The sequence below is a fragment of the Argopecten irradians genome, chromosome 1, assembly GCF_041381155.1.
Source record: "Argopecten irradians isolate NY chromosome 1, Ai_NY, whole genome shotgun sequence".
NCBI classification, from domain to species: domain Eukaryota; kingdom Metazoa; phylum Mollusca; class Bivalvia; order Pectinida; family Pectinidae; genus Argopecten; species Argopecten irradians.
The window spans coordinates 43,847,890-44,099,489 of NC_091134.1; the positions used below are offsets into that span (position 1 = coordinate 43,847,890).

Sequence of the window (251,600 nt, forward strand, 5' to 3'; positions counted from 1 at the left end):
AAATGTCCATACATGTACAAAGGACATGCCGATACACCAGTTTAATATCTACAAACAAACAAAATATTAGGCTTAAAATAAGTAGAAATTTATAGAATTGTATGCGCTAAAGTACAGGTTTAACCTAAATGTTAGGATTGTTTCTAAGCATATGTATCAAGTTTACTGACTTGTCCAAACATAGTGTAGGCGTATTAGAGTCAACACGGTAATCATCATTATCATTAACAGCAGAAAAGCTTTTCTTTGACTTTGACTATGAAACATCATGTTATTTTTCTTCGAAGAACTATACCAGCTTCTGTGTAGCTAACTAACTACTTATACATGTGTACACCATTGTGTGTCTCGGCCAGGGGATGGAACTCAGAGTCTTCATCAAATACAGATGTAATTTACTTGATTTGCTAAAGTCGTATCAATCTGTTCCTTAAATTGTAAATATCTTGCGGTGTGCTTTTTAAGTGTTTGTAGAGCCAAAATGTTGCTGTTGCTGTACATTTTCTGTTTTGAAAAATATTTTCATGCGTCTTTTTTTATTTCATTATCCCTTATTCCCATTTAGCTTCAGATCTAATAAATGTCGTTGATATCTTTGAGTTATGGAAGGAAAACCAGAATTGCTTCATAACCAGTACATTAGAGAGGTATTTATTCGTAAGCAGCTTATAAAGTACGAGACAATTGTCATCTCCTTCGAATCGACCAAGGTAAATTGCCAAATTGGGTCTCATTTCGATGCCACATTACGTGTCACAATGACTTCTTCACTCTCTGTAGAGCACCAAAAGATTCGGATGTTAATTACACCATTTGTGCTGATGTCAGTTATTCTCGAATAATCTTTTGTTTCATTGTTTTGGCATCGTGTAACGTTTTTGACATAGAAAAAAAGGCATTGTTCCACAAAATATGAGTCACATTATTTATGAATTTTCTCGTCGTTTAAATTGTCTCTAATAAAATCTTTTCATAATAAAATGACGATGCAAATTAAAAAGCGGCCATTGAGATAGATTGAACGCGCGTTTATATTGAAGTGTATCAAGCGCGACGGGATCCAGGTAAAGAGGACAACCATGGCTACCTTTCTGAATACAACAGGAGAATCTATCATTAATTCTGCATTAAAAATTATAATTTTCTTAAATATGATATGTCATATGTTTTGTTTCACTATGTGTATCGCGGATTCACTGACGTTACCGATATGCGAGGACGCGGTCACGTGACGCATGTAAATTGGTCTTTTGCAGCTGACAGACAAAACAACACACTCGTGTTTATTCATAATATGTATTTCCGTGAGTCAATTCATTTAGGGGAAAGAATGTAATTTTTCAATGAATCTACTGGAGATTAAATAAGGAATTTTATGTTACGCGACAAAAACGAGTGTTAAAACAGCAAAATCCATAATCTTATCTACAGTAAATCCATAATTACATTCTATCCATATTCTGAAGTTGGTAAGGGATATGGTAAGTGTTGCAGACATGTCGCAATTTCCCGGTTTCAATGTCGCAACAACAACTTTTCTATTAATCTTACAGGGATTAGATCATGAAAATAATCCAATTAATGCAGCCGTTATATCAGCATCATTTCAGAATGTGTATTAAATATATTTGCCAATGTATGCTGTTTGTGAGACCATATATTAGTAATATTTACAACAATTGCATGGAATCCGGTGTGGTGGTTAAACCACTTGCCTTTCACCTAGCCGGGCACAGCGGTTTCTTCCCACAGTAGTACCCTTTCGCGCGCTTACATCCGAGCCATCGACAGTGATTTGCATATGTTATATAACTTGTTTTGTAACCGATGTAAAATAAATAAAGTTTATTTACTTAATAGCATGGGATTCATAAAGTCTAGGTTGTGCGATTTTGAACAATTAGGACCCTTGCCTGGTGTAATTTTCATCTCCACCCCTCATACATTGACAAATTTCTTTTCTTGCTTCCGACAGATTCTAAATACATATATGTTGCGATATTGCTATTATTCCAATATGTAATGTACTATTACAAAGATATTCATTACGATGCCGAGATTACCTCCGTTTAGACAAACTCAAACATAGAAAACATGACAAAGATCTTGATTATTAACTTAAATGGAGTAATTACTATACCGATTGGTTTAAAGGAACAGGTGCTATATAACAGAGATTGAAATGTGTGGAACAGACAAATCAATAAACAAAGATAGAACAACATAAGAAATTCTGCAAACGTTTTACATTTGGAATATATGAAATAGAATTTCCCCATCAAGTGAATTGTATGCAAAACAAGTACATCCGAACTACTCAACGTAACACTTGCAGAGGTTACAGACAAGAATTTCAAAATTTGATGGAACTTGGTTGTCAATATAACCTAATTTATTTAAAGAAAGAGATAACCTGTCATTTTGAAAGTACAAATATTACGACACCCCTGGGAACGATTACCATTAGACCGATGAGCTATGTCTTGAGAGATATGCTATGGTCGTAGAAAATATTGACATAAAGGAACCTTCTATTGGAAATATCAGAAGTGTTTTGAAACATTAAATACCACTGACAAAAATACCACAGGCGTCGTCGACACAACGGATATACTTTACGGGTAAATGTAAATATCTAGACACTTTCTGCGGTGTTTTCTTTGACGAGGAGAAAAAGAAAGAAAAAACCCAGCAGTTTCAAAGATATTGTTATTTGTATATCAACGGATCCTTTCCATAAATATGATAACTGTTCATATTTTGCAAATTGCTGACAAGAGATACAAACGAATGTTTTAGAACTTGCGAACACATCTAAAGTCATAAAACTTAATATGCAAGCACAGCTTTGTGTTCTAGCACCTATGGATATGGAATAATATCTGTACTTACTACTCATGCTAAGCGTTCCACAAGGAGGGCGTGAGCTCACTATTTGATCCATTGACACTATAATATGACCGGATGAAGTCTGCTACTCTTTATCGTGAACATCCCGTTTAATTGAAGTTACAATGTAAAAAAGGCAAAATTCCCGATATAACAAAAAAAAAAAAAAAAACAAAAAAAACACCCAAAAACAAAAAACAGTACAAATGACAAATGACATGGTAATGGCCGCAATTTAGAATGTGATTTAGAAACGAATTAATGTCAAGACCCCGATGTTTTATATCGATATAGATACTGTATTGTTTTTAAATAGAAACATATATATATATATATCATACTTTTACAAGATATTCTCCTTGATCAATATGTAAGTATTTATCAATGTTAGATTGTCAATCTAGAGTAATCCCCCCTGTTTTAAAAGCGAGCCACTCAATGCACTCAATATAGCCAGTACAAAAATATAACAGATGATAATATGATTTTTATTTATCACTTTAAATTCCACGTTCTGATCTCGTATGTACTGTTTTTTTTTTTTAAATATTAGCTTTTTCTGCTGGATTAAATTTACGTCCTGCTAACAGCGAGGGCCATGTACGAACGGCCTCCCATGTATGCGGTGTATAGCATGTATGTAGTGCCAGGTGAGGTTATTTGGACAGTGTGATATATTCGAGTTGTGTCTTTTCGTATAAGTGGAATGTCTTTTCGTATAAGTGGAACTCTTGTCCTTTATATAGTGCTATATCTATGAACCATGCCGCCGAAGACACCAAGCAACACACCTCACTCGGTCACATTAAACTGAACATGGCCGAACCAGTTGTCCCACTCCCTTAATACTGAGCGCAAAGCAGGAGCAGAAACTACCATTTACATAGACTATGAGGTGCCTCGGCGAGAGGACAGAACCCAGAACCTACCTAACAGGAACGAGTGCTCAACTAAAATCCAAAAATGAGGCGGTGTCAAGAGAGACGTTAGACAGAAGAAAGAAAGGTAGGAAGAGGAGAGAGAGAAAAAAAAAGAAAAAAAAGTATGCTTTCATCGTCGTTTCTCCATCTAAGGTGCTAACGAGACACACCAGAAGAACTGTACTTTAATTCTGCCACTCCTTATAAACTACCCGTTCAGATCCCTAAATGAAAATTGTTGTGACGTTATTGGAAAGTTGTGTACTGTCAAAAATCATTATGCAACATGGAAAGAAAACAGGTTTATAAATCGGATGGTAATTGACAGTTGTGTACAAGATACGTGTGCTGTCAGGGAATGTCACTTTGTGTTGAATAACTGTCAAGTAACTTACAAACCGCGTGTCAGAATTGATTTTTACTCATATGACCTTTCGATGGTAGTAAATTCAATCATTACAGGCGCTGGAAACAAAGATTATGATCCTCGCTGCATGATACGATCAATGACAAAACTTCGTACCATACCAACCCTACGTATTCATGACTTCATGACACGTCTACCACAGGCACCGACAGTAGGATTGGTAGCATAGCTTTGAATACTATAGTAAATTACAGTCAAAATTAGTCTCTTGTGGGCGCACATTTTAGTTCACATGCAACAGTACTGCACCAATGATGATGGTAAGTCAAGGGTTACCAGCATTTACGTGTGGTTATCAAGGAAACATTAAAAAAATTATGATTCAATATAGGGTCGGGTAATAATTGAAATTACTGTTGACAAATAAAAGTAAAAATGAAAAAAAATCATAAGGTAATTTCAACAGATGCAATTTAAGAGGTTCTAAGAAATATACATAGAAAATTAGTGGGGAAAAAACGTGGAATACCGTTCGGGTACCTTTCTGTGGGTTTGATTCTCTCGAAAATATAAACAGTTATGGTACATTTACGTTCCAATATATTCTGATTCCAGGCCAAGGGCCATAGTGAGTTATTAGATCTTGTATTGGAGCGTGCCATAGAGCATCGTAGTGGAGCGGAATTACAAGTATAATTTAAATTAGATTGTTACGCGGATGTTTTCATGTCCTTATGAAAGTTAAAATCAGTGACATCATTGCCTAAATAAATTCCGAATCGACACTTAAGTATTTTTCATGTTACATGTGAAAACAATCACATTTTTTTGTCAACACAACTTTCGAATCTGTGATTTTAAAATGTAGCTATTATTTGTGACAATTAAAACACTTGTAATGAGTATTTTGCCTTTTTGTTCACCGTTTACGAGCTTGATGGCAAACAACAACTTTCGATCTTTTTATATTAATGATTTAGAAGCGGCCCATAATGGCCCTGTAGTCTTTGTTGCAAATATGGCATTGCTGTAATACTTGGGTCATCATACACTTCAATGTTCTCCACAGAACCGGTTACACGCATGTGACAATTACGTTCTGCCATTGTTGTCTCTGTTACGATGTTATGAATTTCTAAAGCAACTAAATTTATCGCGGTGTTCCTAATATCAAGGCTGTGCTGGTCCGAATAGTGACGGATAAAATACACTGTATTAGGCACTTGTTTTAAGTTATGTTCCACACACAAACTTTTTATCTTTCATAAAATTCCGTTTACCCTAAACCATATTCAATATTTCTTTATATGATAGAATACAATTTTTCATTAATCTACTGTAGATTTGTAAAACTTTTGATTTTACCATGAAACAACGTTGTGTACATTAAATTTTAAATTTTAGAATTTGCATTTGATTTGCATTGCCTGCTTTTACCGGTTTCCATATCGCCATAAAAACATCATACATTCTATGAATGTAACTGGGATAAAAGCATGAAAATAATTCAAACAAAACAAAACGTCATTTTAAAATGTGGTGTAATGTAGTCAATACATCAAGGGATAATACAGTAACACAAATGTTGAAGCTTTTTGAAACAAATCCTGTTGTGATTACAAGATATTATTTCGAAACAATGTCGCCGACAAAATCGTCCTCTAACATATTTCACTCGTCGCGTACCACCTTGTATCGCGAGACTATCTCTGCCACTGACGTCTGTACAATATGGATGTATGGGGAAATGTCTGGCTATCATTGTCACTGGTAGTTAAGGGTAAGGTAGAGGCGATGGTACAGAGACATCGTTCGTACAATGCCTCGAAATAAGATTTTTTCCGTGAGATGGATCTTTTTTCTGTTCTGGAGATGCGACTCGTCGCTGTGAAAAGCGATTAATTTTCATTAGAAGGGGAATGAGAGATTTCCACTTGTTCTGAATTGAATGCCTGACATTGAACAGTGAAACACTCTTGAAAGATGACACTCTCTCAGACAAGTGAATTAGTTTGTTTAAAGTTCAGTTTTAAATGAAATAGGTGTTGATGAATTAAATTCGCTATCGATTTGGGTTTTTTCGGCACCAAACCTCTATGTCAGCCCACGCCTGCACCGTTTTATACCTAATATGTATGTACAGTATGAAGTGTTTACATTGCAAGATTTTACGGTTGCCAAGTGCATCGTGATAACAACAGCTCTGACGTGTAGAAGAATTACCGATACTGAAAACAGGACTGTCACGCCTTAGAAAACAGCATTGTTTCTCGTGGGTTTTTCTCACGATTTAATATAAACAATAACTGTATCTTAAATTTGCAGCTGGATCTTTTTAATGGGGTCTATAACTCGACTTTGTAGAAAGTGATGATATAAGTTGTAATAATTTGTGCCTACTACCATATTGTTTTATATTTTATACAATGAATGTGTTTAACTCAATAAATATGTTTGTTTTGTATCATTCAAATGTTTTCACTCTATATGCATTGGCAAGTAAACGCAACACGGATAACTCGACGTATTAACGTAACCGTTGTCCATTCGAGTTAACGAGTGTCGACTGTATTTTGTACGTTAGATATGATGTACTAAGTAAACCCATAAATATATATGAGATAATTTTGTACGTGTTCCTCATTATGATCGATGTGAACAAGTCCATTTTTGCAAATTATCCATGACTTCATTTGAATGACAATTGCAAATAACATACAGTATAATAATTATCATTTTCACAGTATCATTTTATAAATATAATATATTCATCAGAGTGCTTCCCACTGTAAAAAGAATCTCTCTAAAAGCTAAATGTATGGTAAAATTGAAATGGAAAGCAGTCCTTTACATGGGTTGAACCTTTACACCAAAGACGTATTGTTTGCTATGAAGTTGAACAACCTTTTTGTCCCAGGTTTTATTCAACATTTGATAGACCAGATACCATTCTACACTTTATTGTCATCCTATTTTTATATGGCTGTTTGGAATCCACAGCCAGCCTTGCTTCGGTATAATGTGTTATAGGTAAATGTCAAAATATCAATAAAGACGCCTGGCATATCATTACATGTCACATGACTTCTACAAACCAATTGCTTCCACGGTTGCATCAGTAGATATTGCCATAAGCAGTAAAATATTTTCAATTGTATCTCTCAGAATATTTGATTAGTCTAAATCTAACGGTGAGATTTAAGCAAAGGATCAGCTTAACAACAAAACAAATGATCGTTTTAACCAGTTATAAGTTACTACATTGTTCAGAATTGTGTGGTATATAGAAAATTGTGGCTGATGAATGTGACATAGTTCATTGATATTTGAAAGTTTCAATGAGGTGAGATATTGTACCACTTCTGTTTTTCTGACTTATTAATCAAGCGCTTGCAAATAACTGGAATATACTAAAAAGTATATAAAGTATACTTACTAAACAGTTGTCATTTATCATTTATTTGACACCCGTTCATACATATGTACCATAATGAAAGTAAAATGTTTGGAAAATTATACCTGTACCTTTGACTTCCAGTGATGAACCCAATTCAACGTTAAGGTTATAACTTTCTTTATTTATTTGCTTATACATATGCAGGTGAACATGGGGCACAAACAACATTATAAACAATATATTGCAATGACATAGCAAAATGTTAATAGACTTTTTTATGTATTATCTGGATACCATATCAATGTAAACAAATGATAAATAAACAAATTAATTGATAAAGCAATACAGAATAAAATATAATATATATTTTGAATTTTTCCTTTCCAAGTACATTTCAGATGTTTTGCTAACATGCATAACATTGGTTGCTATCATAGTCTTTGATAAAAAAATTGTCATCTTTCGAATTCGACAGCTTTCATTATTGTCCCATTTCCAAGGAAACATCTTTTCCCTTATTTAAAATAGCCGAAGCTTATTAAAATGTTCGTTTAAAACTTATTTGAATATGCATTGAGACGTTTAGTCTGGACAAAGAAAACACTTCGAATTTGATCTTGAAAATTTCCGAGCAATACAAGTGCAAGGTAACATGGTTAGGCTGTACTTTTTACATTTCCCGTTCAATTACAAAGCAAATCGAACATTGGTCTCAGTATTCTTCGAATGTTTCTACATGAAATGTTTACTCGAAGGAGGTAGCATCCCTATCTGCCATCCATAAATATCCCTCTTGTAAGTCAGTATTATTGACGTAATCTCCTCGATAGACAGGTTTAAAGGGTGGGATAACAGCCTACGCTGTAACGTCTTTCTGATGATCGGCTGTGGAGGGCCTAATTATTTGTGATAGGATGCCATATCTTACACGTAAAATACACCCCCGACACTTGTGTTATCTAACAGCTTAATGGGCTTTAAATTCCATATCACATCAATTCTATATAAACGTTTTATTTCCTGTTTTATGATAGAAACACTGTTATCCAACGGACTGAAATTCGTTATATAGCATAATAAGATGGCATTGTCTATTCTACTATCGAACTGGGGTCACCACCACAATCCGTTATGTGTAAACATAACCCGAGCCTCGGTTAATCGTCAAAGTTTGAATAATTCAACGTTCTAACCTATATGACAGTCCCGGCCTGTCACGTGACGCTCCGACAAGTATGCATTAACACCAGAACAGCACGTCATAAATGGAGGTATCGCCTTATTCTGTGTGCAAAACCTACAAGTTATGTTTTATTCATAAACGTTGTGAAAACTCGCTAGCGTCACTTAGGAATGAATTAAACCTCTAACAGAAATTTTCGGCAAGCTTGGTTAGTACCTTGTATATAATAGTCAAATGGGTTGGTGACACAATGGTTACGAACTTTGTGCTTCCTACCCTCGCGGGTATAAGGCGGTCCGGATTTGTTTAGCTTTATGTCACCTGGTATAAGTTACCGATATTGCCTAGACATTATATACACCATATATCATATAACGTAATCACAAGTACATGTATATACAGCTAGCCAACCAAGTTGAGGGTTACTAGGGTCCCCTCCCTTTATATTGGAACCTCCTCAGTGATTATAAAGACTTACTTACTAAAGCCTATGAAGAAACTTAATTATAGACTCAATGGAGTCTTCTAGGAATAATTTCCGATGAGACCCTGTTGAGTCTATAATTTAATCTAAAAAAGGTATTTGCATCAAACAACATACACTTCGAAATATATTTGCAACTGTTTCTTATTGATGTACACTGAACGCTGGGTCCCATACACAATTAATCATTTACATATCTCTTTCAGTCATAATGGCGAGTCCTCATTTTGTATCCAGCTCAGTGTCACAATAAAACCTGTTCATCTCCTCTATCCCAATATGTGTAACACATTGCATGTGGTGCTCTCTTTGTATTATTGCAAAGCGGCAGATTGGTATAAAGTTCATTATTCCTTGCCAATGCTTTACTGTTGACATTTGATTCTGTGAACGCCTCTGTGATGAAGGTCAAGGGTTATGCCTCTATCCCAGAAGACATCAAGTCTATATAAGGTGCACCAGCTGAGCATTTGCCCTTTGTACAATAATACCATAACTGTAGGCATCACACTCAGATGTTCGCTATATGTGATTATTTAAAAAGGAAACAAGTATGTTGTCATTTACTGTGTTTAAAATTAGTGTTATATCCTATAGTCGTAGTAAATACAACCAAACATAAGCAATATTGTCACCAGTACCAAACCGGAAAAAACAAAGAACATTCTAAAAGGTTACTATCATATACAAAGTTCGAAAATCAAAGATAATAACCCATATTCAGTCGCCTTTTATTGTTATGTAAGTCAACAGGTACACTTGCAGGCCAGCACTATCGGCCAATCGACAGATAAAGAAGGATTATACTTTAAATTGTCCAACATTTATTTGACCCTGACGAAAGAAGAAGGAAATTGGTGTTTTCATCTTTTCCGGTATTTTTTTTACATGTAGCCTTAATAAGTATATAACACAAGAATTCCACGGAAGTGGATGTGTCGCCTGCAAAGCAATTCAAAAATTCACAAAAATTATTTAGAGTTGAAAATACTTTTAATAACTAAGCGAAGTTATTAAGTTCTGTAACTCTTGCAAATATTGATAGATATTCACCAGTATCAAGCCCATCTGAGATTTCATTGATATAAAGCCATATACATAATTTGGTTGAAATCAGATAATATATACAAAAGTCATTGAGCGGAAACTAAAACATTGTCGGTTTTGATGAATTTAAAGTTTGGTTGAAATCGGACAATAAATACTTAAGTTTTCGAACGGAAACCGTTTTCCGAACGCTGCCGACGCCGACGTCGACGCCGACACCGATGCCGACACAGTGCTATCTATGTGTCGTCCTTGAGTTGCAGACGACACAAAAAATGGACAGAAATTGTAGCATACAATAATGCAGTTACCCGAAACTTATGCACACCTTATACACGCAAAATATCACGTTTAGGGTAATCAATGTTAACTTACGATATCTCTTGAAAGGAAATTTGGTAATATATTATAAAACATTTATTACACAATCTTTTATGTATTTATAAAACTATCCTCTTTGAAAATACTTTCAAACACCATGAAAAAGTGAATGATTGTATAGTATATTGTGAAAAATTATGTTCTATTATGAATTATTTATTCCATGTTATGGAACCTCAGTAATAAACGTGTGTATAGGTTTGAGAATGTTAAAACTGTCTATCACCAGAGCGGTGAAGGTAATACACTCCAAGTCCATGTAACAGGAATAAATGGATATTGATCCTACAGGACTTGTGGACTTAGGACCCTTGTCTTACATGTCTATATATCCACTGTTGGAAGTCATCTACAAGTCAAAATATCGACCGAAACAAGACTCTCATTTTACATCTAATTTTAGCACAGCATTCACAAGGGTAATATAGCATCTCTATGGTGAAAACATAGTAATGTGATTATCAGAATTTTTATTTTGATATACTTTTAATCTGATTAAGATTTCATCTTTATTCAATCATTTCGTCCAAACTTCCTTCAAGTTTTAATCTTTTATAATATAAAATCACATTTATTTAGATTAAATGAGATTCAAGAGCAGCATATAAGCCTGTCATTGCACGTTTTTAAGTGCAAATGTTATTAGTTATAAAATGCTTTGATTTTCGCTCAAAGAGATCTTATTCTTCCTAAAATTTGGACAAAACACCTAATATTTAAATGTAAGTAAACAAATCGGCTCTTTTTCTGTGATATTAGTGACGGACCGACCACATGTTTTCGTAAATCGAAATTAACATAAATAAGATCATGGCTATAGATCCATTGATCGGTGAATCGTGAGTTTACTCATCCATGTAGATTCATTTTTATTATACAAATATGTCCTTTGCAATATGGTTCACAGATACAAATGTAAGAGTACTTTTCATTGTAATAACATTTGACATATTTTGTATTACAGTCTATGTATTCAACTATACGTACAAAACGAGTGGGCTTTTTCTCTCCGTTTGATAACAGCATTAAACAAGGCATACAATGGATGATCAGGAATGCCAAAAACAAATAAGGGTCATGCTCATACCTTAAATGGTAAATCATGCCAAAATGTGGAATCACACACATTTATCTAGGTGAATATTGACAACATTACGGTAACTGGCTATCTACCTAGTCAATAACAGATCTGTATACTTATGTCGTCATATATTTGGTTTATCGGTGGTTTAATATATCCACTGTTATTGGTTGAAAGTGTTCTTATTAGAAAGGTGTGTACCACGACGGGCTTATTAAACGTTCCGGATATTTCGGTATAATATAAACCTACATATCGGATTATCGATTTAATTTTAAAATTTCATCACAAGTTGACTGCAAAGTGGAAATAAAAACGCGAAAACTTGTACTTTATAGTTGCAGACTAGCAACAGGGACCTGCACAAATCAACCGTGCTGAAAATAGGAAATTTGCTGATTGTTAGCGAGAACTCAATTGCATTTCAAGTAAGGTGGGAAAAAGAAAAGACAATGACAGGATTATTTGAAACAGAAACAACACGAGATTACCCGTATACTGCACATGAGGTTTCTTTTCCTAACACAAAAAGTAATAGATCACAAACGACTCAGCGGGATACCAACTGAAGGCCCGGGAATAATTATATATCCTTATAATTTGATTAAACAGCACATCTGACGACATACGATGTAGTGATATCACCCCGATATTTGATTAAACTGCAGGTTTGACGCCAAAGAGAAAAAAACTATTGATAGGAAATGGCATGAGCTTTAGTTAAAAGACTAAGAACATTAGCGGTTTGAAGTAAACAGCGGGAAACTGAACATAATAATAATATGTAATTGAGATATATTTATTAAATATTATTCCAGGAAACATTATAATTGTTCATACCAAGTCAATATGAGAGCATTGGCTTGCTATTTGGAATATACAGCTAGCAAATCCTCCCACCTTCCTTGTATGATTATGGCATGCTTATAGTTAATTGTAGGTTGCACGGTCAAGGTCAATGGCACCAATTCAATTTTGATGTTCTGATTGAATTCAAATCAGCAATGGAATGTTTGCGGTTCTTAAGAGTGTCTAAAAACTAATTATACTCTTAGTCATTTTCCGATTAGCTTGTTCATAAGATTTCATGGCTTTGCTATTCAATCTTGCGTCAAACAGCCCTCTCTTGGGTTTTTTTTCATTGTCTTAATGTGTTTTACAAAATGATTATTTGGTTAATTAGTTTAAGTGAAAATCACTGTCCATTGTGGAAAAGGCCCGTTGCCTCATTAGTTCGACTTGTTAATCAACTTAACACAACTAACAACCGTATCTACTAGTACATACTAGTCTATCTGGCTGTTCAATGCATTGTAAAAATCAATTTAGCTAAACCAATTATTAACACCTTAATATGCTTATTATCTTCGCACGTTGCTAGCGTCTGTGTGTTTTTAAACATTCACTTCATTGATTAGAAACTAATTATTTGTACGCATCATCAGAAATACCGGTGTGTATATAATTAATGCCCTAAAACAGGGTTAATTTGAAATAACAGCCATTCATTACGTAAGGACTATCTACATATCTAGAGATTTACAACCATTACAATGACGTGCTGATCTATTTCATTACTAAAGCTGCGAATGCGATGAGATGGGTGATCGGTGGTGTAGTGGTTAAACTCGCCTTTCACCTACGTGAAAAGGTCAGGTGTCACCTGCCCGATCACGTGGTTTTCTGTCTAAGACCCTCGCGCGCTTACATCCGGCCATCGAGAGTGATTTACATAAGTTGTATAACTTGTTTCTCAATCGTTTATTATTATTATTTAAAGGAAACATTTGTCAACTCTCGCAAATTCGCGTTGTCTCCCTTGATCTTGTAAAAATAACGTTTCTGGTTTTTCTCGCACATGTAACTGTCAGCCACGTTTCATTCATCTAGAGAAACGTTTTGCGACGAAGTATTGTCCGAAGGCACTGATCAATCAAATACTATAACATAGGTTGATTGATATACCGCTAAACATTATGTAATGTTACAAATAGAAAACAGTTAACGTTTTTAAAGTTAAAGATTATATAACGCTTTGCCGCTTGTTCAATAACATTTGTACATGTGGTGACACCACGATAATCTCGCAGTTAATAGAGATATATATTTCTATTATTCCAGATAACCTAATGACGAAGAGATCGTAGTGGCATAATCGATAAGGTTGTCCACCATTTTATCAAAATAATAAAAAAAAATCTCATGAATAGAGGAGAGGGTGTTTCTCTAAACTAATGATCCACTTGATCTGTCACAGCCGAACCATAAATCTCTGAGTCGCTATTCCGGAACGAACATGGCGATATTTAGTTATTGGGCGTAGGTCGCGTGTTTTCTAATGATACTACCGGAGTTCGTTCCTCACTCCTAAACCTTGACTTGTACTTAAATGATTCTGACCTTCCATGGGGTATAATGCTAACTACAACAAGATTAACGTGAACTGAAAGTGACCAGTAAACTGTATGGGGCGTTAATATAAAGATAATATAATGTTGAAAAATCTTATGTCTTCAAAATGTCACCGCCTTCTACATTAGACTATCAATACAAAGACTGCCCGCGATGTTAGCTATGGTGAGGTCATACCTTTATGTACCCTATAACTGACTATATTGTATAGTAGAAAAACACTGGCGTTTTATTAATATAGGATATCATACTTACTCAATTCAAGGTGTAAAATCAGATTTCAGCATACAATATACTAAGGTGATTGTTTTTTCAACTATGTTATAATGCCACTACCAATTGATTTGAAATATATTCTTTGACTGTATAATCAGGAATGATAATATGAGGTAAGCCTATTTTAGCCTGGACACGGCTTGATATATCCGTGAACGCCATATCTTTCGTGCATTATCTCATGCTTTAGATAATTTTGCTTTTCGTGTGATCAAGCGATGAAATAAATTATTCAGAATTTCCCATAGCATTGCTAGTGTTTCCTTGATATCTGTCACTGTACCCTTAACCAATATTTCATAAAGCTGCAGAACGTAATTGATGTTTCCTCACCACAGTCGCTTAAATCATGTAAACGAATGATTGATGCTTAACATCAATTTTACAGGGACAATTATCCACCGCAAAGACTGCAATATGATTCTTCCCATCCGAAGCTGGCTGTTTTTATTGACTATGTACAATAATGCAGAATTTGCAGCATCAGCATGCCAATCTACTGACAAGTATTTCACACGATCAGCGTGCTTATGGTTATATAGTTACAAAAGACGCAGGGTCTTCTGTAACACAGGGTCATGTTCATCTGGAAGTTCGTTGGCGGAAACACTTAGTAGATACAGTCATATGATCATGATTATATATAGCAATACGGTCAATTCCCCCCTTGTTATCATATAATTTGCAATCAAAATTATGCTTGACAAGTAATTCTTTTATTGTTAATGATAGAGTGAAGTTGCAAATGCAATATCTCATTTAGTTATTAATGGAAGATATAGCTGTGATGTCAATATATGTGTTTAAGGAAGAAAAAAAAATACTCAAAGGAACCATTTTAATGAGCTGATGAAAGTACATTTATTTCGAATCAATCGGAAATTTTGTCCTATGACCATTTCAAAGGAGCAAAAGTCGTTGAAACAGAGGTTCCCCAACGCGTGACTGTTGTTTATCATGTTTATCAAACTCGACTTAGTTAATTTTTAAATTTTGAAAGGACACGAGCTTTAGCGAGTGTCTTTTAAAAAATTTAAAATTAACTAACGACAGTTTAAATAAACATGATAAACAACAGTCACGCGTTGGGGAACTTATTTATCCAATTACTTCAACTCTATATTTATACCGTGGTGACCATTTTCTCGTCTTCATTCAGGGGTACTTACCACCATACAATGTGTAATGATTTAGAACCTAAATATAGAGCCAATATTGTATTTTCTAATACTTTGAATATTATATGCAACTACCCGTTACACAGTAAATACAATGTTATTTAAAAGTAAATGCGCTATGAAAAGTAGCTCGAAGATGAGAGCTAATCGGAATCAAGAGATCTTGGAGTTGACCAATCACAGGCGCCGTAGTAGTTTACACACCGGAGTGCGTAAACATTAATTATAACTTACTACTATGAAATTTATCACATGGATTTTCTATTGTGAAACATGCATAGTTATGGGATAAAGCTATCTCTTGTTCGGGTTAGTATATCTTTGAACCACAAGAAAAGAAGAAAAATCTTTCAAAGTGTATTTTTTTAATTGACTTTCATCAAATCATTCCTACCTCATTTATAATGACATTGCTATATTTGTAATGTTATACATTGTAATATATTTAATATCACTTCGCCCATGTTTTAGTATATGCATTTGCCATTACACTGTAGTTTCTCAACTGTGTCGGGCAGAAACTTCATCGTGACGATTCAAACAAGGACTTGACGTAAACAAACAACCACGTGGCGATTGGGCTTGAAAATGACATGAAAAAATAACTTCCTTTTTTGGATGGCATGTAACATTAGTTATTGTCAAGGTCGGTAATTTTTTTCAAATATGGATAGCAAGCCAATTGTAACATTTGTGTTATTTAAATAGGATTTCTAATTTACAAAAACTAATCTCGAAGTTTCCGTTTTTGCCAAAGATAAAAGTTTCATATCATATGAATACTTATTGAAGACACTATAAATACACATATATATATATATATATAAGTTCTTGCGTAAGCATATTCTAATGATTAGCGGTATGTCATATACATACACAATTCTGTCATTCCATGAAAAAAGGACGAACGATGTCGATGGTCGTCGATGTACAAGGGTTTGTTTTATATATGGTCAGTAATTTGGGTTAGTTGCATCGTTAGCGAGCCCGCATACCCGTATAGACGCTAGCTATGGGAACGTTTATACGGAGACCTTGGATCGTCCATTAGCGGTATGGGACCAATGTATCCTTATCTTAATTAGCTATCACGCTAAGCCAGAGCCTGCAGGGCATATGTCTGGTATCGGTCAGTGTACAACTCCAGGAACCCTTGGAATCTCAACATTCACTTATATATCATCTATATCTACGTGTCCTTGAATTTTATCTACTGCCATCAAGCTATCGTTCTCTGTTATTTTTTTATTTATCTGTCACAGTTCCGGGAAGTTGTTGGTTTAGCTAAATTTACTAGTCTGGTATTGTCAACCATGACATTTTCTTACATCATAATGATTTATAAGTTTACATATAAATTGATTTCGTACCATGTTATGTCATCGTATTCTGACTAAAACAAACAGTGACGAGGCTGCGATAAGTGTACATGTAATTTAGATTAATAAAAACTCCCCACAAGACAGTCACTGTTTTGCTATGTAATTAGATAAAACGGTTCTGTTACTTTTACGAATTGTCTGTCAATTCCAGTATTACTTATAAATGTTCTGCTGGTAGGATTTATAGACACTAGGATTGAAATTCTTACAAGAATATATCAAGTTTCCAGGCAATATTGCAGTTTTGTTTTCTGATGGAGTGGATGTTGAAAGTTACATGTCAGATCAGAGTGTTGTTCTGTTTCTAGGGTATTCACGTCGCTACTTAAGTAGCTTGGCAGAGGAAAGCCGTCAATTTATTTGCATTCTTTTTTCCACTTAAACTGCAGATAACTTTTAATTATATCATAGCCTCAATATGTATAAGTGTCTGTGTCAGAGGCCATCACGTCAAAGATACACAGCACACAGATGTGTTGTAAAAAAGCAGCCGAATAGTGCCCATAACCTCATCTAATACACTAAATGTCCTGCTACAAAGCATTTGTTGAAAATTCACTCGTCAACTTGATAAGTATTTCGGAGCTTCTTCACATGAAAGTCTCTGCCAACTTTTCTCAAAAATTATAGAAATCTCTCTCGTAATATTGGAGCAAATGCTTGTCTAGGATGATGCTGACAGGCACTTCTTGTATGTAAGCAATTACATATTCCATGGTAAACATTATTGTTATGCATATTGAGGACTCCTACTCTACAACGTACGCCTCTCATACACTTTATCTGTATTTCACACTAGTGTGTTAAATGCATATGATTAAAGTGATGCATGCATAGTTATTTTATCATATGTATTATGTATATGTATGTATCCATTGTGAATAATAACGATATCCTGGATATATTGTGAGTTCATGACTATCACTGACTGTCACGTATAGAAACAGTTTTGATTATTTGATGATATTTGATATGCTATTATGTCTCATTATTCGTATTGGCCAATACATGGTCACGTACGGTTCGATACATGGCATAGGTTTCTATTTGCGAAATGCCGAATCACTATTCTTTTTTGTGACGTCACAACCGAGTTGAGTTCGCGCTCGTTAGCGTCATTGCCCGAACGTTGTTCCTCTTGTAATAAATATATATGCAAATTAGAAAAATCGACCTTTGATTCAGTCCATATGGTGTTATACTGCCTTGATTGCCCTCTTTGTCATCTTTAAAGTGTTTTTTTTTCAATCCACCTTGTAATATGATGAGATCTGTGATCATGATTTGTTGATTTGAGGGTGGTATGATCTTAATATATTTTGTTGATCGTCATCTGATTGTCGATTCAATCGTGATTATTCTACCTGTAATAGATAATGTAAGCATAACATATATTCAGCAACAACAAAAACCCATATCATATGGATCTAATACTGCTCAAATTGAAACTATTTCGCCGTGGTCTGCTGCATTAATATAGAAAGAGAATAAGCCAAAATTACCAGCTCCACAAACTCTACTAATCCGGACTTGTTTATCTTAAGTTAAACATATGGTATAGATTACAATGCGCAAAAGGTATTAAGTGAATGCTGGTAAAAGTGAAGTTCGTTGGTTCGCCAACATCAAGAATTATATTTCTGTTATGAAATTTCATTTCTCTTCATTTGATTTGCTGAAGGTGATCCCAATGATGTCATTTCTTTGTCTTACATGTCTGTTGGAAACATTGACAATTAAATAAACTTCAAAACAGAATTCAATTTTCATCGCACATGATGCATCCCTGCATTAACCGTCTTCACAATAAGGGATGCGAATGGCATCTTGATACTCGTAGTTTGATGTAGCACATGGCGATGTCTGTAGATGTTCGTATACAGCCTGTTATATACATAATGATCTGTGACCTTATTTGAATTCATCGCACTTGCCAGGAGTGAAAAGATTAATTTTGTACGGCTACCTTTTCTATTATTTAAAGTAAAAGGGGTATCTCACGATTTTAAAATGGCATAGAAGTCTATATTCAGTATCAGTCTGGTCCGCAAATTAGATCTAGAATGAATGGAATGCCCATCGCCTTGGGATTACACGTCGCACAAAATGATTTCGTGGACTTAGCAATCCTAACTACATAATAATACATCGAACCTTTGGGTCATTTTGGTAAATATGCACACCGATTTAATTCACCATCTTATAAAGGGCAAAGAAACAAAAGCCCCTGAAAGAAGTTGGAAATATCGATTTGTGTTACTAAATCAAAATATTTTCTGGCAGATATTTTTTTTGATAAGCCTTCTTTTTTCTTCGGATAGTTGCCAATCCACCAAATTCTTATTCAATATACCACACTGTGAATTTTGCACATTTTTTCTTCTTTTCAAAATAGGATTATAATTTCTAATTTATGAAAGTTTTTTCCCTTTCTATACTCAGTGTGTCTTTTACATTTGGAATATATATTTTCCAAAATGTCCTTCAAAGAATGATTTTATGTGTCCTCCTATATTTATTATCATTATTATTATAAAATATCCTTCAAATAATGATTTTATGTGTCCTCCTATATTTATTATCATTATTATTATAAAATATCCTTCAAATAATGATTTTATGTGTCCTTCTATATTTATCATCATTATTATTATTTAATTACACAAACAATCCAAATTACTATGCAGTATTACTGTAACAATAAGTATTTATTATGTGTGAATATTGAATATATCTGTATAAAAGAGGCAAAGAGTGGTGCAAGTTAGGTGAATATGGTGTTTCTTATGAGAAAATGTGTTTTCTTCTCGAATATTAGAATGAAAGGGAATGAAAGTCTCCCTTCTGATTATTTTATGTAATAGTTGTCTCCCTTGTTATATTTATAAACTGTTGTTGAAATTAATTTAAATAACTTCATTGTATATAATTTTTTGAGTGATGCGACCAATGATTGAAATGTATGCAAGCGCAAATTCTTAATATATCTGTAATTAGGTAAGAGAGAAGAGTGAGGTAAATTTGATCTAAAAGATAAAAAATATGGAAATTGAATGAGAGCCCTAGATGTATTATTATTTACATGTATTACTGAATAAAATATTAATTTTTTTTGAAAAAAAAGAAATCTGAATTTAGGGCAAGCGATTCGTCAATGAACATTTTATTTAATGATTGGTATGCTGAAAATCAATGAATATTTAATTTTATGATTTGTCTGCAGAAAGGTTTTTCATATACATGTTAATGATTCTAATGCATTAATAAAAGACCTTTGCTGATAAAAATATAATTTCTGGCTTATTTATGCATTCTATTACGACAATTCAGACTAAGACATTGATAACATAAAGTTAAAAATTTATGAAAATAAGTAAAATATGTATTAATGATACGGTATTGAAATAAAGAAACATAATCGTTAGTTTTGGCAACTATTGTCTAATTTATCATGTTTATATTTCTCATAAGATAAGGAAATATTTCAAAACTACAAATAGCAATGTAGATGCATGATGTGGCGTTATGAGGATAAGTTGTGACAATAACTGTAAGTGTTATTACACCAACTGATGTTGTTATAACATCAACAGATAGTGTTCTTAAACCAACTGATGGTGTTATTACATCAACTGATGGTGTTATTACATCAACTGATTGTGTTCTTACACCAACTGGTAGTATTATTACATCAGCTTATTGTGTTATTACATCAACTGATGGTGTTATAACATCATCAGACAGTGTTCTTACACCAACTGATGGTGTTATCACATCATCAGATAGTGTTATTACATCAACTGATGGTGTTCTTACACCAACTGTTAGTGTTATTACACCAACTGATGGTGTTATTACATCAGCAGATAGTGTTATTTCATCAACTGATTGTGTTATTACATCAACTGATGATGTTATTACATCAACAGATAATGTTATTACATCAATTGATGGTGTTATAACATCAACATATATACATCAATTGATGGTGTTATAACATCAACATATAGTGTTTTACACCAACTGATGGTGTTATAACATCAGCAGATAGTGTTATTACATCAACTGATTGTGTTATTACACCAACTGATGGTGTTATTACATCAGCAGATAGTGTTATTACATCAACTGATTGTGTTATTACATCAACTGATGGTGTTATTACATCAACAGATAGTGTTATTACATCAACTGATGGTGTTATTACATCAACTGATGTTGTTATAACATCAACTGATGGTGTTATTACATCAACTGATTGTGTTCTTACACCAACTGGTGGTATTATTACGTCAACGTATTGTGTTATTACATCAACGTATTGTGTTATTACATCAACTGATGGTGTTATTACATCAACTGATGGTGTTATTACATCAACTGATGGTGTTATTACATCTATGTGTTATCATAACTGATGTGTTATTACATCAACTGATGTGTTTTGATGTTTTATACATCAACTGATGTGTTATTACATCAACTGATGGTGTTATTACATCAACTGATGGTGTTATTACATCAACTGATGTGTTATTACATCAACTGATGGTGTTATTACATCAACTGATGTGTTATTACATCAACTGATGTGTTATTACATCAACTGATGGTGTTATTACATCAACTGATGGTGTTATTACATCAACTGATGGTGTTATTACATCAACTGATAGTGTTATTACATCAACTGATGGTGTTATTACATCAACTGATGGTGTTATTACATCAACTGATAGTGTTATTACATCAACTGATGGTGTTATTACATCAACTGATGGTGTTATTACATCAACTGATAGTGTTATTACATCAACTGATGGTGTTATTACATCAACTGATGGTGTTATTACATCAACTGATGGTGTTATTACATCAACTGATGTGTGTTATCATGATGTACATAACTGGTATTATTACATCAACTGATGGAGTTATTACATCAACTGATGGTATGATTACATCAACTGATGGTGTTATTCATCAACTGATAGTGTATTATTACACCAACTGATGGAATGATTAAACCAACTGATGGTGTTGTTACATCAATGATGGTGTTATTACATCAACTAATAGTGTTATTACATCAACTAATAGTGTTATTACATCAACTGATAATGTTCTTACACCAAATTATGGTGTTATTACACCAACTGATGGTGTTATTACATCAACTTATGGTGTTATTACATCAACAGATGGTGATATTACATCAACTTATGGTGTTATTACATTAACTGATAGTGTTACTTCACCAACTGATGGTGTTATTACATCAACTGATGGAGTTATTACATCAACTTATGGTGATATTACACCAACTGATGGTGTTATTACAACAACTGATGGTGTTATTACATCAACTGATGGTGTTATTACATTAACTGATTGTGTTACTTCACCAACTAATGGAGTTATTACGTCAATTTATTGTGTTATTACACCAACTTCTGGTGTTATTACATCAACTGATAGTATTATTACATCAACTGATGGTGTTATTACACGAACTGATTGTGGTATTTCACCAACTGATGGTCTTATTGTTCGATTTAAAGTCTAAGGTTTTTGCCATTTTGTAAAGCAAATCATATTCATAAATTAAAATTGATTACTGTAAACTATTTTATTTTAGCAGACACAATATTTCGTATCTTTGTTATTTTCGACATTTTCATGAGTACATAACTTCACGGTCAAGGACTCTTACCGAACCGTCCATTCAATTCTCCGTTGTATACAAATTATGTCTCGGGATGACATGGAATTTTGTTTATAGCCAAAATAAAGTGGTTAACAGTAGATATATAAGTTAACCTGAGGGTATAATAACCTAGGGGTACGTCTAAAATTTGATCAATGTTTGACTAGAACATTCAGAATATAAGCCATATTATCGAAACACAAACTACACAGAGATGAATGAAACATTTTCGATTACTTAAATCATGTCAACTCAAACCGCTCAAACAAAGAAATATATTTCAACAAGACATTCCTGTACGTAGATGTTCGCTGAAAAACATATGTTTCAGAGGGGTGATAAGAATTCTCTAAACCTGGTCTAGTGACAACGGAGCAACAACGTCGTCACGATATCTGCTGCAGCATACACTAATATGCGATTTTATGGTTAGTGGCCTAGACTACATCATTGAGAAATATATTTTAAAGTATAACATAGAGATATAAGCATAATACGGCATGTTATTGTGCCCACGCAAATTCTGTAACTGTATACTGATGAAATGCGCTTTTGTAGCCATGGCGAATCCTTATATCTACCTGTCAACATGAGATGTAGATATGTACCACTTCCTGGTGCTCTGATCATGATCTGGTGAATAGAACTACAAAATGTGCTTTGAGGTATTTTGGTATGGTTTCTAATAATGATGTTATCATTAATACATAAAAGGAGGTTAAGTACGAACATACTCGCAGTAAAGCCTACAGTATAGTTAGTTGCTGATAGTGATTGACATTTCAATGTTGTTATGCTGTAATGAGCTCATCAATTTCCACAACAACCATAAAACACCACATGTACATCGGTTTGTTTCATGTCCTTTTATTTGATCAGACAAACTATGAAATCATAGTATGTATGGATTACTTGATGAAAGCGATCTCTTTGTGTCTACGAATTCGGTTATTGGTATAATACATAATAGTTTAATAATTCCAAAATATTTCTAGAACACAAAATCTAGACATAGGCATTCTTGAATCGGTATCGTCATATTTATATCGGTAACATCCCATACTAGTCCTATGATCCGATGATTTATTTATTTTGATTATCAATTAAATGAACAAATACTACAAGTACTAATGTACCATAAAACATCTAAAAGTATTAATCCAAAACTTGAAATACCGTTATGTACTATGTCGTAAACCCAAGTTCTAAATCCATATTACGATATGATGTTGTTTATACTTGCTCTACATAAAATTCGAAGCCAAGTATGAATTGAAAACGCCATCTTATAAAGATGACATTTTTTCATTAATAACCGCCATATTGATATATTCTTCAATATATAACATGCGGAAAAAAATTTGTAACATGCGGAAAATTTGCAAAATCTGATACCAAAGTTTACCTCCTCTGGTGTTCAGGCCAAATCGCTTTAACTTTGGGTAACACAGTTGATGGCAGTATCCGTCTCTCAGGGAAGAAGCCAAAGTGAAAGAGGTTAGTGCACATTAAATTATATTGCTGTGTGCTTTGAGCTTTACTATAATGCAGCTAGAGACAGAGTGAGTGACATTTGCGCCTTGTCAGTAAAATGATCTTTTATCGCTTAGTAATGATTCTAAATTCATTAAAAGGTTGACACTGTGACTTTTAAGAAGAAAAAATGCGCTTGTCAGAGGACCCAGTGTCTCCCGTGACATTCTTATACAAGATTTGCGTCCTCCTGGTAGCGGGTTTAAATTAGGTCACACTTTAAGTCACGCTAGTCAACGAATTCAAAATCCCTACAATGTGTCTTTGATCGCTACCAGATAATTTAATCTTTCAATAAAGGATAGTCTCCATGAAATTTAGAGAAATGGAGCTTTTTATTGAGGTTTAATTCAACATGCTAGAAAATTTGCACATGGCTGTCTTGCTGATGAAATAATACTATAGTTTATGGTAGATCGCTACAGTAACATAATATAGAGAACTAAGTGTAGTATCAAAGAACAGGGGATGTTAATATCAATAAATGACAAATCTAAAATGGAAAATAAACCACAACACTTATTACGCAAACATACATGTATATTTTTGCAATGTTGAAAATGCGACCATAATGATATAAATATAGAGAATTACTTCGTCTCTTTGTAATCCGGGTGTTCATTAAATATGTACAAAAATCGTCAACTACTGAAATATTAAAGTTCATACTTATTGACCATCTCCTGTTTCTAAAACCGACATCTGTCTGTTTTACTGTTCACATTGATCATTTCAAAATCAGCTTATCATTCATCCTTTAGCCTTAATATAAATACAATTTATTCACTGTCTTACATATATAAGGCAAAATCTGAATTGATAAAGGCATTATGCGTAATATTCGCATGCAAATAGATTTAAATGAAACCATGCCATTTACAAACAAAATAGATATTGCTATGGAAAAAGTTAAAAGTCACATTTTACATTCCTTTACATAATGCCATATCTTCACTTGGTCAATAATTGCGCATACTTTGCCTTAATATGCGATAAACAGAAATATATGCACATAAAAATGTGACGTAGCACACAAAATATGGCTACGTCGCAACAACTATTCTTGAACTACTTGTACCTAATACAATTAATCATCTGCATGCTATGATCATTCAAATTATTTGGAATGTAAATTAAAATATAATAATATGTATCGAAACTGAATAATGATTACTTAACACGGATATGGGCCGATCGTGAAAATGTAGGCTTATACTGAAAATCAATGAAAGCTATGCATACAGGCATGCATTTCCTTCTTTAAAAAAATAATCTGAACCAAGTATTATCGACGATCTTAAGCCATTTGGAGTCTGCATCAACAGGTGAGTGCATACGGGACCACAGTTGTCAGACAAATTTAACTTGGTCGGGCAAAATATGACCTTTACGCACTTAAATGATAAAATGAGCCATCCCATCAATGTCATATAGATGTATTTGTACTACACCAGCAAGTCACATAATTATGCAGAGAAGCATACTAGTTTGAAAGTTTGGATACAAAATGACGATGAGATACAGAGATGCACTTGGCGCTGAGCTTAGTAAAGGAACTGAGGTAAATTCAATACTAAGATCTTGGTATGTTTGAATCATTGTGCCAGATGCTGTGTTATGAGAAATGAAGTACTTAGTATTATTACATTTTATTATATTGTTTCAGGATATAAATATGCTGATGTTACATTTCAATATTGTGTTCGCCTGTAAGTATTTTTGTCGGATGATTTATTCAGTATTAAGCTATCAAAACGTGGAAGGAAATGTTTGGTCTGTACTTGAACATATTTGAAATAGTACATGCTGATCATCTGAATCGTAACAGTAATTGAAAGTTTCTGATTACTTATATTTTCCCTGAATTGTTACACAAGACACTTCAAATCCGTTCAATTCGTTAAATATTTTAATATCATTATACAACTTACTATCATTAGTACTTCGAAATGACCAAAACCAATCCACGTGTTCCTAAATTAGATATTTGTCGTAGTAAACAAAAAAATAAAATATAAAATCTATCGAATATGTTATTTGCATGCTGACAGTTTGTACAATTGTTATCAGCCATAGCAGTGCTTAACCTACATCAATTATTGAATCAGATATGCTTAATTCTTTTCAAAGTAGACTGTCGCTTATGTGTGTCAAAATTTATTTTTCTTATTTACTGTAAAATGTCTTTATCACACACAAACATATTAATCAATCCCCTAGAGAGTTTTGTTTGTGATCTCTTGTACTGTCTGAAGAGATTGAAATTTAAAATGTCGCCTCCTTTATCGAATCTTCTTCCCTATTATTGTTCTCAACGAGTCGTTAAATCTGTATTTGACATCCTCGTCTGTCTAACATCTTAAATATTTACAAGGTCAACATGAAACGGGAGATCCAATCGGGGAGATTAAAATCGTGCTCGCTGGACAGTCCAGACAGATAAATGTCCTACCGTCACCAAGCCATCATCGCTTTGGAAATGTTTTAGGAAGCACTGAGATACCATTATATATATATATATGAACATTTTAAACTATTTAATTAAATTTAAATATTGCATATCATCAGTAATAAAATAAGTATTTTTTAATGCATCGGTTGGTAAAATGATGACAGTAATGATAACAATACAGCGGGTATTTTACTACAATCGTATGCTTTCCTTTTATTTACATAATTAATGAAAAGTCTAATAATCAAATAGAATATTTCATACCGATTGCTAAAATTGCATCATAATGATTTTCTTTTGAACTTTTAAAGTCATTATTATAGCTACAATTTAATTAAGAAATATATAGGTAATGTATTGGCTATCAAATAAATATTATACATTGAGGTAATTATTTAAACTCTTAACTGGGAATGTATCTATTAATTCAAATTTTTTATATGTTGATGAATAAAACATATGTCATTAAATTTGCTAACACCCATTTGATGAATACATAGTATATCATCAAATAAATCAACAGCTGTTAGAACTACAAACCAGATTGATTTATACTTTACTCAACAATAATATATATCATACAAAACCTGTGTACTGACACCATGTGTGTTATGGAGAAATTCGTATACACAAACACCATTATGGGTTCTATTTGCATTTCAAAAAGGACTCCAACACTACATGTCCGCCATCAAACAAAATAATCGCGTCGTAAACACAAATGGACGAGGAGCGTTTCCAATGATATAATACCAGTTAATGTTTCTTTCTCTCTCAGTCCTTTTCTCGCTGTTGGTTTATGAAGACTGCACAATACACTCGTGACTTGACCTTTTGGAACCGTAGCCAGCAAATACGAGACGAGATGCCCCTTCGGGTTTGTTGATAGAGTTAACCAACCATGGATAGCTTCATTGGATCAGATGGAATATAAAATTGTGGAGAAATATCGGATATCATTATGTCAAATGCATTCTGTACACACACACACGTACGATATGAAGTGTCGAAATTTACTCTTTAAACACTAGTTAAAATGTCGTCGTATATATAAGCCGATATCCCAAAGTGGCAACAGTTTGTTTGCATATTTTTGCTAATTTAATTGTAGATTATTGCATCGTAACGCATTCGTTAGTCGAAACCATATCTTGCGTTCATATCCCTGGGGACACATACTATTTATGTGTCGATTCGAGTGTCGGCGATCATCTTTTATACAAGCATGGCGTGGTGTGTTACTAAGAGAGAAGAAAACGGTACTACTGTCAGTATAGGAAAAACCAATACTTGCCGAACACCAAGAGAGAATTGTAGCGAAAAGCGAGTACCTGCGATTCTACAGTATTCTCTGGGAAGGGAATGGATCGGCCTGGCATCACAGTGCTCTCTCTGTTGCAAACTCTGCTATACATCTTAGGGATATGGGGATTGATTGTCAGAAGTAGAACAGTACTACGATGTTCTGTTATATATTGAGGTTGAGATTTATCTCTATATTTATACATGAATTGGTATGCTGCACTTCGTTTACCACAAACGGAGAAAAAGCCATCACAACGGTCAACATATTGTCTGTGTTATAAATTATATCATCAACGTTCGTTATATAGATATTTATAAGATGTTGTGTTTTCCCTGTGAAAATTGTTATATTTAACTGCTTGGAAGCTGTTGATATTCCTTTTGTGGATTTTATCGTAATTTGTGAGCAATGATTCGTACATCACAGTTGACATTCGTACTGGAATTATTCTTATAAAATCGAATATAAAATGTGTAAGTAAATACATTTTATTTATACAAATTGCAAATACCTTGTGAAAAATGTGATTTTAATAGACAGCGATACCTGTAATTTGTGCATATTGGGATATAGTTGAGGAACGCTGGATTTACTCGTTGCCGGAGGTATAGATTGCCTGTCAGATATATAAATTCACTGTTCCGATAGGATAAGCCGTTTTTTTGTTGGATATAATATGTCCGTGATCTGACCTCTATCCTTGATGTGTCCGTGGACTGTCTGGAAAAGTGTCCTAGGAAGGACTGGATAGGGCCATTTTCCCCACCTACAGAATGAGCTTTCGCCACAGGAAGCGCCTCGCCACCTACTTATTGTTGGGACTAGCGCTTGTCCAGTGTGTTAACTGTTTACCCGAGCTCATTCACATAGGTAAGTCTCCATTTGTCCACACATCAGTATTCATAATCATCTGTTCATGTCATTAAGATTTTAATTGTTTATAGATTTTCCCATCTTTAGTGCCACTTATCGTTATCTGCCGATACAGGTCGATGGCGCTGTGTATACACAGCGGGTCAATCAACCGTGCGCTACGGACTAATTTGTAGCGGCTATGTGGCTCGGCTACGGTCCATCATTTGGGACAACGTCGGAACATCTACAGTTTATATAAAAATCGCATTAACACAAAGCGTAGAAAATTAAAGCATACTTACGTTTATAAAAAAAGAATCTGTCCACCATATAAAGATACGGATATTAATAAAATTAACATTTCAATACAGATTTAAATACAAAATGTTTGAAGATATTATTACTTTACAATCAAATACACAGACTTTAATATAACATTTCAACATTTCAATTTGTTCAAATATTCTAATAATGCAGGTTTTGACCCGTCTTTGTACTGATAACAACAGCTCCAGATTAGGAGACATTGTGTTATAAGTGTAATGTCTCATGATTTTAAATATGAATACAATTTTGTGATGTACAAATCGATCGGGTTCAATTGATCTATTCACAATGAATAATGTAGTACTTCAATGTGAGTGTTTGGTCACACCTGTAGTTTCATTGGATGGCGAATCCTTTCAAGTGATTCAAGTTACCCACCGTATACTTCCACAATTGTTGAGATCTGAGGTAGATGCTATGAAATATTTTATACAATCAATCAATTAATTCTTTTATTTTTGTAAACATTTACATTATTCGTATCTTTAATTGGTTGTGTTAATCTATCTTATTCGAACAAATTCAAATCAATCTGGTTTCCTTGTGGATATTTTATCAAAACTTAGATAAAATATATTTTATGCTGATGTTCATCTTGGTTCAATACGAGCACATATCAATAATATGCAATTTAGTTTAAAACCAACGAGTTTTCTGATTGCTATGCAGTTTCTCGAGCTACGTGGTATTATAAAATATGAGATTGCACATAGAAGGTCTTGACAGCTTGGGTATAATAACATGTATATATATGATGAATCTATTATCAGACTGAGTTTTTTTCTGTATCTCATTATACATAAGAACATAAAATAAAGGGAATAATATACTTTATATCCAGAAATATGTCTCGATTCATATTAATATGCGCGTGGTTAAGGGAAGATAGAGAGGCGCCATATAACAGATGGACACGATTTATCCTGTGGAAATTTTATCACCGTTTTCGCATAGTGGTTTGATTGATATTTCCATTTTACGGAGAAAGTGCTATTTCGCTCCAGATGTAAAGCATTTCTGCAGGCTGTATAATGACATAGTAATGTCCCATTCATATTGTGGTATTTACGATATATATATATTAGCTTGAAAAATACATTTGTTTATGTAGAACCCATATAATAAGTCAGGTATCAGAATGTGTAAACATAAATTCAATATTAAATATAATACTTAATAATTTTACAATATTTCTTCGCTGTTTCGTTTGATTCATCTTAAACAAATCACAGATGATCAATTGTTAAACAAAATGTGAGATATTTTTTCTATAAACCAAAACGTTTACGGAATGTTAATATCTAAATTATATTCATTTCAAAACCTTGACAAAAATATAATCAATAGATGTATCCTACATCATTTAGTACCCGATGGATATTCTTAATTTGCTACCAGTCTTTATGATATTTTTTACATATTATGTTTTCATATTTGTTTGTAGGATGTAAATAAAGTAATATTATATTATTATTCAAATACTGTATTACAAATGTAAGAGACTATATATAGCATATGGACGTAGATAAATTACAAAAATTTGGACCATTGCGATTGTTTTAGTTATAATTCATGGTGATCGACTGAGCAGTAAGAGATACAATAAGTTAGCTGCACACTTGCATCTTTACTTGTTATTTTCGACTGGCTTTGTAGTCATTACTAGAAAAGACTTACCGATGTATTGTTTCATTTTGATGTGGAACCAAACTAAAATTAATGTAAGGTTCTGGTTAGGATTTCAGTGTAAATGCTGATGTATGCATCCTGAAGCATGGGCGATTTGTTAATGCTAATAAACATTATGGCTGCAGTATCGCAAATTAACATTAGGAAAATCAGGGAAGATTTATGCATTAAATTTACTCTAAGACCTGGATTAATTTAAACACATGCATTCACGTACACATGTGTACAGCAGCGTTAGGCTTTTATGCAGCTCTACGGGTACTCCCCACCAGAAGGTAGATGTGAGTTAGTACGGGTCATGGCTTTGCTCTCCCAGCCATGCCAGACCCCCACTCCACAGGGAATGTTATGCACAGAAATACGATAGATTCCATAGCCCTTGCTCTCTGCGAGACGACAAGTTCGTTAACGGAGAGATCCTTGTAATGCTAATTTCATTTGCAATTTTAAGGAAGATGACGAACATACAATTATTGATAGTAACTGATGGAATTATATTTTCCCTTCGTCACAGTGTTATATAATAGTGTTTATACATGCAACTATTTGTAATTAGACTAGAAAGAATGGAGGGATGGAACATTTAGAATTATCGCACTGGGGTTACTTCCACTATTGTCTCTGTTATAGCATTCGAAATATGTCTTTGTTGTTGTGTGCTGTTATCTACCAACGTACACGTGCTAGGATTTAATAGAAAAATAATTATGATTTAGGAATATAATGGATACATTGACTAGGACTGACTTTTTCATTAAATTTTCATAACCTTCAATCTACAAAAATATGTTATAATTTTAATTAGCAAGAATGTTGGACATATTGCATCAAGTCGTTCACATACAAAATCTGTTGACGTAGCAAGTATAGTGGATATATAATTCTAACTGGGTTGCAGCATGAACATAGCGTTATCATAGAGGCAATGCGGTATGGTTTAATTGGGCGATCTCCTGTACATATCTCTCGTGATGATCCGATAGTTTCCTGTGATCCGGTTCGTAGTGGCACTTGTGAGTAATCAATTGGCTGGATTCAATTGTGTATCGACCAGCTAGATTAGCATTGTTTCAATATATTTTTATCATACTATTTTGCTGCAGGTAGATATTTCATGACAATATTAGTCATGTCGTTACGGGTTAGCTGGATTTTATATATCTATGGATCAAGAAGCTCACGTGTGTGGGACATGAGCTCTAATGTCCTCTGAACCACAGGCAAATAAACTCGAGTGCAATTAAGTACAACTGTCAAAATATATTCTTTTAAAAGAAATTGAGTGCAATTTAATGTAATTGAAACTTGCTGTGAAGATCAGCAATCATGATTTCATTAAAAGCAATATTAAGAAGTATTTTGAAATTAATCTGTCTACAGTGGCACATTATATTCTGTTTGCGATTGATAATAAATAGTTTTCTTCAGCAACAGTAATTATGGATGTCATGGCTACGTATTGTATGTTCAAGCTGTGACGTTCTCCTATGATTCTAACCTACTTCCAAAGGAGCTATCCACCATATTTTTGTTTCTTCTAAATTGTGAAATAATTTGAAACTTAAATCACAATGTCGGTCGTCCGCAAAAATGTTCTCTACTCTCCAGGTTCATGTATTTTATAAAAATGTTATAGTTTTGAGTGTCAAAGGAGCATACACTGTTTGGTTAGTATGTGTATGTTTCGATGCGTCGTACATAGAGAAACATGTACATTGTAATAATCATCAGAAGTAAATTATACTATATTTAATTGACAAACAATAGAAATTGAATGGATCTAGACTGGATTACCTTCCTTAGTACTAATTCTCTCCGCTAGGCTGCGTAGATCAAACGTACTATGTCTCTACTACGTGAAATATTACCCTGTACACAATATATGAGTAGTCTTCATTGTTGTAGTGTATAGGATAGTAACCTACTTATGGAGAACAAGTAACTGCAGCTAAATCACTGCATTGTTTTATGCATATCTGAAGAGTTTACATATGTTTACATACGAAAGAAATACTAGAAGGAGCAATATTTTCCACTCTTCCATATGTCGCGAAGTTGCGGATATTACAACTTGAAACTGCTGCTATTGATACAATATATAATGATCATTTGCAATATGTTTCTGCTATTAGACTTTCATGAATTACTTGCTGTGACGTTAACTTTGTTTTCACATACCTTTCGTTATCACTTCAAAGTAACCCTTGTCAAAAGTAGCTGTTCGTTGGTTTTCCCGCGCCAGTGCCATACTTGTTTTTGTAATGTTATGAGAGATTTCGCTCCACCAAACCTTTTGTTAGATATTCATCGTAATATTGGTCTTTTGTTTTCGTTGACTCTCTGGCGTTACACTAGTTCAATACACTTTTTGTTAGGCTACTCCTGAGATACTTCTTTTAATTTTGTTTAGGTCTTTGTTAATTCTACCGTTCTTCTCTGTACTGTAATTTAATGTTACCTTGTTAAATCAAGTTTTGGATACGATCTTTGCCTTTGTTATTATACAGGAATTTGTTATTCTCGAGTATTTGCTAGATTCTTCGTGCAAACCTGTTTCTGGTATGGTCGGGTTTGTATATAAGGCGTATTTTCATTACTTACGAAACTGTCATTAGTACTGGGTTTTTAGATCTGTTGTATGTTGAACAAATCGTCATATTGACATATTGACTGGATAAATTAATGTTTGAATGCATCGATGCATCTATTTTGTGGGATGCTATGCACTAGTTTTTTTTGAATATGCAATAATTATTGTTGAAGAAATGTATGGAAACTCAGTTTCATTTCGAATAAAGTTTTGGTCATTACATGAACTTTAAGTCAGCAAAGACGGGGCATTTGATCAAAATAATAAAAAAAATCGTGATCTCTTTCACAAAGAAGCATTGTTTTACTTCTCTACATAAAAGTTATGTTTCCGATTCTCTTACTGCAAAGTACAGTAGCATTCCTCAGCCATAGTTAAATGCAGATAATGGTGCAGGTCAACGATTCAACGATAACAAGGTCACATTGTTACGTATACAATACCGCGTAGGTAAATGATGAATGGTTAAGGACGTACAAATTTGCTTTTGTTTTAGAGAAAACTAAAATGGCCAAGTATTAACATGTGTAAGTCAGTTTAAAGGGAGGGAGGGTTCCAAGTGCTTGGAATGTTTCTCCACACATGAAACTAATTGCTGTGCCACAGATCACAGCTAATAGTTTACCTAAACCGTTGATCCTAAAACAGACAGACGAAACATACGGAATCAATTTTATATTTTTGGCTTTTCCTGCATCTACTTCTACAGGACTCTGTTATAAAACATAGTTAGATAAAACCCACTCTGTAAGTTGATCATCGAATTCAAGTGAGTAATGAATATATGCTGTTTAACGGATGAATATATTTGATCGGGAGGTTTTGGTTTGAAGACCGTTCAGTAATCGTTTGTATTGTGCAATACGCAACTGTAGAATCATATACAATATGATGCAGCCATCGCGAGTTTGACCAACATGTTTATGTATACAAGAATTCATATCAAACTGAATATGGTTTCTGCGTGCTAAAATAAAAACGAGGATATGATTATTAATTAGCTAATTAGCGTCAAAGTTGAAACAGAGGTGGAGGGTAATAACTGATGCAATGATTACCCAGCTAAAAGTCTGATTGTTTTGGAAGACACCTAGCAACACGTAGATTTAATTTTGTGGTAACTGGTTGTTTGTACAAGACCAAACTAGCAAACGAACGACGGAACATGTATAGTCTATATCAGAAAAGTAACTCACGGCTTTATTGACTTATGGTAAAGAATTACAAAATACTGTCTCTCGCTTTCAGTATAAAAAGTGCGTCATTTTTGTAGAAACAATGCAGACTATACTTTGAATTGCGTTAATTGTGTATTCTATATATGTTATAGATTATAAATGTACCTTGCGTCTGATCCTGAAAGAATTTTACAATGTTTTAACAGTTCTTTACATTTCGATTCTGGTTTATTTCGGGGACTTTTCAGTCGTGTCCCTATGGTCCATGGTGACGTTTTCCACGTACATATAAACATTAGATACGCCAGTCCCCAGACTAGCACCATAAAACAATACAGAACAAATTGTATCGATTTCTCTGTGGGCATGCGCATTCAAAGTACTCCTGACCTCCCAAGGGTCACGACAAACACCGGGAAGAACCTTAAAGACTATTATGTCCAAGTATTACTTACTGATCAACTTATTTATTGATTACCAGATTAACTACGTAATACGTATAAACAAGTATTGGTTATCCGCAGATGTATACTCACTGTAAATAATCTTTCATGAAATATTACTGTAGCCAGAAATCTGCGGTGAATTATGATTGAATCGATTCTTAAGTCATTTTCTCGGCAATAAAAACTGGTACTTATAATTAATATCTGTGTTTGACATGTATTGAGAGAACTGCGTCCAATTGTTTTGAAAAGTCGAGAATAGGACTATTTGATTTACCATGAAATATAATCTTTAATAATTTGAAAGCTTTATATCGTATACGATACGTTCTGTTTTGCGATGTAATGGGTTTTAAATCTTATTTGTTCGATCCATCCAAATCATTTTTTGAATTCACGTTATAAGCTAATTAATACCGTGTGATATTTCATGAATATCACATCTTCGCTAGCGATGGTGTTACACTCCACAAACATGTTTTCTGGCTACAGTATGTTGGCTAGCTATGATGCAAATGTCCATGCAGAGCGGAGAAAGATGTCCGACTACAAGAAAAATTATAAATATAATTAAAACCAACTTCTTCATTGAAGATTTACTTTTTCTCATCGATATCACTTCACCTTTTGTAACAAGTGTACAATACATGTTATCGATTGACATAGCATGACTTGTAAATGATCTCTATGTGATATCTGTTATCACTAGACTATCATATAAAAGCATACATTTTGTCTGGTTTTTGTCTATGTCTTATTGAAAATTGAACTTTAAAAAGTGCTATACATATTCTCCTTATCACTTTATAATGTATGTATGAAGTATGATAATATATCATTTTGAAGATTTAATTTATTGTTTTAGTAATTTTTGTCTATTTCGTTGGAGAGATTAGGAGTAATATGATGGGCCACCATACATTTCCTCAGTCACGCAGCTGATTTTGCGTTAGCTGATAAACCTATAGTATTCCCTATAGCTTCCGTGTTGGCCTTTTTGCATTATCTAAGTGATGGGTTCCCGGTATACATATATATTTTTCTCTGGCAGACGACAAATTACAGACTCTGGATCCACAACATGCAAGCAATTATCAAGGCTGTCAGTGTCTGGGGGTCAGGTCACTGGTCGCTATAGAGATTTAAAATGTTGAAGTATTTAGCAATGGGATCTTTGCTGATTTATGGTGTCTATACCTGTATCAGACATATCAACATTAAATTAGATTTTTAAATTGTGAAATTGAATTACACCCGTTTGATCTTGACACGAAGTCACAATATCCTTAAAATGCTATGTTATTGTCAACAAAATAGTGTTGTTCCTCCCCACTACAAAAGACAGGGAGACGACCACTGGAATATGTCGTTCCAAAGATTTTCGTCGATATGCCATATTCCAGTTAAAGGTTAGTTATTTAAGGTCATTATGTGGTGTTATAAATGTTAGTTGTCTCGTCTTATGTGTTGTTGAACTTAACAGCTGTAACAAGAACATGTAGTTTTCGCAGAGACTGGAAAAAATCCGCTGTTGAGTTGATATATAATTGAAGGAACAAGAGATTTCCTAAATACTATATATATGTTAGTTATTGTTAGTAAAATTGAAGATTGAAGATGCGTCAATACAATATTTAGTTTCAGTCGCCCAAGTCAATCAAATTTGTTGACCACGTGTTTCACTGAAGTTTCCTAGGATTCTGTTAATATTCACACACGATTGTTCATGTGCTTGATATCTCTTGCTTCTTTATGAAAAACAATATGTTGTAACTAAGGCATGTCTGGTATCAGTGCTTATATAAATACACTGGATAACAAACAATAACTTGTATAATGTTTAATATCAGATATCCATTTCACAGACGTGAGTTTTCATGACTCGGTATTCAGAATTTAGTTTTACATTAAAATGAGTCAGAACAATCTGCACGAATGCATTGAAACATAGTCACCTTTGTGGAAACTAAATGTCTTAGCTGACCGATTGATTCTTTCCTTAAATGCCCTTGTAGAATCTCACAATGATCATATAGAAGAAGCTTGCTCCATCTCCAAGATCCGGGCGACTAGCACAACACAGACTGTTTTTTATAGATATTTTTAAACCAGACACTTTCACGTATCAACTGGACATTTTCGTTCACAATGTGTCTGTACATTTTGGCACTTTCATACGGTATAATCTGTTTTGGTTATGGTTAGACAGTGCACGGTCACGTGTCGCAGTCCATTGAGTTTAACGCCTTTATAGATTCAGGGTCCAACTGATGTAAAGATTAGTTGACAGTTTACAACCGATATGTCTACCAAAATTGTTTGAACAGATTGCCTATGTGAATACGTTTCATTTTCATAGAATATTTTGTTTTCGAAAGTGTTATTAAATCGATATGTACTGTTTTATTGCCATAACAAGCACAAGCGAGAGCGGCATTTGGCATGTGCGGCACGCGCACTGAAACAATACACGGGAAATACTACCAAATAAATATAACATTGTCTTATTTAACGTCAAGAAAAAGGATACTATAACAAAGGTAGTTAGTCGGAAATACAATAAAAGGAAGTCAGTAAGTCACAAATAACACTAACCTAGACACATCCCCATAAGACAATTATGTAACGTCGTGGAATGCAATGCCTATCTGTTGTCAATGTTTCGTGACCCAGAGTTTTGTTTTGACGGGACGCAAGGAAGTCTTAATGAATCACAGATCACGCGTAGTCCGTTCGCTGTTTCAAGTCGAAAAGGGCAACGTGGACACATCAAGATTTGATTATGTATAGTGAAAGTTCAAAGCGACTTTAATACTAATTGGACAATCAAATTGGAGTAATCATTTGGGATTGAGAGTGTAATGTTTAATAGCTTAAGCCGAACGGCGTCTTTAAGTCTTTAAACATTACAATGTGAATGCAACCAGGCGTCACTAAAGAGTTTGAGTTCAGCAATGTTTCAGCAATATCTACCATACCTTTTTTCAACCAAATTAACGCCATACTCGAGAAGAAATAAGATCGGTTACTTTAAAGAATATTCAAAGCAATTATCTCATTACTTAAAATACATTACAAAATATACCTATGATATTACAATGCACAATGCCGATCGTCTCAAAATTGAACGAAAAAAAACTATTGTTGAAATGTAAAGTCTATAATCGAAGACAAAACCACATAGCAGCAGATATTTCTAGATACTTGTCATCACTTATTCATGAAGTCGTAACTGCGATATCACTAATTCATTTATTCAATTTTCGATGAGTGATTCCATTATGATATGCTGAATCCCAGCCATGCGTTCTGATCCGTTCTCTTTGTCTGTCGCCCGGAATAATTTCAAGTGATGCACCTTGGTGTCTGAAGTGTTATCGGTCGTACTTTCAGCACAGTTCGACGACACGGGCCATGGCTCCGCGAACTGCTGTTAAATTTTATGGGATTGTGTTATTCGAGCACAAGATAGAACATATAATCTTGTAATCATCGTATACCTATCTCAGTGTGACGTCATAAAGTCGTGGGTCGATAGAACACACCGGTTTATGGGAACTATATTTCCGTGTCAGCTCTACATTGAGGCGTAGTAATTTGTCTTTCGGGGACTGGGTAATAAAAAAACTACTTCACTCACTTTGCCGCCGACACTAGACCTATGTATCCTCTCACAATCTGCTATATTTCCACAGGATGTAGATAAGAATGCGAGACATAACGACGAAATCTTACGTTTAATTGTTGGAAGGTTTTATATTATGGTGTATTTCATTGGGTTTTTTTTCATTGAGCTACATATACTATGACTGAGGAATGTTCAGTAGTTCTGGTGTTTTAGGCAAATTATGTAAAAAGATGTTTTAAAAATACTATTGTATTTAAGATTAAACTGAATTATCTTCAGATGAAAAGAGTAGAGTTGTAGAGTTTTACATTATTGGAAATCTATTCAGCGACAATAACAGTGTTCACAGCCAATACTTGATTTATAATGAATAAATATCGAAAAATATTGTTAAATTTCAAATAATTTTGACATGATCTCGTGAATACAGCAGTTTTTGGATTGAGGTTGATGTAACTGTCTATATGGTGTCCACACAAGAACACAAACCTTCCTTTTAATCAAAGTCTACCTCTGTAACACAAACATACAAGACTATAAAGAAATGGAGAAGTCTGATTGTAGAAAAGGACACAGGTCAAGGAATTGTTATGGTTGTGAATAGGTGATTCGTGAATTTGTTTGTTTGTTTGTTTGATTTATTAACGTCCTATTAACAGCTATGGTCATGTAAGGACGGCCTCCCATGTATGCGTAGTGTTGCGTGTATGTTGTGCGAGGTGCGTGTTTTGGGAGACTGTGGTATATTCGTGTTGTGTAAAAGGCGACTAAATTTAGGATCTTATCTATTCTCTTCTTCCTAACTGACTTTATCTTTCCTAATGCCTCCCTTGGCATCGCCTCACTTTTGGCCTTGAGTTGAGCGTTCGCCCCTGTGAGGAAGGCTCTGGGTTCTGTCCCCTGGCCGAGACACACCAAAGTCTATACAAGTGGTAGTTTCTGCTCCTGCTTAGCGCTCAGCATACAGGGAGTGGGACGACTGGTTCGCCCGTTGTCAGTATAATGTGACCGGGTGGGGTGTGTTGCTTGGTGTCTTCGGCAGCATGCTTCAGTGATATAGCACTATAAAAAGGTGATTCGTGAAACAGCGAATACTAAATGCATTATAACATTTAAAAGTGCAAATAATGTAGCATGATCTCCAAATCATAGTGGATTTAACATCATGCCGACATGTATACTAAGAAGATAGCAAAAATTCAAAGCCGATTGCTTTCAAATTTAATTTCGAAAATAGCCGTGCAGACGAAAGCAATTCTAACAATCGTAATTGTGTACATGCGAAGTTGCAGTGACTATGATCTATGCGTTTACCAGCTGGTCTGTCACGCCTACTAGCTGAATAATGGTAGCATTCACGACACTTTAGATATTCAGATTTTCTTTAAGCAACAGGTGATGCTTTTGAACATAAAATGTACGATGCTCGCATAACATTATATATGTTGGAGATGCCTAAATATATGAAAGAACGCTATGTTCACTTTCAAAGCTCACGTGTGCACGAAGCTTAACTAACAAATAGGCAACGCGGTCTATTCTATTGCCACAGCTATGCATGTTCAAAGGAATTTTGTCTTTGTAAATTTACTAGAAACATTTCACACGAATTACACAAAAACATTATCTACTTTGATCGTAGGTGAACGAAGCGTCAGCTTTTACAACTGTAACTTGAATAAATATATGATACGGAAGTTCTTAGCCACGCCCATGTTATATATATATATATATATATATATTATGAGCGTACATGTTTTAACGCTCGTATCAATTCTGGACATTTCGCGCAAGGAATTGTGAACTTAAATAAAAATAGTTTTCTGTATGTCGTAAAAATATTTTGTGAAGAAATTTAGTTTTGCCAAAATATGTTTGTAAACATCATAATCTTAGGTGTGCTTCCAAGATTCACTTAGTTATATATGTATGGGCTTTTAATTGTTCCAATACGTAGATTTTTAAAAATCAGTGTCTCCTGCCACCAAAACACTTGCTTTGCTATACATGTACATAATATACAATAAAATAGTAACTCTTCATGATCAAATGGTCCATTTGAAAAAAATGCATGTATAATACATAAGGTATCCATATGCTGACACAATTGACAATAAAAAAAAACATTAATTGATTGACAACAAAAATTACAATTCCATTCGTCGTTGAATATTAATTGGAAAGCGAACGTGAGAAATTCAGTAGTTTAACAAGTAATACACAATAGAATAACCGTCTTTGTTACCGACAAACCACCTTTTTAAATTGGCAATCTATTTGAAATATTTTCGTGGTAATTGATTTTCGTAATATATAGTCTCCAGCGAAATAGGAGAAAGCGAACCCGAAAATAACAATGGGTTACTGAAGTTCCGAACAACCTGGCAACATTGGCTAAGTACAGCAAAATGAAACCTTGTGTATACTATATTGAATTAATTTAAGCTTAAATCAGAAAAGTGAAAGCCGTTAAACTCAAGTTACAATCATTTTCGTTTAACAGTGCAGAAATAAAAACACACACATACTATACATATGTATATATTTGAAAATAAAATATCTCAGCTTGTCTTCTATGGATCAGACATGTATAAATGGGAGTTGTCAGAGTTAGATTTCTATGTGTGTTGTCAGTTGTAGTTTTCTCCCCGTAGAAAAGTTGGCGAGACATGCTATCAATCATCCTTCTTTTGGGCATGGGAAGACGGTTAAAGCTGTTTCAGTTTCTCTCAAACCATATTTTACCAAAGCATATACCTGTTTGGAAATGTCTCCACTTCGAAGGCATATGCGAGACTCATTTATTACATTCACACCTTATGTGTAAGCTAATTTTATCTATCAATACGATTAAATTCGTCTCAGTCCGCCTTGTTAAACAGAAATATATCTTAGATTGTGTGTATCAATCCATGATCAACAAGCTAGGCTTCAGTTTTATAGCTTCAATACCCATTTTATACTGCGCCGTGCCGAACTCTGACACCTGACGCTGTTAATCTTTTTATCGTAAATCTGATAAATTTATCAATCGAGCGCCTTTCATTTGAAATATGCAGCTAATGATTATTTTATCCCCACAATCTCTGTATGTGCACATCCAGCTGCTGTCAACTTTGACGTTTATTTTTACATGAGATAATTACAAGTGCTCCTATCTTACACTCGTCTTCCATACACTCTACATAGCTATCGTCTTCAATATTCCAAAGTATACATCCGCTGTATGAAAGTACTTTAATCATTTTATCTATGCGTGTGTGTAATATAGTGCATGTTTTATATCCGTTAAATATTAAACACACTAGATGTTTCCATAATATATTCACCTTTCTTTGACCTGTAAGAATCTCACTAGCTTATGATCACCCTGCGATCTGACTGCCACCTGTGGATTAAAGTAGAGTGACTGTAGTTATGATAAGCAAGAAATCAATAGCTATTTATTGTTATGGTCTTTGCTATTATTATTTAATATCATTAAAGTGCATATGACCTATATAAGTCACGTCTACCTATCTCCATTGTGTTGTCATGGTTGGTTTAATTAGTTTCGTTTACCGTCCTATGAACATCCGGGTCATTTAAGGGCGTAACGGGTTTAGGAAGTGGAGAGGTCGCAGGACCCAGAGAAAAAATCACTGACCTACAATAAGCAACTATCCAACAATGGTTTCGATGTATATTTAGGGAATTATATATACACTGCGATGAGGAAATTAGTACATCAATTAAAATCAAAATTAAAAATGAAATTTTATACATGATCATGTATAAGAAAATAACAAATTCTTGCTAGCAAACTTCATGTCAAGGCGGCTCTTCGGGATAAAAAAATGATGATCATACATGTCTATATTTATATACCATAACCTATACAAAAAATATACAGTGGTTGCAGTTCAATACTCTGGTAAACTGATAATTGGAATTGAGAGCTAGATGAATAAAATATATTTCCTGAATAAAAATAGAAAATTGTGAATCATACCGTGCTCATAAAATACCACCCTGGATCAAATAATTCCTGCTAGAACATACATCTTTTGTTAATCTTTCCATATACGGAAGCTTGCTCAAGGTTATCGTCATCATTACGCATTAACGCATGATACGGAACTGATGAAATATACAAAATCACCTTGCAGCACTTTTCAAAATCAATATCGTCGGGATAGCTTTAGCTTGTGCAAGATTAAACCTTGCAACGTTTTTTAATTATTTCAGAATGAAATCACAAAGGTGAAATTAAAGAAGACGCTTGATATACATTTTTTGTAATGGTTTTTGATTTATTTGCTTCACATACACCAATATGTAATTACAAATACGTCATTTTAGTATGTGAAAACTTTCAAGTGTGATTGGAAATATACAACTGAGGAATACCTATTTTCCAACCAAACTGAAGGATACATTTTCCTTCTTTATATTTTGCCCTGAAATATAAATGATTTAAGTTGTTTGATAACCAATGGTCTAAAACTTTCAAAGGCGACTTTTTGCGCTTAAACATGTTTTTTTATCAAATTTAATGTCATTTAGGCAAGTTTACATCGGTAAAGGTCTCTTAGACGTCGATTTTAAAGGGCGTGTTCGCATAACATAGACTTCATAGAAATTGTTTTCAAATGAAAATTCCTTCCGTGTTGTTCTGACAATGTTAACAGACTAAATAAAGATAGACCTTTAACCCTTTATTGCTTTTTGGGATTCAGATACGATCCACAAACCTTTAGTGCGAAATATATAATACAGAGCGATGCCTGTTTTCATATTTATATCTTAATACTTATGCTGATGCCTATCATTTGTGTATGTCAAAGCGGTGTAGGAACCATCTCATTTTCCATTATTAAGACATGACCCATGTAACAATTGTATCTGGAAATATGTTCTTTAATTCATTTTAGCGATATTTCTAATGTATAAACAAACTATATAAAGCAATAATAAATATTTGTTTATCCCCACGTTAGAGTCTGTTATTTATATAATTTTATTCAGAAGAAATATGAATAATGAAAAAAATACTTTTGCTTTTTATCTTATCAAGACATCAAGTAATGTTGATTAACTCTAAAATTATTTTTACTAAAATAGTTATCCCTACGAACAAAGTGAGTGCCTAATTTTGGAATCCCGTAAGACGACAATTAATGCATTGTGTCTACCTCTCACAGTAAAGTGGTCTATGAATATCCTTACCTTAGGTGAGTGTAAAGTGGATGGCAATTGAAACACATATGAATGCTGGCAGAAGAGAAACTTGTTTGAAACACATCCAAATTCGTTCTTGTTTTACGACCGAGGATGTTATTTTACAACCATCTGATGCGAAACCTAATGTATTTCACCATATGCCCAAGTAACAGATTTGGTTATTTCAAAGTTCTCTTGAAGCCAAATACATTTCGGACATTGTTTAAATGCCTATTTCAGATAAAAGTTATCAAAGTAGAATACAAAACACATTTCGGTAGAATTCTGATGAAGTACAGAGATATTTTGATATGAGAAAATTGCTTTTTTAAGTTGTCGGAAGTCTAGGACTTTACAGATATTGTGTGTTTCAAATGAAACATAACATCGGGACAGCCATAAATGTGTATTCCCTAGGCCTCGTAATAAAACCATGACTCCTATCGGCGTTTGATTCATAATTGGTGGTTTATGATGTCATATATTCATAAGTAAGCAGATATTTACGTCAAAGATAGTTTCGAAATCTACAACTCAGCTTCAGACAAGCATTTAAGTGTTTCCTACTTAAGAGTCAAACATATCTGATTGAGTGTTATGTACATCAAAACGACAGCAACAAAAGCAATCAGTTTATATGAAGAAGCTTTTCGTTATCGTGAAATTTTAAAAATAGATCATGCATATCAAATTGCAATATCGTAAATCCTGGTTTCGGTGAATAATTCCAATTATTGAAATGTGTTTTTACGACGAAAATCCCTCTATTTCAAATGACTATGATTATATAGTCTTGTTAGTTATTTTTTCGTTAACTGCGAGTTCCATTTACTGTATAGAAGTGAAAATTTGTCGGATAGAGAAAAAATTACACACATAAGGTAAAGCCAACGATATAAGTTTTTAGTTCCTAGTAGTCTTCATCAACAGTCCATCTGAGTGTCGAACTCGCACTCAATAGATGAGGACTCATTAGAATATTTAGTAATTAGTAAGTCATTGATATCGTCAATACTTTTTATCTTGTTGTATACTTGGTTTGGTGTGATAATTATTTACTATAAGGAAACGCATAGCACAAAATTATTAATGGAAATTACAGCATTTTTCAAGCAATCCTCGCAATGTTATTTTAATGACGTTTATATCATAATAAATTATTTTTATATCAAAATTTCTGTCCAGCACAGCCGATGAAAAAACGTTCTAGGTTAAATGACACTAGTACATACCCAAATTCATTCCATACTAGACTAATTAAGTGATATATATAGGTATACAGAAATTACATTAAAATTATCATTACTTTCATTTCGTTGAATGTATTCTTCAAATTTTACATAGTGTTTAAAAAGTCAATTATAAAATAACAACATCCAAGTTCATGTTAATAGAACTCTTTATTTTGTGTTGGACTAACAAATCGCCATATTTTACGTAGGTCCTAAACATACCAAATACTTGGATACACGTTAACAGAGGTTCCAATAAGTATAAGGAACAATCTCAGTGTACTCATTCTGTACATAATATATAATAATTTAAGTGCGCGTTTGTTTTGAACCATTAACAGGTATGTTTTACTTACGGGAGTTGTGGTAGATTGCTAGCCTCATAGAAACTATTTGTTGAACATCTAGCGTCGTGCCGGCGAACACAGCTAATTAGCGTATCCGCACAAGCTTCATACATATATATGTCAACAATGGTTACTTTCTGCTTTCGTCATCCGCAAATAAAGAGCAAGATTTTACCAAAATCGTGCTCTGTGCATAGCCTGTGCTACTGAGTTATAACTGACTACATTTGAGTGACCTTGACCTTAACCTCCTGCCGGTTAAACAATTGGCTTAAATTGCAATACTTTGGCCTAAAATATAGGTATGGGGAAGGATATTTGGGTTGATAAAAATAGTTCTGGTTGCGTAATATCTGAAGCTTTATTTCCTCTTCTTGTAAGTATAATAACTAAACGCCATTATTTTGATTGAGGCCTATTTGCGTTTGATTCATAGGGTAATCTATTCATTATTGGGAAGAATGAGTCCTTGAAATTGAAGAGCTATAGAAAATATCGAAGCATCACCATATATACTTTGTAAAGTTTCGGAACCTTACAATATGTATCTTACTCCATTACGTTTATAATGGTATAGAGAGGTATTGTCTTGACAAGGATCCATGCTTCAGAATAGTTTAAGGTTTCTTCAAAACTGGATCTTTAATATTAGTTGTATTGGTGTATGGGAGATACAGTGTAGTGTTTTGGTGACCATTTGATTGACTTCTATTTTGATAAACTTCTATACATGTAATGTCATTGAGACAAATTTTATAAAACGCGTTGGTGTTTCATATGATCATTTTTCGTTAACATAAATTAGATATGTTTTTAAAAGGTAACGAAACTTTGCAATAATATTAATCTTTTACATTATTAATAACCATTACAAGCTAACCGATAATAAGTGTTTATATCATATCTGCGGCTTAGTATCAAGATGCTACAAAATACACTGATTCAAAATTGAAATACCTATTTTTGTATGACCCTCTTTTAAAGAAAACAAGACACAAGGTTTTTTCTGCCTTACATACGCCGTTTTTCTGTCCAATTTGGAAAGAAATTAAATAATTGTTATTCAATAATTTCATAAAATTTACAATTTGCCAAGTTTTACTGAAATACAATGCATATTTATCATTTCAATGACATTTCAAACCCCGATCCTCTCTGATCCTGACGTTTCCGTCCGAATCTGTAAATTATTTACCGGACCAATATGGCGGATCGAAGTGACAGACGGCCTGAGTGGAATTTATAAGACTAAAATTTTAGGAAGTTTGTATCAAACATGTACTATCCAAGGTTCTGTCCTCTACTTTAACCAACATCTTTTATAAATAATAGTCGTTTTGTATTATTGTCATCAAATTATGATTATCATAAAACAAACACTTACTAATAATATTTTCCCGGTCTCCATTTGTTTTCTGCTTGGCTACGTATGTGATTAGAGTTGAAGAATTCCTCTTATCATACGTAACAATGATAATTTAATTTTGATATAATTTTTGACGTATCCTAAAGATGAACCTATAACCTTGCACACGTTTCAAAACACATTAATCATGCGTAATATAATGGGAGTATAAATAAACTTTCTAAATGAAAAGATATATGCATTTTGTTTCCATTTAATACTGCAAATAGATGTATTTCATACCTGAATGTTGAATCAAATAAAAAGTAAATGTCATCTTTATAGTGTTTAAAAAAGCATCTTTGAATACCTTTTCTTATTTTTTCTAATATGAACTAGTGTTAACGTCATTTTGCAGCTTGACTTAGTCAATGTCACCGTGACTTTGATTTTAGCTTACATACATCTTGGAACAAAGAAATTAGTTTGTTGATTTACTCATTTGTTGCATGACCAACTCGCCTTCAGCACTGTATAATGGTGTTCATTTTGGTGTGAGTTCTCTCGCCGAATTAAATGACGCCGTAACTGTGCAGTTCTCATTGGGAGATATAGAAGCCATCTAGGCAGTATATTGTTCCACAGAACCATAGTAACAATGACTTCAGATATAACCTGAAGCAAATATTCATATTACGCATTTCACCTTATTCCAACGCCAACAGAAGCTAAAGAAAAATAATTCAAACAAACATTGTTTTAAAATGTTATATCTATCAATATTGACCAGCCTATCAACAGTACAGCCAAATTAAAAACAGTTTCACTTTTTGATATAACTATATTGCTGGTGCCAATTGATAATTGTCTTTTCTCTTCTTCGATAGGTCTGGAAGGGTGTCAAAATAGAATTAATCATTCATAGAGCCATGCCAATTTCTTTCTTCTTTTGTCCTCAAAGGGAAAGTGTCTATATGAACTCAAGTCATTATTAACAGCATATTTTTGTATGGAGTTGGACCTAATGCCATGATAACAGTAGCAACACGCAATATGCTACGTCCGTGCGGAATAACCTCGGGGCTAATCGTCATAACAACTGGGCTGATGTTTGTGTAACATGAATGTTTCACGTAAGAATCACCTGGTTGTGAACTGCTGTCAAGTTCGTAGTTATATTGGTAGATCAAGCATTCCTTTACTAAAGTTTCATTGAAGGGCTTTGCAGCTAGTGTCACATGTTTTACTTTGTTAGCGATGAACTCACCGTATGTTGTATTATATATAACAAAATAAAGTAGCCCTGCCTTCCAAAGGATCGTTAGGTCGGAAACATCATTCTGATCAACGCGTTTTGCATTTCTCATCTCCTTCTATTATACACATACCCATTAAAACAGTTGTGATCATCATATAGGCTTCATTTCATGTCACTGAAGTAAAACAAAGCGTACAATATTGCACACAGTGTGCGTCATATTCTGCGGTCTTGATTCCGAGCTAACACCACATGGCGCAAGGTGTTTCTCATTGATATTCATTGCAAAGCGTCTATCAGTTGGATACATTCTGATATAATCAAACACTTCTAATAAAAAATGTCTACAAAATATGTATATTTAATTAATTCAAATCCTACGTGTGCACGCCGCGGCACTGCCATTCATTTCGTTATGCCGATTATGTGCTGGCAGAATGGATTAGTTAAAGGTTTCGTCAACTATCGTATGGCTGGTTAGTTTTAATTATAAGGTTAAGCGTTCTTTGCAAACCAGATACCTTACATCTTGCGATAAGTTATCAATGTTATTTAGAAATCCTTTCGCGTTTCACACTCTGATACAGTAATAACATTTTGCTTTATTAAGAAAGATGTGTTGCCTCGAACTAACACTATATCGGAAACCTAATCTGAGATACAATGATCGAAGGATATAATTTAACTTTGATTGTACTAAACTTGATTGTGAGCGGCAGTCTGGTACAGACTGTAAGACGGAAATCGGCGTCGACGTTTGGATACAGCGTTGACATTGGCGATTGATTTACGACTGGCTAAGCTTGCCAAATTATTAGTGAAGGTATAGATTTGTATATGTATTTATATGAATGACATTTAGGCAAACACCAAGTTCAGTTACCGTTCAACGCTGTTCTATACTGAAACTAGTTTCAGTAAAATTTTGTAGCTTTTTATTTCGTCTGAAGCTGCCGTAGCTATTGAATGGGCCTTTCGTATTATATCGAGTAGTACGGCAGAACTAAAAACACAAAGAATGAATAACAAAATAGAAAGATGACATGCATTCACTTAATTTGACAAGATCACACCTCATGTTTTTCATATTGACATACTACAGGTAGAAAACAAAAAATGGTTGAGGCAGAGGCCGAGTACTGAAGGTGTCTTAATACTAAGCACCTTCCAACTTTGGGTTGTTAATCAAGTCTTATTATCACTACATCAGTTTCAGGCACCGTCGTTCTCAACCAAACAAACCGAAATAAGTAATCGACGAAAATTGTTTTCTACATTCTAATATTTCAAAACATCGTTGTATCTCATGATGACAATATTGCTTGAGCTTGACAAGCTTTATTATATATATGTATATATATAGCAGGGTGGAGGATTTACAATCAATTCAATTCCTGCCTCTGCCAGGGATCGAACTCGGGACCTCTGGATTATTAGTCTGACGCTCAACCGATCGAGATAAAGAGAAGTTTTCCCTAGCCGAGCTAGTATTGACCAGGGTTAAAATTGTATTGATAAGAAGACCACATATCCTGTGGCATTTTTGAAGTTTAGCATCAATCGAAAAACGAAAAAGAAAAATCATTTGTTTTTTCTCTCTCTCTTTGATTTTTTTTAGTTTTAGACATTGGATAATGATGTCATACTTTTTAACTTTTCTTACGAAGATATAATACGAGAGCAATATTCATGATGCTCATGAAAGTCAGGTAAAATAACATTATACTTAATGCTGTTTTCAAAATAATGTCTTCCTTTTTTTTAAGACTGTTTGCTCAAAATGTTGTCATTGACATATAGAAGATCGTTATACTTGATTTTCAAAGTTTCGATAATGGATGCTCCGTTTTCTAAAAGTTTAAATTCTTTTCGACAGCTTGTCGTATTAAATTGTTCGAAGAGAACGAACTTTGTCTGCCATCCGATGTGACGTCGCGCACAATGTTCGGTCACTTTTATGTAACGTTATTGAATGTAAAAGACGTCATTATCTTATAACATGACGAGCGCAATTGACGTCATTTCCGACATTCGGCAAACCTGCAAGACAAAGAAAAAACGCAATTTTTCGAATACTTTTTTGAATTTTCAGTAGAGATTTCGCACACGTATATTTGAGCAAAAACGTATTTTTTTTATTCTGAATAGAAAACATACTTCCTAATATAAAGTCATTTTTCAACGTCGTGAACTTGCGTGACAGAACAGTCAATCTAAAAATTTCATTTTGTGTCATTTCTGCAAGACAAAGGTTTTGTTCGATAAAAAAGTAGAACGACGTCGCAGTCTATATTTTCTGACATGTTATTAAAATAGAAGAAAAACGTATTTTTATATTAACAATTCATGTCTCTATCTCATGTATTAGTACCGTTTTGTACTGTGTGTATTTGTTTTTTTTTCACTTTTTTATCTTTTCTCTTCGGATCTGTCGATCGGCAAGTCTACAAACAAAGTCCACCATTTTGAAGTATGACGTCACAATTCATTATAACGAAATGACATCATGATAGTTCGTTTTCGGGGAATCTCTTTGTCAAATTTTACCGCCATGTGGTGTTCAGTATGACCACAGTGACACTTTAACTGAAACCGCATACAGGTGCGTGTTACATCTGTCGCGCCAAAAAACGTCATTTTCTCAACAAAAACACATCAATAGAAAAATAAATATTACAAATATTTTGATAAAAGTCCTCCCGTAATTGAATAAATATATCCTTTCTGTTTTTCAATTTAAAAAAATAGTATTGCGCTTATATCATTTTACTGTTCAACGCTTTTTCCAATGAAATTCCGGCGTGACGTAAAAGTGACCGAACATTGTGCGTTATGTCTGTGTATTTCACCGCCACTGATTTGCGCACTGCCGCAAATAACTATAGTACAGTCATTATCACACCAAAATATGCTTCTGTTGGCGATGAAGAACGATTAACGATTTCTATCTGTGATGTTAAACCTGCTAAACGCCAAAACAATCATTATGTCGCGGAAACTACCAAACACTACATCAAAATCTGTGTTTCCGATTCTGTTACAGTAAAGCTTTATTGAATACACACCAGCTGTTCAACATCTTTCCCTGTGTCCGGGCTTTCGCAAAGTAATAACAATTCAATACGGTTGTTATCACAAGTAAATATGTTGTAATGGGACATTCGCTCCTGTTGCGTGTTTTTATGTTAAACCTCTCTAGGTCTTGTCCCACACATCATGCTTTGCTCGGTGGTAGGGGAATCTATCTTACATACAAAACAAACATGGTGGATCTATTTCAAGTTTAGTTTACGTAAAAAGAGAAGACATTATACCAGCATATGTATTGTGTATATTTGTGTAGTTTTGGTTTAGTTTATCGGCACAACATCAAAACAGAACATGGAACACGTGTGAAATGGAAACATGCAGCCAAGCAAGGGCTTTGTTTTAGAGTAACTATATAGATTATTGATAAAACATTCTTAGAGTGATGCTCGTTTGGCATAAACTTGCGTAAACAATGAAAAATTCTAAGAAAATTGAGATATATCATGTTCCTATAATCCATTTTTTTCTGTTCCACAGAGTCAGCTAAATATCAACAGCTTTAATGAAAGCAAATATGGCTGCCACCGTAACAATACTATATTCAACGTAGCCCTCGAGATCACCAGAAATATAGGCTGCATAAAAATAGACATAATCTCGGACAATATAAATAAGCATATAATCAATACATAGAAAAAGACATCACTCTAAAAAGGTTTTCTTTGTTTTGTTGTCAGTAGCCAATCCTCCACGTCGTTTGTCTTCCAAGACGCTAGCCCAGGGGATTTCGGATGGAGAAGAACTTTCAACGCCCATATGGCTCTTACATATGTGTCTTGGAATACACAGACAATATTTGTTCCGTCAGCACATGACGTGATTTCTGTGCTGCACGTGATCAAGATGTTTTGACTACCATATGTACTTTTGTTATTTCATTCCGTAGAATAATTATCGCCACATTTTTTACCGTTCTATGATTAATGTTCCCTCCCTACTCTATTAACCGTCACACTCTAGGTAAAAAGATCAAACTTCATTAGAGGCGCGACCGCGGAGGCCACAGATCAGAGTTGATCTTGGATATTGGTCGTATACCGCACCTTTGATCGTGGTTTGGTGAAGCAAGGGCATTACTGGGGCGGTTAACACAGCGTGAAATAATCAACAACTACATAAGAAATACAAAGTGTAATGAAGTTTAGGGAAAACATAACATTTGGGGAATTTCTCTGACGACCACATGTATTAAAGAGAAACATTTTACTTAGATCCGTTGGTGACATTTTCCAAGGGGAATGAGTCGACTACGACGATATCAGACGGTATCCAGTTGGGGGTCTATTTACATATTTGGCGTCATGTCTGTTCATTATCTTACGAAAGCAATTTCTACATCATAGATATAAGCCTTGATAATCACTACATAATTCGCTGCAAAATGAACATGAAAAGAGTTCCTTCTGCTTGCACTCTTATGTATATCTTACATCTATATTCTACAGTGTAAAGTCTGACATCCATGCTTCCATTCAAATGTTAATTGGTGCCAGTCGATAAGGCAACGAGTTCCCTTGTCCCTACATCGGCGGTTTAATAGTTTTAATTAGAATTACCATTACAACGTATTAGGCTCATTAGCAAGGTTAGAACTTGGTAAGACCAATTTCATCGTACAGTTAATGAAACGAACTGAACCTACAATCTTTATTATAACTTGTAACGTAGAAATGGATCTTTGAACGTCGTAAAGGTTTTGTTAGCAGATACCAAATTACTTTAAGATACCTAATTGATTCCATCTCTCCGCCCGATATAGAGTTATTAACTACGTTTTTGAAACACTATTTCGGAGAAAAAAATATCTGCTCAGTTATGTTTTACTTTTACATGTTACCTTTTCAATAAAGGTATATTATTGTTAGCTTTGTAATTATGTCACTAATACTTCTTGAATGATTTTGCGGATTAATAGTATCATTAATCTTTCTCGTCATATACAATCTAGCATGTGCATATAAAATGTTCAATTTCAAGGTATTTTGTTGCCTTTAGAGACTTAGTAGTTATGTTCAATGTCATATTGTTCCGGTAAACATTATTGACTAAAATACATAAGAATGTTTGTTTGATTAAATTAAAAGTCCTTTTAACAGCCAGGGTCATGTAAGGACGGCCTCCCATGTATGCGGTGTGTAGGGTTATGCAGTGTAAGGCACATATTTTGGGATACTGTGGTATATTTGTGTTGTGTCTTCTTGTATAGTGGAACTGTTGCCCTGTTGCCTTCACTGAAGCATGCTCCCGAAGACACCAAGCAACACACCCAAAATGGTCACATTATACTCACAACGGGCGAACCATTCATCCCAATCCCTTACTGCTGATCGTAAACAGGAGCAGAAACTACATCTCTATGGTGTGTCTCGGTCAGGGGCGAGCGCTCAACTGAAGGCCAAAGGTGAGACGGTATCAAGGGACACATTAGGAAGATAAAGCTAGTTAGAAAGAAGAGAAAAGATAAAATCTTAAATTTAGTCGCCTTTTACGATAATGCAATTGGGGCAGCAGGCAAATTCTAACGCCCTAGCTACAGGGCTATATACAATATAAAAAACAATAGGATTTAAATATTCCAGCTGTTAAATTGATATGTTGAAGAATAGTTAACTAATGCCAGTATATACAACACATTTTAACTTTGGAAAATATTAAGAAGCTTTTAGATTTCTAGCTAGACGTTATGATTTTGCACTAGTGTTACGGGCGAGACGGTCGACGGTGACCAAGAAAACACGCAGTTGTATCCAGACGCTAGCAGTGAAACGATCTGGTGATATACAATTAAGATGTTAGGCCGGGCCTCATCCTTCTATACAAATTATATATCTAAACATCTGACTATTGAATTATTGTGTAAATTCTGGAAAACGAAATAGCTGCTATCATACTTGCTGTCCACGTCATGCAACAATAAGGGGTCTGAGTTGTTCGTCCTGGACTCGCTCTCGCAGGCCGGAATTGAAGGATATCATACAGGGGTATAAGATAACGATTGGGAAGTATCCATATGGCATTTGTCACTCCACAGCCAAAACCTGTAGCTGCGACTAGAGTGGGCTGCATAGCTAGCATGCTACAGTAAATGGGTCTTTGCACCAGCATGATGTATCGACATGTCCACCTGAGTTATATCGAAAAACACGTTAGCACGTGTAATGTTGTGTTACCTTGTATCAAGATTTTGTTCTTTTTTCTTTCATGACAGTTACTCATTATTTGAAGAAAAAAATCTTAAATGCTACTCTCTATTTTGAAATAATCCAGTCTTGATAATCTTGATATATTGAAATAATAAACGATTTGCTTTGACCTACAAGATATGTTGTCTTCTTATACGGCAAGATCCAAAGAATTTTTGAAAATGAAAATATGGTTTTCTGACTGGCTGATTCAACCGTGTGAAATTGAAAAAGAAATCCTACTGAAATAATTTGAAATTCAAAGAAATGTACATTGCAGATTGATTTTTTAGATATTGAAGTATAGCCCACACTTCGTCGTTTATTTAGATTTTGATTCCCGTTATTCTCCTAAAAAGTCCATAAAAAATTCAAGTTTGGTCTTCAGGATTTAGCATCCGGTATATCTACTGATTTATTGCATCATACAAAAATGTATATTCAAAGGAGAAAACAACACATTTTTCATCAATTGAATAAGAGACAATGCACTCAGGAATATCATTAAGTTGTTATTTTCTTTTTGTATTGTTTTGTATTTTAATTTCAGTTTTATCAAAATTAACATCACTATAAAATATACTATGCTGGACCTTTCACTATAAAATATACTATTCTGGACAAGCCCATCAACTAAAGCATAGTATCTTCAATCTTTTGTCATCTTATTGTGATGCAAGATTTTTGGACATAACGGCTTTTTTTCATGAGATTTCTTATACTGTGAGTAATTCTCAATGATTGTATATTTGCCCAGACAATAGTTGGCGTCTAACAACTCGATAAGCTAACGAAGGTCACATTGCGTGTTACGTCATGTCCTCCCCCTGTCAATAACAAGAGACACCCATTAATTAGGGTGATCTATCATGTCGTTATGTCTGTCCTTTCCTCTATCACGTTTTAATTGAAAAGTGCATGACATATTTGCTAAGCTTTAACGCTGAGCACACAAGTCAATACCTTAACAACGAAACGCTTGTTGTCATTATAAAGTATAACCACCTTGCGTACATCATCTTTAATGCACTGCCGGGGATGTTATGATTTAAGGACCGCAGTTTCATTTGCTTTCAGTAGTATAAGGTATCATATATCGTTGACAGTTACTCTGTTAATAGTCTGTCCCTAACCCGCAGCACATTTACATGTTGCAAGTCAGCATATCCTGGAATCATGTTTGACCTAACGAGAGACGATATCAAATGAATAATTTAAAAGATGCTTCTGAAATTTCGAAGGATTCCGGAAGTTTTCAAAAGACCCAATTTACAAGATCTGGTCCCCAGTGACAGGAATCCATATGATTGGGTCCATCATATCATAAGTCCGTGTAGGCCCACCAAGCGTGACTGAGCTTGGGAGGTTACAATGGTGCGCCGCAAGCAAATGGGCTTGATCAGATGAAGCACATGGCCAATCGTGCACGTATTTAAGCGGTTCTCCCTAGGGTATCTGGCTTGAAATTGGATATCAGGTAAAATAACAAAAGTAGCATATCCATATAGAAGTTGGGACCGTGCACAGCTATTGTTTGATATTTACATTGGATATTATTCCAAGGCAATTTCTATTTTTGACATTAGATTAGTAGTTTTGATAAAATTTAGAGACGTACATAAGCTTTCAGCTTTTATTTATGTCAAAATCGCTAAAACTGTTCTGACTTTATCGATTTAAGGATTGCTTTAGAATGATTACCGCTGCTTCTGGACAAGATGAGTGATCGAGACCTTGGCTGTCACGTGACGTTGTCTGTCACGTCATCTGCACACAAGCTGTCACGCTCCCTATCTCGAATCTTTGTTTATGTGCAGTTTAATTTTCCTTTGATGAAAACAAATAACCAGAAGACGGGTAACTGATATACGTATATCTGTAGGAATACTTCCATGTTATGTGAGCGTTTCATGGAAACCTGAATGAAATTGGAAAAAACATCATGAATATCGTTGTTCAACTTTCTTTACGTCTTTGCGATTATTTGTTTAGCCAGATCACCTACTACACCAAATACTGTTTTTTATAGTCTAGTCCGTGATTCATTAGCCGTAACAGTCATTAAAAAGCAATAAGGAGGATAATATGACGTTTTTGAAGATATCTATTTTATTCTTTAAAACTATATGCGTCATAAGCAACATATTGAAGTACCAGGACAGTGCACTTGGTCGCATTTTAAAAACAAATAAAAAACCACCATTTTCTATTTAAATATTTGCAGTATTAACTACACGTTATCCGAAACAACTGCTACACAAAAATTGTAATATTGAACTAAATCTATAACAGTGTGTCATGTAGAAGCTTATATTACCTATACGCTGATTTACTACTTTCTAATTAGCTAATACATGGTCACGTGGAGTTCTATATACTAATTTTTGGGTCAGTATGTTTTTTTTAGAAACACTGAGTCAACATTCCTTTTGTGGCATCACAACCGGATCGATATTCCATTGCCCAAACTTTGAGTTCCGCAGGGTGGCGTCATATGGCCATGCACATCAGACAATCCTTTTGGCATTTGTCAAATAAATGAAACTGGGTGTCTAATATAAAAATGAACGACCTTTGATTGGGTCCATATGGTTTTATATCAACCTAATAGAATATAACATAATAAAAAATTTTTGGGGTACACCCTCGGTCATATTTAAAAATCAAATCAACTGATATATAGCTGTTAAATATTGGAATAAAAAGTATTAGATCCGTACATATGTGGCTTTTAATTTCTTCTTGTATATCTTTCGTTAAAGGTCAATTTTGTCCAACCAACTGAAGAGAGAATCATGTAATTCCTCGAAGCCAACTCGCATTGAACAAAAACCACATGTCGTTATAACAAGGGTTTTTCGACTAATAAAGATCATTTTTATCTTATTAGTATTTTACACGGATGACGAAAGGATCATGTATGTTATCAATACATATACGCTCTGGGCAAATCAGCAAGCCAAATATGTACTGACAATAGCATGTATTGATTGTTAGGACAAACTGTCTAAACTGATGGCCCTCAAAGGGACGCGGTTGGTAAAATGAGAAGTATGATTTAGACTTGAAGACGGTCTGTGCCGGCATTGGGTTAGGGTGTTATTATGTTTAATCACACAAATCAATGTAGGCCAATATCTCGGCAACAGATTCAACCTGTAATCGGAAAATACCCGCAGTCACTTGACAGATGACTTGGCGGTGAACGTCAGAGCGCTAGATTCCTGATTGACATATCTATTTCCTCATAAACTGTCGGAAAGACTATCAGTGGTAAGGGACATACAATACTGTGGGTCATTACGACTCTTCGGCCATCATTAGATACGGGGTAATTCAGATAGACAGATCACGTAGTAGACCTCATTCATATTAAATCATATTCTTGGGATTAAACAATGATTTTTTTCTTAGAACAAAATTGACCTACAACGAAAGGCTAATACAATAACCCAAGCAATGACTTAGTTTACTTCAAACAGGATATTTGTAAAGCAACTTCACAAAACACTAGCGTTTTAAGACCGTAAATATGTACACGCCAATTTTTTTATTAGCTTACATCGATGTCGTCCTTGGATAGATTGCTTGGAATGAAGATGGTCGAATGTACTTGTAAACATCCTTGTGAAAGTAAACCCACCTTAAAGGTATATTCGTCAATTTAAAGTACATATGTATTATTTAAAATGGAATACATTGGAAATATCAACTTATCTTTTCAGTTGTTGTTAACATGTAAGAAGGAGTACTCCAACTTAAAATCACATACAAATTAGATGACAAACATAGGCATGTTTGTTAAAGAATTATTTTGTGATTTAGCTAATAAACTTGACCTAATATATATCAAGACAAGAAATGTATATCTGTATCAATTTTATGATGTCATTAACTACTGGCAAGTGACCTTTCTAGACCAATTAGTTTGTCATACCATGGCAGGCAGGTGTTAAAACAAAGTTCTTAGTTTAATGTTGACAAGGAAAAAATAACTATTTCAAAAACAGAAATTCAAAACATTTTTTTCTGAATATCACAAAATGAAACATTTTCTTTTTCGTTTTAGAATATATATAGAACACAACTGTATCACACTGATCATCACTATCAATTCCAAACCTGCTCTCTATTATAGAATTAACCGTTGGAACTCCTTCCAGCTTTATTTGTTGTTGAAGTGTTACTGAATATATATACGGATTTCCCATAGGTTGTTTACACAGGTTGAGTTTGAAAATGCACACCGTAATGATCCTGTCCGGGCGTTGTGTATATGTTAGCACCCATGCAGTTCATCAATACATAAATACTACGCGCTCCAGCACGTGCCAATTGGGTGGCCAGAAAAGCACGCATGACTGGAGAGCCGACCGTAGACCCACGTGGCAAGAGGAACTCATAATGGTCTTTGCGTTGCCAAAAGAAAATCCTCTTCTACACGTTGACAAGTGTGTGAGAATCTGGACATGTCATAACCGTATCGACCTTATCTAATTTAAATAATGTGGACTTGGTCTGTGGATTATCACAGCTCAAGAAAATCTCTAGAATCCTATGGCTATATGCTAATAACTATAGACATACCCATTAGATTAAGCCCTTGAAAGTGTTTTGGAATTTTCGCATAATGTGCTATTAGGTTTATGTAAGTCTGTTGCATTATTATAGCATAAATCGTATGCTTTATAGGCCTGAGATAGGAGCTTTATTGTGTAAATGGAAATGATAAGAATCTATTGTTGTCACTGACCAATGGGTGTCGAGATAATTTGATAGCTAGCTGGCAGTGTCATTAAAGGGAGTGGAGTGATTGGCACTGAGAGTTTTAAGTTATGGGTGACTGAGAGTCAACTATGATAAAATGCGTTGTTTTTTGCCAGACAGGAGATAGTATAAATAGTTATATGCGATACCTAATATCACGAATTCAAATCTATCATAGCGTATGCTATGGAAACATATACATACATGTTACTCCAAATTTGAACATGATTGTCGCGTATGGGTGTTATTCTTTGCATTTGTACATTTGAATCTAGTAAAAAAATTATATAATATGAATTTTTGATTTAGTTTTTATCAACCATTTATCGTGGATTTTGTGAGCTATTTGTAATAGACTGGAAGCATTTTCCAATCGCAATAGTTCAACTGTACAACTTAGTTGGTGGAATTCTACTCATAGTGCATACAAGGCAAATTATTAGACGTTTGCCATTGCATTGAATAAAGATATACAGTCACACTGTTACATGACCTATCAGGATAAAACATCTCAGTGTTGTGATACTAAAGAGAGATGATTACCCTTAATGTTCAGAAGAGCAATACTATAAGACTAGGATTCATTTTCCAATTGGGTGTATACTTTATGATCAAAGCCAAGCCTACCATTTTTCCGAACCTAATGTTAACCAATTCTGCCTTTGAACAATCCTAATCATCTCCGTGATGTCCGCGACCCAATAACTCCGGAACTTGACAGATTGTTTCAAGAGGTGGCGTGATTTATCGGTACTATTTCAAGATGCATGCTACGCTCCAACGATTTTTGTCGGAGTTATTGCCCCTTTTGACTTGTAAACATTATTGATATTTATTAGCTATACGGCACCAATCTCACGGCCAGATGATGGATTGCCGTTCTCAGGGGTCGGTCTATCGCCCCTAGTAAGTTCTTCTCGCTGATATCGTTTACCGATCATGCTCCAATGATTCCAAATATTGCGGTTGAAGACACTCTGAACGTTTGAAGGTGGATTATTGGAATCTGTTTACTTACATCTCTCAGACAATAAACTATTTATGGAAAGCAAACAGCGTGAATATGAGCTTCTGTTAACGTAAATGATTTCTTACCACTCTGTTTATGTTGTGAGCGATGACAGTTTTACTCGACAACGACACAATTGCACTGAAGACAAAGAACGACATTCTCCGTTCTAATGTAAATGCTAACACAATATACAACAATGTATACTAGGTAGCTAACAATGGTTATGTCTTTATAACCTAGTTACTCCAGGCTCTATGTAGCATGTTTGTGGTCAAAACAAGTTGGATTTTATGTCATTAAAACAAGTGTAACGGAATTGAGATGTGATGAAATTCCCTCCTAACCATACACGGGCCCGTACTTAATTGCATCACCCACGTTCGAGGCGGACGGCCAAATGACACACCAGCTTCTCATTGCAGACAATCAGGCTAGCTCTCGAACATAGCACACATCAGATAGGCTCTGTGGTCAAGGAAGCACTCTAGTAATGTGGTACTTAACTCTATCAATGTGTCCGATTTCGTTTACCGTTTTCACTGAATTACGAGGTACATATATATACTTTAATGGTGAGCTATCCCTCCAGGACAGGCCTGCTTCATTGGGGATATCGCGTGTAGATCAATCAAATTTGTCCTCTAAATGGACAATGGATAGTTTCACTCGAATAGGCAAGTTATTATTATCATATTACATATTATGTTAAAAGACAAACATCATATGACTTATATGGGTTTGTTTTAAATGAAATTTTAACATTCTGTCAACAGATAAATTAACTACAACATCTGTAGTCTCGTGTGGTAAGTGCGTGTATGTTTTGGGAGACAGAAATGTGTTCCTAACTTTAGTTTTAGATTAAATACACATTGCGACTAACGACAGTTTTTGCCTTTTGTTTGCTTTTTCACGTTCAAAACGTGTTTGTGAAAGTCGAAACACTTAATCATGATTCATTATTTTTAGAAATAACAGCTTTTGTTCTCCGATATGTATATGAAAAAATACGTAAAACAATAAAACTGTATATATGTTTGACCAAGCTAAATGAATAAAAAGGAAATCCAATATTAAATTGCGGACAACACAATTAGTTAGAAATATGAGCTAGCAAGGACACCATCAGATCACTGAATATCAAATACAGTTTACGAAAGACAAGACAATTTGATACTAGGTAGAAATGTTTATCCAAGATTATTCAGCCTCAAAACATAATTTGTAGACGAAGTTCTCTACATCAATAGAATATAGCATAAGAGCAATAAGCCGGAAGAACCCTTCACATCAACTTTAACTGAGCTGTCTTCCTATCTTAGAGCAACAGTAAAGATACGAAATGCATATTCCAATATCGTTTATTGAGCTTTGAGCTGAGTAAATTTTCGGAACGATTTGTCAGAAGAGGCTATTCATTTCAACCAGAATGTTGCTATTCGCCCCATAAAATTAAAATTATATACAAAACTATTGCTTGTAAACACCCAATCGAAAATAAAGTCCCTGAAGCTACCTCACCATACAAATCTGCAACCAAAGTAGAGATGATTTCATGGGAAGTATATTGTATAACAGAAACAACCAGACATCGGTGTAACACGAGACACAAGGCATATTAAATATTCCTTCTAAGCAAGGAACCTCCGCTTCAATTAGTCCGAATTTAGACCTGCTTCATCACATGGAAGCTTCAAATCACACGAAGAACATGAAGTCGTTTTTAATGCCTTCCGTTGATATTTACGATCAACTGATTACAGTTGCCCTTTTCAACACAGCACAAGGATGGCGGCATAATATAATAAAAGGCATTATATGATGGTATAACTTAAGTTGTGGATAACCCAACCCGATCGATTTTACAAAAGACATTTGGTATGTATAAATGCGTCGGCGTATAATGCATTACAATAATGATACGATAGAGTCACAATGCTGGTAATACGTAGAATACAAGCCCTGAAAAATATCACATTCACAGCAGCACAACTACAATCAAGACGAATGTTATGATTTTTTTTTATTTTACCAGTTTACCCAGCATTTTCTTTATAACTCAGCATATCAAATACATAGGTTTCTTTGAAACTTAGTGACAAACCATCATGTTAGAAAATGGACATTCCAGGTTTAAGATGTTTTTTCTCTCAATAACTTTGCACATTTTTCATTTTTTTTTCTGTACGATTTTTAACATTTTAACACTGAACATTGAATATACATGATATCATATAAAGGAAATGAAACTTCTAAAGGTTTTTAATGTATTATCATCCAAGACATAAACATTGTATGTCCCTTTTCTAGTCCAAGCTGAAAGCAATCCTGGGAACAGAACACCCATAGATCTTGTACTTCGCTTCCGATCGGATGGTATGGTGACTTCTAACATGAGCTGTTGTATTAGAATTACGCGTTAGATTCCTGATCTATTTCGAGCGAAACGTTGTACTTTTATCAACTACATTAAACAGTACTGTGCAATTCAACAAGTGTACATTATACATCTATAATGCATGTACTCAAGTATGAGGAACGCCACGAGTTCTATCTTTGTGCTATATATGGTAAAACAGGAACAATAGTCGAGATGAAGCGACAGACTGTGTGCCAATTTCTCCATATATTTGGTCTCAGAGGATATGTGCGTTTGGGAATTATTTAAAATGTGCAATCGCGTAATACATTCCTTAGAGAAGGCTGCTATGTTGGATTAGAAACACAGGATCAGCATTTTCCTGGACATTTAACGGTATTAAAGGTTATGCCACTTTTACGTTAAAGTACATCCCTTCAGATTATTTGGTGTTACAGTAAGCCAACTTTCTTTCGACGCTATTAAATTTCGCGGTAAAAAAAAAAAAATCGCGGAGATTAAAATTCGTGGATTTAACAATTAATGATAATCCCTATCAATGTAGATGATGTAGATACATGTATTTATTCGCGGAGATAAAGTTTCGCGAATTTAATTCGATCGCGAAATTCGTAAAAGTAAATCGAACACGAATGAAAATTGCTTTACAGTACCTATATGCTACAATATGAAACTTGTTTGAAGAAACATATTATAAGCTAAAGAGTGGATTTTTGTTTCATATCAAGGGTCGTTAGCCGTAAGAGGTCATATTTAGAGGAGCACAACGCCCATGAAGCCTGGAGTAAACTAAACATCACCAAAAAATGTTTCTTCCTCCTGGACTAATGCTAAGATAATATCAAGGCTGATGTAATAAGAAAATTTCTGGTAAACTATACAGTTCTATACAGCGGGAGTATTAAATGATCATTTAACATGTTTCGTGTTGTACTTAGTATATCGAAACGTTGTTTTATTGTAGATTTATACATAGTATATATTCGACTGACTTGCCACAGTTTATTTTATTATATACACAATATTATAACAATTGATAGTACAAGGTACATGTAGCTGTGCATGCGAATTTATGTTTGTACAGTGTAATATCTAATGATGATGCACACAAGCATTTTGTCCGTTCTCAATCTAACTGCCAAACACTCCAGTTTTTGTAAAAATGTAAAATAAACTATCACATTGGAGCTTAAATAGAATTATATGTCTCGTAAAGAGAATTTCAGACACCTAAATACTTGACTTACCACGCTGGATATCCTCCCGTTAGCGCCTCAATGCACCGCATTGTCTTAAAAGTTGGAGAACTGATTACCGACATCACGATAAATCGCAAGACGGCTTCAGAGTTCTTGTCAGACCCTATCCCTAGTTCTGCGACAACAAATTGCATGGCTGTTCCTTTTGGGACAAAAGTGCACTCACCTCATTAAGCTATGTATCTCAATAATCTAAAAACTATATATCAAGCTATATTGGAAAGGGCAGAGAAAAGTCATCTTTTCCTCAGAGATGGCGGATATTACTCGTATTAATTACTTCCCGATGGAAACTTGCAAACTGTTAAAGTCCTTTATCTCCTCCCGTATAAAGTCTGTGAAATAATATCCTATTAAAAACTTTAATAAATTTTCTAGAATCGAATCCCACTAGACTAGCGTTCTGATTACTGCTTTGTTAGTGTCATTGTTTCAACAAGTCAGAGCCTACGGGAACAATGTTTCGAGAGGAAAAAATTAAAATCGGACTGAAAACATATATCTTTACATATACCCTGATCACATAAGAATTAGAGCCAATGTCATGTTGTATATTTCTGACTGACAATCTGATAGGGAACACTTGTATCGACTTTACTTACTGGAAGATCTTAATACCCATGTCAATCTTTTCTTTTTACCCAAGGGACTCTTACTTGAATCATGGCATTTTTTAATTTCAAGTTCATTAAATAACGACAAATACATTATTGTGTCACAGAATTGTAACACAAAGCATTCATTACTGCCACTTTAAGTAAGTTTCAATGCCAATCACTCTTTTCATTTGTTACATCTACCCTGACAGGATACAGAACAGCTGTGCCTCCACGTCACGTGACACTCTAATGCGAGTGGGTCACCTTAAAAAGTAGACAATGCTATATTGCAGGCGACTGTAATGCAATAATAGTCCCTGTTGATCACCTTTTCCGGACTGGTATATGGCCCAAATCCCTCTAGGCACTGTTAATGCATAAATTATTATCATTGAGAAAAGCCAGACAAATGCATTTTGTAATCAGGTGGCGTGAATACAATGTGTCCGTCCCTATCTAACTACAGCATCATTGGCGGATTATGTGTATAATTATATCACTTGTTTACCGCCAGATATTTCAGAATAAAAAAAAATGTTGGGAAACCAACTAGACGTTACCAAAGTAATCAGTGCTAAGTGTTACCATGGACTTTCATCACACTTAGTGGTGTGTGGGACTTCAAAGTGTATTCTTATTACAAACAGTAGGACGCTATCACGTGACAAATCTGCAATAGACAAAAGGTCCAATGCTTTGTAATTCATTAATCAACGTTGTAATAATGGTATATTTCTGCTCATTGTCCTGTAGTTTGACGTTAGAATTGTACCTGTTATCTCACCTGCATAATTCGTAAAAGGCGACTAAATTAGGGTTTTATTATTTTTTCTTCTTTTGTTCTTTATTGTTCCCAATATCTCTTGGCACCGCCTCGATTTTGACTTTCAAGGCTTTGGGTTATATCCCCTGGTCGGATAAAACTTAATCTAGACATTCCAACTGATAAAGACGTATCCAACCAAGTAACTAAAATCTTTCTGCTAGTTCAGCAATTAATGGGTAGAGTACATATTCATAAGCGGCCGACTTAAATATAAATGTTGACGCAATAAGGAAACACATAACTCAATTTGAAGACAACAGAACTCGGAAAGAAATCATGGTTTCAATTGTTCCTCGCTAACCCGTTCCATATTTATCGACGATATACACAGTACACAGATATAATTGCATAGTAAGAGCGTACAGGTGTTGTTTTATTTTTGTTATTGTTGAAAAAAACGACTTCCTAAATGATGTAAATACTGATCAAGAAAACTGTGCAAAACTCATTTTGTTATTGCTATGTACTTTTATACACTATAAACACTGCATGAGTGGTAGTTTATAACGATAAACCACTTATACAGAACTATGTATTGGCTTACCAATGGTACAAGCAACTGCATATTTCGCTGTCTCTCTTGGCATGTAAAACTTCGCCTACTATCAGATTTGAAATACTTTTCTGTTTGTATCAATGTTTGGCCATATGAAAAAGCACTTTTGATTAAATATTCGTGCCTTACTTTGGATTTACAACAAACAGATTTTATAAATCTTACAGCTGTATCAACAATGCCATGAATACTATTGCTGGATTCCAGCAGGAGTGGAGATTAGTGTGTTTTCCTTGCGCGCATGTTACGTCATTCCAACATGTGTCGTATCATCCTCACCGGAAAAATATATCGGACTCCCCATAGCTTTACCAAAGATACTGATGAAGGGTTCTAATATCTCATAAGGATGCTTTAATCCACTTGAGAAGGGAATGCTTAACAAGACTGGCTGTATCATTTAGCTGAAGACTTACACCATCTCCCGTAGGTTTATGGTATCACAAGGTATCAATCTTTTCTTGATGAGATATGTAACACACTGTAAGCTTTACCGCATACAATCTAACGTTAGTGGGTTTTCTCAGCGTCGACCCAATACTTTTTCTCTCTGTTTTGTCACATATTTCCTGTTTTCATTAATATTTAATTGTTGCATCTTCTATTTGAGCATGGCGTAAAAGACGACTAAATATGGGATTTCTTCTCTTCATTCTTACTAATTTTCTTCTTCCTCATGAGATTTACAAGCAATTGTTTTGATTTATAGCTAAATACAAAAACCATCCATTTGAATGGATGTTCCATGAGAAAAATGTACCGACGAAATACAGCTTAAAGGCTCAATTAGTGTATGTATGCAAAAATATCTACATTTACACTAAATAAATCTTCTTCTTTTTAACAAAATTGTACCTTAATAAATCCAAATTTTATGCAAAAAGTTATCAATACCATAATTCTCTAAAAGTTATACTAAAAAGTTACAAAAAATTAAACTATGAACTTCAAGCACCGAATAATATGTACATTGTATGCGTATATCACGGTTTTATAGAAATCTACACTCGCTCATAATTCCCAGAAGACAACTGTTCGCTATCTGTATCTTGATACATCTCCCATGAATTAGTAGGCTGCTCTAAACATGTCAATCACAATTTTTCGTTACGTTTTTTATCCCTGGGGGTAGATTGAAATCGCTAAGGTTATTACATAATGTATGGATTTTATAAGCGCTATCGACCATCTGCTACTTACAAACTTTGCTATTCATCCTCAAGGGAATTATAAAGCATTCATACACCAAACCCTGCTAATACTGTATCTTGTATTACACATTATGAAAATCTGTAGGTCTAGCGGGTCTTACTGGAATTCTTTTTCGATTTTGTAAGAAAGTATAACGTTACTGACTTTGCTTAAAGTTATATGTGCCGTAACTGGCCGAAAATTTGGACATGTTATTTTTTCTTCAATTATCTATTTAAAACAATAAGTTTTAATGAATAAAGCTGTGAAAATCATTCAAATGGACAGACAAACATATATAATGCCTTATAAACGTTAGTTAGAATACATAGGTTATGCACTGTGAATTTTTTGTTTTAATGCCTTTTAAATGTTTAGATGGAAACATACCTTCAGAAATCACTTTACAATTACTAACAATACTGTAAAAATGTGCAATGAAATTGTGGACAACAATATGGATTCATGGTCTGATGGTATGTACTCATTTCACTACACTTTTTTGTACTTGTAGAGTTTAAACCTATACATTGAAAGTATTGTAATTCTCAAAATGTTGGTAACTTTTGGAGTTAAATAACATATTAAAAGCTCTTCTAAATTCGTGAATATAAAACTACGGCACATATACATGTAACTTTAAGGTTTAGCAAGAACGTTTCTGACTTTGCTTAAGGTTTATCGGGAGTAGATAGAGTTGATGAAGTAGATATAATTCATAAACATACTTACATATAATTGCCTTATATCGTTTTGGTATCCTTGTTATACCAATTACTTAATAAGGTAAATGTTGGTACTGTGGACGTAATTAGTTTATACTAGAATTGTAAGTGTGGCATTTGATACAAAACTTCCTAATCATTTCTTGCTTTGCTGTAATTTCTATGTCTCCGTTCCCTATATGGTATAATTTACTTAACTAATATGGTGTATATTTGTCCATCCGATGGAGCCACGTTTTATTTTTTTCTCTGAACTTTACAGAAAACTAAACTTTCAGTTGTTTACAAATATTTACATCACACCATCACCACGTTGTAAAGCGCCGACGAAGATGACGTTGACGACATTTTGAACCGCGTGTATAGATGACGTCATTTCGTTGTTTAGTGAGCGTGAGTTATCTTTCCCTAGCAACCGGGGGATAACCCTGTTACGTATTGAGGGGATGTCTGCGTCTGTCGTGTTTGTTTACTGTCTGAGAGTCACCTAGTCTTTTGTTATTGTTACTACTAACCTTCTCTGAATATATCCTTTTATCTGCAAAGAGCTCATGCAGCTATAGCTCTGTTTTGAAAAATTAATACACGCATACAACCACGTTGATAACATCGATGTGGATATCTATTTTGGTTTTAATCTGAGATATAATGCATGTGATACATTCTTTGTAAAAAGAGAAGTAAGCCATAGTTCCGTTTCTATTGAAGGATTCATGATTTGTGAAGGGGGGCGCCTCTGTATCCTCGGACAGTAATCATATTAAACGCTGTCCAGAGAAAAGACCAGTCGAGCTGATGCAATTTGTATTGGGAAAGTGTCAAAATAATTCACAAGTCCTGGACACACCCAGTTGTAGTGACCCAGATATATGTCCTTTGTTCTTTGTTGTGACTTTGTTTTAGGGCGCTTTGTCGAATAGAAAATAAAATTATCACATTAACGTCCACAAAACCTAGTGACATTTACAGTAACAATGCGGCATGTACATTTTGAACATTCTGTTGCTTAATTGATCTCAGTATTGTAGCTGGAGCTTGAATTCCTCTCCATGATATCTAATAATGCAATGCTACACCAGAATTGGCATTTTCACTTCTCAAAGAAACGTCTTCCGTAACAAAATATAAATATGCACGGATATTTCTCCCGATAACGTGTAAATGGATATAATATGATTTAGAAAATGGAATGACCTTTATAGAAATGAATATCGAATTTCCTCAAACGAATTTAATTCTAGATGTAGCATTTAGCTGCAGCAAACGTTGCCATTCGGAACGTGTTTTAGACAAATCAAATAGTTTTAACGATTCCATTGTACATTGAGAATAGTTAACTAGTCTTCGATCCCATTCTTACTCTCGGAAGACCCAGGCGACGAACAACTAGCATTGTAAGATTACCAGTCTATTATCGTCGCTATCGAAATGGGATGGCACAAATTGACTTATGATGTTTCTCCCAACATACCCGTCTGTGTATACCGTAGACTTGACTATTATGTGTGTATTAACAATTCACCCACACAAAAGAAAGCAATCTACACCTACAATCTACAGTATATTGAGGTACTCAGGAAAGATATCGGGGGTTCGATTTTATTGCCTATTAAGTAACACACTTATCACTAAGAATAGTTGTCTATTGATGAGACGGATCCCCTGTAGAAGCCAGATTTATATTTTGGCTAGCCTGTTGGGTTATATGAATACTTGCTTTTATGTATACATAGCAGGAATCGCTTACTGACACTAGCTCTGCTAATCCGTTAATCTCACCGTGAAATTCAAGATCATGGCTGACGTAATGTTAGTCTTTCGCTATTGTCAAGGACTTCATTTGAAATTTATTTACAGCCATGGAGCGAAACTGGCTAATCGCTTTATAAATTTTAATGTCTCCTAAGTGTAAACTCAGTTGATATTTCAACTTACAGAACATTTGTCCCCAAGATAATGACACTGTCTGCAGTTTTAGTTTTTAACTTAATCAATCACAGATTAAGTTATAGAAAGGTAGACTAATGTTGGTCGGCTAGGCAAAAACGTAAGTCTAAGATCGTGTCATGATTCAAAAGGGAATTCTTAGGGTTGCCAACCTCGCCAGATGCTGTAGCTAATGGTGAGGAATTTTTGTTGTTGTCTGCTTGATAAGCGTGAGAAGGACAACATATAATCTTAATGTATTGGTATGGTTCGACTTTTGAATCGGGGAGAAAACTATATAATACCGCGAGAATTATGTCTCATATTTTATACCTGTATTCGGACATGACTCGATTTAAACGGTGCTTTGACCATACTGGTAATGCAATGCGTAAACACCTTAAACCTTTAAACGTTAAACCCATCCATGCAAGACTATCAGACTCTGGGGACTTTAGGTTTGCGCCACTTTGCCTACATCATTTAATCCGCTTGAATGTATACACATATATTTAAGGATATAACATAATTTCAATGTGTCGTGTTATGTCTCGAGAACATAACATAATAGCGGTCTGTATGGCGTGAATTGCTGTCAGATGTCGTATAGTGGTCATCTGCATTGAAGATGTACAAGTTTTGCCTGTTCATTCACGTATTATTAGTTTCAGCCCACACGTTTTTTACCATTATGAGCTGATTGTACATGTAAGTTTATTTTAGTAAGTTGTAATTGGAATTTAGCCCTGATCAGAATAGATATTAAGTGCTGCATACTTACTTAAACATTGCAGTCATAAATTTAAAACTTCACCGTTACAACATTATTTAAATACTAGTTTTCGATTGTTTGAATACTAGTTTTTTTTAATTTCATTGTGCATTATAAGCACTCCATTGACACAAAATGTATATTGATATGTATATGTTTTGCTTTTATCTTCCCGATGCAATAAAACACCAGCATACCTCATTCCATTCATAATTATCCCATTTTAATTTGGTGATGTATATATCAGCAAAACGTGTTTTCGATTTATCAAAAATTTGGCAAACTGTCGTCAAATGATGTTACGAGTTAAAGATCTAAAGTAGAACAGTTAAGCAGGATCATGATAGAACAACATTATCAGTATCTTATTTACAACCCAACGTTTCAATGTTGCCAAACGATTTAATTGTTTCCCTATTCAACTCCTGCTTCGCTGCTATTTCTCTCCTAACTATTTCGTTTCCCGTGCTGTTTGGCAATAGGGGCGTTTCATAGTTTATTACTGTTCAGTTGTTCAGGCGTAAATTATGGCATAGTTTTGGGAAAGATGGAGATTATTATACGATTACGCAACATGATGAGATTGCGAACTTATTTTGCTAACGGTAAAGACATTATACGCGGATAATTATCTTATCTAAATTTCCCAGAGAGTACACGAAATCTGTCTCGGGCGGTTTCATAGCCATCCGTGAGATTAACGGTTATTAATTGTTATTATATGTATAAGGAAGTAATATTTGACATGCGCAATAGAATCAAGGTTTGTAGTTATCCGTTCTATACTCAAAGACATGCTGTCTTTTCACCTTTATTAGTCCCCAAATGCAATAAATTATACGGAAGACAGGATTGTTCTTCCTCTATACTACGATTTTTTATATTTATTGCTTGGAATTCTTACATCATGCAAATAGTGTTAAACAATTATTACTGATGTATGTATATAATGATCTTTGCGAGACAATAGATATATTATAGTTTTACCCAAAACAATTACTGCAGATGCAAAATATAGCATTTGTGCATCGCTCATAATCCCTTACACCAACTTTCTTGCGAGTCTTCGCGATTTTTATTTCAAAACATGTTCACGAAAATTAATATTCTAGATTACTAAACATTGAATGGAATATCGTATCAATATAAATGAGTGGGATTTCAATTCGAGGATATAAACTTTTCAAAACTTTGATTGCGAAATCGAACGCGAAACTAAGTTTTACGGCAATTTAAAGAGTATTTCCATTGATGTCTTTGCTATTTATATGTCTTTGCTATTTATAGCAAAGTTCTGTTCAGGTAGCAGTTCCATTATATGGTAAGCAGCGCGTTATACCATAGTCGTAACACCTTCAGCAACAGTATTAGCAATCACATATATCTGACGGTCGGGTTGCTATTCCAGTAATGTGATTAAATTCGATAACGAAATCAAATTAGGCTGCTGATCTGGTAATTAAGGCGAGGCATTGACAGCCTGATTGGATTGTTCTAGGGTCAGTTAGGGTTCCAAATCAGCCATGTGTGTATCGTCAATCCCATAAGTTTAATACTCCTGTCTCCCCCGCATTATATCCGCGATAAATGTGACGCTTACAGTTTTGCTGGTGGACGTTCTGATTCAGCTCGTGTTTGTATAGACCAGTCACTGAAAAGTGCAAAATGTACATTTCATTATGCAATCGATTACGTACGCCAAGACTCATTAGTTGTATTGGCAACAGAATGAAATTTTAGCCAACAAGGTATTAATGAAACAAGCAAGTGCTGGTAAGCTAATGAAATACATAAAGAAAAAAAAACCAATTATGAAATAACATAATTATTTACCTTTCTATCAAAATGAAGTTGTGATCGTGAAGTCATATTTTGAAAATAATCTCATTTTTTGCACAAACATGAATGACGTCATCAAGAACAGATAACTCTGCAATATGAAAAAAGCACAAGATAGCATAGTAAGCGATACAATGTTACAATGTGTGAAATCTGCACACAGCTATATGACCTTTTCAGTTTTATACATGTAGCTGGTGTAATCTTTACATTTCATTATCATACCAGTGATAATAATGTCACAATCACACATAAACTGCCATCCCCATAATTTCGTCTCGCGCTTTCATCAATGCTGTACTCCCATTGGAGTAGTAACATTGCTACGGAGACAGAGAAAATGTCATTTGTGTCACCAAACGATTGTAAATAAGTTATAACGTAGGTATTATTTTGTAGCAAAAATGTATATTTAAGTTATTTCTGAGACAGTCCAAAATCTTCGGCTCCATCAAAACATCAATTTTGTTTCTGGCGCCCTAATTGTTATGTTGCCATATTTCTTATCAGGAAACTGTCGATGTATGGTCATGAATTTCCTCGTCCATTCCTGTTGTCCGACTCTGATGCAAACGTCGATACAGAAAGTCTTTACGCAAGCAACTGTCTGAGTCAATACAATAATTATCAAATATCACAAAATCGAGAGAAACTCTTTATCCTGTAGTCATAACTAGTTCCTTTTTGTATTCAAAGTTTCATATGCTAATATCTAGGATCAATTTTCTGCCATACAATATTGCCTACGGATAACATAAATGAGAGAATAAGTAAAAAGAAAAAAAGTGATTTTTTGAATTTCATGACAAATTGCGGTTGAAAGTCGCGAGTGGCGCTAGTGGAAATAAAACAGCCTACGGAAAGAACTGAGAGGAATGCTGCTCTAAGTACATTATGTCACCGCCCGTCTTGTGATATTCAGGTGCCACCTAATATCGTGGCAGAAACGACAATAAAAGGTCCTCGCTACCGCGGTCCCTTCTACAATTTGCATCCAATAGTCGCTCTAATTGGCCAAGGGTTACTACTTTCCTTATGGTTATGACAAACATTCATGGCTTCAAATATCGATTTTTCTATTCAATACCGGCAAAGTTAAAAATGATATATTCTTGTTGTGATTATTTGGCAATGTCCATAAAATAAATCTATGTTGATGTCTGACGAGAGAAGAAACACGGTCTTAGATCTAATTAAGCTCTATAAAGGTATTTCCTTAGTGTTTCCAAAACGACAACATGTAATGTCCATGTATTATTATGATTAAAGTGAAATCAGACGGTATCAAAGCTTTAGATAACACTGGCAATAATTATAAAATTATTTTATGAATTAATTATGAATAAAAATACAAAATATGTTTTTTTTACCACCTTGTCTTTCCTTTAATAAACTAGCAGTCAAACTGCACTAACTCGATATCGAGTACCTGAGTATTCGAGCATACGAGGCAAAACGTCTTAATGTGGATTCCTTCAGGACATTATTTCAAGTAAAATTTACGTAAGTAACTTAAGATCAAATCTTCATGAAAACATCCCCCGTCTATGTTGCAAAATTTGGTCGGCATCAACAAAAAATGTACTAGATATTCAATGAGTTCGAGTTAGCATGATTTAATGGTATAATAAATGAAGACCAGGTCACAATCATATTAAAATTGCAATTTGAAAATAAGCATGCAATATAGGGTTTTGTTTTTATTCCATGTGCACACCATGTGGTGTGGTTTACACTTCAAAGTTTCAATAGATCGATTCATTCATCTGCTCATGCCGCTGGGAAGTGTCAGCATCCAAATTAAATACCATTTGAAACGAAAATTTCCAATTATTACTTCAATGCAATGTTGAACCCCGTGAATAACTATTGGGATTTGAAGAATTCAATCTGTTAATACCATCTACATGGAAGATATATCCGCAGCATTTATTGCTTCATAGCAAGTGGAGGAACCTCATTCTACTCGTAAACGAGAAACGCCAGATTTTTCTTCAATTACAGCAAACATCGATTCGAGAAGTGTTCTCTGAATATTGTTCAATTATAGTGTATGATATGATCAGCAAACTAGATCAGGGAGAAGTTCAATATGAACGAAATTGCACTACTGAGTTTTTATTCTACCATTAAATTGTTCTAAACTGGAATTAGCCGTCTAAACGTCGCGGAATATTCGCCAATCAAAAACATAAATCATCTCTGTGCGATACCATCAGAGAAATAACTCGAAGACAATAAATTACTTTGATTGCATGTTTGAAATTGTTAGCAAATTTAGGTTAAATGCACAGAGCTAATATTTCCTTGTATTGGAACAGGTTTACATTCAAATATGGATGAGTGGTTTTGGCAATAACACAGTGGCTTCTATTATGTTCTTGTCGAATTTGGATGCAAACCTACTCTAGGATGAACATTGATCAATGGCAGAACCACGATGAATTACGCCAGTTAATCCCGGAAATCTTCCAGCTGATTATAGTTAATATTCTCCATGTATTTATAGTGACGTTCTCAATGGTTATACTGGTCATCACGTTTCCAAATATTGCCGGAGTAATCTATTTGTGTGAAACACTAACATTGAAACAGGCCATATAGTATATATCATTTTACCATTTCTGCTCTCCTTTACCCAAGTATAACTGCACATCTCATAAACGTCCTCCGATTTGAAAACGCCATGTACAAATCGATACCAGCGAGACCTATATTCCAACAAAGACTGCACAATAAGAGTCCGATAAATGCTACGCTAAAATAGATCAGAAATCAAAGGAAATAATCTTAAAAATTGATTTTTTTTACAGCACATGCTTTCAAGACATAGACTTGTTGAGAGTATTGAAGTGTCGCCATGCTTTAGCATCGCTGAAGATGTATTACTAGGGATAAGACAATGCAATGATATAGGCTCAGTGTCATTGATATCTACTATTCATTTGATCTGAAGTGGAGGCTTGAAACTGACAAGAGGCTAATACGTTTACCCCAATTTCTAGCCTGTCGTTAGGCAATGGATTTCCGACCAGTTAGAGAGGTAATTGTTTCACAATTACTATAATTAGTGATTCCCCGTAATGAAAAGACAGTGTATATAGTAGCTCACTTTTACCTCATCATCTATCTTTTTACACGTCCTACATTAAAAGGCGTGTGGATGGTATGTTGATAGACCCTACTGAACTAATTGTACACAACAAGAGAATGATGACACGCCATATGCACTACACAATGAAACTAGGGCTATGATAGAGAAAAGGCAATACCAAAGAGCAGGGTGAATTAAACATTTGAATTGAAGTGCAATGTAGTTCCTGTAATTAAAACAAAAATGTTTTGAGCTATGCAATTAAATAAATTGATCAACAAATGGTTGATAGCCGTAAAATTCGTTATTTCTTAAGGGGTAAACTTCGAACGACAGGCCTATTGGCGAATTCTCATAATGTAACTGTCAAATTTCTCAACTGTTATGAGTATATTAATTTTCAACTTTTGCCTAATTTCTTTACACTAATTAAAATTACTTTATAATTAACATTAAAACATTTTAAAAGGTAAGGTAAAATTTAAAAAAAAAATGTTGCCATAGTCCCTTAGCAATAGGATCGTTTTTTCTTGGTGACCTTGTCAAGACTACAATATTTTTTGAAGGGCACTTGTTAATCAACTGTGTTCAAGACCAGACATGATATCCAATGATAACGTAGTGTAGTAAATCTACCATGGGACACTCACCAATTAAGGAGTCCTTTCACTGCCATGTCGTTCATATACGTCTGTGGAATGGCGACATAGATTACGACGAGGTGATAAATATACAGCACCACTTTTAGTCATGGTCGGCCAACGACAGCACAACGGATCACACCATAAAAACGAATAACCGACTTCTACAAAAATGCATTCTCCCATTTTCATGAAATGCTTGCAATGTCGCATGTGTTTGCAATAGTTATAGTCACAAGAAATTTTCGATTAGGCTATTCAGTCATTTTAGTCTTCGAAAAAAACATTTCTTGTAAAGAAGGGGTCATGACGTTGATGTACAGTTTCTTTGCGTAAAACAAATTGATGAAGGATAACGTATAAACTAGTGATATAAAATATGGAGATAGGCAACCCAACCCACTCAGACCCCACCATCATGAAACTGACTTTGATTTAAGTTTTTGCTTAGCTAATCAAAAATGACATAACGTTTTGTAACGTCCTCTGTGATTGGCTAAGTCTAAATTTCAGCCGGTTTTAGACTTAAAACTGTTACATGTTATTGGAACTTGCTGTCCGAATTAAGTACAAAACGCCGTTTGATACTGGTGAATCAGCACAAACACTACACTAATACCAAGTAGAACCGCTATCTGTTATTACACATTTCATCTTCCATTGTCTGTAAACAAATTAAATATTGCTGATTAAGTTTCATACTAAACATTAAAACAGAGAAAACCAGTTGACATATGCTAATGGAATTGTGCACTATTCTATCAGAAATTAATCACGTGACCTTATGGTTGTATTAATTTATCCAGCATTGTCTGAATCATTAAAACACTTGGAATGAACATGGAACTAGTTTCTCAACACAATATGGGCAAAATGCAGAACTACATGATTTCAAAATATTTATTTCTCTTGGATGTTCGTAGCTTGGAATAGCAAAGCATGGCTATAACTACACATAATGTCAGTGTAACGTAAGGGCAAACACAATAAACATCTCCTGTCAATAATTCTCAGCATTTGGCATCTTAAGTGAAATTAACAAATTCCATCAGGAACTGGCAGTAAAGGGAGATTTTCAGTGGCAAATCGCTTTAAGCTAGAATGGATGTGGAGATGCTGAGTTCAGATAATGTAATCAATACTCGCCGTGATCCGTAGATTTAGATTTAGGGGACTTGATGTAGTCAGGACTCATAATATGGTCTGCTTTTTTGTATTTGTATAGGTATACCGATTATAGTTTTTTCATCCTTTCGGTGATAGTAATTCTTTAATAAACGTCAAATCAATCTCAAATAAAGTATTCAAGACAGCATAAATGATAAAATAGCTGAGAAATCAAACTGTTTGTCGTATCGTAGGTCATAATGAAGTACGTGTTGACGCTCGTTTAAGGTGTGCTGTTCGATGTCTTTGGCAACATATTTCAGTAATATATCTTAAATGTAATATATAAACTGGGCTAATATATCACTATTACCAGTAAAAAAACGATTTTTCAAATGGCTGAAACTGTTGATAGGACGTTTAATGGTTTAGAAACCAAAACCGTTTGAGAATCTCCATACAAATAATTAACAACGATTCCAGGCTTGTGCTGTGATATGCAGGATTAATAATGCAGATGTTTTGAAACGTGTTCATTGTCGCTTACAATCATAATCCAACGCCAACACGAAGGTAATTACTTACATATGCTACAAACAAACGCACGTCACCGTGAAATGATCAGATTTTACACAACACGAGGAAATATACTGACATTTACAAAAAAAAAACAAAAAAACTAGGCATTCAATATATTTTGGCAGCTGTATTTTCAGAGCAATATCTATATAAAAAGTGGGTTTTTTCCATGTGAGTTAAAATGAAAGTGAATTAAACACCAGGCAGCAATATTGGTCTACCTGTTATGATTTTATTAACAGAATAACGGTGTTGTAGAATCCGTTTCTGTAAATATTGCCAGTCTGTCTATCACTGTAAGCGTCTAGACCATCATCTGCCGCTACAACAGTGTAGATATAGGGTAGGTAATTATGTACACGATTAGATCTAGACACAACATTATTCATTGTTTGAATGACAGCAACATTAAACACCGTTTGAATACATGAATTATACAATAATAACATGATGTTTGGAAACATGTTGCTAAATTGGCTGGGATACCAAGCAAAACTCTCATTTTTTTTCTCACACAGTAACAAACGAAAAAATAAGTGAACGCTATCAGTATCGTCCTAGTGCAGCTTGTCTATCTCGATGTAAATACTCACATGTAAGAAAGCGAAATGATAGCAATGCTTGTTTTCTTTAAAGATAGAAAACAAAAGTGTTGACAAATTCCCCTATATTAGATCACTCGATTAAATCAGACCATATTCTATTGCTCCAACATGTCAAAACACGATTTCTACTTTAACATCGAAAATACCTCAGCCTCTCAAAATATACAGACATTCATCCCATGAAACGCATTGTACACATGGGAGGCAGTCCTTAAATGCCTTTGACTGTTAATATGAAGTAAATATGATAAACCAGTCAACCAAACAAACACCTGTGTATTAAAATCGCTTTGCTATAATGAGTAAGTTGCTGTGTTTCCTTTGTGGTCTCCATGGACATTGCTTGACCATATTTTGATGTTGTCAAATAATAAATGGCAGTTAAAATGAGATGCTCAACCAAGTCTAATCCCATCGCTTCACCGGTTTACATAATTTACAACTGCTCTATTATCATTATAATCTCATATCCTAAGCAAATAAAAACTAATCCCTTGAATAATCAATCACACTAAACGTGTGTCAGTATTTCACGAAATATAACCATATGTTATCATTTGTGTCCTGGTGGCATTCATGCTTAGCCGTCAATACGGGAATGCATTCATTTCGACACGTAAGCTGTGCGCATCTACTCCACTCGTTGTCATTCTAGACAATTGTTTGCACGTGCACACTGATGTGCTATTGAAAGCGTCAGTCATGTTTTGACAGCCACTATGAGCTTGGAACTCCATGGAGAGTTATCCGATATTGTGAATCTGGTGTACTTTCACTCTCTAGTACAAGGACAAATCTAGGTCTCCGTCTGTTTAACTCATAAACATACCTACAAGCTTCGGGAAAGACTAGATCTTATTGAAGACAGAGGAAACAACTATGAAAGAAAGAATGCTAGTTTGGTGCATACAAAATTCTAAAATAACCGAAAAATATAGATCTAACAGATTAAAGTATGCTCGACTCTCAAAAATGCATTTACTGTGGAGAAAGAGTGCGTGGACTCCAGGTGGTGAATTCTAGAGTAAAGCACTTGCAAGTAATTTGCCAAGTACACCACAAACCTTCTTCTAACACTTGTAACACACCGCTCAGTCTGTCTTCATGCTTTCGTATAGTCAGGTCACTGAGTGGAGGTGTACCTGTTGAAGTGTCATCTCATTGGGAGATACAAAACTGAACATAAGGTGGGTGTAATATTCAAAATCATCCGTTGGTACTTTGTCTCGCTGATGTGGTCTCGGAGGATAGAAAGAAGTATAATGTACTAAATATACACCTTATGCTGCTGCGTTGTATATTTTAAACAAGTCTCTCGACTTTCATATCTTATCTGCTACATCACATTTCTCAAAAAAAAATAGCACGAATAGGAAATCAATCTTAAATATCTCGGATGCGAGGTCGATTTCTTAATATTCATATTGCCGCATAGCCCGAAAGTGTAATGACAGTAAACGATTTATGTTACTAAATGTATCAATATTGCGGTGTGCAGCACGGGGGTAAAATTTAATATTTCTACAAAAATCTTGTAGAAAATGATGAAAATCATCTGACATTTTTTATCCAATCGAAGTAGTTCATGAGAGAGAAAAGCTGTGTTGATAATAACGTTAACGAAACGGATCTGGTTTTAACAGCTCCCTAAAGAATAGTAGACAGAAGCTCATATCTTCAATTTGAACCTTTCGCTCAGAGGTAGAAAGGAATTGGTGCGAAATTTAATCTTTCGGGCGCGAACATTAAAATAGACACACGAAGATGGTAGACATAACCTTGTCACAAGATGTTACGTGAGGATGGTTCGTGACTAGTGTCGGTCGTAGTAGGCAGGTGTTGGCACTGACAGTAATCATCACTCGGGGACATGTTACTCCCACTACTGATTGTCTCCAATAGCTCTGCCTTATTGTCAACAGTTTTGAGTACAATGTTTTAGTTGCATGCGCACATACGTATTCTATAATGGCGTTACCTCAAATAACCATTAGTACTGTATTTCGTGCTTTTGATATTTGATACTTCGTTCTAAGACTATGAAACATTGGCAAAATACAAATGTATTCTTTACAGGGAATTATATGATACTGGTTCTACTAACAAAACGCACATTCAAATTTTGAAGAGTCGATACCCAATTATTTGTATTATGGAATTTAACCCGGACGTTATTCCATTCAATGATATTTAGGAATCGATGAAGCAATATACGTTAAGGATAGCATTGAATATTCCTATAACATCTCGTTATTTTCCTATCCATTGCACAATTTCTACACTGCATCAATCAAATAGGTTTCTAATTCAGCTAAATCGTCGTTAAACCGCTTCTTATTATTTTGATAATGATTTAGCGATTTCGCATGATACTTATGTAGCATCCGCGAAATACAAAGATAAGGTCAGCTTTATTTCTTGTAAAGCTAGATTTGCGAATTGAAGTTCGTGAAAAAATTAGTCGCCTTTTACAGCTTTGAAGACAGCATTACAAATTGAATGCTCTTCCAACAGGACAGGTGCACAATGAAGAATGTTGGAAGACAGCATTCACGTTTAACATGTATACAAATGTATATTTGTAAAAATAAAAATAAACTGTATGCAGCGGCGAATTCTGTTTTATATATGTGTACAAGACTATTAATCGCTGGTCTATTCCAAGTAACCTATGTATATGTCTGCAGCGCTACATAACATCGTATGCTACAACCTCGTTTAGAGGCAAGATTTACTTGTAACCCCATTCTCCGAGTCTATCAGATGATGGGACGTTTTACCTTGAGACGGTATTATCTGATTTTCCATCTTGAAGTTTATCGTATAAAGATTTGTACGTCTTAGCAAAAACGATTTCTAAACGCATTTTAGTGTATACCTACACAGAACGTCTTACTACGGTATGTCCACGTGTTCGTTTCTCCTTGGGATATCTTACAAACATCACTGTGTCGATTGGTAATATAATGATACGAAAAAACATGTTATCTTCTTGTTCCCTCCGCCGTCAGAAGAGTTCCAAGGAAAGTATTGACATTGCTTATCTCGGAGAACCTTATTGAACCTGAAGATAAAATCATCCAAGGCTACATTTATGACTTGTAAGGGATATTTAACATTAGGGAATATATATTCTAAATCACCCAACAGTGGCTTAACCGATGGTTAGTGGGTAGAAATATAATTTTAACAGCGTCTTTTATATCTACTGTTGTAAAACAGGCTGTCGTGAAAATACTGCATGTATGGTTATGTCATTCAGTTTGCTGTTTTTATAATAAGCTTTTTCCTAATATACATTTTGCAAAAGCAAATAATGAATGGTTTCTATTTTAATTCTCAATTTCTTAAGCACCACGCATGACTGCAACGTTACGATGATTTCACTCCGCATGTGTAGAATCGCCACGGGACAAGATAACATTCGTGTAGACTAAATCGGGAGTTTCCATTTCTGATAGATTGTTTTAGAAATACAAGCCAATTTTTCTTTAGACATAATTGAGTTTGATTAATGCAAACTTTTTTTGTAATGTAACACTCTATGTTCTAAGCTATTCTCCACCATGTTATCAACCAAGCTTATTTTTATGTATTTTGAACCAATGCTTTATTAAATTATTAAATCAATATTATGTATCAGCACAAACCAATTTACACAGTCATTACTTTTCCTTAAGTAAACAATACTATAGGGCTTGAAAGATGTTTTGTTGATATTTGGAAAATCTTGAATACTTCAATCATTAAAATTTGTGCGATTCATGCAGTGTGTTCGCTCAGCTTAATCCATCAGCGACATTTTTATTACCGGTATATATATGTTCCATTTTCATTTGTAATACTTGTTATATGTGATGCAATAAGCCTGTCTGCAATATCTTAATTAGCATGCATATTATTTTTATTTTTGCACGGATTGTGCATTTTCGAGAGTTCCTTTGATTTAATGCCCGTTAACAGAGTCATTATTTAAGGAGTCAGGTTTTAGGAGAGGAAGCAAAGCCGGAGTTCTCCAGGAAAACCTTCTAATTGGACGTTAAGTAAAATTAAACAAAACCAAATGACACAAACAAATATTTTCAGGATATTTATTATTATTTTATTTTGAATTAATAGGCCAGATATGATTTACCATCAAAAACAGTTGCAAAGACCTAACACAAATTGGGAAGAAAATATTGGTACGAATCCAAAAGAATAACGCTTATGTATTTTTAATCTATTGCTATCAAAACAAGATCGTTCTCGTTCCAAATATAAATGAAAGTGATAGTACCTCGACTAAAAAATGCCTGACTCATGATAATTACCAATGCACTCAGAACACACCGGTGCTTTCGTTTGCTTCATCACTTTTTAAAATGTGAGTGTAATTCCATATCAAAGTGACAGAGCACAACACGCATAGGGGATAACACTATTCACTCTGTGGTATGAAACTATCAATCGGGGCCTCAGCTGATGAGTGCAGTTTATGTGTCAATTTCTGTAAAATAATTGTGTGAATTTGAATTTGCTTCCCAGCGCTGCTCCGTACAAACTGTTAAACATTATACCCCGTCTTGGTAATGTATCCATCGTATTTGAAGAACGACGTTACCAAGTCAAACTGTACCCATGGGAATAATTGTGACAGCATTTCCTTGACTGTTAACGTTTTGATTACTAAGAACTTCGGGGTAATTATCAAAAACCTCCGTAGTCGTACAGTTTCTAACCTTAAGAAAATCCTTGGAACCTGTTCGCTCGATATAGCTCATTGATCCAACTTTTAATTTCGTTTATTCAGAAGAGGGAGATATGTCGACAATAAATTTACCAAGTCGACTTTAAAATGCCGTCGGAGACTTTGTGAAGTCGTATCGGATTCTATTCCTTGTGGCCAAATGATACCTCACTCTTCCTTTCGTATCTTCTGCTGTGTTTGTGGGGTTTTTTTTTTGTCGTCTTTCGGTATACTGTTTACTGCTTATTCGAACCATTTGTCTAAAGTCATAACCGAGATATGGAATTTCTATTTCAGCTGTTGATCAACCATTGTTCAACAGTCACTGAAGTGGTAAATGCAATCTCGCGTGTGTATGTTCTTACATACATCATGTATCTGCAATGCACTAAATGCGACCATATGAACTTGTTATGAAATGTTTTAGAAAGGGGGGATAATTACTTAAATTTCGAAAAGCAAGACGATAGGACATTTAATCATTTTATGTCCAGAAGACTCGAAAACGACTTCTGTAAAACAAGAATCTCTAGCACCAGCTGTCATTTAAGAATAAGAACTACACTTTCATGATAGGTACTGCGAGATTTTGCGTTTATGATTTATTACAATAAACACACAAAAAGAATAAACACAACTACAAATGCGGAATATTTGGGAATATTTATATAGTTTTTGTCTCTCCCGCAAACACACTTGGTCAAACAAATGTATAGTCTTAACGGATGTCCCGAATTATCACGATTTCAATTAGGTTTTTCCCATGCAATTATAAATTTGAGGTGACAGATTATCAAATATAAATATCATAGCAGTAGTTATACAGACCATAGGGAAATCGATTACTGATCCAGCTGTGTAATGATATTTCTAACAAATACAAAGTGTGTAGACATACACATTGCCTGTCAATACCACTAGGTGCACAAGGGCATTGATTAGGCTCTCAGTTCAGTGTGCAAATCCCCTGATGATGTTCAAGTATATTTACATTAATATGACGGCTATGGTTACATCATATCGATAGTAGAATTACCGTAACGGCGTTAAGAGAGAAAGGAAGGGAATCATAGAGGGAGGGGTTCATATTGAATAATGTTCTCAGTGTTGCATCAGGGGTGTAGTGAATTCAATGAATATCAATATATCAAATTGGTACGTCGTATATTTCGTTGTAAGGTGTTTGACATATAAAGTATTACCGAATAGCGTACCAAAATTTGAGGAGCAGTCAGATTTTGTTTTATTGCATTGTAAATCTTTATTGAATAAATTCGAGAGATATACTTTTTTGTATATGTAGATCATATCGGGTTATGTCTGTGCAGTTTACGTTTGTTTTTGCCATAAATTCATAGCCTTCCAATATATTCCGTGTTGGACTGTTGTTATACTGCAATAGATAAATATGTAACATAATCCACATAGTAACTATATGATATAACGATCAATTTGATTATGCAGTCGAAGTACTATATCAGTATGTGTCATCTTATTATTATTTTTATGATTCGTTTTTAAACTTTCTTTTGACAGATAAAATCTCTAAATGGTGTGCATATAGAAAAATAATCACATACCTCTCAGCAGATACAGTGCTTACGATTTGTTGAAAAAAATGCTTTTCTTGACATAAGTCGAATGACGTCATTTTATAACTATGACGTGCCATGTAGTTGTTTGGAATAAATTCATCGGAGGCTGGAAAAAGGCGAAGCCAGCAGCGGGTTAGGGAGGAAGTTGTTTTACAGTCTTGGCTACATGTCGTTAATTACAGTCCTCAAGGGAAGGACCGGTATTGACCGAAAATACCACTTTCGTTTGGTCCCATACGTTTTCATGCTGAGACGGGAAGTATAGTGCCGCTGTCAGGTTTAGAGAGAGCGAAAAGCATTTATTACGCAGCTTACCTGACAGACATATATCTCGGGATAGACACTGGCGTAGTCCGGACGACATGCTGCAGGAAAAATTGGCTCAACCCTCCTCCACACGCAAGCTGGCATTGGATCTCCCAGGGAGCTTGTTATATTTTGAAAGCCTTGTAAAAAGCAGTATGTCGTGTTAGCTTGTTTCAGCCCCATGCATTACATATATTTTGTTGTCATTTACCTTTGTATTCTGTGATCCTTATTGTGTTTTTAAATTATATAGCACCATCCGTCAAATCGAATGATTCTTTAACGATATAATATGTGTTGTATTGTTTTCCTGTTCTATGAGTGGTTTTCTATTCTGTTTGGTTTGAAAACATGTTTCGTCTTCTGCCATCCATGATATTTTTCGTGTTACCGACTCTCCAACTTCATCAACTCTGCAAAACGCACGTTGGTAATGATGAGAAATGGGGCTATGTGTGGGATATATGTAAAACCTTCAGTACACATTAAAAAAGAAATATTTCAATCTGGCTGTTTTTATGCTCGAACACTGGGGAATACTTTATGATAATCAAATACCCACACCCCTCATCATTCTTTACCAATGTAATGATTCAACGATAGTGACCTGATTAGCATGTAGCTATCCATAAGAACGTTACCTAACGATGAAGCATATCTTTCTGTCGGCATGCATAAGGCCATCGTGTTTTGGTAATGATACAGATCATGCTCACCACGTTTAGTAGGCTTTCTATCACAATAAGGCCGACATCTAAACTTCACAGGGATGGGACTATGTCAAGCTTGCCATTCTCGCTGTCAGTACATATCTTGTTCGCCATACACCATAATTACGAAGCTGACTGTGTTTTCAAAGCATTCGCCTCAACAGCTTTTCTCTACTGTCATCTGAAATACAAGACGATTTCAAATATTTGTTTAATGCTTTTGATGCTATTTATGATAAATACAAGACTGATTGATCAGCCAGACGAACCTGTTTGTTTTGTTGGGGTAACCATTAGAGGGAGAGAGACGTCCTGGAAGTTCCGGTCGTGGCCAGAAAAACACAAACAAGCGGTGCTAGAAAACGCTTATAAATTCATGTAAAACAGGAATGTCAGCAACATTAATTTGATCTTGTCATTCTGAAATGTGTGCTATGGCAATACGAGCGAGAGAAGCTCAAGTCTCGTACAGTTTACACAGCAGAAATGTTAGTTAGTGCGTTATGTTACCGTGTTGATAAATGAACTCTGAACATGATTCATTCTCCAGAGGCTTCGCTAAGACCGCCCAGTGGTAAATTCTGTTTTGTCTTCATGGACACGAATGGTTGATTAGAATGGGTGGTGATGTGATGGTCGCCCATGGGCACTTGTGACCTGTGTCTCAACTTTCACGTCGTTTAGAAGTGCAATACACAAACAATGATCATCATCTGCATACTCTATTAAGCCATTCTTTCCTAAGCAATGTATCCTTACAACTTAGCAATGGCAGCATGCATATAGAATAGATATAAAAGTCGTTTTTCATGTAAAGCAATTATACTTTCTTATAATGATCTAAGAATGTTACCGTGACCTAATAATAATGTAGCATGCGTTATTTTCAATATTTAGCCTACAATAGCCCATACAGTCGGGATATTTTGTCACATTTTCTCTTTCTTAGAACACATGTTGAAAACATTGCTAAATAAGGTTTGACATTGGACATTCTAGTCCTTAATGAGTGATAAAGGTGTCTTGGGTTACCTTGCAATTTTCAGTCACAAGAATTTTGATATTTTTGCATGAAAATAAAATCTCCGTTATTGTATTCAAAGTCTCCGTGATGTGAGGTTTGCTTCAATGTTGTACAATATAAATTGCCGATCAATCACGTTTTATGTTATTTTGCTCTGTAGCATAACGACGCTAAAATACATCACAAGATGGAGTGAAAGAAGGCTTGTTTTGTGTTTGAACATTTACAGAGTACGCGTTATGATCAATCAGCGTGCAGACTTGTCCCTGTACACTAGTACAGACAAAGGCGATGCTATTCCTGGGAGGCAATCACTGAAGTCGGCTTGAAAGGGTTTTGCTTCGTTACATAATTCAGGAAAGGGTAGGGGAAATCAACGTTGCGTTAACATTGAATTAGCTAAACAACATTAATTTTGTAACAGTATATTCAAGCCAATTTATATTGATTCATTCGGAAATAGTACCTGCCAAGACAATCCGATATATATATATATATATATTGCATGACGTGGTATATTCATGGTCGTTTATCATTCTGATGCAAATTGAAGACAATTTGGTGCGAATGTTCGTCCTTGTAATTTGTGTCTTTCTTGAAATTCTGATAAAATCTAATACATTGGGATGCAAAATGGCGACGCGTAGACAACAGTAGATTGATGTAGATTTAAAACGTTTCCTTTGGCTCTGGATCCGATTGGTAGCATAACATGCTTAGACATTTTCATGGTGATGGATTTAAGGAAATGACGTTATACAAAGGAAGATGATCTGATTCGATCAACGTGTTCCGGCCTTGAAATTATTAATGTGACATATTTGTACTTAGCAGTAACTCACGGTGTATTCTTCTATGGAAACGTGATAGGAAAATATACAGTTCTGAGAGGAAAGAGAGTAATTCAACGTCTCCTATTAGATGTAATGCTTTATAGGACAATGTAATCTTAGACACAAAACGCACTATAAATCATAATATAGATGGAAATATCATTTATTAATATTACTATCGATTTTCGGTGTCAAAAGACTTGCGAGTGATGCAACTTGAACATGTCTATATATCTTAATATTAACTATTCTTATTGTTTATCGCTATATTCCATAAGTAGTTAATGTTCATAGCACTAACTGAAATGCAATAACCGTCACGTGATGCAATAAATTACCCAATAAGGATTGATAAATGCATTTGAAATGAATGAATTGGCTATGTACTGTAGTAAAGTCTATGAAGCTAACATATTTGATGCTAATGACGTGATGTCATTGAGGTATCCGACACACATTGTTTTATGCTCCTATTTGAAAAAATAAGCATGATCAAACCTTGGTGTTTTTCATCGTCTTTTTCTCAGTGAATCCAGACAAATAGTATTACGCATGATACCTTTAAAATGCTTTGATATATCAGAAATCAAATAAATTACCATTGTCGATTTGTTTCTATACAAAGCATCGATTTTTGCCTTCATATACGTTGTACGAAAGGGCGCCGCTGTAGTCTTGAATTTGCTGCTAATTATTGACGGAATCATAAATTTGTACTTCTCAATTGTAAAATGATATACATGAACATCACATATACCAACGTTTGCACATATTGTTCAAATATTGTTACATAGTACCACTGATTGAAATATGCCTTTGAAGACTATACCGCTACATTCGGAGAAGATCAAAGACAAACGATTCTGTATAGAAAAGAGGCTTGAATATGTTTTAATGGTGTAGGAAATTGTTGCTGGTGTTGGATGGTAGAATACCATACCCTCTGACATGCTTGTCAGTGTAACTCGTGCTTTGTTTTGTTCTGGGATCCCAGCGGAAGTACGCCTCGCTTTGAACCTTATAAATTCCTAAGACCGCACTCTGTTGTTGGTTGGCGCATATCATGACTAAAATAGTTAATTGTACATTATATAACACGTTGGTATTGTGTGAAACAACGGTTCTATCTTGTTGTACAATGGGCTTGTTCTACATACCAGGGAGGATATATTACATTTATAACCTATTACGATGAGGTCGTGATGTAGTTTATTCTTTATGATACAAATGAATATATGTAGTGTCGATATTGAGAAAAATATAGAGAAAACGTCATATACAGTCTATGCTTTCTTTAACTAGAGAACTCCACTGCATCTTTGTCAATATTTATAACAGAAAATGCTGAAATTACGGATACAAATTTGTTGTGACAGTTGTTGTTTTGTAAAACCTACTTCTGCTATTTTTTAACAATTTAATGTAGCTAAAATAGAATCATAACACTTCGTCCCAGCTAACAAATTAGGCCAATCATAGGTCATTACCTTTTGCAAGTTTCAAGCCGGCTTCAATTATCACGTACCTGCAGTAGGTAAGCAATGTTTCTGCGAGAGTTCAGGTAAAACTGAACTTTGTATATAAAGGAATAGGACATATAAAATAAAACAACCAAATATATACTATACCTACTTGATGTTATGGTTTTAATGTTTGTTCATTTAATAAGTATTTCAGGTAATACAGGTGTTGATCGTTACTAAGATTGCTGTGGCCATGTATATTCTGATGCGTTTGTTTGTTTGTTTGTTTGATTAATTAACGTCCTATTAACAGTTATGGTCATGATTCTGATGCGAAAACGTGATATAATAACATAATTTTCTCAGTTCAAACTACTTACATAAACGTCGTTAAACTGGTAATGTGATGTGATTTTAACAATTGCTCCTCAACAGTCGATGCTGTACGGTGGTAACTATATATGTAATTTGATATTGATGGCTATCCCCAAGAACATTCATTCTGCATTGTTTTGTAGGTAATGTTCTTGGACTATCTATCAGTAGCGGTCCCTCACACTATATTGGTTTTTTTATTTCCATTATGTTGCCAATATTATATATTCTGTCTGGACACATGTCAAATAAAGATTTTGAAATTGTTGATCTTCCGACATTTCATACCAACCAAAAAATAAGTAAAAGATTGTTATGTTCATAACTGTCTCCTTTACTTTGTAACCGGCGTAAAAATAGTCAAAATGTTTCATTAATACCGTGGACGTTTCTTGCTATAAACACAAGTTCGATAAATCCAGCCAAAGTACCGACCATTCTAGATGCCTACACCCAGACATACTTCAGACAAGTAAGATCGCATGTACTTTTTATTATCTATTAATGCCGTATATAAGTTCGGCTGACACTGCCTTTAAGATGGTGCAAGTTTTCCATTTGACCGAATGTAGATTCCCATCTTCTGTGGCCATTGTACTACCATTGTAGTCATGTCACAGAATCGATCTACAGTATCGACTATTAGTTTTGGAGATGTCTCAAGCATTGCAGTGGGTGTGTATATAAGTAACAAATCACAAGGGATGGTCAGACAAGTCTGCAAAACAATCACCGCGTTCCTTATACCCGTCAGATTTGATTTATTATACTTTTTTTGTTTTCTGATATCAAATGCTGCATGTCAAGTCCTCTATTTGTTTGTTAAAATCAAGCTTTGCGAAGCATTGTTTCCTAATGTTGAGTCTTATATCGAATATATTATGACGCTCTTAGTTTTTGAGAGCGACTTCATCAGTTGTTATGCTAATCTTAGTTGGTAGTGATGCACATTGGAGTAAAAACAATATAAATTTGCCATTAGATAAGCAAGCGTTCGTAACGAAATGAGATTGCAGCTAATTCTAAGTCGTTACCTATAAATCCAAAGAGGCTGACATTGTACGTAACTGTAACAGTTGAATAAATTACAGTTCACAGTTCACCTCAGGGTAGGAGCTCCAGTATAATCAAGTCCCGTTCCTATGCAAAGCTAAGACCCTGGACTATATTTCAAACAAATCCGTAATATGTGGCTCTTTTGTGAGGAGGTAGGTATTTAGTACTCTAAAAGTCTAGTGTTGTTGAGTAGACGACCTATGATTTTATGTTACACAGATGTAAAAACAAACAGCGCTAGATCGGAATGTTCAAGATAATCAAATCTTAATGCTAAATGAACGAAATAGAAATGGAAGAATAAAAAACGTATTTGATACATAGATATTTAAATATATTACAGTTACACCTACTACTTAATCTCTGCTCCGTAACTCCGTTCTCACACTACACAGTAGAATTGTGACGTCGTCCCCACCTTCACGATCTAGTAGAACCATTACGTTGTTATAGGTTCCCTATATCTTCCTTAAAATTCAAAATGCACATACAACTACGCCTTGATGACTATTACGTAATATTTCCAATAACACTTTGGCAATGATTTAATGCCATTTCTCCCATTTAGAGGCAGTTAAGGCATTGTGCTTAAGCATTGTCAAATCTACTCATAATCTATAGATGGAACAAAAACTCTATAATGGATCTAGAAGGAACGGAGTAACCAAATTACGTATTTCTACGAGATGAAAATAAATTATTCCATTATGTTTCATTATGCCACTTTGTTAAGTGTTAAAACATTTAGTATTGAACACGTTGGTAACAATTGAGGCTCTGCCTGGGGCACACCACACTTTAGCTTCATGGGTATATGGCAAATTAAACCATTCCCTTATTTGTCTAACCCCTTTGATACATTCTTAATCGACATATTCATGTACACAATGCTGCAATTGATGTTAAATTTGCTCATCCTGCTACCTACACCTTATAGCACTGATTAATATTTAGTTAATGTTTTGATACTTTCATATTGGTGACTTTTCTATATTTATAAACATTTTAAAACAATTAAGAAGTATGGGTTATGTAATGATGATGTTACATAATCAGTAATTATTTCCAATGTGACGTTTCGATGCCTAGAGCGATGTGAACACCAGACATAAGACATAATTTAAAATTATATATACTATAGCGTTGTATAGCTAACAGTTCCAAAATCGACATCGTGTACCAATCTTCCACTTTTATTCCACAAGTCGTACATATATTACACATTTACTTACATATGCTACCTGGTCATTTCTCAGATGAGGGTGTTACTAGTCATCGGAACGACACATATACAATATTCACTAGTTATATAACAATGCTATTACATCAACTTCTCTGTAATATATTTTATTATGTTTGTTCTTTCCTTCCCTCTGTTTATGATATTATCGATATTTTCATTTCGCCTATTCTCAAAAAGAATGGAACCCTAAAAAGAGCGTTGGCATTCACGAAATTTATTTTTTAAATATTGATATAATCTTTTTTAACATGCATTGTTATACCGATGTACATTTGTATGGGTACATTCTGTAATGCTGCAGTCATATCTCATGGAATATATTGATGGTATGCCTCGTATTTACTGTATGGATATTCATCATATCCATAAAATTAGATTTAATAACTATTCTTCGCCATCAGGAACCATAATCCACATCGCTCACATGTATATTTTATACAACGTACATATAAAGTTATAATTCTAAGAAAAGTATATTGACGTTGACGTATATGAAACTGCTTAGGAGTTAGTCATTACTGTCCTCTGTGGAATTAGAAGATGGGCGATGTACTTTATGATAAAATTACATAAGGCAGAAACATCTAATTTTCGGTATCATTTACGAGCTGATCGATGTGAAAGATTCTAGACATTTGGAAGCTTATCTCCCGACAGAGTATCACTTGGTAAGTTTTCATTTGCGTCCGAAATGATTGTTATACTTCCCATTGATTTTCTGGTGTAGTAGTATATGGACCCAGCCCTGGTCTGCTGTCTCCATCTCATATACAGAGGACACTCGAATAGACCGCTACCCCAATATAACACCCTTTATGCCACGCTGTCTGATTTCCTTACACGACGAGAAACAGATTCGCCCTATATACATTACCCACTTTTCCGTTTCTTCCATTGTTCATATCACAGAGCAATTTATCATTGAAATAAACGAGCTTTTGCAAATTTCATTTTTTTTTGTGTCTACATCATCATTGCTCCGTCATCGATCTGGTCTGTAGAGTATTCCTCTATCAGCTTTTTAAACTCTCTGTCGAGACAGCGAAATGTGTTCTACTCATCTGATACTATATCTAAAACACACTAGAACTAATAGAACAGCATGGAAATAGGATAATGGGATTTTCTCTCAAGACATTTCTTACTCTGGTACATTTATATCCGATCTTAAAAGGATTTCTTTGTATCTTTTTATGAATTTTCATATAAAACCTACAAAAATCCCACAGTTGTAAGTATACATGGTATAATACAATAGTCTCAACTTTATTTTTATGAACAATTGTTTTGATATATACTTATTATAATGTAACAATTAATGTCGTTTTATCATTTTATTTCGGGTTTAATGGTGGTTTATAATCTTTATATGAATTAGGTCACTGGTTTGACCTGACGTGTCTAAGTGCCCGGCCAATCTTTCGTTCCCTGCATATAACTAATACAAATCGAACTCGATTATTCGTTCACAGACGCCAAATCTCGCTGCTTCTAGTGACTTTGGCTACTTCTTGTGAATCGTAGATCTATCATCAGGAATATAGCGCCATCAGAAAGGGTCGTGTGTGTGCATAATGTCCGAGATTTTTCTGCAGAGAACCGTGCCCTTTTGAATGACTGCTTATGTTTTTATGCGGTTTTCTTCAGAATATATTGCTACTGTGTATCAGCTTACACTCGGCCATTGTTTACTGAACCAAGCAAAGATTTTTGGTTTCTTTATTGAGTAAACATACATTAATTGTAACACAAATGATAATGGATTTGTGCGTACAATTACATCAGGGTGTAACTACAATGCCATACTGTCTTATGTTCAATACGATTTTACAGAGGGAACGTTAACACATAAATGATATGTCCCTCTAGGTAATACATATATAACCATTTACTGAAAATGACCAAACCGTCAGTGACCCATTTTTTTATGTAGCACAGTGTAATGACATCGACGTCATTTTAAATTCCTTTTCATATGTTGTTTGATATATATAGCTTAAAATGCCTGTAAAAACAATACTTTTATTTATTTCTCCTATAAAATGATATATACAGATTAGAAGTCAATGTCCACTATTACATTTTCAATATTTTGTTAATCGGTAATTAGTACATTAGGTTTAGTCATGCTGACATTTCATCACCATTACAAGTCCTTGCTCAGAAAAAAAATTACCAAATACATTTGTCTCAACTTAACTAACTAGAAAAAGAACAACAATAAAAACAACAACAAATAAAAACGATAAATAATGAAGACGGATATGAGCCGTGATAGTTCGGATGTGCACACGGAATGACGAATCTGGCTCTGTTAAAAGCTACAGGAAACTTTATACCTATGCATCTCCATTACATTCGTAATGCTTCCCAGACATAGTCTACGATAACCATTAACTTAGTCCCATAGGCTCAACATGTGATTGTTTGCTGCATCTGCTGTTTAAAAGACGTACACCACTGTCTTTATATTCTGCATGTTATTGACTCGAAGAGTTTATCAGCGCTGTTTATCTGTAGATGTGTGGTATAAATCTTGTGGTCTTTCCTAGGATGAGAACGGATATTGTGATGCCCAAAACTTCAAGGCCATACGGAACAAGTGAATGAATGGGGATACTATTAAAAGATTGGACTAAATTAGGCCCTGTCCATGAAGTATAAATAATGGTTTCATCATTTAATTGCTTTACCGGTCAAATACTCTAGTATACGATTGATAAGGTCGTCAGTGCATGATGATTAGGCCTTGCTAAGAGGCGATAAGAAGTTTGGGAATGTGTATATGTAAATTCGTGTAGGGACCGTTTTTGCATTGCATTTTAAGAACTGTTAAACCTTAATCGAATTATTTGATTATAATAATTACAATTCGAAGACTTCGATATATCCAAGAAAGATATTAGATGTAACAGACTCGAAAACAAAGATAACTTTACTGACCACATCATCTGTAATGGTTTTTCTTCTGTCTTATGATGGCTCTCATGCCTAGCAATAGATAGTTTGATAGTATGCATACATGCTCTATGATATATGAGGTTCTAAGTCACGATGACTTAATTTGGACAGTATACGGGATGTACATAGTGCAAAATTACCTGGGTAAAACTTCATTTCAGACCACTTACAAAGTCAAATGAAGCATACGTCGGATGTAGGTTTTGAAGATAATGGTATTTGTTTGCTAAAGTATAAACATGCCTCAACATATGTATATAATATCAGACCAGAAACCCTTTCTGTTTGATTAAATGTGATTCCATGTTCCTCAATGGTTAAGAGGAACACATGATTACGATGTTGCTTCATGTCTTCTTTGAACAATGCGCAATACAGAACAACAGAAACAAAACACAGAAAAACTAATTCATGAGTATATTACATCGATTATTACCCCGTGTTTAATCCATAGGTAGGTTTGATTCTGGCCATTCTCAGTCAATTAAATTGTCCCTCAGCTAACTGGAATACAAACATCAGGGGAATGTTTTATGTGTATATTGATAATCCAATGCACTGCAATATGCTTATGATCAGTACAACATTACTTATATCACGTTATGTAATACTTATAACACAATCTACATGTATATAAAACAGTTATGAGTAAGCGCTTGCATGTGAAATAAAGAAAATATGTAAGGTTTCTGATATGATTCACCACGTAGGGAAACTATAAATCAATCTGACACTAAATGCTGTTGTAAAACGTTGGAAACAGTCTAATTATATAAAATTAGTTATATTAGAGGTAATTATTCATTGATGGAACGGAAACTTATTTTTATCAATGATTCTTTTAGTGAATACATCACTCTTTAAGAATATAAATAGTAACGTTGGGTTTTTTCACTGACAGCTAAATATCAATATCGGTATATTTCATTTTCAGCACAGCAATATATCTCGTAGACTATACACAAAGCGGTATATAACACTGTACGAAACAGGAAATAGCCATGGAATTATGTAATAACACTGTGGTCCAAATGATGAAATCGTAAGCTGCGCTAACCCTATGTAATTCCACGTTGTAAAACAATCTACCAAGGCAAGTTTATTGTTTCGCCAAAGTAAGACCTTTTTTCTTCGAGTAAAACAGATCGTACTTAAGATGTATCTCCATGCCGCATTCTATTCTCAGCAAATGACCAACCAAACTGGATTGGATTTTAGAAGAAATGTCTTTTATCTTCCATATAATTTGATTTTGTCCCAGACATAGTTCTCCTGGTGTCCTATACTGGTTCTCGCCTCACTCGCTATTTATGATGCTGTCTAAGGAGTACTTCTTCTTTTCTTGCCATGGAAGTTGTCCGCAACTTAATCGATTCAATTCTAATCTGGGCGCAGTATAACCATCCGTTGATACAGACGTTATAGTTACTATACAATAAATCACATGGAACTTCCCAACCTTTGTGCATTGCCAATCTAGCGAGGACAAAATCGCCCTGTTGAAGTAACTACGTAAACGTACGTATGTATATGATTACGTTAAACACGATGTTTGCTATAAATGACAACTAACTCAGTTATGGGTTCTCAATGTGTTCTTGTTTTACTATCACGTTAAAGTGGTTTTTCAACAAAGAAACTCTTGAAACCCTAAATTAAATCTGGTTTAAATCTAATTATCGTATCACGTCCTCATGTCTAGGCCAAGGATAAATACACTTTCAGAAATTAGATTACATAGTATGGTTGGGTAAACCTACCACTTGCCTTGTCAATAGGCTTAGGCCTTTTAGATGGTATCAGAATGACAGAATAGTTGTTCCGAGACACGCCATTGCGGCCCTGTCTCGTAAAGGTTAGAAACCACGTGTACTAAATCGTTATTTGTTCGAAATCTTGTTAATGCATTTTGTTTATATTTCCATTATATTGATGTACACTTAAATGTTTGATACAAAACATTTCGTTACACAAATCAAAAACCGAAATGCAAATGGAAAACTATCGTTGATATTTCCCTCGAATGATTTATCTTACTCTTTAAACAATTCTTTAATTACATTTTCAAAATGTAATCCTAAAGGAAACAATTTGATGCATATTCGCTGATAAGTATATGACAAAATATCAAGATTAGCAGCACAAAGCTTCTTCTTGTGGTGCTTTTGGTACATGTACGCGTTATACTGTCTACATTAGCAACCCGGAAGAGAATTAAGGAACGTAGTGAAGTGCCGAACAGCATTACAAGACTGCATAACGTATGATGATACCGTATCAACGACGCCACCTTCGCTTGTCTATGAGTACCATTGATGGTGACAAACTGACATTCCAAATCCTGGACCTTGTTGCATGACTAGAATGGCTTTCTTGCTTTCATAGAAATTGTCATATTGTTGACTGATGTTTTCATTCACATGATTTTTTTATTCTGTAGCGGCAGCTGAATAGGTAATGGCAACAAATTGATGTATTCTCTATAATAAACGTAGCTTTTCCATATCAGCGGTTCTGTTTTCAAATTGATCATTCCCTTTAGCTAGATGCTATCTATTTTGGTAAATATAATCTGATAGCAGTGAAGAAAAAATTAAGTTTGAAAGAATATTATGCGTATAAGGTATATCCCCGTATTTATAATCCAGCCATTTGCTGTGATCAGAAGATAACTTCCTGATCGACTGTATATTTAGCTTACCATACCGCCATAGGTGATGTGTTCTCCTCTATCGTAAAGGTTAATGATACGGATGGGAGGACCACATTACAGTGGCATACGACTATTGGATTGTTTATTATTGTGTGATATTCTTCTTTAACAAACGTGCCGCAGGTGCAGTCACCAACTGCTAGAATGCGACATTCAACCAGTGATTGTGGTACTGCACTGCAATCCTTCAAAGATAATACTTTACTTAATGAATGCAACATCAAGATTATTGATGATGTTATTTGTGGATAAATGGTGAGTAAATTTACTAAGGTATATGCCATCACTATAATCGGGGTTCAAATAATATAAGTCAATTAAATGTATATACATTTGTTGCAAGAGCTGTTTAAAACGAAATATACTTTACCGAATATACCCACCTGAAGTCAGATTTGGGCCAACTTAAATTACTATATGCTTGTCATGGCAACGAATCAACAACATATTACCTTATAGAATACCATACCATTACGAGCACAGTTTGTTAATGGAATCAGAGTAAAAACGATAATAAGGCATTGATCAAAAAACGAAAAAGACAAGTTTGAATAACAGAAAAGAGGTCCAACCGTAATATTACAATTAAGTAGGAAAGACGTAGATGACGAGGCACTTAAAAAAGTTAATTACGTGGTAAGTTGTTTTCACACCTGGCATGCATGTGGATATATGGTGCAGTGCAAGGTTTTATGGTCCATGGACGATATAAGTCATTTGGGCCAATCAACAAGGCGATGAGATACATATAATTATAATTACATCAACCACTGTGAAGGGGAAGCCACTTGAATAGCAAAGTGGTCTATCAATCAATGAGTTTGGATTTTGAAGATAAATCTTAGGACACCCGCATACAGTGTTTAGCCACGTGGTAAATGTCAATACGAATGATAATAAAATATATTTTACAGTCATTTTTCACACGAGGAAAGATAAGAGTTGAAAGCTTTTCAAATAAAATTCTGTGAGGAAATTATATGGCGTTAACTTTATTAGTACTTTAAGTTGTTCGAATTAGCCCTGATCCTTTCCTGCAATTACAGTTTTTAATCGTTACCAAACCATTTTATCTTCTACACCAAATTACATAACATCTTCTAAAGCAATGAAGCAACACAATTGAAATAATCTGTATTTGCATTGTACTAATTTATCTACTGTTTTGAGTAGGTATTGGATTGTGTTTATAGGCTGTCCCTACAAGCAGGATGACGTTAGAATACTACTTCAAATGCGACCAAATTCTGAATTTTTATTTTTTCTTCTACCTAACTGACTTTCTACTTACTAGCGTTTCCCTTGCCACCGCCTCACTTTTGACCTTTAGTTGAAGAGATCGCACTTTTGAGGTAGGTTCTGGGTTCTGTCCCTTGGCCGAGATACGTAGTCGATAAACGTGGTAGTTTCTGTTCCTACTTTGCGCTCAGAATAATGGGAGTGAAACGACTAGTTTGTTCGCTGTCGGTGAAATGTGAACGAGTGGGTGTTATCGTTCAGTGTCTATGGTGACATGCTTCAATGAGATATCACTACAAAAAGGACAAGAATTCCACTATTACAAGGAGACACAACACAAATATAACGTAGCTTCCCAAAACATAGACACGCACATTGCACACACAGGAGGCCATCCTTTAATTACCCTGTTTATATTACGTTACGACACACGCATGGACTAATGACAACACGTTACGTACTAGTAATGCCATAGAAGTCTGGGCAGACAACACATTTAATATGTACTGTACAACGACGGTCTAGAAGGTGTCGTGAGGCCGTTTCCATCACTGTATGTGTACCAGACAGTTATCGTGAGAATACAAGTATTATGTCACTATTACGTGCACCTGATACTGCCGTTCACACCACATGCGCTAATTACCTGTTAATTATTCAGCATATTGTCCCGACACCTTCACTGACAACCAGTGACAGTGAGAATGATGCACATGTTATTGTTCTTATTGATACTCATTACTGTTTTTCATTGTCTCCTGGTTTATTGCTAGGAGTAGTAGTGTGTCTGTGAAAATAAGAGCGGTTAACAGTCAATCATTACTTGGCGGATGAATACAATGACATCATCAAGTGTATAATAAATGACAATCGTTATGATAAACTGCCAACTGAAGGAAAGGGATAAATACTGCACAGTATTATGTGCTCCAAAACAATTGTCACATTAGTATCACACAAGCCACACAGAACTTTGTCCATATGAGCACAATTTTATATTGTAAGACAGATTCCTATTAGACCGATACACAATATTAATGATCCAGATATGTGTCAGATAGATGCCAATCAAACTGACAGGACTGGGTGATTTTGATCTCGTTCAGATCCTTAGTATTAATGTTCTGCATCACGATATAGCAATGGTGATACATTTCTACTATTAAGATATCGATGACTCTGTATATATATCACTTAACTAAGGGCTTATTGTGCATTATTTGGGCTTTAAGAATAGCTCCATATTGTATATAAAGTAAAGTAACTAACTCTAGGCAACAATCCACATATGCAACGATTCTAAAGTAACACAAAATACAAGGTCTTCAATGTGGTACAACCAGTTGTTTCACAAATCTGGATCAAAAAGATAAATAACAGCGTTATCCTAATGTTAGTGTAATTTTTGTCAATAATCATATGTGTCTTTAATCAAAGATGTTCCCATTATACATTAAATTGCGTTTTTCATTCCATAACAAGAAAAATCAACTGCAAAAGTAATTTTAAGCTTTAAACGTTTACAAACGGCCATTTACTTGCTCAAAAATATCCACCGTAGAAACAGACGGTGGTCGACGTTAGTGTGTTGACAGGAGCACGTAAGAATTATACATTTGAGTAACCGGCCTGTTACTGCTGTGAAATGGAGTGTTTATCAATAAAGAGTTAAAATACCTTATTTACCATAACTCTTATTTGGAGGCTTCCACGCTCCTTTTCTAGAACTGAAACCCCTGGTAAATAACGTCAATGTTAAAATGGCACCGGACAAAATGTTCTCCGTCTATACCCGGGGCCCGTTTCATGAACATTCCTTAAATTCAAGGAATCCCTTTACTTTAAAAAATTCCCTAGGAAAACATTACAGAATTTAAGGAAGGCGGCTCCTTTACTTAAGACTTTTTTCATAACTTCTGTAATACTTTCCTATTGGGAAATTTAAGTTAAGGAATATTTATGAAAATGGCCCTGTAGGTAAGGATGAAAAATAGTGTTTATATAGCCAGATCCGTAAACACACACAACACGTAGGCCAACATAAGAGAATAGTTAGTTCCTACAGCCAATCCTTTTGTCTCCTGGATCATTTGGCTAGTTCTCAAAATATTATGAAGTAGTTTTGTTCGTACTTATGATATTGATTGATTTGGAACCAATACTAAAAATCAGAATTTGTATCGGCAAATGAGACTCAATATAAAATGAAGACTACGTAACCGCTAATGTCGCGACGATACCATAAGGTCACACAATTATAATCACTAGGACCGGTTTGCATTATACATGACGTTTGGTCACGCGCCAGACAATGGAATCTAAATTTTCCATATACGAAGATTAGATGGCCTTGCTGTTCGCACTTTGGATGTCGGTAAAGGGAAATGGTGGAATGTTAACGGTACTGAACATAAGAAATGTTGTTGTATGTCTTGAAAGTGTGCCAGTTTTCTTTTATTCGCCGCTCCATTACATGAATTCAACGTTACATTTATAATGTTATTCACAAGTTTATAGCTGTCCATGTTAAATAGTAGAGTTCCATCCTGCTAAATGTTATACGACTTCTTCAGAGCAAAAATGCATGGGTGTGTTTTGGAAATTACCGAAATAGTATGGATTTGTTTTTCTACATGTGTTTTCTTTTGAAGAAGGAGTTCGTCTACGCTTTTTGCCAATCTTCCTCTTGACATTTCTATTGTCTAAGATTGTAAACATTGCCGAAAGCATGTCAATTACTAATTAACTAGTCATGTAGCCAGCACTTTGTATTGTAGTCGTACTCCAGCCCCACGTACAAGGCAAAACAAGAATGCTTTATCAATCATTTAAAGCCATTCATGCTCGCCTCTGTTCATCATCAGGCAGCACCACATTGTTTGTTAGACCAGTGACTAGGCCACCACGCTTTCATTAATTACTCTATCATACATATCTACACGTGCTTTACACACGGGCCGTCCTCACAGCCACTTTGATACCATCACAATTACCCCGTGTGCGGTATCTAGCATATCCTTACTAACTAATACAAATACCTAACAATGATATTTTTTTTACGTGTTAGGTGTTTTTTTGCTAAATTCCAGCTTATTTCTCTGTTTAAACAAAAACAATGATGATTCTTTCGCTAGTATTTTAATTTCATTGTTTTCTGTGTTGTTCCTTTGGATATTTTTTATTTGAATCTTTCCTCGTAATAAACGTAGTATTATATTTGTTTGTTTGTTTGTTTAATTTACGTCATTCCAACAGCCAGAGAATGCGATGCGTTGCGTGAATCAAGTGTGTGGTGCGTGTTATGGGATACTGCATTCGTGTTGTGTCCTCTTGTATAGTGGAATTCTTGTCCTTCTTATAATGCTATATCACTGAAGCATGCCGCCGAAGACACCAACCAGCTCACTTCACCTGGTTACCTGGTGAGCGTTCAACTGAAGGCCAAAAGTGAGGTGATGTTAAGGGAGACGTTCAGAAGAAGGAAGAAAGAAAAGACAAGATACTAAACTTAGTCGCCTTTTCCGCTCATGCAATAGGGGCAGAATGTGCAGGGCCAGTAATAATATACTTATGTTTATGAAATATGTATATATTTGTACAAATTGTTGAAAATACTTTCATCATAATTGTTTACTTCTAATATTTCGTTTTCTACACACTGACGTTTTAAGGATTCAGTGTTATCTGCTAAAAAAACTGTTGATATTGCCTTTTTTATTCTTACATTGCCTGATGTGTGTGTCGCTGATTATGTTGTAATACTCATGTTGACAATGGTAAACAACTTCATTTCCCGATGAAGATTCTTTGCGTTAAGGTATCCATCCCATTTTGTCTTTCGTACAGTTGCCTTGGTATGGTAAATAAATTCAATAGCATTTCCCTGTTTCATCCTTTTTTGCAGTTATTAAAAAGACTATAAATAAATATTGATAGAGCATTAGTAAACTAATTGAAAATAATATCACTGAATAATAATTCTGAAACAATGGTGCTCTCTATTAATAAACACTTATTTTAAAAATTATTGCGCGACTATTTTTCCAGTAGACTTTATACTACGTGATCATTAGAACCACTAAGGACATAAGCCCTGAACTAGAACCACCGACCAGCAGCGTTCGTCTGCAAAGGCTTCCGCATAAACCGGAGGTAATTTATTGTTTATATCGCATTGTCTAGGGCCACTTACTATAGAGCAGTATTCAGACAGGACTGTAAAATGGTCTCGATTGTACGCAACGGAGCAAGCTTAACGTCGTAAACTTAGACAATAATTTGGTGCTTGAAGCAATCTTTATCTTTTATATTGTGTCTAAAACAATAATTCATATCTTTAAAAGGGGGCTTGGCTACAAGGCTAGATAGACTTGAAGCCGAGCTTTTTATCTCCTTAGAATACACTTAATTTTATCAATAGTAAAGTTGTATGTTCTCACAAGCCGATTCGTCTGACGATTCTCCCTGATTCAGCGAAACTGAATACACAATGGACACAATTAAGAAAAGATGACATACCGGTTTATTGCGATTGCAACACTTGTTACTCCAGGAATGATATCCCGTAAAATACGTATATCTTACAAAAGGCTTTACATACATGTATATCAGTACTGTATTGTATAACACAAAAGTGTAGGCAGGTGACGATATTTCTATAACTTGTACTAATGATGATAAATATAGACACAATGTAGCACCAAACTGGTTAGTTATTGTCTTTCCAAACTTATAAAAGCATTAAAGTATGCCTGCCACGTTTGCTGCACTATGTACTCCAGAACCTTTGAATTCTGTCGTCATTTTCTGTATATGATATCCATTAGAAATTGTAACAAATGCATTCTGCTTATTATAAGTTTATTTTTCAATTTATAGAGTTTTGTTTTCTGAACTTGCGATGTTAGGCACTGTCCAGTAATTACGAAATTTCATCCCATTTATTTCAATCTAAACATATAATCGCCAACACGTGTTTGCCTTTTTTATGATTATTGAGTGCGTTTCTGTGTAGTTTGATATATTTACCAAGCTTGTCCTGACATAATATATAATTGCATGGTACAGACCCAGACCATATTGGTACATTCGGCACATTACATAGAGAAGAAAGTACAAAAAACAATCATCACCCATTCCAATCCGGATTGTAGAAGGATGCCTCCAGACGGATTCGCTGTATTGATTCACTGTTGTACCGCTTCATTTGTCTCTTTAAACACTTTGTAAGTGGGAATAGCTTATATATGGCAATTTGTCTAATCTAGACAAAGCTACGCATAACAGAGAAGACGTACAAGTTTGGCTAATTTACATCGGTAGGTTGTCGTGAACATGTGCTCACTGTCTGGCTTTTCAGCTATAACGAGCCTTTGTTTAGGCCTTTATTACGTACCGGTTTCGGCAGGGAAACATTAAAATATGTTTGAGAAACATGAGAGAATATAACAGGATAAACAGCATATCTTCATTTATTTTTATTCGATCGATTGTAGCTATGTACGATATGATGCACAATTAATAGTAAAAGTAGGAAAATATTAATATATATATATAGCCACATTCCGAATGCGAATGATGTAATTAAATATAGTTTATATGAAATTTTGAATAAACATCAATGTCACTTTGCATAGATTTTATAAGGATATTGCCGTTATTTTCTGGTTTATTTACTAGGCAGGCAAAACAATGGAACCTTCTTAGTTCTGCGATATGCCCACATTTAATGCGACTTATCTCAATGAGCCTATATACTGCTGCGGAATTACTCCGAATTACAGCTTTAAGTAGTCCATGTTTTTCATTTGGATTATTCCAACACGATAAGCAAAACATTTTACAAGTGTTCGTCCAGTTATCAATTAGAATCTGCTGTGGAGAACCACGTGGGCCTCGTGTTCCACAAATCTACGCTATTTGTATCCGATCGATCCGCTACACAAGCTTTCTTGGTTTGACAGGGAAAATAACAGTGGGGACGAAGGTAATTGTTTCATTTCCTATGGTATTGTGGAGGCATTCAGCCAGGCAGGAAATCCTATATCACATGTCGCTAACAGACGAGCCAAAAATACGCTATCGCTAGCCTAATAGGCAATATTTCATCATTGCGGTTCTTAGTGTGAATATGATACGAACGCTTACATTCAATTGAGAACTATTGATAATAGAATCTGAAGTATCGTACATGCCTCTTGTATTTACAAATCGTTTACAAAAATGAGGGTTTTCTCCAACAATATATTAATGGTCTGAAATTGAGAAGGTAAATAACAAAAACAATTAGTAATTTGAAATAAATCTTTTTCCGATAATAAGATTAATGACCTCGGTCAAAAACATGACAGCGTGACAGTTTGTCTTAAGTGTATTAGTATTTAAATACCGACGATCAATGATCACAGAGATAAAAAACAGCTCTTATCGATTAATATCATATGTTTGATATACGGGTACTGCTTAATTGGTAATCAATCTAATTTTCCGGACACTGCCATTTTGTAATCTGGTGAGTGGGCTTATTTCTGGGAAATTGTTATTTTGTTAAAGAAACGGACATAGTTAATTATAATGATCAAAGAACTGTCATTCAGCTCTTCTTGATTGCTAACAAAATAATCATAAATTGTAAGTGTTTTATTAATTATTCTATTATTTCAGCTTGCTGAACAAGGAGAAATAATAATCACTAACGCTAGAGTCCCGATATACCAAAAACAGTTTCGGGAATTTAATATTTCGAAGTATTGACTTAAAACGAGAAAATTACATTAACGAATTGAAATTTCAATATCCTACCAAAACAGTACATATATATTACTTATCTTTTATTGTTGCTTATTGCTTCTAATTTTCGCAATCAAACAATGTTCTGTGAATTCGCAAAAATTACCGGCGGTTCTTAACTCAATGATACGTACGCCAAATCTGCATTATTGAAAACAAACAAAGAAACAAGTTGACTGGCACACATAAAGACAACACACTTACACATTTACACGTGTATAAACACTTGTGGAGTACACAAATATACTAATAGTTGTAAATGCATGCATTCCGTAGATCGCAACAAGGGACCTGAGAAATTGTAAATCAAGGAATGCGTGTTCTATATTTGTTACCAATTTACACGCCTCAACTAAACGAGTACGAGCGTAGACATGGCACCTAATTCAAAACACGAAACAATATTGTGGACCATGCTTAAGTATAATTGTTAAGTCGCACGTGCATAACCATCCTAGAAACGCCCATGCGCGTTCCTGTCTGCCCTAAAACCTACATAACACTCCGCCAGTTTCTCCCCCATGCGCCTCTAAACTCCACCTAATCGATAAGTTAACCAAACATACTCTGGAGTGATAAACACCATTTCAACATCAAAGATGATTTTTTGCCAATTTTAATAATGATGCATTTGAGACGCACGAAGTTGGCAATTTTATGAGAATTTCTTTAATGAGCTGTAAGCGGCAAGTGCTAGAAAAGTGTCTATCGTTTTCTACTTAATACACCAGTAATATGGTCTACCTTTCCAAAAGAATGAAGCCCATTGTACATACATTGTGAAGTTTGTATTATTAAATTCGCCTATTATATGAACCGGTGTAAAATCCTGTTATCAAAATGAACACGTAAATAGGAATTAAATACAAAATAAATAACATACTTATGAAATTTTTTGATTGAAGTGATAGTTATCTATTTTAATTATCATCTTAACTTTGGAATCCTGGTATCAGAATATACACCGTAATTAACACATATCATTTCATGGGTTTCCAATTTAGTATCCAGTTATAAGAAGGCCTAGTCAATACAATAAGTTGTTGTAATAATATTTACTTTTATCTATTAAAGGTGACAAAAATGCGTCATGAATAAATATTAAATGAGAAAGAGTCATATCTGCAAAGTATCTTGAAATGTATAAAAATTTCAAAACCTGGCATTTTCAAATTCAATTAAATGTTCAAGTTATGATGAAAAACAATAATTACATTTGTGATGGACGAATAAGGAGTACCGTCACTTTTAATGGAGAACGTTTATTGGGTCGTCGTTGTTACATTTGTAGCTGGGATATATAAGCCTATTGAACAGTTTAATGTCTTTTTGAAGGTCGTTATCCATTATTTTACATCCGAGGACGTCTCCGTAAGACCCTTAGTCAGGAATAACGACATGGTTTGTGATATATACCATAGAAATATCCGACGATACATCTTACTTCGGTACAGCCTGACACCGTGGTATGTTAATAATTAATAACCCATTAAAATTGTAAGCTAATAAAAACTTGACGTGTATCTACTAGAACATGTGCGTTGTCAGAGAAACTCTTGTGTTTCTCGCCTGCACGTGGGCGAGACTAAATAAAAACTACCTAGGCAAGGGTATAAAAACATCACTTAAAACCACATCATAATTACAGGACTAAGATGCAGGTGTACAAAAACTTAAGATGTCGACTCGTAAAAAGAGATGTCTTGATATGTATATTTGCGATAGTACGCCACCGAAAAACACCACGTTCGTAGAAATAAAGCGTCAGTCTGGGATCCTAATCCTACAACATATTCTGGTACACCTGCCGCAAACGATACCTATGATATATAACTGTTGATACGTATCAAATTTCCAATAATATGAATGGAAATTGATTAGTGAAATTTGGCGTTTATTGCTGAATAAGTATCTTTCAATGGAAGACCAATATTATGTTAGTTAATATAAAACGGAAATAACTTTTTTTCTACAAATATGTGTAGGCACTATACTGTTTTGTGTTGATAAGCTTAATTAAGATGCAAAACCTTTACTATGTACAAATTGCTATTTGGGTAAAGCAGTACTGAAAAGCCTATCGTCAAGTCAGAGAAACGATACAGATCAGGCCCAATTACATGGTGTTATGCAGGTTACAGCAAGTAAACAAGTAGATAGTCTAATAAAATAATTTTAATTCAGGTATACAGGTACTATCATGCATTTGACAGAAGTATCTGACCACTGACATGTAATCATACAATTAGTTATACAGGTACTATCATGCATTTGACAGAAGTATCTGACCACTGACTGGTAAGCATACAATCAAATTATTTTTATAATGTAACTTTCATTTTTTCTCATTAATTGAACGATACCATCATCGAATAAAATTCATTTTTGATAAATGCTATATTTTTTTTGTTACGGAAAGAACTTAGCTATAATTTGATTGCGTGATGATCAACAAGTTGTGTGTTGACAAGAACATATGTTGAAATAAAATTGAATTAACAAAACTGACCGATTAATGAATGCAGGCAAAACGATGTGTGAAACATAATCTAGAACGTTTCGAAAACTGATTCACAAAACACAAAGACACGTGATTGTAACAGAAACACAAAATGGTACTTCCCTTGGCAGTGACGATATTCAGCGAAAATCACGTTCGATGAATCTCTTGTACCATTTAAGGACACATAAGTCAAGGCGAGACATTGACCGATACAAATTTCCAGTCAATAAAGCAAATGAGCTTGGTTAGGGGTCAGGATAAGAACATAAGCGAAGATTAACAGAGGGGAAAGGGTAGAAGACATCCCATGTTATCTCGATGTTACTCACTCAGAAGAGGTAATTGGCAGTAATTGGGCAGTATCAGCCCGGCACCGCAAACTGCCCCGGACAACATTGCCTGGTAAAGTGAATTACGACATTGCCTAATAGTATGGAAATATTTCAGAGGCAGTTAAGGAAATTCTATGGAATAAGTATGAATAATATTAATTAATCTAACATAAAACGTAAGTGGTAAATATTACTTTGTATTAAATTAAGGTACATATACGTTGTATACCATCTCAATAGAAATAAACAAGAACAGAACATTTCAGTTGAAAACGTATAGGTACATGTTTATCGAAATATGGTTGCTAAATGAGTAAGGGAATCAGATGCCCGAGTCAATGATATTTATGCTTGCAATTATTTTTTTATTCTGATGGATATTGTTGAGACACTGGTTTGTTTATGATATGGCTATGCTAGAGGTTAGGTTGTGTTTCGTCAGTAACGCATCCTATACGTCCATTGGTGATGAAGAAATAAAGCGTTCCCTTTGAATAGAAGTTGAGGTGAGATTCGTTCCTCACATTACTTTCACTTTCGATTATTTTGTTTTAACCGAATCCAGAAATTGAGCTCATGGGAAATATAAAACTATTGACGCCCTGATTTCCATATGCACGATTTCGCTATAAATGCTATACTAAATCATAAACATGCCTGCACCGAGTGATTTTAACTTAATTTAGGCCAAGCATACACACCGTTTATAGTACATATGGACGCAGTTTCTCATTTATTTGACTAAAACTTTTATCGGTAGCAGCAAATCTGATAAAAATGTCATTGCGAAACAAATGCAAAAAGGATGATTGTAAGCGAATGGAGAATAGCTGCTTCTCGAGTATTTTTATATTAGTTACTAGGCTTTTGTAACGATAACACGATGTCTGTGCCTGTATTTCATATTTCTAATGCCGATAGTGACCTATTTGTATTTTTGTTCGCTGAACACTGATTAATTTTTTATCTATTACATTGTGAATCTCTGTTCTATTTTATTACGATTACTGAAGGGGGTACACATATTTTAGTGTTTTTTGTGGTATTTTTCTCGTATTAGAAACAATGTAATATTCCTCATAGCTCTATATACTTTGTGACTGTGAATGAGGACTGCTTGCTCAAACATGCTCCACTCGCATAGTATATATCGAGCATGTATGCGGAAGTAACAGTAAACTGACATACGTAAGATTCCTTCATCAACGTCATGGCTGCCAGAAATAGTTTCCGGAGTCCTGAGAAGAAAATAACACCTGTGTAGTACGAACAATAGAAACGGAATATACCTTTTTGTTTGCAGGTATAAGTACGCTACTCATCACTGTCATTGTAAACTCACTATTTGGGCAACCTTCCTGGGTTTAATTGATAGTTTGTAAAATTGGTTTTATAACTATATACAGTATATAACATCATTTAGTAAAGATTTTTGTCTATTGTTTATTATTTGATAATAGCATATAATCAAGTATGTTGGATTGAATTTTGATAGAGAGGTTTGTTAATGTACCAAAAACATACCTGACTGTTAATAGCATATACACTGCTGTAAGCTAATCAAACAAACAATCATTTTAGGTGATAATTAATTTGTGCCTTAATGATGTAAAAAATACTCTGTAAATGCTCATGCTCAAATTGCTGTGACTTTAAGAGTTTTTTAAAGGTCTTAATATTCAGTGGTATGAAGAATTAAAGCTAAATGAAACATAACACAACAGCAATTCACTTTGAAGTGTTTTTAGAAATCTGAAATATATCATTGTTTACTGTACACTGAATAAGATAACACAAAAATTATTGGAATATGTAAACAGCATTTGCAGCTAACAACGAAGGTCAATAAATGTCAGAAACTTGAAACAGATTCTATATTCTCTAAAAAATGTTCAGAGCATAAGCCCACTCGAAAGCTTTTCGACGAACGTCAGATTTAAGTATCCACCGCACCCAACAGATATGCATATTCTTAATGTACTTTTCTATTTGTCTTAGAAGCATGTACAAGACAAATATATTGAAAAAAAGTACATGTTAACTAATATCTAAGAACGGCTTTAATCCAATCATCTCTACAGTAGTAGAACAATATTGAATGTTTCAGCTGCAAATTCGATTTGCAACATGGCTTGTATTATAGTGCGTTTATACGGTATATAGGAATAAAAAGTGCATTAAATGTCATACGAATGAGTGGAGAGGTAGACTCTTTGTTTAATAGAAGGCCACCCCGGAGTCTTCTGGGAAAAACACCTATATCAATAGGAGAAGAGGATACAAATTAATTCCGGTGATGTCTAATTACACACCAGCATCGTGTCACATTTCATCATGTTTCATGTAACGTTTCAAATAAAATTAATTTTGCTTCCTTTCTGATTACTTTGATACGTTCTCAATTTCACTGCATACTCTACGATGAGAATAAAGTTGGCAAAGGTTAATGAATAAGGCAGAACTGTACAATAATGGCAATTGCTTCCGAGCGAAAACTGCCATGCATATTTTATTTGTGTATTTATTTTAAGAAAGATATTCGGTAATGTATTTTTTGCGTAAATATGTTTCCCTGTCGATCTCTTTGATGTTGCCTGAAATTCCTATAAATGAAAACAAAATACTGTTATCAGCAAATACCATAACCTTTCAGATAAGAGTTAATATCGTGACTGACTTTGCTGCTAGAGTCTCGGTATTTCACCAGGGTGAAATATCGTATATTTGTTATGGACATTTATCACTATATTATGGCAATCAGATCACCTTCATCATGAATATGTTTTATGTCGGTTCTTTAGATCAATTTTAAGCTAATTTATTTCATTTGTTTCGACAACTCATATATCAATCTTCTACTTTCCACGGATTGGCTTTACATAACCTTATAAGCACCAAATTCAAAAGTGTGGCTGACGTCGCGTGTCTGTCATGAATTCAGCCATACTTATGACACAACTAAAATACACAAGGGTTACATTGCTAGCCCAACCATCACAACCAAAGATGCTTGGCACCTTCCTACAGACAAACACTGCCCCTGACCAGCACGGGTGATGAATGCACTACTTCACAATCAATCGCTGGATTACTGTAGCGTTCTCCGGGCAAAAATCCTTACATTCCTGTTTCTATGTTTGTGTTAGTATCAACATCATGTATTTTCTATAGAAATAGTACTTGATATGGCAACAGACGTTGGATTTCGATGAAGTGTGTGTCATAACCCGCTCGTCATGCTATTGGCACCACTGCGTTGTACACCTGAAATTGACCTAGAGCCAAATTAATCTTCCATTGTGATGAAATTATTGCATGAGGGAACGACAATACATGTCAGTCATCCATTTGTCTGCTAGTTCAAATTATTAATTATGTTTTATCGAAATGTATTCTGATGTCAGTATCGCATTTAAACTCTGTATAGTACACATGCATTGTGTTTTGTCTATTTTGATATACAAATGTAATTATAAGAGACACAAACATGAGTTTCACACTTTGTATGAAGTAAGTTATATCTACTGATAACACCAAGGGCCGCGGTGGCCGAGTGGTTAAGATGTCCCGTAATATTACCACAAGTCTTCCACCTCTTTGATTCGGGTTCAGATGCCATGTGGGGTTATTGCCAGGTAATGACAGCTGTCGGTGGTTTTTCTCCGGGTACTCCGGCTTTCTTCCACCACCAACAAAACTTGCACGTCGCTACATGACCTTAGCTGTTAATAGAAAGTTAAATTGATAAAAAAATATAACACCTAGTCCTAAGCCGGAATAGAAGTTCGTCTGTTCGGCCAGATTTAACCGTGAGAACCACACTAATTTGATATACTTCATCATATTTCCTGACTTAGGATGCAATAATTTCGAAAAAAAAGGAATGAAATTGTTATTATTCGAATACTGCCACACTGGAACAAGATCCACACAATGCCATGTTATTCTGCATGTTAGAATGCTGAGGCTTTCTGTATTTTATCAGACAAGGCAGTTTTACATGTGTAACGTCATTTAAGAGAAAATGACATAGGTGGACGAGCACGAATCCGCCAGGTTCAATTTCGAATGAGCAAGGGTAATTTCTTCCATGTGTTCATTGTTTTGTGATGCTTAGTAGTATTCAGAAAAAAATATTTTTTCACTACATATGCGTGTGGTTAAGACAAGAATAAAGTTACAAAACAGCAAAACAACAGAGCCCCGTGGGTAGTGCAATAAACTCTTCTAGGTACTTCAGGACACGCACACGAAATGTCCGCTCTACCATTACACGAGAAAGATCCTCTTGTGAACATGCAAAACATTCCATTCAGCGTCGCGTACAGTTTAAAAAAAAGTCATAACACAATATTCTGTGTGACCCATTTTAGAATGTCTTATTTGACAGATATTTCCATTTAAATGTTCATTGGCCGTTCTTATATGTGTCAAAGGTTTCATGTAAACGTAATTGGGTGTCAATAAGGGCGAACTGGAAAATGCCTTTTAAAATGACCAGTTAAGATATAATTGATGTACAATGTACATGGTCTGTCCTGCAGTTAGGGCATGACAATTAAAATTTGTCCCCATGGCATGATACTTAAAGGGACACGGGATTAAATTGGTATCTTATATTTTCTTTTCTTCATGAATAACTTTCATCTTCATAACGTCTCATGTTTGGCTTTGAATTCACGTCCGCCACTGTGAGGAATGCTTTGAATTCTGTCCCGTGACTGAGTCCCACCATATTCTATAAAATTGATAGTTTCTGACCCTGTTTATCTCTCAGCATGATGAAAAGTGGACGGCTGGTCCGCCCGTTGTCAGAATAATGTGACCGGGTGGGGTGTGCCGTCCGGTGTCTTTTTGGCGGCATGATTCAGTGAGATAGCACTACAAAATGGGTAGAAGTTTCTACTATTCGATAGAGACACAACATGAGCATACCAAAGCCTCATAAACTATATTATACAGACATTCAAACCCACAGCAAATTGGAGGAAACCGTCCTTAAATGATCCTAGTTGTTAAACCAACCAACCATAATCATGGGAAATAAAAATCACAATGCTCATAGCCAGTGGAGATTGGTTATGGTATTTACTTCATTCTTGCTTTAAAACAACTGGATACGGTATTTATTTTACTCTTGTTTTGTAAAAGTAAATATAACAACAAGTGCTTATATTTTTATTTTAATTTTTTTAATCTTATTGGTAAAATTATTGCTCCTCCGCGTTCTGAGTGATTTTCAGGAATTATGGTTCCCCAATACAGAACACCTTTAAACACGGAATTACTAACCAAGACTAACATACGTTATATGATCTATAAATGCGTATTGGGCAAACAAAGTTATTGCAGGTGATTACTGTAATTCCATACTAGTAGCTTCACTTTACAGTCTATACACATACTTCGACTGTACATTAGTGGTTTCCTTTCGAAAGCGATCATCAGATACGTATGGTTAGACTGACACAGCACATACTGCTAGTCTGCAGAGCGTTATCAATCAGCCGAAACGTCTCCGGGAAGTGGCTGAGGAAGGATTGAAATTAGCTTTATAAGGGACCTGTAAAGTGTCTGACTGATCGGTCAGGGTGACGAAAATGTCGGAAAACACCCTAATGACTCGGCCTGTCGAACATCTCAGACACTTCACGTGTTGTTGGTGTGCTCAACCGACTTTAATGTGTGCGCCGTCTGCCCACCAGTACGTAAATGATGTGAGGATCCTCGCACTTGAAGGGAAACCTCCAAAATGTGTAGAGGAATGGCTGAACCTTTTCTAGGATAGGCCCTAAGTCGGTGTTGCAAAGCTAACATTGTATGTCAAAGATTGCGTAGGAATGATATGTTCTGTCATAGTGAGGGATTTCCTTCTCCACCAAATAGTATATGCATGTGTTTTATTACGTCGCGCCAAATTCACAGAGTGCATCCGACCAGTTTGATGGTAGAAATGACTGATACGAAATGATATACAATGGTGAAACGTTAACAATCAATCTTTCATGCCCTTTTAAAGGTTAAGGGAGAAACCTATTCCACGAGGTTGTTTGACTGCCATCTTGATATCCATGCTATGTCGACATTCCGTAATTACCCTCTACTTGTGTTTCGAAACCCAAACGATTATGACACTTCGCTTAGAAAGTAAAAAAATGCACGAAAAAAATTGTCTATATTGTTTCTATGCCCAAACACTGCCACGACATTTCCTATTACTTTGTATTTCAAACATAACGTCTTAAGAAATTGCTATATATTAATACCTACTGTCCAAGACTATACCGAAATGGAGGTGTTGATAATGTACTCTTAAATAATTTACAATCTAGTCTTATCAGTTACAATCCGAAACAGCTCACAGTTAGGCATAAAGTACATTTTCCAACAGAAACTGATTAAATTCACGCCGTTTATTTATTAGGGGAAATATTACATATTTGGAAGTCGTCGATCATCATTTAACTTTAAATATCACGTTATCAGTATTGCTTTAGATGTAAATTAATTTAACATGCTGCTTTATCATACTTTATGACGCGTATTACATACGTTTATAGTTATAAATATATATAGATGTTAAGTAAATGTGTAAAGTACATGAGATAATATTGTCTTGATTACCTCCTTGTACAGATGAAAATTGAAAGTGTGTAACAGATTACGCCATATAACTTTTATTTCTGTAAATCACAGCAGCGCTGATGGTCTTAAATCGATCGTTGTATGTTTTGGTACGTACATAAATTAATTCGATTTGAAGGGTTACGATTGCTTTAAGTTAGAACCTTTATTTATCAAGAGTTACTTTGCTTTAAACACTATCGTGATATCGGGTGAATTAACCGTGTGATTTATAAATTATATAAGTGTCCTATCAAGGGTCATAAAGTTTGTTGGCGAAGACAACGAACAACTGCTAGTAACGGTTTTTAACGGTTTAAAGTATTTAATGTAATCGTTCAAAATAGAGTCTTATTACATAAACCGTGTAACGAAGATATTGACACATGAACATGGTTGTTAATAGGCTGTTAAACTAATAAAATCAACAATCCACGTACCGACATTAATAAAAGTGGAGTTTTGGTTGGACATGTGTTAAATCTTTTTGAGGGAAGCCTTTTTTCTTGAGCTTGTATATCTAATGCGTTATTTCACTAACTTGAATGCAATATTTAAAATGTATTCTTTCACAGTTTATCAACAACATCAAATTCCAGTAAAAAATAAAAAGTGATTTGGCGTCCTCAAAATCACTTTTCTTCGATCCAATGTGGTTGTCACTGATCAGATTACAATAAAATTAAATAATCATATTGTAGATTTAGTAAATTACAGGGATATGACAGCAGTGGATGAAATATGTTCATTCTTTGTGAATAAAAAACAGCAGTATTAAAGTATTTACATATTTCTATTGCATACACTAACTTGCACAATGACGAAAAGGGCTTTATTCACATTGGCATCAATAGAAATGTATCAGAAGAACTATATTGACATTCGCTCAAATATCTCTATAGAACATTATGTAAGCCTGGTTTATCAACATCTGCTGATAAAAGACTATCCGAGTCTCTTAATGTTCTACAGAATTTCAGAGGAAAGAAGCCTGTAAGCTATAACGAATCCTTGGCAATGTATGTAATAATCAAATACGCGTCTTTATGAAGTTTTTGTCACATTTCCCTGATATTGTATGGCTGTGCTAATTGATATAGCAGTCACACCACCCCCATTGCAAATGATGACAGGTTACTGATTCGTTGATAAGGCATTGCACTGTCCTAGTCATAGAACGAGGTAGGAAAAGTCAGCGAAGTACAAACAAGCACCACATGGTATCAAACGTAGCTTTAACTGCTAATAAGGGGTAACTGCCTTAATAATAAACAGGTGTCGTATACACTATATATATATCCTGATTTATGGTAATGACGTATAATGTTTAAGAGATATAACTATATTCCTTCTTCGTTAGGCCCTGTGATAAAAAACCACATTGGTGAAGAGAGTTTGGTTCCTGAAAAGGCACATTCAGAAGACAAAACATTTAAGTAAAATCTAACGGGGAATATCAGTAAAATCTAATGGAGAATATCAGACAGTGATTTGATAAGAAGCAATGAACAGAAAGCTTGCCTTACATTGTCGCCTTTCAAATGAAAGCCGTCAAAGGACTGAACTCCATCATTCATTGATAATTATTTTGTTTATTTTAGAAACTGATTTTCTATGTATGGTTAATTTATTCATCTATCTGGGTTTTTTTAACTTTTTAAAGTGTTCTACAAAGAACAACGTGTCAGTAATTCTACATCACCATCTAACAGCTTAGTATACGAGCAACAAACTAAACACATACCTGTTTCTGCAAACTGAATCACCGAGAGTAAGGTAATCTTTGTGTCAAAACACCATTTATTCAAAGAGTGTGGTTAATATTGAAAGGTTAACGACTGTCTAATTACAACACAGTTCGCCATCCTTTGCTAATTTACAATTATATCGCCACAATAGCTACTGGAGGTTCTTATAATTACAAATTAGTACACAAGTTAAGGAAGGCATGCATAATAAATCAGAGTATACCGATGTTCATCCTTGTATCCTGAGTGGTAGTAAGAAGGTTAGACTGGGGTTCACCCGTACTCTGTATAAGCACTTTTCATACAAGGATAATTAAAGGTCGTATCTCAACAGTTGCCTCGTTTCTATATTTTTCTACAATGTTTGCAAGCTTCGCAATATATTTGACATCTCAATTGCTCTGTTAAAATGCATATCTTTTCTTTTATGTATATCTGCCACTTGCTGAAAGGTTAATTGCGCTCCATTGTGCAACTATATATTACTGTTCGTATCATATTATGTAATCGTGTTCGTTTTGTGTGTCTTGAAAAAGGGGCAGATCGGCTTGAAAATTTGACAATTTTTGTCTGCACGCTTTGAATTACTTCTTTGTCCCATATAATATGGAGATGTAATTCCTGAATTGTATCAGAGCTCCAAGCAATTACAGTTGCACCGTTTTTAAAAATTATTTTACAAATTATGTCGCCTAATTGTCGTTTAGCAGAAGAAGAAAACGATTACAAATGATTTAACATCTATGACTTTTATGTAAGAGACCAACGTTAGTTGCAAGTCCGTGGTTTTAATTAAGAAACTCCTGTTTTCAGTCACCACTTGATCCCTGTACGTCTTCAATGATTCCATATGTTTTACACTGTTATGATGTAACACCGGTATCGCTATTCCCGACCACTCATCATGCAAAAGAATAAGGCTATTCCCGCTGCTAGCATCGAAGGTGGGGTTTGGTTACTGTTGTTTTTAACAGGGAACATGAATTAACTATATCACCTGGCGTCAACAAAATCCAATTACTGCATAGGTAATTGTTTCGGAATTTCAGCTTGTAATATATTATTAATTGTACGTGCAACCTAGCTTGACTGCCAATACCGCAATAGCTAAATTAGTAAATAAGTCATTACAACATACAAACAGGTGTCATCATTCCAATCGACCGTAAAATTTCGAGTTAAATAAAGGAGAACCATCGGCTAATTAGCGAGTAAACAACAACCACATATGTAATTGATGTAGCACGAGGAAGCACTGTATCTTTTTTCGATAAGCTTCCTTCAATTTGACACTTAAACCAGGATATATCGAAAAATGTCACTAATGCGACTGCGACTTTAGATATCAGAAACTTCATGATTTATATTTTTTTGTTATATTTTAATGTCCAGTTGAAAAGGCTACAATCAAATTATAACTGGATAATGTCAGTTATGTCGTAATTAATCGTCTGATTATTGCCAAAATGGCAGCTCCGTGGCATACACCTTATTGAGTAAAGGATAACATTGGTTAATTGCCTATTATTTTAGGCTTTTATTTTGATGCAATAAAACTTTATTTAAAATATTATGCGTTACTTATATAATATTTATATTTGCTCGATAATATGATTGCTGTTGTGTATTTATTATCAGGTTTTGAATATCGTTTCGCCATTTACATGTGGGAAAAATTGTAACTTCATTATGTGATATTGATACCAATTACTTATACTGTAGATCAATGGCATTGGTCTATCGCATCGTATGTCTGGAGCCTTTTGTACTCCTAATAACTCATAGAATTGATATAGACACAATGTTATGATTATATCATAATGTGTTGACAATGTGATTTACTTTCTGTTTCACTATGGAACCACTTCCTGTGTAATATAATAATGCCTGACATACAGCTCTACACATAGATTGAGCACAAACAATGCTTTGTCTAAATACGGCACCAATAGACAAGGAATGGAGATAGAGAGCCTAATTATAACGGAGGAGACGGGGAAACAAATATCCCGTCAGTTACACTAGGGCATTAGTGCTAAATGAATGGACAGGGCAGCTATTTTGTTAGAGACTGGTCAATATAGCACTTGACAACGCTGTAGGATAATGATATTAGGATATCTGCCCATTCATAATGGCCTCCAACTAGTGTATCAGGAGGCATCAGAGAATTAATAGTTACTGAATTTGTTTTCGATTAATATATAATTTCGTAGTGACGAATTTTCAATGAAAACAACATCAAGGCAGTTTATTACGTATCCAATCCTGAAGTGTGGTGCTGGTCAACAATTATTTGTGCTATTAAAATATGTTGCTTTGTCCTGTACAAAAGGTAATTCTGCAAAAAAAAAGTCCGCCATTTTGAAAATAAAACAAAACAAAAATGATACTGACCGGATTGACTTGACATCGAGTAAATCTGGAATAACTCAAAGAGATCTTAACCTAGAGAAGTCGTTGGTATCCTCTTATTGCTGGTGACGCGGTATCCACACCTGTTTATATTTAGTTGCATATTAATGTAGTGATTTTTCCGAGAACACATCGATAATTTCATCCATGAATTTAAGTCCAGTTCCTATTCCAGACTATGCAAATGAATTTTCCTCACTTTTTCATCTTTTCTGATGCATTTTGGCATATAGGTTGGTTGTACTGTTGTTCGTACTTCATATAAGATATAAAGAGTACTTTGACCTAATTTTTAATTATTTAAACTCAATGTTGTTTCCTTGTTGCCTTTTTCAGTGATATAAGTTTATTTTCATATTCGATATCTGTTCTGGTCTGTTAAGTAATGAATGTATAATGACTTACTGATGCTTTAAGGCTTAAAACATAAGATACAAAATCTTACAAAATCAATTTCTGATTTATATCTATATAAAAAAGTCGGAACTAAAAAATGATAAAGATGAGATCATATGTGCTTCAAACCCTGAAACAAACTACTGTTAATGCACAAAATGGTTTTTCACAGCCACCAGCTCGAGTTTGTTATAACTTCGTAACGTACAATGAGGCGCATATTGCGAACACTGAGATATTGCTGGGGGAGTCAACACGTTAGTGATAGATAGCTGACGTTGTTTGCCCCTTTTCGGAAATGACAAATAGCTTAATTGTTTGCGAAAGCATCACTTAAAGCAGTGCTTTAAACTAAAGCAGATCCATATTTTTACGGCCTACCGGCAGGAGCGTTTCATAATGGCTTTCACCGTCAAGGTTATCAGTCTTATGATATCACAACGTTTTGTCAGTGATGCGATGTAGTTAACAGCATCAAGTTACATGGCGTATGGATACCATCATTCAGAATAGTACTTTTACAGCACAAACTGAAGTTTCTTTTTGTCCCTGAATATTTCAAAATTCGACAGTTTTTCCCCACTCCCATGAAGAAAATCTTAATTAAGTTTTATTCGGAAGTTATAATTATTCTTTAATGAGATAAAATGTCACTAAAACTATACCATCGGCCCCTCAATTTCTTCATTATATTATATCCTTTCAGTTACATATAACTAGTAAATGATTGATGTACTATGAAAGATACATAAGTAAGGTATTAATTATCATGTCCGATTTTCTAATAGGGTAATTTTGTTTGAATTATATAGATAAGTGGTATATAGTTGTTATGTTCTTCTAGATTATTGAAATTTTGTTGAAGTTACTGGGTTGTTGCGTTCCAAATATAAGAATGAATGCATATTACAGAGTGAGAATATAATGGAAATAGCAAATACAGACACTAAGCGTATAACAGAAAGGATGTTGAAATAGCCCATCATACATAAAACAATATCAAAACCATATTACCATGTAATTGGCACGATCCATATTCCAAGATCTCAACACTAACAATGACTCGAGCTTATAAGGCCATATAGATTCATTACAGAACGAAAATAGCTTCTCGACTGCTAACGGAATTGCTCCATAATTTCTGATTATTCAAATTCGATAAATTTAATCGGTTTCGTTTAAAATGAATCATACAATGTCGAGAAGACAGAAGGGTATTTTATTTTCAGCTGATATAATTGAATGGGTATAAATGGAGTTAAGATGTAAACGTTTACGCTGAATGTGATTAATTTGCATATTTTTACATATCTATTACTTCAATCGATAAATTAAACATCAAAATTAATTCTCGGTCTCCATGGTCACAACTACAAACAAGCTTATTACGTTACCAGTTAATGGCAGAAACATGCGTGATTGTATAAATTCATTTCCTGAAACCAAATTATGTAATTCGACAATATATTTCAAATTAACTTGGGCTGAAATTTTTTAATGGGTTGAATTTTCAGACTTTTCAACAACTACGGACATTGCAGGACATTTTGATGACTATGAAATGCAGAGATACAAGAGAGAGAGAGAAAAAAAAACATCGATCAAGCTATACAAACTAAATATTTCACAAGCAGGACATACTAATGGATAGTTTTGCATATGGTCCAAAATATTCTTTCAAATACCATAGGTAGCATAGCAAAGACCAATCACAAACTATACGATCACCATTGTTTTGCATCACAAATTCGCATTAGATGATGTATTGAAGGATGATTTGTCATAGTAATAACCTTGCTTGATATACGACGAAAATGTGCATAGCCATTTAACAAAAATACTAATATCGTAAACATTACATTACAGCACTGATATGACATTGGGTTGCCCTGAATAATTAATCATCTATTTATATTTTGCTGTAACACGGCTTTGGGTGATAACAACATCAATAATATATCAATAATTAACATTACATCTTGCCATAAATCATTGCAGCGTAGCGTCAGGATTAAAATTTTCAAATCATTCCTCGGTTCCTAAGAGGTTGCAAAATAATATAGATGCATGTTTAAAATACAAATATATCATCATATATTTATATCAATTTTGATGTCTTACCTTAAAGGAAACTACATGAAATAGAAAGGGTTATCAAAATTTAAAACGTGTTTCGGATCACTTCCTTGGTAAATAGTTAGTTTCTATAAATGCTACTGTCGCCATAGTCACCACGTTGACTTGTTCTTGCAGTTGTTTTTAGGAAAGCAAAGTTTGTTTTTTTCTGTAGAAAGTGTGATAACAATGTAGAAACCGAAAAAAGCAAAGGTGAAGCGGTGCTTTGTATGTCAACACAGTTGTCTTTAGTGTACAGTATGATGTAATCTACCAGCTCTAGTTTACGACGGCCTATATATAGCTAGGTATCAGTGTCGGACAATCTCGTCCCTTAAATCGCTGTAGATTCTCATATATTCTCGAGAAAATGCGTCGATAAGACATTCCATGTCTATATTTGTTGATCATAGCTTTGTAAATCAATAAAAAGTATAAATGCATATGCATATCATGTTGTTACAAACTTAATGCGAATTATAGAAGTGTAAGTACGAAATATTATCAATTTGTCTCTTTGTGATATTTCGCCCAAAAATTGTTCATGAATTTTGTGAATTCGGATCAGGCAAGGCGCCATGTGTCTGTTGGATATTTAAAGTATCAAATTCAAGTTTATGATCACATCGTTAAGACGAAATATTAAATATCCTTATATTTATTGATCACTAACATAATCGGACACAATTCCACTGGGCACACATGTTTGAAACATGTAAACAAACATGTAGACGAACACGTTGTGTTAGTGATTTTTTGACTGAAGACTGAATATATATTCCATAAAAATTATTTTTGATTTCTACTTTTAATTCATTTTGGCCTTTTATGTTGGACAATTACTGTACTAGCTTTATACCGTTTTCATCTCATTATATATGAAACAAGATTCAGAAGATACGTTTGACGAAACAAATACCAGAATATAACTGTACCTATGAATAAGGTAATTGTCGTCATATTCTATCAATGCGTTTATAAAAACCGCAGTTCAATTATTTTTATTGAAACATAGATAAATATTTGTTTTCATTAAAGTTATTTTACCGTTAAAGTATTCAGTTCAATTTCAACAATTGATATAAACCATCCAGGTAATTGAATATTGATGATGCAGTTTGCACTGGTGGTACTGCTGTTGTGTTTGAATTATAAGACCGTTACAAGGTCGGCGGTCTATGTCTTGTGACTAATATGTTGCTTCATGGTAAATTATATCTCATTTGATCTATAGAAGCTTTCACCAAGGACACTGGTATAGACTCGTAGCGTTCATCTCTTATTCCGTTTATATAAATAACATAATAATGCAATAAGCAATGTATACATCTAATTATATAAAACACCGACTAACTTATATACTAACACATCTTGAAATAATTTCCTCCGATGTCTCGGCCATGATTAACGACGAAAATTTGACCTAATTTTGGAAAATGCTATTAGACTATAGACATAGATGATATCATAATGTGTATGTAAATTAACGGTAAGATGATATTGATAACACAATTTCAAATCGTGTGTACATTATTCAAACATAATCACCGTGATTATAGCACGACCTTGGCGGTAATTACTCTACGTGCTTTAGTTTATGGTATTAACTTCTATAGTGTTTACCATCGTAGAACGGAGCTTCAAGCCAATTAGTTGTTCGTCAGTAAGAAATATCGACTTCCCCAGTCAAAGTGTACCGCGTAAAAGATATAGTATATTGGTGTATTAAGATTCCAAATTTAATCATCATTTCAAGTTTAATATACATATAGTTTATAAGCGATTTTTCAAATAGACATTATCACATGTATTTTAGATGCAAGATACACAGATATAATTCGGACTAATTCTATCTTGGTGTTTCGGTAGTTACATGTGTATTTATGGCACTGACTTATATCTGAAGCAATCTTTTTTTTTCTTTTCTTCCTTTTTATTGATACGTGGCAATATACGCTATTATTGCACGATTACATTTATTTAGCATTGAATGAGAATTTTACTCTGATTTTAGCTTACATAAATTCTCTTTCAATTTACAACGTGCATTTCTTTATATTGTTGAAAAAATGTTCTTATCAGGTAGAATGTTTATCAAATAACGGGAATGAGACACATGGTAGACAATATAAGTAACACACACTGGCTTCGCGTGGACAATTTACATTACGGGAGTCACATGGGTAATACCGCAACGCAGGAAATACTCGTGTCAAGCTTAGGAAGGGATCCGGAGTACCGTACGGCACGGGAAGTCGCCTTATCACAGGTCATCACTCACACGAGCCGAAATAGGCATCGAATGACCTACCGTAGCGCGTGCTTACAGATCACTATTTTAGTAAAAACAAAGGCTATCGATTTTATTCGACGTTACACAGAGCTAATTTGTAAATGTATTGAAGCCGTCAAAGTATTTTCTAAAATAAGCGTGAGAATAATTAATTGGTAGCGTTTAATTTAGGAAAAACACACGATATCTCCCTTTTGATGTTACTTGTATATGTATGAAAATACTACCGGACAACTATGTGTTGAAAAAATGCATTGGCGGTCATATGCATTTTCCTAAGGCAGAAGCAGCTTATGATAAAGAGAATACATTTGACTGCAATAAAGTAATAAAAACGACTGATCACCAAAGAAAAAACTTTCCATCGCAGATGTTCCATTGTGACATATTAAATTCCAGAGCTTGGACAGAGAACAGTGGAGCTCTACCGTTATGATTTCATTCAAAATACGCGGAGCTTGTCATCACCTGCCATGTTTTATTTGTTCCTGGCGTATTTTCGTAAACATAAACATTCAGAAATGACAAGGTTGCTAGATCTTGCATTGATTCCGCGGCGCCGACTGAACCAAAAACGACGATAAATGAAATTGTGTTTGGTGAAATATTGAGGGCTGACAGAGTGGCGTCTCTCTGTTAACATGTGTACATATTTAACGGAAGTATAGGATTTACCAAATAATCAATAATGTCCAATAAATATTAACTTCTTTTACTTCCATTTATTATCTGAAATCTCTACGTTGTGTAAACGCACAACATAAATATATATATTTTTTTTAAGTTTTAAAAAAGCTATTTTGTTCATCTGACATGTGTAGTTTAAATGGAAATATATTTAATCGTTAAACATTGACTTATGATATTACCCCCATTGAATGTCTTTGCAAGATTCCCTGTACGATCTAATGTCTCGTATATCAAGTAAGCAATTGAGGTTCTATACTACTTTATCGCCATTGAAAATCGAAATATTTCCAAAATTGACTTGTTTGTACAGAGTACTATTATTTTAGTCTCATTAATATATCAAATGCAGCACACTTTCTCCTGGTGATTTTAATCTGGAAAGTAAGATGGTTACTACTTACTGTATATACTCTGTTTCAATTACAATGCGTCACACAGCTCAGGAAGTCAACGTATGATAATTTGTTAACGACCACACAAAACCAGACACGTATTTCGTTTCATTCACATGTTCTCTATCTTAAAATAAAAATTCATTCCGTTTTTAATAAAATCTTGAAAATGCAACCTTGTGTCGGTAAACACTTCTTCAAAGTTAGCTTTTGAACACTATAACACTGGGTCATTCTACAATTACATGAACTAAGTAGAAACAGTTGTTCACGACGAATATTTGTCATAATCAAAAAAGAACAAACAGATTGTTTCCAAACTAATAATTAAGACCACGATTTTTAAAGTGGGCGATGGGTCTATCGGGCGTGTTTACAACTGTTAATTACCCATCCTCAAAACGAAGGCTCACTAAAGCAGCATTATACGTAATATTTATTATGACATCTTAAGATTTTAGAAATCTTGTAAATTTACACGAAATGAAGACTGTTTTGCACATTTCACCCCTTGGTAAACATTGTTCTTACCTTTTTCAAAACGTCGTTAACAGGTTTTGAAATATTTAACTTGATATTGTTTCAGCTTGTTCTGAAATAAACAATTCCCAAGAGTATCGGCATATGAAAGTTACGAGGCATCATCAACATAAACATATTTATACACTTGAAAAGATTTACTACCAAACGTATGCCCTAGAAAACTTATTTCCTTACTTTCTTTTGTATTATATTTCCGTATGTTACATTGTACGTTTATTCAAATTAATGTTTTCTTCAAACTTAGCGATTTAAAAATGATTGTAGGTTTTCATTCTCGAACTTTTCATCTCTATTTTACAATTGCATAATCTTAATCTTTGTCTTAATATCTAACTCCACCAAACGTCATTGCAAATTGGCAATGCGAGTTAAGATGTTGAGTTAAGAATAATTATTTTTCTTTCAAATGGTTTCCAGATACCCATATTAAATTTGCGGACATTGTTTTGTTTTGTAAAAAGATGTTTTATCCCAACACGAATGTTTTAAACTTGCGAATGTCAGCTTTGATATAGGTTCAGTCCAATTCAATCCAAATTAATCTCTTCTCTTTGTCAACCCCTGGCAGTGAGTTACCGAGATACATGTATTAATCACGATAGTTTAGTTTCCAAATAAAGGACATTTTAATCATGTTTTTAATATTATGTTTACCTTCGGATAATTCTAATGTCAAAGTTAAATCGCGCTGAAGCCATCCTCGTGTAAAGCATCCTTTAATGACGCAAATAATCTCGTAAAGTGTGATATAAGTTCTATGCGAATGATAAGTTGTTAATTCGTGACTTCTATTTTTATCATGTCAAATGCCCAACCATGGAATTTGTTTTGGGAAATTTCAAACTGGTCAATGAGTTTCGACTGTGTGTTGATTTGGAATGTTGTCAAAATATGCGAGTAGTCTAAAATGCATTTCAATATAAATCCAAATATTATCTGAGACAACCAAACTACATTGGAATAAAAATATAATTTTCGAGTCAAACAATTTTGAAGGAAGCTCGACTAAAATATAGGAAACTACATAACGTTATAGAAAAAACATAGATGTCTGGTGTATTATTGTGTAAAGAATAGAATACCATCCTTCAGGGTTTGTCTGTTCACAATATGTATGGGCTCTGTTATCCTTCCAAATGACTTGGCTGCTATTCATGGTGGGCGTTGTCTTCTTGGCCTCTAGCGGTGGCTACGAGAATTCTAATTAAGACGCATGCATACATTGACGCCTTGAACTGCTTTATTACGTTGTTTCCTATACAGACGCAAACAGACTTTACAGTCCGAATTCTGCAACAAGCAAATACTTTAGATATATAATTATTTCTTACAGTGGCTTGGAACTATATGTAGTACGTAGCATTCCTTCCCCTGTAAACGCGTAGTGATTTTGTACTATCAAATAATTGGTTTGTTGAATTACGTGTACATTAAACTTCTTTTTAAGTATATTCAACAGGAAATATAAATAAAAATGATGTTTCAATGTTGATTTAGTGTTAATGACAATACTCTTCTCTTTCTCATATTTCTCTAACTTTTTTATATGTACTTGACTTTTCTTTCATCCACCTCAAACACCCGACACGGTCTTAACTGATCCTGGCTATTATTACGACTCTAAACCAATAAATACTAAGATCCTAAAATACGTAATGCCTATCTCCATTAATGATACGCGATTTTTTAAACGATCGTATCCTTGCTGTTTGCTTGTTTGTTTATATTATCATTACATTAAAATAATCCGTTTTTATGTTTTCAGGTGGGTTATTCGGTGACGACGAATTGGAAACGACAGAAAATACATTCAAGTATTCCGTTTACAGAATAAACCACGAACGAAGCCTACTCCGCAATACAAAGCTACACTACGAAACACGAAAACTCCCCACAAAAGATACGTTTTTGTCTTCTAAAGAAGGTAGGTAGACTTTTCCATTAACCGACAAGCCAATTATATATGTATTTTACAAGTGTGTGGAGAACTGTTCCGAAGAAAATTAAACATGATTCTATTATTCAATCATTTTACTATTTTACTGAAAATTATGTGTAATGCAAATATTTGGTGCCAATCAGATACACGCTAGTATATATTATAACATTATTGTAGCTCATGATATTTATCATGGCACCTAGGAAATCATTAACTTTTGTAGAAAAGGAATTTAAAGTCATTTAACATTGAACCAAACTCCTCGTTATAGTGAACAAGTCCTTGTGATAAATACTAAAATATATTGAATTTGATAAATGATCTGCTGAAACGGAAATTAATGTATATTCATACCGAAGTCTAAATCAGAAATATGAGAGGTTTGAAACAAACATGTGCATGTCCATATCTCTGTAGGAGTGAAGCAGAATTCTACATACTATATAAGTTTGGTAAGGATCCGCTGACCTTATCGTGCCAACACTGATCTCTTGCCAGTGGAATTGGCAGTACAAATGACAACTTCCTCCTCCTGTCGTATATGCCTATAGGGAATCTGAAAGATAGAGTAGTTTATCGAATTTCCCTCGCCCCCCACCGTGGACTGACATACGTTGATAGATTTGGTTTGAAAGCATGGCATGATATAAACGGCTTCTATTTTCCAAGAAACAACGCACTTGTTACCCGATGTCAGTTACAGAAACTCGAACCGAACAGAAACGCCAGTGGCAAAAGCCTCCTTTCAGGGGCCTGCACTGTTTTCAAGAGTTGTGAAAACATTTGTTGTTTTTTTACATTTAAGAACTGTTAAATATTTTGGACAGACAATTCCCGTGAAATTCATTTTTTGTCATAGCTATCGTAGTAGGATAATCTAATTATCTTTGAGTGTGCGTTATGATATAGAAATAGCTGCTGTCATTTCGGTAGGTAAACGATTAGGTTTCCAAGGCAAGCCTGTCAACAATGAGCTGTACGACATAGAACTACACTTGTAGTGTGTCAGACGTGATTAAATACATCTGCCGTGTTCCATTTACAAGTATTTTGATTCAGTGTTGACGCATCTTTCTGAAGTAGCAGTGCATAAAAACAATGCATTTGTATATAACCTTGACAATATTTTGTCCGAATATTGTGTATCAATGACCTTCGTTCATGCATTAGTGTCTGTCGTACATTTAAAGTATTTATATCCGAATAGGAACAAATTAGGCGTGATTTTCTATCAATCAACTTTAGTATGCATGTATTTCACAATTTTAGTTTCATTAGTGTATAACTACCAACATAGAAGAGGCCTTCTTACCTGTCATCATAATGTTTTATAAGTTCCTGTCACTTCCTGTCGCTAATACAACCTGAGAGAATATGGCGGATCGTTTTTACATTCACCCAATTTAAATACATTACCATAGAGAACAATCCACACACGTGTCATGATTACATTATGGAAACTGTACGAAGAAGAAGCGATTTGTGCGAATCATTGAAATACGAGGAAGGTCCGATCGGTGTCCTCGGTGCTCTAGGTGTTGATACTGGTGTCAGTATCTGACCTGCCTTGACCACTGTTTCCTCCAATCAGTCATTCGGACCAATTAACCTCGCCAGTTCAACTCAGATATTCAAGATGATCCGCCGAGGACAATTTCTCTTCTATGGTGCCCAGCATGGTTAGGTTCTTGCATTATCTCTCCAATATGCTCTGCTGGGTTTTGATATGAATAAAGCAATTAGACATGAATATAAAAAAAATCTTCACAATATGATTAGGTATATGATTTCGATGAACATCGTTTAATAAGATATGAATATGATGAAGTCGTATGTGTCTGTATTGGTCAGGCGGTCGTAGGTTGGCTGCTGTGACGGGGATCGCTATGACAATGAGTACCCTGGACACTGACGGAGTAAATGGGTATAATCAATTACAAACCTTTTAGACTAATTCAATAACTTGTATGCTTACTTGGTGAAATGATAATACCCCTACAGTGGACATGCACACACTTTGGGAATTTTTGATAAACTGATTGTAGGAATACCGCCCTGGAACGGTCTTATCCCAAGTCATCGGCGGACTCCTCGGGAAACACCGGGGATTCGGCGAAATCCATCGACCTGATGTATGTTCTGATTAACGCTGTATGTGAAAACATTGCAACATGAGGACAATTGAGTTCCGTGTTCAAATGACCTCAGTCAAATTCAATAAATATCACCGAGCCTAGGGAGAATTTTCACCGCGTGTTAGCGATTCCGATTGACAGCTGATGTAATATGGGGAGTTTTCCTAGAAGTTTATCATTTAGTTATAGAATTAGATTTTAGGGCACTCTGATACCGCTGTGATCCCCGGTACATAAATGCCGTCCATCCTCGCATACGATTGTTAAACGGTTACAACAAATCATGCGAACAGTAAAGCACAACATCATTGATATTTCAATGTATTTTAAACACGGATGTCTGGACTTGATAACGTTTACATTGTTGATATTCAGCAACAGTTTGTTTGACTGGATCAATAACAGCTATATATGAAATTAAAAACTAATGGCTGCTTATCGCCATGCCGTGCTTATTCAACATATTAAAACAGCGATATACGTCATGTTGAAGATATATCCGTACGTACTGGAGAAATTAGGAGATGTATTATTGGCGATTCCATCTATTGTGTGTGGCGGTATTGTTCTTTATAGTTATGTCCGAGTTTATGTTAACAGATAACAGACTTGTATGATTCCAATGCCGACCTGCTGCTTCTCAACGCGGACATTATTGTGTTTTCAAGTTATTTCTTATGTAAGATATATTGTAAACCTCAAAGCTATACGCCATATATTCATCCCAATGGTTGTTAATTAATAGCAAAACATTGCATTCTAAATGTAAAACACGATAAAAGACAAATATAAACAAATTTCCTTATAGTGAATTTTAGTATAACTAGTTAAGTATCGGTTTTAAAATCAGAATTGTGTGCGTTATCTCAACACGCATAGAGTCTGATAAGTTACGGCTATAATGATTGAGCGAAACAAAGGGAAGTAACTCTGAAATATCGAAATACCAACAACGTTATCAACAAGCCCAGCACAAGATTAACCTCATATCGACATAGAAATAATGATATTACAAATGTACACCCTTATTACATCTTAGCCTTTAAGTAAAATTACTTACACTATTTGAAATGTGGTTAGAAATTACAACTTGTCATAGGCTGTTTTAACTTGGTTCGAAAGGAGGGGGAGCAGGACTACCCACGATGGATATATCATAGGAATACCAATATATGTGAAAATATTGATATCCATGTCCATGAGTTTTACACGCTGACGGGGTTCTTTCGTTGACGTTAAATTGTCTTCATATATACGGAAGCATATTAGGCTCATATAGGAAAATATTTTACAGGAAAACCGAAATGTTTTATTTTGCGACCGCCAAATAAAACATTTTCGTTGTCCTGAAAGATATTTTCCTATGTGAGCCTAATACGCTTCCGTACATATATGTTACTCTGAAAGTTTAATCTTATACTATGAATTGGAAAAAGAAAATATCATGTAATTTCGATACATATTTAAATTTTTAGGTCTAATAAGAATCGTAATACCGTTTTCTTATTACCAACGTAAATCAATTGCAAATAAGTGAAAGCGGCATTGACTCAGAGTTGTATCCTCGGTCAGCCATATCTTACAATTATACAACTCTTCTCGCGTGCGCACGAGAGATATAAGGGACGTCACTTGTGATTACTCACAAGTCGCTACAGGGTCATTCTGTCGCGACTGACCTTAGTGATCTACGGAAGCTTTATGTCGTGATCATATTATGATGTAAACATCGAAGTCAATTAATGTCTCGGATGGAGTGGCTTAGAGTGTGTGCCCTTGCGGTTTGTAGTCAAACGGTTTTCCACATTGTGCTTGGTTTATTGGCCATTCTAGTGCATTTGTTCAATTCCCAGACAGGTTACTTGGAACAGTAAAGTTGATTGACTGAATGTATTGATGCATTTACCATCGTTCTGAAGGAAACATTAAAGTGTTGGTGTCTTTTTTCGACTAATTGCTCGCTAGACACTTGATGAGAACGGACATGATTGATGTGGCAGCTATGCAGGTTTCTCTGACATGTAAACTCTGACGCTTTTGTCCTTGGTACTCATCATTATACATTTTAGGAAGTCAAATTGTATGAATGAGTAAACGTACAGCCTACATGGCATGTACTATTGTAATTCATATTACCCCCATCTGTCTACCAAATTGTTATGTACCTGTGTATCCGTAAACAGAATACATAACCTTTCTGTATTATATTCTTGTTATCTATTTCAATTTTTTTTCAAACATAATTTTAAACACGTGTTATTTTTTATGTATTTTTTAAAATGATATAAACACGTGGATCTTGTAAAAGATGACTCATGAAATTACAAATCGTCTATGTGTATGAGTTTATTTTCTGGAAGCACATTAATTAATTACTGCTTCGTCTTCTTATCTTGCAGTGTGCAGCCAAGTGCACCTCAGCACCGCCGCGCTGTTCGGACCACGCTCAAACAACATTGCTTCCTTTACCAACTCTCTCTGTTCTGCTCTCCACATTCCACACATTGAGTTCCGGGAGGACGGGAACATGGAACCGCCTCAGGGCTATTCCATTAACCTCCATCCAAACGCACAGCAATTAGCCAAGGCATATCAGGCTGTAATTGAGTATTACAGAATGAAGGAATTGCTCATCATTTACGGTGAAAAAGAAGGTAAGGATTAACTAGGCCTGGGTGCGATGAAATGAGATCCACTGAACGGTATTTTCAGAATGCATTTAAAACGTCATTAGGCTATTAATCCTGCGCTTACAAAACGTATCAAAACGCGAACTCAAAATCCGTGAAAAATATTAAAAAGATATACAGGATAAAACGTTTCAAATTCGAAAAGGTCCCATTTAGTTAAATTATTTGAGTATTCTACGTACATATATCAGCAACACAGATTGGCGGTAAAATAAAAAAAATATTCAGTAATATTAATTGAAATGGTAATATATGACATTTTATTAGTGATGGTTAATCAGAGTTCTCCGAGAAAAATCTCTTCCACACGATCAATACCTGACAAAAGCCCACGTAGGTTTTGAACTCTCATGAGCTTAACCTCACCAATTCGGTCATTATTTGCCCATACTTATGACCCCTAATGATAAATCATGCAATGTTATTTTAGGAGAATTTCGCATATTGAGTTGAATATATGAACACAATATATCGGATTTATAAAAAGATGGCGGTAATATGATAGAATATGTTGTTTTCTTACAGGCTTAGTGAAAATGCAAAACATCTTAAGAAGTGTATCTCAAGATTCCAGTAAGAATGTGTACATACGGCAGGCAGACCGATCGAATATGCGGTCGGTTCTAAAAGAAGCTAAGAAGAAAAACTGGACTAATATGATTGTGGATATGAATGCAACTGGAACAGGACTTCTATTGAAAATAGTAAGAATGAATTAAATTTTAAACGCTGCTGTGTGATGCTATCTAAAATATGTTGCCCCAAACTCTAATGTTCGGTCATTTTGTCATTTAAGACAAACGACACACAAAACTTAAATTTGTATCATTCTATCGCTTTACATAGTTTGTCGTCACATATTTTTAAACACCATAACTGATTGTAAAATTTTGTTCTATGGATAGTTAAATTCTAAATAATTTCCGTAAATTTTAATATCATTAAAATTAACAGATTAAGAAATTAATGTGATAATCATCAATACTGAAACACACTTTTTACAACTTTATGGTAAGACCTCACTATCTCTCTGACAATACTTTTCTTAAACGCGATCATAGATATATGCTACTACTAAGACAAATGCATTGTATCGATAAAACATATCACTACATATACCTGAGCAGATATTTATTTTAAAGTATAATCGGCAAATATATTATATGATGTTTAATCGTTGTGAATGATACATAGATGTTGACCACAGGGCTTTGAAGCTTATTGATTTTAACTTTTAGCAGTGATGACCTAGAATCTCACTTTGAGAACGTGACATTTCCTCAGTCCATATTCTGTTGGCTGTATAAAGCACTTCTGATTCGATTAACGCTGCCCCACTAGAAACACCTGGTCGTGCTATTGAGATTGTTCTTTTTGTTAGTGTTATCTTTCATTTTAATGTTCACTAATCGCTTAACATGATGTTTTGTATATAGATATTTATTGTTCAAATACTAAATAGTTATCGCGGACATAAATTACATATGTTTAAACTAAACTAAACTAAATTACATCCATATTGTTAAAATCACATGTAGACTTTTATTGTATGCGATCGCTATAACATCAAATGTACGACGCCAGCAAAACCTAATACCTGACTCTATTTATTCCAATATACACTTGTATCGGAAATTCTTGAATTAAGAACAGAAACCGACTAATTACATCCTGACAGTACAGTTTTAATGCTAGTATTTGAATAATCTGCAGTGGAGGCATCGCGGCAAAGATGAAAGGGAAGTAACGTATAAAATATCATTATCGCCGCAGTTTTCTCATTTCAGACATAAACATGTACTTAATGTCTTATGACAATATGCTTCGTCGCCTGCCAGCAATATTATACATGTCATTCTGCATGATTTCACGGCAAACCAGGCGATACCAGTAGATGGTCAAATACGCCTTATCTTCAGCATCTGATTGGAATTAGGTAACCGAAAGATCTCGGAGAGGAACGGCTTCCTGTCTCGTTGCCTTAGCGTTTGACGTTACATTGATATGTTGGTGGGATCTCTGATGTTAAAACAAGTCGTATATTACCCACTCTACTGACATACATTGGAATGTCAATATTTTAACCATGTGTGTGACTTCACATTACTTTATGATGGTTATCTACCGATTTTAGTGTTCACGAGTTTTGGGAATTACAACAGTATTTATATTTTCAGTCTCATACAGATTTCATGGGGAACGTTTTCTGACTTTATATCAATTTTAGTATGGTCTCCCTTAGAAACAACATTAAATACACAGCCAGAGAGGAAGATTATATATTATAACCTAACTCTGAAAAGACAAAAAAGATTTTATCGTTTCTTTGACGATTGTGTTCCCACAGAAAACTGTAAAGTCATGGTTTCGTCATGCTATGAATTATGTTGTAGATATAGGGATGGTTTGTAATGCTCAGACATGCATTAGACTAGATAATTATATAGATATACTTATTGTAATATATATATTGTATTATCTAAGTAATAGGCAATACATCTTATTACTGTATGGAAGATGAGGAATAATTTCTCACTCGTTTTCTCAATTTAATTCGACCCAGGTCAATATCACATACACCTCGAACGATAACAATCAAACTTTTCGTTTCCTTTGTTGTTCGCACCGAAACGTTTTCTTTGTTTTTAACGTTGAAACAATAAAACACTCAATAGTCAGGTTTTTTAGTTAACAATTAGAGACTTTAGTTTAAGCCTGAATACTTTCTATTTAGTTTTCCCACATGGTCAGATACGAAACAGGTAGACATGTGTATATGTATATAGAGAAATACATTGATCTACCGCTGAGAATATCAAATTGTACAGGTTGGGATTGTTATCGCGCCGATTAAAGGGTGGTTTAGTTTAAAGAGGGTAACAGATGAGGTTATGTAATAGTTGTAACAGTGTGATGTACAAAACACATGGACAGTACGATAATACGGCTTATATCAGGTACACCCGTCTGTTTTATAAATACAAAGTCTGAATATGTCAATAGTACTTTAAAACATAACATACATACATATTGTGTGTAATGGATTAACATCTTATAAAAGTAAACGGATAAATTAAAGTAAAAATGCAGACGCAACATATGGAGATCATGTTTAAGATATATTTAAATGTTCTGTAAGCTATTCAAATCAAGATCAAATTTATAGTTGAGACAAACTCCCAAAAGACAATGTCAGGGAAGTCAACCGTAACATAGAACATTAATTACTGTAAACGTTTACAAATTGTGATCAAATTATTTTAGCGCTTTTCGCTACAGAAATATTGCGCTTAGATGTGATAGCATGAGTTTTATTTGCTGTATATTGTAGAATTCATTATTGTGCAAATCAGTTTAAGATCTGTGTTTCGCTTTAAATGTATTGCACTAAGATAAGCTCGTTTGCATCAAATATCAAGTAAAATAAATCCTGATGAACATTGTAAGATTGAATTATAAACATTTCAATACTATAATATAAAAGCGCATTGATCGGCAATGAATTCAACACAACACAGACAACTCTTTGAGGAAAGTCAACGCCACTGAACGGCATATACAAGATCACATGGTGATCTCAAATATTTGATGATTACATCTGGCACAACACTTCGACACAAAACGAAATTTAACTATGCATCAAAATTAAGTTACACGACTACAAGCGAGAGAACATGCATCAGTAAATTCGTTAGGTCTCAATTTCTATCATTGATTTAACAGTCCTTCGCTAAGACACACAGATAAAAAGTAATGAAGTGTTGTACTGTATATTTGAGATTTGTTTTTTGAAAAGAACTTGTATCGTGAACATTAACTGGTTAACCTATTGAAATACAATGTGAGGGTCGCATTAGGTTATTAATTAACTATAAACTGTATTTAAATACGAACCATTTTTCCGTTGGCTTAATTTTGCATTTTTATGCTTAATATTAAAAGGTCGTAATCGTTGTCGGTTTTTTTTTGAAATTCTTTTATTTATTTTAGCGATTTTTATTCTCCTGTCAAATAAAGGAAAACCAATTTATTCGAAAATAGTATGTTTACAGTCTATGTCTTCAGTGACTAACATATATGTTTACTTCATGTACATCAGTCTCTCCGAAATCCTTTCAGCAAACGCACATATCCTTTCTATCGTTCTATCGTTCCCTAACCTTTCCATTTAACACTTAATGTGAATGACTATTTGTTTGATTGATAGGATTAGACAATACCGGTCGTAAAACGAACGTTACCGTTCCTTATTGTAGAGGTAAGGGATTAGTTGTTTCAATGTAGAATTCTACGATGTGCACATGGGGTAGTAGAATACTTATATATTTATTGACCGCTTCTTTGCAGGCTCTCCAAGAAGGCATGATAGACCCATATCATCACTACATTTTTACAACGCTGGTAAGTGCTTGTCGAAAAGATTCAGACTTAAATACACACTTTATCTCTCGCAACTGTTTATGTATATCCTATGTGGTCTCCCCGGATGTATTCCTACAGTCGCAGGCTTAAATAACTAATTATATTACAGAACGGTCAATATGGGAAATGTTTATGACCTTCCGGTAATGGTTTGCAGTGCGGGCTCTACTCGGTCGTTAATGTTTCTTCGATTACCTAGCGTTTAGATGAAAATATAAAATGTAGAATAAGAGATATTTATTTCTTCCTCGATGATTGTCTTTATTGTAAACACGTGCGTTTGAAGTGTGAATAAGTTTATTTTATCAGAATAACATATGGTACGTTAAAGAGGGAATGTCGTAAAAATAATTAAATGAGTTCCCATCAATGTCTTAGAAACACTTTACGTGATGTCACTCATACCCTTGCCATATCTTAGGTAAACTGATTAAATGGAGAATGCTGCACATGAGGATACTCATTAAATAACATTAAAAGTCTTAATTAATTTTATTATTCAAAGTTTCTGTTCGGATCTCATTATCTTATTCAGAAGTGCAAAAATGAATTAAATGAAAAACCAGAATTCCAATGCGTTACATTAATATGTTGTTTAAATGATCTGGAGGAGTGAAACAGATATTACGCCTTTATAAAACAAAGTACATATTGTGTAACATAATACTTGCCCACCTGTGCAATGACTAGCTCTAGTCCCGCGTGCTACTTCACGTGACTAACACGTGATTAGGATCGTTGATGTGATATCTTTGTGATGTTCCATCTGAACAGGAATCATGTTCCCATCAATGGATTCTATCATGAAAATTAGTCCGATAATTATGCCTCGGGACTAAATTCTCATTATCACCGATTCAACCTTGAAATTGTGTTAAACACTCTAATGATACATTTGCCGTCACTCCATCTTGGGTTACCTGATTTATGGTTAGCTACAACGTTGACAGTCATTCGGTACTAGAGCACGACAATAATGGCTTCGACAATGCCTGCAAATTAGCATCAATCACGTTTTTAAATAGTCTAAAAGTTAGGTTTTTATCAATGTTTTGCCAAGTTTTTAAATTGTGAATTGAATCTTGACTAATTTCTACTGTGAAGATATAAAACTCGTTTCTTGTGATATGAGACCGTTGATCAAAACGTTACCCATAGAGAATGAAATATGTCGTTGTATGAAAAATATTGGAAAGAAAACAATATTGTATATCTAAAAGTATGCGCAAATAACTGAAAATTCACCTTCACTATGCCTTACTATGGCCAAAAGCAGTTGGTTGCCACAAACGATTAGAACCAAAACTTATACTTCGAATTTAGTTTCTATGGAATGACGAGACCTGTGAGAGATATCCATCAATCGATTACTTTTTAAAATCCAAATTACGATGCAAGAGAATGAGTTTGAAGATGACCTGTTGAAGGTAAATGTTGCAAAATATGTTTATTCTCTCTTTCAGGATATCGACTCGGTAGAACTAGAGAATTATAAACATAACTATGTGAACCTGACCGGATTCCGCCTAGTGGATCCTCAGGACGAGTTTACCCGACAGATCATTGAGGATATGTATGTGTATGAGGCTAACACCCAGCTCAAACTCATCAACGACGTCAAAAATAAGGAGCGGACAATACCGGTAAGCAAATATGGTTATTTCAGAAGTAGACTCACTTGAGGAACGCATGGTCTGTTTTCGTAATATGATGACGGCGATGACCGTTGCTGTACTTACTGTAGGTCGGAGGTTATTATCCGAATACCCAAGCGCTCCTGTTCCTCCTTACCGGAATATGTCCTTAAAAATTCAAAAATAAAACCCAACTCATCTCTGATTACGACTTCAGTAATCTACATTTTTAGTTATTTATACTTGTGTTTGGTAGACGTTTTTGTGTTTGAATTATGGCCTAGTCGTTATTTCGATGTTTCATGCCACGAAAAAAATAACTCAAATGGAGAATATTATATTATGTGACTGGGGTTCTAATAGTAACCAAGATTGTTTAAGTTAAGGAATGCCGAATAAAACTTATCAAATTGTCCTTTGTAATAATCCAATCATATCATATTACTTCGTGTGGAAATTGAATTTTACACCATAGTTATCTCTTATAAGCACTGTTAAAAGCGCAGATACATAATGTACATTATAGAAACCATTATCGAGAGAAATACTATGCAACCATATCCTCCTATTCTTAAGGAGTGTAATTTCGATACTCGTCCAATTCTCAGCTATTTTTGTATGATGGATGAAACAATAAGTGGACCGGTATGTCTACAGTTTACTGAAGCGATAAGAACTTCCCTAGACTGAATATGACCATGACGAATTGCAGAGAGGGTATCGATTTCATAACCAGAACATGTCTGTCCCGTTGGAACGCCATTTACTCCAACCGGTGGACATCTAGCAAAACCAACAATACTAGCTATATATTTACACTTTCACACTTGGCATTGGCCTTTTGCACTAGGGACCATGCGTTGTAGGCCTTTTCTGACTCTAGGAAAGCTGACTGGAACTGATGCCAGTATAATGAATGTGTTCCTATACTGGTTATTGTCTTGAGAGTAAAGCCATTGTCAAAATACCCTAAATCAATACAACTCCCGGCCTTTTTCATTTGACGGCTGATGCAGTTTGTTCGGAGTTTTATTTCATTTTGATATACGTGGTATATAGGATATACAACAAAAGGTCGGTTATGTCGACTTGATGTCGGCATTTCATACTGATCGGCATAACTAGCTTAGAGTCTAGTGTACTTTAAAAAAATGCTGTGATCTTCATAAATATGTAAGCCGATGCCAGAGCAGACACTGAAGTCTTTTAAAGAAAAAAATGAAATACATTTGTTGACTTTTGGTTTGTATTCCAATTCAAGTGGGTTTATGCTTATTTTGTTAAACGTTCTAATAACTGCCATTGTGATATAACCCTCGACATTTGTACAGTACCTAGCAACAGTCAAAAATGAGTTTTACACCAGCATAACTGTAATTAATGATAAAAGTAAAAATGATAAATTTAATAAATGATTAAAACGCGCAATGGCATTGCAAAATACACACATTTTATCAGTTAAGTTAGGTTCAATTACACATTAGTGGTGATATACAGGCATACGAAATATCGATACGTTACACAGGGACTAATACAGTTATCTTCAGGAATTTTGCTTATTGTATTTTATTTATATAAATAGACTAATGGATATAAGTCTACCGAAGAATTTTAAACTTTTACGCAAATTCGATGGCACAGAATTGCCATAGTTTATGGCTATAATAGAGTAGGGAGATTGAAATAACTCATCGCATAAATATTTACATTGTCGATTTTAAATGTTTTTCGAAACACTTACGAAAAAGGCTTTCTCTAAAACTTTGTGTGTGGCTTATTTCTTGAAATGATAAAATCAAACTCATGTTGTAGAGTTATAATTTCATCCATATTGTTTCATGATTTTTCTAAAAGTAATTTTTGTTGTTGAAATTATCAAGTTATGTTCGTTAATGGAAAACACATCGCAACTGAATGGTGAATATAACTGATCTCACTGCGCTAATCATATCATCTCACTCTCCTGTACGTGGTGGCTGTCTTCTCATGTTACACGTATATACTACTGCTATGAAACGACGGATAGGAGAAAACGCCGAAGGCTTTGAAAAATTATATGTTTCTGAATTGTAAACGTTGAAATATTTCCTATGTCTAGGTTTTTTATTTGAGCTGTTTGCAACTCGTACATCACCAGCGCACATTTCTAGCCACGGGGAAAATATTTCATATCTCGTGAAATATTGATAAGAAACAGGGTTGTATTCAAACGTAAAATATATGTTTAGTGAAGTGTCGGAACTCAAGGCTGATATATATCCTACTGATAAATGTTGATGGATGATATGATCTATACATAATTAATTTCTCTATCGATCTGATTTATGTAAAGCAGAGACTTGGCATGTTATGATATTCTGTAGGCAGAAATTTCGGCAGTAGTCACGTGTACATCAACGCTGTCCATTGTGCATTTTATACAATAGACGGTGAGGTTGATCACTAGATCCACATAATACTTGGTAGTATTTAGATAGACATGTAGACTAGTGTTCGGAGGGACTATTTCACGACTCAGGACTCAGATCATTTTCCCAGATGAAAAAAATATATGTTTTAAAATATCATCAAGATCTATTAGTCATTTTTTATGTAAATTATATTCCTCAGATTCAAACTTTTGATCGTTGCGTTTTACAAATATTTTTTCATTAGTTTTTCAATTTGTACCTCTTTCTTTATATTCAATACTTTGTGAGGTGGAATGGGTGCAATTGGCATTGATATATGGTCCTTGCAGCTGCAATGTCTACATCAGTTAAATTCACAATAGTTCCCAGATACAATTATGCAGGTACTTCGTATCTTTATTTCAGTGTTGGTATCTGCTATGCATTTTTAATAAACCCATTACATTATTTGATTTGCAGAGCATGTTTCTACTATATTAGTTTGTACTATCAAATGGCACGATTGTTAGGTTTTTTTAATTACATGGTCTTAGTGTTTGCTTGTTCTTCATATTTGTATGGATGCCCAGTTTCAGTTGCCTATTACAGAGTTATGCGTTCTTTATGTAGGAATGAATTGTGACGGCATCTATCTTTAAGGGAGGCAAATCTGTAATATTCAAAGACGTAATCAACCAAATCTGTTCATTTAATCTATGACGTTAGTTTTTTAATTATCCATTTTCCATCCAATTTATCATCTTGACTATTACGTTGCAATATTGTGTTTCTGTGCAAAGGTATGACGAGTTACCTGATAATAGCAAATATTCCTGATATTGCACTGTATACTTTATAATGTTATAAAGAAAACAATGCTATCGACCAATTAAATGATTGCGGATGTATCATTGTAATCCCGGTACTTAAGCTATTGTTGAACAATAATATCAATTGTACCATTTCAGTATGAGTCCGCCTTGATGTTTGATGCCGTCTTGCTGTTTGCCAAAGCTCTGGAGGAAATGGACAGAAGTGTTGCCTTCCGGCCAGTGAACGTGTCTTGTGACGTAGACTACGTCTGGCCGACTGGCAGTAGTCTCTACGAGTTCCTCACAATGGTAAATATCAAAAATATGGATATCACCTTGACATTATCGTTGAGAGTACTGCCATATAGTTGGGTTTCTTTGCAGACTATAAATTCTACGGGTTTCACTTCAAAAGAAAAATGGACGAAACGAAATTTCGCGATCTGGTTTCAATGGCATATTTTATTGACATATTTCTTGTTGTTTTTTTTTTTGTCTTGTTTTTCCTTCTTTTTTTTCGTGGATCCATTTTCCGTGAGGATGTCGATGCCATGCGAAAATAAAATACCCGAAGAAATAACCGGCTATGCGGTATTTTACACTATCCTGTTAGTACTCCCATGCATTGGTACATGAATATATTGAAAATAATACTTATTTGGCATCATTCAGTTGTTCTATATACATTTTATATAAAACAACGAATTTCCACAGTTCCTCAGATTACTTTCAGAAGTTGAAGATATTTCATTGTAAGACACACCTTACTTCCGATTCTCCTTAATAATGGGTGGTAAATATATCCACGTTCTCTCTTTAGGGGAATCCTTATGGGATGGTAAGTATTGATTTAATATGCCAACTAGTTACTAGCCGTGCTATTATTATTGAGTTGGTTTTTCTTATGTTTTTTATTCATTGTAGATGTGAGGTTTTGCTCTTAAGTCAATATATGACAAATAATTGCTAATGTAGTCAATCAAAACTAATACAATTTACATGTATGAGAAGCAACAAGATTAGAATGGGTCTTTCACCATGAATCTGGTAGTGTCCTTCAGGAGATCAGAGGGCCCTATGTTTGAACCTGGGCCTGAATGCTACAACCTCTCCTCCCTTTTGCTACATGACAATTTATACTTTTAAAGTTCGGTAACAAAAATAAATCGCCAAGAAATCAATAACTCAGACAGATTACTGTATCGGGATCATTCTTTGACAAAGACCGTTACATTAATGTACTTATTACGTACGTAGGCCAATATAAACCACAGAGTACACTGTTTATGAGCTAATGTACTAATACAGGCGTGCACATGACAAAACACACTAACAATTGTTACTTCCAACAACTAATAGTAAAACGGATGTGACGTTTGACGATGCATCCGCTTGAAGTTAGCCTGGAGGCATCCCTTGGTGGATAATACTATTATAGTTTATCATACAAATCTACTGCGATGGTTTTATAGTTTTGTTGTACTTCATTCATTTTTTTTCATTTTTGTAGTTGATTGAAATATCACCGTTTTTGAATCCATGTGTAGTGTGATAAATTTCAAACCAGGGCCAGTTTGATGAACGATTTCAAACCGTAGGGAATAACTAACACGACCATTCTCATTACAGTTTCCCAATGATAGCAGGTCTCGGAAAACAGCAGGATCGAGCCACTATCATGACACCATGTCGCTGTTTCAATGAGTCTCTTCTTTTTATATAAGATTCAATTTAACCTTGCATTAAAGACAAGCGCAATACACGTTCAATCAATTTTAAGAATAAACATTTACCTGAAAAGACGATAAATTGCAAGCAACACGTGTTTAATTTCCCAACAAATCCCCACAATTTGCTACGAGAAGACTTGAGTTGTTAAATTTGTCAATACGTGCTGTTGGGCGCGTTCGACTGCACCATTTTCAGGATGATATAGAGAACTTAACAGCTCCCTGCAATGCCTTATTATAAACATCTGTATTACAGCCTTGCGTTGCACGGCAGAGGTTCGCAGATGATTAAACAGGAAATTGCAACTCCACGTTGAATGCTAAGCTAGTAATTGGTTTCCAATAAATTCATCTGAACCTACCGAGAATGATCAAGACTGCCATCCTCTTTGGAATCAAACTAATATCGAGAGGAGTTAAATTGTCTGAGTCTTTCAGCTTACCACTATCGAATACAGTTCTGAGTAACTTGATACCGAAGAGAGATACTAATTGAATTGTCGTCAAGAGATATATGTGATAAAGCAATGTTTTAAACAAAGATATTGATAAAATGTTTGATGGACAATCAGCAGGAATTCTAACGAAATTAAAATTCACCATAAAACTTAATTTCATTTAATTGTATATCTTATTTGCTTTTTTTAATAATGAGTACCGATAGTTAAGTGATTGCATAATTTGCAAATCACTTAGAGTTTTAAAATAAATTTTAAGTTTGTTATTCGTGGACAATCCTAATTTTTTTCTTCGAATGACTTTGTTCATTTTCTGCTCTTATTTTACCAGTCTCACGTTCGCGGTCTGACAGGAGAAATAAGGCTACAGCAGGGCAGAAGGCTAGATTTCAAACTGGACGTGATGCAACTCAATCAAAAAGGTCTATACAAAGTAAGTGTGCGTTAACATGAGATGTGAAATTGTAAAAAGTAATTGTTAATCAAAGTCGAGTTATAGTACTGGCGTTTTAAATGACCGATTCATATAAACCACTATCCCCAATGTAAGCTTCACCCTTAGGCCAGTTGTATCTTTTTTTTAAGTAGTATTGTCATCAATTTTTAACAAATCTATTCTATAAATACTAAACGAAGTGTTCTTTTGCTTGCAAACATCTGACGAAAATACAAAAGTAGACCCTTATCTACATGACCAATTTCTGATATCTGGGTTAACGTCCGTTTTAATGTATACATTCTAATATCAAAACAACTTGTAACCATGCAAGGTACCATGAATTTGTAGTATCGTGTATCTTTCTCAGTAACTAAAATCATAAGATATTTTAAATCATTGTATCTTTTTTCAGGCGGGGTTTTGGACACATGAGAGCGGTTTTAACTTTACATACAAAGAAAGTAACCCTGTCGGAGTTTTAGGAAACAAAACATTGAAGATAACCACTGTTTTAGTAAGTACTCCAATATTCCATATCGTCTCCTTTGTGAACCAATTTCAAAATTATTATCTGTACTTTAGGTTCAAATCTTATATAAGTTACGTAGTTATTGCATATTAGAACTGAAAACTGATTGTTATATTTCCACTATATAGCGTAAATGTATCCTATACGTAATTGATATATCCATGGTTCGGTAATTTACTGGCATTTATTTAGCGTAGCAGTGATAATTTGGAGTGATTCACCCTTAAATATGAAAAGATGGCATCTACGGACGAGAGTTGTTACGATCAAAGAATCCACGCAGCGTAAAACGGAAATAGGGTTAATTGCATCATTTTTCGGTCAACTAGAAAACATATATTGGGAATAGTGATTGCATTCGCCGATAAACGGCCTGGCAGCGGCGAAATATGCGTTCATTCTTTAGGCCAAATATGTTGTGTGCTTATCCGCGTTTGGTTCGTTAAGTAATCGGCACATGAATATCAACAGTAAAAATCGAGTAAAATGAGTTACCGCTAGGCACTTGACACTGATTGAAATATCAAAAACAGTCATTTTCACGCGCAATTATTTCCATCAATACGCCAAATTGAACAATATGATTGAATGATAAAAGACAGGAATGATTAAAGACAATGTACTCGAAGTAACGTTTTATACCTTGGTAAACTTAAATTATCCTCGATATTCCAGGTGTTAATATCACTGTCGTTATATCAACCTCTCTTTGGAATATGGCATAGACAACTGAAGGTCTTGTGTGCGACAACAGGTTTGACATGCTGGTTGCATACTCTTTGATGAACATCAAAAGAATCTAATAACAATATACTGTGTGGACTTGAAGTTGGGCGTTGCTCTCTGTAATCTTGAAAGGATGTTTTTGTACATGATTGTAATTGGTCAGGTTTTTTTAACGCCTTCAGATTCACTATGGGATAATACAGGGATTGGTATAACGACAGTGATTGTAATCCCCCGGAATATCGCGGATGAGTAAATATGAGCGTACATTGTAATACATTCTCTTAAACTTTCAATGTCATACATATAGTACATATACCATAGAAACTAAACACTGTACTTTTTTTCTTTATGGCATTTGCCATAACATGTATATGCAATGTTTGTTGTAGGATGCACCATACGTTATGATAAAGGACGATTTTAAAGATGACCCAGATCAAGGAAAACATGGAAATAATCTGTATGAAGGATTCTGTGTGGATCTGTTGAAGGAGATATCGGACATTGTACACTTTGATTACCAAATATCACAAGTCCCCGATGGTAAATATGGCGTGCTTACCGATGGTCAATGGAACGGAGTGATTGGCCAACTAGTGGAACGGGTATGTGGCAAATAGGAGTTCAAGAGTCATTGATGCTTACTAATGGGTTTTTTTATTGTCTTTACCGACCTGATCTGGGTATTATGATCTAAACCCTACTTGATATTACTTCCTTGGCCCAGGTCTTTTACGGCCTTGGCCCAGATCTAAACCCTACTTGGTTTTATTTCCTTGACCCAGATCTAGACACTACTGATATACTTATATCTACATATTTGCATCGCATATACTATAAAGACACTATAATTAAATAAAATAAGCAATGTCATTTGCAATCAAATATTTCAGTAATGGTTGGTATACCCTATGTCTCCTTGTTTTGAGAACCATTGTTCGATTTTTTTACTGAGAACACCGACGAAAAAATACCAATGTCATTAATGTATTCCTTACATTCATCACATTAAAAATGTTGAATTGAAGAGTTGTTTACATATTATGATTGCTTTTTTAACAATTACAGAAAGCAGACATTGCGGTTGCAGCATTGACCATAAGCTACGAAAGGGAACAATACATTGATTTCACAAAGCCATTCCTTAACCTTGGAATCAGCATTTTGTTTAGAATGCCAAAACGAGAAAAACCCGGACTATTCTCGTTTCTTAATCCTCTTGCTATTGAAATATGGATATATGTGATAGCAGCATATTTGTTAGTTAGCTTTAGCATTTTTGTATTGGCACGGTTTAGCCCGTATGAATGGTATAACCCTCACCCGTGTAACCCAGAAACCGACACTGTTCAAAATACGTTTAACCTATCAAACAGCTTCTGGTTTACTGTGGGGACGTTGATGCAGCAGGGGTCGGACATTAACCCCCGGGCTGTGTCCACACGGATAGTTGGGGGGACGTGGTGGTTTTTCACTCTTATCATCATATCTTCATACACAGCTAATTTAGCAGCGTTCTTGACTGTTGAGAGAATGGACTCTCCTATTGAAAGTGCCGAGGATCTAGCAAAACAGACTGAGATTACCTATGGTACTTTAGAAGGTGGATCTACAATGACATTCTTTAGGGTACGTATAGCCACATCCTCGGCCCCAGGTGTCAATCACATTGACCTGTTTTTACCCCTTAGAACATAGTTCGCATATGCTGTGATATCATGAATAAAATTCTCTTAATTTGATTGGGTCCGCCAGATGTTAAGGCGGAAATATTGTCCAATTATTTAGACTCATGGAAAAATCCTATACATATCTTATTTCTATTCACAAGAGTTTAGGTGACTACAGAACACAAATGCATAAATACGTTTATCAATAAATTCAGCCAATACACCCAAGATGGTATGGAACACTGACGAACCATTATTATTGACTGCTAATTCGTATATATTGGCGATAACGATTGTTGTAATTAGCGTGATATTAGGAAAATATACATTAGAACGTTCGTCTACAATAAATTGTTGCCAAAAGTGTTCCATAGTGTGGAAATTAGTTGTGATATAGTATTGCATTCTAACAATAGGTTATTCAATATTTGCCTTTTACTGTATGAAGTGCTAATTAAATCATTAAAAACTTTCAATTTATGATAGAAATATATTTTACGTTATTCACTAGTTGTACACTATATTTCACTACTTTAATATACGAAACGGCATTTTATGAAAAGCAAAGTAACAAAACTCAACACATTGTCAAAGTTACATTTTTAAAATTAAACATGAATATAAACACTTCCAGCATGGATTACATTGCAGATAGCCCTGTGAGAATCGGTCAAATAATACCAATCGTTACTGTAACAGATAGTTATGAAGTACATGTAGTTTTATAGGAATTACATTTGCATGCATTTCATTCCATGCTTCAGGATTCCAATATAGAACTTTATCAACAAATGTGGAATTTTATGAAGAGTAAAGACGAACCTAGTGTATTAACGAATTCTATGGAGGAAGGCATTAGGAGAACTATGGACGAAAATTATGCTTTCTTCATGGAATCTACATCAATTGAGTATATAACGCAGAGGAACTGCAAACTAATGCAAATCGGTGGTCTTCTGGATTCCAAAGGATTTGGGATAGGTACACCGATGGGTGAGTTAAGATTGCTGACATGTTTTCCATGCATTCTTATTAAACTTACCAAACTTCAAACACTTTTCAAACCATTGTCTGATTTTGTTTTATGCATGTATATTATAAGTCGCACTCTCGATTTCTAGGTATCAAAATGCGATTTGCACTCCGGAAAAAAGCACAGTATTTTATTTTATATTCCACCATGAAAAGGATGGTACTCTTATAACCTATGCTTAACTTGTCCGTTTCTGTTGCGTGTTGATCAGATCTGTATTTATGTCTTATAATATAATTCTTTTGTTATTTAAAAACAATTTTTTCTCTGTCGCACATATTTTTGTCAAAAGATGATAATGCACTGTATATAATGTAAAAGCAATAGCTGATATCTTATCTTAATGGAAATGATTATTAAAGAGTTCGACAATATGGACATTTGGTGCATAATTAAAGTTGAATGTATGTTTTAGAGTCTATTGACTCATATACACACAAATGTCTCGGTTTTCATATTCTAATTACGTTATTATGCTGATTCTTAAACATAAATTATCTAAGAGAGTAACCAAAAATGGTAATCGATTTAAATAGGTTTCCATTGCAGACTATTATTTAAATATAATCATACTCTGTCATCTAGTCGTTGTTAAAATTGTCGTGGAAGCGACGTGTTGCTTAGTTCATGTTTCCGAATTAGAGTTTAGCTACTTTCTACAGCCGTAACGACGATTTTAGGTAAAGCTGATTTTCTTCATATATAAAACCCTTACAACATTCAACGTATGTCTCTGTGAAATGTGTTTCAAACTGGCAACGTGATCCATATATATCAGGAATCTCTAGCGAAATAGAGGAGGTACTTATTTATTTTACATTCACTAAATGTATATAGCAAATTGTAGCAATCTACATATGTTTAATTTCCTTTCAGAGATTTATGGGTTTTTTTCTAAAAGATCAATTTAATTGTTAGGTGGTTAAGTGCCAGTCAGATTTCCTTTACGTAGGCGGTGAAGTATTTACACCGTATTAAAACCCAGGAACTAACACTCCTAAATGAGTATGTCTAAATGTCTGCCGAAAGTCATTTTATTGAATAAAGATGTTCATTTGCCACACACGAATATCTCCGAGTACGTCTTTATGAACGCGAAATATAATTTTCACACATGTTAACCATCTACTCGCAGATCTCTGAGGTTGAAATGTCAGACTTTTATTTCACATGTTGACAATCAATTGGAACTGAACATTTAGCCAACCATTAAACGTGCTGTATCATTCATGGTAATGGATTTGCATATCAAGGAAAGAATTATACCGCATACAACATGCTATTTAACAATATGAAATAAGAATGAAAATAATAACCGAGGATATTTCGTCAAACTACAGAAAAACAAGTAGCGTGGTTGAATCTGGCCTTCAGTTATTACTTTTATGATATTTACTATCACAGATGACTCTTTAAACTTGGGTAAAACACGTTCAGGTTGGAAGATGAACAGAAGTCGTAATATAAATCCCTTCGAACTCTAATGAAATGTTTCTCCTGCAGATTCGCCACTACGTGACCGACTGTCAATGGCCATCCTACAGATGCAGGAGGAGGGGCGGATACAGTTGTTATACAACAAGTGGTGGAAAAGCACGGGTAAATGTAGCAGGGAGGAGCAGAAGGAGTCGAAAGCTAACGCCTTAGGTGTGGAGAATGTGGGCGGTATCTTCGTCGTGTTACTTGGTGGTTTGGCGCTGGCCGTCTTTGTCGCCATTTTAGAGTTCCTTTGGAAGTCAAGGCGAAACGCCCAAGAGGATAGAGTAAGTTATTTGCTTGGTACCGACCTTGCCACAAATAAGATTTCATGCTATAGAATTTGCTTTCTGTTCTTTGCTGCCATATCCATCATCATAGATAATTCTGCTTGTCCTTTTTAAAGCTACATGTATATACAATACACATATCAATCTTGTGGCAGTGTCGCCCAAGCATCTTTCAACAAGGGATATCATCATTATTTTTAATGAGATCAGATCAATATTTTAAAATGGGAGACGTTCTGGTTAGCAAGTTAAATAGATAGGAAGAATTGTTGCTTCTTAGAAGTTCTTAAATATTAAAAATATGTGTTTTTGTATGGTCAGACCACAGATAAAGCCACCTCCAGATCAATAATCAATCATGTACAATTTACTACAAAAGCATTTTAGGAAATGACAAGCACACACAAACATTTCTCGATTACTTTAGTGTCGACGGGTGTATAACTGGAAAGGCCAGCGGGTAAGATAACAGCTTCAACAAAGTTCGCTTCTTAAGATTTAATTTACACAATAAGATTTACATTATTTCAATTACTCACCTTTTTAGTTGCTGAAAACACAGTTTTAGAAATTAATAATTAGTTATCCGTAAAAGCATGACTTAACTTACTTAATCATATCAAAGATACATTTGACGAAATAACATTGTGGTGGACTGGATCCTATTCTACCCTTATGGTTGTCGAAACATTTTTGTCACAGACTGAGCAGACATTTGTAGAAAACTGAGTATGGTATATCATCAACTCATTACTTATAACGTATATGTATGTGGCATTTACTTCTACGCATGTACGCTTATAAGCATTCCGTATATTCCGCACATCTGCCAGTCAACAGTCATTTTTTTGTCCATTTTCACATTCATTGTTACGGGTATAGTTATTACATGCTACTTAATGTTTACTTAAACTACACTTGTGGGTAGCAAACACATGTCTACAACCACAAACTGACTTCTAATTATACATATTTCTATCAGGTACTTTTTCGTCATTTTACTTATTGGTAGCTTTTGTTGATTAACAAGATCTTTATTCATCGTACTTCGTTTTATATAAAATCCAAAATTGTAATAACACCGAATAAGTTGTATGTGTGGACAATCTAAAGTTTATATTGGCATATGAAAAAAACTCAATCATTTATTCGTATGATAAAATTAATAGAAAGATTAAAATAGCCATATTTTTAATATACAGATTATGAATCTGTTTTTAATAAAGGTTTGTTAATCAATAAAGTCTATCCATTTAAAGTTTTCTTTTCCTATTTTATCTCAGTGTTTGAGATGGACAATTAACTATTTTCCACCTCTGCCAACAGCTAACGTTTTCCTTTTAAACTTTTTTCTTCTTATCTGTACATCATTTATTATTCATGTGAGAGTATATTTATCTATACAAAGCAATTGAAGCTTTTTCTCTCACTGTCGCTTTATATCATCAGTCTTGATAAAATACTGCCTTCAGCGTCTCTCACTATCACATGTTATACATCTATATAGTTTGATGCACATTTTAAAATCAATTACACGATTGCAATATTTTCCGTCATTAATATTTCTGCAGTATATATATTCTGCTTCAATCTTTCACAGTATCTTTGTCAATCTTTCTGTGTTCAATTTTGTCGATGCAATGGTAAATGGCAATTATAATGGATAGAAAACAATCCTTATCGTATCAATCAGTGTACAACATATATAAATTCAAAGACAAATATATAATTAAACCTTGTCAACCCGAAATCGACGTGGCCACAGTAAGTTTTCGAGTAATTCAAGTATTTGAGTTACGATACCATACCTTGTTCCCAGTATAATATTTGTTTTTTGGAGTTATGTATTATTCACACATATGGTAATAAAATGGTGACTATGGAATGAATGAAGTAATGGAATTTCTATTCTGTCGGAAAGGTCATGACGTTTTAACCGTCAGTACCAGGCTACATTTCGGCCTCAAGCACGTGGACAAAAGATGAATACAAGTGGTTAAATATCGTGGGTCAGAGGTCGAAGTATAGAACATGACTGCTAAAAACCTGTACCTCTCGGTCAGCCTCATTTGATATTAGAAGTTAATCAACATGTCCTCATAACAAACACACTGTACCAACATTATATCTTCATCTGTACACAAAACTGAAGCTTCCAATACAATGTATCTATTGTATAACCAGATACATTGGTACAATGGAACAATTGCATATCCAGATACATTGGTACAATGTATCTATTGTATAACCAGATACATTGGTACAATGGAACTATTGTATAACCAGATACATTGGTACAATGGAACTAGTGTATAACCAGATACACTGGTACAATGGAACTATTGTATAACCAGATACATTGGTACAATGTATCTATTGTATAACCAGATACATTGGTACAATGGAACTATTGTATAACCAGATACATTGGTACAATGGAACTAGTGTATAACCAGATACACTGGTACAATGGAACTATTGTATAACCAGATACATTGGTACAATGGAACTATTGTATAACCAGATACATTGGTACAATGGAACTATTGTATAACCAGATACATTGGTACAATGGAACTATTGTATAACCAGATACATTGGTACAATGGAACTATTGTATAACCATTGCTTAACCAGATACATTGTACAATGGAACTATTCATATCCAGATACATTGGTACAATGTATCTATTGTATAACCAGATACATTGGTACAATGGAACTATTGTATAACCAGATACATTGGTACAATGGAACTAGTGTATAACCAGATACACTGGTACAATGGAACTATTGTATACCAGATACATTGGATACAATGTATCTATTGTGTAACCAGATACATTGGTACAATGGAACTATTGTATAACCAGATACATTGGTACAATGTATCTATTGTGTAACCAGATACATTGGTACAATGGAACTATTGTATAACCAGATACATTGGTACAATGGAACTAGTGTATAACCAGATACATTGGTACAATGGAACTATTGTATAACCAGATACATTGGTACAATGGAACTATTGTATAACCAGATACATTGGTACAATGGAACTATTGTATAACCAGATACATTGGTACAATGGAACTATTGTATAACCAGATACATTGGTACAATGGAACTATGGTATAACCAGATTGCTTGAACGAAACCTCAGATGACACCATGCAATGTATATTGCCATGTATTTTCAACAAACACACATTTTAATACCTGATGAAGTGGTTCCCCGTAACAATACACAACTCGAGTGTCATATGCATTCATTCCAACAAATTGAAATATGATGTTCAGTTAATTGGCTTTTGTAGTAGACCCATTACATTTAATGTATTTACACCTAATATAACTGTGTCATAAGTCCTTCAAAGTTCAGCTGTAAACAATTGGCGTTCTAAGCATACTGTATACAACGCGACAGCGGGTTGAAGATACATTATAGGGCATCCTTGGTACTTCAACTTTTCTGTTCAATTTGGCGTTTGTCGTTATCAATATCTATGTAGTTAGCAGATGCGTTTGTCGAAAATACCGTTGACTTCTAGTATCTTCTGTTGTTTAGAAAAGAACATTTCGTCATACCAAGTATGAAATATTTCTTTGTTGAGCAAGCCCCAAGCACAACTACTGAATTCCAATATCAAATTAAAAAAATACACTAAAAGAACTATTTAGCTTTTAAAGTTATGATTCATTATTTTAAATGTTTATTTTTCTGCTTTGTAGCAATCGCTATGTTCGGAGATGGCAGAGGAGCTTAGGTTTGCTGTCCGCTGCCACGGGTCATCTAAAAAACCTAAATTCAAACGGACTTGTGCAAAATGTAAGAAAAGACATATAACACATTGTCCTTTAACGGAAGTACAGGTGGACTCGCCCAATGGCATGTTGACGTTACGCGAGATGAAAAAATCACCAAACCAGCCATCGAAGGAGTTTCAGTTCGGTGAGGGAGGCTACCTACACGTGGATTACAGTGATACAGATACGTAGCAATAGCTACAACTGCAGACATGTTTATCACTGTCACATGAGTTCAATGACAGCTGGTCTGCCATATTGAATGTGTGATATCGTTGGCTTGTAATGTTATGAGGAAGATGTTGGCTCATATCTCCATCAGTCGCTCTACATCAATTTGAGGTACACAACATATATCATTCATCCGTTTATTTATTGGTCATCTCATCTGCAACACCAATCAGCCGCGATCCCTGTCCGCAGTATATTTAAATTATTATTATTACTACAGTGAGATATCTAAAAAAAAAACATACCGTTTATATATTTCGCTATGTAGCTGACTGAAAATTGTTCTTATTTAAGTCTATTTTGGTGGCGATTTTTCACACAGTTATTGGGAAGTGCCTTACGGTATTAGCCCTTCTTCTGAATAAACTAGATAGACAGAAAGAACACAATTATATGTACAGAAATGTATTGATATAGAAAAATGAAGACGATGTAAATTGAGACAACAAAGTTCGATGCGCTGTGTTGCGAAGATACAAGCATTATTATATTCTATCAATGCATTGTATCCATACTGTTTACGTCTGTTTATAAACCAATCATGTTTTAATGACTTTATTTAACAGCGATTTTTTCTATATCATTTTCAATCATGTAAACAAATTAAGCAGACTGTAGTGTTTGCCTACGACTTTAATCAGCGACGTCAACGTTATTCATTACTATATTTTCTTGACCTAATTTACGGTCAATTTTGAAACAACATTTTTCAAACAATATTCAAACACTAAACGCTCTCTATATAAAGCATCTAGAACGTCGCTAATAAACTTTTTGAATACCTAACATGGTGAATATGCACGTTTTGGAATGTCGTTGTATTTTTGCTAATCATTTTGATCAATTTCAGATATATGGTTAGCGTCAGGTGAAATCGAAAGAAAAGCTTCTGCTGATCGATGGAATAATAGTATTTGTTTTAATTAATTGGACATTTTATCAAACTTTAAACACCAAATTAGTTTACCTGCATTGTAATTTTGACAATGTCATCTATGTATATGTGTATACGATTAAGATGGCGTTACATTACGATAAACATTAATTAGCATCATATCAAAGTACTTTTATTTCTGGAGTTTTTAGGGGAAATCACTTTAACTTAGGAGTCATTTTATAGTTCTTTATATTACAATCGTGCTGAATATTGATTTAAAATGATCAACACAAAAAAAAGAATAATTAATAGCGCAGATCCATGCACACGTTATCAGATATTACTGGTACTTTACATCATACTCGCCATGTTTATCGATTACTGTAAGCGTTAGCGTTTTTGTGGAGTCTTATTTTTGCGAACATTTGAAGATGATCAATGTTTAGATAGTTAATAAAGTGTCGATGAAAATTGTACCACAGCAATTACATGTACTACAAATGTTTCAATTTCCAAATATTTTATTGAAAAATAGATGTTAAGTGTCAATAGGATTAGACATCAGACGTAGCCTATTTAAGAATGTTAAAATATGATTACCACAAAAATGTATGTTCACATCATATTTATATAACAATTTCATAACGCCTTTATCCATTGTAATCCATATGTAAAAATGACAAGATTCTAGGATCTGTAGAGATGAAAGTGTATTGTATATTTTGGAAGCATTCTTACGATTGATAAAATGTCTGTAACATATGTATATAAATTATATATATGAATATATGTGTGTATATACTTATATATATTAGGTGATGAAAATGGAAAAATATAGATAAGTGATATTTACATTTATATCTAATGTATGAATGAAAGAAACGTTCTTGACGTCATCAAAGTGATGGTTCCAAAAATCCATTATTAACATTTTTGTGGTGTTCCTGTAATAATCATATGTCATATTAATTAACATGTTAAACAGAATATATTGTTTAACAAATGTCATTAAACATCTGTGGATTTAAAATGGTATTTCTCTCACGCCCTCATTGAGAAAAATGCCTCTTTTTACTGCAAAAATCAACTACCAACATTGCTAATTAATTTTCATCATCACTTGGTCAATGTATATGTCACAGTTTTCATGACAAAGCTGATTACAAAAGCATTTGTATAGGTAAGTGTTTACCGTTACTCGTAATACCTTCATACAGATACACATACGTGCACAAAGGTTTTATTACGATAAAGCTTTCTAATGAATGTTTAATCTGGGAGTAAATATAGATTTGTGATACAAAGAGAAAGATGGAAGAGAGGTGCGTATATGTGTGTAATATTTTCTAGATGTACATATTTATTTTTATTTATGGCTTTGTATTTGTCGAGTTATCAATATGATGAATGTTTAGTGGACTGACAGATGAGTTGTCATTCCATGTAATGAAAATAAAAGGGACCTCATCGCAAAGCTCATGACGTTTTAGCCAGATTGTCGATCAGCTGTGCATTGTACTGATATTATTACTAATTTTCTTTGCGTCTGTACATTTCCAATGTGTGGTTTTGACCGTTGGAAGGTAATTCAGCTAGAACCATATTTGTATTAATTTTGATTTTCTGCAAATTTACCAGTCGTACAGATTATACAGCTACTGGTAATATACGATACTGAAAACCAACCTATTTTTGTGGCAATTTATATTATTCTCGAGCTTTCGATAAATATATGGATATATCACTAAATTTTCTGCGATTCTATGTTCTATTCTATTCTTTATCGCACGTGCTATAAGTTGGTTTACGGTATAATTCTGGCACTGAAACTGTACACGTGACATTGAATCTATTTACTCACACGGCTGAAATAATAGAAATGTATATATAATGCACATGTAAATCACATACATTTAAATCTAATTATAAAGTCCATCTTTAACACGTTTTCTTCTGCCTGAATTTAATGATTATAATACGTTTTTACAGAATTATTAAACACTTAAATAGTAATACCCATATTTCTTTTATAGTTATTATATTAGTTTTATATAGTAAACCTTTCGCTAAGTCCAATTACCAGCAATCAATACAGATTTCTTCTAATTGAATTAATGCTCTATTGATCAGATTTTGCTGTATTTTTGAATTCCAGTAATAATTCTCACAGTAAATGAAATGCATTTTCACCAAAACAATGTAGTCTATAAAAGTTTTTTTTGTCATTTATAAATGTTCGTTGTTCTAACACAACTTTGCAAAAAGATTTTCTAAACATGAACAGTACTTCGATACAGACTCGATGATCAGGTTTGTATTTTTCTTTTCAAACAATTAGCTGCAAGTCGAGATCCACCTTCTCAAATATTGGAATGGAACATCATTAATTATCATAAAATATCAACGAGATAATATATTTGGAATCTGTGTGCCACAGAACCAAGGCATATTAAGCAAATTCTTGGAAAACATTTTTAAATATCACATTTTTTAAAAAGGAAAAACACTATACCTTAACCTGCTGATTGGATTTTCTTTTTCAATTTACCGATAAGAGTTTTTTTACAAAATGAACTTGAAAACTTATTTTTCCGTTTTTAACCTTACCTGTACAGTAGTCAATGTTACTTTGTCCTCTACTAGGAAAACTATGTTTCTGCGTTTTCTAAATGCATTACTGGTTTTAGGGGCCTGCGATACGTTCTGTTACTTTAGGCTTACCTATCGATTTTTAAAGTATTATTGCAATAACCACTCCTTTTTGCAATGAATACTATAATTCAAGTATATGTTTGAGTATTTCTGTTTGAAAGGTTTTTGTTTCTCTCAGTATTATTTTATATGCGTTGGTGATATAGATGTATGTAACTAATTTATACAGTTATTTATAATTTAATATTGTAAGATATTAAAATACAAAATCAACGTTTTTTAAAGCATGAGGATAGTACTTCTCTTTCATTCATAATGCATTTTTTATGGGAATATCCTTGGTCCAGTTGCTCAAAAGTTTATTAGGCACAGTTTAACGACAAGTTTTATATCCAAATTAAACATTTTCTTGTGATACGAACTTGTGTAAGGTTCCTAAGAGCTGCAATCTGCACTCACGTTCTGATTTTACTACAAATATAATTACATGTCTTGCAGCTAAGGAGAAATTAGCATTTCATAAATCAATTGATTAGCTGAATCACCTATTGAACACTCTGCCCTGTTTCTTGGTTGTTTTTTGTTTTTTGGTTTTTTTTTTTTAATTTTAATAATCCAAATTACGTCCCCTTTTAACCTATTTTGAGGCAACCTTCTTATTTCGCCTTTTCTCAATATAAAACGTTTCCGTAATAGCTTAAGTGGCATCTACAGCCATAAAGTGCTAATGTATTTGTGGAACAAATCTGTGGCGGTTTTTTTCGAATTTTATTGTCTACAAAGTGAAAGTAATATTGATTTCCTTTAGGCTATTTTATCTCAGATTTAAAATTCGTTTATATAAAAAGACATCTCCATATTAAATATCTCTTACAACAATAAGTAGTTCTAGTTAAATTTTAAGATAACATTTGAATTTCAAAGGGTTGCAACACAAAGATGGAGAACTCAGTCATAATTGAACCATCAAAAGTGTAATTTCATTTTGCCTGGTACTTGATATCTAGCTCAACGTTATATCACTGTACTTATTCTAAGACTGTGTCCGCTAAACATTCGGTTGATTCATGGAATAGTTTTACAGTCAAGAACATTTATAAGCTAAGTGAACAGATTATATTTCCATACATGATCTCAAAATCGAAAAATACTTGCAGCTTGCGGTATTGCTAATCCATTTTTTCCAGAATAAATAGCTATTTCGCGGAAATCAAATCTCAAAGCATTTCCATAAACATGGCATTTCAAAAAACAAATGTTGCACCAAATATGTGTGGTAAAATAACACGGGAAAATGTAATTATACTAATGATTATGAGCACAATGGCTACAACAAAAGATAAACTAAAATCAGACAATCTTAACAAGATACATGTTTCCAATTATTAACTGAATTAACTGAAAGTCATTTAATGATGCACGGACTGCATAACGACCACTTTGCAAAAAATTAAATTAACTTCGATATCTTAGTCCAGAATCAGCACTAATCATATAATATTATATGATTCAGTGTCCTTATATAAAAATTGGACCGCTATCTCAGTGTTAAATTTTTGCATTGACAGTGTTCTGGATTATGTGCCAGATATATTGGTTTGCCATAAATGATGGATTTATCATTTTGCAAAATGTTTTTAAAATTGTGATTTGTAATCAAACATGCTAGAGTAAAAACTTTTGGTGCACATTTTGATGCATATAATTCTTCATTTTGTATTCAGAAAAGAACAAAATAAGCATAGATCCAAATTTAGATATACAATTTAGTGTGTTAATATACTTTGCTATGTGTGCATAACGTTCATTTCATTCAGAAGAAATTTCCTTTCAAAGTATATTGATTGTCTCCCTTGTATAATACATAAGAATGGAAAATAATCTGCAATTGGGGGTTATTCCCCTTACAATGTACATATAACCATCATTTGTATCACGAGTTACTTGAAAAGATTCAGAAAGTTGGTAAATTTGTTTTTCTCTAGTTTCACCTATGTGGTGCTGTTATGTGTTTTCCGTTGATAAACTAAGTTCGTATTGGTTCGCCCTGTGAATTGTCTAACTGTATTTCCAACTTTTTCTGACTTTTCAACGAAGATTTTTATTTACAATGTTCCTAATATGAATAAAGTGAATGGAACTCATTGAACATTGGTTGTTACTGTTGTTTTTTAAACAAGCATTATCTTCAGAATGCTTGTAAACAGTCGCTTCTTTTTCTATAAGCATTACGCGCCTATCGGTAATTTTATAACATGCTATCTTCTTTAATTGTTCTCGGAATAAAATCTTGACACAAACCACTGGTTCAATTTATTCAAATTTCCGACTTCTTATTCGACTAATAATGATCCGATTAGTGTCAACATGTGATAAATCAGCATAGAAATAGGTGTAATATATATATAACCCCAAATTATTGATTATATATTAGTTTTAACGAGTAGTAGTAGTAGTAGTGTCTCTAAGTACGGTATCTCTGAGAACTACCCTTCTTGTCATAAGCCTCATTGTAATGTGTGTGTGACCAAAAAAAACAGTATGTGAATGCATATCAATTTTTATTAAAAATCAGTTATTATGCATTTTGTCTCTTTATGATACCTAATGCTCATTCGAGTTTGTGACTCGACTAGTTGACCTAGATTTGTATAGCGGTTGTCATGTGTTTATTAAAGTTTGTCTTTATCCGCAGTACTCATTACGACTTCCCCCGTTCAAACCTAATTATAATTACTTTAGCGTAACCTGTTTATGGTTGAAATCACGGTTATCCCACTTAAGTTGATATTTTTTATTTGAAATTGAACAAAAAAAATGCTCTTACATATGTATTTTTCCTATATATAAACTACTGTAATATAGAAAACTTGACCCCTCCTATGGGAAATATGAGACCACGGAACCATTAAATTTACGATTACTTCAGTGATGGAAGTGCTGCACCGATGGTAATTTTTCTCTACCGAAAATTCTCCAGAAGAAAATGTTGCTTATTTTACACTATTACCGCCATGGAAACGTTAGAGCTTATTTAAATCCACGACATGTTCCCCCATATGGAAAGAGGTACTAATTACGCATTTATTGTCCAAATAATGAATATCACTTATGCTCTCTCGGCTGTGGAGCATCTTCAAACATAAATGAAATATCCAATCTAATATAATGACACTTTTCGAATTTACAATAATAACCTGGGTATAAATACAGTAGTTTTAAAAAATCCTTGTATAAGGTAAAGACAAACGAGAAAGCTAACTTTTACCAAACATCTTTTTATTCGTCAATATATACAGGTATCAAACACTAACTTTGGCATAATGTTATGAAAGTTATGGGACAATAGTAGGATGTGACAAAATCAGATGACATAAGTGTGACATAATGATTCTCTCCACTCATTTACAAACGTACACCTCCAACATAACATGGCTGCTTACTAGATTTTACCACGTGAAAAATGGGTGAAATTTTACACAAATAATTTCCATTATTTTACATGATTCATCGCACATATCGTCTAACATATACTGACGATGATGACGATTTTGAAGTAAAAAAAATGAGTAAGGAAGACAAAATAAAAATAAGATCGTGTTTTACTACGAGTTACCTCCATTTCCTCACAGCTCATTGGACAGATAGGCGGACATACTATGCTAGATAGCTTACTGTGAATACCAATTATCATGAAACTTGATACTTATTTATACAATCATTGGTTTTGTTTAATTTCAGCCATTAGATTGTCGATACAGTAATACCACAAAATAATTGTCGTAGTGTACATATTTCTTTCCTTTTCATGTACAAAAATAAACCTTTCACACCTCAATGCTATTTATACACAAGGTATAAAAAAATCAACATGTTTCGATTGGTTAGACAAGTACATTGTGATGGATCAACGACGACACTGGCGATGACGGTAACGGGATGGGAGTAAGGGGTGTGTAGATGAAGTATGATACCCGCTAAAAGTGTTTGACACAAGTTTCCAGATTACATGAAATATCCATATGAAATCATGCAAGGTAGCAAACCGAGGACACAACCATATCACATGTATAAGAACATGACTGGGAACGGGAGGGAAATGTTTCACAGATTGGAATAAATAAATATTTCTGTCGAATCCTCATCTGCTGTTCATCGCACAAGTTCTTTACATTTGTTTCATATCCAGTATTTTAAGAATTAAGAAATACCCTACTTTTGCATTAAAAGTAAAAACCAATGGATCAACCTACATTTGACTATAATAAAGCAATCAGTTTTCAACATGGATAAGATTAATATATAATTTACAATAAGAATGACTGAAATGTTCCACACAAACATTGGGGAAATAGGTAGGTCAACATTAAGTGTTTGGTTTTGATATGGCAATCGCGGAAAATTCCTCCGAAATTTACCTTTGAAATTTTGCATAGGTAGTAATGTTGATGGTACCACGATATAATAAAACAAACCCCTTAAGCTACAGTTCAATGTGTAATGTAGTTCTATCGTTGTTACCGTTTGTATCTGTTTGCGGGGACACGGAGGAGATGTACACTATTCTAAATCAGAACGTATATTGCATTAGCTCTTATACACATTGAAAGCTTCAGTACACTAAAAACTATTGCAATAAAATGCGTTCTCAACTTAGTACACCAATTCTGTATAAATACAGAAATTACGATATCTATCACACAACTAATTAAAATAAAAATGTTTTGACATTTTATAACAGAAATCTAACAAAATAGCACAGCGTACAACAGGAAACACAACAAATATTTTCTTAAAAGTAATGCAGAGGTTGTTTTAAGTTTGTAACCAAGATACATTGCCTACAATCATTTCTCCTATATCATGTGCTTAACGTAAACAGGTGAACTCTAACACCGAGAGAATCGTTGGAAAAGGAGAAAATATTTGCCTTTGTTGCTGATATTGACATCGATGTTATATTACAATTTTATTTTATCGACGATGTCAACAAAGATTAAAATACACATTGATTGTCTACAAACACTAACAATACAACCTCATAAATAGCTTTAAAATTCACAAGTACATTAATATATTGGCAGCATCTAGTGTAACATTAACATCTAATATATGGCTATAAACTACCGTTACTACAAATGTTATTCCCGCAGACATATTTTATACAGTTGTTAAATATCTTAAGGCACGTGACAAATTTTATCATTTTATTGCATTTCAAAAGTGTATGTAAATCATCAACTCTCTCATTAGCAAGAGTCAATATATATATTCATATAACATATTAAGCTAATATATATATTTACACACACTCTATACTCCTGACACTGTTTTGTATATATCAGTCCCCCTGCCAATACCATTTATTTTTAACAAATAACGTCTAAATATGAACTCTAACATCACAGTCACTCACACCCGTCCTGTAAAACGCCATTCATCCTCCATGTGTACTTTATACGTTGAAGGTTTGTTAAGTCCAAGCAACCTGTGCTGTGTCAATCGTGCTTTGTAACACATAAACACTCTAATGTATAGTCACTCTGTCAATGCCAGGTGAGGTGACACGTATTGCTTTCATTAGACACTACAAATAACGTCATGAAATAGACATTTCGTGGATGAAATAGACATTTCATGTGGAAATGTTCAGTATAGTCAGTGTTTTGAGGAACGCGGCCCGTGGTGCCGACTTCAACTCCACGTGCTGGTGTAGGTGTTACTCCTAATTGTGTCTTGTTAGCTCTCTCATACTAGTGTAAGTGTGTCCCAGCATGCACTACACCGAAGATTACAAGCACAGTACCATTCCATTGGAAGTTCGGAACCAACTTCTCAGAAAATAGGTGTCTCAATCTACGATAGAAATTGAAATGTGATATGCTAGTACTATGCATTTAAAAGCCAGAAAGGTCAAGAATGATGCTGTTTTTTTTATTTTTTTATTTTTTTTAATTTTTTTTTTTTTTTTTTTTTTTGAAAATACCAAATGTTTGTTCACGAATCCATTTTTGTATAAATTATAATAAATATATAAGAAAGAATCCGAATAAAACATTAACCTAAAGCCCATTTAAAAAAATAATCGTGATCCTCTTTGAAACATTTAAATGCATAGTTTTTATCGCATAAGTTGATAATTCAGCTCGTGCTTTTCTAGGCGTATACCTCTCTTCCTCCTATATTATTTTGGCCATAGTTATTTCCACCCGTCAGCGGCATAAATTGCAAACCATTATCCACGATCTCGTGATCAGGTTTTCGCTTCACTGATTTCTTTGAAGACCCTAAGCACCGTATAGCAAACCTAAATTCTTCGGCCATTTCAGAACACAAGGATTGCTGAAAAATAAAGAAAATAATAATTATTGAAATTTTTTTATTTAAGAACTGAAACCACAACCATCATTATGTGGGTTAGCGTATTAATACTCTACGACATGTACATGTTAGATGGATTATTAGCAGAAACTACAAAGAGCACCAGGCACTATCTAAAGTTACAAGATTATTAACAAACAAAAGACCATATGTTATTAACAGTGATATATTTATAAAATATGAGTACCATTTTTTGTTAATTTTTCGTATGTTCACCACACCACATGAAATCATACTATATAGCATGAATAAATCTATTTTACTGAAAATAACTTTAACAATGTGATGTTAAAGATGTAGTGTCAAAAACATCGAATATTAGACTACAAGATTACCGATTTATGTAATTGCAATCGTTCATTATAATTGTTGACACAGGTAATGTGATGTTAGAAATCAACTCAAATAATTCCGGTAACGTGTAGAGTAGTTTAAGATATATTAAGATGATATTTGTTTTTCAAACTTATGTGTTTTGCTATTGTTACAACCCTTACACCTGAAGTTGCTCTCAACATCTGTGTCCGTTTTGTAAGTATTGTTACAAATTCTTTTTCCCATTTACATTATTTAGTACCATAAACTTTCAATATTTTTCTCAATAATGATTAACGTTACCTATTTTATCTCCAAGATTACATAACAGACAAATTGACGTTAATCTATACTGCATTTGCATATTACATAATTATCTGCCCTTGCAGGCAGATATTGATTTTGACGTCATAAGTTTGCGAATGTATTATCATTCGACATCAGTGTCGCTCAAAGATAATGACGTCACAATGGATCTACCTGTAAGAGAGGTAACTCTGTAATATACAAAGGCGTAATTTACCAACACGTAAACATATACACTTTCCTGATACCATGACAACATATAAAGATTAATATTTAGTACACAACAATGACGTATGGAGTATATCCGGGTAAATCATGTTACCATAACCATGTTCTACAACGAAAATAAGGCTATTTCTGCTTAAAGATTTATTTTGACATAATGGTATTGAAGTGTTAAAGCTGTAACACGAATTTGGCAAAAAATACTGCAGCAGAAATTGTATGTTCTTGAAACCAAAACAGATGTTAAAGCCGAAGGCACAGTAATAATCAGAAAATGCGATGAATGTAGTTTGCGTATGCAGTAAGCTATCAACATCCCACTTAAGTTAAAACGGAAGTCTATTCAGCATTTGAAATTTAGCGGGACAAAAAAGTTTGTATGTTTTCATTTCAATATGCAATTGAAAGGTTTAATTTGAAACGGTGTTCTGAAGAAAAGATTTTTGACAAACTATTTTTTAAATGATATCGAACGCGGTTTTATATATACAGTATATTGACTAGTATCTGCAATGAAATTTCGACTTCCGGTAGTCTTGTAGATTACATAAACAAAGTCTATTCATTGGGAAGTGCAAAGGAGCCTTTTTAAATGATAACAAGCATCATTTTCTTTTATCAAATTTCAGAACTTACGTTGGCATAAGTTTCAGATATTGAATGAAAGGAAGATGAAACAGAATCAGAATTTAAATTCATTCTGTACAGATATTTTAAAGATGCAAAGTATACAAATAAATATCTGAATATCACGTCGGACTTCTGAAGTTATTAAAGAAATGGTTGAAAATGCAAAATTTCCGTCTTCTAATTCCGAGTAAAGAGTAAACTAACTTTGAAGGCTCTATGAAATTACAAACATGTTATCACATTACTGTCACAGAAACATATCTTCCGAACGAAACATATCTCCTGAACGAACAAGAATTATTTCCCCTTTTATATTTTCTTTTATTCTTATCTAACATCAAGATATTGATTAATATACATAAATTCCATCAAATTACGAAACACAGTAAAACACGTTTTTAAGAAGCAATCTTACAACAAATTCATGATTATAACGTAGAACTTTTCATTTTCCCAACAGATGCTTGTTATAATGTGCATAACGAAGTATGCTCATAACGAAGTCATTTTATTGGTCCCCAGAGGTTCACGTGGTTTACTGTATATTATACTTGGCTTTATCATGTATCATTATTGTCTATGTTTTAAAAAATATTATGACGTTATTATACCGACACTTTACATCTGATAAAATCATCTATGATAGCTTTAAGCAGCAAATCGAATATCAATTAGATTGAATGTATTGAAGTTTGCCAAAAGCAAAGCGTCCTTGGCACTGCCAATGAAAGGCATGTTATACAGTGAATTGCTAGTATTATCTACATCCAACACCTGGCTACTTACTGCTAGTCGGTTGTTCCGCTGGAAAAACATGCACGACATGTTATTGAAGCAAATACGAAAACCATACAGATGTAATACGAAAGTAAACTAGGACAATCAGTTAAAAATACGAAACTTACTGATGCTAGGACATTCAGCTTCAATTGCGAAACTTACTGATGCTAAGGAATTCAGCTTCAAATACGAAACTAACACATTACAAAACTGACATTTAGAAAACAAAGAGAAGAAATAACAAAGGAAAATCTAAGACATCTCTGAGCATTCCAACTGAACAAGTGTACGTGCTGCATAAACACTAGACAATAACTATCTATGTCGCTAACTTAGATGACAAGAACGAGAAAGATCAAACACAACAGATCTACATCGACGTGCACATTAGTTTAGTTGATAGGTATGTTATGTATGCATTTATTCCAAATAAATTATAATATTTGAAATATCTTGGCAAATTAAATCTACATATACGATTCTATCACCTTGAACGATATTGCAATATATTGTATGCATACGATTTACAGTTAAATATATAACGCACATTTTATTATATTTAATAAAACTAAGTCTCCTTTGATATTAAGAAAGAAAGTACCTTCAAATATATATACAAGGTAGGAACAGACAGATATTGTTAAAACAATGTCCCTGACCAAGAGAGAATGATATCGAGGAGATCATGTTTAGTGCAAGTATTGTTTGGATTGGGATTCGGTCTTACCTTGTCTTCTCTGGCATTTTTTCTGGCTTTATATATAAATTCACATATGGCTACTATGACGCCCGCCGTCATTCCACCAATCAGAACCACGAACACGCCACCCACGTGTTTCACACCTAGAGCACTAGTTTTCTTCGCTTCCACCGTTAAGCACTTCCCGCCGCCATATTTCTCCTTCCACCACGTGTTATAAATCTTGTGTATTTCCTGTTCCTCTTGTAGTTTCAGAATTGCATTGGAAATTGGATCTCTGTATGGTGAATCTGATAAAAAAAAAACTTCATTTATTAATAACATTAAAAAAGGCAAGCATTACATGCTTCACGTATAAATACAATCCCCCGTACTTGCTGTGGGAATATCTTCCTAATAGTACACGTGCTGTATCACCTATCATTTATATGCGGGCTGCCGGAAAGAGTGACATGTTTTACCTGGATAAATCCCTGTATTTTTTAACGCAAAGAAAATCATACCTGCATATAACGTCTTTGATTTAGTTCATGTAAAGACTAGATATACTATGGTTATCAGGGGAAACCATCTTCAAATGACCTATGCTATTAATAAGACGTCAGGTATAATTAGCCAGCCAACCAAACCCTACACGTACAGGTACGACATCAACATCATTGAAAAAACATTGTATCCTCACCCCTAGGAAGTGCGATTCCATATCCTTTAGAATCAAGCCAACCACCAACTTGCATCAACTGACACTCTCGCTCAATAAGGTATTCGACTTTAGTGGATTCAGCAAAGAAGGCATACTGTCCTTTCTTGACACGTGCAATTCCTTCGTCCGATTTATTCACATAGACGCTGGGTGTTGTAGATTCCATAAAGTTCCACATTCTCTGGTAGATTGGGAATTTAGAGCTCTGTGGAGGAAAAATGTAATTATCAGTGCATTGTCTTCTCGTGGAAACATATAAAGTAGTAATCATTCAACATGGACGATATGGTGATGCCGTCATATGTCCTTTTACCATCGGAGGAATAGTAGAGACTTAATTTAATGGTCAATATATATACGTGTGTTTTTTACGTTTTATTTCAATGTTAAATTTAAAGTTACATGTGCCGTATTTTTCATACTCACGAATCAAGATGAGCTTTTTATTTGTTATTCATTACCAAAAGTTACCAACATTTTGAGAAATACAGTATTTTCAATGCTTGCGTTTTAATTTTACGAGTACATATAAGAGCTGAAAATAATTTTTGGTAGTACTGCTAAAAATCATTATATGTACATCTATAGTGAAGTGAAATGAGTACATACGGTCGGACCATAAAGCCAAATCGTGGTCTACAATTTCATTTAGCATTTTTATAATGTTATTAGTCATTGTAAAGTGATTTCTGCAGGTATATTTCCATATAAACATACATAAAGCATAAAAACCAACCATTTTACAGTACATAAATTCTGTGTTGCAACTAACGTTTGTCAGACATCTGGAACCATTTGAATGATTTTATGGCTTAATTCATCAAACCTTACGGTTTTCAATAGATTAATGAAGAAAAAATAACATGTCAAAATTCACATATAACTTTAAGAAAAACAACTTACTGCGAAGAAATTTTTTGTACTGCCTTCATTTAGAGTTCCGTATTTGATTTTCGTCTGTTTCGCGAGGTCCTCGACGTTGCTGATATCCGAGACCATTCTCTCGACAGTAAGGAAAGCAGCCAAATTAGCAGTATACGAAGATATCATGATCAAGGTGAAGAACCACCATATACCCGCCACAAGACGGGTGGATATGGCACAGGGTGCAATTTCACAACCTAAAATAGAATTACATTACACTGTCAGTAGTTCAACACAATAATGGAATAACAACAATCAATTTTGCTTATGGCATATACAAAACAAAAACACTGTATATGAAATGAGATTGCAATGACTAGAAAGTCAAGCTCTAAAGCATTGTAATTTTAGTCTGTACGTCGAAATTTAAAAGATCAAGGAAAATCATTCATATAATGATTTAAACTACAGTTCTTGCTTAACGTGTGGAAACTAATACTAAATTCTAAGTATTTATATTTGTATTGTTAAAATCATCAACGGAGTAAAATTTCAGCAGGAAATTCAAATTTAGCCTTTGGATAAACAACAAATAGTGCATATGATACATTGTCTTTAGTAATTATGATATATAAAAGAAACACAAACTATCCGGTCCTCGCGATCTCACGATCTACGGCACCCAATCGCCTAGTCAAACATAGGTGCCTTGCGCCTATTTTTGTGGTTTATATATTTATATATTTTCAGTACAGTCCACATGATAAGTAAACAAATGAAAACAAAAAAATATTTCACCTTGCTGCATAAGGGATCCGATGGTGAACCATAGACTGTTGAGTATAGAGAACTGGTTTTCTACCACATCCGTGTCTGGGTTACAAGGATGTGGGTTACACCATTCATAAGGGGTAAACCTGGCGATTACAAACAGCATGAAGCTTACACACAGGTAGCCAGCACACATGTATACCCAGACGTCGATAGAAAGGGGATCTAAGAACGAAAACAGCTTTGGCGGTTCCGGTTCCGGTTTCTTGTAAAGAATGGTGATGCCTAAATTCAGGAAAGGTTTCGTGAAGTCGATAACTTGTTCTCTGTCCCATGTAATAGTCATCCCCGCCACCGCCAGATCTGCTCTCTGCAATGGTAAATATCGGAATATTTACATGATATGTATTTACTTAATATTATCTGTATTATTGTATGTATATCAATTATTTATCAGAATATCTCAGTCGAACACTAGCTCTTTAGGCACACTTTCTTTAAAAGTTTTTTTGTAACTTAAATGATTTTTGTATTTTCATATCTATCCTTTTAGTTCTAATAAATATATTACATTCAGAATATGTACTTCATAATACATACTCCATATAATAATTACTGTGTTTGAATAAAAGGTAATTAAAGAATTACATTCATTTTCAGACACAAGAAAAACAAAACCGAATTTAATGATATACATTAAAATCATTACAAGTTAGTCGTCTAGACGATGGTCACAGACCAAAATCATAAAATATTTTTAGTTAATTTCCTGTAAGGTTCATGTAGATCTTAAAGTGACAGGCACACATGTATATTCCATTCCCCAGGAAGTGTTGAGTCACATTGAGGTGCAATTGTACCTGTATGAATTAAATGATAGATATTACATTAATTATCTTTAGAACATGTTTTTTTGTTAATTTGTTTGAACTTACTCTTTCCACTAACTCCAACACCATACCAGAGCATTCCTTGAATCCGTTCTTACATCCTCCATACGACGTAGTGGAATTGATGGAATAGTTAAAATGCAACCTCTCGGCAATCTTGTCGAGTAGATCGATACAGAAACCCTCATATATGACATCCGGTCGTGGCCTGTTTTCGGGAGGTATGGTAAGCACGTAAGGTGTATCCTAAATAGAAACAAAAAACACAAGTGATACATTGTTAAGTATTTTTTTATCTAATCATTTACTAACGTAAAGGTTACTTTCCCATGAAAACGCATAAAAACACTTCGTTTTCCATATCAAAATACAAATACATAACCACTTTCTTGGATATTTTGTCCACACTATTTATCCCAGACATACTACTACCCGGTGATTTTCGCGGGGATTATCTTTCGTGGTTTCGCTTAACATAGCTGTGGTCTCAGAATCTGCGAATATATTCCTATAACCACATTGCGAATTATTCGCTTTCATCTAATATCCCCGTTCCATAACAAGTTTCGCCAATATACTTGAGTCAATTACAATTTAAGCAATGAACAAGTAAAAGATTCAAGACAAAACTTTGATATGAGGTTTTTGCATAACATGTATGTGGTATGACCCATATAATCAACAATGGGTTGACAGAAGATTAGTTGAACTATAACAATTAAATAGAACTAATCCAGCAAGGATAATTGAACTGTGTCTGATAATGTTTGTTAAAGATATTGTTTCAGTGTATTACTTACAACAACAGTGACGACTTTAAGTGTCTTGTTAGCCAGATCTTTCAGCACCTGGGTCTGTCTTTCCTTGTAAGACTTTGTGATGTTGACACCATCTCGGGTGTTCCATTTCCCAACCTTAACACGAAATTATCATTAAATACCGTGCTTTATTATATCAAATAAAAAAACTTATAATGTCACATTCTAATTAATTTTGCCATCTGTGTCACATCGCATTTATCAAAAGGTTTTAACCAAACTTATACTACAGAATTAAGACGATTGAAAACATATAATCAGGTTCTACTGATAACCTGACATAGGCTCAACCTTTTAAGCAAATCGGCTTTTTTGCATAATTGTGTATTTATTTTAAACCTATATAAAGCGACAGAAAGAAAAGCTAACATTCATTAAGCCAGTATGTCGTGTAACAAATGTATAATATCGAAAATAGCATCAGCGAACTTACATTCAACAGTTATGATTAAGAACTATTTCTTACAAAAAAAATTATCTCCGAACTTTTGAATATTTCTTTGTTACCTTCTGCAAACCAGTCATGGTTAACTCAACCACGTCCAGCTGAAAGTCAGTACGTTTATCGCTATTCTCGTAATGAATTTCCCCAGTCAGTCCTTCGAATCTAACCTAGAATCAGAAATACACATTAACGTTATGAATTTGTTTTTAAAAAACGTATTATAATAGCATAGTCACATATATTCTCTACTAGACATTAACTCACATATATCTTATAAAAACACAACATGCAATCACTGTGGTAGAATTATGAAATATATGCCCACATAAAGAAATATGGGGAAGTTGAAGACGATTACGGAAAACATTTATACTAAATATAATATTATGATTATAAACAAAAAATATACTAAATTGGCGCTTTTAAATGTAAAATTATTTTCGTGATGTAATTCTAACCATAGCCACAGTGTGCAAATTCGCTAACTACACCCATCTTTGTAGCCCCAACAAATAAAATATTTGAGAATTTCGAGTGATCTCCCTTTATCAAAATCTTACCGCTTTCATGTAGTTGAGCAGACTGATGCCATCGTTCCATAGCTGGGGTTTACTACAGGAGAGAGAGACAGTCTTCACACTTTGGTATTTAAGGAGTTCATCAAGAGCAAGTCCGAAAAGGTAAGCGGCATCGTACATCAGGGCGGTATCAGTCTAAGGAACAACATGGAGAAAACATCAATCATTAATTGACATCTTTATATATAGCAACTATGTATTTTGTAGTTAACTATGAAGTAAAATTACAATTTGAACCAAGTGAATATGTTTGGAATTCGGTAATACCTATAACTGCTTAAAATAAGCATTCTTGATTGGCTAAAATTAATCCAACAATCACAGAACACAAAACAAACCATGAAGTTACATCTAACGCCATATATGATAGGTTTAATTTCCATAGGTATTGTTTTATAGATGAAATTATATTGATTTACTTAAATGTATAAGCTATATCAAAAACGCAAATGCAGTCTTCTTATCATCAATCACTTAGTAGACCATTAAGGGCATACTCATAACTTGAAAACATATCTGTTGAAGTAGTGAACACTCCAGTGGACAGAGGTACAAAACATCAAAAGGTGTACGGGAAACATCAGTACTTAGGTAGAGTAACATTACAACGGATGAAATATTAATCTGCATACATCAAACATTAAAAGTTAGATGAAATCCCTATATTTAAACATCAGAGATATACAAAATAAAGAATTAATAAACATAATTAAAAAGCAATGGAATAAAACAAAATAATTGCAGCAAAAAAGTGTCAAATGACAAAAATAATTTCAGAGCGCATCTTCAAATAGCTTTGCATTCACGTTACTTTGATAATTGGTCTTATCAATTCAATACAGAATGGGGTTCATATGAAATTTATGATATTAATCGTGTAGTTAAGTGGTTAAAGACATGCAATTAGTAAATGAAATCGGTTATTTCACTTAATCGTATGAAGTCCATTAAACTTTAATTGATCCTAAGAAATTAGCAATATTTAAGTTTAATAACCATTATTGGATTTCTCGTGTGTGCGCATGCGTGTGCGTGCATTTAGCGTAATGAAGTATGAAGGAAGAAATATACAAAAATGACGACGATAAAAGTAGATGTAAGCTGCTATATCTTATAGGATGTTGATTGGCGAAAGTCAGACAATAACATTGCGGTGGACTAACAAGTTACAACATGAAACACATCAGTATGAAGTGAAATAGTCCAAATAAAAGAATATCAAAGTGAACCCGGAACGAAAATCTCATTCTGTCTGGTCATCTGGAAAGAAGTTGAATGCCATGTCAAAAGTACCGAGATAGGGCACGGTGAAGTTCGCGGATTTTAACTGTATAGTAATACGACTGAATTATGGGAAAGTCCATGTGACGTCATAAGGTGAATAAAAGAGCCTTTACGGTAAACATCACCCATTTGCCTCGATCATTACCCAGCGATTGATAGAAGTAAATAGTGGAACGTGATAACAATGAAACAAATATCACATCGTTGTCAATGTTGTCTAATGATGGTGCCGATCGCTTACTCGTATCAAAAATCCTAAATTCAAATAAGTAGATTGTTTTACAGATTATTTTTAAAAGTCATATCAAAATGAACCAAGTATATCGATTGTATGCGAAGATGATAGTTAATCGGTATCAAATTTGGTCTTTACTTCAAAATAACTGAGCGGTAGGGGAAAAATCTAAGACTTCAGCGCTATTTGTTATTACTTTGAAAAGAAAATCGCTTATGGCGCTCGCATTTTTGTCGCTCCTTTTCATTCAGCATGACCCGCTTCCATGTTTTGATATCGATAATCGAACCGGGTACACTTTTAGGTCGGCTCCTAAGTCTGGTAAGATCAACCTACCATCATTACGCTAGTACGATTTTCGAGGCTTAAGAAACTTCCCTGTGTTCCAATGGTAAGCATAAACAGAAATCCAAACAGAGCATGACTGCACTTGAGTTTAACACCAAAACAGCACAAACAAACTTTCGACAGACTCCAAACAGTATCACCAATGTGTAGCTTTTGAAGAATAACTAAGACCTAAACGATAGTATATGTTACTAACAAACGTGTTTAATTTTAATTTACAAATATCAATTAAATGCACTGCATTGCCAATATGGAAATGGGTATTAGTATTCAAGCGTTTTCAAATACCACGGGAGTGGATGCGTCATTTATCAAGTGAAATGACACTCTTGTAACTTGATTTTAAAATCTGTATAATTGAATGGTAGTCAATAGTTTGAGAGGCATATCGCTGTAGTTAATGCGTGGATCTTCCAAAATTGAATAAATTTACTTTAAAGGACCACATAACGATTTTATATCGTTACTGATTCAGCAATTAAATAAAATGTAAACAAAAACATCAACATAAGCTCAACAGCATGAAAATCACAGCAATTAAATGATGGGGATAATATGTAGCATCATTGAATGAGAATTTCTGTATAAGTCAAAATCAAATAACAGGTAAATCAAGAAAGAAGGAAAATGAAAAATACTTCGCTCATGAGTATATCTTATTACATATGTAACACAAGAAAATAGTTTTGTAATGATTCTGAAAAAAAAAACAATCTGGTGACGCTTTCCAGAAAGACAGAAAGTAAGTAATATGTACGATGTGTGATACATCTCACTTTGATCACTGCTCGTTCTGCAGGAATAAACCACAAACGTTCAGTGTTAAAGAGGGCGCGTTCCAAAAAATGATAAACAGGATCTAAATATTGAATTTCCGTTATGTTGATGGATAATTAAAATGTGCATGAGGAATAAAAGGATGATGTGACCATATCAAGTTATTTACATGTTCACCATAAACTTTTACATTTAACCGCTTGCAAAAGAAGACACAAATTCTGTTTAAAATGTGTTCAAATAGAAATGACCAAAACGTTATCAATTTGCATTGTACCAGTTCAGCATGCTATCAAAAAGTTAACAAATGTTAAGAGCACATGCAATTTCTTGTTATCATATAAAATATTTTCAACAGTTTACCAAATGCAGTTATAGCACAACGTGTTCAAAATTACAATAGGTGACGCAACATACCGGTATCTCGTGCTGACCTCGTAGAGGGGAAGGTCGCGAATTGATTTCCTCAAATAGCCAATCCTCTGTGACGGACATGACCTTTGGTCTAGACGGATCTACTATACGCATGGCTGTGATATTGGCGCCACCATGCTTGAAATCACTCAAATCAACGAGTCCTAAATCCTGTTTAACAAACAATAGATATTTTATTGCATCTTTATCATTATTGAATGTCAAATAAATCTCCTAATACATAATATCGTGTTTCGTAGATTTTCGCATATATGCAGTACACATTTATTCATACACGATTATGTCGACATGAAAACAATTACCTATAATGTATAAGAGCTAACATTCTTGGATTGATACATTTTGTTTGTACTTTTATACAAAAGTCCGTATTGTTTCTATTCCCATTGGCCATCTTACATCATTTTGTGGAGTGATTTAACAAATACTTAACTTCATCATGCATAATATAGATCGCACTTACAAAAGTGGTGAAGCGTAAATGCTACATTTCAGAAAATATATCGAATTTTTTGGCCTAGAATGAACACTAACTGATGTCCAATTAAACATCTTTGTGTTACGTGCTATAGTCCAATTACACTTACCAAAGTTATGAAGTGGTAATGAAAGGTTTCAGAGCACATATTGACCATTTGCGCCTGGAATAAAGAACAATGGGGGTTCAAATAATAATTAGTTCTGCCTTGTGTTATTGTGTAATAACACGGAAGAAAGCTGCAGTACAATTAATGACGGTTATGTAAATCTCAATGTCATTGAAGAATTCTTGAAATTAATCAGGTGGAAACTTGAAGCGTAAAACGCATGGTGTTCAGTCAACTGGAATGACCGTAGTGATGAATTTTGTTAAAATAGCATGTTTCCCTTATGTAAAAGGAAAAATTTATATAATACATATTAATTAACCCTGACCTTATTTCAATATCTTTTGTTTATATCTGCACCGATATATATGCAAAATATCAAACTATACTTTACCTGGTGTAAAATATCAGCAACCTTTGAAACATCACAGTCAATGATAAACCTATTGTCTCCTTGCATTGGGTTAGAGATCAACTCTTTAAACATATAACGATAGCTTTCCACATTAGAGTCTAGTTTACGGACGGTGATCTTCATATCTGTGCCCTTTGTGGTTTTAAGCACTTCTTGCAGTCTTACTAACCCTGGAATTACAAATAGAAAAACAAGTATGTAACATAAAACGTTATACACGCATGCTGATTTCTTTATCATTTAGTATATCTTATCAATATTACTGAAATTATTTGTCTTCAAAGATAGATGGATTTGAAGTTGTCAAAGTCACACATCAATTGAGACAACAAATAAACTAATCGTATGATAGCATATTCAGCTTCACATAAATCGGTGTGTCAAATTTTCACGTTTGTCGTTCAAAAACGAAACAAACTCAGTTTAAAATGAATTGAAATTGACACGCACGATTACAGACAAATTAGAACCGTACAATTCAAAATTCAAATCATACAATTTAACCGTCGTTAGACAAACAAAATTGAGTTTTCACGAAAATGAACAGTATTTTGTCATTTTGAAATCCTACCATCATTATCCTCGTATAGCACCGTGAAGGACGTCCAGCCCCAGTACTCGATGAGTTCCCTGTATGCCCTACTGAGCGTTAGGTAGTCTGGGTAGACGCTGATGGAATAGTACTCCTGGGAGTCCCAGTGAGCCTGGATGTGGGGAATGGACAGAGAGTTACATATGGACTGGACATGTCCAGAGGATATCGAGGAGACGGGGCCGAACATGGCCGCTATCCCAGTCTTTACCTCCCGGCATACTGAAGTGAAATAAATAAAATTTGTTATATTAATATCAGCATGATAAATTGTCATAAAGCACATCTACATTACATGTCAGATGCACAATTAGGTTGTAAAATGTAACCTACTTTGCTATAAATAAAAAAGTGTATAACAAATATGTATATAACGATTTTATATGTCTAGATGAAAGCAGTTAAACCTCTTTTTCAAAGCATCATTATTTTTCTTTAAAAAACAGTTAATCAGTCATTTATTTTAACCGAATGTGTACCAGGCACTGTTAATAAAAAAAATAAGGCAACCGTACATATGCCTATATAGCACTCGAAAACTTATAGGGTTTTTATTGATATTGCAGACTTGATTCATAGTTTACATGAACATTTTATTTCGTAATACCGGGCAATAAAAGTTTATCAATACTTTGATCATAACAATTGGCAAAACGTAATGCATTCATTATTCCTTATGGGACTATAAAACGGTACTAAACGATCAGATTTACTATTGGAGAACGTCCTTCCTTAGGTAATGACAAGCAATGAAATGTAACTCAGTAAAATATCTATATCAGTGGTAGTGTTTTAATGGTGTGCATTACGGGGTCTGTCCAGCACCCTTGTCCCATAGGTGTAAAGTCGACCGCTGCCGTTCCTTACGGGTTTTAATGCAGACTAATATATAGACTTCATGTTCAACAGCAGTCTCTTATCACAAGCCTATCGATGTACTTAGAACATCCGACTCACGTGCATTGGACGTATCAAATGGATGCTGACAATATTTCACGAAACAGTCTAGTCTTGTAAGTAATTCCTATAAAATATCTCTTTACGGAACGCAGTAGTCTGGTCCATATCGTGTTCTGAAATATTAGCTTATCGTGAATATCATGTACTGAATGTGTATTTGTTCTCGATGCTTGAAGGCTTACTTCACGAGGGCATTTTGTGTACAATATAATCAAATCAGAGAACGGAAATGGTTTTATTAAACATCAAATAATTTGTTTATCGACAAAAAAATACAGAAAAACGATTTTACAATTTGGTTTTAGACTAGTCGTCTCACTCATCAGGGTAGAAGAAATATCTTTTTCTGATACAATATTCCTATTTCTATCTTGGAGGGCACATTAAATGTAAAACATTGTTTTTCTGTTCACAGATTTTAAACATTAATAATTAAAACGCTTAAAATAAAGAATCCAGGGATTGGAATATAGAACAAAGAAAAACTAAGTCATTAAAATCCAACATTTGTCATTTGTTTTGGTTAAAAGTACACCTCAACGTAAATGTTATTTACAACTTATTTTATTTTATGATTCAATGTGCGTGTTTCATGCATTCTAACATTTGTTCATCATGACATTGCCCTAAAATAATGTTGAAATAACAAGGTAAGACGGTATAAACACAATAAGTCCATGCTGCTAGACATATACTACATTTTCTGAATCAGCCCATGATCGTTTGTTAACCTCTAATGAATAGACATGTACATGACCGACCCCGGTGAAAACACGCTAACAACGGTAGTGGAATGACGTCACTGGTTCTGTGTTGTTAGCGACTCAATGCGACTAGGAATGCAACAAGTACAGTGCCACTGTGATATACTTCAGCAAGTGGGATCAAACAAAGCTCAACGGCACGCTCTTTTACTTTGGCGTTTTTGGCATCCACAATTATAAAGAGAGTACAAATACAGATGCACATGACACACGATTAAGGACCCAGTATTGATTCGCTGCAGATGTGTTTTCAATTGCAACACCGAGCTTGATGTTTAACACTGATATATATCTCGTGTCCCAGATGTAGTAGAGATAGCATCCTAGAATGGCAACCGTCCAAATCTCCGCTAAACATAAACACCGTGTGTTATGTGTATTAGAGGAAAGCATGTGATTATAATACCACGACAGGGTTTTACAAAAATCAAGTACATCCGAATTCAAAAAAGAAGAAAGATCGTTTTTAACATGCTGACATATTCATCATCCGGCCGGGCGGTCCCATGCCTATACATATCGAGTTATCACCTGAAAGTGAGTGAGAACGTTTGGATAAGGTACTCTTGTGTATTCCAATTATCTCATGGAGCACCGTATTTATATAAATGGTTTATTTATTTCTTCCTTTTTTGTATTTTTTCTTGTATTATTTTTATAGCTAAATATTCTTTAAAAAAAATTATTTTGAGGGCAAAATCCCAAACTGTCAGAAAAATGTGAAGACATTAGATAAAGAAATAAATTTGAATGCTTCAAAATTCAGAATCGCGTGTATCACTGGTGTAAATGGATACATGTATATCAGGAGTCTGCCAATTGAATCATTAAACCATTCCACTAGCAATGTCAACATACGGAACCAAATTCAAATCAATGTCATCAGAAGACGACAACGGCCACGTTTTACAATAATGCATGTGACTTTGTGAATCAAACAAAAAATTATGTTGAATAATACTATACATCTTCTAACATTGCCGCTATGATAAGGAGTATTCGTCTTACGTTTTGCGTTTGCCAAGAGCTTTCCACGGGACGAACTACGGGTCGTTGCCCCAGTGGAATTACGGTACTTTCCCTGACAGATATTTCCTATGTATCCAGTCATTATCTGTATCATTCAGAGGTCTCTTATCTACCAAATTCTTGATAAGCATCCAAAATGTCTTTCACATACCCAGGCGTTATTCCATGTAGCCGTCCGCTGACCCCCGGCGTTCTCACGGCAATATCAGCATAAAACCTTATTGTATTACGGCTGTGATTGGTCACGAAGATCGTTTACTGAATTGGTAATAATTCGCCCCGTCTCAGCACCCTGTATTGCTAACAAATATCATTAGGAATATGCATAACCACTGAAAGTGAAGCGATATAATAGTCTCTCTTTATTAGATAACAGATAAGTGAAAAATAGTTGGGGTTTTTTTTTCAAGAGAACCATATATTTTCTTTGAGTTTAAGAAAATATGCCCGCCCTACCCTAATTGTTGTCTGTGACCAGTAGACGATGGTCGTGATCGAGTCAATGATATATATATATACCGGCGGTTTTGATAGCTTCCTGAAGTCTTAACAGGTCTCCTTATCTAATTCCAACACTAGGGTCCCTAGCGGGATTTGGAAACTTCCTCATTCATGCAGCACGGAAGGCAATCCTTCTATTCATCCTCAATGGTGATTATAGTGATCTTCCCGAATTGGCTGTTTGTCCGTCGATATTTTCTAATAATGTGGCATGAGATTTATACTTATTGACGTGCGTACGGGGGGAAAAACTGAAAACCAAAATTACCTAATGTGAACGAAATGGATAGTAATATGCTCTCTAGTATTATGATGTCATACAACAAATAAAGAAGCTGTAGATACATGTACAACGGGCGGACTGTCTATGAAAATATAAGGAAATTTGGCAATAAATAAACATCGGAAACGAAAGTCAACCTCCAATATTGCGATACCAAACATTTGGAGCCAATCCAAACTGATAAGTATTCATGATGTTCAGGTAAATAACCACAAACCCTCTCCTATATTTTCAAATGAATTCGGAATCCACTTGAGACAGTAGCAAGGACTGGATGTAGGTCGATGATTTTTACCTGGGTGATCTGGCCTTCCTTCACATCCTTAACCGGTCACGGCCTTGGTTGACTCTGACTATAAACAGGGCGTCAAGCAAAATAAACACCCATAACCCATTGACATACAAAGATAAACATGAAACGGTGAACATGACCTTTTATGGGTATACATTGAGCATTTTCATATCTAGCTTTACTGCTTGTCAGCGCCTGAATGTAACACAAATCGCTGTCAAAATGACGTACATGTTCGCCACCCATTAAAACCTAGCAAATAATAGTATGGTAGCATTAATTGGTTTTAAAATCTTAACTACTCGGATGTTTCTGTGATTGTATATTTAGATCAATTCTGGTATTGACGTCATACTCAATTCAGTGTTTTCCTTATATAGCAATTCACACAAAACAAACTCAAGGCTTGATATAGATATAGAATGAAACATACATCCACAGACCTGTCAAAATGAACTAATTGTGCGTTGATAAAAACTGGAAGTTGGCATAGTGCTATGGATATTAGTAATTGAATACGTTGACTTAAGTATGTGTGATTACCTGCGCCTGAAATATTTTATGTACGATAATTTCGGAAACCTGTGTCTGGATATAGAAATGGATCCCATTGTGGACCAAAGTCTAATATGTGATGTATGAATGTGTTTTCAAATTCCAATTACGTTCCTCTGTGACAAAACGTCTGGTAGCGTTGACGTCATAATATGAATAGGACAGCTTTTGTAAGCCCGTTCACATTCGTGGTGATGCCGGTAACGTATAATGTAGTTTTCTGCATGCATAGAGAACTTTAAACTTTTTTGAAGCCAGGGATCATTGATGCTAATTCCCCATGACAAATGAACGTGTTTGTATTCCAACAAACGTGAGTTACGGCCTGTCAGTATTCGCGGTATCTCTAATACACTTATCGTGTTTATGCGGTGACAGTAACTTTACCGCTATGCACATATCGTTTCTCTTCCTGCTTATTTCGCCTAGAGGTGAAAACCCTATTATTTCTCTTTCGCTCTCATCACTTTTTATTTAGGATGGTTGTCGCAAGAGACCAAATTGCGTAAAATTGAGTCATTACTTTTTCTCCAGGAGTAGTTTACGTCTGATTGGCAGGTCGTGGAGCTCCGATCGGTGAAATGATTCTGGCGAGTAAGCATATGTAGACTACCAACAAAACCACTTACCAGTAATATATTGGAACAAATAAACTAAATACAGCCATTTCGAAGGAAGAAATACAGTTACTGCTAAAATGCGTAATCATCACCGTTCCCAATCAAAGTAGACGATCGGGAAAACTTCCGTGGATCACGCTTGGTTGACCTATCAGGTTTGTTTTCGTAAATGGACCCGTGTCTCCAGACACCTATAAAACTTACACATTTGTAGTATGGTGCCTCTGGATTGCCCTTCGGCTGATTACAATAATAAGGACATGACGTCCTCCTTGGCTTAGAATTGGCGACATCAGGAAAGATAACACTAAGCAGAACAAGATATGAGACCAATGTATAAAAATAAAACAAACATACAAATGTAGTTTGTTAAAATGGGCGACAGTTCGAAAGAAAGTGCTTACTGGTGGATGACAGTACGGGAAGCAATGCTTACTGATGGGCGACAGTTCGAGAGGAAGCGCTTACTGGTGGACGACAATACGGGAAGCAACGCTTACTGATGGGCGACAGTTCGAGAGGAAGCGCTTACTAATGAAAGATAGTTGAACAGAAGCGCTTCCTGGTGGACTACAATTCTTGAGACAATGATTACTGATGTACGACCGACTATGCAAGCGGAAGCACTTACCAATGGGCAATAGTTTATTCTCAACAATTAACGAAAATTCGAGAGCTCACAGTCTTCGAGAAAATGTTCAATGATTTGACATGTCGTTGAAAAATTCGATTAAAACACTAGTAGATAGAATGGACTCACTTATGCCCCCAATGTTTATTGAATAGACTTTCTAATGCATTTTCCATTTCTTATTTCATTCCAAATACAAGGTAAGTTTTTATTTATTCTGTGTTATCTTTTATCTATAATATGTGACTGCATTACTTCAACAACTATTCACCAGATCAAATAATTATTCTACACTGTACTGTGAGCATGATAGAGCGGCCATGATACAGAAAACCTTTCTTAGCGACCATTATAATACAAGAACAAAAACAACTTTCTGATGGGTCAATGACGCCCCCCTGAATGGCCAGCTACAACGCAATGTGACCAGTGTATTTCCATTTGATTATAAAGACATTTTCCCGTTGCCCTTTGGATAATTTCTAAAAACAGCTTTTACTGTAAATTATTTCGTATTGGTATTAAAATTACAGGAAACATATGGGCTTAGCAGTATTCATAAATCCCTGTTGACAAAACTGGCTACATTTGCCGAAGAAAATGATTTGATTATATGGTTTAAAAAGTAAATGTTACAGCCGGGTAATTACACTCCTGTGTTACTTTCATTTGAAAACAAAAATGAAAGTCAAGAAATTCCCTTTCAAGAGGAAATATTGATATAAATGGCTCCGAATCTTCAACGTCATATAACACCAGAGACATTTGTTGCCAGAAAGACTTTCAGTGTTGCACAAAAGAAAGTCAAGCACGTGTTGCACGTTTGTAAATGGCAAAGCATTACTGCTTAAGTTATCTGGAACACATCACATGATACCTGGCACAGTCCGTGGAAACACAGGTGGGTGTCATTACGAACGACTTGTGGTTTCATCGGTATATAAGACTTAGAGCACCATCTCAGTACTGTAAACTCATATAGAAGAATGCATGTCCCTGATACATGTATGAAGGAACTTGACATGTTATATCCGTAATGCATTAGAGTACTGTCGAAGTATATTGAACATGTCATCTGACAATCTTTTAACAAGAATAGGACACATGATACAAACAAATGTATAGTGTTTCCTTTGTAATAACACAGCCATCCATCCCTTTTATAATTTTTATAATTGGTTTGTACTCGTCATTTGATATGATATTAAGTCCGTCTGCTGATTGTTTTATTAATCGATATATCAACAATAACGTGTATTGTGTATTGTTAATATCACATCAACATGCGACGACAACATATCATCAAGTCGCACTGGGATAACACTAAGGTACAATATGTATTGGGGCTGGTGTCAGCATTACAAAAATTATCATAAATTCTTTTGTTTGGACAGGAGTACATGTCTCGTCTAGTTTACAATATGGTTCTGTTCAGGACACATATATGCAGTGGACAATAATACTAATGAAATATGTGCATGTTGTTTCTGTAATTACATTTAAATCTTAAAGATGCTCCACCGCCGACAGACCATAAATGATATTCATCATTTGAACAATAATTGGTGTTTAATCGTGTATATGTATGTCTAATTAACACAAAACATAATATAAAATAATTTGTTTTGCTTTTGGTGCATGCGCAATCAGTAATTCATTCCATATAGGATATAGTGCCAGGGATTTTTTTCGGGATGCAATTAATTATTTTTTATATTTTAAACTTTAAGTAAAATCAGAAGCTCCTGTTTTTGATAGTGAACAAATACAATTTGTCAGCGGTGGAGCATCTTTAATAGGTGTTAATTTACATATTTTACATTTTTAAATATTTTACATTTTGTTTTGTTTCTTGTGGATTTTTTTTTTAATTCTATTTACACAGTCAGTCTATAAAGCCACTTATATATTATACATTTTTGTGTCCTTTATGCACATTTGTTAGAAGGTGGTTTCTTTCTACAGAGGTGGTAGCTAAGACAGGTTTTACTATACCGACTATATTCATACATACCTTTTTTATTGGCCTCAAAGCTATCGTGAGGTTTCACTTCTTGCATCTCATACACGAGTAATGTATGAGATAGAATGTCATTCCTTAAGTTTATCTGATCTATTGCATACATCAACGCTAGCTTGGGTCCAGTGTGCTCATTTTCAAACAAACCACCTGCAAAAAGAACAAGACAATTAAAATGATATTTAACTTTAATAATTCTGGGAACCATCATTTTTGGCGTTAGATTAATGTTTGTGAATTAACATATCTTATAAAATCGCTAAACATAATCACCACGAATCATTTATCAATTAAATAAGTTTCTGCGAAAATTAGGCTAATTACAGTAAAATATTTAATAAAGCATAAGTTTCGCGCTTTATTAGATATTTCCGAGAAAACTAGTATCAGGTAAACCGGTGACAGCCGGATGATGTGTTTGAGCTGTAATTTGAGATATGTGATAGATTTATATGCACTATTGTGCAGTGGCTTTCGTGCACAGGCCATTTAGAAACAATTTGCTTGCCATTGTGTCTGTTGGCACAAGAACAAACCCTTTAATTTGTTCAATCAAAAAAACTTGTCTAAAGTTATTTCATTTCAACACAAAACAAAAGATCTTTTGAAAAAAGACTCGGCTATCGGAATGTCGGCTAGACGTCAAAAATGTGTACATCACATGTAACCATGTGCATTTGAATGGGAATGTTACTTTGTTAAAGTCTAATAACGATTGTATGTAGGTGTTTAACAATAGACCAGCTGGTTAATTAGGAGTGCGAGATGGAGGGGTGCGTCATACAACAAAAGCCTTCGTAAATATTGTAGATGCTTGGTTTTTTCTATGAAAGAAATAATTAATTACAAGAACAAAGATAGTCAAACATGTAATTCAAGAAGTTTGTCAGTATATTAAATAGTATTTACAATTATGAAAATGTTCCTTGAATACAGATACGGTTAGTGTTGTTAAAATGCGTTATTATAGATCAGGTATATTAGAAATAAGCAAACATGATCCTTCTTAAATTGTTTCTTAGCTAATTTGGTATCATATAAAACATATTCATATATTTAACGTTTTTGATAGTAAATGGTTATAAATTGTTTTAAACGGTAGTCTACATCACTGGAAAGTAACACTGTAATATACATAAGTATCATTTTCGGGTGATGAGAGTGGAAGATAACTCTTATGCTTCTGTCAACAATACAACAGGATACATTTTTGCAAAAAAATGATTCAGAGCACACGAAACAGCTTATTTTCGGAAACATTTTGATTTCAAATCTCTGATATAACAGATTCTAGATTCTAAATCATTGAGGTCAAGGTGAAGGTCCAATATAGAATCCTAGCCACAAATACCCACATCGATTGGCGATTTGATAAACCTTGGAATATGAGACTGACTGACTGGCTGTTCGTAGTCTCGATGATATTGACACAGATCGTACGGGGAAATATTGAATTAGGTGTAGTTTAAATGTTAGGTGATGTAAACGCGTTGCAATAATGTCTTTCTCCGGTATCCACGATCTCCTTCAAGTAGGAGTTATGATGTGTATCGCTGAAAAGTCATGAAGTCGGCCTATGTTAACAGTACGGAACCGAAATGATAGTATTATGTTGTTGTAGCTTCTTGCATGCCCTCAAACACGCCGCCATCTTGGCATGTGGTCGTTTTGAGGAATAACAGCCAACAATACCGGTGCGAGAGCGACATCACATAAGCAACTGTTCGGCACGTGCATCACGCTCTTAATTAGTTACGTCATGTGTTGATATTGAAGTCCATGCTCTCTACATACCCTTACAATAATATTGACATATCAGAGCTGATCCAAGGAATAATTATCCTCAATGTCCCGCTGCTTTTTCACTCATGTTTTATAATTAAGAAAACAGGACCGGCAAATTAGCGGGGTTTCTTCATGACGGGAAGCAGGGAAGCAGTGTAGCATACCAAAGTAACTTGGATAACGAGTTCGGTTTATCGGTTTACGTACGAAGGTATATTTAATGAATACTTATATATAACGCACTTAACCGCTAACGTTATGCAATATTGTCGTCCTACATGGAATGATCCATATCGTTACACATAGAAAGAGATAAAACAAATACATATTCCTCAGCCCATCATCACAGGAAGGTACAGCTCTTAGGTATGGTACACTACGATAAAACACTGTCTTCTCGTCAGAGAAGTGACGCAGGTACGCGAATATAACACAAAACCTGCGACAGGTTGGTAATTGAACACAGAAGCAGACAGTAGATGTCGTGTAACACGCTCCTTTGAACACATACTACATATTATTAAGACAACATAGTGATGAAGGTAAAAAAATAGAAATAAATTGTTCAGTACCTAAAACATCTAGATCCTGTGTTTTATTGATAAGCTATATATTTTGTATCCGTTAAATAAACACCGCATATTTCGGTCGTTTTCAATGGCTCTAAATGTACATTATACTGATGATATTGTTCTGTAAAATTTAAATCATTATCTTAGATATGTAAAAGCCTTAACGGTATGATTACATCATATCAAAGTCCATTTTATTTGTGTCATAAGAAAAAGTCTTACACGTTTTAATTGACAGTCACTCATTTGATTGGGTATATGTGTATCATTGGTCTTCAGAAGTTTTATCCTGGTACAATAGCATTATTTCGTACACATCAACTTTAGATTGTTTAATACCCTATTTGACTTGCGAAGGCTCAGAACGTGGTGTTTAAATGAAGTCTGCAAAGTTGTATGAAATATCAACAAGATCAGCGCATCTATTAGTGTCTGGGTTGTGTGCGTTACAAATCGTTCTTTCTTTCTGTGATCCGTAAAATCGAAATAACCTAGCTCTCATTTAGAGAACCCAATCAAATCTATACATCGGAAATTACTCATTTTTGTCAGTTTCATCACAAAGCTAATTATCTATATGGACAATAATTGATCATTCACTGTGGAAAATTCAAATAATAGCCCAACTTGTTTTTTGTTTCGTCATTTCAATGTTTTCGTGTGTTAGTTTCCATTGGTAATTCAAGACAAAATGACAGAGACAATAATTTTCTAATACATACATCGGTACATCTCTTTAGAAGGCCTGTAATGTACTCAAGCATATAGGACCCCAAGCATCAAGTTGTTTATTTTTAAATAAAATTAGAATATTACTGATAATACCTCTGCAGAAATCTGTTTAAGATTAGTGATATTATAACTGTACATGTATTCAGACCATGTTAAAAATAACATAATTAGTAACAGTGTTGTTTTACTTTCCGGAAGAGTACATGCATTTCTATTCTTTACCAACAATCATTAACAATTATTCGGACTAAATATGTTGTGAAAGTCAGCAAAATACTTATTTTCCTTTAATTATCTCATAGAACAATCGTCCTATAACATATCATTGTTTATAAGGAATTTTAATTATTTTTGTTGATGTAAGAATCGATTACGAAATGCTTCCCAAGGGAATGTGTTAGACATGCAAAGCCTGATATGTGTTCATTGTATCAGGCCTTACTTATGACAATAAAAACAACGCAATCTAAAAGCAAAATTACATTTTTATATTGTTCACATACTCATAACCTAAGAAACCCTGTAAATCGTTAATTCGATGTGTTAAAACACAGTGTAATGCGTTAATTATGGTACATATGTATATATCGAATCACCCAGTATCTTTTAATATACGTCTAATTGAATATCTGACAGAAAATATCGTCATATCTTATCCTAAACTATTGATTCAGTAGGTTTCTTAATTAAATTTATACCAACTGTAGTGGTATGCTAGATATTGGCGTAGTGTTTGATGTTTTTACAAGTACCGGTGACTTTATCAGCTGTTTTTAGGTACAAGTGTGATTGAAATATTACAGATAGCAAATTAAAACGTCATGTTGCAAAGATAGCGATCAGTTCGTATTGAATTAATCAATGAAATGGTTATATGTCCCTAACATTACGACCATGTTATTTCAGTGTTACTGAACGACCTATCAGTGTCAGTGTTAACATGACGACCTGTCATGTCAGCTTATAAAGACGAAAAAATGATCATGTTACTCAGTTATTTTGGTATGATGCATTGCAGAAGATCAGTTATTTGTTTTCAAGAACAAGCGAGCGAACTTTTGAATGTTGAATAACTCAAAATGAAATAAAACATTTAACATTATCATTTTCTTACTTTCTGGAAATTAGGGTTTTTTGTCTGGCATACGTATATGTATTTTTTTCCGCTACATTATTATCACTTAATCCTCCTTTCAGATGTCAAATTGACCTATCCCAGAATAGGCCTATAGATTTACATATCGAATCAGGTAAATGAAAAAGGACGCTTACTCTTCTGAAACTCCTTGGTCTTACAAACGGTTGTCAAAGAAACATCAAAAGGTTTTGATCGTACAATGATGGGTTTCATCATTACCCAAGCCCATCGAAATCATCGCTCATCACAATCCTGTGCCTTTTAAGTTATCGTAACTTATTAAAAATCACATTTATTTAACGGTATCTATTCTAATCGTCAAATCAGTAGCAACGCTGGACCATGTCCTTCACAGCTGTCATCATACGTATTGATTTAGCACACGTCCCGTGAGGAAAATGAGATTCAAAACAAAACAAAATGTGACATAATCAGTAAAACTGACGATATAAACCATATTAGGACAGAAGTATTGCACTGTTGATCAGAGAAAAAAGGATAAACAATGTTTGCCTTGTCAACAGCTTGGGAAGAGATCGAAATCACAACAATTCATATCAGTAATATCTCGAGGAAATTGATCACAAAATTTCAAATTCGCGGCAATCAAATCTGTCGTTTTATATGAACATTATTTTATCCGTTTAAATATCCGTCAATAGGGTATTTCTATTTCTGTAAGTGGAAAATGTGACTTCGCGTTCTTGCTCAGAAAGCTGAAAGTGATCAACTTATTCCCCCCTGAAATTTCTTAATGGACTGGTCTAGTCTTTTATTTAGAAGAGTCTAATTATGTCTTTGTTGGTAAATGTTCCTATTTTACTATCACCACTACATTTGTCCAATACAGTGACCTCAGAAGCAATATAACAACTAACCACTACCTTACTTTTAATGTGGCCTGCACTGATTTTATAATACATCTTCTTGATGTGCCTTTGTTATCATTTTAGTATTAATTTCATAGAGACATTTTTTATTTCTTAACCTTTCATTTTAAAACCCAGGCAGACAATTTTGTACTTCTCCTTTTGAATGTCAGCAAATGGTGTTCAAAATGTCTTCCCGCTTCCGAATTAGTGACTCCCTTCAAGAAAATTTCAAAAGATACGCATGTAACCCAAAAATAGAAATAGCACATTGATGGAACTTGTAAAAGGATACAATTGTGAAAGACTTTAAAAAGTACCAGTTTTTCATATTTTTGTGATACAATGCAACATTAGTTACAATATTTGACAGGATTCAAGCATTGCCACAATGCGATGTACTATTGGAGGCAATGGCGATGTGCCTTACCAAATTCGTGAAATCCAAGAAATCCTGAATAGGTAATTCTGGGAACAAATGTGTGAGTGAAAACAGAAATCAATGCGTATTCAGCCCTTATATTATAATAAAAGGAAGACTTTATATTTAAGAAAGATCAAAATGGATGACGTGTCTGCGTAGCGTGACAGAAATCGAAAAAAAAAATTTTGCAGTGTATTTTCGGTTTGTATCAATAATGTTGATTTTCGGCGAAAGCGATGGCATTGATGTATTTAATATTATTTGACAAATTCTCCGCTAATAGTTCTGTTGAAACACAATCTAGTGATTGATGCGATTTAAAAGTCAAATTGCAATCCTCAATCTTATTGTTTTGTATCTTGAAGTTGTGTTGGTTTTTTTCTGATTCAAAGGAAACGGCGTGGGGCCATGTTGATGATAAAGATGTTAAAGAAGTGAACACTTGAAAATTATTGTTTCAAAGACGCCGTGTTTGTCATGTGCCAACAAACATGTTTTGATCAAACATGAAAGAAAAAATGAAAAGTTAATATCTTTGCAGTCATTTTGTGACGAAACATATTGCACAACAATATATTTTTTTATAAAATGGGAGTCTAAATTGTTTAAGAAAACGATATTCTAGATCTCATCCTTTTGCATGTGTAAAAAAAGATAATCTATATCACATCCTTTTGTATGATGTGTAGTAATGTTCACTTTTGTCTTGTTCGACATAAACTTATCTTTGCATGTTGTTAAAGTTCAGTGTTAAATTAGTTACCATGACAACAGATAAAACACAAAGAAATCGTGATCATCACGTTTGAATACATTTTTTTTGCGAAGGTTCATGTTTATTTGGGTTTGTTACTTTTATAATGTTCACAAAAATTAAATGAGGTCACGATATAAAACGCGTTTTAACTGAATAGCATTCCCATTTAAGTCTGGAAAGACAAACCATATAAATTAAACTTATCTTGAAATGTGGAACGCGAATCCTAACAATAGTTTCCTATCAAGAACACTACAGCATATACATATTGTGTCCACTGAAGACAGTCTTTCTATACTAGGAAATCGTACTACGACCTTCACCTTAAGTAGAGCTATAAATAAACTTAATCTAATAAGGAATAAGAGTAACATTTTATCTGTTATTGAATTATCACTCTACAACCCGCCCACAGTTGGTACTATGTATTGGTGAGATGTGTAAAATGTACCTGTACGGTATAATGATTTGTTTTAGGAGGATGGCGATACAATTTAAACACTGTATAGTGTTACTGTGAAATCGATAGAAATAAGATACTTGTAATGGTACGGAAAGAAAATCCATGTATTATACTGTACCCTTTTTTCTTTCATTGGGAGAATAATTACACATACAATATACTTCAGTACAATATACTTCAGTACAATACATTGCTCCTCTAAAAAGTTATTTTGATTATAACATGTTGATTCCTGTTGCGGTACTCTCTCGAATTAGACGGTTGGTTGATCGGGCTTAACATCTCAAAAGGTGAAATATCATCATGTAGGGTTTTGAAACATTTCTACATTAACATTGCAAATGTACAATTATATTTCTCCCAGTGTGATCATTACCAATATGGCACTGTACATTGTAAATTTATAAATCTTCGCAAATTTAAGGAAAGTGTGCACAAAAATTGTAACTCCAAGATGATAAACATGTTATACATAGCTACAAGTACATTTGTACTGTAGTAAGTAGAAATGGTCTTTTTTCCGTATACTATTTGAGTTGTGACTGGCTTACTCGTAGTTATACCGAACATACCGCAGTCTCCCAAAACAAAGGAGCAGCACACAACCCATTACTGATAAGGGTAGACGAGCTATGTAATAGAACGTTAAGTAATTAACCAATCCTTAGCCGTGCCAGAGATTCCTAAGGTTCTATTTTCTTGTTTATGCATTTTGCATAACACGAGACTAAGAGTAATTATCATTTTTGAAGACCTATAACTACACGTGATTTTTTTACTGCCAATATTGCTGTTTATTAAAGCCATATCTGACCAGATGTTTCGTAATGTAAGTACTATTGGTATTGTTATTTTGTTACTATATTGTCTCGGGTAGTCTTGAACTTTACTGTAGGATGTACATGTATTTGAGAACGTCTATTATGTACTGTCATATATAAGTGCCGTACCTGGTACTTCACAAGACCTATCGGACCTGAGTCGTAAATAACGAGATATATAACACTAATTAGCTGAGATCATGGTATGTTTTGTTATATGGATAAACAATAATCAATTCGTGGGGGATTGATCTAATTGTTCTCATAGACCAGCGAATGTAATTCATTACTGAATGTAGTATCGATATAAAAGCCCAAAGGTTCAATTGCAACAATATCATTTAGATATTATTTAGAGAAACGAATGATAACAACATGTGAACTGGTAAGACAAGTAATGTGTTACGTGTAAATTCCAGTTTTAACAAAATCATTTAGGGAATGTCGGTACACGTGACTCAAGAAATGGCGTTATTTTATTTTATGATTTCAAAAGAGGACACCAGAGGTATTCGGGCATTTTTGAAATTGAAATCACACTTCACAGCTTGTCCGTCCTTCTAGGAGTCGTCGGTGTTGTTAGGAACAAACGTCAAAATATGCTTTGGCATGATTCGTCCGACTTTTCATTTAATACTGTCAAGTGGATATGCATGAAGAACATTTTCCCTATACTCAAATCGTCCAGTAGAAATAAAAAATAAATGCAAACTTTGAAAACTCTTCAATTATTTTACTTTCCTTATAAAAAACGTAATCATACATTAATTCACAGTTAATCTCTCTACTTTGTGGCAATGTTGAAATTATTGCTTGCGATATGTTTTATTTTTATTATAATTATCATTTTTTTCCCGCTAAAATAAGTAATTCCTAATCTGTAAACATCAAAAACACACTTTCTTGTCCCGTCTCTACCTATCAAGTACAACTATTCTTGTCCTGTCTCTGCCTATCAAGTACAACCATTCTTATAAAAACCCACAAAAACTTAAAACATGTTTAAAAATCAAATGTGATACTGCTTATCTAGATTCCTATCGGAAAAGTTAAATTCGAAGAAAGTTACGAGTAATGCTGAATACTATAACCAGGTTACTAAGTGAGAGGTTCAGCCGGGAATTGGATTATTGGTTAGTGTGCCAACAATAAATAATATTTCCCAATTGAATCATAAAATCTTCACAGAAAATTGTCAATTACAAAACAAATTTATCTTTATAGAAATTTTCAAAATCTTTAGCATACATGTCTACGTATTTGCGCTTATTAAAAAGGAATGTCAGTATATATGTATTTGTTGGCAATACTGTAAACCAATTTATTTTGGAGTGTGATTAAATTTCGGAGACGATGGGAAATCGTGAGAATAAATTGGCACAAAAAATGTTTTGAAAAAATATAAATATGATCCTCTACATCGGAATCAGATATACAACTTGGTAATGGTTAGGATAAAGGAGATTGTGACAAATAGTTATAGAAAAGTTCTTGATCCACCCAGTGTTTGTCCACTCTGTTCTTAAATGAGTTAAATGAGTTTTGAATGTAGGTAAACAGGAATCATAGAAGTTAAAATCGCGGTAATATATTTCATGAAAAAGGGCTGATGTATGATAACACGAAACTGAGTCACCGCGAAAAAAATAGACTTACAGTATGTGTTTAACCAACATGGTGTGCTTTATTTTCTATACAGAAAACTATTACTTTATTACTAAGCAAAACTCGTACGTTACCATGTCATAAGCGGCTCATTTTAAAGAATAACACCTGAGTAGATTACATGTCTTTGATTACAGGTAAAAACATGAATTTCATAAATGACGATAATTCTAACACGATAATTTTTTTATGTTGAAGATAAATAATGCCATTGAATACCTAACCATATGTTTGGTATTGAATGTTTGGTATATAATTATCACATAAATGCGTTATAATATCGCAGATATTTGAATAATTTTCACTTTGTCATGTACATTATAAATACTCACCATCAACAGTTAGCCTATTATGATTAATGTCTGATGGTGTTATTGTAATTGGCTATTTACTCAGGATAATACATACATTTCACTGCTCGTTTTTCGTAATCAATAAAATAAATCTACTCAAATTACATTGGCAATTACGTAGGTGAATGACAGTGACCATTGATGTGCATTTATGTTCATCCATTAATTGGTGTACTGAATGTAAACCGGTATAAATAATACCATCATTGTTATCCTCAGAAACCAGCTTTCCCTATTTTATAGTAGATATGTATTAAAGCATTATGTGTATTTCAAAAGTAATAATAGTTATACTGTCAGTAGTAATTTTAATGATGAAGTCTTAAAGAATTAAATTAAATCCCACAAAGTAGCGCATATTTTGGTGGTATTCAGATCGACTCAACAACAGTGAAATTCGAGCTCTCATACTCACAACAGCCAAGCTGGGATAAAATTACAATGACCTACAATAGTGATCTTCTTTCTAAAACCATGACCCGAGTTTAATATTTTTGATCTTCATCATTATTTCTGAAAACAATTTCAAACTAGGGGAGATGATATTGTTGTATATTTACTTAGGTAAGCTCTGCAGTGGCATATACATGTTACACTATAAACTGACGAAGTGCAACGAATGGCAGAAAATCAGAAGGGCCGATCAACCGTCTGTCTATGGCCAAAAATGTGCCGAGCACTTGCATTTCTTCTACTTTGAACTCTTTATGATATTACTTTATATTCATACCCACGTGTTTATATACAGAAGTTTTAAGGTGTCATTATCAATAATAAATCATACCAGAATAAATTTGAGAAGAAAATGGAAATAACACAAAACCACATATGGAGCAAATTTGTAAATATGTTTTTAATGATATACTAGAATAAGCAAATGATAATATGATCATAAACCTTACAGCCAAAACTGAACAATTTATAGTTTCAAAATGTGAATTTATTTGCACAAACCCACACCCACACCCACCATGTTCTACAGCATACACCATGTTAATATGGATTTAAATACTACATACACCGGTAATTTATTTCTTATTCAATCAGTCCATTCTGTGTCCTTTACCCGTCCCCTATTATAATCGATCAGACCATGCATTGGTTTTATTTGTTTACATTTAAAGACCCCTACTAAACACCTCTACAAGATTTCCCACGTGCGTAGTTTATGAATATTCCATTTTGAAATTCTTGCAGTCATTTCATTTTTTTTATTTCGGCATACTTGGTGTATACACCGTGTCTAGACTCGATCATTTGCTTATAAACCCCACAGGGGAAATATCAGGGGACAATAACTACCAATTTACATTCATTTACGTATATTTACGTACGTTTTCCGTGGAATGTAACCGTGTTATAGTTCGGAACCAGTAAACTTCTGATCGTTCATGAATTTCCTAAGATTTGTTATGCCATTTTTAACATCCGCTGCTATATCATTTGGTTCATTGTAATTCTGTTCTGCAATAACTTTGTTCTTTATTTCTTGGCAATGAAATCAACTATACGAAGAAATGCAAAAAGATGAAATGCATTGAATTAACCTCTAGCCGCTTTAAGTGGTTTCTATTTTGAAAATATCAGATACTTACAGGTGAATTTCTGTTTAAAGCTGAACAAATAAAATAAATAAGAGAACCCCATATCATATACAATAAGAGCCGCATCCTATGGCAGTTCCTTCAACTAAAAGGCTAACTAGACAATTATATTTTTGTATATTGGCACACTGCCTTGAATAGTTTCTAGTCTGTTAACATTTCTTTCTCAACAAAATAAACATTTTAACACCGGGAAACGTTGTAAAATCTCTCCTTCCATTTTTCACTTTTTATTGGAAAACCAACCCCACATGAGGTAACTCGCTGAAGTAAGTTATAATCTAATTAGTATGACATCCCTTTTTTTACACGTTACATCACTAATTACACACATACTAGATCTTACATATTGTATATTGGTTCTTGTGGGTCACCATTATAAATTCAGTTTTGATTCAGTGTAACTGGACCCTGAATTTCATCTAATAGAGAAGGAAGAGATAACCAAAACATAGAGGAGAGCTTGGGCATAGACTGGCCACCAGTCTCCAGAATATTGGAAAAAAAAACTTAAATTTGGCTTGATTATTTTTGTCTCTACTACATGCATGTGTCTGATTCTAAGCTGCAAACTAGGGGGAGATAATCTAGTAAAGAACTCTGCTGAGAAAGTCTAATCAACAAATTAGGGTCTGGTGGCCAGTCTACCTGGGGCCATGTATCTGAGTAGGAATCACTAAAGGGTTTGAGGTTATATGGGGTGGTACATTTCGTGTTACATCGAGAGATGGGTCCGATCCCTCCGTTATAGAATTGACTTTCATTGAGAAAAGCGGGTTCTTTTTCCATTTTCTATGGATACAAAAGAGGTGAGAACAACATCAACACATATTATGCTGAAAGAATTCCCAGAAAAGTTTAAATTGTGATATAGCGGATACATTACATCTCATTCTTGTTTGTCCATTTTACAGGCAGTTCAGGAGACATTAGTCGTGGTATAGAGCATGATCATTTATATTTACGTTAATCAAATGCCTCAGATAAAAAAAGAGTTAAATAATTTAGTTTTAAAAGTAACCTTGTGATCACAATGTCCATTCTCCATATCTTTTATTGATATGAATCAATTAATCATTGCATATAAAGTAATTATTGTGTAACGCCGTCATCACCACGTTGCTAATTGCAGCCAATAAAATACAGATCATCATGAACTACAACTTATATATGGATAATCATCTAGAATCTTCCACATCCGAAATGTGTAGGAATGTCAACTTCGCAATTGTTATAAATAAGATAAAGTTAATAAACATATATATAATGAATTGGAGGTAGTACTCTGTATTTTCAATGCCTACATGTACATTATATGTATATAGTCTGTGCTAAGGTGTTGGTCGTTTTGGATATATTGATCATATTGGGCCATATAACTTTAAGACTTATATAAACGTGTTAATCCTACAGTTTCTCCTGACAGAATTCTTGTCACAAAATGCAAAACATTCCTCATACACCGCGCATGGATTATAAAATCCAACCGTAATCGGATTGGGCGCTTCTCGATATCCCACGGAACAGTCGGATTTACTACTTAAGATTTCAATTTCTGTAATAATACCATTTCACTTCAAATCCATTCAAATAGAAAATCGTATAAATCTAGCGGTGAGATGTGCCAAATGGCAATACCGCAGCGGTTCGGCACATATTACTGGTTAATGACATACGGTTCGTCTTTGAAAATAATCTGTTTATTTGAAATTGTGCCACTCACATTTGAATATAGTCGTTGCCAATAATTCGTATGCGAAGCAAGTATAAGAAATATGATCTCGTATCTTGTCACTCGAATCAATATTTCACGCAAAATAAAGATTTCCTTGGTATTTTGTTTTACAGAATTAGTCATGGTTACCACACACAGAGCTTGACATCCCGGTGACTGTTGCTGTTCATGTTGCTGTTCATGAAGAATGTAGTTTCATTTGGGAGTATAAGCACTCCCTTTGGATTACCTTTCATTCTAAACCCTTATGTTAAGTTAACGCTGGACTGACACAATGCCTGTACGGCAAGATCATGCCTTAATGCATATTTATGGTACGTTTAATTGTCTAAGATCAGATTGAAGTTACAATGTAGATAAGCATGGCTATTGATATCTTGCTTTAAAAGATATCACACCACCGACATAACCCCATGTACAATGTATTATAATGAGTAGACTGGGTGACATTCATTTTATACAATATAGTGTTTTCACATCCATAGTTATAACTATAATGTGTATTTGAAAATTGCTTTAAAATTAGTGTATGACCTAAATGATAACCGAGAAAGAGAAAGACTTTTTAGGAAACCCTTATTAGAACATTTGATAAACAAATCCAGGTCAGAAAAAAAAATTCATACGTATAATGGTAATAATTTTCATTTCATGAGAAGAAAATTGGGACCTGTACGAATGTACAGTACATGTAAGTTTTATTCAGAAAGAGGGATGATTATCCAATTGAAAATTGAATATTTTCAAAATGAAAAAAAAAGTAATCCACAAGGGGTGTTTAATGTAACAGTTGGAGCGATATTCTGACAGGGACGGGGTAATCGTACCGTGTGTGCGGTAATCTAACGGGGAGGGGGTAAGCCTATATTAAAGAGGAGGTGTGTGAGGGGTGTCACATTGAGCACAAACAACAAGCCGGGGTACACATATGGTTTCCGTTTCTACACAGGGATCAATAATCCGGAACCAGGAAGTGACAATATAGCGAGGGAGGGGGTAATGTCGTGGGGTCGGATGTGTACTTACAAGAACCATGATTTAGCGAGGGAGGGGGTAATGTCGTGAGGCCGGGTGTGTACTAACATCTGTAACATGATTTAGCGAGGGAGGGAGTAATGTTGTGGGTCGGGTGTGTACTTGACAATGTTTTACATGATTTAGCGAGGGAGGGAGTAATGTTGTGGGTCGGGTGTGTACTTGACAATGTTTTAGCGAGGGAGGGTGATGGTTCGGGTGTGTACTTGACAATGATTTAGCGAGGGAGGGAGTAATGTTGTGGGTCGGGTGTGTACTAACATCTGTAACATGATTTAGCGAGGGAGGGAGTAATGTCGTGGGTCGGGTGTGTACTAACATCTGTAACATGATTTAGCGAGGGAGGGAGTAATGTTGTGGGTCGGGTGTGTACTTGACAATGTTTTAGCGAGGGAGGGTGATGGTTCGGGTGTGTACTTGACAATGATTTAGCGAGGGAGGGTGATGATTCTGGTGTGTACTTGACAATGATTTAGCGAGGGAGGGGATGGTTCGGGTGTGTACTTGACAATGATTTAGCGAGGGAGGGTGATGGTTCGGGTGTGTACTTGACAATGATTTAGCGAGGGAGGGTGATGGTTCGGGTGTGTACTTGACAATGATTTAGCGAGGGAGGGTGATGGTTCGGGTGTGTACTTGACAATGATTTAGCGAGGGAGGGTGATGATTCTGGTGTGTACTTGACAATGATTTAGCAAGGGAGGGTGATGGTCCGGGTGTGTACGTACCTATACGGATGGTATTCTGTAGACTTTCCGATATGGTCACGTTGAGCAGAAACAGTATCCCCAGCCAGAATAGTTTGGCGACCATTTCATCTGTGTGGACGGGAGTACGGGTCCGTGGGGCCCGTCCTCAGCAAATAGTTCCCGGGGGCCGGGAATCAATCCTCCGATGGAGCGGGAATTAACTCTCACTTAACACTTCCCGTGGAAGCGGGAATCAACCTTCAGTAAAACAGTTTCCGTGGATAGGGAATAAACTCTCAAAGAATATTGAAAAGCACTTTCCGTATCATATATACTCTCCAGTATGTAGCGCGCACATACAACACTTATGTTTCAGTGGTGTAATCTGGTTAATCCGGACTCCAAGTCAACTAGCTCCATCTCCAACAGGCTGTAGATTCCGCTCCTCCCGCTGTGGCTGCTAAAATAAAACGAAAATATGTTAAAATAACTAAAAAAAAATTATTACAATTTCAAGTCGAATTTGTAAAGGTCATAAAACGTATGAGAATTCTAGGCTTGGAGAATAATACCAAAAACGCGTTTCGCTACCCACCGGTACACCTCACACTGCCATGTACTTGTAAGTATGTATCGTCACCCGACAAAAACTATTAACACCTTCCTACCCTATCCTTTAAAATCTAGATCGAATCAGAGACAACCTCTGGCATTAAATATAGACATTATATGTCTGGAGTACTGCTTGTATGAGCGCGACAACCATCGGTGATTTGTAAACGATTTTCTTCCAAGATGTTAAGAGGAATCAACCAGTGTACAGCAGTAGATATACATGTTCCGACAAACAGGTCAGTCTTAAGGGTGTTATACGCTTTATCTAAATAACTTAAATGTTGGCGATCGAGTCGCGGTCAATCAACCGTGGTCATGTCACATATTCAATCTTATGTGCCAATTGTTGTTTTGTTTTGTTTGTATACAATCAGATCTATCCAGAATTTAGAAGGCCTTATAAAAGACAATTCGGGGATTTACCAATATACATGTACTTTGTAGTTATATGAGATTTCCATTTCTCAATCATTTAATTTATAGCTTTATACTGTTAAATATCTGCCCAGCATTTAACAATTTGAACCTTTTATAGGGCTTGATATGCTGGGCAGTTTAAATGTTCACATAAACACGAACAATAGAGCAACACCACGGTACAGAAGAATGGACATGCTTGTGGGGAATACAGAATGTTTTATCTGTGTGTAGAGGAAGGTTAATATCAACGGCTTTACATAATCTACGATTAATTTATTATCTGACCATAATTGCGAAAAGATACATATGTACGTCGGACATTTTTCATAATACTGCACATCAATATCTAATAAATTATTTTAGATTATTATAATAGATTTCATATTCTGATTACAAATTACTTCCTATTCACATAACACGTCTCGAAGGTGGAGAGTGTAGACAAACACACCTGATACTATCACAAAGGGAATCCAGAGTTCCCGGAGACAAAACATCGACCTTCGGACAGTATATGTATTTCATTTCACCAATGTATAAAGTTTTCATCTCCGTACACAGCCAAATAAACCCCGATTACGACATGTGTTTTATTTAAAAATTAAATATGATAATATCATATGAAATTATACAAGTGTATAATTCCAAGCAGGCGAGACACAACAATTTTCAATGCGCGTAAGTAATTATAACAATATTGTGAAATATTTTATAACCTTTATCATGACGCAAAAAAAAATGTAATTAATATCAATATGTAATTCGTGACAGTATAAATGGTTGTGAAATTATTGAAGTATTCTTGTCATGATAAGATTTGCACAATTTGTCAATCTAGAATCGACAATGTATATGTTTAGTAACATATACGGAGCTATGCAGTTATTCATATCCGTGTTATCAATTAATTATATTATATTAGATGTTGGACACGTATAATCTCAAATCAGGGTATTTACTCAAATGAATCAACACAATAAGCATGGGAGAAATATACTTTTGTATAACTACTGTACAATCAGTAAAAAAATACTTATTAAGAGAGTGATCTATAAAAATTGTATTTCTGCTAACATGTTCTACGTGGTAGAAGTGATGTTAAGTAGCAAATTAAGACTATTTCAAAAAATCTTCCCGACAAAACGAACGAAATTATCCATTTTCAGCATTCTAATTAAAAAAGGCAGTATTTCTCAATGTACAAACAAGTACAAATGTACATAAACAAAAACAACTTACAGTTACGATATGCGTGCGAGTCCCTTGAGATGCCGCCGTTGTTTGTAGTAAAGAGATAGTATAATTACTGGTTCAACCATGAGTAATTAGCTAGCTGAGGACAAATCGGAACCACCCGCCTTGTCTAATTAGTCAATTAACAAGATTTACCGGACCCCTATCGTTAACATTTAATTTGACACGTCTGGACATTGTATGCCGGACACCTTGGGACAATGACGGTCTCATGCTGTGTACTGGTCAGTCCGGCCCCGACTGGTCAGCAAGACGATTTTGATAGGGTGTGGGGACTGAATAGACTGCTCTTGGTGTTTTCTCAGGTGTTGACCAGTAATTTGAGATGTTTGTACATTGACAGGAAATAAACTGGACAGCGATGACCATCACACTATTAGGTGTTACGATAATAAACAACAATACAAAGTTAGTACCTGGGTCTCACAATGGTTCATCCCATGTCACTACCTCTGTAGGTATCATGTAGGTACAAACACGAACCCACAGGCATGTCCAGTGTCATCACTTAGTCTATTGTACACTCTATGAAAAACAAGTCGAGTTAAATGTTGTCAGCCTATACGGTCAATGCTGTCAGAATTCGAGTTAAATGATGTCAGCCTATATACGGTCAACGCTGTCAGACTGATGTCAATTTACTTTTATTTCCCATTTTCTTTTAATGCGAAACAAAATTCCAAGGACCCTATAACGACCGCATGAGTTTATAATTTTCAAGTATTTTCCGAATTCCCAACCGTAACATACAAAGAAGTTTGAGATAGTTTCCTTTGACAGCCGAACAAATAATGCCGATACAGTATGCCCTTATATATAAAAGTTGAAGAATTTTTAAAGACTAAATCTTATTCTTAAACTTTTATGATATTATATTAATTTATATATGCATAATATTGTATGTATACATTTGTATATACATTTAAATATTACATATATAAACCTCAAATAGAGATATGATTCATAATTAACCCAAACCAAAATGGGTGATGTGATTGTCATCTTTCTCCATCAGGGAATAACTATTTATGGATATTAGCCTCGCTTAGTGATGACCATTACCACTTATGACATATTGTGCGACTCGGGGATCCAAGAATTTTTATCCAATGTCCTAACTGGTATAGATGCCGTCCAATATGACCTTGTCACCCTACACCACAAGGACACGCGGATGATAAATGACCGCTGTCTGTCCAGTGTCTAGCCCACACAAAATTAGGGAACACAATTGACATTTAATGTGATTCTTAACAGGATGACAAATAGTTATATTTTTTTATTAAATTCAAGGTGGTCGCATTCATAAGTCTAGATACCATATTAAAATTGTTTGGACCCATTCATGAACCTATCTAAAACCGTGCAGCCATATAAGTTTTCATATTTTTTGACTGAATCCTTTGTAATTAGAAATGAATTGATTGTAGGATAGCAATAATATACCACCGATAACACCTATATAAATGGTATCACTACTTGAAATCACGATTTAATCATGACGGAAAGGATAATTACTGAGCCATAAACAAAGGAAAACAAAATAAAAGAAACTTTTCTGTTCTGTACATTTCAGAAATGCATTGCGTGTAATTAAACATATGGACTATAATGTTAAATAGCAATTTAAACAGAAAATCTGTTTCAAAAGAAATTTAGTTTTCTCGAACGTTTGGTAATGATTAAGATTTATAGATGTAAATAAAGATCACAGTTATCAAAAACGTTCTACTCGGTTTTATATGCAAATTGATTTAAAACAAATAAAACATTCTCACCGTCTGCAGATATATGCAACTTTTTGTGAATTTGATGATTTCACAAAATTCCTATTAGCAATTTTAATATGGTTATATTATGTTCTTATCCTATATATACAATAAAAGGATAGGTTTACACAACTATAAAAATCTCTGTACAAAGTTCATCGGAATCACGGTTGTTCTACATGACATTGGACCACCTTTGGTATTCAGGTATAGGGATGCGAAGGATGTTATACATGTTTAAGTCTCGCTAATTAGAATAAGCAGGCTTTATTTACACACGGCAGTATTTGGAATTTATCCAACTAACGAGTTCCAGGAGGGAATACCAGCGTTTTCTTTCCACACATATATGTGATCATGTTCGCACTTATGTTATAACACCTACAGACCAACACAGATCAGTATGTCTGTAGCTCGGAATATAATAAGTTGATGAGATATATTTTTTGAAGTTCCACGTGTATTATTACAGGAACCCGATAATCATTTATCTATCTCAGAGGTATAGATCGTTTTTAAATGTATTAGGGGTCTTGATTGGAATCCATTTACTTCTTAGTGTATTTAAAGATGCTCCTCGCCGACAGGACAAAACGATATTCATCATTTGAACAATAACTAATGTCTAACCGTGTATATGTGTCTAATTAACACAAAAATGCATATAAAATAATTGGCTCTGCTTTTGGTGCAAACGCAATCACTACCTATTCCATATAGGCAAAGGACTGTAGATTTTTTTCGGGACGCAATTATTATTTTTGATGATTTTATATTAAAGTAAAATAAGAAGATCAACTTCTTCAGTGATGATAATGGTGTAAAGTAAGTAATTTGTAATTGAAAAAAGCTAATTTGTATGCTCCTGTTTTTGATAGAGGAAAATACCATTCGTGGCGGTGGAGCATCTTTAAAGAGAGTGACGAAAAAATAGCGGAAAATGGTCTAGCGGATCTACACAAAAATGGTTGCCGCCATTGGTGATTTTAATCAAGACTCCTACAACATATAAACTGTTTTAAATACTCTAGGATATGTCCATATTTAAATAAACTAGGCGGTTCTCGTTTCCCCGCAAGTATACACCCGTAATTAGAGTCACGCCGATGGAGAATGTGTCTCCACTTTTGACGTTTACTCCTGTGAAGTGCGGTACCTGTTTTGACGTTTTACGACCATGTTACGCCGATACTACAGCATTAGCGGGATGGTTACCATTGATATATGCTACCATTTCAACAGTCGTAACGTCGGGCTGCAAGGCGACACATCCACAAAATGGACATAAATATTTTTTATAGATAATTATTAATAGATAAAGACGCTATTTTCTTCTCTATCGCATATTAACTATCTGATAGAAACGTGGGTTTCATTTTATATTTCAAAGTGAAAGCTTATCCTTGGTAATTTTGTATACCTTACATTTGTGAAAAGGCCACACGCATCTTGTAAAACCTTCGTGGCAAAATCAATGCGTTAGAATGTCATTGTGGTATATGTCTTCATACAAAGTCATCTATATCCTTAAGCGCAAATACTGATAACAACATTTTGTATGAGAAATTATTTGATAATTATAAAGATGTGAGGTAAGTCAAACTGACTCCCAAGGGTAGATAACTCTGGAAAGTGAGAAAATGCAAAAGTTTACCTTTTTCATCTGTTCAAATTTGAAACTCCAGACAAAAATCTTTATTTCCATCAATAACGATAGAAATCTTAAATTCTCTCATGAGTGAGGAAGACTGACTTGAGAAATAAAAGTCAACTGTGTTGATTCATTGCTTTGAATACATACTTTTCTACTTTTATGTCAATTTAATGAGCAATAGTGTTGATTTCGGCAAAACAAGGGAGAATACCCGTGTGTCACTTTCAAGGTGTGTCTGTTAATTACATAGTAATCATATCCCTGTCATCCATTTACAACATTCGATTTCAATAAAACTTTGACCAACAACATCGCAAAGGCGAAATTTCCATTCTGAAAGATTGTTGCGGGATAAGAAATATTAAGTTTCTACTCAAATATTAATGATTCCAGCATTCAGTGACGAACCTGGCAGGTTTACGACTTTTTTCGGATAGGAGATATAGGCAATTCTTAGGCTGATCCGTTTAACGTTAGTCACGACATGCGAGCACGCAGGGATCTGACGGAAACTACCATCATTCATGTACAGGATCGCGACAGTAAAACTAACAAGCCGTATAAAATGTCACAGTACAGATAGGAATTCCGTTTGAAAATCGAGTTTGTCCGCTAGTAGGCATCGCGGCCCAATTTGTTTAAAACCACTATGGCATCCAAACAGCACACATATCTTATAATGTATTCCAAAAACACAGTACAGTTATGACGTTTCCAAGGACATTCATGGTATTGTGTGGAATAATAGATACGGTTTAAGTTAGCGTTCCGCTGTCGGAGAGAAACCATTGTACAAGCGACACAATACATAAGTCTTAGAGATATGATCAATGCCGAGCATTGTCTCACCGATGTGCCTGGTAGATTACAACTATATATAGGTAAAAATTCCCTAGCGGATGTAGCCGACACTCTTTACTTTCAGGAGGTGTGACAATTTTACAACAAAACATTGCACGGCACTGTCATGAAAGGCGGGATCGTAAACTATAAACCGTGCGAAATGCACCGTGCATGGTTCTTACATGTCAAAACACATAAATAAACCTGTAACTGACTGAGAACACGAGGAAATGAAATCATAGCTTTGCCGTTCAAAGCCCAAAACTGTCATATTTTGCATCCTGTTATTAATGGTGAAAGCTATACTTCTTATTTAAACCAAGCCCGTCGTTAATTCATACTTTGTCATGACTAATTATCTTATGCATCGTGAGTAGACAAAAACAACTAATATTAGCGTCCAATCAACCCTCGATACATCTTCTTCGTGAAATAAGCCTCATAGTATACTACTGAGCTACGTTGGTTTACGATTAATTGGTCTTGTAAATTTTGAAAAAAAATATTACAAAGGGAGAACCTTCATGTATATAAATTTCATAATTATTTTCATAAAAACCAATAATCAACCAGTTTTATGAAAAATAAAGGAATAGTTCGACGCCGACAAGCAATACAGTAACACATCCTATATACTACACCCAGTGATTCCTGAAACACTTAGTACCTACGACATCCTATAGCTATAGACCATACCCAGTGATTCCTGGATACATTTAGTACCGCTATGTACGTACATACGACCCTGGTTTGGATAGGACAATGTGTAATGACAAAGCAGACATCCGTATGAGGTGTACTATAAGTAATTACGAACACAAAATAAAAACTGGCGTTAAGTAAATAGAATTAACAGAAATAACTATAAACCCCAATGAACTATATGTGTGCTCGCCTTTCAATTGTGCCTCAAAACTCTCCTAAGATTACAGAGAAAATAATTTAACAGGTGAACATTTCTTACATACATTTCTTTATGTAACTGGAACAATGGCGAGTAAATACACACTGGCCCGAGCTTTTTGAGCTGTTATGTTAATAACTCTTGACTCCTAAATTTTCATAACATGTGTATCTCTCACACACGGATTTTCATTATTATTGTTACAAATTTCTATTCAGCATTATTTAAACGGCATTTATTCCGATTTGTGAGGATTCCGCTCGTAAGCACCACTAAAAGCCCCTTTAATCAATGCAAACATTGACATAGGCTCCAATGCAAACACTCAGAAGACGCCGATTGGCGATGAGAAAGCTCTCCGATCAAGGAGGTAAATAAACAATAAAGGCTGAGAATAGCAAGAATTTCTTTTTCGATAATATAAAACAAGTTGAACAGATTTGTAGTTAGTAGACCAGAGGTTGAATTCTATTATAAAAAAATGATTAAATATATTTACATATTTAATCAAAATCTTTTATAAAGAACGTGTATATAATATGGTTGTCCACAAATTGGAAGCATTCAGTCACATTGGACCATGTCAACCCTAATTGCAATGCAAGCCATCATACAGTAGATTATGGATTGAAAAAGTGTAAATCATTATTTTATGATCTTTTGATAATTGTCATTGATTTGACATGCATTGTGATAAAAAAGATGTATTCACTAAATATTATATCGTGCATAAAGGCACTACCAACTGTCACCACATATACCCTAACGTCTGTCAATAAATGACTGTAACAATTTTACAGAAAAAAGGCCGTTACCATTCATTAATTTATTGTACTAAACCATCATACGCTTCATGCGTCTTACTGCTCAAGCGATCCATAGTTATTACACACTGCCATACATGAATGCACAGTTATGTCAAGGGAACAACTAACTAGGTAAAACAGAAGACCTTCGAAATGGCCTCTGCACAGAGGAAGATTGAGACAAGGATATTTTTTTGTCCAAGCTAGTCGTTGGCTGTTTAATAGTATATTTCCAGAATAAAACTGTTTTCTACCAGACAAGGTAACAATGACATCAATTTGGAAAATAGGATTATCAACTGAGCAAATGAATATGTAAACATTAGAATTTCAGGATTTTCAGTGCAGAATGCGCCTCATTTGAAAATAGTTATCCCGGTAGAAGTTTGAACTGAAGGGCCCGATTTTTATCTAGTGTTATACAACATACACTTTAGTTAGATAACATGATAACTGATATTGATTCAGTAGTTAAAATAGTAGACTCTATGGAAAATCGCTTAGTTGGCTTGCCTCTCTAGACCTACAACGTTCGTACGATGTACGTAAGAAGCTTTGTGACGTGTTTAGACTATTTTTGCTGCACTTTAATGATTTTAGTTTAATTATCGGCATGTTTCGAAAACTGTACGACATTAAAATTACATTATTACACCGTTGATTCATATTGATAGTTTTACGTCAGTTTCACATGTATGATACTTTATTATAAAACAACCCGCATATTTAATTCATGAGATAATGTAATTTGCATGGTTAACTCTGGTTTACAAGTACTTAGAGAAAGAAGGAACGCACATCACAATAATGCAACAGAGACACTATAGATAAACTCTGAGCATTCATAATCAGACATTACCTCAGTAACGGAACAGTGATAATCAAAGCCCAACATTAACCATCTCTGATTTCATGAGACTATTTTTATTTTCAAATTTGGCCAATCAATTTGATGCACCTGTTGCAAAGTTTAAACAATGTTTACTTTTCCGATAACATTGAGACGTAGACTTCCTCGATGGAGTCTACCAAGGCGGTACACTGTGTGGTTCTCACGTGTAACTGGCGCCACATTACGTCTATTTGGTAACAATAAACCACACTGGTAGTCTATGGTAAATGTACATTGCATGTAAGTATAACCTTTATATATATACAGTAACAAACAATGCATTTCGTCAGCGTATATTCGTTTATGCGTGCCAAAACGTGTTGTTTTAAACAATTCTTGTTAATTTCCAAACCAAAAATCTCTTTTTACTTATATGTATGTCATCAAAACTACATGGGTTTCTTTTTTTAATTCAGAAAAAAACACCATAAAAGTTAAACCCCAAATACAGCACCTATGTCTACCGATTGGAATATCGAGAAATTGGGCATGGTATAACTGCATGATGCAGTGATACTGCAGAAATGCATCATGATCAACTACATACAGCGTCAATTTGAACTTTCGAAAATAAACCCCTTAAATTGTAAAAGATATAAGGCATTTGAGAATTAAAAGCTACCTGTTTAATCTTTGAGACATGCACATACAAAACGATCATAATTCGTGTCCGTAGTGCTTTATGGCCCATGAGCAAACGACGGAGTCATGTCCTTGGTTATTGCTAATTTCCCGACAAAATTGATTTATAAAAAGTAATCAATGTATCTAGGATAATTAGCCACTCATATTCGCCCATAACCCGATTTCTAGTCAGCTTTCGAGGTATATGTACATTATGTATACAAGTCGAAGGCGTAATAGTCCCAAATTTTAAATATTTAGCAGCAAGAGAAGTAAACTCTAATTCAAGGAAGAGTAAGACCTGATACAAAATACACTGATTCAGTCTTACACTGCACACTATTGTTGTTAGATATTGGCTCCTGGTATGTATTAGAACAACGTTAACATTTTACTATGATTATCAATAACTTCAACGTTCACTGTTTTACAGAATGTGTGATTATAGGCACAATTGAAAAACATTGATTTTCTGTGTGGGAATGCTGCCACCATCACGGGTGCTTGTTCCCAGATTCAGAACCTCAATGAAGGGATATACATTACAGCCATGATTGAGATAAACGTATCAGCCCTGTAAAGCTCGACTTAGTAGTTGGATTGTATATTGATGGCATATCTCGTTGCTTTCAGGCAATGCAAGCAACACGTGGCACCAAGATGTGTTCACGGAGAACTAAAAAACGCTTCCTGACACGTAAATAAATGGCTGAGAATAGGTACAGGTAGTTAAATGAGCGGCGGTAAAAATGGTATCTGATCTGACGGTGCTTGCGTTCAACATGTTTGGGTAATCAGGCGATTTAATACTACACAAAAGTGTGAAAATACAGGCACCTGGATATAAACGTTGGCATGAAAGACACAACCATATAAAAGGCTTGGTCTATTTATAAAGAATATAGGGTCTTGAGTGATCTTCTATGTGAATGAATGCAATAGGGAAGTAAAGTCACTACAACTCTGAATAGCAATAGTACTGATAACATTATTCTAATGTCACCGGCATACAAATAGAAACCTCGTGTACACGTGAAGAGGCGTCTGTAATATCAGACTATGCTCAAGAGGACTTTGGTCCCATACGGCTCGGTCTCGGACATTACACAAGCCATTTGTTGACTGTCACGTTCTAAATCGCCAGGCTCATCATTTGTAAAGCCATAACGTTCAACCCTCAGCAATAGTTAGAAGGATTCCCTTTTAATGGGATACAGTTGTACGGTCAAGGTTCCATGAACAATAGAGTTCCACCAATAGTATTTTCTAAAATTCATCGCGCGTATAGCAACGTGTCGATGACATTGAATGTCGATTTGCTGCATTCCCCGATACAATACGCTACAGATGTGCCCTTAATGAAGCGAGGGAGTATTTTACAGCTGAGCCCAGTTTGTAATGCAAGAATCTCATAACATTTGTCTGGACTTGCTTTTCAGTCTTTTCAATCCTGTATAGAATGCACGATATTTCCCATTCTAAGAAGAAATGTGAAGTCAAAGACTGGCAAGTACCCAAATTAATAATGTCAAGGAACACTCCAGTGGTCGACTTGAAGGGATGTCAGTGTCAGTGAGACAACGCTATAAGATTTCATTTCTAGGAAGACACACATCACAAAAATACCACAACCTTAACTACACATGCACAACAGACACACCACGCACGTCGCATACAGAGATTAAGAACTCTAACTGTTTATAGGACAAACACTAAGTAATAAAAAACAGACCTGTCCAGCCTACTACATGAGGAATGGTGAAAATGATCTATTTTCATATTGTCAATATAGTGTGAGCAAATATAATGTTACACCAGGGGGCGTGACAAACGGAATGGTATGACAATACAAAAGGATGTCTTCACAAAGTATTCGCCAGATGTCTCTTGTGGGCATTGTAATGAAATTGACTTTAATTAACTTGTAGTATTTGAAGTTCTCAATGCAATAAAGATCAACTATGGATCTTTGATAAATTGGAGATCTTTCTGCACTTGCATGGGTAATACGGCACCTCTTTGCTATAAAATACTTTGACATTCAAAACATATATAAGGAACTCCAGCAGAAATGCCGGATTCTGGCTCGGATTCCAAGCCTCAGATAACTACATATAAAAAGATATCTTACATACCGGCAGGTATGGCATGTGTTTTGATGGTGCCATCCATAATGCGTTAAAATCCGGGAGCATGATGTATTGTTGTTGATGATTTTAGTAAGTTATATGTACGTGTACTAGCAGACTTGAATAACGTCTTCCGGTTTAACAGAAGGGGTTTACAGACTTTGAAGCCGTGGGGATGGCATGTTTTTAATCTCCTGACATATCTCTGGCTAAAACAGGCCCGATTTAAAACAACATTCTGTCATTTGATAAAGCAGGTGAATGATCACCCAAAGATGGTGTTGTTTACCCACCAGTTATCGCCAGCCTCGCCCGGAGGTCTACAGGGCTAGGATAAATACGATTCCGAGATGTAATGTGCCACCGATAAAATCCAACATTTGATCAATTATCATAACTTTATTCCAACAAGGTTAGAAAAAATCGTAACAAGTTGATCCATGTTTTTTCTCCAATTCTAACGACGTTTTCTTTGGAAGATAAGATTTCCGATGAAGCCGCAGGGCGCTAGGGAAAGCTCACCTCATCACATGTGACCTACTAAACCTTCAACACAACCTAACATTTGTATAACACGAAATCTAGGAGTCTAGATTTCTCAGAATTAGATGAAATTTATTCTGAGACGTTTAAATGACATTTCGTGTGAAAATAATCGACTATGATGACATTTGTATATTGGCAGTCCCTATACGTTAGGGCGAATAAGGTTTCAGTAACACCCACACGATAGCGTCAAAATCGACTTTTCTAACGATTGAAAGGCATCACGATTTTCTTATACGAGATACATCTGAACATTGTGTCGAAAACGGTTATAAAGGAAGAAGAAGAAGACATTTTTGGTAGTGTCAAAATCGGAAAGGCACACCGGACATTTGGATTGGTAATGGGGATTGGTTCGCCATACAAATCCCCGAGGACATCTGCCGTTTCATCGTTAATGCAGCGGGAACTTAAGCTGGCAGAGAATGTCAACAAGTCCATGTCTTGGAGGAACGTATTCTGATATTGTGTGTCGAGTGATCTCACCATTGTTAAAATTTTATTAGCATTACTGGTGTTAAATTCTTAATTGCTGGTTCATTCCACTACACAGTCTATCGCCAAGCTTCGCCCTGCCTCGCTCAGGTAGTAACAAGTTTCGTGATGTACAAAGAGGATGATCGCTGCTCGCAACACTCGACTAAACCTAGATAGCAATCTAAACACGTGTCAGTATACTGGAGTGAATATCGACGTATTTAAGTGATCCAACAAAGTCCATTTAATGTACAACATTGCACTTGATTCGTGATCTTGTCCCGTAAGTAATATATAACAAAGGCATGTCAAAATACATAGTAGTACAGTGACTTTAACATCGACCCTGTTATGTTTTCATTATAAAGTTCAGGAGAATTCCGGATCGTCTCCTATATTGAGTTATTCGGTCCAGTCCCGGTTTTATCATTACACTCCGCTGTTGATTAGCACACACTGTACCATACATCATGAAAGTAATCAGGCTGCGAATGGTCATGGAAGCGTTCCTGAATCCAAAACAATGTTAGCTATACACAGATAGGACGGCGGTCTGTATACGCGTGAAAAAAAGCCCCTTGGCAATTCTCGTTTTGTCCAAAATGGAACAGGCAATGAAACCAGGGCTATGATTACCTAAACAAGACCACATTGTCTATGGTTTTTTCGCACCAGAAATTATTCTACTCTCTATTGTTGATCGCTCTATATTCTTGTAACTTTTAAACAACTTACAACTTTTCGTTTGCCAAACAAATCTTGCTGAGTTCTTATCGGTGAATGTATCCGTCCTAAGTATACAAGCAGAAGACGTATGGTCTAGATGTGGAGCAAAACGCACCCAACGAGTCACTACCAGAGACTAAACTTAAACAGATGTCGTCTATTTGGAACATGGGACACAGCAAAGGAACTACTGCGTCACAGTATACAGTGTAGAATATACACAAAGCAAATATAATGTATTATACACTTTACAGAAAAGAAGTTCATAATGAACCCATAAAATAGAAAAAAAAACAGAATAATCGAGCATCACTACATGATGTAAGGGGCGTCTCTATGGGAGTCGCCGATGACTTGCATGCTGCTGTCAAGTTTAGAGAACATTGCAGAACTCTTGAATGAAAATAAATACGACTATTCTGTCATTATAGAAGAAAATGGAACCCCTACAAGGTAGCAGATTGCTAAGGAAACACAAAAAATAATAACTAAGTGAGGTGCTCTACACGAGTTCGGAGCTGTGCATTCTTTTTAAGTTGATTATGCTGTTAATAAAAGTATCCCACCTGCATGTATTAGTTACTTCTACATTTGTAAATACAACTCGACTTGAAAGCTATCGGGAAGCAGAAAAACAGAACAATACCTCCAGAATGTACCCATAGAGATGGCTCCAACGTAAAAGCTAGGACATAATCGGCATAATGTTTACATCGGGGAGCTATGGTTACAAAGAAGATCAAAATCTCGATACCTTATTGTAGATGATTAAGTGATATAAATCCATGTAAAACTAAATTCATATCGCAACATGTAGAATTGTCCGTCATAACCCAGGGTGGTATTGTAAAGTGCAAGATTATCAAGTCGCATTAGTTAGTTGCCATTAAAATTGCTTAGACGTCAATGAAATCAAGCATTAAGTATGGACTTTCAGAAGTACTGCGTAAGCCTTGATGAAACCTGGTGCTGGTTAAGCACGGAAATGGTTGAAGTGCATAGAAAGCAAAAGGTGTCACTCTGAAGTGGGGGATGAAGACTTAGTTTCCAGTAAATGTCTAGAAGTTGCACATTCCTTCACATCAACGTCAGCTCCACGGATATCTGTGTCGAATATATAAGGATGTGCTACCGAAGCACAAAGTCTAAAGCAACTTGGCTGACCTATAGAGGTGTTTCGTCCTTATAGGACTCATCAGTGGTATCGGAGTTAATTAGTGCCGAAATAACTTATATGAAAGCCGTCCTAGCCTGACCTATAGATATAGCATGCCCTTTAATATCATTTGTGGGATCACAAATAAAATGTATAAAATGAGTAATTTTTCACGTGGTATGTGCACTTTTCGCAAACCATTTGATTTGTATCGCACAGAAATATGCGTACGATGTGCGATGATAACGATTTGCTATTCGTAGTATTTGAGGTCGATATAAAAATTTGAATTTCGAATATTTAGTTTAAAACATGCAAAATGATTGCATTCAATTTATAAAGTGTATAGAAACTCACTTTGGGTCATTATGGGTTTAATTACTTTATTCGTGTTACAAATAAAATATTGTAACAACGTTTCTTTAAGCTTTATAAACATGAAATGGTCATGAGAACGTGTTTGTCACCAATGTTCACGGATGCAATCGACGAACGCTTAATATCCATATATTACTTTGCTTTTTTAAAGTTTAAGTTTACAAGCGTTTCAAAATGGAAACCATCATGTAAGTTTGGATATTATTTTACGCTGTTTCATTACAGTTAATTATTCACGAAGCGATGGGTTCCGGTGTTTTAATAGAGCTTTTAATGCATAATGACAAAGTTCTATTCCTATATATGACGCGCTTCGCGTTGTGTCTCAACAGGAGATTCTATTGTTCCAACGTCAAGCAACGTTTATGGGTAATAGAAATGTGTCTGAAATCCGGAGCACGTCAGCCAACTCAATCAGAATAACTAGCAACCTTGAACATTTCAAATTGAAGGACAACAGTGCTATTATCCCAGCAGTAATATTTCAATAAAACAAAACTAAGTATGAACTACGGCAGTTTCATTTAACATTGACAGTGACTGCTAAATCAAAAGAAGAGTAGCAGAGTTGCAAGTTTCAAAAACTACCAAGGTCGTTATAATTCGCCGATCGATATTGGAAAGATTAACTCTTCTTCCTACACAAATGCAATGTTATATTAGTTGACAAAACGTTCCCTTAAATGACAGTTTAACCTTTATGACAATGAAGTCTTTGTAACCGAGCTTTCCTAACAAAATATAACTTGTGTAATACTCGAGCAATTTGCGTGGGAAATGAAAACACTGCTTGAAGGTCATTCGTGGTATAAGATTGAACCTTTCGATTATTAGAACATCAAAATGTTAATGATGGCCAATCAGTTATATATAAACAACCCGATAACCAATTGAACTTTTGACTTATGTTTGACCAGCGACTGTCTTTGATGCCGTTTTATGGATCTTAATTCTTACATCGGTTTCTAGAATCAAATATTCTACCGTGTACGTTCATGTTTCATTTCTAAAAGGTGTATTTGGGATGGTCAACAACCTTAGCATGACATCTGCATCTTATAACCAGCATGACTTTGCCAGTAAATAATTTAGAAGGTATCTTATAAGCATGTTCTATATAACTGGGAGAGTATAGAATTTAAAAAGATTTTAGACTTCAGAATTTTATCTGATAAACGAAACAAGTTTGTTTTCCTTAAAATGTCTTAAATGTATCATTTTAGCTTCTGGAGCGTTTTTTGTGATTTATCCATGGTTAGTCTTTCAGTTATGAATGTGACATTAAACTGGGAAATATGCTTCAGTAATGACGAAATGTAAAAAAATATATATCCGCATTAGCCTATGGAGACATAAAGAAGTATGCATTAGCAACAGTTTTATCATGTAATTAAGGTCAAAGATAATATAAAGTTAACAGATATACTTTTCAAATGACACGATTTTTATTTCAAAGTATCCCATTAATTTCTTATTAACACACATTTTAGTTATACTTTGTGAAGATTAATGCACAAGTTATCTATGTTTTCAACTTTGATTGAACATCTACAATATAGTTGTGGATGCTTTATATTTTGTTCCAATAGCATACTAGTTTACATTGTTTTGAGCTTTGAGCTAGAAACCACAAAAACCAATTTGCTACGAATGGGTCATAGACTTAAATGCGTAATTTAATGATCAGTCAGATCAGAGGTCAAATCAATTTTCCATACCAATTAATCGCATTCACTTGGTGATGATGACGGTAGGTCATGAATAATTCCGAATACCTTAAGTCATGCGCACATAATAGATGTTACAGGAAATCCGGTATCTCATGGCTAAGAAATCTTCTACTGGACCTATCTGTCTAATTTGGTTCATTCAATGACTAAACGACGTACAGAAGTAAACGTTTACGATAGTATAAAGTATTTTCTCAAAAACATAATATTGTATATGGTTGAATGTGATATGATGCATGCATCAATATAAAGATTGTCAAAATATCGTTCCTAAAAAACGCTTTTGAACCACCTGAAATGTCGTGCAAGGAGACACAATTATCTGTTTTGCAGACATGACCACTGGTCAGTGTGATTTGAATTAGAGCGAACTTGTCAATCTTACCTGCGATGGAGGCGGCGATCCTGAGGGAGTAGACGGTATAACGACTGTCACATTTGGATACGATTGATTACCTTAGATGTACATACGTCAGTAGTACCCTCAATCCCATCATACTAATATACACACTGTATTCTGCTCACCGAATGTACATCCACCTCCGAAAAATCAATTACAACGTCTATGAAAAGAGACTCTCGTCGCCTGGCCTCTATTGCTGAAGTAAGACTATGGCTCCCGTACCGTACCTATATACGACATACACCAAAAAAAAGGTGGCAGGTCTTTGTGTCGTGTTGTGTTGATTCTGGTAATGCTTCACGCGGATGACAGGGATGAGCTGAAGCACGTCACGGTCTGTCGGTGATCTCATCAGCACGACATTTCGCAGGCGACAATAGTGATACATCTGTTACACGTTCGATTCAACACATTAAACGGAAAATAGACATAAATGCAACATTTACTGAATGCCAACTTTTTGTATGAATATCTATTAGGATGAACGCCGTGTACATATTTTATAGAAGTGTTGTTAATATTCTATATACATGTATTTATTAAACGTTTGTATCACATGGACAGTGTATGACAACAAAGATTAATATCTGTTGAATTATACATAGCTCATAAAACTTAAGTATCAACAGCATACAACGTCATTATACTGTATTTGTATTCTCTGGTACATTTTATGTCTAGTAGATATAAGTGTAACTACTGACAAGATATTAGCAATGTCCACATTGCAAGGGTCCAAACATTTTCGCAATAGACCTTCGCCTCTCTTTCACTAATTAAAATGCATTAAACTGGCTGCAGGACGGTGGTCTATTCACAAGGTGGTCCAGTTTCCTGCGCTACCTTTACCAAACTGAACAAGTCCTTAGATATATATATATATATATTTATAGGACGAAAACCTTAGCAAATAGTACAATAACTCTCATAATCAACTCAAATCACATTGTCGTAGACTAACTTGTGTGTGTAACGATCACATTGTTGTAGACTAACTTGTGTGTGTAACTACAAATCACAATGTCGTAGACTAACTTGTGTGTGTAACTACAAATCAAATTGTCGTAGACTAACTTGTGTGTAACTTCAAAACACATGTCTTAGACTAACTTGTGTGTGTAACTACAAATCCCATTGTCGTAGACTAACTTGTGCGTGTAACTACAAATCACATCGCTTAGACTAACTTGTGTGTGTAACTACAAATCACACTGTCGTAGACTAACTTGTGTGTGTAACTACAAATCACATTGTCAATACCGTACATGCTTCTCTACAAGGGTAGTTGAGCCTGCCATATACACTTGAAAATGTCAGTGAACCGTATCAGTAGTTCGTTATTCTAAGACTCCAAAAACGTGGATTGATACCGCAGATCAATAATTCAAAAATTTTAGGAAATCATGCCTCAACATTGGCTAGTGATAATAATTAGAGTAATCTGTTAAAACGTTGTTACCTTACTTTCTAGGAACCATTTTACCCAAACCTAAAGCGATAAAGAAGAAAACACTCACCTGTCATATATCATCAACGAAACGCGAAGAATGTTTCTTATCGTTTGTAAACGTTTGGAATACTCACAAATCAGTGTCTGCATACTATGGAATTAGTGGGCAGATATGTCTGCACAGCTGTCATCATCTGATTTACATATTGACATGCACTTACACGCCATGTGTACAAACAGGATGCGCCATTAAGTAATTATTCTTAACATCTTATAATAAGATTTCATAATATTTTCTCAAGCAAGGTAAACAGCGACTCCCGGATTTTTTATCCTAGTTAATCACATATTGATGTTATAAGTATTAACCACAGGAAAGGAACCATTGCTAACGTTGTGTTGCCAATACGGGGTGTCTGTATTTGCATCGAACAGGACTGCCAAATTAAAGGACCATATTGTCGTGTTGCCGATATCTCGTAGAGGATGTTAGAGAACTGGACGGTACTGTGTCACAGGGCACTACATAAACCGTAAACTTTTACTGATTGGATTGGTAGGAGACTAATACAATATGACAATGTAGGATATAATGCTAGAATAATGTAATTATATAGTGCTTTAATGGACTAACCTAATACCAGATCGACAAGCGTTATCAGAAGTGCTTTTAACAGGGTTAAGTATTATTGTTGAGAATTTCGCTAATGTTAACAAATTCAGCCGTAGATGGCAGTTATTTTGGATGATAAACGTGTGGTAGATTACTCAATAGCTGTTTCAATGATATAATTGTGTATAATTCCACTATGATATCGCTACATTGTTGGTACTTGACCTATTTTTCATGATTCTTTTCTTGTCCCATATGAGACAACAGCTCTAGTGTTGTAAACCCCAAACAACACATAATAAACATATTTGTTCACGCAGATTCTGTAAACGGACATGTTTTAGCGAAAAAAATATTTTTTTTGCACTTTTCGCTTCAAAAATATTGCACTAGTTATGATTACCCTAAGTTTTATTATCAGGATCATTTAATACATCAATTACATATGTATTACTAATGCGCGAAGCCACCATTGTTCATATTCAACTTAACTAGTAGTGCTAAAATTGATTGAGCTACAATAAGTACGTTTACATTATTCAGATATGTTTCCCATCATTAGTGTAAACTATTCCAATGGCATTATTTTCAAGAATAATTATCTAAAATATATATTTAATTCAATTCGGTATTATACACTAGATTGTGAATAAAATAAATAATATGTACAAGTACAACGTAGATTGATATGCCAACTTGAGGTATGTGGCATATGAATCCTAATTGCTGCTCATTTTGCGATTTCGTTTATCTAAGAGTGCAGATTATGTTTTTAAAACTTCCCGAAACAATATAATTGTTCACAAGACTATTGAGATTTAATGTTGTGATATTATTATCAAAATATTTCCCCATTCTTTTTCTAATAAGTAATAACAAATCACAACTTTTAAGCAGTCTGATATATCTAAGCGATATTCCATCTGGAGTATAGCTCCAGCGTTCTATCGGTGTGTTGTATTATTCTCAGGGTGTGAAACAAATGTTCACACCATTAATAAAGGTATATAACAAGACAAGAAAGGTTCCTTTGACGTCCTACAATCCCCCGATCTTCATTTATCTCCCGAATATAGACTTTTGTCTGCTTCTGTCCTTACGCCAAATGAAACATATTAAGTAGTGTTTTGTTAACTATCTTTGTTTTAATAGGAGCTTAGGTGTGGATTAGCTCTGGGTGAAACATTGAATAAATGCCCATCTTAAACACAACGTGGACGAAAGACCTAGGATCAAGAACCACTGAACCCTTCTAAGATAAGTGTAATCCTTACGTGATGTTTTAAGGCAATGTGGTGAGCACTCACTAACACTCAACACGCCTATCTGTTTAAATCTAAATACGTTCTGTGTAAATATCAAAATTATCAAACCCATTACTGATACATCAATTTGAGGTTGTGATGTAACGTTATGATAACATATATCCTATGGTAACCTATCCCATAAATATTTTGTGAATATGTTTAAACATCTGTTTATAGAATCGGGTGAGCAATCCATGTTACGATACCGAGTTACGTAAATATTATGTTTGTATACATAACCCGACCGTGCCAAGGAAAGCATGCGATTAGTTTATGTCATCACATCAAATAATTCTGTGTAAATATGTAAACTTTCAATGTTTTACCCAACAGCTGAGAAACAAATTATATCTACTTATATTAAACACGCATGATGGCGTGGATTGAAGCGCTGGAAGGAACTTACTGTGGTGGCGTTATGTATCAGGAGAAAACCTATGTTGCTTGGTAGTACCTCAAAATGCAAAACCAACCATTGCAACATCCTGCCAGAGCTGACGATTTTTCAAAATGTTCGGTTCGATGGTAAATACAAAATATAATATTAAGAGAAACCTCTGAATAACTGTTTACAATTTTCGTAAACTAATACCGCACACAAACATGTAAAACTTTGATCATTTCTCACTGTTTGTATACGGTATCGGTTTATGAATTAAGATTTTCAATATGATCTCTTACCTACACCAAACATATTTCTGTCAAAATGTCTAAGTATGGTATCATGACCAGAGTAACTCCGACTTCTTCCCTGGCTGAAACATAAAACTTGGGGTATATCAATACAAGAGATCGTACGCCATGTCTAAACATTACTCGCTAAATCTCAAACCATGTTTTGCAGCTGAAGAAAGCTAGAGTTTCTCAGATACAAAAAGCATACAACCTAAGGCATGTGTCCAGCTGGTCCAAAAAATGTTTATCGAAACACGTTTGAAAAAAGTGTATACATTTTTTACCAAAAAGAACTGAAGTCAAATCTTGACGTATTTCTTATTTTGCAAACTTATTTTATCATAAAAAACAACATATGTTTTGTGTTAATAAGTTACAGATATAGGTCAAAGAAACTAGGGCATGTATCAATAAGATCGACTGCATTAAGCATTACTAGCATGAAACTCAACGAATATGTAAATTAATGCAATATGTCTACTGCTGGTTAACATATCACAATGTAGAGATGTAGAGCTATATTTAACACAAACATATATCGACATTTGAGATATTTTCTCTTCTTCTGTAAATGTTGAGTTAATTACAGTTATCGAACATAAGATAACCATCACAATGTAGATTTATACTCCAAGAGATACTTGTCCTTTATCAATTTTGACATCAAATGTTCGCTGACGAATCGTACTTACAAATCCTCATCGTACCCTATAGTCTAGTACCAGCTTCATTTTCATCTTGATATTCGTCAGTATAATTACTTAATGATGAAACGCCTTGGAACCTCAAATAAAAGCTAATTCGTCCGGCAGTTATTTGTAACCGCCATGACTTGATTGGCAAACTCATTGCCATGATATGCTAAGGAGCTATTACTGACAGCGCTGGGATCACACGAAATTCGTCGAGCAGTGATAACTATATCTATCATTTCTAATACTCTATGAAGCTGTTCTCAAAGTGAATTCCAAGCGCTCTTCCTTATATTCCTGATGCGGCTTAGGTACATTTACTCACCGTAATACAGGTATTAGACCACTAGATACCTAATGGCAATCTATAAGAATAAATAACAGAACTGAAACGGCAGAGTAGTAAGATACAGGAATGTAAAGTACTACAGAGTCGATTATTTTTGTGAGTATGACATTTTTTCGCGATTTCTTGGGATAACCATGGTCGCGTTTCATATGTGTAATCCTTTAATTGATTTTTAGCATAAGAACTACCATTTTAAGAAATAAAGTGCGATTTTTATACAGCTACATGGTACCAGGAAATTATTCACCGCTTACAATTTCGAATACACTTTCAAAAGTTTAAGTATTTCTAATAAGAAATATAACTAATCAATATTCCTAAAGATGAACGATGGTGCCATATACGGGATAAAATAACTCAAACGAGTTATAAACTGATATACCTTTTCAAATAAAATAAAAGCTGAATATACAACTATGGGTTCCATTAAGTTATTGTTTTTCAAAGAAAATGAGTCCTTAGGTGACATATTTGAATATTCATAATATGCCGTTTAATAACGATACACACGTAAGTTATTGAAATTATATTTTTTTGTTCATCGTCAGCTAAGTAGGGCCTTTTGTCAACAGTTAACATCTCCAACAGCAGACAAAACTGCTGACGCCGTCAAGATTGTGTGATTCACATAGACTGATGTTGTTTTTGTTAAATGAGAATATTTTCACAAGCTATATTGTTTGTACATATTGTCTCTACTTCCTGGTTCGAGCGAGTTATATATATTCTGTCAGAAATTTTAAAAAACGTGTGCCTCGCTTAAAATATTTCCAGATATAGAATACTGAAGTCTTGTTCCTTCGAAGTTGAGGTTTTCGGAAGTGAATCATAAATTAAGTACCCTATATACGAACTAAAACAACGGCTTTATATATTACTAAAAGTAACAAATCGAAATCTAAATGTGGATTCACAATTTTCAAATGAAACATCCTCAGTGCATATGCACCGCATTCATGCTTGGTAGTTAAATATGTGCTAGTATAGGTGATAAATTATGTGACTCCTTAAGTAGACTTCACACCTAATGGTGTTATTGGAATTGTATGGCTGACACATTACCGAGATAATGGCACAAGGAATTGGTTTTTAAAAAAATTTACAAGACAAACTCTTAAAATGTAAAGTTCCAAGTCACTCTAAGTTCATCCAAAATGCATGCAATTTTGATGGAACAAAAGTAATATAGACTCTGTAATCATTAACATATAAGGACGATTCCAATTTAGATCAGTAAAATATTCCTAAATGTCAGTGAAAATGGTAAATAAATCAACCTAGACAAAGTTTCATTTTTTTTCTACCAATTCGTAATTTCACCTTGCCAACACAAGGGGTTCGAAAGCAATTATCGAATCTCGTCAGACGAACAATAAGATACCAATGGTGCGCCGTATCCTCATAAAACCTTGAACAGACCATTCCAGAACGTACTTGTTGAACGCCTGTCACTCTCCGGAAATGTTTTCTACTTCAGCATTCGGCAAAACACAGTTACTGTATGTCTACATAATATGTATATATACTCGTACTATGTATCTAAGTGGTATAGCAGGGTGTTTATTTATATAACCGGCGAGAGGCAATAGTCGGTAACGATGACAACACCGAGTATAAAACGACAATAAACAAGTGCTTTGTGTGGATAACCAACGAGAGTATTTAGACAAACAGTTAATGTCACGCCTTATAAACTAGATTTACGACTGCGCATTACCAATGTAACAATAATAGGTATAATATCAATTGTCTTAAGACAAGGACTACAATCGCCATGTAAACAAAAAATATAAGTAGTTAACTTTGAGTACGTAGGGGAAAAGAATAACTACATTCTCAATGCGAAAACTATAGTTTGATAATTGTATTCATATATACTCAATATGACAACCGCAATACTTATAAGAACACCCCTTTCAGATGTGCTGATTCTTCGCGAAATATTAAATTTGATGGTTATTAGATTGTGTATTGGTCTAAATCGCGAAATCAACTCTCCAGAATGTAAGTTGTTATGCACGTCATAGTTAATCTCAGGTGTGTTTCAGTAGGATTTTCAAACAGTAAAGTTTATCAAGTTTCGTTTTTCATTAAATCTTTTTGTTTATTATTAACAAATTGAACTCTTTTCTAATAGTTTCTCAAGGTGTGTTACTTGTCTTGTGCCATTGTCTTCAGTCACTGACTAAACAGACCACAGTAAGACTAGGCATCGACGTAATGTCATTATCAACGTCACCATACCGTCTTTTTATATAAGTCTGCTATAGCCCCAGGGACCAGTATCATTGTCTGATAAAACGCAAGGGACTCCTTCAAATTGGCAGAAACAGCTCTGTGTTTCATTGAAATGGCTAAAGAATCCCGTATGGATCAATAAAGCGGACTGGGTTAGAGATATATATTATCAGACAGGCGGTCAGTAAATAACTGGACGACTTTGTATGGAGTTGACGATAATTAAACGGAACATGAATACGATTAGACAGAGAAATATATAAACCAGAGTCCCAGGAAATAATACAATAAGTCGCTCCGTCAGTGTTAATAATGTTTTAAGGTACTTAACCTCCTTGCACCTTTATATCTATTTATCTAACGTTTTGTATCTGTGTCAGGCGTTTGTATGGAATAACAACTTTGGTGATTCTACACAGAAATGTATTAATCGAGTATTGTATATCATAAACAGCACTATAACCACAGTTTTTTAATGAATGACTTTAATGAATAATTTCATTTTAATGATACAAGATCACCAATATAAATGTCTTTATATAACTGTAAACGCACGCGCTTTTCGTGTAAATCATATTTTAGCACTTTCCCACTGATTCGCTTTTATAATAACCCATTTTCAGTTGTTCAATACAAACTTTGCACTAAGCTGCTCAAAATATATTTTGCCCTGAAATTTGATTTTGTCAAAATAGCTACGTGTACAGAAGCATGTTATCGAAATTCTCTTGTCATAATTTTTACGAAATAAAACAACGCATGTCAACGGAAAACTAACATTATCGTGATAACTGCAGATAGGAAAACGCTTGTCACTGGGTGATTTATTGTCATTGCAGATGGGAAACGTTAGGTTAATTTAAAACAGAGGGACCATAATAGTTTACGACGTCATCACATTTACTTTGTAGACCTGGACAATAATGAAGATATATTTGCCAATAATAACAGTACACTATTGCGAAGCCAGATATGTTAACCTGGTTAGTAAAACGTTTAAAACCGGAAGTCGATAATTACGGAAGTATTACTTGGAAGGTCGTATTAGGAATTTAACTTGTTGCCGGTAATTGTGAGGATAGTATAAAAGGTAGTAGGTTTGTGACGACTACTGGTGGAGTAGATAACGATCGATTATATTCCGGCTTCGTTGTATTTCATCTCCACTCTTGGGGTGTAGCAATATGTATGGTACTAACTCCATTATTCAACAAATATAATGTGACGCTGAAAACATGCAAAATTGACACAGTACTTTTATTTTTAACACCGATTTCAGGTCAATGAATTCCATGGCAATTTGTTATAAGCATTTATATTCCGAGTCCGCGGTCCGCAACAGGACGTCTGTCTAAGGTAAAGGAATCTTCGCGCGGATAAGCAAAGATTTCGAACTGTTTTAATGAAATTATGAACAATAAACAAACTATGATTCTGCATATTTGATATGGACATAGAGGCAAATGTTGCACGTATCTATTAACTAACTTAGCTATGATACTGCATGTTGCATGTATTTATTTACTAACTTTAGCTAAACCTATTCTTGAGTGTTTGTGGTGGGATTTTTTCTCCGTTTTTACACATTATACTCATTTTGTGAATCTAGAAACAGCACAGCTTATCGTTGCGATACCACGCTGACATGTGTTCTGTTAAGACACCGTAAACTAAGCTCTTTACTATAAAGTTATTTAAATCATTAAATGATATAGTGTGACTAACTCAAGCCAAAATATAGATTTTAGGATTTATTATCTCAACAACATGTTCGTTAAATTACGTTCTCAGTAATATTAAGTATATTAATCAATATACAACAAAGACACATATTCAAGCGGTAATATTAGTTTTGAGAATAAAAAGAAAAATATCATTGTGTTGATTGTATTTCCTTGTGTCATTGTATTACAATCACTACGAATGCATCAATTTATTATTGTGTAAGCTTGTTCAAAGTCGGATTTTGTTAAACTTTGATTGGAAGTGAAATGGGCAAGTTTACAGTTTGGTATGTATGTGGACATTTATAAAACACATGAATAAAATTCCGTTTGTGGATGTAACTTACTTCCCAGGCAAGTGATGTTGTTACAACTAACGTCACTGCTACAGATGGTCGTGTGTACTAATCAACTGCCTGGAAATGTAGGAAATTAGATATTTTTGTTTAAAGATATGATCATTAATACTTTGAAATATGGAAATATTTCAATTTTTAATCATTTCGGAAATGTTTGACGTGACATAAACCTATAAACATATATGGAGTTTGACAGAAAGTGATTAAAACAGATATTCTCACAGATGCATAATAAGTTGCAGTTTAACCATTTCATTAAAGCGCTTCAAAGTCGGCTACGAATTAAAACTAAACCTTTCAAACTAGACAAAAGAAGACTAAATAGCAGTTCTGGTGTACTTTTACTGCTAGGTTTGGACATTGGCACGCCAAGGAAGACATTAATTAGATTTAAGATAATCTCAGGTTATGTTCACACAAGGTTCGTTGGATAATTGTTTCATCTCTCATTAATAATTGCTCAAAGCATTCTTCATTACTCATAATTTTCCAAAGCAATTAACGAAAAACAGCTTTTTTAATAATAAGCAATTACAACAAACAAGTTCCATGTGAAATTATTGCTAAATGACCATTTCTGTGAAATTAAAACACGGCCGATGGCTAGAGTAAATAACGGTTTAAATATAAGTACTAACCAGAATATACGTGAATTCCTTATCTTTACAACATTCCTACTGCCATAAATCATTTCAGGCTATAGCAGGACATGACAGAACCGCGATAACGTGTAAAAGTGACATTCAGATGTGCCTGATATTTCAGTCACTGATATACCCAGGTTTGTTTTGTGTACCACACGTAAAATGTTACACATAAAAGGAGTACACAATGTAATACATGTACAAGAATGCACTTACATTTAGCAAATTGCATGCGTTAATTCACGAGAAAGCTATATTTCAAATACAAATTACCTGCTATGATTTCTAGGAAGAAGAATTAAAGCAACGCCATCGTGAATCCGTCGTCGTCATTTTCGTTGTCGTCGTCACATTTCAATTTTCGCGAAAATATTTGTCTAAGAAGGTTAGCTCTTAAAAAGTACTGAGGAAATGCAAGCGGTTCACATTAAGATGATAGTAAATTATCATTAAGATATAGCTAAAAATCAAACTTATATGATATATGAACGACCTGTTTCTTGCCGGCCAAAATCATGTACACTTTATTCGATAATTACTCGGATCGAAGTTTTGCGATGTCGACCTCGAGATAAAGAATCTTCAAAGTAATGATAAATATAAATGTATCACATCCATTAACTGACATTGGATACATGTAACCATTATCAAATATTTCAATATTAATATATTCTATTAATATATTCTAAGATTTATCTGTACATCAGTTTTATTCTGTACCTATCAAGCGCAGTCGCCATTGCTAGTGTACCAACACTTACTGAACCCGTTGAGAAACCAACACTTAGCACGCGACAATCTCATCGTGATCATAAACTGTAACGCATTTCTCGTAAGCCTGCCAATTTTGCTCAACTCCATCTAACTCCTCTCTTCTTAAAATTTTGTTGAACAATTTCTCGTTTTACCCATTCTTGTCTAAACTTAAAATCAATTCTTGCGACAAATCATACCTATTTTTTATTGCAAACTCGCGGTTGGTTTCAAGACAAGAACTCGTTTTTCATTTTATTTCCGTACATTTTCAACCTCTATACTATAAATCAAAAAGTAAAAAACACAACAACTGAGATAAAGTCCGATATCATAAATCAAAACAGCAAAACCCACGACAGTAATAAAAGAAGCCAAATCGATAAGCACCATCGAAAACGTAAAGATCACTCCGCTATTACCGTTCGTGCTGGGTGGTGGTTTAGAATACACAATCGAAATAGCTTGTTTTCTTTTACTGTCATCATTGAAGTCATATGAAAAATTTGGTTACTGCGCAGTAGTCGTGTAGAAATGTTTATCGTTACGAACTTCGATAATGGTATAATGTTATTCAGAGTGAAATCATAATCATACCAAACATGTTTTATTTGATAATCCTTCCAGACCACTATATGTTAAATGTTAGCAGGGTATATTGTGTACCTATAACTGCTTAGTTAAATAGTCGTCGTTAACAACATAGCAGCTATTATTTGATGAAGGGACTTTATTTTCTCTTAATGACTAGGAATTGGTGCATTTTCATTTACTTCTGTGCATCTAGTAATTAGAAAGTCATGTTATGTGACATTTATTTACAATTCAGAATATATAATGACAACGTCATTGTCGTCGCTGTGTGTTTCCTGTGCGAAAATGTCATAAAAGTGAGTTAGGAAATTACACTGCAATATCACGTTGACAATACATGTACAATCTGTAAACCTTTATTCTTTGGGACATGTATCGTTTAAATGATACCCAAAGTGTCACATGTTTGTGTATATAGAATCAAATAGGTTGATATGACGATTCCGATAAAGCGTAAAACGTGACATGGTCGTCTAACACAGCCAACATTTTAAACATACAGATGTATCAAAAGTCAGCAATATCCAATTCGAGAGGACAGTAAGTTGATGCCTGGTTAGAGTTCATATTAAACCGTAACAGCAAACGATGTTTTGATGTGATATGTCAACAACAATGACAGTCAGTGGTGTTGTATAGGTAAAATGGATAAATGCTTTGCGAAAACGTCGGGAAGGATGACCAAAATGCCCTACCAGAGTCCGTCGACATAAAATCATCATATTACCAGAGTCAGACGATCTAAACTCACCAAATTACCATAGCTTCCCAATGGAATTTCCAATACATTTTCTCGATAATTTGACAACATTTCGTACCTACGGGTATCGGGTGTCTGGGAAAGGTTCAACAAAAAAGAATAAATTGCATTTGTAACGAGTTTCATTTCATCTTGTGTCGGTAACATAACCTTTCTTTCATAATAAAACGGCGGTGGACAAAACGTGATAATGGCGATAAGAAATCTGTCTGCTTGAGTAAAATGGAATAACAGTTATTTCATTTGCTCAAAACGTTTCCTCTAAATAAATCTTTACTTAATCTACGGGCAAAGATCGCATGATGAATACGACAGAAGCGTGAGTTTGTGCAGTGATATTCAGAACAGCTATGCCTTGAGATTTCTATCGACTTGTAATGCATTTCATCAACGCGTTGGAGCAACAACATGGGATTCCTGCGTGTGTGTATATACAGAGCAAGACTGTTAACACCAGAATCCTACAGGGGACGCCTGGTGCCAAGTTCTACACTCCAAAGAAGGAAGCCAAACACATTTAATGACATGTCACAATGGGGCAGTATACGGTCATACGGCATGCTATATCTGGGTCTACTCGCCGAACGTGTTCGCTAGATATCATTAACTGTAGGTTCTGAGGAAATTTAGGTTGTTTCTTTTTAAACAAAATATGATATGAAAAAACACTGGTACTGAAAATAAGATAATATTCCATCCTTATTTTTCCTCCAAAGATATTAATATTAAACACTCAATATTTGAAAACAAGTGACTTGTGATGCGAACATATTCATGTTTGTGAACAATTGCGTTATTATTTTCCAAAAAAAACAACATTTTGTTCAATATATCATATGAAATGTCAATATCTGTTTTAATAACCATAAAATAATAACCATAGTCTACACTTTCGGAGTAAAATGTATCCATGTGTGTTTTAAATGTTAGTTTATTTTTTATTTTATTTTTTTATTTATTTATTTTTTTTTTATTTATTTATTTATTTATTGATTTTTTATATTTAGTAGTGAAGATCATGGTTTAGGAAAAATTCCGTCGATCAATGAAGGCGTTCAGCACAGTGTATCAACATCACTTTTGATGTTCTGAAATGTGCCAATGTTGAATGAACAAATAACTGATAACCTAATACAGGGTAATCGATATGTCTCTTTAAGCATATTCTGTTTGTAAAGCACATTCTCATACACGTATTCCTCTAACAACACTGATAATTATGTCCGAATTCCATATCCCGAGTTCATTGTCGACATATATATATATATATATATAGGTGATGAGACATTCAGTTATATATAATGACCTTCTACTTCAGATACTAGCCTATAGAAGACTCAGTTCCCTAAAACAATTCTGTCCAAACTGCGCTCTTTAGCTCTTCTATTATCGCAAGTTTGGTCAGATGCAGCAAAAGTACTAAATTTTGACACAATTAAAACATGTACGGTTAGGGTATCATTGAAATCCTGTTGATATTGCTAAAACTTTTATATTTACTACAAGTATCTTTACATTTAATTTGAATGGATAATAAACTCATTGATATCCTTGACAAAGTATCGGTGTAATGAAAGGTTATAGATAATGCTATGATGTGGCCAAGCATACATGTTTTTAATAACGGTTAAACGAAAGACGCAGTACATCTTTTCTGTTATAAGTACGGGCCACACTATTAACACACCTAATACTTTAAAGAAGAAGAAAAGATATCGATTTTGTCGGCTGATGAGTAAGTTGAAATGAGTACGAAGATATAGCTTCCCCCTGTATGAATTACGAGACCTCACGTTTTTTGTCAAAAAAGAAATATAACACTGAAAACGTTCTTATTTTGGCGCCAATCGATTTTACAATTCAGAACAAGTTAGGCAAATAATTAGACCATGGAATTATTGTATTCGCATTTATTGTTCGAAAAATGACATATCTAGCGCAAAAACATGCTAACGCAAAATTCAGGAACGACAAGCAATGTTATTAAGATGAACGCCGAAATTTGTAGTTTTGAGTAGAGAATTTAGAGTATAATCTGTCGATTCTAAACAATTCAATTACCGAGTGTAAAGTTCCATAGTAATTAGAGGATTTTAAGTCGTCCTGGTTGGGACCTGCATTAAATGACTACATGTAGATCAAGGACCTTGAAAGAGAACAAAACACACACTATCCTTCATAGGTTTTTGCTTTGGGAAAGCATTGGCCTACTAATATTATTGTAAATTGAGATATCAATAAATACACAAATGTTTCCATCTTCGGTCTTCGGTCTGTATGTGTACTGACTATTTGAGATGATATGTGCACTAAGTGTAATAAGTTCATAATCTTGTTTAAACAATGATTTGCTTAAATGCACTTTATGTTTCATCCCAACCGATGGAATAAATGTCAATCCAGAACATCATGAAATAGATATATAATCTATTCATGGAAATGTTTTTTTTTGAAATATTCCAGAAGATTGAAAGATGAAATACATTTAAAATTCGTTCATTGATTAATGAAACCTGTATGGCTGATGAAAAAAATATCTGAACATCAGTTGGAAACTGGACTCATTTCATGTCAGAGTTTTCTTATTGCTCAACAAATAAGAGGAGAACACTAGTTAAAAGCCGAAATCATCATATTTTATATCATTTCATACGACTGCCAGCTCCAAGCCTACCAGCTGTGTAAGTGTCGCGGTTATTAAGACACGTACACTATATTATTCAAACCTCAACGCAATGTAACAGAAATCAACTGAAGACACTCATAAACATCGTATGATCCTTGCTCAAAGCCCATTAAAATGATATGAAATTGATACGTTATTGCCAACTCCATGTTTGGCGTTTTCAGAAATAACGATACATTTGTCGCCTTGCCTCCGGCATCGATATTTATTTCTAAGATGGCTGAGATGCAGCGCGACAATGAGACGTATAATTCAGAAAATAGATATTGTTTGGTGTAAATCGTTACCGCTGTCAAACTTCAGCTATCTATACCTCACATAAACTCTCTGTTCACGGGGTCAGTGGATTTCGTCAGACTTTCTCGGAGCGGCTCCAAAGGAACGCCTGTGGTAAAATCCTTGAGACATTAGATTTTAATTATGATTAGTAATTTGTAAGACTGATCACTCCTACGTAAGTGCTAATATGTCGATAAAACGATTACATCAGGCGTGTTAGCTTAAAACATATAATATATAAAACATAAACGAATAATATATACTTAGAAACATCAAGAAAAAATTCGATAAATCATTATTTTTGCTAGATTGCTACATACGATTTTCACATAGAGTCTACAACAAAAATTTACTTTCCTCAGACAGTTAGTACAAATGCTAGAGTTTTAATGGATTTCCTACCACCTTCTATATCTTTGGTAAACTTCTTTTAAATTTTTCAATTATCTCCAGGGACGAATAGCAAGTTACACTGTATATACTAATGCTATAAAATACGTTAATCGTGCCACAGTAGGTCACGGAAATGCATTATAAAATCATTTATATAAGGTTTGAAAAAATACGAACTAATAGATATTCATTTATTTTGTCATCGTTTCTAACATTTATATACTAACTTAGTACACAAAAGTTATTGAAATATAGGACTAAGACGATAAAACTTCGAAATACCCTAGTATTCACAGTCGATGTACTTCAATATACAGTGAAAGGTTTTGTCGAGAGCAACTGCATGTTTCGAATTAATCTAGGTCTTTGAGTTATCAGAGTTCGAGGTAAAGATGTCCAACTACATAAGACATCATCTCTTCAAACGTCCATTTCGTTATCAAACTATAAAACTTATCTGAGAAACTGCGAAAAACAGTACTGACACGCGGTCAAAGGTCATCAACACAAAAATATAGACATGTGCACTGTACATCAAAATAGAAGTTATCGGGAGCCTAATCGTACTGGTGCGGTGAACTGGTAAGGGCAACCTGCTGCGTGTAAATGTCATAAATAGCAATAATGAGAGAATCCAGAGAGACATTCTTCACGAGTCTTGATGTTTTATATTGACAAGTTGCAGCATAGTGTTTCAACTTTACAGAGTTCATGTAAACAAACAACGTACTTATAAAATGTTGCTCAGAAGATATATTAATAAAACCAGCTATCTACACAAATCAAACCTCGTAAACTGATGCTCACAATACTGTTGTATATACAAACAACGCTCATTAAGAGCTGATAACAATCCATCTTTACAGACAGGCTATCTACACAACTCAACGATCCCATTGGGTATCAATGATATGAATGCTGTTATTAACTGGATTTATGCCATTTTTAAAACCTGAAACGACCATAAAAATTCGACAATTTCCATTGATAACCAATCAAACCGAGTAGTAATCATTGAAATGGCGTAATAATGCTTGAGGAAAAACGTTTTCTGGTTCTTTTCTCTTGTTCTTTAGAACCGAAGAACTGTTTGGAATACAATATCAATTCTCATGCAAAATACGAATAATGGTTTGGAATTGTAAAATTCAGAAATCGGCTAGTTCCGGCTCTGTTTCACAGTAACAGTGACACTAATTTATTATATAGCTTTTTGTCTAGTACAGTTCCTGCGGCCGCCTGGCACCACAAGGGAACGCTCGATTCGCTAATGAAAACCCAGCGCCGGCGAGTCAGTCAGGTACCATTCACCAGAATAGATAAACATGTAAAACAGTGGAGAAACTTTTGTAAACACTGACTATATACTGCTTCATTTAATTGAAAACGTCACAAACGTGTAAAGCACAAAGGAATGAGTAACAAGTAAGTATACCTACGAATGTGTTGATCATACATCGTGATAACACTCATGTTCAGTTGTTTGATGGAACAGTCTTTTAGAGTTAGTTGTTGATGCAAAGACATGTGTAGTTTGTCTATACATGATTTGGCTCCCAAACTACGTTGCCAATTATATAGTCATTAAGGCCGTGGAATGATGTTCCTTGCATATCTGTTTATATTGTATTGTTTGTAACAAACGGGCCAGCTTGTGCATACAAGTACGGAAGATTTAGGTTGCAATTTACCCCCATCAAGAACTGTATCACGAAAGGCTTAGCTATAATAAATGTCTATTGAGGGACGCAATTCCACGCGATCATCAGCAAGATACTTTCAAACTCTTTCTTTGTTTTACTTTTTTATTTTGATATACACTGTGGGCGATATTTTTGCTAGAGTCAGACTTCCCCTGATTTACAAACGAATACAGACCCCTAAAGCACGAGTTTTTATTGTCTTTGTGTATTACGTGCATTGTATAACATTGCATGCCATCAGACCATTTAATGGAGGAGCTGGAGCGTAAACTACCCGTTACACGCTAAATAAATTGGCAGAACTTCACGAAAGAACTGCATCAGAGAACATTTAATCGTTTACACCTCTTCAAAGGACGGTAATGGGAAACATGAAGATAACATGTAACGCAAAGCGGCTTTATTACAATTCTATAAAAACGTCAGCTTTCGCCTTCAGATTTCATAAGTCTCAATCAGATATGTCATAATGTTATGGGCAGGTTATGATTAGGTAAAAATGTAAGAATGCTTGTAAAGTTTACGTTTAACTACAGAAATACTCTATATCCACAATTGCAATGCAATTCAGAAGATAAAATGCCATTCTAGTTTCGAAATTAGGTCAGTTCTCAATTTCATCTAGAAATTTCATGCCATAATTGATAAATATGATTGTAGATCTACCACCAAAGGCATACTCAGGCAGGCGTTTTCAAGTGATCCGTAAACAATGTCTTTAGACTCCCTTGTTTAATTCTGTCTTCAATCGATACGTATACTCATTAGCGAACAATTGGAATGCACATTCTGCAGGGAAACTCTAGCATACCAATTTTCATTACATCAAAGGTGCAACATTGACTCTTGCACTACAGGTTCTGTAAATTTTGAGGTCAATACCCTCGAATTAAATTACAAAGTTTGCTTTCTGCATTGAACGATAATGCTTCAGTTTACTTTACAGCTTACAGTGCGTAGAACAGTATACCAAGATGCAGGGACAGAACCAGGGAGAGCACACATACACTGCTTTTGTTAATGATGCAATGCACGGTCGGTCTTCCAATTTTGCAGGATAATATATAACTTTATTGAAACATACATTTTAGCAAAAGATATCGCGTTTTCTGTTCTTCATAATTTAAGTGAAAGTTGGCCTGAGAGGGACATTGTTTATTTAATTCCACAAGCAGTCAAGAATTATGTTTATCATGAAAGCTAAGATATTGACTTCAATGGTGATAACAAAACAAATCGCATCTTTGATGAGTTAATTAAAATTAAAAGAAATACCTTTCTTGCTGTTGTAAATCTTTGGCCATCAATATTTAATTGACCTCCATGCATTGATTCAACTGACAGCACATGTTCCCAAATTAAGTTGGACGTGAATGACAGGATGGTTTGGATGTTACACACGTTTTAAATGTGAACTGTTTAAAGACTTCGAGGGGTCTGTTTCTGATCAGTGTCCACGGGGTTGAAATTGATTAACTTTCTCCACAGTCTGTCATGGTAGTACTTGTAGGTATGAATACATATAGCGGAGATGATATGAACATGCTGCCCCTCCTCCTTATTGGTTGATTTCACGTGTGATGGATGTCGCGAGAACAACAATAAGACATTGCATGGTGCGTTTGATTTTATAGATGACTGGTATGATAGTAAATATTACTCGGACGTGGTTAAGTAGTATACTGTCCGGACACCACGCCGTGACTAGCTCGACACAAGTAAACGCATAATCCAGAATTCGAATGTATGGTAGTATACTATTTCTGTTATCGTTAATGTATTATTTTCGGTCGCGTTACGGTAACTCGATTTTTTTGTGTAGATATTATGTCGACCAGTCGAGTTAAAGCACTAAATGGCGACAAAATCAAGTGATCAGGTGGTGTTATAACTCGACTGGTCACCTCGACAAGCTAAGTAACCATAACAAGACTTATGGTAGAAATATGCCACCATAGCAACGCAAATATTTAGATATATTTCAATTTTCATCACAATCAACCGCCATTGTGCTACTGTACCTGTTAAAAGGGGTCAACATCTGTGACAAATTATACCTTATAAAGCACTTAATCAATGGCAATTAATGTTTGTAGGTAATATAAAAAAAACATGGTAGGTACCGTACATCTGTAGCTAATTAAAAAAAATACACTTTTGTATCTAAAGCAGAAGAAAAACGTGAACCTAACTCTCAGAGAACGGTTTAAAGAACGGGTAATATTAGATCTTTAACCCTCAAACAATTATCACAGTACACAAAAAAATATGTCAAAACAAGAAATTATATTTGTGCAGTATTTTCATGAAATGGAACTCCGTAATATTGTCCCACCGGTAGATTCAGGGCCAGCCGACCCTAAGTTATTGATAGGATTTTTCAGCAGAACTATAATACTAAAGATTATTTCCTCCTTGTTTCAAACTTAGGATCTAGAATTATACATGTTGCATAGACAGAAAATATCAAGCCAACTTTTAGCAACGTGTTTAATATTCTAAAAACGTCAATTAATCTACTGTCGCAGCCTAAACACTGGTTAAATTTATATTGATTACAACTTTAGGAACCTACTTCCTTATCGGTTGATATTATATTATTTGAGGTTAATAAATTCATGTATTGACCACGTCAAACAGCCATAATTGTCTTATAATACCATAAAGATCTAAACCTGAGTGAATGTCTCCTCCTGATACAAGGGGAGGAGATTTAGAGACAGTAGAAGTTGAAGTGGGGCCAGGTTTTCTATTAGTTATACTATAACTCCATAACTACGCGTCGTCTCGGAGGAAGAATGTCGACATAGACCTTGCAATAAGCTTATAAACTAATGTTCAAATGTAAGATATTTAATGGGAAGCTGTAGACTGCAAATGCCAAAAAGTAAATAACCCTGCACGACAGGTCATAATACCGAATCTGTAAAAGAATAAGACTTGCGTGATATAAGAAATACACAGTGATGAGGACGGAGAGAAAACACACTAAGTCTTGGCTGATTTGTGACGGACAGTTAAGTCCATTGTGCTCTAGGGAAACATTAAACCACCATTGTCTTCCTTGCTTCCCAATGTTGTTTCGAATCATGGGTCATAGTTGTTATAGAATGTTTGTTGTTTACAAAGATACTGTATTACCTAATCATCAATTTATAAACTGTCAATTAATTGAAATTAAGAATGATTGTTGTTCATGTTTTTTTATTCATTGCATTCTGATAACCACGTAGTCGATTATTTTTGCGATCACTTCGAAATTTTCACTTAGTATATAAGTAATATCGCTATATGACTACGATTGCAAGCATGTGGATTTACATTATGTAAGTATGATTTAGCTATTATATAGTGTTTAATAGATAAAATCCACATGACTGCTGAGTGAAATCGTAAAAACGGCTATTTCCACGTAACTAATCAGTACACGATAGATTATGATGTAGAGGTCTCCCCATTGATGTAAGCAGTGGTTATGCCTTGATATGCGGTTCCAATATTCCGTTATATTTATCCACTATACTTTATGGTATTACTAAATATACCGTAGAGATGATAATATAAAATGTGAAATAATCAATGAAGTAAACGTCTACATGCATCTTGCTATTACATGGAAGTAACTGCAGTACCACCAAAGGTTATATAGAAATAATAACGAAGTTTAGCTTAAATTTATATAAACTAGCATTACATTCTGTAGAATTCTTGGCGTGCATGGAATAAACCATATCGCTCCTCTGATAACATCTCAAACAGTAATCGTATAATCCACAAATAATATTTCACATTAAACATAGAAATTATTATGAAATGTTACAAAAACGTTTCAATATACACATAAAACAATGAAATAATAACACGTTTTGACGGCAAGTTGTTGAATAATCAACGTAAAATAAACAAAGGGAATTAATCAGACAAAACGAATGGAGATTACTATGTAAATCCGTAATCTGATCCCTCAATGGAATGATGATAAGGGGATGGACATGTGCATCACCAGGGCGATCGGGTCGCATACCCACCACGTGGGGATATCAGTCGGCACACGTGTGGCGCACACGCCAGTCGGTGTGCATACCTACCACGTGGTGAAACGTTATACATAGCCACCACTACCTAACACTTTCTGTTGTAGGTACAACTGTCCGACATATATACTCACATACCAGATGATGTATCTTGAAAAGATTCATCCCATAAACAAAACAACGATTGAAGTCTGTAATAAGCATTGGTCTGGGACGAATTTGAACGGTTAATGAATAATTTACGTCGTAATTTGTAAACACTGATATTGTTGCCTGTACCCTAGTAACCCGGTTACATAATATATAAGTACATCTGTAGTGAGTTATCATTGAGATTAGATAAATAGTAAAAGGTGAAGATGATTCTTCTGTTCTAAGGAACAAAGAAGGCACGGTCTGGTTTTCGTAGCCCTTAAAATGGCTACCTCTTTGAACGCGCGAACCAGCATGATAGTTTATATGCATTAGCGATCTGCTCCTCGTCATATCCAATTTAGTGAAACTGGTACGAACATGTCATGTGGGCAAAAACAGAGTGAAACTAGTACACATATACCGACCTGGGAGGAATAAATATCTAATAATTATATACTAAAGTGAGTAAGCCTATATGATGATGAGTCTCGACTAGCTCGCCTCCAGGTAAAACGAGAATTTTGGCAGTTAAAACCTATCTCTGGAAGCCACCCCCATTGATTTACTGCACCCTGTGATCGGGGTCAGAGCTTGAAAACCAGATGTAAACACGCTGGTAAGCACTGGATTTATTGACATCGTGACCTTTCATGTTTTGAGGTCAAAACTACGAATCCAGATGTTGCTCCCTTGGCCTACCCATGAGTAGTTTACCAGTTTTATTATCTATTTATAGATGTGTGTGTTTTACTCTAACTTTCTGTATTTGATGATCTAAGAATCTAACGCAGACGCTGAATAAACTGATTGTCTGATTTGATTTTTTTTCTATTTTGTTGCAAATAGACCAGTTAACTTTACATCCGTTCCAATTTCAGATAGCTTAAATATAATTATATTATCATATCTATGCATAGCGTAGGGAACATGAACTACCAATTAGGAACACGCCATTTTCACTTGTAACCCTTCTTGGTTTTGCGGTTACAAATCAGTGTTCCACATGTAAACGTGAATGTAAATTCTCTATCTACATGTGTGGTGCCCGATCGTCTGCTCGTTCGCAGACACTAGTGGGTTAAATGTGTTTTAATAATTATACATCAATGTTCACATCTCCCAGTTGTTTACAACATCCGTGGAAAAGGAGTCGTTTAACGTTATTGCGAGGGTTTCTCGCCCGCATGGTAAAACAGACAAATATAGCGACCTTTCTATCCACGGAAGGAGTGAGACAGTCAGGTGTCACCGAGAGTGAACAATTGCGTCATGTGTTCGTAACCGCTATTGTAATGGCTCGGAAAACATCAATTCGAAAACCGGAAACCTAAATATACATTCGAAATAGGAGCATACACCAAACCCCATGCCGATGATATATATATTTTATAAAGTTATATGAAACAGTAAAGCTTATCTGTACGCCAGAATAGTTTTATCTGGTTCGCCCACAGTTCAGCTGATAAAATCGGCGAATCATATCATCTTGTTGGATAAATACATCATTTAAGCTACTCATACAAATAAATGGGTAATAAATAAATTCCCAATTATAAAATCTATGCTCATTTTTTCTCTCGGTTTTACGTTTAGATGTAATACTCCAACGAGCAAACCAAATGATTCATGACAGACTCATGGGTATGAGCTTGCCTGATTTTTTAGCCAATTGACCAGTTCACCTTGACAATATAATCAGATGAAATGTTTTGCGAAACATGACAAAATGAACCATCTAACTTGTTCTATAAAGCCGTAGTTGATCCCTAATGATAACGGGAATCCATCGGTACCAATAAACCAGATCCTCTCAAGCCTTGACAAATGACTCGCGTTTAAGACGTAAAAAGGATGTGTTCACGGGGAAGTATCTGTAGTTCGCCATGTCATTAAACGCTGTTATAACTAATACTAGAATGTTGTACAGGAAACATCACATTATATTATGACAGTACAATAAATACTACTAGTCCCGGTGTCTTTACGACCAGAGTCATTGATTTTCCTAGATTGCACGAGTAGACCAGTTTTAGTGTAGGTATCGACAAGTATACGGCTTTTTGGTGTTTTTGGCTTAGTGGCATGCTATCATTAACTATATGTCTAGTGAAGAAATCTGGTCAGCTTCATTATCATTGTTTTTAGTCTAAGCTCAAACACCGCACAGCCGCGCGCGCGTGAAGCTACATCGGTATTCTTCAGTGAAGCGAACGAGATACCAACATGAGTAAAATGATATACAAACATGTATCTACAAACATAACATAGACTAGCACACACGCCGACAAGTTATCTTACCTTGTGGGTGGAAATCACGCCAGGAGCAATGGATGGTATCGTAATCCAAACTACAATGATTTAACACAAAGTTTTTACAAGTAAAATATCCCTCAGTGAAAGTATAGGTACATTCCCCTCCACTGTGCACGTCACAAATTAGGGAAGCTTATACACGCGGTACACTCCCTCACTATCATAGCTCTCCTCCGCTCTACTGTGTGTTGTTAGTATGGGTAGAACTAGTCAGAGTTACTGCCTTTGCCAAAGAGATTTCTCCATCTGCAGTCAGTAGTAGTATAGTGAATGCCATATCCTAGTGATATCACGTTACAGACAAATGTACGCAAGTCACAGCATTAGTCGTCTAATTAGCCTTGGCACTAGATTATTTCTTCTGTCCATTCTAACGTCACTATTTTCAACAATGCTTTATGCACGAGGTCATGTCCGATGTTGATATCTCGCTCCACAGACTGGTGGTATAATCGCTATCCCACCACCCCACGGGGATTCTTTCGCCACTGGACGCTCGGAGGTCAGAAAAACACAATATCCAATAACTAAAGAAGAAGAAAATAAGCTTCCCAAATTATCCAGAAAACAAGTGTCTTCGAACGGTAATGGAGACAAATGTTTTGGTGGTCAAAAAATATCCCCAATCTGAGAGTAGGCAGAAAAGCCAGGCAGGACCGGTGATCGATACCTCGCCCATACGTGAGCGCCACGATTAATGTTTGATGTAGAATGATGGTCGGTACTTAGGGTACAGAGTTAGTTAATAGTCCTATCATGATCTGGCAGATTTACCGATTAAATCTTGGCTGTGGTACTGAGACGAGTCAATCTGTGGACATGGTAAAGGTAAACAATGTCGCCTTAGGAGTTGTGTATTTTCACGGTTTGTCTTGTGATATTGATAACTCTTATTATTATTATTATATCGTTATTAATTATTCAATAGTATATTTAGTCGATATGAATGCAATCTGGGCGAGAGATAAACTAACTAGCACTAACGACCACTTGTCGAGTTGTTAAAATCTCCAGAATCCAAAACTAGTCCTTTCATTCTGGGTCGCGTGCTCGAGGACCACGTGCGGCATTAAGTGGGCACATTTTCATTAGGTTTTCAGAGATTTATCTACCAGCAAAATGTTCATTATTCTAATCCTCCGTTTAGGACCACGGAAAACAAATAAACGTAGACACCATTATATATTTTTACATAATCTCTTTTCCATGTCGTTTGGTTAACGGTAAATAAAACGTGCACTTATTTTGACTGTTTTGAAATTAAAATTGCAAAAGCAAAAATTGTAATCTACGCGGGGCAGTTTTCGATGGACATTCACCTGGCAAGAATTATAAAACATTCACTGTTGAAAGGACATAAACATTTACAAACGCACAGGAAAACGTGCGATGGCAATGCATGTTTGAATTAGCAATAGCAAGTTTGTGCAAATACATGATTCATAAGTAGTGTAAATAATATTTTTTTAAATCGAGATACTGCATGTACATACGTAATAATTTGAATATTTAATGATTAAATAAGTAGTACATCAAGACTATTAACCAGGATGTCATTAACTATTGTCATTCTGCTTAACTTGATGCTTTACATTATTATTTTATAATTTACAATATAATATTTGGTTTATGACCTCATTTGTTGTGCCTGTAACCTATAAATGTCACCAATTTTACATGAAATGAACTTTGTTATTGTTTGTCGTTACATGACTGGCTGGTTACGGGAATGTATGGCCGGCGTTTCGCCGTACGTTAATTATAGTTCAGTAATTACCCCGTGTTTTGTTTTGCTCTAGAGGACTGCATGAACTTTGGAATAAAGACTGCTGGTAGACGGCGATCAGTAAAGGTCAGCACAACTCGTATATCTCACCACTCACCACCTCCCTCAGACAGCCATTTAGCTGTTAAACTATCGATGCCTACCAAGAACTAACGTACTCTGTGTTGCCATAGTAATAAAATAATTAGAAACACAATTAAAGACATCCTTGTCATCAAACATACCTTTCTACGTTGGCGTTTTATCTTTTTCTCATATTCTTATTTTCTTAATGCCTCCCTTAACATTGTCTACCAGGTTTTGGCCTTGACAGGAGCGTTCGTCCTTTAGAAGATGGCATTTGAAACACACTATACTCTATGGAAGCTCTATGGGAGGTCTGATGTGTATCTTGACAGACTAATATGACCAGAGTCGATGCACTGTTTGACGTCTTTGGCAGTATGCTTCAGTGAATTAGCATTATAAATAGGCAAGAGTTTCACTATTACAAAAATTCACGAACATACCACATCCTCCCAAAATATACAGGGTAGATCGTCTTTGATTAATCTTAGTTGTTGTTGGATAAGTTTTCCACATTTGAGAAGACGAATTCAAATCGACAAGAAAGAACATCGTATACTATTGTACATTATTATGTTGGGTCTTCCATCGATATATGGTGGTGTTTTTACGTTTGGCATTGTACATGTGTGTATATGGATGTCTTAAAGGATGATAGCAAGATATCAAACCCAACTCAAATTTTCTTACTTTATTTCCGTTTTGTAATGATGTTTCAGCTAAAGGCACCAATACTTTAAAAAAGTGTATCGTTCTTAGATTGATAGTTATGAAAGGGATATTTTCATCATCAGCAGCACTGTACACGGTGAATTAATGGGTTGGTTTCATTTTTATTTTTTGAGCTTGGTTCATTTAAGGACGTGCCAAGTTAAAGATGAAGGAAACCCGGAGTACAAGGAGAAAAAAATACTGCTGATGGTTAGGTGTCGGAATATTTTACCAACTCAACTATCGCATCCCACATAAAACTAGGTGGAAGCCCAATATAAATGCTTAAAGCAATGTGGTCGTTCGTAAATGTTGTTGTGGTATTTAAACACAAACACCATTATACATCAGCAATACTATGTGTGTATCATAATTTAATTCTGTAGTACTGTCAATTTATTTCCGTCATTAGTATTTTTTTTCAACGATGAAACTGTTGGTGACACATGAATACATAACAATAATACACGTATGTTTATTGTTTTAAACACAATGTTTGATTGGTGCACTGTGATACCACCCTCGGAGAGAAAACTTACTTATAAATAGTGATCATACCATTTATGCTAATAGATACCTTACATTACAAAAGTAAATGCTTTACTGTAACTGTTTATCTTCAATTTACTTTATGACGTTTTCACTTAAGGATGGCGACTGTTGGCCTAGATCCCTGATGTCAACAGCATCGGTTCCCTATTGTTTAAAATTACCGATAATGAAAGCCATAGTTTATGTGAAGGGCACACCGCTGTGTCATTTATGTCACGGAGAAATACAATAGATTTGTAATCAAGAAAATTGTTTTCTCATCTCGTTGATTTATACTATTCTCTACTCAAGTATTTCCACGTGAGCAATTGCTAAGCAATTACATTTACTTCTTAATTCAGCTATTTGAGAACCTTTTTGTAATAAATTCATTCGTGAAAGCATCTTGGAATCTTCGGGTTAATCTTGTGTTGTGTAGAAGTAATAATAGGTTTTCAGAAACATAAGGTGATAAAGTTAAAACTGATTTTAATGGGACCGAACCGTTTTCATTGGCCTCCATAAACATGTCTGATTGATTCCACGTTTTATGTTCTGTATACAACCAGCGTCATTTAAAGAAGTTTAATAGGCAAAAAGCCGGAATCCCTGTAGAAAAACCACCGATCATAGGTCAGTACGTGGCAACTGCCAAACATGGAATTCGAACTCATGACCCATAAGTGGAGGGTGTGTAGTAATATATCGGGATGTTTAACAAATCGATCGCAGATTTGAACACTCCTAGATTAGTTTCACACAGGTCGTATTTGAAACACACCAAATTTAATTATATATATTCAATATACACAGGCATGTTAACATTTTGAAAACTAAAAAAAATAGAATCTTTGTTAGAACAGACCAAAAGTGGAAGTCGAATTTAAACTTATATATCGATTTTGTTTGGAATATGATGTGTCTGCATAAAATTATTGTTTATGTGTACGATACAATACTGATTCATCTGGTTTTGTCATTTACGTCTTTGCATAAGTCAGAACCTAGCTTAAAGCTAGTAAAGTTATATTTGGTCGATACAATATTCATTTTGTATTTTCAGTGCAAATATCGCAAAAACAATATTGCTAAAAATCTTCTTCTTCTAACATTAAATATCATAAATTGTTTTCCTGTTGCATTTAACATTTGGCCCGGCCCTAAACAGCTATTTACAGTATGATCGTGAATGTCCATTGACTGGCCATTCCTTGTCGGTGTCGGTCTCTCGGGGATTTTCTCAATCTTGAATGATTACTGGATCCAGACTCGGTACGTCCTTGGATCACAATGACTGTGTATAGGACGTTAAAGATGCTCCACTGCTGACAAATGGTATTTTTTCACTATTAAAACAGAAGCAGACGATTTAGTATGTTTTTCAGTTACAAAAATTACTTACTTTACACCATTACCACCATTGAAAAGTTTGAGCTTCTAATTTTACTTCAAGTTAAAAATATGAAAAATAATTAATTGCATCCCGAAAAAAATCCGTGCCACTATAACCTATATGAAATGAACTACTGAATGCGCATGTACCAAAGGCAAAATAAATTATTTTATATTATTTTTTGTGTTAATTAGACTATTATATACACGATTAAACACCAATTATTGTTCAAATGATGAATATCATTTTTGGTCTGTCGGCGGTGGAGCATCTTTAAATTAATTAACTCATTCGCATATTAGATGTAACAACTTATTTCTATAGAACAATATACAATTGATTCCTATTCGTTAGCTATTTATTCTGCCTATAAACGTTATAGAAATACACAGCAAAAGTCATTTATCAGTGAAATCCTTCAAATAACATATAACTTCTTTTGAATATTTGTTTTCTATTTTGTTTTTCTTCTTAAAGAAAATGACAGTAAAGCTTTTAAGCCATCTGAAATTCACCTTATTTGAAATCTCAGACAAAAAGGTTTTTCTTTTAAGTTTTTTTTCCGTGGAAGAACATTCTTATCTAAAGATATTGATATTGGCGACATGAAATAGAACCTTTGGCATACTTGTGTATTGTGTCTTTCAATCAAATACATCGGTATGTTGTTTCTGCCATAAGGATAACCGTTTAATAAAGCGTGCAGTCGATCAAAAGAGAGCCAAGATGTCATTATAATGATAGATATTAAGTTGGGTCCTACACCATGTAAAAGCCCGTCTGTTACCAGCTAATGCATGCCTATGTCAATAGCTTGTTCTTTATGATAAATCTGTCCCATCACAGAGACAAGCATCTATTGAGCTATCTATACAAAGTAAAACAAATGGCAATGTAATAATGCATGGTTGCCAAACGTATAACTTAACATCAAACTGTATCAATCAAAATATTCCTTCACTTCGCGTCAATAATGAAAACATCAAAATCAAAATGTTTATATAAAAATGCATTAAACTGCCCAGTCAATGTTGGTATACCAAGAAAAAAAAGAAATATACATATGCAGTCGTTATATTCAAATCTCCAATCAAAGTCTGAAAGAAAAGACAGCTTCTAGATATAAAGCGTATATTAAAGTCCTAATAACCCTGGATTATATACGTTTGTGCATTTTCTTTCCATTTTATTCACATCCTAATTCCATCAATATCTAATGTCGGGAAAGAAAACTCGGCTATACTGTCTTGCCGCATTGTTCCGAAGGCGCCAAATAGCTTGGTATTTTCCCCATTCACTGCGTCTACTATTTCTGGAAGGTCATTGTCTGGTGCCTTGGTTTTGACTGATAACCTCTCCTGCTTTGGTACCCCGGGGATTCCAAACACATTGCCTTCTCAAACACAACCAGAAGGAATATCAGATTTCGCCAAACAATAACACTTTAACATCCACTTCCTCTTTTTTTCAAAATGTTTCAATCTATTCAACAGGAGGAAACATCGTGAACGATTTAAGCACGTAATGTTTTATACGTAAACAAAATAGAGATATATTCTTTAAAGGGCCACTACCTTTCCGAAACGGCTTTTAATTTTTGAAATAGGAATGTAAAACGAGATCAATAATTTTGTAGAGTCGCAGGATTTATTAACTATACGTTTACTAGCACACTTATCATCACCTTCAGAACTGTTTGATTAGAATAAATAAAATGTTAATTTTCATAACGCGGGTCGTTTTATGTTTCCCGCCGTCGTCCTAAATGCCGCGCGGTAGTTGACTATCACTGCGCTAGACGACAAAACACCGAAATGAATCTCCACTGTTATCGTACATTAGACAGGAAATCTTGCATGTGTTTGGTGTTGTAACCTCATCTTAAGCCATCGATATATATTTTCTTTTGTTATTAATGTTTTTAAGAAACCTTTAAATTTTGCTCCGGAAAGGTAGTGGGCCTTTAAACTGGCGGTAATAATAACAAGCTTATCCAACCACCTCAAAAGGAAATACCATGGGAACCGAATGTTGTACCAGAATAACTCGAGTCAGAAAATTTGACTATAAAAAACACATTATTCCGTTTTGGTTCCCATGGCCATTGAGTCAAACATAATAGTATCACTTCTCAAATATTGCTGTTCATGGTTCTGCATGATTCATTCTAACTGTGCGATGTTGCTTAAATCACTACAAGAACCACAAAGGAATCTTAACAGGCAACATTATTTCAAATTGATGAACATTAGGTTCTTCTGTTTCAATTTTAAATCCGAGGTCCGTATATGCTTTAAGTTGAAAATCATTGTGCATTTTTAGACTCTGATTTGAATTTATTTTTAATCTAGGTATTATTGATCATATCTATTTTTTACAAATATCTGTGTACCATTAACTTTCAGTTTGATCTTTTATTGGAGGGAAAAAAACATGGTGAATATGAAACTAATTTTCCGAATGTTTCCTCCGTACATGTGATGTCAATATGAAACTATAATATTTGTCAATTATGCCATTATTGTAGACTACATGTATGTATATCATTTTGTCACATTGATATTTAAGATAATAATGATGCGGTACACAAATAGTATGGGTGTTAAAGAAGTTTGTTTGCTTGATATGCAATTTTATTAGTTGAATGTGATCATTTCTCGTTTTCAAACTGATCCTTTGAGGAGAAATTTAATCAAAAATGAAATAAAATACAAGATGTACACTAAAATTAAGGAAAACTTTCAGACAAGAAAAATTACTGTAGATATTTAAGAGTAGACCATCTTCATAAAAACACAGATATTGTGTTTCAACTTCTATAAAGCGTGTTGCTAAAGCATGTGCGAATGTTTAGATACAGACATATTTTTGCATCATGTGATAATGTATGTCTGTGTAAAGAATTAATAAGTTTCGTTCTGTGTTACCGAACTACACGAACATGTGGTATACAAGTTGTGATGTACTCAAATATATTAGGATGTTACGATGTCGTCATTACGAAAACAACATTAATCATGACATTTCGAAGACGTCATAATGTCATGTCTGGCGTTGAATCAGGACAACGGACGTTGATTAATCTAGATGGCCTAATTCCACTGCAACAACGCCATACGTTGATTGTGTCATGTGTATTGGTACTGTAAGACTGACACAAAAAATGAAACATATTACGGTGTATCACATAGGTATTATACAATAGTATGTAGATCAAAATTAGTTGTTACATGTTTCTGAATATTCAAGCTGAAAGTTATTGTATGTGGAAATGTAATAAACGTCTACATTTGTGCTGTGTCTAATGCTCACCTTTATTTCGGAGAACACAAACGACGCTAATATCCCAAACATCGTTAAACGATAGGAAACATTAACATTTAGCGTTGTGCATGACATGTTCGTTTTAACATTAAGATAGTAGACGATCGTTTGTGACAAGCGATTAACGTAGATATTTCCAGTTCCGAAACCAATAAAACAGTGTTCTTACTATTCAAAGCAAATCATGATTAGACATTCAAGTCCTGTTTAAAATGGTTTGAAAGAAAACCCGTGTATCGGTAAAGTACAAAACTATCCTACAGAAAGAATGTTTTACAGTTTGAAGGCAAAATACTCCTATTTTGTATAATGAGATATCTCCATTGCATAATATAAGGAGTGCTTTCTGTCACTTGAGATAACCAGCACATTATTATACATGTTTATCTTTATTTGCGACTTAGTAGGCCATGGGCTAGGAGGGTCCCACATGCACCCCCCCCCCCCCCAAACCTCCGAACCAATATTTTTCTGAACCCTTATGACCCACTGATCACAAATCCAAATGTTAACATTGCATAAGTTGGGATGAACTTCCGGTTATGACGTCATCAAGATGGCCGCCATCTCGAATTTCACTAAAAATTGAAAAATAGTCATTACATTAACATTTTTCAACCGAAGTAGACAAATGAGGTACCAAAATGACCACAATAGAACAACAAATACATATCAGGACCAAAAAATCCAATATATGTAGTTATTTCTACGCAGGAAATGAAAAAATCGGATTTAAAGCTCAAAAATGGTGATTTTTCAGCAAATTTTTCATATTTTGTTTGACGCAGCAGCAAAAATGTTTCCCAACAGCAATCTATTATTTCTAATAAGTTTTTTGACCACTTGTCAATCAGTTTAAGCAACAAAAACAACCAAAACCAATGTTAACATCGTATAAGTTCCGGTTATGACGTCATCAAGATGGCCACCATCTCGAATTTCACTGAAAAATGAAAAATAGTCATAACATTGGCATTTTTCAACTGAAGTAGACAAATGAGGTATCACAATGACCACAATAGAACAACAAATACATGTCGTGACCGAATAAGCCAATATATGTAGTGATTTGAACGCAGGAAATGAAAAAATAATATTTTAAGCTCAAAAATGGTAATTTTTCAGCATTTTTTCATATTTGGCTTGACGCAGCAAAATTGTTTCCCAACAACAAATTGTTATTCACAATCAGTTATTTGACCTCTTATCAATCTGTTAAAACAACAACATCAAAAATATATAGAAATGCAAAAAACGAATTATTGTTATACCCTCAATTTTATAGATTAGCAGCGTCTCAAAAATAACACAACACCTACTGATAGCGTAACAAATGTAACCTAAGCTAAGCCTGTGTTTCCGTTAATATCATTAACAGTTCCCAAAGCGTTTGTGTCACATGTGAGCACATTCATTGTTTATTTCCTATGCATAGCATAAGCAAAATGTCATATGGTTACTACAATGTCACTAATATGTCTTTCACTGGTTCACAATGATAACCATTATCATTGTGCGTGCTTTCTCGCCTCACTGACCTATCCACTGAAGAGACTCGGCATATCTGGTAGCTGGTACATGCAGTCCGAATCAGAGTACTCGAGATATCAGTATCCAATTCGTCGAAAGCCAGATCGACGTCTTCGATGTCGATGTGCTCATGTGACACTGCATTACCAGTGTTGTTCTAGCCTTTTATGACCCATCCATGACCAGAGTTTATATCAGGAACAACAGGTTCAGGGATGTGGGATCTCTTTCAGATTCTAACTTATCGTACGTATATGCTGTTTCAGACTTCTCCGGCATAATGGAAATTACACCAGATGCACATTCTTCAAATGGTGGAATTGGTTCTCTTAAGCACATAACTCCATAATTCGTATGAAGTACTATTCATCAATCTTGTGGACCCTCGTGCAACCATAAATGGCACTGGTGATATCATCGAGGTCATTAATGAGGGCATAAATGTTAAATGTTTTTCATTGGTCTGACTTTTTCCCACTCCCTTGAAGGTGCTGGTTGTGTCACATCTGGTGTATGCGCAAAGAGACCATTGAAGACTCTCTAGTAAAAAATGCTTTCCAGACTTGGCAAAGAGTGAAACTTCACTGCAGACCTCATTTATGACCTCAAAGAATCCACCTGTGCCACCTATGGTCACTGAGGTTCACAAGAATTAGGAATTGTGCTTCATACGAATTAAGGAGAACCAACTCAACCCTCCGCAGAATGTTGATCTGGTGTCTTTTCCATCATGCCGGGGAAGTCTGGAACATCATATACGATATGTGAATCTAGGTGAAACTAGGTTGGAAACAGGAAGAGCTCCCACATCCCTGAAGCCGATGTTTCTGATCTGAACTCTGACCATGGACAGTTGACAAGTTAGAACCACGATGGTAACCCGGTAATGTAATGTCACATCAGGTCACCGAGGTCGAAGACGACACTCTGGCGAGAAAGCACGCACAACGAAAATGATTAGCATTAAGAACTAGTGAAAGAAATATGTGACACTGTAGTAACCATCTTATATCTTGCGTTATACACAGGAAATAAACAATGGATGTGCTCATTCTAAAAGACACAATATGTTTCGAAAAGTGTCATGGTATTTACGGAACTTTAATTTGATACCCTATAGCTATTAGTTAGCGTTTTGCTGTAATAATTCAGTTTGAGAGGCTACTAGTCTACAAAATGTCGAGCATGAAAATGGATTATTTTGAAGTCCCACTTAGATATTCAGCCAACTTTAAATTCAAATTTGTTAAGATATAAATCGTCAATAGCCAATGTTATATTCAGGAAATTCCAAGACACCAGGAAACTGCAATGTTAGCGGTTTGGAAAAAATAACAATCATATGCCGCATCCGGTGATGTTTTGTAAACCAAATGATGGTATAACAAATCTCTGTTGCATTTCTATATATTTTTGTTGTTGTTGTTTTAACAGATTGATAAGAGGTCAAATAACTGATTGTGAATAACAATTTGTTGTTGGGAAACAATTTTGCTGCGTCAAGCCAAATATGAAAAAATGCTGAAAAATTACCATTTTTGAGCTTAAAATATTATTTTTTTCATTTCCTGCATTCAAATCACTACATATATTGGCTTATTTGGTCACGACATGTATTTGTTGTTCTATTGTGGTCATTTTGATACCTCATTTGTCTACTTCAATTGAAAAATGCTAATGTTATGACTATTTTTCATTTTTCAGTGAAATTCGAGATGGTGGCCATCTTGATGACGTCATAACCGGAACTTATACGATGTTAACATTGGTTTTGGTTGTTTTTGTTGCTTAAACTGATTGACAAGTGGTCAAAAACTTATTAGAAATAATAGATTGCTGTTGGGAAACATTTTTGCTGCTGCGTCAAACAAAATATGAAAAATTTGCTGAAAAATCACCATTTTTGAGCTTTAAATCCGATTTTTTCATTTCCTGCGTAGAAATAACTACATATATTGGATTTTTTGGTCCTGATATGTATTTGTTGTTCTATTGTGGTCATTTTGATACCTCATTTGTCTACTTCGGTTGAAAAATGTTAATGTAATGACTATTTTTCAATTTTTAGTGAAATTCGAGATGGCGGCCATCTTGATGACGTCATAACCGGAAGTTCATCCCAACTTATGCAATGTTAACATTTGGATTTGTGATCAGTGGGTCATAAGGGTTCAGAAAAATATTGGTTCGGAGGTTTGGGGGGGGTGCATGTGGGACCCTCCTAGCCCATGGCCTATAGTGTTCCATGATTCAGCTATGAGAACTACTTACTCTTGTTTTGAAACCTGCATACGTTGTAGATTAATTAGAAATCTGTGTCGTTTGCCTGTCTGTGTCATAGGACCCCATTGTGGGAAGCTGTATTTTGAATTAATGCATTTTTATTTCGTTTACGGACATAAACATCTTATTTCAGTTACTCCCCAAACTTTAGATTATTTGAAATTGTATTTAGTATGTGTTTGCAGCTTACCTCTCTAAGCCTTAGTATATATAAAATGAACATATGAAAGAATATTTTCAATATTACTTGTTTACGGTTAAATGTTTTGATGTTTACCAGAAATAATATCATCATTCC

At 34.6% G+C, this 251,600-nt stretch overlaps 2 protein-coding genes across 11 annotated transcripts; one reads left to right on the plus strand and one right to left on the minus strand.

The window, feature by feature from the left end:
- The first annotated feature begins 28,646 nt into the window (after positions 1 to 28,646).
- Positions 28,647 to 159,424, plus strand: LOC138329272 (glutamate receptor ionotropic, kainate 2-like). Its single transcript, XM_069276137.1, has 14 exons — positions 28,647 to 28,865; positions 127,095 to 127,253; positions 131,803 to 132,057; positions 132,619 to 132,797; positions 136,441 to 136,494; positions 137,979 to 138,158; positions 141,508 to 141,660; positions 143,871 to 143,972; positions 144,391 to 144,492; positions 145,626 to 145,841; positions 146,305 to 146,865; positions 147,671 to 147,899; positions 149,443 to 149,702; positions 153,441 to 159,424. Exons 1-14 carry the CDS (start codon positions 28,769 to 28,771, stop codon positions 153,705 to 153,707), a joined length of 2,814 nt encoding a protein of 937 aa, XP_069132238.1. The 5' UTR covers positions 28,647 to 28,768; the 3' UTR covers positions 153,708 to 159,424.
- Positions 159,425 to 160,533: 1,109 nt separating this feature from the next.
- LOC138329279 (glutamate receptor ionotropic, kainate 2-like) lies at positions 160,534 to 240,035 on the minus strand. Of its 10 annotated transcripts, none has more exons than XM_069276164.1 (19): positions 239,664 to 240,035; positions 198,691 to 199,108; positions 184,004 to 184,159; positions 176,334 to 176,576; positions 175,742 to 175,932; positions 175,348 to 175,401; positions 174,743 to 174,910; positions 173,537 to 173,578; positions 171,664 to 171,816; positions 171,166 to 171,270; positions 170,641 to 170,754; positions 169,886 to 170,086; positions 168,978 to 169,320; positions 168,219 to 168,436; positions 167,295 to 167,520; positions 166,640 to 166,902; positions 165,919 to 165,936; positions 163,444 to 163,617; positions 160,534 to 163,131 (listed from the first exon to the last, which is right to left on the minus strand). In XM_069276164.1, the coding sequence occupies exons 2-19, from the start codon at positions 198,773 to 198,775 to the stop codon at positions 163,111 to 163,113; spliced, it is 2,775 nt and encodes a 924-aa protein (XP_069132265.1). In that variant the 5' UTR covers positions 198,776 to 199,108; positions 239,664 to 240,035; the 3' UTR covers positions 160,534 to 163,110. The 10 variants fall into 10 exon arrangements, with proteins under 10 accessions (XP_069132265.1, XP_069132249.1, XP_069132295.1 ...); XM_069276148.1 differs by having other exon boundaries at positions 198,691 to 199,111; XM_069276194.1 differs by lacking the exon at positions 239,664 to 240,035 and adding an exon at positions 217,495 to 217,608 and having other exon boundaries at positions 198,691 to 199,111.
- Between the last annotated feature and the right edge of the window lie 11,565 nt (positions 240,036 to 251,600).

Coding starts and splice junctions, on each gene's coding strand:
- LOC138329272 (XM_069276137.1), top strand. CDS start 28,769: ATGAGCTTTCGCCACAGGAAGCGCCTCGCCACCTACTTATTGTTGGGA. Junction 132,058..132,618: donor CATTTACGGTGAAAAAGAAG/GTAAGGATTAAC, acceptor GTTTTCTTACAG/GCTTAGTGAAAATGCAAAAC. Junction 143,973..144,390: donor ATCAAAAAGGTCTATACAAA/GTAAGTGTGCGT, acceptor ATCTTTTTTCAG/GCGGGGTTTTGGACACATGA.
- LOC138329279 (XM_069276164.1), bottom strand. CDS start 198,775: ATGGTCGCCAAACTATTCTGGCTGGGGATACTGTTTCTGCTCAACGTG. Junction 170,087..170,640: donor TTAAAGTCGTCACTGTTGTT/GTAAGTAATACA, acceptor GTTTCTATTTAG/GATACACCTTACGTGCTTAC. Junction 167,521..168,218: donor GTACAAAAAATTTCTTCGCA/GTAAGTTGTTTT, acceptor TTTCCTCCACAG/AGCTCTAAATTCCCAATCTA.